Source organism: Jaculus jaculus, chromosome 3 (assembly GCF_020740685.1).
Source record: "Jaculus jaculus isolate mJacJac1 chromosome 3, mJacJac1.mat.Y.cur, whole genome shotgun sequence".
Lineage (NCBI taxonomy): Eukaryota > Metazoa > Chordata > Mammalia > Rodentia > Dipodidae > Jaculus > Jaculus jaculus.
Window position 1 is genome coordinate 165,772,683 of NC_059104.1, and position 286,716 is coordinate 166,059,398.

General features: G+C 48.8%; 4 protein-coding genes across 11 annotated transcripts in view; all 4 read right to left on the minus strand.

The window, feature by feature from the left end:
* Nucleotides 1-295: 295 nt before the first annotated feature.
* Nucleotides 296-91,642, minus strand: Myo7a (myosin VIIA). Of its 6 annotated transcripts, XM_045145460.1 has the most exons (49): nucleotides 91,477-91,642; nucleotides 89,225-89,283; nucleotides 73,848-73,961; nucleotides 67,715-67,867; nucleotides 60,875-61,059; nucleotides 60,041-60,162; nucleotides 59,807-59,949; nucleotides 59,508-59,621; nucleotides 57,975-58,128; nucleotides 57,023-57,099; nucleotides 56,629-56,748; nucleotides 55,852-55,994; nucleotides 54,825-55,035; nucleotides 53,947-54,082; nucleotides 51,416-51,522; nucleotides 45,117-45,254; nucleotides 41,584-41,742; nucleotides 41,167-41,259; nucleotides 38,807-38,901; nucleotides 37,177-37,261; nucleotides 36,484-36,702; nucleotides 35,970-36,077; nucleotides 34,282-34,491; nucleotides 33,539-33,742; nucleotides 32,726-32,902; nucleotides 31,157-31,246; nucleotides 30,145-30,272; nucleotides 27,832-27,958; nucleotides 27,495-27,614; nucleotides 26,623-26,796; nucleotides 25,519-25,746; nucleotides 23,837-24,007; nucleotides 21,533-21,650; nucleotides 20,725-20,851; nucleotides 19,975-20,258; nucleotides 17,790-17,980; nucleotides 17,140-17,264; nucleotides 16,529-16,686; nucleotides 15,601-15,754; nucleotides 10,018-10,173; nucleotides 9,511-9,616; nucleotides 8,493-8,606; nucleotides 7,446-7,533; nucleotides 7,159-7,265; nucleotides 4,471-4,656; nucleotides 3,946-4,062; nucleotides 2,922-3,005; nucleotides 1,938-2,057; nucleotides 296-1,384 (listed from the first exon to the last, which is right to left on the minus strand). In XM_045145460.1, exons 2-49 carry the CDS (start codon nucleotides 89,240-89,242, stop codon nucleotides 1,295-1,297), a joined length of 6,648 nt encoding a protein of 2,215 aa, XP_045001395.1. In that variant the 5' UTR covers nucleotides 89,243-89,283; nucleotides 91,477-91,642; the 3' UTR covers nucleotides 296-1,294. The 6 variants fall into 6 exon arrangements, with proteins under 6 accessions (XP_045001395.1, XP_004656305.2, XP_004656306.2 ...); XM_004656248.3 differs by lacking the exons at nucleotides 89,225-89,283; nucleotides 91,477-91,642 and adding an exon at nucleotides 80,941-80,990; XM_004656249.3 differs by lacking the exons at nucleotides 89,225-89,283; nucleotides 91,477-91,642 and adding an exon at nucleotides 80,941-80,989 and having other exon boundaries at nucleotides 19,975-20,144.
* Nucleotides 91,643-95,275: 3,633 nt separating this feature from the next.
* Nucleotides 95,276-159,671, minus strand: Capn5 (calpain 5). 3 transcript variants are annotated; one of them, XM_004656251.2, is made up of 13 exons: nucleotides 159,577-159,671; nucleotides 143,728-143,917; nucleotides 130,661-130,792; nucleotides 115,633-115,841; nucleotides 110,694-110,886; nucleotides 108,376-108,569; nucleotides 107,771-107,848; nucleotides 105,861-106,056; nucleotides 105,043-105,165; nucleotides 102,104-102,300; nucleotides 100,510-100,625; nucleotides 99,937-100,073; nucleotides 95,276-97,762 (listed from the first exon to the last, which is right to left on the minus strand). In XM_004656251.2, the coding sequence occupies exons 2-13, from the start codon at nucleotides 143,890-143,892 to the stop codon at nucleotides 97,580-97,582; spliced, it is 1,923 nt and encodes a 640-aa protein (XP_004656308.1). In that variant the 5' UTR covers nucleotides 143,893-143,917; nucleotides 159,577-159,671; the 3' UTR covers nucleotides 95,276-97,579. The 3 variants fall into 3 exon arrangements, with proteins under 3 accessions (XP_004656308.1, XP_045001720.1, XP_045001721.1); XM_045145785.1 differs by lacking the exon at nucleotides 159,577-159,671 and adding an exon at nucleotides 159,384-159,405; XM_045145786.1 differs by lacking the exon at nucleotides 159,577-159,671 and adding an exon at nucleotides 146,587-146,604.
* Nucleotides 123,641-124,682, minus strand: LOC105943882 (olfactory marker protein). The gene has a single exon (XM_012948236.2). The coding sequence runs from the start codon at nucleotides 124,680-124,682 to the stop codon at nucleotides 124,185-124,187; it is 498 nt and encodes a 165-aa protein (XP_012803690.1). The 3' UTR covers nucleotides 123,641-124,184.
* A 32,547-nt stretch (nucleotides 159,672-192,218) lies between the features above and the next one.
* Acer3 (alkaline ceramidase 3) overlaps nucleotides 192,219-286,716 on the minus strand; it is a 112,490-nt gene continuing 17,992 nt past the window's right edge. Inside the window, exons 2-11 of the mRNA XM_045145641.1 lie at nucleotides 274,361-274,471; nucleotides 249,043-249,095; nucleotides 237,120-237,172; nucleotides 234,268-234,349; nucleotides 229,253-229,288; nucleotides 222,460-222,518; nucleotides 206,301-206,402; nucleotides 201,409-201,513; nucleotides 193,823-193,868; nucleotides 192,219-192,672 (exon numbers count right to left, since the gene is read on the minus strand). Of these exons, the coding sequence (XP_045001576.1) occupies nucleotides 192,619-192,672; nucleotides 193,823-193,868; nucleotides 201,409-201,513; nucleotides 206,301-206,402; nucleotides 222,460-222,518; nucleotides 229,253-229,288; nucleotides 234,268-234,349; nucleotides 237,120-237,172; nucleotides 249,043-249,095; nucleotides 274,361-274,471 (701 nt within the window). The 3' untranslated portion in view covers nucleotides 192,219-192,618. The remainder of the gene's footprint in view (nucleotides 192,673-193,822; nucleotides 193,869-201,408; nucleotides 201,514-206,300; nucleotides 206,403-222,459; nucleotides 222,519-229,252; nucleotides 229,289-234,267; nucleotides 234,350-237,119; nucleotides 237,173-249,042; nucleotides 249,096-274,360; nucleotides 274,472-286,716) is intronic.

Below are 286,716 nucleotides of genomic sequence, written 5' to 3' on the forward strand. Positions count from 1 at the left end.
ACTGTCACATCTCTAGGCACATCGCAGCCACTGTCCACAAGACGGCCCTTCCCCAAATCACTCCTGCCCCATCCCAGACCTGCCCCAGTCAGGCCCAGGCTTAGTTTTCTCATCCTGGTCCCAGTGCACTACTGTGCAGGTCCCCGTGGAAGCCTTTTATCCCAAGAAGCACTGTTCTTAGACATTTCTTTTTTTTTATGGTTTTCATTTTTAAAATATTTTATTTATTTATTTGAGAGAGAAAAAAGGACAGCGAGAGAGACAATGGGCACACCAGGACCTCTAGCCTCTGCAAACAAACTCTAGACACATGTGCCACCTTGTGCAGCTGGCTAACTGGGGAATTGAGCCTGGGTCCTCAGGCTTCACAGGCAAGTGCCTTAACCACTAAGCCATCTCTCTAGCCCTGTCCTTAGACATCTCTTGATGAGCCAAGAAGTTTCTGGCAGCATGCAAGGAACACTGTGACTCCACTGGCTCGTAAGCCAGCAACCGGTTCCTCCCCTAAACTCTCACCTCTTCCTCACTCATGCTTAGGTCCCCATCCTTTCAACCAGTGCCCAGCTCCCCCCCCCATCCCAGCTGGTCCCTTTAAGGCACTTTTGAGCATACCTTGGGCTCAAGCACTCCAAACCCAAATGGAGACCAGCCTGGTCTGGCAGGCACAAACTGAGAAAGTTGTGACACAAGCCAGTCCCTTTCAGGTCTTTGTCCTCACCCACGCCCTTCCCTAGCAAAGACCACTGCAGGGCCAGAGGATGAAACACATACTTTATGCCCTGAGGTGATGGGGGGAATTGAACAGGGGTCCAGTACTCACAGTCATACACAAAAACGGCCTGTCTCCCTGCCCCCAGCCAAGGAGGCTGAACGTATGGGACATAAGCCAGTCCTCTGGGTTTCAGAGCATCCAGTTCAGTGCATATTTGGTTTGGTTGCTCCCAACGTGGAGAGCTAGATCATCTCTCACTTCCTCTGTCCCCTCAGTACACAGTCACGAGGTATCATGTGGCGCGGCTGGTCTGAATCAAGGGGGGCATCCAGCGGGCTCTTACACCGGGAAAGCCACAGCAAGGCAGGGCGAGAACTGACCCAGGCGCTGAGGGTGGAAGGAGGGAGGCCCTGACCTCATAGAAAATGGATCGGAGGCCCAGTTGAAGTGGGCAGTTCCGGATGACCAGTGCAGCCTCCCTGCTTGGATGGCTGCGGTCCTCCCCAGCTGCGGGAATTGCTAATAGACTTGAGGCAGCTGCTGTCTAGGGAGCAGCCCCACAGCCGGGCCCTCCTCCACTGTTCACTTGCCGCTCCTGGAGTTGCGCTGTTTGCTCATGGCCGTGAGCATCTGACTAATGTAGGAGGTCAGGAGGTCATCCATCTTGTAGCCCTTGGAAGCGTGGATGAGAAAATACGCAAAGCACATTTTATATATAATAGAGCCACTCAGACCCAGGCATGGCTCCCAGGACACCCTGTGCTGGGCACATCTCAGAAGCAGTGCAAGTCCTGTCTCCATCTACAATTAAGGGGCTGGATTCATCCAGCCAGGGGGCTTACTTTCCAAGCAGCGTGACACCACCCTGAGCCCCGACTGTGGCCCCTCTGATCTGGACGCCTCCCACCAGGAATGACTGCAAAGTTGAGCTACTTCTTGAAAGTTTGAGCTCAGTTTAGGTCTCATGGCTAATGACTGCTGTTGGATTTGGGGCTGAAAGGCCCACAGGCTCAATCCCCAGATACTGAACCAGCACCTGCTGAGTCAACATTTTTGTCCTCATCATGACTAAGCCCAAGCTAGCCCTCCAATGGACCTGACCCCATCCTGATCCTTTACCCAGACCCTAGGTCACGTTTGCTGCGGGGGCAGGAGGGCTCCGAGGATGGCTGTAGCTGCAGGACAGAGAGGGGCCCATGGCAAGCTCGCAAGGAGGAACGCTCACCAGCGACGTCTCACAGAGCAGTTTGCTCCCGCGGACCAGGTTCCCGATGGTGATGTGGAAGTAGGTATTACCACTGCTCCAGTTGGAGATCTTGGTGAAGGGGTGAGTCGTCAGGATGTCCTGGGAGAGCAGGAAGCCACACAGCTGAGCACAGCTCTACCCTGTGTCCTCACTCAACCCCAGCTCCAGCCCATCGAACCCCCTTCTCAAAAGGCCTGGCCCCCTCACATGAGAAGAGGCACAAGAGAGGCCAGCTGTGTGTCTGGCTGCCGGGGTAGCAGGTGCCTTCCTGCTCTCTGCTTGGTTTGGGCCAGGTGGATGGATGCCAAAGAAAGTCAAGAGGTTGTTGGGTACTTGAAACCAACTTGGGAGAAGTGAGTGGCTTGGGAAGATGGACAAGACGGGCCTGGGTGGGATGGCCAGAGAGAATTTGAGGAGAAAGCAGGGCAAGGCCCTGGGGACACAATGTCCATGGGCTGTGAAAGAAGAAGCCCATGAGATATCTGAGAAAGAGCGACCAAGAAAGACAGCCAGCCCAGTCACACATGGCCAAACACCCCAGAGCAAGGTAAGGTCACTAGCGCTTGTCACAACCCAGGTGAAAAGCTTCTAGGGACATGGTGGGGCCGGCCTTGCTGGCTCTTAAGAAATGGTTCCCCCAGCCCAGGCTGCTGTTGCCTGCCCAGCACGTGCAGAGGCTGTTTTGGAAGGAGGAGGGGGGTCTGTAGCATCCAGCAACGCGACAAGACCAAGCACTGAGAGGACTCTTGTGGGACTTAGCAGGAAGAAGTTTGTTCATGAGTAGAGGAGAGCAATGCGGGTGGAGTCAATGAGGGTAGGGAAGGAAACAAGGCAAGTCCCGACCACCTTCCCTGGCCAGATTTGGAGTGGGACAGCCGCTGGTCAGGGCTTGTGTCTGGGGCCTCGGCTTGTGGTGCCCGAAGAGAACCAGGCTTCCACCTGGTCACACCCGTCCCTGCTCACCTTGGTTCGAGGATCGATGAGGCTGACCCCGTATTTGTTGATGGCAATTAAGAGAATCTCAGGGAAGTTTGGCTCTGTGGTTTGCTGCCAAGGGAAGTTTGAGAACCATCAGACAGGAGTCCAGAGCAGGAAAAACATCTGGAGACAGGCATGAAGCCACTCCCAGCCAAAACAACATGCTGGCTTGCTGCCTGCCTGGAGCCAGAGGTACAGAGACCTTGGCAGCCCTGCCATGGCCTGGCTCTGCCAAGCCCCCACGGGCTGCCCACAGCCCTCATGGTCCCCAGCAACAGTTCCATCCCTTCTCTAGTCTTGGCTGTTTTTTTAACTGAGCCCCAAGGGCTCACAGCTTTTAAAAGGACCCCCACTGAGCCCTACACTAGCCTCCTGCTCCTCACACAGCCAAGCTTCTCAAGAGCCCCTCACCCTTTCACACCACCCCTGCCACGGGACGTGGCCCATCTCCGCTCTCCATCCCGTGGCCAGAGCAGCCATCTGGCGCTCTCTTCCAAGTTCCAAACCCTCTGGGGCTGCCGCCTGCAGGAGGAGACCCTGACCCCTCATCTGCTTGGCCCCCTGCCTCTCACCTCCCACCTAGCTAGGCTTAACCCTTTGCAAGTCCTGCTCACACCTGACCTCTCAGGCCTCTGGGCCTTTCCGCATGCACAGCCGGGGGCCACAAGCACTCCCCTGGAAAGCTCAGTGTGACTGGTCCCAGGAAGCCTCCCTAGGCTACGCCCCTGGGCATCTCGTCTGCCACCTCATGAGAGCCTCCCCACAGTCCCAGCACAGGCCACCCTTCATTACTCTGGCCCGTTGACACGTGTGCCCTGCCGGAACCCTCAGATATCCCAGGGCTCAGCCAACACACTTCACAGGCCACGGCCTAGGGTGCGTCCCTTCCTTCAATGCCATTAAGTGTCCGAGGCTGTTGCTGCCACCCTCAGTCCCAAGGGGGAGTTGCCATGCTGCCTCATCCCCCCTTTCTTCCTCCGTGCTCTTTGAGGGACGCCCCATGGCATACCTTCACCTCGAAGAAGGCGGAACCAAAGGTGGGCCACTTGAAGATGAGCTTCAGGAAGGCCAGCTTGGCCTCCTCCTTGGACTTGCCTGCATGCTTGTTGAAGTAAGCCACGATGGACTGCAAGGGGAGGCGGGGCAAGGCGGGTCACTGTCACGCCCTCCTCCAGCCTGTCTCCACTGGTACAACCAGGCAGGGGACAGAGAGTCCTAGCAGCCACTAGGGTCCCCTTTAGCCCAGCTAATCTGCCTCTAATCTTCCCATCCCATGCAGGAAGGCCAAAGGGTATCGAGTAGAATTAAGTCACCGTGGTAACCAGGACCAGGCACCTGAATACCATGGGGCCACTAGATCCTTGGCACAGAGGACTAGAGGATGGAACAGATAAAGATGGAATGGGGGGGCGCCCTCGTCACACACAGGAGAGGCGCTCCCCTTAGCTGGTGGCCATCACCTACTACCTTGACCCATGGGGGGGCCCAAGGTCCCACCCAGAAGGCCCCATTCCCAATGCCCTCTCTGGTTCACCCGCTTCCAGTCATCAGGCGAGATCTGCCGGATCAGGTCCTGGGGAACCAGCTCCCTTAGTAGCTTGGGGATGCTAGGGAAGTAGGACTTGTCCTCCTCGAACTTGACCCTGTAGATGAGCGCCCCCAGCTGCAGCACCTCCTCCCGCGTGCACTTGTGGTAGCCGCGGAGATACTTGGGTAACTCCTGCCAGGAACAGAGCAGGGTGCAGGCTTGGAGGACCCCGAAGAAGGTCCCCTTTCCACCCGCAAGGCTGTGGACTCCTGTCTTCCCCTACACTTGGGCCAAACATGTGCTCTGCCTCGGATAGCCCTGCCCACCCCCCACCCACACAGGAGCTGCACAAAAGGACAGGCAAGGAACAGGTATGCCCCCACCAAGTCAGCACCTTGTAGTTTAAAAGTGTGGCCATGTTGGAACATTGTCTGCTTCCCCTCCTAACAGATCAGTGAGGGGAACAGACTCATTTCAAGGATGAGGAAACTCAGACTGACCAGCTGAGACACTTCCACACCCTGTCTCTCCTGGGCCTGCCTTCCCTCGGCCGCCTCTTGTTGTGTCTCCCTTGGGCTTCATCAATAGAACCAGTTCGCCCACCTCCCTGAACTTCCAGACTCAGAACCAGAGCATGCAGGGAGCGGGGGGGCGGGGGAGGCTGGGGTTGACCAAAGCAGAGACATAGCCTCTGGAGAGCCAGCACCACCCACAGGCTCCTGTCGCCCTAGGACCATCTTATCTACTATTGGGAGGCCAGGGAAACAGAGGCTGGCCAGGACATACTGCTGGTTGACCCGGGTCAGTCACTCCCCATCCACCTTTCCACTTGCCTGCAACCCATCTACTCATTCCTCTACCTACTCACTTATTTATGGATCTAACGACCCACGCAGCCACCTTTCCATCCATCGCCCCTAGCCACCCATACACCCATAAATTCAATCAGTGCTCATCTTTCTACCCGTCCATTCACTGAGTGACCAGCTCATCCGCTCGGCCATCTCATCTCAGCAGATACTTGGTGAGCACCGACTACTAGCCAGGCCCCCCAAGCAACCACATACATCCCCTACTTTAGTGGAACTTGTAAGCTCAAGGGAGAAAACCAGACATTAATAATCACACTAAGCTAATATATAATTACAGCCACTGCAGGGATTACTCAGTGGTATGAGAGCACATAACAAGGTGACCGACTTAGTCTTGGGGTCAGGGAAGTCATCCTTTAAGCCATAACATCTGAATGTTTAATAGAGGAGGGGAGGAGCCAAGGGAAGAGTGACAGGACAACATGGAAAGTCCAGAGGCACACAAGAATCTGAAAAGCTGTGGCTGGACTCTCCCAAACTGAGGGCTGCTGAGTATAAGGGGGCAGTGAAAGGAGGTAGTGGGGACCACCATGCAGAGCCATCGTCAGGCTGGGGGGGTGAGGCCTCAAGAGCAGCCGAAAGCTATTAGGACGTTACAGAAGGCAGAATGGCTGTACCACCAGAGTGGAATGAAGGAGGACAAAGCCAAATAAGGGGTGACGGGCTGGGGTGAGGGCTCAGCAGCTGGAGGCGCTTGCTTGCAACGCCAGCAAGCTGGGGTTTGATTTCCCGGTACCCACAGAAAGCCAGACGCACAAAGTGGCGCATGTGTGTGGAGTTTGCAGCAGCAGGAGGCCATGGTGCTCCCATTCACCCATTCACATTCTCTCTCTTGTAAATAAATACTATTTTTTTTTTTTTTGAGGTAGGGTCTTGCTCTAGCCAAGACTGACCTGGATTTCACTATGTAGTCCCAGGCTGGCCTTGAACTCACAGCGATCCTCCTACCTCTGCCTCCTGAGTGCTGGGATTAAAGGTGTGAGCCACCACAGTTGGCTAATTTTCTTTTTTTTTTAATGAGGGATACCAAGGAGAAGGCCACTGCTGAATGAGTGATGACATGATTGCCCCATTTTGTTAGGGCGATGGGGAGCTCGGGTGGGGTTTAGATAGTCAGGAAGTGAGATCACGAGACAAGCGGTCGGGCCATGGCTGACTCTCAAGTTTGTGTGTTGGGGTAACCGGTGAGGCTAGGAGGGTGAGGCAGGCAGATTCTAGGTTTGAATGGGGGCAGTCCTGCTCACCCCCAGGCCCTCCTCCACCTTCCTGGCACAGAGCGCTGTCCTGCGATCACAAAGACTGTAGACCAAAGCCCAGTTCCATCATCCATGGGAGCTCTGTCACTCGGTCCTCTGAGACTGTTTGTTCCTCTACAACACACTAACTTCTTGGGGTTAAATTGGGAAGACAGAAGGACATAACGGAGACTGCTGAGTCTCCCTTGGGCTTCTTTCCCAGAGCTTCCTTACAGAGCTGCAGAGGACTCGTATCCACCCGGCCATGGCAGCAGATGCCCGCATTCAGAGGATGTTGCAGAGGGACCTGAGCTGACGGGGGTGGGGGGGTGGGGGGGTGAAGGGAGGGTTGGCTTGGGAACCCAGAAAATGAACCCTGCATGGAGCCTGTGCAGGCTGGAAGACAGCAAAGTGGAATCTGACATTGGACCACTTCCTTGGGCCCCAGTGCCCTTGACAGGAGGCCCCAGGAGACAGCTCTACAGGGCCTCAGCTGGCAGGGGAGGGGTCTGTGGCTTCACGGTCGATGCCCAGTAAGTCTGGTAGCACACACAGGCCACAACAGCAGAGGGGCGCTAGCAGCTGACCTGGTAATAGTGAAAGATGGAGTCGGCCATGGGGTCCTTGCCTGGCACCGTGGTGGTCCACAGCTTTTTCATGAAGAACACCTGGTAGGTGAGCGAGGGCACGATTCCTGTGGCACAGGGTAGTCAGTCATACGGAGTCTCAGCCCAGAAGGTCTCCTGGCCCTGCCAGCTCCAGAGAAGTGCCTTGCATGGACACAGCCTATGGGCCTGGCCCTGAGCTGGCAGCCTCCCCCCCTCCTCTCTCTCTCCTCTCTATGCATCCAGCATTCCGGAGCCCAGCCCATTACCATCCTTGACGGGCCGAGCTTTCTTTATCCAGTCAGTGAGGTGTCGAACAAAGTCAAAGAAAAAGTCATTCTCAGGGACGCTGATGACCTAGGAACGAGACCACCGTAGTCTATTGTCTTCAGTTCTGACTTTCCAACCTGCTACCATCCTGGCAGCCGCTTCTCGAGGAAGACTCCACTTCCTTCTGGAAGAGGCTCCCGTCTGTCTGTCTGTCTGTCTGTCGGCCCCACCGGTTCCCCACTGTGCTGGTCAGCATCGCCAGAACACAGGCCTCTCCCTGCCATCAGTGACCTCGTCTCTCTCACTCAGTGCTTAGGACACTGACCACTACCCTAGGCCCAAGGCAACGTGGCCGAGAGTGAGGCCCTTTCCTTGCCTCTGATATCCCCTGGCCTCTGTTTCCAACTCCTGCCACAGGTTCTGAGTCCCTGTGGATACAGGACCTCATCAGGGTCACCTCTGGCTCCCCAGTGTCTGGCAGAGGGACGATCACAAGCAGAGAAGATAAGCGCAGATGTACACAACTGTCGGGGATCAGTAGAAGACACCCCGAGTTCTCCCCCCCCACCCTGAGATGGTCAGAAATGCCTTTATTTGGCTCAGGGAGGGGGATTTACTACTGGACCTTTGAGACCTCCAGGGACACCACACTGGAGTCCCTGAGTCCCTCCTGGGAGAGCCCTGATGGTACCTAACCTCCCTGGTGAAGGGGAATTAATCGTTACCACCCTTCAAGGGTTATTTCCAGGGTACACAGGCTGATGGGCAAATATGCAAAGCCAGGTGAGTCCAGACTATACATAGGGTGTCAGGGCATGTGGCACCCAAAAGGGTGGGCGGCCACGTTCAGTACCTCAAAGGACAGAGCCTTAAGGGCAGCTATGCCTCACAAGGGGAGGCTGCAGGAGACAGAGCGAAGGTGGGCAGTGGGATGCCCTCTATCGACACGGGCCTCCACTTCTCCCCACTTTCCGTGCACTCCCGTGGCCTCAGCAAGTCTCTCAAACACAGGCACATGGCTGGCAGAGAGCCAACTCATGACTCACCTTGTCTGCAATTCTGACAAAGAGGCTGAATCCCTCAGAGGACTTGAGGAGCAGCCGAGTAGCGATGTTCTGGCAGAAGTCCTTGGCCTTGGTGCTGGACTCTACCTCAAAGGCCTAGGGGAGAGGCCACCTTGGCTTCTGAAGGGCATTTCCTGCCTCTCCGGCCTCAGGGGCCCTTCTCCTCCCCCAGCCCCTCCTATTCAAGAACGCCTTGGGCCACAGAGTCCCATTGGCTCAGAGCTGTTCATAGCATGTGAAGAAAGCGGAAAAACAACTCCTGTCTGGCTTTCCTCAGATCTCATCCTCCCTGACCTCCAAGACCCGGATGAGTGAGAGCAGAGCCGGGGGACCCAGGAGCACAGGAAGTAGAGGATGGGAATGAGAGATCTGAAGAAAAAGAGCAAATTACTGGTGGGGTGGGGGAGGTTCAGAGAGAGGGACAAAACAGTGGATGGTACCCAGTGGACAGGACAGGTGGGAAAGGATTCTGGGAAGTGGTTTTTTCCTTGCCACCAGGAATCTACAGGGGCATCTCTGATTATCTAGGGCTAGGCAAGTGTTAAATACACCCTTCAGAGTAAAGGTTTAGGTGTCACTCGATGCACCCTGACTGTGGGTATGGCAGAAAGATGACAAGAGCTTTGACAAGTGCAGACAGGGCTAAGGTGGAAGGGACCTCTCTCTGCTCAGAGAGACCACACGTCTGGGAGCTGGAGGCCAGAAAGACCTTGTGCCCAGGAACACAGCGGAATAGAGGGGTTGGGCCCAGCACAGCCAGCTGTGGCAGGTCTCCTCAGAGGGAAGCTGCCCAGGCAGCAGAGGGTAGACCAGGAGCCAGCCCCTATCCTGGCAGGGGGGAGGGGGTTGTGATCTTTAGATGGACCCCTTACTCCACCTGGGGGCAAAAGAATGAAGTAACCAATACGAGGGTGCCAAGGTGGCATCAAGGGCTACCCTGTGGCAGCCGAGAGGGGCCCACTCCCTCATGGGTGTCAGACCAGTTGCCAGGACCCCTCACCTCATCGGTGTCATCAGGGAAGTAGACCTTGTGGAAAATCTGGGTGGTCTTGTGCTGGATGGCTTCCACCTCCACCAGGTGCGGAGGGTACTTCCGGGACCCGTTTCTGAAGTGGCAGAGGACAGGGGAGAAGGGGCAGATTTGTGAGCGCACAAGGCCAGGGAGCAAAGCGGATAGAAGACGGGGCCCCAATCTGCCCCCCAACCCGATGTCATGTCCCACGGTTGGGAGCTGCCCACGGACTCTCAGAGCCATGAGGCCCCCGCCCGGGTTGTGGGATGGGGACTGGAGGAGTGAGAGAATGGAGCGGCCAGACTCCCCGGCCTGGGGAGTGATCAGCCTGGGCTGCAGTTCCCGCCACAGGGAAGCTGGCAGCTGGGGAGCTCAGGGACCGGTCCCCCACGGCTGTGCGGGTCATGTCTTCACCCCCCACCCAGGGGCTAGTTCCTCCGGCTGGCTAGAGCCAGAGCCCACGAGTGCCTGCCCCTGCCTTGGCAGCTCCTATACCTCAAGGCTTTCTGGAGCCGCTGCAGACAGTCGAGGGCGAGTGGGCAGTGTTTGCGGGACTGGAGGAAGCGCTGCACGTGGGGCAGGAGGATGTTGCTGGGTGGGAAGAGACCCGTGCACAGCCACAGCAGCTCCCAGCCCCGCTCCTCGCTGTACCTGCGGGAAGAGGCCCCCAGAGGTGGTCACGGTGACCCCCCCCGCACTCCGTGACCCTGGGGCCATTCTGTCCAGAAGCCAGCACAGACCCACACCCGCGACAGTCACAACCACGTAGTACCGCCGTGGCCGCCCATGTGGACACAAGGCGGCCTGAGCCACAATGAAAATCTACAGCCACTGAGAGCTGTGGTTTTGGATAGGAAATGTACACTATCGCCCCACGTGTTTGAATAGCTGTTCACCAGCAGGTGGCGCTGTTTGGGACCATCGTGGAGCCTTTCAGGAGGTGGAGCCTTGCTGGAGGAGGTGGTTCACCAGGACGGGCCCTGAGGCTTGATGGCCTCTCCCACTGGCAGCGTTCTGCTCTCTGCTGCCTTTCCCTCCACGAAACGTCCCCTCGAGACCCTTTCCTTCCTAAGTTGTTCATTCTGTCAGCAGCACAAGCCCCGCTTTGGGAACTCACCCATTGCCTTCTTGCAGTATCTATCAGTCAGTCTTGTCTTTGCTCCTTCCATCCTGGTAAACTCCTTTTGCCCAGCTGCATCTCCAGCCCCTCCACATACCATCTCATGCAACACTTTTGCGGCCCATGCAGGGACAGAGAGAACCCTCCCTTGCCTTTCTTGACCACTTCTTATGCTGGTGCCCAAGCTGGTTGGTTAAGTGGTTCAGAGGCAGCTGGTGGCCTTTGGCTGGGATTCCTCCCCAGCATAGTCTAAAGGCTGCCGGACTGGGTCCCTGGCCTGCTGGTGCCCTGGGGAGCAGAGACTCGGGAGTTACTCATGGAAAAGCTTGTGGAAGTGGTACTTCTCCCTGCAGCTGAAGTCTACTCTTCAAGTCTACTCTGTTTTTTAATTTTTAAAAGCTTATTTCATATTTGTATTTATTTGAGAAAGAGAAAGAGGTAAATAGAGACAGTCAGACAGACACACAGACACACACACCCAGAGAGAGAGAGAATGGGCATGCCAGGGCCTTCATTCACTGCAAACAAACCATCCAGATGCATACGCCACCTTGTGCATCTGGCTTACGTGGGTCCTGGGGGATAGAACCTAGGTCCTCTGGCTTTGTAGGCAAGCGCCTTAACCACTAAGCCATCTCTCCAGCCCAAGGCTACTCTTTGATAGGACCTGAAGAGGGCAGGGAAAGGAGGACAGCTGGCTACGGGAGCCACTTTGCCTTCCTTTTGGGAATGTCCTCATTTTTGATATATGGCACAGGTGGCCATGATAGCACATGTAAGGAAAACCCACATACTCTGTGAGGATTCTCTCCTTCTTTTCCCTTTTCCTCTACCCATATTCAGAGTGAGAGGAAACACAGTGTGTGGTTGTGGTGTTTATACCCACCGTTTCCCCTCCCAGCCAGACTTCCTGATCCAAGAGACCTTTGGGTAACTATGTTTTCACTTCTCCAGGACAGTGAGCCTCTCATGACCAACTCATGGCCAGTTTTGGTTTGTGAATTCCCCTTCTGAGGCTGGCCCAACCAGACAGACCAGACGGGTTTTTCTCTGGAGCAAAATTCGGTTCCACTTCTGCAAATTAGGAGGGTCTCTATTACTGGGGGTCATCCTACTCTAAAGCTTGTCTCAGTTCCTGACAAGATGGGGGGGTCTACCACCCATAAGATGGGTTGATGCATTCTGGGTTGATGATATACCTTGCATAAAACCCATGATGGGTCTGACGTCTTCCATTCATTCTGACCCACCCCTTGGGATGTTAGTCTCAAAAAGTGGTATAAACTAGACCCTCAGAAAGAAGCAACTTTTTTTTTTTTTTTTGAAATGAAATGTGGTACCCACTCCCAGACCAGAACTGTCAATGGAATATTGAGCTGTAACCCCATCTGCAATTGGACCTCTTTTGTCATAATGTAGGAAAGAACTCTATTTATTTATTTATTTTTGTTAATTATGAACTTTACCATATGAACAAATTGCATGGTGGTCATAATCCCATTGGATTTGAGGTTCATTATAGTCATGGCTCGTCACAGGATAGCACGTGCAGATTCTCTTACACTAGCCCACCCTCCTTAACATCAGCTCCAGTGACATCCTTGATGACTCATGCTTTGGGCACGTTTAAGCCCCTGCTCAACTCCTGTTCTCTCTTCCACCGGCCATCCTTCCACTCTGTTCCAATCCTCTCCACTTTTTAACTTCTTCTCCCTCTTCCTCTCCTTCTCCTTCTCCCCACTGTGAAACTCTCCAACACTTCTTCCTCCGTACCTACCCTGATACAGTCTCTCCCTGAAACATTCACTCAGGAACTTCATATGGGGAACTCTCGGAGCATGTAAAAGCCACTCCCTGTTCCCCAGAGAACATCTTTCCCCTTCATGAGCTGGAGACCTTAGAGCAAGGTAGGAAAAGGCTCCTTTCCCCATATCTGATCTGTACTAAGTACGATCCAAGCTAGGGCCATTTAGTCACTCTCTCTCTACTTTCACTAAGAAATCTAAAGAGTTCACTGTGGCTTTTGACCTGGCAGGATATTTATCAGCTATATACATGAGGAGAAATCTCTTATCTACTCTTTATTTTTTAAGGTTTATTTTATTAATTTATTAGAGAGAGAGAGAATGGGCATGCTAGGGCCTGTAGCCACTGCAAATGAACTCCAGACACATGTGCCACCATGTGCATCTGGACTTATGTGGGACCTGGAGCATTAAACCTGGGCCCTTAGGCTTCACAGGCAAGTGCATTAACCGCTAAGCCATCTCTCCATCCCTCATATCTAGCTAGTCTTTAGCACACACCTAAGATGATGAAGCCCATATTCCTAGCCAAGTTCCATTGTGGTACCTGATGTGGAACCTAACTGGCTATATCAGGTCACTGAGATAAGAGGCAACAGGGGAAGAGACGCACTGGGACTACATGATTACCTGTCCCTTAGAAGGAATGAAAAATTCTGTTATCAAATCCATTACCTATAACAAGTTACATAAGATGACACAGGAATCTTCCAGGAACCCTGCTCTCGAAGCTAGACTAGTGAAAAGCATGCACAAATACTATCATCTGGATCCCAAGAGCCAGGAAGGGCACGGCCTCTTCAGACAATAGAAAAAAAGGTTACAAAAACCAGAACAGGGACCCCAGACTCCTTTTCTTCATCTCATTGGACCTTCAGGGTCTTTAATTATCAAGAGGAGACTTCAAGAGACAGCTGGTCGCAAGTGCTCATTTCCTGCCCATTTCAAGAAATCCAATAGCTCCATCTAGAGGCCACCTTATTCAGTCTAAGAGAACTAATTTTCCATAAGATGAATGAACCTTTTCTGTTATCATTGTGGCCAATCAAGACATTTCAAGGAACCCCCACCCCCAGCCATGTCCAAACTGCAATCGGGGTCCACTGGAAGCAAGAATGTCCCTTTCTTCCTTGTCAAACAGGAGGGCCCGTCCTGCTTTCCAGGACCTCACACTCTGGTGAACCCTGAAAAAGGACAACTGCCTTGACTTTGTTCCCAGGTCTATGAGAAGCCCAACAAAGAAGATGGTCGCTCCCATATTTTCCATCTCTACAAATAAGCTTCAGATAGCCCTGGATGTGGCAGGAACTAGAAACTTTCCTCACAGAAACAAGAGTAACTTTTTCTGCCCTGACCCCTATCCCCAGTTTGACCTTCCAGTCCCCAATCCTCCTTTAAGTTTTCCCCTTGGAGTAGATTCCTTTAGTACATAAATGATTTATTAATTTTTGTCCAGACAAGGCCACTTCAGATCAAAATGCTTTCCTAACCCTTCAAATGCTAGCCTCACATCAATATAAGATTTCTCTTTCAAAGGTCCAAATCTTCCTACAAAAGATACAGCCTCCAAAACATACCAACCCAGGCACAAGGAGTCTTTCTAGTCACTGCTAGGATCTCATTTTAACAATAAGGACCCTAGCCACAAAACAACCAAGGACTCTTTTGTGCATAAAAGGGTCTTGAAAAATCTGGATTCCCCATTGGATTTATAAGCTAAGTCTATGAGGCCTTGAGGGGGCAAAGGAGGAGCCATGAAATTGGACCCCTAAGACGACACAGGTTAGAAGATCTTCCACCGTGCATCCAGCTATCCCAAGTTAAGACGGCCACACTCCCAGAAGCTCAAACAGGTTACCCGTGGAGGGCTCCATCTCCTCCAGTGAGACCAGACAATGCTGTCATGAACTTATCCATCATCACCCTCAACCACATGCCTGCCTGCCTCCCTCCACTGAGGACCTCTTGAGCTGATGTCACTGTCCAATCCCAGGCTCCTGTATCAGCCACCTTCTCCTTTCTCCAAAGTGCCTCTCAAGCCTTCTAGGCCCCACAGTCCTGTTTCCCTATGATAGGTCAGCAGTGCCAACCAGGATTCCTACACACACTAAGAGAGAGAGAGAGAGAGAAAGTGAGTGAGCTGTGAAGAAGCTTCAGAAGGGGTGGAGAGATGGCTTAGTGGTTAAGGAGTTTGCCTGCAAAGCAAAAGGACCTTGGTTCAATTCCCCAGGACCCATGTAAGCCACATGCACAAAGTGGCACATGTGTCTGAGTTCATTTGCAGTGGCTGAAGGCCTCTCTCTCCCTCTCTCTCTCTCTCTCTCTCTCTTTCTCTCTCTCTCTCTCAAACAAAGAAAATGAAAATTTTAAAAGAAGCTTCAGAAGATGGTTGTCCTCTCTTATCAGTGACTTAACTTTGCTAATCTGTCATAAGAATGTGTACGCCACTCTGGGACAACTTTCATCTTAACTACTAATCCAAAGAGCTTTCTGTCCTTCCTGGCAGTGTGGTCTTTTCTCTCATAACTCACCTATTAACTTGTTGCACTATACTTCAATAAATATTCCCTCTGTTCATTCTGATCTTGTTAATATATTCTACCCACCCATGTCACTGGCCCTCCACACACCGTCGTATTTGAACTCCCAATCCTCCTGCCCCTGCCTCTCCAGCAATATCCCACTGGCATGTGCCACCACAACCAGCAACACCATCTCATGTGAAAGAGCAGAAGGTGAGACTGGGGCAAGGGGAAGGGGTGGGGTGCTCCTCTGTGTCTGAGGCGAGCTTGGGCTAACTTCCCGCTCCTGCCTCAGCCTGGTCCAGTAAGGAAAAGGAGACTCCCCCTGGACCCAATGTCTCCAGCCCAGGAGCTTTCCAGCCAGACCCCTTAGCTACCAGCCAGCCCAGCCTGAGCCAGGGCACACGACCTGAGCGGAATCTGCAGGCCTGGGCACCCTCGGAGGTCCCTGAGCCCATCCAAAGAGGCGCGCACAGGCGCTAGAAACAGTGTCTAGGCGGCCCAGACTGAAAAGCTAGAAGACAGTGGCTTTAAGGGCTGCCCCTCTTGGCTCTCAAGTGGTGGACGTTGGCCCCGGAGCCAAGCTGGAGAAGACAGCCGCCATAAGCTCCCCTCCAGCTCCGCCGCTCACCTGATGTGGTTATCTGTCAGCTGCTTCAGGATCTGCACATAGGCCTCATCCTTGAGGGGCTCGGCCTTCAGCGCCCCCTCGAAGATCTGGTCCGTGAGCTCGTTAACAGAGCGTGTCCTCTTGGATGGGTAGTCGCCCATGTACTTGAGCACGGCTGGACGAGGGTTGTCAAGGAAGGGCTTGTGGCTCAAGTGGACACACTGGACACCCCGGCCCCCAGACCTCTTAGCTATAAGGCAAGTGAGGGGCGCTCATCTCCTCTCCTCCCCCTGCCTCTCAGGGTCGCCCTGTCTCAAGCCTGGACCCTTCATCCCACATGTTCTCGCAGCCAGGACAGGCTTCTGGAATCACCAGTCTGACTGTCACCCCTGCCAAGGAGCTCCACTTGTTTGTGGGACACAGCCTGCTCCGAAGAGGGCCTGGGACCCTTTCCTCAAACAAACAAACAAACAAAAAAAAACACAAATAGCCCTGCTGATTTTTTCCTCAGGGCCATTTGGGGATGCTGCTCCCCCAGTCTGGAACATTCTCCTCCAAACTCCTCCAACCCCATCTCCGGTTGACCTGGCTGCCACTTCCTCCTGGAAGCCCTCCCTGCCTCCTTCAGGCTGAATCAGGCCACTGTGCTTCCAGGCTCATCACACCACTGGCCAGCGTGGCACCCCCGTGAGGCCAGGAGTGGCTCTGATCACTGCCCCGACTCCATGCTTGGCCCAACACAGGTCTCATCTGTCAACTGAATGGCAGGGTCAAAAAGGATGGTGAACAAGGTGGCTGCTCGCATACTGTATGTAAGGCGCCATGTGCTTGGATAAGCATGGACCCAAGTCCCAGCCTGCCCCTTGGAGGAAAGTCCTGCCCTGCCTGGCATCCCCTTCCCACGCCCCCGCCCGCTTGGTGGTCGTAGCGGCGGCAGTGGGATGGATACCGATGAAGGCCATGCAGGCCTCCTGCGACAGCTCCTCGCTGCCCAGGATCTTCTTGAGCAGAGCCTGCTTGAGTGGCTCCCGGGTGTGGCTCCACAGCCGGTCCTTGCCGCGGGCCTTGGACACCATGACGCGGCTCAGCGTGTGCTTGGGTGGGGGTCTGCCAGGCACAAGGATGGCCGGCGCCCATCTCACCGCAGGCGGAGGGGTATAGAAGCCCCAGGTGGTGACCCAACTTTCATTCCCCAGGGTCTGCAGGCCCTCCTTCCCACCCTGCCTCGGGACCCCTCCCCATGTGCCACCACCTCCAGAAAGCCTCTGCTCCACCCTCAAGGCACCCTCAGCATAGCGCTGGGCACTCGGAAACACGATGCCCACCTTCCTGATCCCTTCCCGCCAGGACCGAGGGCGGCAGGAACGGGATTCAGTCATGGACACCCAGGACCGTCCCTGGTAGCGTAAGTACCACCTCAGGGATGGAAAGATGTGCTGAGAGGGCTCAGGCCGGTGGGCACAATGCACTCTCACTGCCCTCATCAGGCCCTACCCCAGGCGGAGGGCATGCAAAGCCTGCCTCTGTCCTCCAGCCCCGGCCACCTCCGCAGACCATCACCTGAAGTAGTCGTAGGAGAACTCCTGCAGCGTGTAGGGTTTGGAGCGCGCCTCCGGCTCCGCTGTGCGCAGCTGCAAGAGCCGTATCACGTCCTGTCTCTGGTCCGGGGTCATGGTGACCAGAGCCTAGGGGGGCAGAGAGACAGGGGCCTCATGAGGGTCAGTTTGTCCATCTTGACCCATAACCTTCTAAGCTGGGAGTGGGGAAGCTCCACGCCCGTGGTGGTGAACCCCAAGCCTTTACTTCCCGCGACTGATTTACTGCCGCTGCCTCTAGCATGCTGGGATAAGGACTGCCCGATCACCCTAGGCTGCACCGGGAGCCACCTGAGCAGCTGCGCCGAGTCCTCGAGCGGACTTCGGAGGTCTCCAGAACCAGGCCCCTGCCCAGCGGTGGCCCCGATCTCCCTTCAGACCATGCAGTGTGTCCGCCCTTGCCCCAGGCTCTCTTCCTCCATCTCTGCCCCCTGGCCCAGCCCCCAACTGATGCAAGGTTTGAGGGTACCCAGACTTTAAGTCTGTAGTCCTCTGAGAGACTCCAGGGCTATCTTCACGGAAGCTGTGCACCACTAACGTATTACAGTCCATTTTATGGATGTGCAAAGATAAGTTAGGGAATTTCGGGAGGACTTCCAGGGCCAGGCCACGTACCACGATCTCCCGAGGTGGCAAGGTGACGGTGGGCATGACGTACACACAGTCGGTGGGGAAGTCCCCACGCTGCTTGGTCCTCTCGTTGATACCATTGGCCCAGCCTGAGTTCATGACCTGCTCGCCCGTGTCGTGGTCCAGAATGATGAGGTCTCCCTTGGCAAAGCTGAGGAAACCTGACTCCTCACCCGCTTTAGAGCAAGGGTTAGCAGGGCCACATGGGGGCAGAAAGAGGGACTGGGTTGAAATATCTTTATTTTTTGATATTTTATTTAATTTTTTTATTTATTTGAGAGAGAAAGAGAAGGGGCATCCCAGGTCCTCTGGCTGCTTGCAAACAAACTCAAGACGCATGCACCACCTTGTACATCTGGCTTATGTAAGTCCTGGGGAATCGAATCTGGGTCCTTTGGCTTTCTAGACAACTGTCTTAACCACTGAGCCATCTCTCCAGCCCTGAAACATCTTTGTTTGGGCTGATGAACTATAAGCCACTGAAGAATGAAAGCCTTGTCCATTCACCACTCTACACCTACCTATCAAACCCTCCACCTAAATGAGACCATCAGAGTGAGTTATGCTCCTATCAAAAACTTTCTGTGGCTGGGCTGGAGAGATGGCTTAGCGGTTAAGCGCTTGCCTGTGAAGCCTAAGGACCCCGGTTCGAGGCTCGGTTCCCCAGGTCCCACGTTAGCCAGATGCACAAGGGGGCGCACGCGTCTGGAGTTCGTTTGCAGAGGCTGGAAGCCCTGGCGTGCCCATTCTCTCTCTCCCTCTATCTGTCTTTCTCTCTGTGTCTGTCGCTCTCAAATAAATAAATAAATAAAATTTAAAAAAATTCTTAAAAAAAAAAAAAACTTTCTGTGGTCGAGACATCACCTCTCCCCCCTAACTGAATGCTGCCCCATAATGCATGACCCACAGTCCCCATGGGGTTGATTTGCATCCCCAGTGAGGAAGGCCTCTTCAGAAAATGGTCAGGGTAGGCTGGAGAGATGGCTCAGTGGTTAAGTGCTTGCCTGTGAAGCCTAAGGACCCAGGTTCGAGGCTCGGTTCCCCAGGTCCCACGTTAGTCAGATGCACAAGGGGGCGCACGTGTCTGGAGTTCGTTTGCAGAGGCTGGAAGCCCTGGCGCGCCCATTCTCTCTCTCCCTCTATCTGTCTTTCTCTCTGTGTCTGTCACTCTCAAATAAATAAATAAAAAATGAACAAAAAATATATTTAAAAAAAAAAAGAAAATGGTCAGGGAGGAGGGGAAGGATGGTACCAACATGTGTTGTTTACATACTAAATATGTCCATATCTAATAAAAATAAATTTAAAAATAAACTTTCTGTGGGGCTGGAGAGATGGCACAATGGTTAATGCACTTGCCTGCAAAGCCTGAGGACCTGAGTTCAATTCCCTAGTACCCACGTAAGCCAGATGCACAAGATGATGCATATGTCTGGAGTTGGCTTGCAGTGGCTAGAGGCCTTGCTATGTCCATTCTCTCTCTTCCTGTCTGCCTCTCTCTCAAATCAATCAATCAATCAATCAATCAATAAAATATTTAAAATAAAAAACAAAACCTTCTGTGGCTCCCCACTGCCTCTAGGGGAAACCCTGTGCTCCCAAGTCTCACATGAACCGTCCTCACTTCTTGCCATCCTCCAAGCCTGACGTGAACCGTCCTCGCTTCTTGCCATCCTCCCTCCTCTGGCTCTTTCTAGTCAGACCAAAGCATCTGAAGTTCCAGGCGCGGCAGCTTTCTCCTGCCTCTGTGTCTGGCTCTCACTCACTCTGCTCTGTGCCTCAGACCCTTTGCTCCCTCACCATTCCTCCCTGGACCCAGGCTGGACAGAAGCCAGTCCTCTGACCTCCCACATCCTCTGGGTTTCCCTGGGTCACTGGGCTGTCACAGGGCTATGACACTGCTCAACCAGGGACACCAAGCTGCAGTTGTCATTTGAAGGCAGAGTAGGTAGGATCAGCACTAAGGATGTCCCCCGTCTGACTTAGAGCAGGTGACAACGGTATAAAAGGGAGGAAGGAGCGAGGAGGTTTCCACGGAGAACAAGTGATGGTAGTTCTGCATCTTCCCAGGGTCTGGGGAGGATGCTAACAAGGCACCAGCCACTTGGATGGCAAGGTCAGGTGTGTGGCTTGCCTAATGCTCCAGGCGTCCATGCCAGTAGCCACTCACCAGGGTTAGGGTTGTCCTGCAGGGCCACCACGTACTTAGACCTCTTCCGGAGCCCCTCCAGAAAGGTGACCACCAGGTCACGGATGTCCTCAGCATTGCTGGACGTGAAGGTATACTCATCACCCTTGATGGTGGCCAGTGTGAAGCTGGGGGCCATCATTTTTGCTCCCCTACAGGACCAACACGGAGAACAGGGCCCAGCCGGGGTCACCCCTGCCCGGCCTGAGTGATCCTCAGCACAGCCCGCGCCAGAGCAGCCCAGCGAGAGTAAGACGCGGCACTCCCTGAAGGGGACCAAGGCCAGCCGATCAGAGCGCCTGGCCACCCAGGCAGGGTCCAGACAGAGCAAGGCCTGGTCCAGTGGGCGGATGTGGCCCACGTCAGACACGCCACCCTCCAGCACCGACGTAGTCCTGACTAGAATCAGGCATGGTCCAGCAAGGGCCCACCTTAGTGGTCCTTCCTCCCTGTGAGTCCTTTCTCATCTTGGAGGTTCAGCCTAGAGATCACTTCCACCAGAAGGTCCTCTCTGTTCTTACAGTCCACAGCCCTGAGCCCCCATGTACCGGTCGGGGTTGGGAGCTCTGGGTTGCATTACTCTGCTCGGAAAGCCATCTGCGTAGTGCAGGACCCCGTCACGCTCTGGACGGTTCACTTCTCAGGGGGCCCTGATCCCACCGGGTCTGAGTGCCCAGGCAGCAGCTCCCACCCCTTCCCGCTCATTTCTCTGCTGTCCTCAGCCATCCTCACCTGCTGCTGGATACAGCCAGGATCTCCGGGAAGGAGAGCTCCAAAAGCACCTGCTCTTGCTCGTCCACAAAGTAGACTCCCGTCCAGTTGACAGCCACGATGACATCGTTCTTAGGAAGGCTGGGACCTGGGACAGCGGCGAGGCACTGACCTGAGGACCTCCCTGCTTCTGGGCCTAACCCTCCCAAGCCTCATCAATGGTAAGGGGGCAGCTAAGGAGGGAGTGTTCTGGTTTCCTTCATACACATAGGGAAACGGATGTACGGCCATGCTACAAGCCAAAAGCCAAGGGGGGGGCGGGTGGGAAGAAAGTTCTGGATCGGGAAACTGCTTCAGTCCCGTTTCTGGTCCCTGCCCTACACCATGGTGAAACATGGGGACGGGTTGGGCGACGGAGCTCTCCGGGGCTCCCTGTGGCCCTGGCACTTAGCAATGCTGTAAAAGTCCAGCATCTGCTCAGGACCTGGAGTGGAGCAGATGACCACCTGAGCCAGTGGCCTCTATAGGCACCAGGCACACTCATTCACACCCTCAGGTCTTTCGAGACAGCCCAGCAGAGCAGTCCATCTGTATCCTGACCACCCTCTTCCATGCCTCGTGAGGGTTTTAAATGACCCATTGCTCAACCCAGTGTTTCATGAGCACCCTCCCCAATGTTCCACGGAGTCACCTGACGGCATGATCCCCCACAGCCGGCTCAACAGCAGGACCCAAGAAGACCAGGTGCCTGCAGGTGACCGCCCAGGGGGTGCCAAGCTACGCTCCTCTCTCTGCTGTGGCTGGGACTGCAAGAGCTGAGGGACAGTACCTGAGAACTTGTAAGCCTCGTAGAACCTGGAGAAGAGCAACGGCCACTTAAAGCGGGCATAGTTGACCACATCCTCTTTGACCTTCTGGGCATCCGTTCTCCTCTGGGCATAAATCCCCTGCAGAAGATGGAGAGAGACAGAGTTCTAAGGACACCGTGACAGCTCTAGAAATCAGATGGCCCTATTATGAGCGAGGGGAGGGCACCAGGACAGCAAATCCGGTTCTGTCCACCCATGATTCCCCTTGCTGTCCTGTGTTCTCTTATCGATCCAGTCAACATCCAGAGCCCCTGTGAGCCCTCGGCTCTGTGCGGGTTCCCAGGTACAAGAAGTGTCCCATGAAGCCACCTCGGGAAAGCCAAGGGTGCCCGTGAGCCAGGTGGGAAGCCCAAGGGCCAGGCTCCGCGAGGGACAATGTGCTGTGGGGCAGAGTGTCTGGGAAGAAAGGGGACATAGCAGGGTAACATGGTGGCATGGGAAGTTGGCTCCCAGAATGAGGTTTCTGCATAGGCTGCGCCCGTGAGTCTAGAAGTTAGCAGGGTCCATGTGCAGGGGAGAGACAGGCCTGGAGGCGACATGAGGGTCGCCGTAGCGCCCCTGGCAGGAAGCAAAGAACTGGCCGGTGCTGCTGGGATAGGACCAGAAGGACCAAAAAGAACACATGGCCTTGATCATGTGTGGACCCAACGACAAACAAGACTCATTCACTGGCCGCATATAGCCTGTCCCCATCCATAGAGCCGGCCCGGAGGCCTCCGTAGGCACCAGTTTAGGTTGATGACCTGGAAGCCCCTACCGCCCACTGAAGAGCTTAAAGGGCCAGTGAGTATCGGAGGGAGCCCTAAAAGTCAGCATAATTTCAAACAATTCAGAAAAAAAAATAATTATGTGCACAAAGAGGCAAGTCACAAAGCAAATGTAGTTGGCCAGGAGAAATTGACATCACAGAGCTAGGTCTGGCCAGTTCGGAGTTACTTCCAAATGAAGTGCTTTTAAATTTCCCCCTGTTTTAGACTGAACTGCATCCCTTCCCCAGCTAAAGTCATGTGTCCAACTGGTAGCTGCCCCGCTTTACACACAAGTATGTTGGTTGGTGATAAGAGCTAAAGTTGTTAAAATGAAGTCTTTAGTGGGGACCAGAATCCAGTCTGTCCATGGCGTTTGGGAAGAAGCAATTTGGACGCTGATGCATCTAAGCACAGAGAAACGCCACGAGAACACGGACGAGGTGACTGTCCCCAAGCAAAAAGGGCAGGGGTGCGGGCCTCAGAAGACAGCATCCCTGTGGCACTCCGATCTCTGCCCCGGACCCCGAACTGACATGAAAACATCTGGAGTTCTGACGTAGGTTTCTTCCTGCTAGAAAACATCACATTTACATCCGGCCCCCAGGGGCTGCGGCGTAGGCAAGGCTCAGCCCTCAGTGCCGGTAGGGCAGAAGCCAGGGCTGGCCCCGGCATGGCAATGAAACAAAATGAGCTCCCAAACCAGAACAGCAATTCACACATGCCACGCCGACGCAAAACCGAGTCTGGGGCTGGGGAGACAGCTCAGCAGTTACAGGCACTTGCTTGAAAAGCCCTGCCAGCACAGGTTCGATTCCCTAGCGCCCACTTAAAGCCAGACACAGAAAATTGCACAGTCACCTGGCATTTCCTTGCAGTGACAAGAGACCCTGGTACGCATGTGTGCGCACGTACATCTATCTATCTATATATCGACATATGTAAATTTAAATTAGGTCTGCACCGACACAAGGCCTTTTAGGGTCAGAGCCCATGAGTCCCTCGCCAGCAACCTCCAGGGCTCAGCTGCTTCCCCACCCTCTCTTTTTCAGCAGACCCCTCAGCTCAGGAGAGAACTTCCCACAGCCATTCATGACCCGAGGCTCCTAGGTAGGGGGGTGTTGGCAAGGGGCCTGAACCTAGAGAATCTCCAGGCAGGAAAGTGACCAGTTCTTTCAGGGTGCATTTCCTAGACCAGCCCCCCACTATCCACCTCCAATTCGGAGTGACCACACTCCGGAAACACAGCAACCGTAAATAGCCGGGAGAGGCCATTCCCCAAACCCATGGCCCTGTGGGTTCCCTTGGGAACCAGCAGGACTGGTTTTCATCCTCTGTGTCCCTGGCATTCCCCGCACAGGAGGTGATAGAAGAGCCAAGGAGTCAAGTGTCTGTGGTGGGGAAACAGTGACTGGAGCAAAAGGTCCTGTCCCCAGGCAGCCTCCTGGGCAGTCACAGAACAAGTTCTGACTCCTTGTTGCTTGGGGTCTGCCCTCCTCGGAACCCTCCTTGTCTTACCTTCTTGTGGGCAGCAATGGCCAGCTGCGCCCACTTCTCAAGCGTCTTCAGGGGTGTGATCTCGCGGTCGGGGATGTAGGTGGGTACGAGGTTCAGCAGGCGCTCCAGGATCATCTCGGAGCCGTAGTCCACAAAGTACTGCTGGGAGGCCAGCTCGGCCAGGTCGTCCTCCTGAGGAGAGCCCCGTGAGTCCCGAAGCCTGGCCACTGGGATCAGGCTCCCGTCCCAGCCCTGTCTCCTGACCCTGGGTTCTCCCTGTCTCACTGTGGCACCCTCGTCTACACAAGGTAACTGCGCTCCTAAGGCCACAGACACACTCTCTCTGGTGGCCTTAGTGCCAGCACGTGCTAGCCTCTGCCTGGGAGCGCATGAACTGCGCCAGAGAGAGCAGACTGCCACTGTACGGTCACCTCTGTGTGGTGGCTGCTGGGGCTGGCAGAGAGAGAAGAGACAAGGAAACACCTGTCCTGGGAAATGGGGACAATATGAGTGAGGTGAGCAAGCGACCATCTCCATCACTGTCACTGTGCACCTGGAAAATGTCAACGTCAGCAACCACACTTGGCTCTGCAGCAGAGAGCCAGGTGGGCGCCTGGCATGTGTCCCTTCTCTGCTTAGCCTGGTGCCCAGGATCGATGATGATCTTACATCTTTCAGAGCTCCCATGCAGGAGCAGGGGCAATAGAAATGGCCTGGGGGCCGGGGGTGGGGTGGAGCCTTAAAAACAATGGACGTTTTCCAATGAGTTTGAATGATTTCAGGATTTAGCAACTAGGGGTGGAGGGATGGCTTTGTGGTTAAGGCATTTGCCTGCAAAGCCAAAGGACCCAGGTTCCATTCCCTAGGACCGACATTAGCCAGATGCACAAGGGGGCAGAGGGCGCACACATCTGGAGTTCATTTGCAGTGGCTGGAGGCCATGGCGTGCCCATTCTCTCTCCCTCTCTCTCTCTCTCTCTCTTTCTTTCTCCCTCTTTATCTGTCAAATAAATAAATAAAAATAACAATATTTTTGAAAAGAATTTAGCAACTGAAATAGTGGCTCTAATAGACAGTGACTAGATCATCCCCACCATCATTGCTGAGCCTGGAGCTCATTGACTCAGCTACACTAGTTAGCCAGTGATCTTTAGGGAGTCCCTGCCCCCACCTCTCCAGTGCTGGGATTACAGGTGTGTGCCACCACACCAGCAATTTTTTTGTTACTGTTTTTTTAAACATTTGTTTGTTTGTTTTTAGAGAGAGAGAAAATTGGCACACCACAGCCTCAGCCCCTGAAATCTAACTCCAGACACCCAGTGGTCATGTGTGACCTTACACTTGTCTCACCTTTGGGTCCTTAGGCTTTGCAGGCAAGCGCCTCGACTGCTAAGCCTTCTCTCCAGCCCTACGCTAGCAGTTTTACATAGATGCCAGGAGTCTGAACGCGAGTCCTCACACCTTTTGCCCTGCAAGCACTTTACCCGGCGACATGCAATTCCCTATCCCCTGGCTCCTATATTTTAGTCCCCCTGAACTGCTCTCCCCCACCCTGGCAGACAGTGTTGCCGCCGCCTGGAGGAGGAGCCTGGAAAGCGTCTAGCTGCCACCAAGGCAGGCTTGGCACCAGTTGACAGCTGCCCTCAGTCCAAAGATGAAAAACAAGTAGTCGTGGCCAAGCACCTCGCCCGCTTCACACTCACCTTCTCACACCTGTATTCCCCGAACTTGACCCCTCTCACCACCTGCTGGTAGATGAGGTTGGTGGCCACATTGTCTTCTGAGGGGTTGTGCCAGGGTGTAAAGACCTCTTTGCGGAAGAAGAGCCTCCAGGGGGCGTTGCGCTCCTGGGCACCCTGCTCCTTGGCATACTGTTCACACTGGGAGATGGCATCCATGACATGGTCACTGCCACTGCCCAGAGAGGACACCTGCGGGCAGAGAGGAGAAGGTTCCATGGGAGGGTGGGCAGGCACGAGGCCATCCACTGTGCAAAGTGCCCTCTAAGCGGAGCCCCAAGACCCAGAGAGAAACAAGAATCTCCCAGGTCTTCCAGGAGGCTGATCCCAGCCTCCGGCTCATCCAGTGACTGTTTTTCCAGCCTCGTGGAGAAACAAGACGCATGGGGGGCGGGGAGGGGTTCCCATTTCCCAGTACAAGGCTTCTGTGAAACCATTAGACCATCACCGACAACCTAGGAGACGCCTGACGGTGAGAAAAAATCCAGGCTATCTGTGCCCCAACCACAAGGTTCTGCCTCTGGACCTGCCGGGTGTTGGGGAGACCTCCATGGATCCAGCTCAGCAAAGAAGGCCACGGGCCAAGCCAGGAAAGCTCACACAGTTGGGGAAGAGGTGGAAAGTGATGACCAATGGGGCAGTCCACAGTCAGGATCACAGCACAGACAGAAACACGCTCATGCGCCCAGATGACTGGGGGAAGCCGGGCCTCCTGCCTTCCAGCCAGTGAGGCCTTATCTCCTTCCTTTTCTGGGCACAAGGACAGGATTCCTTCTGCTGGGGTGCAGCTGGCTGTGCAGAGGGGCTCTGGTTTTCAGTCCACAGAGAACAAAGGACGGCTGTGCAGAGGGGCTCTGGTTTTCAGTCCACAGAGAACAAAGGACGGCTGTGCAGAGGGGCTCTGGTTTTCAGTCCACAGAGAACAAAGGACCTGAGGGCCCTCCACATCTAAGTCTGACACAATTAAAGTTTAAGTGCCTCCCATGAGGACACTTGAGCCACTAGGTGGCAGCACTGAGACAGGAGCCCAAAGCTTTGTCGCCGCCGGGCGCTGGGCATAAGCCATACCTTATCAAACAGGGCAATGTAGAGGGAGAACCCAAAGCGGTCCTTGAGCGAGATCTTGTCCGCCAGCGCGTTGCACAGCTCCTTGGCTGTGGTTGCCGAGTCAGTCAGCAGGGTCTTGGTCGTCCCGTCCATGAATGTCACGGGCAGCATGATGGGCTTTTTGGACTTGGTGGCCTGGAAATGACCAAGAGGGTCTGTGGGTCTCTTTACTTCAGTTCACTCTCGCTGTGCTGTGGTTCCCCATGGGGCTGGAACTGCTCCTTAGTCCCAGGACCCCATTTTTCCACTGGTACACCACCTGGCTCAGTCACTAGGTATTCACCATGAAGGGACCTTTAGATTCACTTAAAGCCATGGCCCTAAGACTAGGAGGTCTGTGGTACCCCAGTGTGCCCACCTTCACCACCATAACACCTTAACGGGGGAAGGTGGCTAGTAGGATACTGGGTTATAGCCTTTACCCAAGTCATACCAGTCTCAGACTACAAATTGGATCAAGATCCCTATGCCAGGCTGCAGAGATGGGTCAGTGGTTAAGGGGCTTGCCTACAAAGTCTAAGGACCCAGGTTTAACTCTCCAGATCCTACATAGACCAGACACACAAAGTGACACATGCACAAGGTCGTACAAGAGGGCACATGCACGCATCTGGAGTTCATTTGCAGTGGCTGGAGGCCCTGGCATGTCCATTATCTCCATCTCTCTCTCGCATTCATAAATAAATAAATACTTTTTTAAAAAGAACCCTATGCCACTTTCCTATTCTGTGGGGCCCGGGATTCAGAACTTGAGGACCTCAGAATCCCACAGAGGCATTTCTGGGGCACCTCAGAGCACGTGTCCACACAAGCGCTGGCTACTCTTGGCGCACCTGGAGCTCCAGCCAACTGGGAGGCTGAGTCCGTGTCCCATTGACAAACGTCCTCCTCAGGCGCTCCTCGCAGTATGGGGCGTAGCCGGGCGGTCCCCCGTGGATGAAGTTCCGCAGGTACTACAGACAGGGGACCAGTGAGGCACTTCCCACCCAGCCTCCCCCGCCCCGGGGAGGAACTGAACCTCCTCCAAGGCACGTGCATGCAGGGGGCCCTGTCAGAACGGGGCAGAGAGCCAGGTGTTAGAGGGGGGACTAGGAGGTTAGGGATGAAGCCTCTGAGGACACACCCCCATTCCATGATAGAACTCTTCCCACCCCAGGGAACCTTCCCTACCTTAACGAACTTCTCGGAAGGGGCGAAACACCCCACACAGAGAGACACGAGGATCCAGCCCCTGGCATAGCTGCTCTTGGAGGGGTTGTGCGTGAGCTGTTTGCTGATCTGACAGTAGATCTCATCCCTGGGCAGGGGGACAACACCTCAGAGGGACACTCAGCTGTCCCTCCACAGCACAGATACCCTATCCAGCCAACCCAAAGCCGGCCAGGAAGAAACAGAGGGGGGCCGTGCAGACAGGCTGCGCATTAAAGCTCGGCGGGGGGGGGGGGGGGGCGGAGGGGATTGAGAGATCTTGCTTTAGAACCACGGTCTTCAGGCACGAGTCACAGTCCTAACTCCAGCAGCGGCCACAGCCAGGGTCCACTGTGTCCTGCGCGGGGACCATAGCCTGTGGAGGCCACGAGGACCGTGAAGCACAGGCCTGGCCCTGCCTTGTCCCTGACCAGTGATGTCACTTGAAAAGGGGAGCCTACAGTAAGACAGCGGCAGAGCACAAGCAAGCCAGGCACCAATGTCTAGTACTTGAATATTTAAGTGTGTCTAGTGCTTGAATATTTAAGTGTGTATCACTTGCAGTGAGATGAGAATGAAGGAGGTAACTTTTCGTTCTTGGTTTAAAGGGATCCTACATGATTGCTGTCTACGAAAACAAGCCAAGGTTGATACCACATCCAGCCCAGGCATCACATACTAAGCCTCCCGGAAAGGCAACAGCTTTATCTGCTGTAGTGAACTTTTTTTTTTTCCCTGTTCTTTAAGCTGGGAGCTCTGAGGGCAGCCTGCCTGCTCAGGGACATGATGGCCGCCAGGGGGCGCTCACTGTCCGTTAAGTCTATGACCATCCATGTTTTGCATTATATCATCTCACAGGCCTAACCTCTGCCTCCCGAGTGCGGTGATTAAAGGCATGTACCACCACGCCCAGCTTTAACTTTTTTTTTTTTTTTTGGTAGGGTCTCACTTTAAACTAGGCTGACCTGGAATTCGCTATTTAATCTCAGGGTAGCCTCAAACTCACGGCGATCCTCCTACCCCACCTCCCAAGTGCTGGGATTAAAGGCGTGTGCCACCACACCTGGCTACAGTTTTAACTCTCTGAAAGCCTAGGATGATGTTTTGGTTTGGTTTCGGTTTTTCCAACGTAGGGTCTCAGTCTAGCCCAGACTAACCCGGAACTCACTCTGTAGCACAGGCTGGGGCTCGAATATACTGTGATCCTCCTACCTAAACCTCCCTACTGCTGGGATTAAAAGTGAGCCACGACCCCTGGCTCACAGGTACGCCTCTGGCCCCTCCTTCACAGATGAGAAAACTGAGGCTTACAACTGAAAGCTCGAAAAGCTGCACTGCATGCAGCCATATGGGAGACAGAAGTCATCAGTGGTGAAAACAATGGACACTGGAAGCCTCAAGTTTGTCCAGATGGGCAAAATGACTGAACAGGTGCAATAGTGGCATGTCCGCTCTGGGGGAAACCAACTGCTCTCTAATTGGACTGGAGGTCCACTCTATGGGAGGAAATACATGCCTGGTACTGAAAACTTAATCGAAAGCCTATGCAGGGGAGGTCATGAGCCTTAGGGGTATAAAGCCTACTCTTGTCTGGCTAAATGCATATATTACTCTGATCAAATTGCCCTGAAAGCATCACACTTAATGTTCATACTCATATATTAATGCTACTCTCACTTCTGGTTAGAGAAGCTTCTCTTTTCAGATGGTGATGGCCACTGGGATGACCCAAAAGGCAACATAGTGCTGAGAAGAAGGGATGGAGGAGTGTCCAGCACTGAAACATCTCACTCCCTCCAAGGCTCAGGGTCCACTGCAGAAGAGGTGGCGGAAAGAATGTAAGAGCCAAAGGAAGGATACCACTCCTTACACACAACTGTGTGGATAGAAACTGGCCTCAATATCCAAGACCTCACAGTGCCTAGCAATATCTACACAAGACCCTCATAATAGGAGAAAAAGATGATGACATGAAATTTAAAGAGAGACTAATGGAGAGAGGGAGGGGATATAACAGAGAGCAGAGTTATGAAGGGGAAAGCGGGGGTGGGTGGGTAGGAGGGAAATACCATGGTTTGCTGTCTTTAAGTATATTTAAAAAGAAAAGAAAACTGAGGCTTAGAGAGATAAAGGAACTCAACTAGAACCATAGGACTAGCCAGTCAAATACTGGTCTTTTGGCTTCATGGGCAGCTAATGTAACATTGCCACTACTCAGCCACTGAGAGCGCCCTAGGCCATGCCCAGAGGTACACAGCCACAGCCCCCCCCCCCCCGGGCCCCTCAGACACTGACCGTAGAGCAGGCCGCAGGATGCCGTTGCCGATGATGAAATGCAACTTCTCCAGGTTGGAGGTAGGCCGGTCCTCCAGCATGCTGTTGCCCTGCACTGTAGACTCTCCATCGTGCAGCCTCTTGGTCACCTGCATTCCGACCACCTGCTCATCCAAGCCTCTGGTCCTACCAGCCAACCTCAGACCCCCCAGTTCTTAGGTGATGTGTGTCCCTGTGAGCATCACGCCTGGCCCCGGCAATGGCCACATGTCATGCTCCGATGTGTGACAGACCCGCAGAGCCTCCATGGCAGAGAGGCCAGAGGAGGTTTGCATTGTGCTGAGCTCTGAGGCTGCCATCCCATGCCCTTCCCAGGACCCTAAGGCCTCTTCTTGCTTGGACCTCTTGGACTCCAAATATAGGTGTGGTGCTCAGATCTGAGCTCATGAAGCTGCAAGGCTGGATTTGTGAGCCAGATGGAGGCAGGATGTGGGCAGAGGAAGAGCAGGAGACCCTGGCTGCTTGGTAAGAAGCCTAGGAGCCCTCCTGCAGGACGGGACCCCCTAAGCAAGGTGCAGATGTGGAGGAATGAGGAGCCAGCCCTGGGGCTGATGGTACGTTTGGTGCCTATCTGTCTATCCGAGCCTCTACCAGCCTGGGACAGCCATGGGGCATAGGAGCTGGGTCAGCTCAGAAAGTGAGGGACAGATTCCTTGAGTACATCAATTGGCAGTGCTGGTACTGGGAAGCACCCCTAACACAGAAGTCTATGGCCCAGGCTGAGGGTTCCTCCAGCCAAATGCATGGTACACAATTGTCTGTAAGCGCCCTCACCCTCACGTGCGCTTCCCGGCAGGGGGCTCCTGCACTGGGAAACCGGCTCCCCGCCCTCCTATGCTTGCTGAAACAGCCCCCATGCTGCCCTGCGGAGGGTGGCAGCGCCCACTCCCGGTGCCACTCTGGAGTCCCCAGATCAAGTGTGCTGGCCTCCTAGGGCTCCCTCAGAGGCTGCCAGGCCTGCGGTTGCTCTCACCTCCTCGGTGAGTTTGGACTTCTTCTTCAAGGTCAAGTGTACCAGCTTGTGCCTCATGCTGCTTTTCTTCGGCCCGTCAGGGAGCTGAGCCTGTGGGGCCAACAGAGGTCAGAGGCAAATAAATGGGCAGAAAGTTCGGATGAGACCGCTCGGCAGTGGGATTGGGCTGGGAGGTCGTCTCCTGTGCACACCAATACTCACAAGACGCATCCCTCACCACCACTTCCCCCCATCATCCCTACCCACCAACCAACTGGCAGATGGGGGGGGAAAAAACAACAAGACTCAAAAAAATCATAGTGAGGGGTTGGAGAGATGGCTTAGCAGTTAAGGTGCTTGCCTGCGAAACCTAAGGACCCATGTTCAACTCTCCAGGTCCCACATAAGCCAGGCACACAAGGAAATGCAAGCAGAGAAGGATGCACATGCCCACAAGGTGGCACATGCTTCTGGAGTTCAATTACGGTGGGCTGGAGGTCCTGGCATGCAATTCTCTCCCCTCTCCCCCGCCCTCTCTCTCTTGCTCTCATTCTGTTGCATAAAAAAATAAAGGCCAATCTGTAGAGCTGGCCTCAAAAAAACAAGCATAGTGGAGCTGGAGAGATGGCTTAGTGGTTAAAGCACTTGCCTACGAAGCCAAAGGACCCAGATTCAACTCCCCAGAACCCACGTAAGCCAGATGCACAAGGTGACATATGCACGTAAGTGGCCCATGCGCACAGTTGGTGCACATCTCTGGAGGTAGTTTTCAGTGGCTAAGGCCCTGGTGTACCAATTCTCTCTCTCTCATAAAAAAAAATAAATAAACCACAGTGGAGCTGGAAAGATGACTCAGTGGTCAAAGGAACTTGCCTGCAAAACCTGACATCTTAGTAAAGCCAAATGCACAGAGTGGCACATGCATTTGTAGATTGTTTGTAGTGCCTGGAGACCCTGGCATGCCCATACACACACACGTCCTCTCTCATTACAAATAAATAATAAACCATTAAAAAAAAACAATGGTGAAGATAGGAGAAATTGCTCAGTGGCTAAGGTGCTTGCCTGCAGAACCTGACAACTTGAGTTCAGTTCTCCAGTACCCATGTAAAGCCAGATGCACAAAGTGGCGCATGCATTTGGAGTCTATTTGCAGTGGCTGAAGGTTCTGACGTGCCCATTCTGTCTGTCTCTCTTCAATCTCTCTTTGCTTGCAAATGAGTAAATAAATAAATATTTTTAAAAATCACAGTGATGGAGTTTCAAAGGTGAAAGTGGGGGGGGGGAAGGAGGGTATTACCGTGGGATATTTTTTATAATCATGGAAGTTGTTAATAAAAAATTTGAAAAAAAAATCACAGTGAACAGTGAGACCATCCAGTGAGTCACCACCAGATTTGGCCCGTACAGCAGAACCCATTTGTCCCTGAAGCAAGCCTCTCAGTTGTGGTCAGCACTTTATAGTTTGCGAAACTTCCACAGGGGGGTGGGCGTGGTGTGTGTGTGTGTGTGTGCAAGTGAGGCAACAGATACATCGTAGCATGCTCTTTCTTCCGAGCAGCTGTCAGCCTGGGGGCACCTTAGTCTCACCTCACCCTCGCCCTGAAGAGCCTGCAGCTCCCTCTTGTACGTCTTCTTGCCCAGGGTCTCGTAAATCTTGGTCATCACTGGAATCTTCTCGCTGCCGTCACTCATGGCCGTGTGGTACTTTGGCTCCGGGAGGTCCCCCATGAAGCGGAGAATGGTGATCCAGACTGCCAGTGCTGCCTGGGGCACAGTCCACATGTCAGAAAGCCAGGGCAAGGGCTGGAGAGATGGCTTAGCAGTTAAGGCATTTGCCTGAGAAGCCTAAGGACCCAGGTTCAATTCCCCAGTACCCACATAAGCCAGATGCACATGGTAGCACCTGCGTCTGGAATTTGTTTACAGTGGCTGAAGGCCCTGGCATGCCCATTCTTTCTCTCTCTATCTCTTTCTCCCTTCCGTTTTCTCTCTCTCAAGTAAAATAACCTTTTTTACAAAAAGAAAAGAGTGCTGGGCGTGGTGGCGCACCCCTTTAATCCCAGCACTTGGGAGGCAGAGGTAGGAGGATCACCATGAGTTCGAGTCCACGCTGAGACTCCATAGTGAATTCCAGCTCAGCCTGGGCTAGAATGAGACCCAACCTCAAAAAGAAAGAAAGAAAGAGAGAGAGAGAAAGAAAAAAATCCAGGGCAGATGGAGGATGTCTCAAGCCACGGAAAGAGCCTGGACGTAAGGGCAAGGCTGGAGATGCAGCCAACTGCTTGCAATAGGGTCTGTCCCTAGGCTTGGCTCTAAACCAAAGACTGAGACTCTGTCCACCTGGGCCACCTCCCAGGAAGACACCCACCGCCCCAGCGACCTGACGGACGGCCGCCTCACCAGCTGGTCACCCTCGTCGTCGTGGTACAGCAGCGGCTGCTTGAGCGGCCGCCGGGTGTAGGAGTGCGTGGTTGTGCCCTGGAAGTAGGTTGCGGCAAACTTGGCGAATTTGTACTCAGAAAGGTCCTCCTCGTCCTCGTCCGGCAGGGGCAGGGCCGCGTCCACATCCTCCTCCACCATCTCCCTCCGCCCGCGCTCCAGGTCCTGGCGGGACACGCAGGGCTTGGCTCTCCGCCATCGGGCCTTGCCCTCCCAAGCAGATGCAGGCTTGGGATGCTGCCCACCCCGCCATCTAGTCCCTCCAGAGCCAGCAATTCCTCTCAGAGGGCAGGGCCTCTGATGGTCCTATTTGCCGCCCACATAGCCTGGCACACAGTGGGTCCTCCAGGAAGAGTGAGAAAAACATTAATAACGGAGACTGGTGGGATGGCTCAATGGGTAAAGTTACAAGCATGAGGACCCGAGTTCAGATCCTTATCACATGCATCCACGCACATATGAACACGCGCAGACATGTGAAAAACACACTCACACACAAGTATAATAAAGGCCCCAGAGAAGCAGCGACTGGCCCAAACAGGCCAGGGGCTGGATGAAGCATGGGACCTGCAACTCCAACTGTGTTTGTCATTGTTGCCCCTCTGCCCAGAGGGGCAGGCAGACTTTAAAACAAAGGATCTAAGAGGGAGGAAATACACTAGGGTGTATAAGGGCCTCTGGAAGTCCTGCCCCCAGCCTGGTACCTCAAATCCACTGGGCGCCTGGCCTTCCTGGCCTGGCAGACCTGCTGACGTCCCCAGGAAACCAAACATCTTGTCCACCATGTCCGAGTGGTTCACGGGCTCATGGCGGGCCCGCTCCATCTGTTCCAGCAGCTCTTTCTTCCGCCGAGCCTCTTCCTTCTCCTTGAGCTCCCGCTCCGCGTCTTCACGGGCCAGCTGCGCCAAGCGCTCCTGAGGTCAGGGTGACGCACAGGAGATGGTCAGCACCCGGCCCCAAGGCCTCTGGGAATGGCCATCCTCTGGGGGACCAAGGGAGGCCGGCAGCAGCTTTGGACCTCACCTCCACCTGGGTCCTGACTGCAGAGGGCTTACCATGCCCTCAATCTCCTATCTGAGTCAGACAGATGCCCACTGCCCCTAGGCCGGACAGCAGCCCTGATGTCCCTCAACACTTAGCCAGGACCTTCCCAGACTCCGTGTCCCTCTGCCTCCCCTCCACCCGCCTCCAGAAGTTCCAGGTTGTGAAGCTGGGGTTCTGTATCAGAACCCTGCAACAGAAAGCAATGTAAGCCAAACTTGAAAATAAATAAGTAAAATCAATGTTTTAGTAAGTTAACTCTGATTTCCTAAATACCAATTTAACATGTAACCAAGATTATAAAAATAACACTAAGGTATTACATGTCCTTATCCCCCAACAAAGTCCCCATAATCTAGAGCCTATTTCACACTTTCAACCATGTGGTGGTTGGAAGGTAATAGCTTGAATGTAGAACCCCCATGGACTCAGATGTTTTATTAAAATTTAACTTTCAGACTGGAGAGATGGCTTAGTGGTTAAGCGCTTGCCTCTGAAGCCTAAGGTCTCCGGTTCAAGGCTCAGTTCCCCAGGACCCACATTAGCCAGATGCACAAGGGGGCACACGCATCTGAAGTTCGTTTGCAACGGCTGGAGGCCCTGGCGCGCCCATTCTCTCTCTCCCTCTCTTCCTCTTTCTCTCTCTGTCTATCGCTCTCAAACAACTAACTTAATAAATAAACGAACAAAAAATAAAATTTAACTTTCTACTTCAGTCACTAGCAAGCAGACCCCTATTTAGAGGGCATGTCGCTGGAAGTGGATCTGAGTCCAGCCCTACCAGTGTGTGCATAATAGTTTGAGCTCTGTCGGTTTGCACTAGCAGCTGGTACTGGCCGTTTGGTTTTGGTTTCTCTCTGCTTAGATCTGTGAAAGGGAGCCAGCTTTTCCCCACCATTGATGGAACTTCCCTGGATCTGTCAGCCTGAAATAAGCCTGTTCCTCCCATAAACTGTGTCTGGCTGGATGTTTGCCCCAGCAATGAGGAGCTGACCTCAACAGGCCGTCACTCAGACAAGCCACACTTCAGTATTCGTGGGCGCTTGCGGACAGTAGCCTAGATTGCGCTTTGCGAGCCTGGGCACGCTCCTGTTGGGACTTCTGATCTTCGTGTCACCCCCAGTTGTCAGCAAGGTGCCATGGGCACAGACCCTATGACTTGGGAGCTGCAGCCCTCTGACCCTTTGCCTGGGATAGCCCAGGCCCAGTGAATGCTCGGCTGACACATGCTGAGGAAGGGACGCCTCCAGGGAGGAGGGAGGAAGACCGTGGACACGGGTGACTGGGCAGCCAACGGTGGCGGAAAGGCGCGGAGCCGCACGGAGGCAAGATGACCGGTGCCCTGGCTCACCTGATGCTTGCGTTCGGCTTCCTCCTTGGCCTTCTTAGCGCTCATCTCCTTCCGGAGCTTCTCCTCCTCTGCCAGTCTCATCCTCTCGGCCTCCAGGCGCCGTCGATACTGAAGAAAGGGGTGGCCAGCCACGTGGTGGGCACGGAGATGTAGGCAGCGCTGGTCACAGCTCCACCCCACCCCCGCGCTAGGGAAGCCCTGAGTGACTTTGCCAGGCAGTTTGGCTGAGAGGGAAACGGGTAGCTGAGTCAGTGCCCGGGGTCACACATGGACGGAGGCCTGTGGATCCCAAAGCCAGATCAGGTATGCCTCTTCCCAGAGAGTCACCGGGGAACCGGGCCTCAGGCCTGCCCTCGCCCAGGATGGTGGAAATGGGCCCTGGTCCCCAGTCTTATGCCCACCTCAGAGCACACAGGGTCACCCCTCCCTCAGCCAGTCCCTGGAGGTGATCTGCCTAGCTGAGGTGGGACATACCTTAGAGGAGAGCCCCTCCCGGATGCCAGGAGACCCTCACCTCAGCCCGGAGGCGCCGGTGCAGCCGGCGGGCGATCATGCCCCGGGCATAGGCCTGCACGGTGAGCACGGCCCAGAGGCGGTGGCGGAAAGCCTTGCGCACCAGGTAGGCGCGGCAGCGGGCCTGGAACTGGATGATGCGCTGGCGGGCCAGGCGGTACTGCTGATGCAGCTTCCGGGAACGGTGCAGGGCCTGCAGCCTCAGGAAGCCCAGGCGCATCTGCGAGAACCCCAGAACCGCATTCACGTCCATGCCCCAGCCCAGAGAGGTGCTGCCGATGGCTGTGTCCAGGGCGTACCCCCACAGACTGGACTCCGACAAGGCCCTGTTTGTTCAGTGTCCCTCGAGTAGAGACCCCTCAGTGAAGTCTGTCTTCCCTCGGAGAACCGTCCCCCCAGCTTTAGACCAAGAGTTGTAACTAACTAGGGCCGTTCCTGTTCATTTCCCCAGCTCAAGCCAAGGTTGCAGCCAGCTGTTCTACAGAGGTGCGTGTGACCAGACTCCTGGCCCTTCCAAGGTGTCTAAAGGTTCCGGTGTGCTTAGAATTATTTGAAACATTCCAGGGGGAAAAGCAACAGATAGAGAGCACAGAGCTAGACCTGGGCTTTGGCTGAAGGAAACGTGGGGGCTGGCTGGGGCAGCCCAAAGTGCAGGCGAGCCCCGTTTCCAAGATAATGCGAGGGGGAGGCTCACCAGCCCATAGTTCCTCCTGCAGTTGTGGCCCCGCCAGTGCCTCTGGATCAGCGTGGCGGCGCTCTTCAGCTTGAGGAAGTTGGACCTGCAAGAGCAGTTAGCGACGGCTGACTCCAGAGCAGGGAGCTTGTTCCTGGAGCCAGCTAGGCCCAGGGCTCAGGGCCGCATGCTGAGCCCTGCCCTGTGACGTTGCGGTGGTGTGATTTCGGACACAAGACACGAGATCTCTCTGTGCCATCGTACCCTCATGAATTCCCTGAGTGAGTAGAATAATGCTTGTCCATAAGCTGGTCAAGTTAGAAACTCAAAAGGTACTTGATGCAGAGCTGGTGGCGCACGCCTTTAGTCCCAGCACTCGGGAGGCAGAGGTAGGAGGAGCGCTGTGAGTTCGAGGCCACCCTGAGACGACACAGTGAATTCCAGGTCAGCGTGGGCTAGAGCGAGACCCCACCTTGAAAACCCAAATACAGCCAAGAAGGTCCTTGCTGGATAGGTAAATGTCTGGGCAAATTAGTTGCCGACAGAATATAAAGGAGATGAGGAAGCTGAGATTCTATGAGGTTGGCACCGGAGCCCGTGTCTCTGCCTGCCTCCAGGAGCCCAGTGCTACTACCCTGCACAGAGCAGGATGGTTCTCAGGGACAACGGTCATCTCGTTGTGATGGGGACACAGACATACTAGTGACAGCAGGTGTCTGCTGAGTGGAGGTAAATACAGAGGATGGACAGGTGGGCGTGCAAGCCAATGTGCCAAGGGACGACACACCCACTCAGATGAGCCATGCTGCTGAGCATCAGTGGGTGAGTGGATGGTGGACGGAAGAGCTGGCAGAAGGGTGGCTGGGCGGGCACAGGATGGCAGGTACACAGATGGCAGATAGACAGAGGGAGGTGAAGGGAAGGAGGGAGGACAAGACCATGTGAACTATAAAAAAAAAGAAGGGGCAGGTTAGGGATTTTTGGGGGGACCCTGAATTATACTGTAGAGTTGGTCCCACCCATGTATGAGCAATGACACGTGTACACGCATGTCCCTTATATAGAATATTAGATACACCTTGTGAGTTATAAAAATCTCAAATTTGGGAGCTGGAGAGATGGCTTAGCAGTTAAGCACTTGCCTGTGAAGCCTAAGGACCCCAGTTCAAGGCTCAATTACCTCAGGACCCACGTAAGCCAGATGCCCAAGGGGGCGTATGCCTCTGGGGTTTGTTTGCAGTGGCTGAAGGACCTGGAGCGCCCATTTTCTCTCTCTCTCTCTCTCTGCCTCTTTCTCTCTCTGTTTATCTGCCACTCTCAAATAAAGAAAAGATAAAAAGTGTCTCAAATTTCCTCTTTGGAGAATGCTGTCAGCATCTGAGATGAGCAGAGGACCCCATGAGCATGTCTCCTATCTCCACATGCACACAGGAGGGCACGCTGGGTAATCCGGTTCACGTGGGATGGCGGAACTGTGTAAACCTTGCATCTGCGTTCCTCCATGTTTCCAGGACCATGGATGCAAGTCACGCGTGCATGTGCTTGTTTCTGGGTGGACATGTCTGTTGTTCATGTGGGAGAGCAGATGGGAGCCAAGCACCCCGTGCCCCCCACACACACATATGGAGGGCTGGAGCTGGTTGGCACATACCTGTCCTTGAACCCTCGGATGACCTTCTGAAGAAGGATGACTCTGTCGGTGATCGCCTTGTCCCGCTCCACCTCCAGCATCATGTCATGGTGGTCCTAGAAGGCAGGACTTCCAAGTACCACCCTACCTTGTCCTCTAGGGCCAACAGACCGGTGTAGAGCCTGTATAGGGTCTGTGTTCCTTCACCCAGGCCCCTGGCCTAGGGCTCTGTGGCCCTCCTGGGTTCCCAGCTATGGGAGAGTCCCATGCATTGGTCTTGGCAGCCAACAGAAGTTGTGACTCTTCCCCAGAGGGTCAGGAAAGACAAACAGAATCAGAAGCTTCTCATTTCCCTGACAGGGGTGAGTGGGCTCTATGTGCCGCATCCCGGCTCTCCTGGCCGCCGTGTGAGCTCCAGCCCCTGCACTGCCAGCCACGGGCTGTTCTCCAGAATTTTAGTAGCAGACTCCTCACCAGAGCTCTCCTGGTGCCCATCTGGCTCCCCTCCACATGCAGCCAGACAGCCTTCCCAAATGCAAACCTGACCGTGCCCTTCTGGTCACACCCCACTCTGCTGTCCCTCTCTGTGGCACTCCAGGCCTTTGTGAACCAGGCCCCATCTCTAGCTCCTTCCCCACTGCAGTTGGATAAAACTTGAAACTTCAGGGTTGGAGAGATGGCTTAGCTGTCAAGGCACATGCCTGCGAAGTCTAAGTACCCAGGTTTGATTCTTCAGGTCCCATGTAAGCCAGATGCACATGGGTCTGGAGTTTGTTTGCAGTGGCCAGAGGGCCTGGTATTCCCTCTCTCTCTGTCTCTAATAAATAAATACATAAATATCTTAAAAATATTTTTTTAAATACTTGAAAAACTGGGCGTGGTGGTGCATGCCCTTAATCCCAGCACTCAGGAGGCAGAAGTAGGAGGATCACTGTGAGTTCAAGGCCACCCTGAGACTTCATAGTGAATTCCAGGTCAGCCTAGGCTAGAGTGAGACCCTACCTCGAAAAACCAAAATAAGTAAATAAATAAATAAAAGTAAATGCTTGAAACGTCATTGGTTCACTCAATACATATAGGTAGGATGTCCCTGTGTGCAGGCACTATGCTGAACACTGGGGTGGAGCCACAGTGGGCCTGTAGCCCTGCTTGAGACCTGGCCTTTAAGTCTCACAAGGGAGAGAAAAACCCCTCAAATAGCCACAGACACACAAGACAAGGCCCGGAGGAGCTGCTCAGCCACGACTTTTGCAGGGAAGAGATGAATGGTCAGAGGAATGAAAACAGCCCTTGTTAAAGAGCCCGGATGGGTAAGCATGGGGACAGAATCCTCTGGAACTAGATGCCCCAGGACTTGCTGCCTGTCCCCTCTGGTGGTACAGGCTGGATGTGGACCATCCCAAGGTGGAAGTCTCATTGCCTTCATCCCTAGTCCTGACCGTGACCACTCATCTCTGGTCCTGTGAAGGGAGGTGTGAAGGGAGGCTAAGACTTCCCACCCCACAGGGTTGAGGGAGGCCTGCCAAACAGAACTCAATTTCCAGCTGGCAATCAAGGGGTGCACAAGAGATATAAACACACTCCCTGGTGTGGAAACAGGGCACAGGAAGTGCAGGGAGCTGACTCAGAGCCCCAGGCCAAGAGGAATTCACTAGACCCCCCCAACAAGACCCAGCTGAGGGTTGGTTCCTCTGCTTCCTCCCTGAGCTGTCCTGCCTCCAGACCCTGCCCCCAAAAAGGAAGGGCTCTGCCCAGTCACCAAGACAGCAAAGAAATCCAGCCTGGCAGAAACTGAAATGGGGAAGCTCACGCTGTCCCCCGCTGCAGCTGCCCTGCCACTGATAATTCCCAGCAAGGCCTCTAAGGTCACGGTTATCCAGCTCCCTTCCCTCCTCCCCAGACCCCATCCCCCTGCCCCAGAGACTTTGGGAGCCAGGAACCCCAGCTGCCATGCTCAGGCACTGGGTCAGAGCTGTGGACAGGCAGAACACTGCTGACCACAGCCTGGGTAAGCCCTGCGTGCAAGAAACCACTGGAAGGGACCCAGGATCCACTCTAGAGCACTCAAAGCTGTCACAGCTGGGGAAGGGCATGAGCAGAAATGTCCAGCGACCAGCCTTAGGCAGCTGAGCTCACAACCACGGGGTCAGTCAAGATCTGAGTCTCTGGCATGGGCCTGACAGGAAGCCCATCCCTGGCCCTCTGACCCTAACCTTGGGGTGAGAGCTTGACCAAGCCCCAGTTTATAGGTGATCTCCAAGGCCAACCCCCCCCCCCCCGACCACCACCAAGGAGACCTGACCCCAGCACAGCACTCCCTCATGCCCCACCCGTGACTAGAATTCAGCCTCCAAGGCACCTGGGAAAGGCTCCACACTCACCTTCAGAAAGATCTTGGTCTTGCCAATCTGCCAGTCATCATGTGTGCCTAGCACTGCCTCAGCCATGCGCTGGCATGTCCCCCGGAGGTCATCCTGGGAGGATGGGGAGGCAGTTGGGGGGAGACAAGGGAATGGACAGCCTCACCAGTAGGAAAGGCCTCAAGTGTCCCTTCCAAGGCTGGGAAGCAAGACTCGGGCCTGGCTGTGTGACAGTCTCAGGTGGGCGCTTCCTTCTGTGAGCCTCTGCTCCCTCCTTGGCTCAGCAGGATGATGGCCACCAGGGTGTCAGCCTCAAGCCCTGAGGTGTTCCACTGCCCCACCCAGATTTCTCCAGCAGCCCCTGATGTGGTCAGGCTTGGGTCACTGTCCCAGTGCAAAACCAGGACCCTCTCCTCCATCAGTGCACCAGCCTCGTACCTGCTTATAGGCCGGTTTCACCCCGGGAAGCAGCACCCGGTAGCGCTCCACAAACTCCACGAAGCTATAACGGATGGGGTAGCCGGCCCGGCGGATGCGGATGGTCTCCATCATGCCCGAGTACCTCAGCTGGCGCACACACAGGTGCCGGTCGAACAGCTGTTGGGCCAGAGCCAAGGGCATCAGGGGGCACAGCTGTATTAGCGAGGCTGGCTCTGTGCCACATTCGATTAGGCCCCAGCAAAGGCCTGGAGGAGTCCAGGCCAGCCAGCACATGAGGGGCTAAGCCAGGCAGAAGTCCAGGCCTGCAGCTCAAACTCACACATGGACAGGAAGAGAAAACCCTCAGGTTGGGGGCAGTGGGGGGTGGGGGCTATGGGATCACAGCGGAGACCCAGGTCTGTGTCCCTTGAGAAACACAAGAGGCTTCACAGAGGAGGTGGTCAGAGGATAGGGTATTCCCAGCCTGGAGGAGGGAGAGCACGTGCATAGGAGCAGAAAGCTAAAAGTGCAGGGCCTGATGGAGGCCCTGGAAGGGACTAGAGCCTGGCCCCGGCCACAGTGACAGCTGTCAGGTGGTGAGCGCTCTGCACAGCCCCCTCTCCACCTCCCTTGGTCTCAGTTGCCTTCTTACGGTTTCCTCAGACAATGACTGGTGGCCAACCATAGTTAAGGAAGAGGCACATTTATTCTAATCCACGCACAGCTGCCGCGGTGGCCGCCATGGAGGTCCAACCTCTAGGTTCAGAGAGGACAGACAGAATGCAGAAGGCAAGCCCAGGGCTGCCAGGGGCCTCTAAGGCCAGGGTAGAAGGCTGGGTGCCATCGCATGCTTGGCAGGAGCCAGGCAAGGTTGGCAGCAGGGAGACACAGGGACAGGCTTGCTAGTTGGTAACCAAGTGCTTTGGCAATGGCCTGCATCATTTTGGGGGACCTTATGAGTCTCTCCAACTAACATCTCACTGGCTAGCCCACACAGTGCTGCAAAGTGTTATGTGAGCTACTGGGGGATAATGGCCACCCACAGTCTGAATGTGGAGGGGATTCTGCAAGCTACGAAATCAACCAGCCAGACAAGATGTACACACCTGTGCAATAGTGGCACACAGCCTATGTGGGTAATCAATAGCTCTCTGATTGGCTATGGAGGACTGCTCAGCAGGAGAGAACTCATACCTAGTACTGAGAACCAAGTCAGAATCCTATGGATGGGAAGGTTGTAGACTCCTGAGGAAAGCTCCCATTGATCTTTGGCTAAGAAGAGTGACTATACCTATCAACGAGTCTCTTCAATAACTACGCTTTAATTTATGCTGCTCCCTCACTCTTGGGGAATCTGTTTTGCTTTGTTTCTTAACAGATGGCAGCAGAAAACTGAGGACAACCAAGACCCATCAGTGTGGCAAGCAAAGGTATCCTACTGCCTAGAACCATTTCTATCATATCTGTCAGGGCCCAGGAGACATCACAGAGGAGTGATAACTGAAACATGAATGCTGCCCTCACTGCTGGCCTGACAACCAGCTCCAGGAATTAGTGACAGACACTGAAGACACTCAAAACTCATCAAAGCAGAAATCCAGAGGGTACAGAGAGCCCAACACTAAAGTGTTACTCCCACCAAAGCACAGGGAATATTCAGTCCTGTCAGATTGTCCACCATCATGAAAACAAATGATCATAAATGTTGGCGGGGATGTGGAAAAAGAGGAACCCTTCTGCACTGCTGGTGGGAATGCAATCTGGTCCAGCCATTGTGGAAATCAGTGTGGAGGTTCCTAAAACAGCTGAAGATTGATCTACCATATGACCCAGCTATAGCACTCCTAGGCATATATCCGAAGGAATCGTCTCATTTCTTTAGAAGTACGTGCTCAACCATGTTTATTGCTGCTCAATTTATAATAGCTGGGAAATGGAACCAGCCTAGATGTCCCTCAACTGATGAGTGGATAATGAAGATGTGGTACATTTATACAATGGAATTCTACTCAGCGGTAAAGAAAAATGAAGTTATGAAATTTGCAGAAAAATGAATGGATCTGGAAAGTATTTATACTAAGTGAGGTAACCCAGACCCAGAAAGCCAAGCGCCACATGTTCTCTCTCATATGTGGATCCTAGCTACAGATGACTGGGCTTCTGCATGAGAATGAAAATACTTAGTAGCAGAGGCCAGGAAGTTAAAAAGGAGATATAAAGGGAAGAGAAAGGAAGGGAGGAGGGTATTTAATAGGTTGATATTGTATAGATGAAGTACAATGATTGAGATGGGGAGGTAATATGATGGAGAATGGAATTCAAAGGTGAAAGTGTGGGGGGGAGGGAGGGAATTAACATGGGATTTTTTTATAATCATGGAAAATGCTAATAAAAATAAAAATAAAAACATTTAAAAAAAGCACAGGGAATATTGCAGAAGAGGTAGTGGAAAGGATGTAAGAGGCACAAAGTGGGAAGAAGCATCCTGAGACATTGTCTCCCCCACCCCCACAGAGACTGACAACAAACCCCATGGTGAATACCAACAGCCTCTATGAGGAGGTCTCTCTTGGAACGGGAGCAAGGGAGAACAGGTATGACTATAACCCTACGGAGATATGACCAACATGTGATTTGTTGATGAAGCTCATAATTCACATAAAGAAGAAAGACATACAAAATGACGGCACTGTAATGCCCAGCCCTGACCTCCAGGGTTCTGAGCTCGCTGGGGTCCTCTGACCCTCAGCACCTGCTGACTTAAGGCCTAAAGGAGACAGGCATCGCCCACTTGGAGAAATGATTTCCTGGCGGGGACAGTGTGTACGGATGGGTGGCTTCCGCAACCTGTTTCCTCTCCCTCTGGGTCACTTTCCCAGTTGGCTTTCCCTCCCTCCCTTCCTCTCTTCCTCCCTCCACAGGCCCCGCACCCAGCTTCCCCCTAAGCCTTTCCCCTCCTATGGGTAAACAACAGCTCCCAGGGCTGGAAAGAAGGGGACTGGAATCTAGGCAGCTTGCGAGGCTGGAGCACCTTAACCTGCCTGCGCCCCTATCCTGTGTCCCCTGGCCCTGGGTGACTGCCCCTTCCTAAAGGGCTACTTGCAAAAGTTGAAGGAGTTTCTGTGCCTGGCACACAGAAAAGGGCTCAACAAGCGTGATCCCCAAGAATCCAACAGTGAAGACTCGGAGGTGGGGGCGTAGAGAGGGGCTTCCTGGAGGTGCTGGGCATGGAGCTGGGGAAGGGAGGGAGCTTTCAAAGAGCGGAGCATGAACCATACTGCCACTTGCTGACTTAGGTGACCCGTAGACAGCAGGTATGATTTCAGAGGGTGACTGTTTCCAATCTCAAGGAAACGGAGGCCCCTCGGTGGCTTGGAAATGCCAAAGCCAGGACTCTCCCGTGCACCTCCACGCCTCGCGCCTCCACCAGGTTATCCAGGACCTGGTTTTACACGCCTTAGGGTGCCTGCTAATTCCTCTAAGGAGGACAAAGTCTTAACAATGCCCACCTAGCCCATAGCACCCCGACCCTGCCTCCCTCCAAGGCTCACCATGGGCTTCTTGAACTCATTGGGTTTGATGCAGCGAACGAAGAAGGGCTGGCAGGCCCCCAGCGTGCGCATCAGCAGCTCCAGCGACCGCTTGAACTGGCTGCTGAGTGTGGGCGAGCGCTTCCGGGTCTCTGCGCCCTGGGGACGGACAGACAGGGATGGGAGGGGTTGTGCCTGCCCCCACCCACCCTCCAGCTGCTGCCCCCAGAGGGAAGCTTAGTAGATGGGGGTCAGCCAGGTTAGCCCCTCCCCCCCCCAGAACTGGGGCGTTCAGGTTTTCTGGGCTGGAGCCTGGATTGGGGAGCCACCTGTGGGGAGTCTCCCAGGACCTCCACATGAGTTCCACTGGGCCTGCCAACCAGGCAGCTGGAAAACCCTGAGACAGGCTCAGGCCTTCTTTTGAGTCTCATCCTCCCAACCCTGTGTGAAGGGGGTTCAGGCTTGGTCCCCTCAGGACCATGGAGCCATCTCAGAGTAAACTGTGGCCTCAAGCAGTTTACTAAACTATGTGGGGTCACAGTTTCCTAAGTACGAACAATACCATCTGTCCCCCCCCCATGGGTTAGGGAAAAGGGTCGAGGCCGATGGCATCTTGGCAAGCAGCCACCACCTTTCCTCTGGGAACCTTGGAGAGCACAGTGTGTGAACGCCCCCTTGTGGGATTAGCTGGGTAGGCTGAGGCAGTGACCTGAATAACACTGGGCAGATGGCGGTGCCCTGCTCCCAAGCTGCTGCCCGGTGAGGCAGCCTGAGGCCCCGCACACCTCTCTGCCCGTGAGTTTGCTCCCAGAATATTGTGAAATAATGCACGGGGTAGGGCGCGGGGGTGGGGGGCACTAGGAAAACCTTGTGAGCAAACAAACAGGAAGTGGACTTTCTGGCTAAGAGAGTCCAGCACCCTCACACGTTGTTTCCTTGGCCATTTTCATTTGGATAAGCCGTTATGAGTGAGTTTAATTTTCATTGTAAGATTTTTACAATCATGATGCCATCTGATATCCTGTCATATCAAAAATATCTGGGGTACAGATGTGCATGTGTGAGGTGTGGGGAGGGCAAAGGTGTGCACGTGACCGGCCCGTAACAGAGCCGGCAAGGCAGGAGCGGACGCTCACAGTTCTGAAAGATGCACTGCTCTCCGCTTTAGGCTGCTTGGAAAATGTTCTGGGATTTGGCTGAGACGAGCAAGGGTTACAGTGATGGTCACATCGAGAGCCCCCGGGCACCTGTGGCCTTGCAGAGGCGCTGGGGGGGGGTCTCCCTTGGGAGGGAGCTGTCCAGGAGGGCGGGGACCAGCCTGCATTAGATCCTGCCCAGAGTGCACACGCACACGAACACAGCTCACACACTGCACACAGCTAACACAGCTCACGTACACACACGTACCGTGCACACGGCTCATGCATCACGCAGCACACATATATGCAGATGGAATCTGAGCACATACACACACCTCACGCAGGGCACACGCAGCAATGTCACACATGCACACACACGTGGCACCCAGCACACACGGCACCCACAATATGCACACACTGAGTATATGTACACCCCACACCTGCATGTGTAACTCATATACCACATGCATGCCAACATACAAGCACACATTAAGAACATGCATAGCCCACATACCACACAATATACCCAGCATGCACATGCCACATACACAGGACTCACACACGTCATGATAAATGCATACATACAACATGCGCACGCCCAGAACACACAGGCCAACATCCCCAACAGCACACGCGGCACGTATGACATTCACACGGCATACACACTGTATGGCACTGTGCGCATAGGAAACCCACGACACACACCACACAGAGATCACCTACACAGTACACGTACCCTTGTGTGCTTTCTACGATCGTGGAGCTGTCTGTCCCGCCTACCAGCCTGGGGTCCAGCGAGGACTAGTCGGGTCAGCCACACTCACTGCTGAACCACCAGGGCCTGACACACCTAGCCATGAACACCTTGCTCACCCAGGTGTTGTTACACTGTTTCCCAGTGATACTCGCTGGCCCCCTTCCAACTGCTCAGGGCAACACCCCAGGCGCCATCCCCAAGCCTCATCTCTGATGTGGGACACACCTCCTTTCCAGAGCCCGATGCCTCCCCGCCAGCCCAGTCCAGCCTGGGCCTCACTCTCTCATCTCCCTCCTCCACACTGGCCCCCTGCCCTGCCTCACACCACCCCACCCTGCCGTCCACACAGCAGCTGGGAGGCTATGGAAAATCCGCCGCTGGGAGGCTATGGAAAATCCGCCGCTGGGAGGCTATGGAAAATCCGCCGCGTTCACCGCCTCCCCAGACTCTTCCAGCGGTGCCAGTTCACTCCAGGGAAAGCCAAGCACCTTAAAAGGTCTGGGAATGGCCCCTGGGATCTCTGTTCCCAGCAGCCTCTGATCTCCACCATCATTCACACCCTACCTGGCCCCTCTAGCTTCTTGGCTGTGCCTGGGGTGCACCTGGGACTTCGTGCATGTAAATCCCTCTCCCTGCAAAGCCCTTCCCCCGACTCAGGGGGCTGCCACCTTAACCCTCTTACTAATTTCCCAGTTAGACCTTTCCTGAGCCCTACGCACAATCGCAGGGGCATCAATGCCTCTATTCCTACTCCCCTCCCCCATCTTTCTCCATGCCACTTCATACTGCTTTTTGTTTGTTTGTTTGTTTGTATGTTTGTTTGTTTGAGGTAGGGCCTCACTCTAGCCCAGGCTGACCTCAGGCCTCAGGGTGGCCTCGAACTCATGGTGATCCTCCTATCTCTGCCTCCCCGCGTGCTGGGATTAAATGCATATGCCACCATACCCAGCTCATACTGCATGTTTTTTTTAATTTATTTTTATTTATTTATGAGAAATAGAAGAGGTATTGAGAGAGGGAAGGAGGGAGAGAGAGAGAATGGGCACACCAGGGCCTCCAGCTGCCACAAATGAGCACCAGACACATGTGCCACCTGTACATCTGGCCTACATGGGTCCTGGGGAATTGAACCCAGGTCCTTTGGCATTGCAGGCAAGTGCCTTAACCACTAAGCCATTTATCTCTCCCTCATACTGCATGTTTTATCCATTCCCACTTCTACTAGAAAGAGGATTTTTTAAAAAACATTTGTTCACTGCTGTGTCCTGGGACAACCAGTGTCTGGCATATCACTGGCACTCAAGAAGTATTTGTAGGGCTGGAGAGATGGCTTCGTGGTTAAGGTGCTTGACTGCAAAGCCAAAGGACCCAGGTTCATTTCTCCAGGACCCATGTAAACCAGATGCACAAGGTGGCACATGCATCTAGAGTTTGTTTGCAGTGGCTGGAGGCCCTGGTGTATCCATTAATCTCTCCCTCTCTCTCTCTTTTCTCTCTGTCTCTTTTTTTTTTCTCAAATAAATAAGATAAATATTACGAAGTGCTTGTAGAGAGAATGGAGGAGTGGATGAATGAGAGCTCTGGGCGTCTGCTTTCCATCGTCAGCAGCGGGGTCCTGACCTGGGTCTCTGTCATTCAGGACCAGCCTCCTTCTGGGTGTTTACTGTTCTCTGGGGTGATCTGCACATGTTTCAGGGATGGGGTGGAGACTGAAATGAAAAGCCCCAAGGCCACTGTGAAATGGCTCTGAAGAGGGAACACTAATACCACCCTGATGTCAGGAGTCTGTTAAGGGACATGCAAATCTCAGGCAGCCTCTCTCGTGGACACAGGGTCTTGGGACACATGACTCCACTGGAACCCTGTCCCTGAGCAAGGATGGGTCAATGGCCCTGGGCTTTGCCCTGAGGTAGCAGACACGCTTGAAGAGTGTGGATTGGGGAACCTGCCCAAGGTGGCTGTTTGGGTCAGTGGAAGGAGGCTTCCCTCTGACAGGAGCTTGAGTCTGAATGCTTCTCAATGAGCCCAGCTGCCGGCCTGTCCTGTGAGAGAACGCCCTTGCCTCCAGGCCCTGCAAAGCCCTTTCCCTCCTGGCTGTGGTGTGATGCTTACAGACACAGCCAGGTACCGTACGGCGGCGATGTTAGTACTGACTTCTGTGTGCCCTGGGCTAGGTTCCTGCACGGTGGCAAGACAGAACTGGCTTCCACTCCTGACGCGTTCCAAGCTGTGTGACCCAGAGCAGGCTCCTTAGCCTCTCTAGGTCCTGGTTTCTTTCTTTCTTTTTTTAAAAAATATTTATTTATTTATTTACTTATTTATTAGAGAGAGAGAATGGGTGCACAAGGGCTTCCAGCCACTGCAAACGAACTTCAGATTCATGTGCCCCCTTTGTGCATCTGGCTTACATGGGTCCTGGGGAATTGAACCAAGGTCCTTTGGCTTTGCAGGCAGATGCCTTAACTGCTAACCCATCATCTCTCCAGCCTGGTCCTGGTTTCATTTACCATAAAGTTGGAGTAACAGTAATGACCCGCAGGGCCAAGGGAGTGACTGAAGTATTAAATGTAAACACTTAGCTCATAGCCTGACCCAGAAGAGGTACCCAGAAAGGGTGAACCATACCAAATTTCTCATGGCCAACTGTGCTCCCGAAACTCCCTAGAGAGTTGGGGTCGGATTGGTGAGGGGGATTCCACAAAGCCCAGGTGGCTTTGGAGAGACAGAGGGGTGTCAGAGAAGTGGGTACACTCACAATGTGCCAGGACCAGAGGAATGGCAGCTGCTGGCAGTAGAGAGGAGGAGAGGGAAGAACACGTGGCCCAGAGCCACCCATCCCTCCAATGTGACCCTACAACACGTGGCTTCATGTTGTATCTCGCCATGATGCAGAGCTAGAGCCCTCTATCTGAGGCTGTGGATGTCATCAGCTACTGTGTGTGTGTGTGTGTGTGTGTGTGTGTGTGTGTGTGTGTGTGTGTGTGTGTGTGTCTGTCTGTCTGTCTGTCTGTCTGAGTGTGCATGTGCCTGCCTGGGTTGGGGGGTGGCAGGATCAGGTCCAGAGTGGATCCCCCAAAGGAGAGAGGGCACCCTGTCTAGACAAGCCTGGTGCTCAGTCCTGCCACCAGGGGGCGCATGAGCTATCCCAGGGCTCTGAGGACGACAGACACATCAGCCCCCCGAATATGGAGGGGTGTCAGCACCGGGTGCAAAAGAGACAGAAAGCTGAGAAGAGGAAGGCAAAGTGCTGAGGGGCGCCAGCACGGCACCCCATGGCAGCCACGACCTGACGTGGCTGTCAGAGAACACGGTACTGCCTCCCAACCCACACCCCAGGGATGGGATGTACGCTTGGGGTGAGTCACATCCTCTCCCTGATACAGATCCCTTGTCACCAAAATGCAAAGAAGACCACCTGTGCCTCCTGCTAAGCAGGTCATTGGGGTCCCACTGAGTCCCCAGGGCCAGTGGGCTCAGCAGGAGCCTCGGCTGCAAGGGCAAGGCACAGGGATTAGGCACCCTCTTCTTCAGATTTCTTCTTTTAGGCCTCAGTTTCCCTCTTCAGTACACACAACTCAAACACCAAAACCACTGCACAAGCCACGCCACAAAAAAAAAAAAAAGAAACAAAACAAAACAAAACAAAAAAAAAACCACTCCAAAGAAAGCCAAAAAGGCCAGCCCTCTTCCCCACTGGGCTGAGCTCCCCACCGCCATCATCCTGGGCCCCAGGCTGGGGCTTTTACCTTCACGGAAGCTGTTGCCTGGCCGAGAGTGCCGGATGAATAACCACAGAGAAACTACAAGGGGAACCACAGGCAGGTGAGCTGAGGAAGGGGTAGACAGAAGAGGGCCAAATAGCCTCTGGGAGAGGAGGAGAAGGACCTGGGGGTTAAGGTTGGGGTCCTTCGTGGCCGTTGCTCAGGTGCCTATACAGGTGCCCAGAGGGTAGGGGCTCTGCCTTCCCACACATGCACACATCAACTCCAGAAAACCCTGGGATAGGAGGGAAACAGTCAAAGGCAAACAGCCCTGCAGGAAAGTGCAGCACACACCTGTCTGAACCTCAGGAGGGCCAGTCAGTCCGTCCGCCCCACCTCCTGCCAAGGGTCTATGGTGGCCAGCAAGCCTTTCCTACCAGTAGCCGCATGCCACACCCACCCCATATCCTGCCTCGTGCTGGAAGTCCCCTGCAAGGACCTCAGTGGAAGTCCCAAGGGTGCTGTGTGATACCTCAGCCACACCCACAGGCACTTTGCGAGGAGCAGATGGGAGGGTCTTGCAAGCCTCTGCAGACCCCAGCAAGGCCCTGTCCCCGCTCCGTGGCTCTGAGGGTCTCCAGCGGCGGACAAGGGCAAGGCCTACACCTGAGCCTGGTTTCCAGGAGCCCTCCCTGCACCCAGTGGAACCCCACGCAGACTTACCATGGCAACATCGGCCTGGAAGATCTGTTTGACGAACTTGTTCCGGGAGGAGTGGACCAGCTGGATGATGTCCCCGTGCAGGGTGTCCCGGTTCTTCTCCAGGAAACCTGGCAACACACGGAACCCTCAAACCTCCTCCAGCCAGGGCTTCCCCCTAATCCATAGGCTCTAGGCCAAGAGGAGACTCAGATGCACCTAGCTTACCCACATGCAACTCTCCACGGGTCTGGAGAGAACTGCAGTTTAACCAAGGGGCTGTCCTCATTCCAGCCCTGCCCGAGAAGAAAGGAGGTCACCATCTCAAGGACAGAGCTAGGTGCCCTTTCCCCACTGAGCCACCCCAAAGCCACTATGACACTTTTGAATTAAGGTGTCAAAGCCCGTGTTAAGTGTGTCCCCTGAGAAAGAACACGCATCGCTCTGGTGCAACCAAACAATAAAGAAACTGATGTTTCCTCATGACTGGGCAGAGCAGTGCACTGAACACAGTGTCTTCCTTGCATCGGGATACAGAAAGTGATTATCTTGCCCATTTGATAAGGGAGGAAACAGATGCTCGGAGAAGCAAAGACAGCAAGCCATGACGGGGCTGAAGACTCGAACTCGGGACTCTGATGTCAACCCAGGACTGAGGAGCCAGGGTGGTGCAAAAGATCAGTTGCCCAACCTGGAGATGCCTGAGGGCCAGAAGCTCTGCAGAGAACAGGACCTGGGTGGCCCCTCAGGGCAGAGGCTCAGCCTAGCGTCTGGGCAGAGCAGACTGTGGCAGGTTCATGGTAAAAGAAGGACAGGCTTTGAGGTGAGGTGGGGTCAGGGGTCTCTGGTTACAGCTACACCATCCTTCTAAGGACCCCAGTTTGAGGCTTGATTCCCCAGGACCCAAGTGAGCCAGATGCACAGGGTGGCACATGCATCTGGAGTCCGTTTGCAGTGGCTGGAGGCCCTGGTGCATCCATTCTCTCCCTCTCTCTCTATCTCTCTATCTCTTCCTCTTTCTGTCTGTCACTCTCAAATAAATAAATAAGCAAATTTAAAAAAAAAAAGAATCAAGAGCAGGGTCTCAGGTAGACATGGGTTGGGTGGAGAAGGATGGGGGTTACTGATGATGAGTGGGTTATGAGTTCTGTGTGAGATGATGGAAGGTTCTGGAAAGGACGGTGACTAAGGCTGTACAACATTTGTTTTGCTTTGTTTTTATTATTATTAGAGAGAGAGAGAGACAGAGAGAATGAATTGGCAGTGCCAGGACCTCAGCCGCTGTCATCACACTCCAGACGCCTGCGCCACCTAGTGGACATGTGCGACCTTGCCTTTGCCTCACTGTTGTGCATCTGGCTAACATGGGATCTGGAGAGTTGAACATGGGTCCTTAGACTTTGTAGGCGAGTGCCTTTACCCTTAGCCATCTCTCTAGCCCAAGGTTGCACAACATTTTAAATACGCTTAATGCCAATGACTTATATAATCAAAACGATAAACTTCATCTGATACATACTTTGCCACAATTTTTACATATGTGTGCTCATGTGTGGGCCTGTGTGTGTGCATGTGTACATGGAGGCCAGAGGTCAACACCGGATGTCTCTTATTGTTTTCTATCATATTGACTGAGACAAGGTTTCTTACTTGAACCTTGACAGAGTTCCGCCAATTCGGCTGATCTAGCTGGCCAGCTTTCCCCGCGGATCCTATTTCTACCTCCTGAGTACTGGGATTACAGGCCCAGACACCACTAGGCTTGTTTATGTGGATACTGGGGAATTCAAACTCAGGCCTTCATGCTTGCATGGCAAGTGCTTTAATGACTGAATAATCTCAGCTCCTAATAAAAAAAAAATTATTTATTTGAGAGTGACAAACAGAGAAAGAGGCAGAGAGAGAGAGAGAGAGAGAATGGATGCGCCAGGGCCTCCAGCCACTGCAAACGAACTCCAGATACATGCACCACCTTGTGCAGCTGGCTTATGTAGGTGCAAGGGGATTCTAGCCTCAAACTGGGGTCCTTAGGCTTCACAGGCAAGTGCTTAACTACTAAGCCATCTCTCCAGCCTCCTATTTTTAAGATATAATAAAAATCGACTTCTGGGGCTGGGGAAATGGCTTAGTGGTTAAGGCATTTGTCTGTGAAGCCTAAGAACCCTAGTTTGATTCCCCAGGACCCATGTAAGACAGATGCACAAGGTGGCACATGTGTCTGGAATTGCAGTGGCTGGAGACTCGGGTGAACCCATTCTCTCTCAAATAAATAAAGAAAGAAATTTTTTTTAAAAATCAGTTTCTGGAAGGACAGGAGAGGTAGCTCAAGAGTGGAGCACTTGTCTAGCTTTTGCAAGAGGCCCGTGTTCAATCCCCAGGGCTGTAAGAAAACAAAAATTAATCTCCCAGAAAGAAAAAAGTTAGAGCAATGTGCACCATGCATCCCAAGGTCCTTCCTGTCCCCTCGATACTCAGCACTATGTGGCCTTCCTCTGGGCAGGAACACAGGGAAGGTTAAGGCACAAACACAGACAGCCCCCTGCCCCTGCCTATACCTTGGGTCTCATAGTAGACGACGCCTGCAAAGTGGTTGATCCCAAACTGGGTGTCATGGCTGTTCTTGGGAGGCACGTAGTTGGCATTGAGCTTGTGCTGGGAGTTCAGCTTGTGCAGCATGGTGGCGTCTGTACCCTGAAGGAACAGAGGGGACCACTGCCAAGTCACCCTCCTCCAGGCTAACCACCTATCCTGCCCATGCCTGTGCACCCCTCCTATGTACCCCACATGTGGGAGCTCTCTGGGCCTTCACTCTTCTATCTGTGAAGTGGGAGAAATGGAGCCACACAATGCACATTATAGTCTAGGGCATATTTCTCCTAAGATGAGACAGAGAGATTGCTGGGACCCAGGAGTTTAAGCTTGGGCAACAGAGAACAATCTTCATCTTTAAAAAAAAAAAAAAAAAAAAGACAGGGCTGGAGAGATGGCTTAGTGGTGAAGGTGCTTGCCTGCGAAGCCTAAGGACCCATGTTTGACTCTCCAGATCCCACGTAAGCCAGGCACACAAAGGCGAGGCAAGTGCAAAGTCGCACATGCCCACTAGGTGGCGCAAGTGTCTGGAGTTCGATTGCAGTGGCTGAGGCCCAGGTGCGCCAATTCTCAATCTCTCTTCTCAATAAAAAAATAAAATAAAATAAAATAAAAATGGACATCCAGGAAGGCAATCTCGTGTTCCCCCTCTCCTGCTCTCCCAGACATATTCCACCTTGACCACCTATTCTGCACCAAGTGTATGCGGTTGATCTTTGTGGTTTGGCCCTGCCCTCAGTGGACTGTAGGTGACCAGTCATGTCGGCTAGATGCCATGGAGCTGGCCCAGAGATGCCTGGAGAGGCCCGTGTAGCTGGCTGTTGAGGGTCGCGCGTGATCCCACCTTGGGGAACTTGCTCTCCTCGTCGATGAGGGAGATGATGTTCATGGGCCGGTTGGCGATCATGTCCAGCGCGTCCTGGTTGTCGGTGAACTCGATGTGCAGCCAGTCGATGCTCTCCAGGTCGTACTCCTCCTGCTCCAGCTTGAAGACGTGCCTCACAAAGAACTGCTGCAGGTGCTCGTTGGCGAAGTTGATGCAGAGCTGCTCGAAGCTGCGGGGTGCAGGAGACGGCGGGCGTGTCATCCCTGCCCCTGCCCAGACCCCCAGGCCCAGGCCTGCAGCGTGACCTTGGACACAAAGCTCCCATCCCCTGGGCCAAAGTTGGAGCGTCACGTCCAACCCTTCGACAGAGAAAGATGCGGCCGGGACAAAGGACTCACCCAACGTCACTGCCAGTGAAGGAGGTAGGCTAGACACTAGGCTTAGGGCCTTTTGTCTGCATGACCGGGCCCTGTCGGTGGGGGAGCTCACTGAGAGGGGAGTCAAGGTAATTGGAAGGGGGTGGGCCATAGAGAGAAATCAGGTCTCATTAGGTAGCAAGGGCTGACAAGATCCTGCCAACCCTTGTGTATGGAGGACCGGAGTTTGGGTGGGGGGTGGCTGGGCTCTGTGACATCCCCACATTTCAGAAGTTGAAGTGACTTGAGGGGTCCCACACAGCTCAGAAGTGGGCCAGAGCTGGCTGGCTGCTTCCAGCCATGGGTTACACCAGGACCGGCTCCAATGTCAGCCTCCCACATGGCTCCTAAGAGGTGTGGCTCTCCAAGGGTGCCTAAGACCTCACCTGCCCCGGAAGCACCCAGCAGCTCACCATGAGCCTGGAGGCTGCCTCCCAGGTGTCCGGGACAGTGGATGAGCCTTCCCCGGCACCCGGGACTGGCCTCAGGTGACCTGGTCCAGGGGATGGGGAGGGACCTCCAGGGTGACTGAAGTCACATTTCCCAACCTGGCAGTGTACTTTGGAGCCCACTGAATGCGTTCTGAAGGGAGGGATGTGGCATTTTCCACATATAGTGTCACATTTTACCTGTTCACGGAGAAGTTCTCAAACCCGAAGATGTCCAGAAGGCCGATGGACCTGCGGGAGCTCTTCACTTCGTGGGAGGGTGGCTTGTAAATTGCCGCGTTGATCTTGTCCACGATCCACACGAACAGCCGCCCGTAGATGCCCTGAAAGGCACCCATCAGCCACTGGGCCAGCCGTGCCCTCCCCTGGGAAATGGTCCCCACTCCTGGACCTTTCATGGCCAAGCTCTAGTGCCATCCTTAGAATACACCACTGATGTCCCCAAACCTTGACTCAAGATATCACGCCGGTGCAAGACGCATTTGTCTGTTCCTCAGAACGCTCCCTGACCTGAAGCTGGGAAGGGGTCACCTCGGGCTCCCACCTCAGTCTCTCAGTCTCCCCATCCTCAGAAGCCTTCAGGGGTTCAGAGCCCGGAGCAGGGTTAGCACGGGATGGGGGCTTTGTGAGTGGCAGGTGGAGGGCTGTACAAGCAGGGAGAACTGGGGACCTTCCACCCACTTACGCAGCCCCCCAGACAGGAAAGGGTTGTCCCCGGCTGGGAATAGCTGAACAAAGCCGACCAGAGGGGACAGAGCAGAGTCCCTGCAGAATGCAACATCAGCCCCCGGGGGATGCAATGGGCCTCTGGGCTCTGAGAGAGGCAAAGGGTCCGTGGGTCTCAAAGAGCCAGGAGCTAAAGCCCACACTCCAGCCTGAGGGGACCCCTTGTCCTACCCATTAACAGCCCAGCCTCCCAGAGGGCACAGGGAACAGGTGGCCACTCCGCACCCCTACCTTGACGAAGGCGTCTCGTACGTCCAATGCCTGCTCCCTGCTGAGCGGGGTGGACACGGTCTCCCCACGTGTGATGAGGGTACGGCTTGTGAGGCAGCTCATCAGGTCCGGGGGGTTCACCTGGGACAAACAACCAGCTGAGCCCCCAGGAGCCACAGTTAGCCTCCCCCACTTTCTACAAAGGACCCAAGGCCTCCCAACCCTACCCCATCCCAGAGGCGGCTGGACCAGGCACGTCAGCGAACCCCCCGGGCTCCGACTATTCCTGGGGAAGGGCTCACAGCTGATCCCTGGGCGGAGCCCAAATCTCCCAATAGGGTCTTCCACAGAGGGTGGCCACCCCGGGCCCCACTGTCTCCGAGGGACAGTGTGGCAAAAAAAGACCAGCACTGACCTCCAGCAGCGTCGCAGTGGTGGTCAGCGATGGGGAGAAAAGAACCTCACAGGCATCCAGGTTTTCAAACGTGCGAGCTGCTGATGGCATAGGGCGCAGTGTCAGGGTAGGGAAGGGAAGGAGAGGGGCACAGGGAGAGTCTAACATGGACCGGGCTGCCGTGCCCACTCTCAAACCCTTGCCCTGTCCATGGAGGGCGGCGGCAGCACTGGGATGAAATGTTTCTCCAGCTAAGTATATGTCTGAGTAATCTTCTCAGGAGTACCCCATATGTAACCCATGAGGGTAAGGATCCCGCATACCAGAACTTGGCTCCACGCCTGACACCCTGGCAGCTGCAACTCTCCCTTGGCTTCCGCCTCAGACTTCCAGGGTGGCAGCCTTGGCACCTTTGACACAGGCTTTGTGAACTTGCCCTTCCCCAAATGCACCCTGTTCTCTTGACCTCAGGACCTCTGGACAGGCTCGTCCTTCTGCTCAATGCACTTTTTCCTCTTCTGTTTTTCTCTATTTTGATTTTTATTCATTATAGTCAGAGAGAGAGAGGGGGAGAGAGCGAGCGCCAGGGCTTTTAGCCACTGCAAACAAAGTCCAGACGCATGCTCCACTATGTGCATCTGGCTTACGTGGGAACTGGAGAATCAAACCTGGGTCCTTAGGATTCGCAGGCATGTGCCCTAACTGCTAAGCCAAGACTTATCCTATCTTTAAAGACATATGACTTCAAAGAAGAAATCCAATGCAGAAGACATCTTAACAGGCTCCAGTCAGCTCCCAATACCTTAGCTGTCCACCTCTATGGTGGAAATGCCTCTCAGTGTGCCACCCGAGCAGGCTGGTATTCTCCCAGCTGGCATCCCAAAGATTCCTTCTCCCTGGCGGCTAGGTGCTGTGCTGCCCTGCATGGGCACAGGGAGAGTCTCACATGGACCGGGCTGCCATGCCCACTCACCCTCATACTGCAGATTGCCCATGTGGAGAATGGCGGCCAGAAGCTTTGAGATCTCCCAGTTCTCTGTGTCTGTGAACATGAGCACCCGCATGGCCGAGCGGATGTTGGCGTACTCCTGGCTGTCCACCCGGCCCTCGCAGGTGATGCAGTTTCCCTGCGGGGAGGGGACAGAGCACGAGGGCATCGGGGAAGCCATCCAGAATGTTCCTGCGGGGGCTTCTGCAAGGCACCCTTCCCATGTCCTGGTCCTGGACGCCCCTACCCCTACTAGTAAGAATGGGGTGCTAATGCCAGGTCTGCTCCATTGTCCAAGACCCACCAAGCATCCCACGTCCCGGGTGAGCTCACCCTCAGGGGAGCCCACTTTTGGGACTGCCCCTCCCCAGTCTCATGTGGACCACCACGAAGACCACTACGGGGACTGCACAGCATGTCTGCCACGTGTTGCGCATGCCTGAGTGTGTGGGGGTGAGTGTGTGTGTTAAAGCAGCAGTCTGGGGCTGGAGAGATGGCTTAGCGGTTAAGCGCTTGCCTGTGAAGCCTAAGGACCCCGGTTCGAGGCTCGGTTCCCCAGGTCCCACGTTAGCCAGATGCACAAGGGGGAGCACGCGTCTGGAGTTCGTTTGCAGAGGCTGGAAGCCCTGGCGCGCCCATTCTCTCCCTCTCCCTCTATCTGTCTTTCTCTCTGTGTCTGTCGCTCTCAAATAAATAAATAAATAATTAAAAAAAAAAAAGCAGCAGTCTGTTGTGCCCACAACATCCTCCAGGGGTCACAGCCAACTCTTAGATCCTGATACCCCATCCAGGCTCTCTTCGGGGAGGCAGGAGGAGCTCCTCAAGCTAGACTGCCATGTGCACAGTCCCCATGGCCACCAAAGCAAAGGAAGTCAACTCCAGGGCTGGAGAGGTGGCTTAGCCATTAAGGCACTTGCCTGTGAAGCCTAAGGACCCAGGTTTGATTCCACAGAACCCACGTAAGCCAAATGCACATGGTGGCACATGCATCTGGAGTTCATTTACAGTGGCTGGAGGCCCAGACGCACCCATTCTTTCTCTCCTCTCTCCCTTTCATAAATAAACAGTAAAAAAAATTTTTTTAAAAAAGAAGCCAACTCCAGAACCTGCCACCAATGAGCTTTGGAGCCTGGGGCCTCCAGAAGCCAGCATGCTACAATCCTGGCAGGGCCAGCGGCCTTCACGGCCTAAAACACCCAGGATATGTGTGAGGACAGGTCCATCTGCATGGACCTGTGGCATGTGTGCACCTCTGTTCCTGTGCCCCATGCCTGCCTTGAGGAATGTGTCTGTGGTGAGAATTTACTATGAAAGTTTGCAATGTGCCCCCCCACTAAAATGGACATGCCTTAAGAACAGACAAACCCAGGTAGGCTGGGCCAGTGCAGGCAGGGAAAGGCTCATGTCAACGTTCCTGTGCGCCAGGCTGGGAGCCAGGGTGACGTGAGGGAGGTCTAGACGTGTCCCACGTCACCGGGGCATGTGTTCCCCCACCTCCAGGGTGTTGTCTGGTCTCACCATGGCTAAATAGTTGTACTCAGCAGCGTGGCCCAGGCCCAGCTTCTTCTTCTGCTCCTCATTCATGCCCTCCAGCATGCAGTAGAACACGTGATAATTCCTCTCATCAGGGGCCTGGGGTGGGGGGTTACTGGTGTTGAGGCCAGAGGACGTGCCCGGGCAGGACAGGTGTGGGCATTGGGCAGGCTCAGGGGGTCAGACGGCAGTGCAGGGTGGCCCAGACCACGTGGAAAGTGGTGCCCATTCACCAAAGACAGGTTCTGGCCCACATCTGGCCCACACCTAGGTTTGGGACTCACCTGGCGACAGACTCGTGACTTCTCCAGCAAGTACTGCTCGATCTTGGCCCCCTCGATGGCACCACGCTTGGTGAAGTGGATGTCGATGTACTTGCCAAAGCGGCTGGAGTTGTCGTTGCGGATGGTCTTGGCGTTCCCAAAGGCTACACCGTGGGAGGAGGGGAGGGGTCGTGGACAAGGCCAGCCTGACCCCAGCACCCGCCCAGCTCTCCCTCCGAGCCGGGTGGGCCCTACCTTCTAGGATAGGGGTGGCCTCCAGCACCTGCTGCTCTATCCACGAGTGCTGCCCACTGATGGCCGCCAGGAACTGCAGGATCAGCTTTGTGCTCTCCGTTTTCCCTGCTCCGGACTCCCCGCTGCAGAGGACGGGAGTGGCAGGACGGGGGGTCTCAGCCCTGGATGCCTCACCAGCCCCCCAAGTGTCATATGGACCGAGATGGGGCTCCCCAAACCAGTCTGCCACGTGAACAACACCCGAGACCTCCAAAGCGAGAAGTTGTCTCTACAGCCTAATACCCATGAGTGCTAGAGGCTGGATCTCAGCAGCCAGCCCCCTACAGAACTGGGAAGGCCAGCAGAGGCCCCAGCCTTCATGGACTCAGAAGCTATGCAGAGCATGAAAGGAGTGTGGAGCTCTGCAAAATGTCTACGGATAACTCCATCCCTCCATTCAAACCCTCCTCATCCTTAGCTGCCATAGAGTGTGGACATAGTAGATGCCTTATCCTCGCTTTGGCCTCTTGCCCTGACCAAGAGAAAACAGAAGACAGATTTCAACTGCTTGTGGCTCAGTAAGAACCATCAGAGAGCAAGTTTGACTTTTAAAGCGCACGCAAGCCTCGGGAGCATGAATGGACGTATAAGGACTGGAGAGGCTGGCGGGGAGCGATTCTCCACATTGTGTCACAGGAAAGGGTCGGTTTGGCTCCTAAGGAGCCCTGTGGCATCGCGGACAGTGGCACAATTGCTAGCGTGTTAGCAGGAGCGTGATATGGGCAAGAGGCGGAACTCTCCGAGCCAGTCTGCGTGGAGATCAGGCTGGAGTCCAGGCTTCGTCTGCCCGCCCACCTGATGATGCAGCACTGGTCCCGGCTGTTACGCTTCATGTTGAAGTAGCAGTTGTCGGCAATGGCAAAGATGTGAGGGGGCATCTCCCCGATCTTCTTGTTGGTATACTGGCGGATATGCTCCGGCGAGTAGATGGAGAGCAGCTGGTAAGGGTTCACGGCCACCAGGATGGAGCCTGTGTATGTCTGCGGGCAGCAAGGGGGCGGGAGCTGGCATCTTCTTCATGGTGGGCTCTGCCCCGCCTCACTGACATCTGCAGACCCGGGCAGGGCCCTGCCTGGCTTCTGGTAGGTTCAGTGGCATTTGATGAAGGAAGGTGGGGAGCAGGAAGGAGGTCAGTCACTAAGCCTTGGTTTCCTTAGCTCTGGGCTCTACAGTGCGCGAAGATTAAAGAAGGTGGTGTACTTTCATATTATTAGCCTCCAGTAGGGTCACCGCAAATACTGGCTCTCACCTTGGAGACCCAAGTCATGCACCCAAGACTTTTAGAGCAAATTCACAAATGGATCCACGTTCAGAAGGGAGACAGGGTTGGCGAGAAAGGAAGGGAGGCGGGGCGATCAGGCCATGAAGACCAGAGGAGCTGGGATAGGCGGCAGTGCCCTGCTTCTACGCTTGTCCCAGGGGAAATGGACAAGCAGGCTGGGGTGGGGGAGTGGTCTCTGCTCAATTCTTATGCAAACTGGCCACTCGCGGGCAGAACTTCCCACCGGAGAGGCACTGGGGTTCAGCTGTCGCTCTTCCCTCCTCCCACCTCTTCCTAAGCTAGACAAGGTCACAGGCCCAGCCTGCCACTGGTGATGGATGTTCTGACATCTGCAGCTAGACAGATGTGTCTATACAAGGGAGCTGGCAGCCCGGCCCCATCCCTCCACCCTCCCTCGGCTCAGCGCATGACATCAGCATGGCCCCAAGCAGCTCGTCCCAGCACGGGCACGGGCACGCAGAGTAAGCAGCTAAGGCAGGCACCACACGCTGGGGAAGGACTCCCGCTACGCGCAAAACAACCTGGGGGTGAGGCCAAGAGACCCCGCTTCAGGGCCCAGGGCGCTCATCGCCCTCCAAGGCGCCCCCTGCAAGCAACTGTGGGTAGGAGCAGCCCAGCCCAGCCACAGGAGGCCAGCAGGAAGAGAAGCTGGGCAGGACAGCCCAGAGGCCAATGATAGCCACCTAGCCAAGCCAGCAAGCCTTGCCGCCTTCTAGCGGCTACCTCTGGGCCACTCTCCCTCCCTCCACAGTTGGCCTGAGGTTGTAAAGTGAGGAGGAGGAGGAGGAGGAGAAGAAGAGAGAATCAGTCCAGGAAAAGGGGGCTATGAGGGCAAGAACAAGAACGACATGGTCTAGGGCTGAGCCAAACCATCAGGCTTGGGCCAAAACCAGCGGCCACTGGCCCCTGTAACTCCATCCTGCGGAGCTGTAGGAAGCCGTTGACTCTGGTCTCCTCCACGTGGGGAACCTGCCCCAGCTTGGGAGTTAACCAACAAGAACATCTTTTCAGCCAGTCCCAATCTGCTCGTCTATAAAGTGGGATGCTTGTCACTCCCCCCCTCCCCTGCCACCCAGGGTTGTTGTAAAGACATGCCTTGTAGGTAAGAGCCACCTTCCCCTCTCCTTTAATACTTGCTCAAGAATGTGACTCGCGGCACCAGCATGCGGCAGGAGGTTGGCTCCACAGAGCCATTCCTCAGCCCTTTGCAGATCTCGGATGAGTCTTTGCCTCTGTGAGCAACAGCCAGGGGCTGGCCAGCAGGATGGAGCACAGGGTCATGAAAGGACACGACATTGAGGAAGTCTGCTAGGAAAAGGCCAAGCTGGCAGACATGGAAGCCCAACGACTCGCCATGAAAGACCTAATGAGGCAGCCTACAGGAGAGTGACCCTCTGAGGCCTGGTGGCCAAGTTCAGGACAGCGACAAGAAAGGATTTTGGGGACACCAAGACACTGCAAGAAGACTTCTTAGGCAATGGCTGGAGACTCTTTGATCTTCGTGCAATGGCTTTTTCCACTCTGCCCATAGCCCAAGGGACACATGGACACAAGATTTACCACCGCCCCTCACTCCTGCAGGTCCCATGTGATGGTCACCAGGACCTCCAAACCACTGGGCTTCCCTCCAGCCCTGCCACTCCCGGTGGCTCAACTCGGCCACCAGCACCACCACACCCTTCACACAGGGTGGCCCCTCAGCTCCTCCTCGCTGTCATCTGGCCCCTCTCCAAGCTGCCTTCCTGGGCCAGGGCCACCAGGTCCTCAGCAGACACGAGTGACACCTCCCCAGTGGGGCCCTTGGCTTCTGGACTTGAATCTCTACTCACAGGTTTTCTCAAGATGTGACTGGGTCATCCACCTCTGGGGACCTTCTGCACTTCCCAGGACCTCAGCACAGGGCACACCTTCGATTTCTGGCCCCGCCACCCTTCACTCCACTGCTAGAGGCCCTCCATACTGAACTGCAGGGGAGTCCCACACTCCCATGCCAAGCCATGCTAGAAACACACTGTGCCCTTCACTAGGCTAAATGCCTCCTCACCCTGCAGGCCTACCTCCTCTAGGAAGTGGGCATATCCCATCGTACCCCACGAAAATCTCTTACATTAATTTTCTGACTACTATATGGTTCCCATCTGTGGTGGTTTGATTCAGGCGTCCCCCGTAAACGTAGGTGTTCTGAGTGCTGGGTTCTCAGCTGGTGGAGATGTGGGAATTAATTCCTCCTAGAGGTAGTGTATTTTTGGGGGCGGGCTTATGAGTGTTATAGCCAGTTTCCCCTTGCCAGTGTTTGGCACACTCTCTTGTTGCTATTGTCCACCTGATGTTGCCGAGGGGGTGATGTCCACCCTCTGCTCATGTCGTCGTTTTCCCTTGTCATAATGGAGCTTCCCCTTGAGTCTGTAAGCCAAAATAAAACCCTTTTTCCCAAAAGCTGCTCTTGGTCAGGTGATTTCTGCCCTGCAATGTGAACCTGGACTGCAACATGGTTCAATGCCTCCCAGTGACTGACAGAGCACACAGGACACGCTCAGCAGTGTTTGTCGAGTGTCTGACTGACGAGATCAATGGAACTAGTATCCTAGGAGTTAGCAGGGAAGGAAGCCATGACCCAGGCCTACCCTGTCCTCACTGCGGAGAGTGAGGCCTGGGGTGTGGCTGGTGGAAAAGACAGAACAGTGTAAGGACAGATGCTACCAACTGTGGAGAAAAGAACAAAGAATTACATATGCATGTATGCACTTATGAACACATGCATATACACATGTACACACACACACACACACACACACACACAGAGTCTTTCCCTCAGAGGTATGGGTTGTGGGGCATCTCTTAGGCAGAGGGAAACTGTCAATCTGTAATATACGAATCCAATTTAAAAAAGCACAGTCAAGGGCTGGAGAGATGGTTTAGTGGTTAAGGCACTTGCCTGGGAAGCCTAAGGGCCAATGTTCTACTCTCCAGATCCCACATTAGCCACACACACAAGGTGACACAAAGTCCTACATGCACGCAAGATGGCTCACATGTCTGGCATTCAATTGCAGTGGGTGGAGACTCTGGCATGCCAATTCTCTCTCTCTCTCTCCCTTGCTCACTCTCTCATATATTTTTTTTTTAAAGCCAGGTGTGGTGGCTCACATCTTTAATCCTAGAACTTGGGAGGCAGAGGTAGGATGATTGCCATGAGTTCAAGGCCAGCTTGGGACTACATGGTGAATTCCAGGACAGCCTGGGCTAGAGCGAGACTCTACTCGAAAAATCAATCAATAAATAAATGCATAGTCAAGAGCCAAACATAGTGGGGCACACCTTTAATCCCAGCACTTGGGAGGCAGAAGTAGGAGGATTGCTGTGAGTTCGAGGCCGCCCTGAGACTACCTAGTGAATTGCAGGTCAGCCTGGGCTAGAGTGAGACCATACCTCAAAAAAAATAAATAAAAAATAAAAAAAGATCCATGTGGGGTACAGGATTCTACAGCTCTGGGAGCGGCCACTTTGCTCCTCAGAAGACTTCAGATGTGGTCACAGCCCCAGGCCAAAGTCAGCCAGCAGACACCACGGTGCGGGATGAGCGAGTGTGCTGGTCCCCAGCCTGTGCTACCCACACCCCAGCACCCAGGGCCCTTGGCTTGGGAACAGCCCTTCCCTCCTCCCATGCTCCAGGTTACTACTGGGGAGCAAGAGCCTCTGCTAGGCAGTGTGTCTTAACCCTCGGCTGCCCTGAAGCCCCAGAGACAGGCCAGGGGGCTCAGGGACATGTTGTTACCTCAGAGGGCAACAGACAGAGAGAGTCCCCATAGGGATTAGGGTCTTACAGTCAGCAAGGCTGGCCCCTGGTTCTCTTCTTTTCCCAGCGGCCAGATTCATGGGACTCACCACGGTATTCCTGGGACCTAGGTAGCCTACGCTCATTCATCCTGTACACTGGTGTCTACTAGCTGACCTTGGCCTGGGAATTCACACCTCCCATCTGGAAAGGGAGCTGAGACAGCCCCGCCAGGAGCCAGTTCACATACAGAATCACAACCTGAGGGTCACTCTGAGACCTGAGCCCACAGATCACGACAGGGACAATGGCTTCTTTTCCAGCTCCTCCCAGGGAGGCCCTCGGAGCCTCCTGACAGGTGAGTGGACTTTGGGTGCAGCCCCAGCCCAGGGACCATGACACAACACTCTAGCAGTGTCTCTGTGGACAAGCAGGTGGGCAGGGAGTCCAAGCTTGGATGAGTGGCCACGCAGAGCATTCACTTGTGGCCACTTGCTCTCCGCAAAAGAAGGAAGGAGAGAACTGCCAGGAATGAGGAGCAGGCACCAGAAGGTCCCTCTGGGACACAGTGGGGTACCCTAGCCTGAGCTGCAGCTCTGCTCCCTGGCCAATTATTGTGCAGGTAAAATTTGCATGAGGGAGGGGACTTTGTCAGTGCTGGGGGGACAGGGGCGGCTCTCCCTGCAAATCCACCCTCTTACCCCAAGTGGACAGGGTGGCTAACCCTCTCTGGCAGATGAGCGGTCCTAATTGCAGGATTACTGGGGAATCAGGGGCCAGTGGTCAGGGCAGAACTCTAGCTGTGACCTTGCTTGGCGACAACATCCAAACTCCCTTGGATTCCTGAAGCTATGGCTCTCCTTCTCAACTGACACCCTAAGTGGAGTTGTCACTCTGTTGCTAGCCGGGTCCCTCAGTGTCCTTTCTGAGGGCGGCCTCCCCCAGCACCCTCTGACACCACATGTCAGAGCTCCTGCAGAGCCTGTGGAGATGGCTTCTCTCGGGCACCCATTCCCACACTGGAGAGCACCACCTACTACTGTCTGCTTAGAGACCCCTGCTTCTTCTTGCACCCCCAATCTCTGACCCGAGCTGTCTGTGGGTGAGGCTAAGCCAGAAGCATGCAGTGACACCCCCCCCCCACCAACACAAAGCTCTGGGCCTGTGTAAACCCGGCAGGTCTCAACTTCTCTATCTGTACAATGGGGCTACTGGACTAGAGCAGTTCTGAATGTGGACCAAAGGCCTCTGAGGGTCCCTGAGACCATCTTAAGAAGTCTTTAAGGTCTTCTTGTTTAACCTACAAGTGTGTGAGAGCAGATGTTCTGCTATGGTCCAAGTGAGCACACATCTGGCCACAAGGGAAGTAGACATGAAACCCAGTTGGCGTTTACAAAACAGGCCCTGAGAAACGTGTAAAGTAATGTCCTCTAATATAGTTATTTTTTCCTAAAATCTGTTGACCTATGATGGATTATTTTGTGGTTGGTGGTGTTTGTTTTAGACAGGGTCTCACTATGGAGCCATAGCTGGCCTGGAACTTGCTGTGTACCCCAGACTGGTCTCAACCTTGGAGCCAGTCTCCTGCCTCTGCCTCCACTTCCCAAGTGCTGAGATTATAGGCAAGAGCTACCACACCTAGCTTATTGTGGTTATTATTTTTTTTAATTTTTCATTTATTTATTTGAGAGTGAGAAAGGGGCAGATAGGGAGACCGACAGAATGGGTGCACCAGGGACTTCAGGCACTCCGGATGAACTCCAGACACATGCGCCACCCTGTACATCTGGCTTACGTGGGTCCTGAGGAATCGAACCTGGGTCCTTTGGCTTTGTAGGCAAACACCTTAACCGCTAAGCCATCTCTCCAGCCCCACTTGTGGTTAATTTTAATGAATAAATATTTTAAATGTTCAGCTTTAATTTCTGATCAGGTAAGTGTCAGCATACGGGACCCACATAAACAGAAGCCCTGTGGAACCCTTAATTGTCCTTACGGGGTTTGGGAATCACGGAAGACCCTATAGACCATCTCTGTCTAGGGTGTGCTTTCTGCCTCATGTGAGCCACTTCCTGGACCGCTACCATCCTAGCTGGCTTTATTTGCCCTCGAGTTTCCACACAGAACTACTTCATGGCCTTTCAGCTAAAATTGAGTGGCTTTTGCACGTGGAGGTGTGGGCTGGCTCGTTCTACTGTGATGAGCATTAGCTCCTCCTTCTCCCTCCTGAGAACACCCACATGTTAGGTCCTCCTTGAAGACCTGGGGCCAGCCACCACCTCACAGCAATACCCATAGGACAGCAGCCCCCGGGTCCCCCACCCACAGCAAAGGGCTAAGCTTGTCCCCAGCAGCACTGGCCTCCACGGTCTCCAGGCCAACAGAGATCGTGACCCCGCAGTAGGACAACTTTTGCCTAACCACCCCCTGCAGGAGCCAGTGGAGCCCTGGGCTGCGGGGAGGAGCCTAAGGTCCAGCTGCCCAGGTGAGCTGTGCTCCCCAGGACAGCCGCTGAGGGGGCCAAGTCCCAGAAGGGCCTGGCTGCCAGGGCAGCGGGGCAGCCGGGGACCGAACTCACGTAGATGAGGTGGTCACGGTAGCGGATGAGCAGGTTACGCAGGATGCCCGCCTCATTGAGGTCGCCCAGGCGGATCATGTCTTCCACGCCGTGCACCGAGGTGGGGTGCATGGGTTTGATATGCGTGGCATTCTGTGGGGAGATCCAGTGTTCCTGTGGATGGCACAGTACCTCCAGTCAGCCAGCGCTCCTGGGCTCAGGCTATAAGCGGTGTGAGAAGGAGCTACGGAGGAGTGGGAACCCTGGGTCTGTGTGACCAACCCTGGCCAGAGGATCAGCCCTGACTATATAGACCAGACTGGCCAAGTTGGCATTTCTGGAATGGCAAAGCTGGCTCCCACCCATCAAAGTAGCTGTCCTCCTGCTGTGGGATCTTTCCATAGACTTAGGAGAATAAGACAGGGCCTTTGCCTCCCCTCAATGACCGTCATTGAGGGGATCACCCCCCCCATCACTTTGAAGGACAGAGTGGAAAGTATGATAACTGGAGTTAGATGGTGTAGTTTCAAAAAACATGCTCTGGTAAATAAATACATAAGAATTGATTGTAGGGGCTGGAAAGATGGCTTAGCGGTTAATTCACTTGCCTGCAAAGCCAAAGGACTCACGTAAGCCAGATGCACGAGGTGGCGCATACATCTGGAGTTCATTTGCAGTGGCTGGAGGCCCTGGTGCACCCATTCTCTACCTTTCTCTCTCTCTCTCTCTTTCTCTCTCTCTCAAATAAATTTTAAAAAGTGTCTTTTAAAAAGAAGTCATTTTAGCCTGGATATCCATGACCTCACAGTGCCTGACACTATCTACACAAGACCATCATAAGAGAAGGAAAAGATCATGATATCAAAATAAAAGAGAGACTGATTGAGATGGGGAGGGGAAATAATGCAGAATGGCATTTCAAAGGGGAAAATGGGGGGGGGAGGGTATTACCATGGGATATTTTTTATAATCATGGAAGTTGTTAATAAAAATTTTTTAAAAAAGAAGTCATTGTAGGGCTGAAGGGATGACTTAGTGGTTAAGGTGTTTGCCTGCAAAGCCAAAGGACCCAGGTTCGATTCCCTAGGACCCATGTTAGCCAGATGCACAAGGGGATGCAAGCATCTGGAGTTTGTTTGCAGTGGCTGGAGGCCCTGGCACGCCCATTCTCTCCCTCTCCCTCTTTCTCTGTCAAATAAATAAATAAATAACAATAAAATATTTTTTTAAAAAAAGAAGTTATTTTAGATCACCCACAGTATGGCAGAGAACTGATGAGGGAGCTACTGTGAACAAGCTACAAGGAGAAAACTACCTTTGTCAGATGCGGGGACACAGGGGCTGGGAAGATGGCTCAGTGGGTAAGAGTGCTTGCTGTGCCTTCATGAGGACCTGAGTTTGAACCCTAGCACAACAGGTAACAAGCCAAGCGAGCCTCCACACGCCTGTAACCCCACTGCTGAGGGAGGTGGAGACAGGAGGCTTGTCGGGGCGTACTGGTGCAGTCTAGCCTAAAAAGATGAAGAGCTCCAGGTTCATCCTGTCACAAGGAAATAAGGCAGAGAAGTGATTACCAAGGCCCCCTGATATCCTTCTTTGCCCCCTCATGATTGCACACGGGGTGTGTGCATCTGCACACACACACACATGCATATACCATATATATACACATGCCCCACCCACATCAAATATATATACATATCTATGTGTGTATGTATCTACATGCACTTACGTAGACATGAGTGTGAATGAGGAAGAAAGGGCAGGCCCAGAGGCCAGCAAAAACAGCACCTCTGAGGCTGATGTGGGTGCCGAGCTCTGGGCAGTGGCGACAGAACCAGAGAACTTTATGTGGGCAGTGAGGTGGACACCAGGATGTTTGTTGCTTCCCAGCAACACTTCTCTCCTCTGCAGCATTCCCGGCAGCCAGCAGGTGGCAGACATGGGAATCTGGGAAGGTATCCTTGGGTATCTTACAAAACCCTAGTGTGGTGGTTTGATTCAGGTGTCCCCCATAAACTTAAGTGTTCTGAATGCTAGGTTCCCAGCTGATGGAGATTTGGGAATTAATGCCTCCTGGAGGGATTGTATTGTTGGGGGCGGGTTTATGGGCTTTATAGCCAGGTTCCCCATGCCAGTTTTTGGCACACCCTCCTGTTGCTGTGTCCACCTTATGTTGGCCAGAGGGTGATGTCCACCCTCTGCTCATGCCATCATTTTCCCCTGCCATCGTGAAGCTTCCCCTCGAGCCTGTAAGCCAAAATAAATCTCTTTTTCCCAGGAGCTGCTCTTGGTTGGGTGATTTCTACCAGCAATGCGACCCAGACCACAACACCTAGTTTCCCAGGAGTGCTGGGCCTGAAACCTTCTTCCATACGCAGACTCCCGAAGCGACAGCCCTCCAGCTCCCACTGCCAGCACCGGAGAGACTTGTGGGAGAAGGGGAACCTCTCTGTCACCTCCCAGATTTGTCCCTCAGACTTGTAGATGGGACACGTGTGTCACCATCTCCCCCACACCTGCACCTCCTCTGGCTCTGCTCTGGCATCACCAACCCCAACAGGAGACACTAGAAGAAATCTGGCCTTGGTCCTTGTCACCTACCCCCACCGTCTCCATCCATCTGGTCACTTGGTACTGACTAGCTACCCCTTCAATGGGTTTCTGGGCTGCCTCATCCTGTCCACATTCATTCCTTCCCTCCCTCTCCCTCTCCCTCTCCCTCTCCCTCTCCCTCTCCCTCTCCCTCTCCCTCTCCCTCTCCCTCTCCCTCTCCCTCTCCCTCTCCCTCTCCCTCTCCCTCTCTCTCTCTCTCTCTCTCTCTTCCTGGCCTGGCCCTGCCTCCTGTAGTAGGGTGATGGCCCACCCATCTGCTCGGAGGGGTCATAGCAGGGCAGGCTAGAGTCCCACTCCAACGTCCTGGCATTCCATGATCCACTGGCAGGGGAACTTGATCCAGGCCAGGCCCTCGCGCGGCTGCCTGGGAGGCATAAGGGGCTAAGCGGTGAGGTGAAGGACTGACCTGCACTTTCCAGCACCGGGTGGAACATTCCTCCGGCACAAGCACCCCGATAACACCGATCCATTTGGAAAATTCCCTTTGCCTGTCTCACTCCTGGACTCTGCCCCTGGCCCCTGCATGGAGCCAGAGGGGACAGGGCCCCTGGGTGGCTCTTCCTGTCCCCTTGCCCCACCCACCCCCCAGCCCCACAACTCTTCCTGAGACAATACAGCACAGAGGCTAAGAAGGCTCAGTTGCCACAACACGGGAGCCCGTGTCCCCCATGTCACCAGCCTGGGCCTCCAGGACCTCACCAGAAAGCAGGAATAAGGACAACTGGAGAGTCTGTTCTGCCAGGTGTGCATGGTGCTGGGCTCTGGGACATCTCAGCCAGTTCTGGGGTGAGGATTTGAACCTCCGTGTTATAAAGACAATTTGTGCTTCATAACATCCCACAGCAGAGAAGTGGAGAATTGTTTCACGGTGAAAGTCAGATTGGGGAGAGAATGACTGGCCAGGCCGAGATCTCCCCCTCCTGTGTGGGAGGACGTCGCATTGAGAGCTGCCCTGAAGGTCAATGTCCACCACCCACTCTCATGACAGGAACTAAAGTGTAACCAGGGCAAGAGCCAAGGCCTGGTCTGGAATGAGAGAAAGACAGAGGAGGAAAGAGAGAGAGAGAGCTATACAAAAGGAGAGAGACAAAGAGAAACGTTACGGATAATTTCGGGGACTGGGGACACTTCCAAGGAAGAGCAGCCTGGGGCTGCACTGGGGATCAGGTGCTTTGAAGTGGGGGAGATGACCCTAGCAGGCAGCTGTGAGAATGTCCTGCTGGCCTGCACAGAGGCAGAAGACTGAACTCCGGTGATCGCTGGAGCAGCCACCTGTCCCACAGCAGAGCACTTCGGAGAGCCCGCCCTGGACATCGCTAACTCTGCTTGGTCCCAGCTCTCCAAATGCTGGACTCGGTGGGAGGGTCGGGAGGGGAGGGGAGGATGGTTTGGTGTGTGCAGAGGGGAAGGAGACAGAAAGCAGGGCCCAGTGAGGCAAGCCCCAGCCTCTCTCTCCTGTCCCCCCATCTACTTTCAGCCCGTCATGCCTTTCCCCCTCCAGCAGCCCCCCCACCCTCAGGGCCTTAGGGGGCAGGGTAGGAAGGGACCTTCGGGATCTGGTGACACAGAGCTACGGGACACCATCTGACATGCAACCTGACCCAGGTGAAACTCAAACTCCTGGGCACAGTCTCTGTCTCCATCCCCGGGGTTCCAGTAGACTCACGAGCCTGGCTGCTGCCAGCCCAGCCCTGCGCTGCCCACCCCCAGTGACGCAACCTCACGGAGTTCCCAGAGTTTCAGGAGCCTAGGAAGAAGGGGGGTACCGCAGGCCCTTGAACCTGAGTCTCGCAGTTGCCACTAGGACACTGACATCAGAAGTCCACATGGGGAAGCCAGAGGCCGTGGATTCTAATCCCAGCACCATCATTTATGAGCTGTGTGTCACACCACGTGGTCTTCAGGAGTGCCTCAGTCTCCCCATGGGCTCAAAATTATGGCCTGACCTGTCTTGCACAGATGTCATGAGAATCCTGAGACAGAATCTGGGGCAAGAGCCCTGGGGGGTGGCATGTGAGGGCTCCAGTTACCAGTGGCATCCTGCCCCCACATCTAGAGCCTAGCTTCATGGCTTCCTGACCCAGCAGAACCTTTTCTTATTTTTTTTATATTTTTTAAATAATTTATTTATTTACAAGCAGAGAAAGAGAGAGAGAGAGAAGAGAGATTGTCAGGGTGGGCACACTGGAGCTTCCAGCCACTACGGACAAACTCTAGATGCATGCACCACTTTGTGCCTCTGGCTGTATGTGGGCACTGGGGAGTTGAACTCAGATTGCTGGAGTTTGTAGGAAAGCGCCTTAACCACTGAGCCATCTCTCCAGCACCCCCACCCCCGTTTTTTTGTATTTTTAAATGAGAGAGAGAATTGGCACACCAGGGTATCTAGCCACTGCAACTGAACTCTAGACGCTTGAGCCATCTTGTGCGCATGTGCCACCTTGCGTGCTTGCGTCACCTTGTGCGTTCGGCTTAGGTGGGATCTGGAGACTTGAACGTACGTCCTCAGGCTTTGCAGGTAAGCACTTTAACTACTAAGCCTTCTCTCCATCCCAGCACAACCTTTTGCCTCCAGCCACTTCAGCCTGTGTTCCCTGGCTGTCCCCCAGAGTAGGATCTAAGACAGGGGCCTTGGCTCACCTCGGTCCCTACCACCAGGCTCAGTCAGTACTGGACACAATTCCAGTTATGCTAAATTGACTCTACTTGAGTCTTTCATGTCCCTGACATGCTGCAACCCTGGGCTCTGTTTCGTATCTATGTGTCACTAGTACCACATACATAGGCACACATTTGCACACACATATGCACATACATGCATAGGCATGTGCACATACATGTGTACAAGGCACATACATATGCAGGCACATGCATGCACATATGCCACAGACATATACTGAGGCCCCGTAGCTGCCCTCCAGGTTCTCATATAGACTGTCTGCCTCCTCAGTGGCAGGCCCTGACCTCACACCTTTGCCTCTCTCCCTCGGAACACCCCATCGCTGCCTGTCAAGCTTACACTTGCTGGGGCCCTTTCCTTTTGAGCCACTAGAAATCAAGGGTTGGTCTGTTGGATTCATCCCTTGGACAGAGCCAGGGCGGATACTGGAGTCAATGCTATCAGCCAAGAGAGTGAGACTTGGGATTTTAGACAGGCACCGGCTGCACTGACTGCTCTATATGTGTGGACTCAAATGGCCAGCAACCTCGCCATGGAGGAAACTGAGGCTCAAGAGAGAGGAGTCTTTGACCAAGGTTGCAGAGCTAGTAAGGGAGTGGGATGGGATTGGAAGATGAGCTGTTTGGTCCCAAATCCCCTGAGCCACATGGAGGAGCCCCTCCCCCCCCCATGTCTTTCACTCCCAGTACCCCAGAATGGCCTGCAACACCAGTGTAAATGTGCAGACAAGTACAGCGGGAAGGACCTTTTGCTACAGCAGTGGAGGAGGGACAGCACTTCCTGGTCACTTCCTGCCCCAGCTACTTGTCACCATGGCCTCCCCAGAGCAGGGCAGGGCGGGCAGGGGAGGTTACTCACGTTGCCTTCATCGTCCACCACCTGGATCTGCCCGGAGTCACAGAGCTTCACCACAGCCCCGATGGGCACGTCGAACTCCTGCCCTGACCTCAGGTCCATCCACACATAGTCCCCCTGTGGGAGAGAGATCCAGCTGGGCGCCCTCTTGGCACTCTCTCTTTGCCAACACTGAGGCTTGGAGCCTCAGTCAGAAAGAAAAAAAGGGGGGATCCAAATCAACCGAGAACCTTGTGGCACCTGGCCCTGGGCAGAGCCGGACTTCCCTTCTTTCTTTCTTTCTTTCTTTCTTTCTTTCTTTCTTTCTTTCTTTCTTTTTAAAATTTATATGAGAGAGAGAGAGAGAGAATGGGAGCACTAGGACCTCTAAGCTGCTGCAAACGAACTCCAGACGCATGTGCCACCTTGTGCTTCTGGCTTACATGGGTCCTGGGGAATCCAACCTGGGTCCTCTGGCTTTGCAGACAAACACCTTAACTACTGAGAAATCTCCCTAGGCCTCCTTTCTTTCTTTTTTAAATTATTTCATTTATTATTTATTTGCAGAGAGAGAGGAAGAGAATGAATAGATGCACCAGGGCCTCTGGCCACTGCAAACAAACTCCAGATGCATGCACCAACTTTGTGTATCTGGCTTTATGTGGGTACTGAGGAATTGAACCTGACTCATCAGGCTTTACAAGAGCTTTGACTGCTGAGCCAACTCTCCAGCCCCAACTTACTCCCCTTCTTGTTTCCCACTTCCAAATGGGTGAGTTGAAGCTTGGGGAGAGGAGCAGGCAGCCACGCAGCAGGGTGGCCTCCAGTGCAGCCCCATCCACGGTTTCTGGTGGCTGTACAGGCCTTCATGCACCTACACATGGTTTTGAACACCAAACCACATCTTCCTGGCCTTAAAGAGGGGACCCAGACTATGGCAAACATTTTAGGCTCCATCTCTTCATTCCAGCCATTGGTTCCTCCAGATAGACCACTTTTTGCTAGGCTGGGATAAGATGCCACAGTGCCCCCTGCTTTGTGTAGAGAGCAATTATTCTAATCCTACTAAACTGTATTCTTTTGGGGGAGGTCCCAAATGCTATAGGAATGTGGGAGAACTAAGCATTCTAACAAATACATAACTTCATATCAAATAGTAGCTAGAAATGTAACAGCTGATTAAAGTGACTTACAATGGACCATTGTGCAAGGCCTAGGAGGAAGAGCTCTGGGCCAGGAGTCTATGAACCTGGGTCCCAGGCGCTGAGCCTCAGTTTTCTTGTTTCTCAGTGGGGTGGGGAGGGAGGCTTGAAGTCCAAGACCAATGCATGAATGCTTTAGGCCCCTTCTTCCACCAGAACCATGGCAGGTCTTGGCTCATGCATAGGAATGGAGGGAGTGCATGCTAGGGAGAGCAAGCTTGATCCCAGAAAAGCAAGAAAGATAATCAGGTCCAGACGGGAGCTCAGAGCTCAAGTTCGCTGAGCATCCACGCCACAGGCCGGGGCCTCCCCAGCTGCTTTTCCGCCCCTTTCATCTCACAGCTGCTCAGTCCCAGACCAGTCCCCGCTCACCTGTCCTTGGTCACCCGTCCCTGTCCACACAGACATACACGATGAGCTCTTCCCTCAGCTCCTCTCTCTCTTCTTTTTCTCTAACAAGGGTCTCTAGCTCAGGCTGGCCTCAAACTCCCACGCAGCCAAGGGCGACCTGGAACGTCTGATCCTCCTTCCTCCGCGTCACATCTGGTTTATGTGGTACCAGGGACGTGACTCGAGGCTTCGTGCATATAGACAAGCATTCTGGCAACTACAGTCCCTGCCCCAGGGTTTCATTTTGATAACTTCCCTACGGGCTGCTGGGTGAAGAATGGAGTCCCACCACTGGCACCTCAGCCCTAGCCTCACCCGCAGCCTGTCATCGCGCCAAGGAGGAGAGGACTGGTCCCAATCTCTCACCTGTAGCTCCCCAGAGCCTGGCTTGGAAGAAGCCTCAATGAGAGAGAAAAGGTTGGTGTGTGTATGTGTGTGTGTATGAACGTATTCAAGAGCATGTGGCTGTGTGTAAGAAGGAATGAGGGGCTGGAGAGATGGCTTAGCGGTTAAGCGCTTGCCTGTGAAGCCTAAGGACCCTGGTTCGAGGCTCAATTCCCCAGGACCCACGTTAGCCAGATGCACAAGGGGCGCACGCATCTGGAGTTCGTTTGCAGAGGCTGGAAGCCCTGGAGCGCCCATTCTCTCTCTCTTTCTCTCTCTCCCTCTTTCTGTGTTGCTCTCAAATAAAAATTTTTAAAAAACTGAATGGGAATGTGTGAGGAGGGGAGGAGAGAAGAGTGGGGAGTTTATATGAGAGGCTCCTGGTGGGGTGGGGAGGGGAGATGACTGAGTGGGTAAAGTGCTTGTTCTGAACGTGTGAGATGAGGATCCCCGCCATCCACGTAACAGCCCGACACAGCGGTGTGTGCCCAAAACCTCAGCACTGGGGAGGTGGAAGTCAGACGCATCTCTAGGACTTGCTAGCCAGCGAGTCTAGCCAAATTGGTGATCTCTTGGTTAAGTGAGAGAGCTCGCTCAAAAAACAAAGGGAAGTACTGGAGAGATGGCTCAGCAATGAAGGTGCGTGCCTGCAAAACCTAACGACCCGGGTTTGATTCCCCGGTGCCCACGTAGAGCCAGATGCGCAAGGTGGTGCACGCTAATCTAGAGTTCTTTTGCAGCAGCTAGAGGCCCTGGCATGCCATTCTGTCTCTCCTCTCTTTCTCTCTTTCTATTTGCAGATAAATAAATAAATAAAAATTAAAACAAAGTGGAGAGTGACTAAGGAAGACACTCAGCTTTGACTTCTGGTTTCCACATCACGCACACACATGTGCACATATGCACGCACATACGCGTGTGTCCACATACACACACATGCACACCATATAGAAAGATAGAATAATAGGGAGAGAGAGTAAAAGACCCCTGGGTTGACGAGGTGGCTCCCAGCGTATGGGGGAGGGGACATAGTGGTGACTCACAGCCACTGTGAGCCAACCAGGCTTCATGCCAGGACACTGCTCTATGGAACCCTCCACCATGCCAGTAGCAAATTCTGAAATTAATGTCTTTTTCTCCCTTTCTTCTTTCTTTCCTTCTTTCCTCCCTCCCTCCCTTCCTTCCTCCTTCTCTCTTTTTTCCTTATCTTTCTTTTCTTTCTTTGAGAGATAGGGAAAGAAACAGAGAGTGGGTATGGTCATGCTAGGACCTCTTGCCACTCTGTGCAACTGTCTTTATGTAGGTACTAGAAACATCAACCCAGGCCATCAGGCTTTGCAAATGAGCACCTTTAACCACTGAGCCATCTCTTCAGCTCTGAAATTAATTGTTTTAGTGGCCCTTTAAGAGAACCCTCGGGTTGAGGATTCCACAGCCTCTATGTCCTCAAAGAGGCTACAAAGTGTCCCCACTGTCACAGCTGCTTTGTGGTAAACCAAGAACATAAGCAACGCCAAAGCTGTGGCTTTTCCCCAGCATCCTGTAGGCTCAGCCCTAAACACAGATAGGCCTCCTGGCCTGGCAGCTCCTGGCCCCAAAGATACACTGGAAACCTAGACTGAGGACAACCAGAGAGCCAGGTCTCCCTGAGTCGCCGGCTCCACACAGGACCTGGCACACAAAATATTTTCCCCACTGAGATGAACGTAGAATAATCAAGATAAGACGCCTTTAGTGAGGAGGAAAAGGAGGCTCAGAGAGGTTGCATTTGGTGCTCAAAGCCACACAGCAAGCAGAAGTGACTACACTTCTAACCTTGGGCTGTCACCCGGAGGGCAGTGACAAGTATTTCTGCTTCAAATCAGAACTTCAGATGTCAACTAGGAAGCGTCAGGGAGAAATCTAAAGGTTAACAGCTTCCGAGGAGGACGCTCCCGCGGCCCAGGCAAAGTCCTCTGATCATAAGGAGGCAAGGGTCTCCGTTCTATAGGCAAGGAAACTGAGGCCCAAAGAAGGAAGGGGACTTGGTACAGTCCCTCATCAGGTCAGTGACGGACAAGCTGGGAGAGTCAGAGCTAGAAATGTCAACTGGGATATGGCACAGGCTTCAGTGTGGCTGCATGACTTGGGTCTTTTTGGCAGTCAACTATTTGGATCACAACTCCCCCATCCCCCACGCCCTGCCACCTGAGCAGGTTCCCAGCCGCAGAGTGGTGACTTCCTGGGCTGGTCCCATCAGAATATTTTCAAATTCAGGCATCCAAAACCCCAATGGGACCTCCTTCCAGGAAACCAGCACATGGCCACAATGAACTCAATCCTAGAGAAGTGGGTTCTCTTCTTTCTTTCTTTTTTATATTTTAAATTATTTACATGAGAATGAGCATTGACGCACCAGGGCTTCCTGCCACTGCAATTGAACTCCAGATACATGCACCATTTTGTGCATCTGATTGGATGCGCATTCTGGAGGCAGGCTTTGCACTTTTTTTTTTAATTTTTTTTAAATTATTTATTTATTTGAGAGTGACACAGAGAGAAAGACAGATAGAGGGAGAGAGAGAGAGAATGGGCGCGCCAGGGCTTCCAGCCACTGCAAACGAACTCGAGATGCGTGTGCTCCCTTGTGCACCTGGCTAACATGGATCCTGCGAACCGAGCCTCGAACCGGGGTCCTTAGACTTCACAGGCAAGTGCTTAACCACTAAGCCATCTCTCTAGCCCAGGCTTTGCACTTTTAACAGCTGAGCCATCTCCCCAGCCCCAGGGCGTGGGTTCTAATCCCAGCTCTGCCACTGATGTTGTGACTTGGGGTACTGCTTGGTGTCGTTTGGCCTCAGTATTCACCAGGCTTAAAAAGGAAGGAGTTGGTTCTTGTGAAGATGAATGACCCAGGAAAATGCAACGTGCTTGCGGTCTGCCCTCCTGCTGGGTGTCCAGGCACTGGCAGATCTAAGTGAATCCCCCGCCCCCAGGTGCCTAAGCTCCTCCTCTGCTTTTCCTTCCTCAGGTTTGGGGCTTGGGGCTCCATCCCTCTTTGTAGAATGACAGGAGCTGAATTAAGACAGCTTGCCCCCCTCCCCATATTCTTCACAGATGGGAAGGGGAACCAGTATCCTGCCACAGACACATAAGAGCCGCGAACAGCATCCCCTTGGTAACCTTTGGTGGTAGGGGAGCCAGCTAAGGTGGGCGGATGCACCTCCGGTGCTGTGGATGCCAGCAAAAACTGGGAATTCTTGCCGGGCGTGGGGGCGCACGCCTTTAATCCCAGCACTCGGGAGGCAGAGGTAGGAGAATCGCCGTGAGTTCGAGGCCACCCTGAGACTCCATAGTGACTTCCTGGTCAGCCTGAGCCAGAGTGAGATCCTACCTCCAAAAACCAAACGCAAATTTTAAAAAGCTGGGAATTTTGTTTCTGTCCTGATACTTGGCCTACTCCGATCTGTCCCTCCTCCCTGTCTTCCCGGTTCTCTAGGTGCACATTCCCCTCCCCGCCCCCCCCGCCCTGGCGCAACTGAGGTCAAGTTCATGCCTCGGGGAGGGGTCACGGGGGTGGGGGAGCCACAGGTGCCACGCAGCATCCTAGGGCTGCGCGCCTCTTCGCACCTGCAGCTCCGGCGGCCTGCCTGGTTCTGAGCAGCGGTGGGGGTCAGTGGCCCAGGCGGCCTGGCCCTCCTCCCCCCCCACCCCCCGCCCCAGGGCCCGGGTCTCACCGGCATGACCGCGAAGGTCTTGAGCGCCTGGTTCAGGTTGCGCACCAGCGCCCACTTGCCGGGCTGCGGGGCAGGCTCGGCGGGGCTGCTGGGGGGCTCCATGGCGGCTCAGGTCTGCAGCGACGGCCGCACGCGGCGACGCGGGCTCCCCAGCTCACCTAATCCCGCCCGCCCGCCAGCCCCGGAACCCTAAACCCGGCCATCTGCCACCGGCCCATGGCAACCGCGGCTTAGGTGACTCCCCGGCACTGGCACGATGGGGAGGGGGCGTCGCACCGCCAAGACCCCCTCCTCCCTCGTCGGGACCCCCGACGCCCCCCCTACACACACACACACACACACACACACACACACAGCCCGGGGCGCTTTTGTGGGATCGCAGCCCTGGCAACCCTTTGGGAGAAAACTCAGTCTTTTTTTTTTTTTTTTAAAGAAACGCGAGGCTGCTGTGGAAAGAGTACTCAGTAAACTCTGAGAAGTTGGGGGACTTAAAGGGGAAGGGGCTTCTGGTCCCCTGTGGCTACTTCCGGCGAGCGAGCCAGAGGATGTAAATTATGTCTTGGAGGACAGGCGCTGAAAAGTCAGCCTGGTCCTCCCCGTCCAGCCCCTGGGATCTGGAAGAGCAGCTACAGCCTGCGGGGTGGGGACGGTCCCTTGGACTCTCCTGTCATCCCTTCCTGGCTTAGGACTCTACCCTGGGCCTGGAGAGGTGGCTTAGCCGATAAGGCACTGGCCTGCAAAGCCTAGGAACCCAGGTGCCATTCTCCAGGTCGCACATAAGCCAGCTGCACATGGTGGCACATGTGTCTGGAGTTGGTTTGCAGTGGCTGGAGGCCCTGGCACGCCCATTCTCCCGCGCCCCCCCCCTCCCCCCGTCTGGCTCATAGAAAGAAAGAGAGAGAGAGAGGGAGGGAGAAAGAAAGAGAAAGGACTCTGCCACGCTCAAGTTTGGGCTTGTCTGTGAGTATAGGAGATCACAGTCCTACCCAGAAGGCAGCGACAACCCAGACCCAGCTCTCCATCTGGCCCTCTCCTTGCTTTTCGGTCCTCCTCCGCTCTTCTGTCTCGGCTGGGCTCCAAGCCCCCTGTCTCCAGTTGGGGCCCTCTGCATGGTCTGGAACCCCAGAAACCCAGCTACTTCGCCCACAAACCACAGAGTAGGAGAAGCGCCAGAAAGGAGACAGGACTGCTACAGACAGTTCAGAGCTAACAAGGCTCGGCCCGTCCATCCCCCGCCCAGGTTCAGGGACTCAGAGCTCTGCCGCCTGGCACAAAGCTAGGCAGCCACAGACTCCTTCCCTCCTCCCCTCCCTCCCTCTGGAATCCTGTTGCTCTCAGACAGCCCTTCTAACCTCATCAAGCCCAGGGCCAGGGCACCTCTCCCTGCCAGCTCATGGACCCCAGAAGGGATAATGATGGACTCACCAGCATTTTCCATCTGTTCATAATTCTAGCCTCTGCTGAGTACAGGCTCAGATCAGCGCACAGGGGCCACTCTAAGGAGACAAGTCCTTGAGCTCCCAGCCTGGTGGGATGAACAGGCCCAGGGACAGATAAGGAAGCACTACCGGATAAAGGATAAGAGATGGACAGGCGCCGAGAGGCCACCAGAGCTGGACTCTGGAACTAGACCGCTTAGGTCCAATCCTGTTTGGCCACACACACTGTGCTCCTTGGGCAAGCCCCCCCCCCACGTGGGGTGCCTTTGTTTCCACATATGTCAGTGACAGGATAATAGCACCTCGGAAGGTCTTGTGGGGTTCACAGGTTAAGCTGTGTCTTCCCCCACACTGATTAGTGCCTGTTTGAGCAAATGTTGTGAGCTTAATGATTGCTACTGGGTGACATCATCAAGGGAGGCTGCTGCCGTGATCTCTTAGGTCTTCATGAGGGGAAGAGTATTCCAGGAAGAGGAGCCGGGGCCAAGCAGAAAGTGGGTCTGGTGGCTAAAGGGAGGCCTCTGGATTGGCCCAGCAGTGCTGGGAGCCTGACCCTGTGTGCATCAGGACCCCTTGGGCTTGAGGAACAGGTCCACTCCACAATAGTAAGGACTGGATGGTTCAAAATCTACAAAAGATAATGTGACTCAGTCTGTAGAGCGCTTTCCTGGCACGCACGAAGGCCTGGGTTCAATCCCCAGCAGTACATGCTGAGAAGGTGGAGGCAGGAGGATCAGAAGTTCAAGATGGGGGGGTGGTGGGAATGGGAATGACTCCGCTGTTAAAGACGCTTGATTGCAAGCCTGCCAGCTTGAGCTTGATGACCCTCCCAAACCCATATAAAACCTGACACGAAGCAACACACGTATCTGTTGTCCCAGAGCACTTACAGCAACGGGAGGCGGGGACAGGAGAATCTAAAAGCTCCTGGGCGCCGGGCGTGGTGGCACACGCCTTTAATCCCAGCACTCGGGAGGCAGAGGTAGGAGGATCACCGTGAGTTCAAGGCCACCCTGAGACTACATAGTGAATTCCAGGTCAGCCTGGGCTAGAGTGAGTCCCTACCTCAAAAGACCAAAAAATAAATAAATAAAAATAAAATAAAATAAAATAAAAGCTCCCGGCCAGCTACACTGATGCACAGGAAGTAAAGCAGGAAAAACAAAGTTAACAAGGGAGACCCTGTCTCAAACAGCATGGAGGGAGAGGACGAACGCTCTGAGGTTGTCCTCAGACCTCCACACGTACACGCACACACACGTGCGCATGCGCGCGCACACACACATACACACAATTTCTAACAGTTCAAGGTCAATCTTACCTATATAGCAAATTTGAGGCCAACCTGGGCCACATGAGACCTTGTCTCAAAAAAAGCATAAATACCTTTTTAAAAGGCTACAAGAGGGCTGGGGAGATGGCTTAGTGCTTAAGGTGCTTACCTGTAAAGCCTAAGGACCCAGGTTCAACTTCCCAGTACCCACATAAAGCCAGATGCACAAAATGGTGCATATATCTGGAATTTGTTTGTAGCAGCAGGAGACCCTGGCATGCCCATTCTCTCTGTAAATAAATAAATATTTTTTTAAAAAAACTACAAAAAAATCTGGGCATGGTGCATGTTTTTAATTCCAGCACTCAGCAGGCAGATGTAAGAGGATTGCTGTGAGTTTGAGGCCACCCTGAAACTACAGAATGAATTCCAGGTCAGCCTGAGCTGGAGCGAGACCTTACCTCAAAGAAAGAAAAATGTTACAAGAGAGAGGGGACACCTAATACACCAGGATCCCTTCCTTCTTGTGAGTATAACTAATTTTCTTCAGAAACCACAGAGCCAGAAAGCAGGGGTAAGATACACCTGGAGTGTTGAGAAAAGAAAAAGCCCAGGTGTGACAGCTGACCCTGTAATATCAAAACCTAGAAGGCTGAGGCAGGAGGATTAAGAGTTCAACCCCAGGGCTGGAGAGATGGCTTAGGGGTTAAGCACTTGCCTGCGAAGCCTAAGGACCCCAGTTCAAGGCTCGATTCCCCAGGACCCACGTTAGCCAGATGCACAAAGGAGCACATGCATCTGGAGTTTGTTTGCAGTGGTTGGAGGCTCTGGTGTGCCCATTTTCTTGCCCTCTCTCTCTCTGCCTCCTTCTGTCTGTCACTCTCAAAGAAATAAAAAAAATAAAATAAACAAACAAAAAAAAAGAGTTCAACACCAGTCTGGGTGACCTAGTGAATTCAAGGCTGGCTCAAGCTACATTACCAAGACCTTGTCTCAAGGGGGGAAAAAGAATGGCTAAAAGAAAAAAGTTGTTAACCAAGAGTTCTCTGCTGGAGTCATATAAAGAAAAGGAACTCTGATAAAAGCAGGATTTAGCATGCACAACCCTTGGTTTCAATCCCCAGCACAAACCAACAAAAACCATAACAACATAGGATAAGATAAGAGCCAGTACTATTGTTCTCTTGGTATATCTTTTGTCCATTGTGATTTAAAAGAAAAATTCATAAAGTAATGATGAATCTATTCTCCATACAATGTGCAAAGATATAATTTGTGATCACATGGAGGGGGAAAGATAGAGCTATAAAGAAACATACTTTTCATCTGCTATTGAAGTTAAGTTGGCCTTTATGTTGTGATAAATTTCAGATGTTACTTTTATTTACTTGTTTATTTTGTCTTTTCAAGGCAAGGCCTCTAGCTGCTGCAAACAAACTCCAGATGCATGTACCATTTTGTACAGCTGGTTTTATGTGGTTACTGGGGAATCAAGCTTGGGTCATTAGGCTTTGCAGGCAAGTGTCTTAACCATTGAGCCATCTCCCCAGCCCTCAGATGTTATTTTTAACCCCAAAGGAAACCATTAAGGAAGAACATATACATATGAAAAACTTTTTTTTAAGGCAATCCCAGCAAACTGGCCTTTTTTTAAATGTGAGGTTGGGGGAGAGAACTGGCACATCAAGGGGCCTCCAGCCCCTATAATCAAACTCCTTGTGCGCATGTACAACCTTGTGTTTTTGTATCTGTTTGTGTGTCTGGCTTATGTGGGACCTGGAAATTAGAACATGAGTCCTTAGCCTTCATAGGCAAGCACCTTAAACACTAAGCCATCTCACCAGCCCATGAAAAACTCTTAAAGAAAAGAATCAAAACAGATCTTTAGCAAAGAAAACAAACAAAAATAAAGGTCAAACTTAGAAGAGTTGAGGGTTGGAGAAATGGCTTAGTGTCTAACGCCCTCGTCAGCAAAGCCAAAGGACCCAGGTTCGATTCCCCAGTACCCACATAAAGCCAGATACACATGGTGGTGCAGGCATCTGGAGTTCATTTGCAATGGCTGAAGGCCCTGGTGTGCCTTCTCATCTCTCAAATAAATAGTGAATTAATAAAAAAGAGGGCTGGAGAGATGGCTTAGCGGTTAAGCACTTGCCTGTGAAGCCTAAGGACCCCGATTTGAGGCTCGATTCCCCAGGACCCGTGTTAGCCAGATGCACAAGTGGGCACACGCATATGGAGTTTATTTGCAGTGGCCGGAGACCCCATTCTCTCTCTCTCTCTCTCTCTCTGTCTTTCTCTTTCTCTCTCTGTCACTCTCAAATAAATAAATAAATAAAAATAAACCAAATAAAACCAAAAAATAAAGAGTTATGAGAGGAAGTTATATGGCATATAGAAAGCAAATAGCCAAGCAGTAGAAGTCCTTAGCAGGAGACTGGGATGTAGCTCAGCTGGTAGAAAGCTTGTCTAACGTGAGCAAAGCCCAGGTTCGATGCCCAGCACCAGAGAAACCAGTGTAGCTGCACACATGTGTAATCCCAACACTTTGGGAGGCGGAGACAAGATGATCAGAAATTCAAGGTCATCCTTGGCTACATAGCAAGTCTCAGGTCAGCCTGAGATACATGATCTGAGCACAAAAGTTCTTTGCAGTAATGAATTTCCTCACATGTTAAGTGCACTTTACATCAGCTGAAAGGTAGAGATTGGCAGACAGAATAAGAACGCTGATCCAGCTACAGGCTGGCTGCAAGAGATTCGCTTGAGACCCAAACGTGCAGAGTTCAAAGGGAAAAGACTTGACACGGATAGTATTACAGGCAAATAGTGACCGGAAGGGCTGGAGAAATGGCTCAGCGGTTAAGACGTATGCCTGCGAAGCCTAAAGACCCTGGTTCGATTCTCCAGGTCCCACGTAAGCCAGATGCATATGGTGGCGCACGCATCTGGAGTTCGTTTGCAGTGGCTAGAGGCTCTGGTGTGCCCATTCTCACTCTCTTTCTGTCACTCTCTCTCTCTCTCCCTCTCTCTGTCTCTAATAAATAAATAAATAAAAATTAAAAAAAATAGTGCCCAGAAGGGAGCTGAGTGTGCACATTAATATCAGACCAACAGGGTCAAGGTCAAAAATTGTTACAAGAGACAAAAGAGAGTGTTATGTGTTTACTAAAAGCACTGAGCCAGCCATAGGTGGCAGCCCATACTTAAGCCTCAAACCTCCTTCTGCCTGAATATCTGGACCAGGTTCCCATGGTCCCTCACCCCTCACAGAGCAAGGAAATCATGTCAGACTGAAGCAAAAAAAAAAAACAAAACAAAGCCTCCCTGAGGTCCTCAAAGAAGTGGCGGGTGTGCCACAGAGCTTTGGTCCTTGTTCATACCCTGGGTCCTTGTCTCCACCCTGCTGGGCTCGTCCTCCCTGAAACCTCGGTCCCCACATGCTCCCAAGGGGCTCCCCTGTGGTAGCCTCACAGCCTTCTCTGCTACCAGCCACCCAGGCTTCCTCCCACCGTTGTTCCCCTCCCCCACCACTGCTACAATCTGGCTGTCACGGTTCTGTTCCCAGACACCCGTCGTTCTGAAAACTACCCCAGAGCAGAGAATAGTCACTTGCTCTCTGCATCTTTGGTGTCCTGCCTCAAGGGGGACTTTGCAGGATGGATGGGTGGGTGAGAGCTGGTTGGAGGGAGCAGGGATCCCCAAGCCCCCTTTTTCAACTCTTGAGGCCATAAATACAAAGGGTATTCTCATAGTACCACAGGGGCCCCCAGCAAAGAACCTAGTTATGTCATGCAAACACCATTCTACCCTCTTCTCCCCCAGGCCCTGGACCTAGTCCTGGTCTCATCCTGTGCCCCGCCTATCAGCCCCTCCTGGAGCCTTACTCACTGTCGACTCCTCCCTCAGCGTCATGGCTCCCTGTTGGGCCCAGACCCACCCAGCTTAGGTTTCAATGTCCCCATCTGAGTCTCAGTTTTGTCACCTATGGGATGAGCACAGAGGTCCCCGCCCCATACCTTCTTTGAAATAAAATGAAATCAATATGGGCTGGAGAGATGGCTTAGCAGTTAAGCACTTGCCTGTGAAGCCTAAGGACCCCTGTTCAAGGCTCGATTCCCCAGGACCCAAGTTAGCCAGTGGCGCAAGGGGGTGCACGTGTCTGGAGTTCGTTTGCAGTGGCTGGAGGCCCTGGCGCGCCCATTCTCTCTATATATCTGCCTCTTTCTCTCTCTGTCTGTTGCTCTCAAATAAATAAATAAAAATAAACAAAAAATTTTTAAATTATTTATTTATTTATTTATTTGAGAGTGACAGGCAGAGAGAGAAAGAGACAGAGAGACAGAGATAGAGAATGGGCACATCAGGGCCTCCAGCCACTGCAAACAAACTCCAGATGCATGTGCCACCTTGTGCATCTGGCTTATGTGGGTACTGGGGGAATTGAGCCTCGAACTGGGATACTTAGGCTTCACAGGCAAGCACTTCACTGCTAAGCCATCTCTCCAGTCCCCCAATTTTTTTTTAAAAAATTAGACCATATACAGAATGCTATGGATACCACTCTTGACCAATTGGAACCTCTTCTCAAAGGAGCAAGCTTTTCCATAGGTGGGTTCTCAGCTTATCATCGTATAGATGTCTCCTGTGCCTGTTACCCTGTCCTGGCTCAGGAAGAATGGGGTGACGGGGGGGGGGTGGATGGAAAGGATAGATGGGTGAGTCTGCCACTAATATGTCCCTCATGAGGTCACCCTACACATAGATAAGAGCCATCCTATCCTTTAAGGTCGCCTGAGATTTCTTCATACCAAATCAAGCGAGATAACAAAGCATGGAGCTGTGTTACAGACACCGTCAGTGGCCCTGTGGCCGCTGACCTCTCTCGAGGCCCTTGCCAAGCCCTGGCTTGACATGTTATGTATCCCTACAGGATAGATGCTGTCATCAGACCTTTGTCACAGATGTGGAATGTGGCGGCAGCAATTTGCCTGCAGCTTCGCAGCTAGAGAGCATCAGAGGCCGGCCCCTGCATTCAGATGATGGTGTTCTCTCAAGCACAGAGCTCCAACTCCCGAGCAGGGGGGCTGCCTCTCATTTCTAGGGTTCCAGAGGGGCCCAGGAAGGCCCAGGAGAAGGCAGTGTGGTGTGTTCTCCAGGGTGAGGGGAGCAGGGAGGTTCCCCAGGGAAGTGGAGGCTGCACTGGGGTCTGAGAGGTTGTAGCCAGACAGCCAGGGGCAAGCCCGGGCTGGGGAAGGGAGGGGAAGAAAGGAGGAGGGAGGGAGCAGATGAGGGGACACACAGCGTCTCAGGCCCACAGAGCCTCACGGCTGCGCCCTGGCAAAGGGGCGCCTTCCTTTTCATTTTACAAGCGGGGCAGCTGAGTTCTGCAAGGCTGAGTAAGGCCCAAGGTCCTCCCAGTCAGCAGTGAAGCCCAAGATGGAGCCCATCTGGGATATTTGGTGGTAGGTGTGGGAGGCGATAAAAGAAGGATGTATGGGGCTGGAGAGATAGCTTAGCAGTTAAGCGCTTGCCTGTGAAGCCTAAGGACCCCAGTTCGAGGCTCGGTTTCCCAGGTCCCACGTTGGCCAGATGCACAAGGGGGCGCATGCATCTGGAGTTCGCTTGCAGAGGCTGGAGGCCCTGGCGCGCCCATTCTCTCTTCCTCTATCTGTCTTTCTCTCTGTGTCTGTTGCTCTCAACTAAATAAATAAAAAATTAAAAAATAAAAGGATGCATGTTGTCTGAGAATGGGAAGAGCCACCATTCCTGTGCAGACCCCAACACAGGCCCCCTCAACAGGTGGGGAAGGTGGAAAACCATTCAGAAGTGGCAGGAGGGGAAAGGTCTGGGTGTCCAGTCACACATGGGCCTGTCTCAGAAGACCCTGGGAGAAACACTCCTGGGGGTCATGGAGGACCCATGCCCTGCTTTTGGAGAAGGCTGTATGCATTATCCGCCCCCCCCCCCCGACCCGCCCCCGTGACTGGCCTTGACACACTCATGCACATCCTGGCTGTGTGTGATGGGACTTTGAAGAGGCTCTCAACCCTGGGCATGGAAGGTCTTCCTGAGCCTGTCCTGCGGTCCACCTTGTCCACACACACACAGGCCCCATGTGGTCTTAGGGCCAGCAGCCAAGGCTAGTCTGTTGGCCACTCCTGGCACAGGACAACAGGAGGCTACAGCATCACAGCCCTAGTGCCCTGTGCCAGGCCCACCTGGCTCGGTGCCCACATTCCTGGGCTTCTAGTCTGGAGACCAGAAGCTCATTAGAGCCTCAGACTGGTCACGGGGAAGGACTGAGGGTCGGAGAACAAAATGCGTTGCAGGAGAAGAAGGACTGCGAGGCTCAGCTGAGGACTAGCTCCGCTGCCTCTTTTCCAGGGAGCTTCAGCCCCATTCACTGCTGCCCAAGGCACTTGCTTTTTGAAATATTTTATTTTATTTATTTATGTGAGAGAGAGGCAGAGAGAAAGAAAGAGAGGAAGAATGGGTGCACCAGGGCCTCCAACCATTGCAAACGAACTCCAGACACATGTGTCACCACGTGCATCTGGCTCACGTGGGTCCTGGGGAGTCAAACCTTTGTCCTTAGGCTTCGCAGGCAAGCACCTTAACCACTAAGCCATCTCTCCAGTCCCCAAGGCACTTCCTAAAATAGCCTTACCAATTGCTTTCAGGAGGAGCTTCCTAAGGCTGTCCCTTTATACACGCCACTGCACTGCCTGGAACGCCTGGAGCTCAAGAAAGGTGGGTAAATCATTATTCCTGCCTAGTGGGGCATCAGTGAGATAAGGAAGTTGCCATGGGCACACCGGAGGGGGTAGCCTGTAAACTGGGCCTGCGAGAGGCAAGGAAAGGCTTCACAGCTTGATCTTGAAGCCCAAGTTGGAGCTCTCCAAAATGGTTGCCCACGGCTAAGCACACAGGAGGACAGCGTGGCACGGGGAGGATGGGCCGCTCAACAGAGGCTAGAGCCATGGCGAGAACTCACCGGCTGAAGAATGACCATGATCCTCCGTCAGAGCACCTGCTGCCCAGAGGCCAGACGTTCTGTAGGGAGAGACCACCGGTGAGAACCCCTGAACAACCAGCACCCACAGCCTTAAGCTCACAGGGTCGCCTGGACTCCCCTCCCCCACCCCGCCCCCCGCAAAGCCCCAGCCCCTCCTCCTTTGAAGACACCATCCCTGGCGTCTGTCCCTCTGGCCACAGCCCGTCCTGTGCAACCAGCGACTGTCATCACCACGGCTGTCATGTGCTCCGTCACTGTCATCCAGAGACTTCCGAAGCACTCAATGTTCCAAACTCCCAAAGTGCATTTGATGTCACACTAACTAGATTAATAGGCAAAGGAGCCTAGAGATGGGACCGAGGCTTGCCCAAGGCCACACGGCAAGACCAGGATTGGTGTTCTGCCTTCCCAGCTCAGGGCTACTCTGGTCGGTGACACGGAGACCCAGTCTGAGGTGGCCTGCCCAAGGCACACTCTGACAAAAGTCCTGCAGAGCACTCTGGGTTGAGGACATAAGGCTGGCTCTTAAGGCCCAGCGCAATCAGTCAGTCCCTCCCAAGTACTCGGCCTCTTTATTCTGCACTTGGCCGTGGCCACACTTCACCCCTGACCATTTTCAAGATGGTCTAGCTTGGGCAGGCGAGATGGCTTAGCAGTTAAGGCGTTTGCCTGCAAAGCCAAAGGATTCCGGTTCAATTCCCCAGGACCCACGTAAGCCAGGTGCACAAGGGGGCGCATGCATCTGGAGTTCGTTTGCAGTGGCTGGAGGTCCTGATGCATCCATTCTCTCTATTTCCCTCTCTCTGCCTCTTTCTCTCAAATAAATAAATACAATATATTTGTTTAAATGGTGTAGCTCTTGTACAGTGGTATCTCCTCCAGGACACTGTCCATGACTACCTCAGGCCGTCAAGAGCCCGTCTGCTTCCCCTCACGCCATCCCTGACTGCGCATGGTGACGTCTGATTAGGGCCATCACTACCTCTATCCCTAACCTCAGGGAGTCAATGGAGGGTTGGTCCTGGTCAGGACTGAGTCATCCTCTTGTCTCCCACATCATCCAGCACAGGGAGGATCAGACCCCCAAGATGGGCTCAGGAAGGACTTACAGCACTGAGCATAGGTGACCTCAGCCCATGGGCCCTAGCCTCAGGCCCTTGGGCCCCCAGCCCACAACCTCCCCCCCCCCCCACCCAGGATGGACATCAATTTTTCACAAGGGCCCATTCAGAGGCACTGGGACATTTGATCTTCTGCTCACGACACTACCTGCCACCTGAGCCCTGACCCCTGGGTCTCTGTGGGCACCAAGTCCTCCCAGAGACCTACACCCGCCCGGACGCCTGGCAGGGGAATGAACGCAACAAGGGAAGCCAGCAGTGGCCACAGGAGCCGCCGTCTGAAGTGGGTGCCAGGCACTGTGGGCACCGTGCTACAGCCGCACCAGTATGAACCTTGTGAGCTGGGCACAGAGAGGCTGGCAGGAGAGACTGGGGCCTGGGGGTTGGGCGGTGATGGAGTCGAGCTGAAGGCCCACGCATTAAGGAAAAGAATGAGTTATGAGGTCTATTTCTAAAACGAAGAGCTAGACAATGTACGGATTCATTGCTTTTCAAATCGAGAACAGGGGACACCAACTATTTCTATTTTAGGCCCCTGCCTGCTTTTACCTTGGCCCCCATGGCGTTCCCGGATGGTGGGTTTCATACCTCCAAGTCACAGATGGGAAATTTGTGGCACACAGAAAGGAAGTGTTTTATGCAAGGAGAGAAAGATTATCAGAGAAACCAAAAGAGAATAGGGAACAGAAAAGGTGCAGTGCAGGGCTCTCTCCTCTCCTCTCCTCTCCTCTCCTCTCCTCTCCTCTCCTCTCCTCTCCTCTCCTCTCCCCTCCCCTCTCCCTTCCCCTCCCTTCCTTTCCCCTTCCCCTCTCTGCTTTCTCTCTTTTTCTTCTCTCTCCCATGCCTTCTCCCCTGGTCCTGGCTACTCCCTGACCCCAGCCCTCGCTCAGAGACAATTCCCAGGCACCAAGCCCTCAGTTCATGCCTTCAGGGTACAAGCCTCCATCTTTGCAGGTTCGGGACATTTGCACTCAGTGGCTGTGGTACGGAGGCTCCCACAGGCTCAGCAAAGTCTGCAGCAGGGGCTCCAGAGGAGGCCGCAGTCCCTGACTCCTCCCAAGTCCAAAAGTCCCCGTGGGGATTCCCTGGACCGGGGCAGTCCACCCTTACCTGGGTCTGGGTAGTACCTTCTTAGCTGCCACTGACAGGGAGAGCTTGGGGGGCTGGGGTCGCACGGCCACGCCCCTGTCTTACTCTGAGGTTGCTCTGACCTGTCTGCGTTTTCTTGTTTCTCACTGGCTCTCTGGGTCACTCTTGTCCTTTCTTTCTGGCCAGGGCAGCTGTCCAGTCAGCACTGCCTCCTTCCCCTCTCACTCCAGAGCCTTCTCCCAGGAGGTGGAGCCCAAGGTGGCCTCCAAGGTCTGGGGGTGGTGACATCAGCATGGGGGGGGGCGGGCTGGGCTGGGGCTTGGATTAAGGTCCAGAGGCTGCCCAGGGCTCTTTGTGAAGCACTTCCTAGCCAGCAGAGAGGAAGGACAGAACAGCCTCAAGTAGGGCTGCTGGCCAATGTGGGACCCCCACTCAGGGTCAGCCCTCTTGGCCTTAGGGGCCTCCCATCCTGTGTGCAATTACCTGCTGTCTCTGCAGGTGGAAAGTCTCCCCTGAGCCTGCCTTTAAAGCTATTTATTTATTTATTTGAGAGAGAGGGAGAGGCAGAAAGAGAGAGAGAGAGAGAGAGAGAGAATGGGCGTGCCACAGCCTCCAGCCACTGCAAATGAACTCCAGACGCATGCGTCCCCTTGTGCACGTGGCTTACGTGGGTCCTGGGGAATGGAACCCGGCTCCTTTGGCTTTGCAGGCAAGCACATTAACCTCTAAGCCATCTCTCCAGCTCCCCAGCCTGCCTTGGTTGTTGCACTGCTGGGCCCCGGTCAGCTTCCTCCAAGGCCCTCTCTTGGTGACCCTTGACGGCTTGGGTGGACGGGTGGTGCAGTGGGTAGCGCCTTCTTGCTTCCCTGCACTTATGCCCCGTGGCTAATCTTGTAGCATCCAAAAGTGTTGAGACGCTACTACATCCAACCACTTCCTGAGCCTTCCCCGACTCAACCTGTCCCCACGGCAAGTTCGCGGGGTGTCATGTGGGTGTTGTTCTCTGGTCACCCAGACATTTTGGCCAAGCCAGCCCACGGAGAGCAGCCCCGCGCGCAGAATGGGGTCCACCCACAAAGTAAAATGAAATTCACAAGTTTGAAAGACACTGGGATTCAAGGTCAGCCTGGGCTAGAACAAGACACTATCTTTAAAAAAAAAAAGAGAGAGAAAGGAAGGGAGGCAGGCATTGGGGACGGACACACAAAATTGTCATCATTGGAGGGGAAGGACTCCTTCCTGTCCACCCTTGGTCATAGCTGGCTACCCAACTCCAGGGGCAGTTCTGCGCCCTGCAGAAGGAAGAGGAGCTTGCGGATCCCCAATCTACTGGTAATTGGGGTGCATCTTCAGCAAAGCAGCGGGGCGGGTTGGGGAAACCTACGGTGAGCCAACAGCGCCACCTGCTGGGCACAGGCTGCATGGCCTTCTGCTAGGGGAGCTGAGCTTGGTGGGAGGGAAGGGCGGGCCAGGCAGGTGGCATTGGCAGCAGGGCTCAGTCAGAACCCAGGGTGCCACAGTAAAACTTAACCCATTGGCAGGAGGTGTGCAGTCCCCATCCCTAAACTGGCACTGTCTAGGGCTCCTTAAACCATCCCTTTCTCTCCCAGCTGGTCCCAAGTAAGTGTGGCCCTGGAGCCACACAGATGAGGAGAGTGAGACTCAGGTTGGGATGCACACAAGGGACAGAGCTGGCACGTAGGGCAGAACACGGGTGTGCCCTGCTAGGTGTGGTGGGGGGAGGAGTGTCTCAGGATCCATAATTGACACGGTCAACACCGGCCGTTCCCATGGCACTCTAGGCCCGTCATCTGATTGTCACACTCACAACAAATCTAGTAATCTGCTTTAGAAACCCCCAAGAATGGGTGTTCTGGAAGGAGTAGGCTTATTTTGGCTTGCTGCTAGAGGCTGCAAAGCCTCAGCTGCGGGCGGGGGAAATGGCTCGGATGGTAAGGTGCTCACCACACGAGCATGAAGACCTGAGTTTGGATCCGGTACCCACATAAAAGCCGGGTGTGACAGTGTCACCTGCAATCCTGGTATTGGGGAGGCTGTCACGGGAGGACCCCTTGAAGCTTGCTGGCCAGCTAGTCTGGCCAGATCAGTGAGCTCCGGGTTAGTTAGCCGAGCCAAATTGGCGAGCTGTCAAAAAAGATGGACAGTGCTGGGCGTGGTGGCGCACGCCTTTAATCCCAGCACTCAGGAGGCAGAGGTAGGAGGATTGCCATGAGTTCAAGGCCACCCTGAGACTCCATAGTGAATTCCAGGTCAGCCTGAGCTAGAGTGAGACCCTACCTTGAAAAAAAAAAAAGAGGGCTGGAGAGATGGCTTAGCGGTTAAGTGCTTGCCTGTGAAGCCTAAGGACCCCGGTTTGAGGCTCGGCTCCCCAGGTCCCACGTTAGCCAGATGCACAAGGGGGCGCACGCGTCTGGAGTTCGTTTGCAGAGGCTGGAAGCCCTGGCACGCCCATTCTCTCTCTCTCCCTCTATCTGTCTTTCTCTCTGTGTCTGTTGCTCTCAAATAAATAAGTAAAATATGAACAAAAAATATTTAAAAAAAAAAGATGGCCAGTGACTGAGAAGGACCTCTACCTGAACATGCACTGGTATATAATGCACTCTTACACATACAAACATGCGTACACACATGAAAGGAAAACTGTCCCAGCTTGGTGGCCACTGCCATGGTAACTCATCCAACCTCTTGGGAGGGTATTTATTCCACCCTCACTACCTTGTAGTTGACCCCACTTCTCCAGGTCCCATCAGCTTTTGGCATCCTTTGGGTGTGTTCCAAGTTCCCAGCGCCCAGACCTTTGGGGAATGCCATAACCAAACGACAGCAAAATCTGTCTTGGTTCACTTTGCCCTCACCCACTCTCACCCCATCCACTCTGCTTTCTAAATCTTTTCTTAAAAAAAAATTTTTATTTTTATTTATTTATTTGAGAACGAGAGAGAGAGAGAGAGAGAGAGAATGGGCTCGCCAGAGCCTCCAGCGGCTGCAAACAAACTCTGGATGCGTGCGCCCCCTTGTGCATCTGGCTAATGTCGGTCCTGGGGAATCAAGCCTCGAACCGGGGTCCTTAGGCTTCACAGGTAAGCGCTTATCCACTAAGCCACCTCTCCAGGCCTGCTTTCTAAGTCTTGACCTAGCTTCTCCCCAACGCCTCTTGGATGTCCAGCTCTGGCCACCTGCCCCTACCCCGCGGCTCTGCTCTGGTCCCCCACCCTCTGTGGCTCTGCAGGCACTGCCTCCACTTCCCTAGAGCAAGGCATGGGCCTGCTTTGACCTAGCAGGTCAAAAGCCCCGGGCTGGCTTAGTGGTTAAGGTGTTTGCCTACAAGACCAAAGGACCCAGGTTCAATTCCCCAGCACCCTAGTTAGCCAGATGCACAAGGGGCATACCCATCAGTGGCTGGAGGTCCTGGTGTGCCCATTCTCTCACTCACTCTCCCTCCTTCTCTGTCAGATAAGTAAATAAATGAGATTTTTTTTTTTTTTTTTTTTGTGAAGCCACCAAGAAGTCCCACGGCATCCTGTTAAGAAGTGTTCAACATCTCAACCAGAGGATTTATGTCTTCCCCAGTTGTTGGACGACAACATTGATGTTTCTGGGACCTGGGGAAGGCAGGGCTCAGCAAAGCCAGTGCCACAGCGACTTGAGGCAGGAGACCAAAGAAGCAATGCACTGATCAAGCAGCAAGTCACACCTCAGGTGTGACTCCAGAGTCTTCCCTTGTTCATCCCTCGGACCACAGGGCAGCTGCTTATTGTCCCTTCCTCCCAGGGGCACAGATGAGATAGACACAGGAAGGTCTTTTTGGAATGGCAGTAATATTTATTCTGAGAAGAAGACAGGCCTCCTCTTCCCTAAGCCCATGGCATGGTGGCCCTGAGGAGGGAAGGCCAAGTTCAAGGAGCTCTGGGCTGCAGGCCCTATCCACCTGCAACAGAGAATGGCGAGTATGCCGCCGGGTATAAAGGGCAAACAAAGAGCCACAGCTCTCCCTGACCTAGCCTTGATTCTCACCTTCACAGTCCCCAGAGTGTCCTGGGAACCAGTGGACTTTGAACAGCCAGGAGCCAGCCTGGCCTAGTTTGAGAGGCAGGACCAGTTCTGCTGGCGGTGGGAGGCAGGGCTAATACTACCGGGTCCTGATCTCCCTGCGCTCCAGGCGGATATGGCTGAGCAAAGACCCATGTGCTGGGCCCCGACTCCTGAGCTGGTATACCAGGCGCTCACCCTCCACCCCTGGCGGCATTCTTGATTTTCAACAGACACTGAGAAGCGATGACGTGAACGTGGACAGTGTATGATACAGAGACGCGGAGAGGAAGTGGCCTTGCCCTTATTCAGCACTTGTTAGAGGCTGACAAATTGTCACTAGCCCCACTTGGCAGAGGCAGAAATTGAGGCACAGGAGGTTTAAGTGACTTGCTCCTGACGGCATGCAGAGTCCTGGGCCCAGGCCTCTGGGAGAGCCCCTAGCTCGCGAGGAGGGATCCCGTTTTCCTTGTATTCCGGTGCCTGGTCCTTCCTGAGGCCCAGGAGCACAGCCAGACGTGGAGCAAAGTGGCAGTCAGATCCAGCACCTCCAGCCAGGAAGGGACTCCTACGGCAAGGTCTGGGAGTTGGAGATTCGGCTTCCCAACTGGAATTGCGATTGTTCGCTCGCCTGCACTTTTTCACCCACTGAGCCTGGTCTGGAAGTCCCAGAGGGACAAGAGGGAACTCCGTGGGCCACAGTGCCAGAGCTTAACGAGACATCTTCAGAAACGAAGTTTACGGTGGTCTAAAGATGCCTGGGAACAAGCACGCTCATCTCCACCCTCCTCCTTCAGGGACACTCTGAGGGCCCCACTTCATCCATGTCCACTGTCACTCAAAGCCAAAATAAAATCAGGATTAACAAAGGAGCTCGAGAAGTAAGTGTGGTCAGGCTTCCCTTTCAATGGTGTTTTTTTTAAAAAAATGAAATATCAAATATTGAGCACAGAAAGGTACATTTTGGTCCAGGAAGTAAAAGAGCCCTGTAGCCTCCTTGGCTATTTGGGGAATGTTGGCAGAGGGACCTCTGGTCAGCGGGGAGGGTCTTTATCTCCTGCCATGCTCAACTGACCTTGTGAGCCTGGTTTCTCCAGCCCACACTCCTTTTTCCCAGGAATACCCTTGCGTCTTACAGCACAGGGAATGCATCCCCTCTGGTTCCCCGTGTCTGCTGCCTGGTCCTGGCCCACTCCTTCCAATATGAGGAGGAGGAGAGAGAAATTTCTCACTATCATAACCATAACTCTAGGAGCTGGGAATCAAGGTGGAGCCTTATTGGAGCTTCATGGCCTTACAGGGCGATTCCCTGTCAAGTGACTAAATGGATGTAGAAGAAGACAGAATCAACAGTGAACAAATGTCTTTGGCCAGAGCCTAATTCCAGCCCCAGCAAGAACCCAGCAAGAGTCTCTTCAAGGCGGCTAAAACCCAGATAGCAGAGGGCTTGCCTGGCACGGACAAGGCCCTCGGTTCCTATCTCCAGCACCACATACACTCTGCACCGTACGTTTGCAATCCCAACACACAGCTGGTGGAGACAGCAGGCTCAGAGTTCAAAGTCATCGTCATCTACATAGCAAGTTCAAGGCCAGCCTGGGCTCTAGGAGACCCTGCCCCCCCCAAATAACCCAAACATGTAAGTGCTAACGACAGTGGGCCTGGAAAAATGAGGAAAAGGCTAGGAAAGAGTGCGTCTGTGGAGTTGGGTGCGGGGAGATGTGGCTTGGGACATGTCAGTTTGTGTGTAAACAAGTGACATCTTGGTACTTCTCAGCAGATAGAAGGGCCTGGGATAAGGTTCTTAAGACATAAAGTTCCTTAGCAGCAGTGCCAGCTGGGTGGGAAGGGCTAGTTTCAGCCTCAAGCAAGAGCCTTCCCCACAGGAAGGGAATGCCTTGGGGCCCTCAGAACACCGAGGCTCAGAGAGGGGTAGAGCTCTCCTCAGGTCACTTGGTAAGTCAGTGTAGAGTGGGGGCAAGGACCCCAGTACTGGCTCCTATGCTGGCCCCAGGCCTGGTGGGGACATGCAGGTGGTGGTGAGAATTGTTGGGCACAGGCAGGTGAGCAGGTGTCAGATGGCCGTGAGAGAGGCACTGCTGAGGACACACACGCCAATGGTGCCAGGCAAGTCGCTGGGCTGCCGGCTGCTTCGGTCTTGGAGGTGGAGGGTGTGAAGGTTCTGGAGGTCATCCGGGTCAGCCTTCAGGTGCACCTGACCCAGGAACTCATCCTTCAGAACTCGGTGGTTCCAGATCTGAGGGGAGAAAGAGGATGAGAGGGAGGGGCAGCTCCAAGTGCAGCAATGCGACCTGGGGTTTGATAGCAGAGGCAGGGGGATGTCAGCGCCTGCAAGTCACCTTCCTCAAGGCAAGCCCAGGGGAGGAAAGGCCCCCTCCCCGCTCTAGACCTGGCAGGGTGCCCCCCTTAAAGAGCCTCAGGCTCCCCATTCAGCAAGCCTTCACTGAGAAAGTGCAATCTGGGGGCTGGGGAGATTGCTCAGTGGGTAAAGTGCTTGCCCAAGCATGAGGACGTGAGTTCACATCTCCAAACTCCACGTGACCAGCTGGGCAGCAGTCCCGGCACTGGTGAGGGGAAGCTAGGGAATCCCTGGGGCCTGCTGGTCTAGCCAAGTCAGTGAGCTCTTGGTTCAAGGGCAAGACCCTGACTCAAGAACAAGGTGGAGGGCTGGAGAGATGGCTCAGCAGTTAAGGCACTTGCCTGCGAAGCCTAAGGACCCAGGTTCGATTCCCCAGGTCCCATGTAAGCCAGATGCACATGGTGGCACATGTATCTGGGTTCATTTGCAGTGGTTAGAGGCCCTGGCACACCCATTCTCTCTCTCTCTCTAATAAGTAAATAAAAATAATCAGAAAAAAAAGTTTTTTTTAAAGAACGAGCTAGAAAGCAATAAAGGACCTCCCCACCCACCAACATCGACCTCTGGTCTTCATATATATGTGCGCGCACATGTGCGTGCGCACACACACACACATACATGTCCACATACATACAACCAACCATACACATACAAACTATAAAAGTTAATTCTGTCACTATTAGCCAAGTGCCCATGACTATGGGTTAACCTGGACTTGTCCTACTTTCCCTATCTTTTTTTGAAAGTTTAAAAAAAAATTTTTATCTTTTTTTTGTTGTTGTTTGTTTTTTTGGTTTTTCAAGGCAGGGTCTCACTCTGGTCCAGGCTGACCTGGAATTCACTATGTAGTCTCAGGGTGGCCTCAAACTCTCAGCGATCCTCCTACCTCTACCTCCCCAGTGCTGGGATTAAAGGCGTGCGCCACCACGCCCATCCTTTAAAAAATATTTTATCTTTATTCACTTATTTGAGAGAGAGAGAGAGAATAGGTGCACCAGGGCCTCCAGCCACTGCAAAAGAACTTTAGGCTCATGTGCCACTGGCTTACGTGGGTCCTGGGGAATTGAACCTGAGTCCTTTGGCCTTGCTGGCAAGTGCCTTAACCACTAAGCCACTTCTCCAGCCCTACTTTCCCTATCTTGAGTATGAGGGTTAATCACTTTCCTAGGAGTCCCACCAGCCCCTGTGTCTACAGGCCTGTGACTTCACCCAGGGGGCACTAGTGTTAAGAAAATTTGGAAAATCTACGGTGGGTCTCCTGGGGCACAGATGTTTACAGATGGTTTCTCACCCAGAGAGAGGCTGCTTTGGGCCTGGGGGACAGAGAGCTTCCTGCTAATGAGCTTAGGATTCCTGTGTAGCAGCCACCTCTTCAGAGAGAAGAGAGCTGTGCTCAAGGGTGCTGGCCTTCAGACCCTACTCAGGGCTCTTAAGAAATAGCCACACCCACATGTTCATTATAAGCTCAAAGGAGAAAAAAAAAAAAAAAACTTGTAAAAAAAAAAAAAGCCAAAAAACCCCCAATCTTATTCCGAGCATTTCAGTAACTCTTTTTGTGTATGCACCTAGCTGTACTACAAATAGTTGGCTTCTATGAGATGGTTAAAAAGGCCAAGGATAAAAGGTTTCTTTTTTTCCTTTTTTGTCTATGAAGTTGCTATTTATTTTTTTGGCTTGTTTGATGTATGTGTGAAACAATGTCCAACAATAAATCGGAATTTTATTTAAAAAAAAAAAAAGAAAGAAAGAAATAGCCACACCCCATATCCTATCTCACAGCCACTTTCCCAGGGAGGATCCACCTATAGGGAGCTCTGAGGAATAGCCACCAAGGCTTTGGGCAAGAGCGACAGAGATGACCACTGAACCCCAGCAGACGGGGCAACGCTGCTGGGTCTCAGACTCTCACACCATCCAAACTGCCCACCTACCCGTGGGGGCCCTGGAGTGGCTGGAGGGGAGGACAAGAGAACTGAAGCCAGCACCCCCGGGGCACCCTTCAGAGTGGGAAGCCCTCCAGGGGTAGGAGGGGGCCGAAAATGGCGACTCACCTGCACGGTGATGGGCTGGCCGGGCTTCTTGCGGTAGAAGATACCTTTGACATTGTACTCAGGAGTTGAAGTCCCTTTCTGTATAGCTGAGCGGACCTTGTCCCCCTCACACTTGATGATCACATACGAGTTAGCCCCTAGAGAAAAGGACAGGAGCTAGGGGGGAAATGGGGCCAGAGCAAGGCCTGCACGGGATGGGCATCTTGGAGGTGAGATGGCAGCCTGACTTACCTCAGGGCCCCTTACCTCCCAGACATGGGCAGAGACAAAGGCACACAGTAGCCTCTGGCCTTCAGGCCCTCACCCACAATCTGCCATGCACCCAGGCTTCATACCTCAATACCCCCTCAGCCTGGAGGAAGGCTGCCTTCCGGGAAAGCCTCCCTTGGAGTAAGCCCGCAGTGGCTACCTGATGCCCCCACCACCCAGGAGCCTCCCAGGAGCAGAAGGTGGACCTGGTCCTCTCTAGGTGCCCACATCACCCCAGGGATGGGTGGACCTGTGGGAGTGGGAAGGCCCTGGAGGTTGGGGTCTTCACTGGAGTGGGCCTGGGCTTTGCTCAGGTAAGCTCACCTGTTGGAGAGTCCTTGAGGCCAGCAGCCCCCAGAACATGGACCTGGGTCACTTGCTGAGGATAGCCACACAGGGAGCTCCAACAGGTGCGGGGAGGCTCATCCAGGCACAACTCCCTGGAATAGGATGGGTGACGGGACCGAGGGATGCCAGGAAGACAGAGGTGAGGGGGTGGGGTTCAAAAGCAAGAAGCAGTATTTAGTGCTGACATTCATTTAGTCTGGAGCCGAACCTGGCGTCAGCCCCAACCATCCAAGGCCAAGGGCTTCCTGCCTCTGTCCCTCTCCCTCAGCCCCCCCCCTCACCGTGTGCCATGCTCTCTGCTGGGCACTGCCAATGTGATTTCTCATCCTCACAAAGTTTTGGGAGACAGAGGCCTGTTATGTGTCCATTTTACAGATTGGGAGGCCTCAGGCTTTTCCAGGGATAGACCTGTCCACCCAGCTAGAAAGCAGCAGACAGGAGCAGTTGACGCTACTCTTTCCTGTGTGTCCATCTGGGACATTGAGTCTAGGCTGCACCCCAAGGTGGGGGATGTAGTATGGGGAATGTACCCTAGCAGAAACAGGGATGGTTTTAGTAGCTGTTGGTCCCTGGAGCTGACCACCACGGGACACGTGGAAGCAGAGGGCAAGGTCCTGCCTTAGAATCAGACTGAGTGGATGTCCCAGCTCACTCTACCACGGGCTGTGTGGTGGTTTGATTCAGGTGTCCCCCATGAACATAGGGGTTATGAATGCTAGGTTCCCAGCTGATAAGAGATTTGGGAACTAATGCCTCCTGGAGACAGTGTATTGCTGGGGGCGGGCTTATGGGTTGTTATAGCCAGTTTCTTCTTGCCAGTGTTTGGCACACTCCCCTGTTGCTATTGCCCACCTTCTGGTGGCCAGGGGGTGATGTCCACCCTCTGCTCATGCCATCATTTTCCCCTGCCATCATGGAGCTTTCTCAGTCTGTAAGCCAAAATAAACCTCCCCCTCCCCCGCCAAAAGCTGCTCTTGGTCTGGTGATTTCTTCCGGCAAACGCGACCTGACTGCAACAGGCTGCAAGACCTTGACCCACTTTGCTTGCCTAGACCCCTATTTTCATCCTTAAAACAGAAGGGTCAGGGGCTGAAGAGGTGGCTTAGCGGTTAAGCGCTTGCCTGTGAAGCCTAAGGACCCCGGTTCGAGGCTCCGTTCCCCAGGTCCCACATTAGCCAGATGCACAAGGGGGCACACGCGTCTGGAGTTCGTTTGCAGAGGCTGGAAGCCCTGGCGCGCCCATTCTCTCTCTCTCCCTCTATCTGTCTTTCTGTGTCTGTCGCTCTCAAATAAATAAATAAAAAATTAAAAAAAAAAAAAAAACAACAACAGAAGGGTCAGGCCTCCTACAATGAGCAGCAGCTTCTCCGTAAACTGAGCAGTGCAGTGCCCCTACGAGCTGGGGTTCCTACACGCCCGACAGAGGCTGTCTAGGCAAGCAGGGAGAAAGGGAGGCAGGGGATGGACCCAGGGGTCAGCTTTGGGGACCGGATGTCTGGGCTCCAAGCCCTGAGCAAACAGAGCTGGGCCCAGCGTGGACCGTGCCACCAGCAGCCCTGGCCCCACGTACCGGCAGTTGGAGGGCACATCGGTGAAGACCCGCAGCAGGAACTCTCCGGTGTGGCCCGGCTCGAACGTGGTGGGGATGATGACGTAGCGGCCCTCGGGCTGGTCTGTCCGCAGGAAGACGCTGCGCGAGTTGATGTAGATGGAGCTGGCTGCCTTCTGCTGCAGGCTGTGCAGCCGGTACTGGCGGTTCTCCTCTACCTACACGGAGACGGAAGGCGCTGGGCCACAGGCAACCCTGCTGATGGCACCCTGGCCCACCCTTCCCCCCCCCCCCGCCCCTGGCCACCCTGAAACGGACAGTAGAATCCATGGAAACTGAATCAGTAAATTAGTGGTTGCTGAGAGGGAGAGGAATCTAAGGTGTTTGGTGGCAATGGCCTAAGGGAGAGGATGTTCTCTTCAGGGTGATGGAAATGCCCTAAGATTGTGTTACAGTTACAGCGCCTGAACTAAAAGTCACCAGACTGCCTACTCCAGATGGGTGAAGGGCATGGTCTGTGACTTGTACCCCAATAAAAGCTATTCAAAAGTGGAGGCAAGCCGAGTGTGGTGGCGCATGCCTTTAATCCCAGCACTTGGGAGGTAAAGGTAGGAGGATTGGATCACTGAGTTCGAGGCTACCCTGAGATTACATAGTGGAAACCAGGTCAGCCTGAGCTAGAGTGAGACCCTACCTTGAAAAAACAAAAGCAAACAAACAAAAAAAAGTGGAGGCAAGGGCTGGAGAGCTGGCTTAGTGGTTAAAGTGCTTGCCTGCAAAGCCAAAGGAACCAGGTTTGATTCCCCAGGACCCATGCAAAGACAGATGCACATGCATCTAGAGTTCATTTGCAGTAGCTAGAGGCTCTAGCATATCCATTCTCTCTCTCTCTCTCTCTTTCAAATTAATTTAAAAAAAATTTTCTTAAGTGGAGGCAAAATGAATTCCCTGATAATTCCTAAGGACCCAACAAATTCTTTTTTATATAATTTTAAAATATTTTTATTTTCAAGCAGTGAGATAGACACAGAGAAAGAAAGAGAAAAAGAGGGCCAGACAGATGGCTTAGTGGTTAAGCGCTTGTCTGTGAAGGTTAAGGACCCCGTTTCGAGGCTCGATTCCCCAGGTCCCACATTAGCCAGATGCACAATGGGGCCCACTCATCTGGAGTTCATTTGCAGTGGCTGGAGGCCCTGGAGCGCCCATTCTCTCTCTGTCTGCCTCTTTCTCTCTCTGTCTGTTGCTTTCAAATAAATAAATAAAAATGGGCTGGAGAGATGGCTTAGTGGTTAAGCACTTGCCTGTGAAGCTTAAGGACCCGTTTCGAGGCTCGGTTCCCCAGGTCCCACGTTAGCCAGATGCACAAGGGGGCGCACACGTCTGGAGGTCGTTTGCAGTGGCTGGAAGCCCTGGCGCGCCCATTCTCTCTCTCTCCCTCTATCTGTCTTTCTCTCTGTGTCTGTCGCTCTCAAATAAATAAATAAAAAATGAACAAAAAATATTAAAATAAATAAATAAATAAAAATAAACAAAAAATATTTTTTAAAAAAGAAAGAGAGACAGGAAGAGAGAGAATAAATGGGCATGCCAGGGCCTCTAGCTATTGCAAATGAACTCCAGCTTCATGAGCTACTTTGTGCATCTGGCTTGTGGGTACAAGAGAATCAAACCTGGGTCATTAGGCTTTGCAGGCAAGTGCCTTAATTGCTGAGCCATCTCTCCAGTACCTAACCCCTCCCCACAGAAAAACCTTTTGTTTTTCTATGTTTTGTTTTTTTAAGACAGGGTCTCATATATCCCAGGCTTGCTTTGAACTTGCTATGTAGCAAGACTGGCCTTGAACTCCAGAGCCTCCTGTCTCAGCCTCCTAAGTGCTGGGATTATAGGCATGCACTACCATGCCCAGCCTGGCCTGACACTGGAATTTCTAAATGTGCAATAGTCCCCACCCCGACCTTATCCACTGTCTCCTTTTCGACGGTTTCAGTGACCTATAGTTAACTGCTCTGAAAATAGCAAATGAAAACTTCCAGAAACAAACAGCTCTATCAATTTTAAACTTCAAACTATCCTAAGGCTAGGCTAAAATCATGTGCCATTTCGCATCTCTCCATGGGGGACACGAGTCACCTGACCATCCAGCATGTCTGTGCTGCCCACAGGAGCGACAGTTTCAGGGACCCACTGGGAGTCTTGGAACACACCCCCACTGGTTAGGAAGGATGTAGTTAAGACAACCCGCCTAAGCCACAACACCAATCTATGAAATGACATAACCAGCTGCCAGGACATGCTTGACAGTTACTGAGACAAGTATCACATACTACAGCCAAACGAGAACAAGTGTGACCTTCCACAGCCATACAGTGTCACTGCGCATCGACAACATTACGGATAACACCAGCCTAATGGGGAAAGCAAATTGCCTTGACACGACCAAGGTGATTAAATGCCAGCATGAGCCATTGCTTCACACCGTGCAGGTTCAGAAAGTTCTTGGGGTCTGGCAAGCCCATGGGGAGTGGGAGAGGAGCCAGATGTGAGCCTGGGCTCTGCACAAGAATGCCTGTCTCTGTGCTCAGCAAGGATTCCAACATGGGGAGGCCACATTGGGGAGAAGGGGAAGCGGGGACCATGCAGCCCCCGAGTCTTCCCAGAGCCCGGCCAAATAACCAGCGGTCTAACTTCTTAAACAGACAACCCGGGCTTTTGAGACTTGGGCAGGAAGGAATCCTGCGGACATTCCTTCAGAAATCACACCCCATGCAGGCTGGGCCCTCTGTGAGTTTCTGTGACAGGGCTCATGCCACGGTATCCTCACAAGTGTCAACCCATGTGGCCAGAGAAGCTAGGGTGACACCATTGACCAGTGTTCCAGAGAGTTCTCCCCGAGCTCGGGCAGCTGGGACTCCGGCTCCCTCACGGCCTGCATCCGCGGCAGGAGATCCTGCTGCCCTCACCTTGTAGATGTCAAAGCCGATGGCCAGGTTCTCGCCCTTGCCCTCCTGACGGGTTGAGCGCTTGGGCCGCTGCTGGATGCAGATCAGTACCTCATCTTCCGGCTTCTTGACCTCGAAGATGTACTGTGGGCATGGCCAAGGAAAGAGACACTGTGGTGAGACCATGGCAGGGAAAGTCCCCTCCAAGCTGCCAGAAACCTGGAATCCAGAGCCTGGCTCAAGCCGCATTGGTTGGCATGAGCTTAGGCCATCCCATCATCCCATTCTTGAAATCAGTTCCTCCTCTGGGAGACAAGCTTGTCAGTACCTAGAGTGGCTGCCCAGCCCGTAGACTGAGAAAACTCAACAAGTACGTGGGTGCTGACCCAGAGGCTGGTACACAGTTGGCACATCTGCCACAACTAAGGAAGCCTGTAAATATGCCCAGGACTCCTAAGATATTCCTAAATCCCTAAGAGCCAGTTTCCTTACTACCAATTACAGTTCAGATTTTTTTTTTTTTTAAATTTTAGAGACAGAGAGAGAGAACTGGCATGCCAGGGCCTCAGCCACTGAAATCAAACTCCAGATGCTTGTGCCACCTATTGGGCATGTGCGACCTTGCGCTTGCCGCACCTTTGCATGTCTGGCTTACATGGGATCGGGAGAGTCGAACATGGGTCCTTAGGCTTTGCAGGCAAGCGCCTTAACTGCTAAGCTGTCTCTCCAAACCCAGTTCGGATCTTTTAAGCCTGGGACTTCCTGACCCCAGATGTGTCCGCTGTACAGATAGGCATGCTGAGGCCCGAGAACAGACAAGAGAATTCTCTAGAAGTCACCTGCGGGTTCTGGAAGAAGGTGTCCTTGTGATTGATGCAGCCCCCGCTGCGGTTCTTCCGGGGGTCCTCGTGCCGCGTCCAGGCGCCACGCAGCCGAGCTTCCTCCCACGTCTTGTGGATGCTCAGGTAGGAGGTGTTAAGCAGGCGGCACTTGATGACATCAGTGAAATACCGGCACACGTCCTCGAAGGTCATCCTGTGCACGGGAAGAGACACTGGCGCAGTCACACAGAAGCAAGCGGGTCACGGTGCTGTTCAGAGCCATAAACTCCGTTTGTAAAGTGGGAAAGAACCAACCAGTAGTTGCCTGTCTATATACAGCTGGAGGAATAAAGTAATACCATATATATATTATCCCAGCACACCCAGCAGCTGTCACAGCGGTATTAATAACCAGTGTGGACATTCTGCTTGCTTATGCTGTTCTCACCCATGATCTTCATAGCTTCTGTGAGGCCTGACTCCACTGTGGTGGGCCCCTCATAGTAAGCATGTGACAAATGGCCAGAGTGTTGTTACGGTCACTGTGTGCTGGGCACACCCCTAGGAACCTGAGTGAAGCCAGGGGACGTGCACTGTTTAAAAGTACATGAGGAGAACCCTAAGAGACATTCGTTTTTTTCCCCACAGAGGAGGGGGTTTTGCTATATTTTAACTCAAACAGTCCCTGAGCCAGACTAACGTGTTAGATTTGTGCCCATTGCAGCTCACACCAAAGGACCTGGGTGGTCTACTGCAAGCAGCTCCCCTGACACCTGCAGGAGGGGTCTTCATTAGGGTGCTAGGATGACTGCCATCCAGCCTTGGTTGGCCTGGGGTCCTCACATGGGGGACGCGTTTCCGTATCAAATGCGGCCGTCCGGAACAGCGCTGAGCTGGACAGAGCCCAGACAGCATGCTAGGGGACGGAGTCACAGAAGGAATAGGTACAGGGAGATGGGAGCAAGGGATGAAGGGAGGGATGGCTGGGTACAGGAAGATGGAGAGAGAGATGCAGGGAGAGGGCTGGAGAGATGGCTTAGTGGTTAAGCGCTTGCCTGTGAAGCCTAAGGACCCCGGTTCAAGGCTCGGTTCCCCAGGACCCACGTTAGCCAGATGCACAAGGGGCGCATGCGTCTGGAGTTCGTTTGCAGAGTCTGGAAGCCCTGGCGCGCCCATTCTCTCTCTCTCTATCTGTCTTTCTCTCTGTGTCTGTCGCTCTCAAATAAATAAATAAATAATTTAAAAATTTTTTAAAAAAAGAGAGATGCAGGGAGATGTTTGCAGGAGGAGATGTGGGCAGATGGTGGCAGGGGATGGACAGAAGAAGAGGTGAGGAGATGGAGGGGAGGGACAGGTTGGGGGGTAGGCTGGGGGACTGATGGACTCAGGGTTTCCTGTTAAGTCTCTTCAGTTCAGGCTCTCACCATATTCCCGCCCCTCACCCACGTCACCATTTTCTCTCCACTCTTCTACATTCATTCTTTCCAAACTGTGAAAGAAGTGTCCCCTCGCCCCTGGGCCCAGCCTCTCCTGCTGACCTTTCAAGGGTGACTCTGGACCCCAGAAGCTAATTTTGCCTCACACCCACACTCAGCCATCAGGATGCCAGTATTATCCTGCCCTTGGGTCACTCTCCAATTGTATGGCATCCCTGCCTGCTTGCGAAGGCTCAGCCCGGGTGCTAGAGCAGCCCAGGTTTCCCTCAGAGGTGCAGAGAGAAGTGTGAGGTGCCCAGCTCATTTCACAGAAGAGGACATGCAGGCTCACAAAGATGGCATGACTTGTCCCAGGCTGCCCAACAAACTGGTGATGAGGCTTGTGCTCCAGCCCTGGCTTCTGACCACCAGCCCCCACCAGCCACACTTCCTGCCAGGCTCCAGGATGCGCCCCTCTGCCCGGATGCCATACCTGGGCACCAGCCCACTCACCAGAACTCGCCGTCATCTTGCACGGTCACGCCCATCTTCTCCCGCTCACTCTTGCTCACTTTCTGCCACTCCTCTGAGCTAGGGTGTGCCAGGGAGGGGACAGGAAGCAGCAGTATGAAGAGGAGGGGCTAACTAGGTCCACCCCAGGGGATAGCTCAGGGCTACACTACCCTCCATGCAGTTTAGATAAGAGACATCCAGTGTTATGCTCAGCTCAGCTCTGAGAACACGCACCCGCCCCCCCCCACACACACCAACTGGGAACTGTGGGCTTTCTCCTTGCCAGAAGGATCAGGGAGCTGTAGATCCAGATGGGAGCTTTGATCCCCTCCCCACCTAGGGGCGGGTGGCCATGAGCCAAGAATAGAGAAACAGCCCCATTCAGAGGACAGGTGGCCTCCCTCCCTGCTGTCCTCCCAGAACCGCTTGCCACACTGGCCCCTATGTCCCTATGTCAGCTCACAAGGTCACTGTCCTCGATGAGTCCACTCCTCCACACACACACTGGAAAGTAAGTCTTCCAGCTGGCTATTCCCCTAGACCCTGCAAAGCCCAGGCCCAGTGACACGCCCCACCCTGCCCAAGCCCTTACCCCCAGGCCTTACGTGTCACTCCAGGGTCCGTTCCACTCCCGCTCGCCCCAAGGGTTCCTCAGACGAATCATGTCCAGTTTCTCTGATTTGAAGAAGGCCAGCAGGCCATGGCCCAGACGTACCTTACGCACATCGGTGACGGCATACGCATGGCCCTTCACCAGGCCGCATGCCAGGCGGGCCTCCATGTCAGCTGCTGTCACAGCCTGCAGGGGGACAAAGGTGCTCCAGCAAGGGTCACATTGGAACTCAAACTCAGGTGGGAATGGGTGAGATGCTATAGCAAGAATGAGGAGCCCAAATTGCCCCCTACAGGGAGGGACAGGAACTGCAGCCCCACAGAAAAGAAACCCTATTTAGGCTGTGAAGGAAACAGGGTTGGTACAGACATGTACCAAAACCTGGGGGTGGGCTGGAGATCGGTTAAGGCGCTTGCCTGCAAAGCCAAAGGACCATGGTTCGATTCCCCAGGACCCACGTAAGTCAGATGCACAAGGTGGCACATGTGTCTGGAGTTCGTTTGCAGTGTCTGGAGGTCCTGGTGCATCCATATTCTTTCCCTCTCTCCACCTCCTTCTCTCTCCCTCTCTCTCTCAAATAAATAATTTTTTAAAAAATAGCTGGGCATGGTGGCACACGTCTTTACTCCCAACACTTGGGAGGCAGAGGTAGGAGGCTCACCATGAGTTCAAGGCCACCCTGAGATTACATAGTAAATTCCAGGTCAGCCTGAGCTAGGGTGAGACCCTAACTTGAAAAACCAAAAATAAACAAACATACAAATAAATAAATAATTTTTTTAAAGCTGCATGTGGTGGCGCATGCCTTTAATCCCAGCACTTGGGAGGCAGAGGTAGGAGGATCACTGTGAGTTCAAGGCCACCCTAAGACTACATAATAAGTTCTAGGTCAGCTGAGTTAGAGTGAGACCCTACCTCAAAAAAAAAAAAAAACAAAAAACCCTGGGTGCTAACGGTCTGCATGAAAAGAATGTACCTGTCAGGAGGCCACATAAGGGGTGTGCTGGAGCCAATCTACCATGGTACAACCATGTAGCCCTAAGTGTCTTAAAATTCACTATGTAGGGCTAGAGAGATGACTCAATGGTTAAGGCACTTGCCTGCAAAGCCTAACGAACCAAGTTCAGTTCCCTGGTTCCCACGTAAGCCAGATGCAGAGCATAGCATTCATATGGAGTTTTTTGTTTGCTGTTTTTACAGTAGCTGAAGGCCCGTGCACACCCATATTCACACACTCCCTTTCTCTCCCTCTCTCCTTGTATCTTTCTGCTTGCAAATAAATAAATAAATAAATATGGGGCTGGAGAGATGGATTAGCAGTTAAGGAGCTTGCCTGCAAAGCCAAAGGACCCAGGTTCGAATCCCCAGGACCTACGTAAGCCAGATGTACAAGGTGGCACATGTGTCTGGAGTTTGTTTGCAGTGGCTGGAGGTCCTGTTGCACCCAATATTTTCCCTATCTGCATGAGTTCAAGGCCACCCTGAGACTACAGAGTTAATTCCAGGTCAGCCTGGACCAGAGTGAGACCCTATCTCGAAAAACCAAAAAAAAAAAAAAAAAAGATATGCAATGTGTGCCTAGCTGGAGTTCCTGAAGTGTGCTGTGCTGTGTGGCTTTTGGCTTGTGCTTCTGTCTGTGTGTTTGGACCTGTGAAGGCAGGCCAGCTTCTTCTGCCATTATGGAACTTCCCCTGGATCTGTGAGCTTCAATAAATCCCTTCCTCCATAACTGTGCCTGGTCTGGGAAGTTCGTCTCAGTGAACCTGAAGCTGTCTGCTACAGCAAGACACCCTGCTTGAGAGAACAGAGAACCAAGGAAGCAAGATGGCTGGGTTCTAATTATGTTCAGGAGGCAAACTGCTATTCACTGTCTCAGAGGGACAAGCCATGTGGCATCAGGGAGATCTGTGTCCTGTTTCCTTTAACAAGATATTAAGCATCCATTGTGTATGACGTTGTAGTGAGTGCAAATACAAGAGGCAGAAAGGTATGTATAATTTCTCCAGTGTTGACCTCTGGCCTCCACACACACACTGTGCACACACGTGTATGTGACCCCCCCGCCCACAGCCACACATGCCTTCCTATGAACATACATGTAGACACACACACACAGAAGAGACCAAGGTGAGAGTCAAGCACTGTAGGGGCAGTGCAGGACGCAGTGGGTTAGGACAGAGGTGCCTGCTTGCTGCCCAGCCTTGGGGGGTGCGGGGGGTGCACTCTATTGTGCTTCTTTCCCAGGAAGCTGAAGGGGGCCCCACCCTTCCCATCCATCACAGCCACCTCTGGCGCCTATTGAGCACCCACCTTGATGGAGGCGCTGATGAGGCCACCCCGGCTGTGCACCTTGAGCACCCGCTCAAAGAGCTGGTTCCTCTTGGCCTCATCGTTGGCAAAGTTCCCCTCTATCAGGTCGATGGGCTCAGAAACACCGCCAGTGAAGTCCACTAGCGCGTCTGCTGTGTTGCCTCCATCCAGGGCCTGGTAACAGCCCGCCAGCCTGGGGAGCAACAGACGATGAATCTCAGCCCTTCACTTTACACAGGAGGCCTCTGAAGCTCACAGGAGTGTGCAAAGTGCTATGGTCCCAACAGCAGGCCCCACTACAGCCAATGGGAGGTCTTGACTGATCACTCCGATCCGATGTTATGACTCAAATTTTCCTAGGCCTTACCAGCCTCATCTTCACAAATTTAGCTGTCTAAATATCTAGAGATTGTTTTTTTTTCTAGTGCACTCACGGCTCATATATCTTCTGACATACCGATTCTGGACACAAGCAATGTAATTTATTATGATGGAAAGCCAGAAATAACTCAAAGTCTGGTAGTAGGAAATAGGTTTCAGAAACGAATGCTACAACAATCTCTAGAACTTTCCACAAAGTAATGGAAAAGAATCCCTGGGGCAGGGAAAATGCTAGTGCATGCTTGCTATGTTTGAGAAAGCAATATGGCTGGATTCTCATTATGTCCTGAAGGAACAAATATTGTGGCATCAGGGAGATCTGTGTCCTGTTTCCTTGGGGGGGGAGGGGCTTAACAATGTAGTAAGCATCTACTGGGCATGACATTGTAGTGAATGCAAATATGAGAGGCAGAAAGCCATATGTACACACACACACACACACACACACACACACACACACACACACACATCAATACCATTCATGTAACTGAAAATGCATGCCCACAAAATAGCAACCCATGTTATAAACATGCCTACAAACCAAAAATACATCAATGACGGCAAAAGATACTGGACAGGTGGCTCATGCCTGCAGTACCAGAACTTGGGAGGAGGAGGGGGCAAGGAGGATCAGGAGCTCACGTTGCTCTGTGCGACACAGCAAGTTCAAGGCCAGACTGGGCTTCATGAGACCCTGTCTCACAAAAACAACCAACCAACAACGCCGACTACTATCAGCGGCTGGAGAAGGGGCTACAGGATTCAAAGGAGACACAGACAGCGACAATGGCGATGCTGTCACCTCAGACGGACTGAAACAGAGAAGGGAGGTGGCCGTCATGGCATTCTGTAGTTTCCGGATCTGCTGTAACAAGCATGTGTTGTTTTATGATTTCAAAAGTAAATAAAGGTTTTAAAAGTAAATAAGGACCAGAGATATGGCTTAGCAGTTAAGCGCTTGCCTGTGAAGCCTAAGGATGCTGGTTCGAGGCTTGATTCACCAGGACCCACGTTAGCCAGATGCACAAGGGGGTGCATGTGTCTGGAGTTCGTCTGCAGTAGCTGGAGGCCCTGGTGTGCCCATTCTCTCTCTCTCCCTCTTTCTCTCTCTGTCACTCTCAAATAAATAAATAAAAATTTAAAAAAAAATTAAATAAATAAATAAATATAAAACTTAAAAAGCAAGCACAAAATGGCATAGGCATGAAGGAAACAGTTTGGAAGTTCCTCAAAAAGTTACACACAGAAATTTGCAGAAAAATGGATGGATCTGGAAAGTATTATACTAAGTGAGGTAACCCAGGCCCAGAAAGCCAAGCGCCACATGTTCTCTCTCATAAGTGGATCCTAGCTACAGATGATTGGGCTTCTGCATGAGAATGAAAATACTTAGTAGCAGAGGCCAGTAAGGTAAAAAGGAGACATAAAGGGTAGAGAAAGGAAGGGAGGAGGATACTTAATAGGTTGATATTGTATATATGTAATTACAATGATTGTAATGGGGAGGTAATATGATGGAGAATGGAATTTCAAATGGGAAAGTGTGGGGGTGGGAAGGGAGGGAATTACCATGGGATATATTTTATAATCATGGAAAATGTTAATAAAAATTTTAAAAAAGGGCTGGAGAGATGGCTTAGTGGTTAAGCACTTGCCTGTGAAGCCTAAGGACCCTGGTTCGAGGCTTGGTTCCCCAGGTCCCACGTTAGCCAGATGCACAAGGGGGCGCACGCGTCTGGAGTTCGTTTGCAGAGGCTGGAAGCCCTGGTGCGCCCATTCTCTCTCTCTCCCTCTATCTGTCTTTCTCTCCGTGTCTGTCACTCTCAAATAAATAAATAAAAATTTTTAAAAAAAATTTTAAAAAAAAAGTTACACACAGAACTATTACGTGACTCAGCAAGTCTGCTGATGGGATGGTACATATTCTGAAGAAGTGAGGGGCTGGGGAGATTGCTTAGCGTCTTGACAAAGTGCTTGCTACACAAGCAAAAGACCTCAGTTCAGATGCCCAGCCTGCGCGTAAAATGTGGGGTCAGGTGGTATGCGTGGCGGTGGGCAGGGACAGAAGGGCCCTTGGGGCACACTGGCTAGCTAATCCACCTGATTCAGTGATCTCTAGGCTCAGGGAGAGAGGCTGACGCAAAGAATAAGGTAGAAAGCAATCAAATAAGTCGCCCAACATGGGCCTCTGGCCTCCACCTGCATGTGTACATATGTGCACACACACACAAAATCACCTGTACACCCACGCACATACACACCATGCACACACACACAGTGAAATCAGAGACTCAGGCACCGACCGGTACACCCATGTTCACAGCAGACGGGGTGGAAGCCATTCCACCATCCATCCCCAAATGAACAGGTAAAATGTGACATGAATGCAACAGAACAGTGTTCAGCTACAACGGGAGAGAAATTCTGATGTAAGCTACATGACTGGCCTTTAAAAATGTCATGCTCAGTAAAAGAAGCCAGACACAGGGGGTAACTATTAAAAGACTGCACTTACATGAGGTACCCGAAATAGACAAATGCATAGACAGAAAACAGAACAGAAATTCATGGAGCCTGGTGGGAGGGAAAGAGGGCATTTTTGTTAGGGGTGATGGAATGATTTTGGATGGAAGCAATGGAGATGGCATACAGCATTGTAGGTATGAATTATACCCTACTGAACTGTCTTCATGTGGTTGAAAAGAGAAGCAACATGCTGCATGTACTTTACCATGATAAAACTGTCATAAAACGAAAACAAAGGCTGGGGTTGTAGCTCGGTGCTGGAGCACTTGGGTAGCTCGTAAGAGGCCTTGGGCCACCATTGCTTTTCAGAAGAGCACCAGCACCAAGGACAGCAGAGGTGAGGCGGCCACCAGGGGGCGGAATTTGCTGTTTTAAGACTAAAAAAATGTTGGGCTGGAGAGATGGCTTAGTGGTTAAGCGCTTGCCTGTGAAGCCTAAGGACCCCAGTTCGAGGCTCAATTCCCCAGGACCCACGTTAGCCCAATGCACAAGGGGGCGCACGCGTCTGGAGTTTGTAGTGGCTGGAGGCCCTGGCCTACCCATTCTCCCCCTCCCATCCCCGCCTCTTTCTCTGTCTCTCTCAAATAAATAAATGAAAATAAACAACAACAACAACAAAAAAACAACGATTAAAAAATGCCAATCTTGACCGGACAAAGTACAGAGAGCTAAGTGACAATTAAGTGACCCTGAGTACTCAGCCCTAAACTGGACATCTATTATCACACCCTCCAAGGCTTGGGGGACATCGCAGAGGAGGGAGTGGACAGAATGTAAGAACTGAAGGACAGGGAGGAATGCTGTGGGACCCTGTCTTCCAGACGTGACCAGGCGGTCACACTCATGTACTCACAGCAGCTATGGGTATCTGCACAGAAACTTCCATCACGGGTGGGGGCGGGGCTCGGGAGGTCCCGCCTTCCTTGAGTGGTTACTGCAAGTTGACGGCAGCCGGGGGAGGGCAGCCTTTCATGTTCCTCGGCGGTGTAGCCATTGGTAAGTGACCTCTGCTGAGTAACTCCAAGTCATGTTCGTGCAAGCGACCCTGACTAAACTCACCAGCAGGTCACACACGCAACAACGCATGACAAGGAAACAGAAATACCAGTTGTGAAGAAGGGGCTCAGCAGGAGGGGAACAAAGGAAAGTAATAGGGGATGGATCTGATCAAAATACATTATATACATGTAAAAACCTGTCAGAAAATAAAGTTTTAAAAATGCCAATGCTCTGTTTTCTTGGGTTAGTTTTTGCTATGTTTTGTTTTCCTTTTACTCTCTTCCAGGCTCTTGAACTCATGCTCACTGTCACAGACCCCACTCCTTCCCTCCTCCCTCCCTCTTACACACACACACGCACACACACACACACTCATTCTCCAAATGCCAAACGGGCTCAAGAGAAACCCACGAGAAGTGTTCACGGAGCTGGTTGGCTGGAACCCACTCCTGCCCCAAAGCTCTCCACCACTCAGCAAACCTTTATTTGTGTCCAACCTGTACCAGGCTCTCGCTGGTCACTGGAGACACGGGGCTTAGCCCACAGAAGGAGAAGTCAGCAAAGATGGAATGGATGGACAAACAGTGGACAGAGGGATAAGTGGATGGCGGTGGGGGAAGCTCTCGAGCAGGAAGGCAGACATCTGGTCTACCACCCACGATTCAAGTGCCACATCTCAGCAAAGACCCCCTCGCCCCCAGGGAGGGCTCAGCCCCATACTCTTGAGGGAAGATCTACTCTCATGAGGCCCGAGAGTTGGCTCTGCCCTAGCTGCTGCAGGGCATCTGCCTGGATCCCCCTCTTCTCTCTCAGCAAGACCTCTGTTCTTCCACTCACAGAGTCTAGGCAGCCACTCCACCTGGAGCACAGCCAGCTGGCAAGACCTTCGGGCCTGAGCTCGGATCACACTGTGTGTCTTTGCACCAGCCTCTCACCTCTCTGTGCCTAGAGCCCTGGCTTAAAGCAAACCCACACAGTCCAACAGTAACCCTACCCCAGCCTGGCCACCCCACCTAGCCATGGCTGCACCTACTTGGCATAGGCTTTCTCCACCAGGGCACACCAGAACTCGTTGCGGGAGTTGGAGTGGCAGTAGATGAGCTGGTTGTTGACCGTGGGCAGGCGGTCATCGATGACCACATCCACCCACTCCCCGAAGCGCCAGAAGTGGAAGTGGAAGATGCCAGCATAAGCGTTGGGCTTCTCGGGGTCCCATTCCTGTTCCTTCCAGTCTGGGATGACCTAGGTGGCAAGAATGGGGATGGAGACACTGAGGGACACATCTGGCTGCTGAGGAAAAGGTGCATGCCCCAGAAAATCAGAATGGAAGGTATCCTGGGTTCTATCCCATTACTCCATGAACTGTGTGGAACTTGGTAAGCCCTCTGGCTCCTTCCAGCCATGGCTCTAAGATCTCTAGCCACGTGGACCTGGAACCTGGATGTTGGTCAATCTCTTCACTGTCCTTCTTTCTACCCAAGCAAGGGTTCGCAGCCCCTGCCTTCCTCTGATACCCACCAGCACCAGCTGGGTTCAAAGCCCCCTCACCTGGCCCCAGCATCAGCAAGCACATCCACCCTTGCCCTTGTCCCACATTGTAGCAGAACAGCCCAAACGTGTCACTCCTCTATGTGCTCCTCTCCCTCAGTTCTCTAATTTCTCCCACAACCCTCAGACCACATCCTGCTTGCTGGACAGAATCTCAGACCTGCCCCTTCCTCCTCTTATCCTTGAGGGCCCACCCTCTTCCTCCAAGAAGCCTTCCTTGACTTTATAGGTTTGTTTGTTTTTTTTTTATTTGAGAGCAACAGACAGTGAGAGAAAGAGGCAGAGAGAGAAAGAATGGGTGCACCAGGGCCTCCAGCCACTGCAAATGTACTCCAGACACACGCGCCCCTTGTGCATCTGGCTAACATGGGTCCTGGAGAATCGAGCTTCAAACCAGGGTCCTTAGGCTTCACAGGCAAAGACTTAACCACTAAGCCACCTCTCCAGCCCATTCCATGACTTTAGATCCGTCCAGGACCCCTATCCTTCAGCCTGATGACCAGGGGCTTCTCTGAAATTCTCACTTTTATCGAGTGCATAATTAAATGCCCATGTAATGCCATGTTCAAAGTCTGATACAAACAAGGGAAGGTCAGTCCTCTGAGGACAAGGTCGCATCCATCTCAGTTGCTGCTACACACCCAGCCTGGCCCAGGTGCTTGTTGCGTGCCCATGTGCTGAGGGAACGGGTGAAGGCATAAATATGGTTAGGGCTCTGGGCATATCCATTATTTACAGAGCATCTTGAAAAAGCCCAGGCCTGCAAAGGAAGATTACTAACATCCAGACTGTGATGGTTTGATTCAGGTGTCCCCGATAAACTGAGATGTTCTGAATGCTAGGTTCCCCAGCTGATGGGTATTTGGGAATTAATGCCTCCTGGAGGCAGTGTATTGTTGAGGGCGGGCTTATGGGTGTTATGGCCAGTTTCCCCCTGCCAGTGTTTAGCACACTCTCCTGTTGCTATGGTTCATTTTATGTTGGTCAGGGGGTGATGCCCACCCTTTGCTCATTTTGTCGTTTTCTCCTGCCATCATGGAGCCTCCCCATTGAGCCTGTAAGCCAAGATAAACCTCCTTTTCCCACACGCCGCTCTTGGTTGGGTGATTTCTACCAGCAATGCGGACCTGACTGCAACACAGGCCTACTTGTCAGATGAGAAATCAAGGTCAGAGAAGGCAAATTATTTGTCCATAGTCACAGAGCTACATAAAAACACAGAGTCTTGGGCTGGAGAGATGGCTTGGTGGTTAAGGCACTTGCCTGAGAAGCCTAAAGACCCAGGTTTGATTCTCCAGTTTCCACGTAAAGCCAGATGTACAAGGTGGCACATGCGTCTGGAGTCTTCAGTGGCTACAGGCCCTGGTGTACCCACTCTCTCTCTCTCTGTCTCAAATAAATTTTAAAAAATTAAAAAAAAAATAAAAATTGCCAGGTGTGGTGGCATAATCCTTTAATCCCATCACTCAAAAGGCTGAGGTAGGAGGATTGCAATGAGTTTGAGGCCAGCCTGAGACTACATAGTGAATTCACCATTAGCCTGAGCTACAGCAAGACCCTGCCTTGAAAAACCAAAAAAATTAAAAGCACATACTCTAGGTAGATCTGGTTTAAGGGCAGAATTCAAACTCAGACCTGTGTATTTACAGATAATGATTTTTTGAAAGTATATTTTATTTATTTATTGAGAGAAAGAGGTAGAGGATTAGAGAGAGAGAGAGAATGGGTGTGCCAGGGCCTCTAGCCACTGCAAACGAACTCCAGATGCATGCACGCCCTTGTGCATCTGGCTTACATGGGTCCTGGAGAATCGAACCAGGATTCTTTGGTTTTACAGGCAAATGCCTTAACCGCTAAGCCATCTCTCCAGCCCCTGATTTTTTTTTTTTTTTAACAAAGATGAACCACTTTGGGTCCCAGCCCTATGCTGGAAAATGAAGACTTAAATGAATCAGGTGAGAGAGGTGGGCACAAGGGGGTCTGAAGATTTTGGAGGGGAAGGGCTACCCTGGCATGCCCACAGCTCTGAACAAGCGTCCCTGGAGCTGGCACAGGGACGTCCCCAAGCATGAGAGGACAAACAGATCCAGCGTGAGCAGTAAGAGGTGGGCAGGGAAGGGTGGACACCTCAGTTCTCCAAATTGGGGTGACCAGCTAGACCTGCTTGAAGACGACCAGGCATGGCCGAGCCTCATCTAAGAGCCCAGGAAGCTCCTAGGAAAAAAAAAAAAAAAAAATCACTAAGGTCCGGAGAGCAACGCCCAGGCGGATAGGCTGGGCCTGAACTGGAGGGCGGAGCTGTGCCAGCGAAAGCCCCGCCCCGTGCTCATTAGGGGCTCGTTTACATGCCTCAAGGATGCCGCAGAGGAAAACGCTCCCTAGTGGGACACTGGAGACCAAGAAAATGAAAATGCCACCTCCAGGGAGGGGCACTATCACCATTGCCAGAAGAGCCCTGTTAACAGAGGTGCCAGGAGCTGGCCAGCCATTGATCACCGCGTCCCGCCACTGCCTGCCTGGCACTGAGCCGGAGACCACAGAGAGCCTAGGCGTCTGTCCACCACATCCGGCTATGCCAAAGTCAAAGGGGCCCCCTAGCCTCCCGGGCCAGGCCAGAAGATTCAGGAAGCTGGCCACAGATGGGCCTGCCTGGGCATGAGTTTAAACATACAAAAGTGGTTTCAATATAGGAATTCTGTTCAAGTTCGTTGGTACAGGCTTCCCTGAGCAGGATTCCAACCAAGGCTTCACAGCCAAGTCCACCCCCCCACCCCACCCCCCCCACCCCCCCCCACCCCCCCGCATCTGGAACTCAGCTCAGCGGTATCACTGGCTGTTTCTTTTCTCTTACTACTTATCTCCCTCTTAGGTCAATTCTGGGTCCTTTTTAAATAAAAAATAAAAAAATAAACCTCCCAGATTAGCCTCTGCCTTGACTCCTCACAACGCCTCCTCACTTTGCTTGCAAGACAGAACAGTGGGTCCAAAAACTGGACCCCAGGCAGGGCAGTGACAATTTACTGCACAGATAGGGAAACTGAGGTCTATGGAAGAACCTAGAGGGCACAGAGTGACACCCAACGGCTGAGCCCATGGCCTCCCTTGTGGCCCCACACTTGTATGCTCTGGACTGCTAGGGGAGGGAGACGGAGCCCTCGCAGGGAGTTTGGGGGGGGGTATGCTGGGACCTCACAAGGATCATTAGTCAAACTTGGGGTTTGGCCCCACGCCCTCTATGGCTCAAGAAGCAGCTAATGAGGCCCCCAGGGACTGGGGGCCCAGAGTCAGGATCCCCAGGGAACTCAATTTCCCCTTCTGCGTGGCAGCCATGGGACCTGGTGTGAGGTGAGCCTCAGACCACTGCTCTGTCCCTCGGTGACTCTGCCGCCTGCCAGACGCTGAGCAGGAGGGAGAGGACAATCTCGGCGTGAGCACGCCCACAGACCCCCCACCCCACGCTACACGTAGCCACGCCGAGAGTGAAAGATGGCCCTGGCCTCCTGGGCCAGGCCGGAGGATTCAGGGAGCTGGCCACAGCGGGGCCAGCCTGAGTGTAAGGGTAACGGAAACGGATCAAACACAGCAACTCTGTTTGAGTTCACAAGCTTACAGTGATACGAAATAGTCACTATTTGAAGAGGGGAGGGAATAAACTCTCTTTTTATTTGACCTCAAACCGAAGATGACCTTGAACCTGCCTCCTCACCCACAGAGTGCTGAGATCACATGTGCTACTACACCCACTGAATGCAGTGCTGGGGGATTGAACCCCTGGCCTACTGCATGCTAGACATGCATCCATCAAGCGAGCCAGCTCTCAACTCACTTTTCCCCAGCCCTCAGTCCACTTTCTTGAGAATGGAAATTTAAGGGAAAGAAGGAAGCAATCATCTGCCTTTGTTCTGACGGTGTCAGAGGGTAACCAGATGGCAGGGGAAGGGCCGTCTCCATTTGGAAAGGAATTCCAGGTAATAGGCGAGGAAGGAAGGAAAATTTCACACAGCCTTCATTTCTCAGCCTTTGAAGAATGGAGGCCAAGGCATGGTGGTGCACACGTGTAACCCCAGCACTCAGGAGGCGGGGGCAAGAAGATCACGAGTTCACAGCCTGCCTGGACTACATAGTGAGTGAGAGTCCCATCTCAAAAAAAAACTATTAAGTGCCAGGCATGGTGGTGGTGGCTCACTATCCCAGCACTCGGGAGGCAGAGGTAGGAGGATCACTGTGAGGCCACCCTGAGACTACATAGTGAATTCCAGGTCAGCCTGGGCTAGAGTGAGACCCTACTTTGAAAAAAAAAAAAAAAAACAAGCTAATAAGGGCTGGAGATGCAACTCAGTTGGTAAAGTGTTTGCCTGGCATGTAAATGAGACCCTGTCTCAAAAAACAAAAATCTCCAGGTACGGTGGTGCACACCTTTAATCCCAGTACTCAGGAGGCAGGGGCAGGAGGATCACCGTGAATTCAAAGCCACCCTGAGACTATATGGTGAATTCCAGGTTAGCCTGGACTAGAGTGAAACCCTACCTCGAAAAAAAAAAATAATAATAATAATCCAAAACACTGAAATCAGAAACTTTTGGGCCCCCAAGCATTCTGGACAACTTGTATTAAGAAATTACTTTAAAATACTTTGGCTGTATATTGGTATTGTGGTTTTTAAAATATTTTATTAATTTATTTGCAAGAACAGAGAAATAAAGAGAATGGATGTGCCAGGGCCTCTAGCTACTGCAAATGAACTCCAGGTCCATGCACCACTTTGTGCAGCTGGCTTTACCTGGGTGCTGGGGGAGCGAAGCCCAGGTTGTTAGCCATTGCCTGAGTTGTGTGAGGAGAAGCACAGGCCTTTTTGAGTCTAGTAGGTTTCTGGTTCTGAAGGATTGGAAGTCCTCAGTTCTCAGCTCCTAATCCCACAAGCCCCAAGTTCCCCAGGTTTCAGACACGGCAACAAGGCCATGGTTACGTGCCAGCCCCATCTCCCTAAAAAATGCAGAACCCAGAGCCAAGGATGGACTCAGGCGAGAGAGTCCCAGGCATCCCTCCCTAGCCACAGCATGAGGGCCAGAGATGCCCTCAGCTGGACCATTTGAGACAGTGGGGGAGACTGGGCCCCATTACCACAGAGCCTGGCACCTGCCCATTGCTCCGGCCCATACCGCGCGCTGCAGTGCCTCAGGCAGCGCCTTCGCCTCGCAGAACCTTCGGGTCTCCGAGCCCGCCTCTCAGAATGATGTGAGGAGACCGTGGACACTGCACCTATAGCCACTGGACCTGCAACAGCAGGCCAGCGACTCCTAGGGAGTGGATTTGCGAGGGTTTTATTAACATTCTTCATTCCGCCTGCCCAGCACCCTCTGACGGAGGCAACGCTGACCATGAGAGGCAACAGGCCCAGAGAGGCTGCTGGGCCACACAGCTTGTTGGCAGCCCAGCAGAACAGTGCGGCGCCATGACAAACACCGGCTGTCCGGAAGGCAGAGGCTCAGAGCAGCGGGCCTCATCCCACCGTTTCCAGTGGTTTCCACGGTAAGTGGGTCATGTCCACTGCCTGCACTCTGGGGACAGGGCTGGGTCACTACGGCTTTCCCAGAAGGCAAGAGGTTAGATGCCTCTCCTGGACCTAACAACGCTGAGGTGGCTCCAAGACTGGCTGGGGGCAGCTCAAGTTAGGGGTGGCAGAGGGCACAGAGACTCCTAAGGCACTCAGGGCAGCACTGGCAGGGTCTCTGGACGCTGGGGAGGGGGTGAGGTACTGAGCGGGGGGCAGGCACTGAGAAGAAGTTCTGGGTGGGGAGATGCTTGGAAGTCAGTGTTCCCAAGCCCAGTGCTATGGGCCTCGGGCTTGTATCTCTGAAAGAAGCCATCCAGATGTCCCTAGGCCCTCAGGTGGACCTCAGGGACACATCTATTTGCACATCCCATCGAGGAGAGGGGCAGTGTCCACGGGCTCAGAGCCTAGTTCGCCTGCCCCAGTCTACCCCCAGCCTAGGCAGGAGGCCTCTTCCCCTGGCTCTCGGTTGTACCCATCCAAAAATGGGAGAGCTGCAGGGACACAGCAGTGAAGGCTCAGTCACTCAGATGACAGAGCTGTGTCCACCTCAGGGCCACCACCAGTCTCAGCTGGTCACAGGTTCAATAATCCCAGACAGGCAGGGCTGGAAGGGAATACACAGAACCAGGGGCTCCCCTGAAAAGTCAAGCCCAAGTGAGGGTCAGGGGCTACTGTGGATACAGAGCCAAACAGAGACCAAGGGCAGGTTAAGCTGGGGCCACGCCTGACTACCGGAACCCTCCACCACTCCCAAGGTCCCTGCGCCACGCCCTGAGCATGGACTCTGCTTGTTCTTCCACACCCCAGACTTTTAAGAGTTGGCCACTGCAAGACAGCCAGGTGATCCAAGACCAGTGACACCCAGTCCCGGCCTCACCTTGAAGGCCTGTGGGGTGAGCGCTCAGGACTGAAAGGACCAGGGCCAGACAGCTTCTGAAGATGCGAGTTCACAGTGAGGAAGGCGTCCCACGCAGGCAAGGACACAGAGCCTTTATTGGAGATGCAAGGCACGCTACATACCAGGGACCCACATGGAGCAGAGGGCATGAGGCAGAGTCGGGGAGACAGACAGTGTGAACCGAGAGGGTCTCCAGAGCTACAGGCCAGGATGCGGGGAGCAGGGCAGGGCCCCTCTCCGCGTCTGGCTCCCTCAGCAGGTACAGCACAAAGGCAGGCAGCCACAGCCAACACTTCTCCAAGAAATGTCCCCCAGAGACCAGCCCAGAGCCATGAGACCAAAGGACCAGGGTTTGTGCCACAGCCAATCTCCTACCCACAGAATCCCAACTCCGGCACCCACGTGCCTGCCTCTAAGCTAAGGCTTCCTGGCTGCTCATCTGTGGGATGGTGCCCACCCCCAGTCCTTGACATATATGTTCCCAGGGCCAAAATATGGGGCAGCCTTGAGACAGGGTACAGGGGCACTGCTGAGGAGTCCTTGACTGATGCCAGGCCAGTACTGAGTTAGCCAGGCCCCTCTTCAAAGGGGCGCTCTCAGCCTGTGCAAGATGATGAAGATTTGAGGCTTAGTGTGGGGTTGAATCTGCTGCTAACTGTGCCTCAGTTTCCCTGTCTGTCTGGTGAGTGAGGTGCTCTGGATGACCTCAGAGGCCAGTAGTATTCACCACACCCTGCCATTTCCAGCCCACTTCAGACGTCAGTCATCAGAACCACCCTCAGGCCCTCCCCATGCCCCCAGCTCCAGCAGAGCAGCCAGATGATGGCAGCCTGCAAGCCCTGACCTCCCTAAGCAGCAGGATGAAAAGGCCTGACTTCCCAAAAGGGACGGGAGTGTCTCTGGCTCAGGGACCCAGGACGCTCACTGTCGCTCTCCAGTGCACCACGGAGAACTCAATCAAGCTCGCGAAGCCCTTGAACCAGGACCGACTAAAAACCTAAAACTGCGCTTGTCAACGACCTCCTCAATCAACCCAGGCTGACTGCCTGGGACACGGCAGACTGAGGCCGGTGATGAGAGCGGAGCATTCCTGCGGCCGGAGAGCTCCTGCGGGTGCATCTCCTGACACAGCACCAGTGTTCCTGCTTGCTGGGGTCCCCGGAAGGCAGCTCCAGACGTCTGATGTCTCAGGTCCCCTGTGCCCATAGGAAGTCAGGAATCTCCTTGTTTCTCTCTCTCTCCATCTGTCTCTTGATCTCAGTCCCTCTCTCCACCACGATGAAGCAGAGACAGCAGGTGTCCAAGGCCAGTCTGTCCATCTGTCCCCATATCCCCAACAGTGGCTATCGTCTACAGCAGTGGCAGCGGCCGGTCAGCTCTAAGACTACAGAGCCATGGAATCTTCCTGCAAGCGCCAGGGCCAGCACCGGGGAACAGGAGAGAATACAGGACTGGAGGGGGCGGGGAGGAACCTCTGGCCAAATCAAGTACAGGCAGAACAGCTATAAGAATGTCCCCAAAATACACGAGAGGAAGGATGGCCAGGTAGGGGAGAGGTGGGACAGAGGAGGGACAGCAAGGACCATTATGAGAGCTGGTTAAACACCACGGAGGCCTTCAGGTTGGCGGGCTCCACGTCCTCACCAAAGGCGATGAGGAAGTACATGGCCTTGCGGACCTTGGCCAGATCGGACAGGCGCTCGCCGAACTCCAGGGCATCGGCCTCGTTCCAGTCCATGACCTCAGAGTCCTCCTTGCGCCAGAAGATGGCAGAGGGGTCCAGCAGCTGGCGCGTCATGAGGTTGGTGAGGTCAGGCGTCCAGTTCTGCGAGGTGCCCGTGATGGTGACTTTGCCGGGCTTGTCCAGCGTCACGTTCCAGCGCTCAAACTGCAGCTTCTGCTGCTGGGTGAAGTCCAGGCGGTACACGGACTCGGCAGGCCGCAGCAGCTTCTCGCCATCCTGCCGCTTCTCGCCGCGCTGCTTCAGGCTCTCCACGCGCAGCCGCATCTGCTTGGTCAGGTCCTGGTCCAGGACCAGCGGCATCTCCAGCTGCCGAGGCTGCTGCGGCCCATCCTCCGCCATGGCCCAAGGGCTGCTGCCAGCTCGGTGCCCGCCAACGCCCGGGAGCCAAATGAGCTGCGATCTCGGATGCCAAGAGAAGAGGCCACCAGAGGGCCCGCCTCCCCTTCCTGCTGGCCTCCCCTTGCCACCTCCCCTCCTAGTTACCACTAGCCCTTCCCAGCCCCACCCAGTGCTCGGAGTGCGTGTGTGCCAAGAGTGTGCACGTCCCCAACAGCCTCCTCTCTGCTGCTCACAGAAGCTGGAATGTGGTGCTGCAGGCAGGCAGGAGGGTGACAGACTCCCCAGGGACCACAGCACTGATGTCAACTGCTGTGGCAACCACCTTGACTACCATGACGGTGGCAGGGCTGGAAGCTGACTTGTTTGTGAGGGAGGGAGTGTCCCACAGAGAGGGAGATGGGGAGCACAGACGTACAGAGGTGTCTAAAGACCCCCCCCCACACACACACACAAAGGCAAGGGCCAGGGCAGGGTCAGATGACAGGAAGTCATCCTTGCTTCCTTTACCCTCATTCTCTCATCCACCCACGCCCCAAGTCCTATCAATTCTTCCTCCCTGGGCATCTCTCCCCCTCCTCTGCCAGGAGGAAGCCCTCCTACCACCTCCCGCCTGGATCCCATAGCTCTCAAGCTTCACAGAGCGTCCGAGTCGCCTGCAGGACCCGGGAGGGTTGGCTCAGCCACCAGGGGCTGTGGTCTGATTGGCCCTGCCACACTTTGCAGCCACAGGTCCAGCTCTCACTACGTCCCACGCGCCATTCCAACCGGTGTCGGTCCTCGTTTCGACCAGGAGACTTAAGGCCAGGGGAGAAACCAGAGAACTTCCATATCCCCAGAACCCGGTGAGAGGCAGGATGGATTGTTAGATTGTTAGAACTGGAGCACGTGAGTGCAGTTGGGTCGAAAGAGGGACAGAAACGATTGCCAAGGCATGTCACACACAGGAAAGAGAACAGAGGTGCAGGCCAAGCCACAGCAGCTGAAAACAACCTGAAGGGCCTAGTGGACCACAAGCATGTTGCTAGACGGAGGGCCGATGAGTCAGGGCTGTTCTGAGCTCCACAAACAGCGCAGGGCACCAAAGAAGGCGGCAGAGCATTTAGAGCTGGTTTGTTTTGCTGGCTTGCCTTTTCCGACAGGGTCTCAGTCGGTAGCCCAGGCCGGCTGGAAGCCTTGGGTATGAGTGACAAGGGGGGTGTCTGCAGATGGAACCAGGAGCCTCTGCACACAGTGGCCAGCTGCTCTTCACCCAAGTTAGACCCCAGCCCCTGTGTGCTCAGTTTGTGTCTGACGTCCCCAGGTAGATCATATGCTCTCATAGGACCAGGAAGAGAACGGTGGGTATGATGGTGCCTGGACTCAAGGACAGAGGAAGACATGGGGGGGGTGGGCGGCGTGCACAGGCCTGGAAAGTAAGGCAGAGATGGGTCCTTTGACTGAAGCCCTCCAGGGTTCTAGATGGGCTTAAGTTAAGGGAGCCAGTGACCGACGTGGCTGAATGATGGAGCTGAATCAAGAACTTTGGCCAGGGCTGGAGAGATGGCTTAGCGGATCAGCGCTTGCCTGTGAAGCCTAAGGACCCTGGTTCGAGGCTTGATTCTCCAGGACCCATGTTAGCCAGGTGCACAAGGGGGCACACGCGTCTGGAGTTCATTTGCAGTGGCTGGAGGCCCTGGCAAGCCCATTCTCTCCCAATCTCTCTCTCTCTCTCTCTCTCTCTCTCTCCCTCTTTCTCTCCTTGTCACTCTCAAATAAATAAATAAAAATGAACAAAAAATAAATAAATAAATAAATAAGAACTTTGGCCAGGGTCATGGGAGCAAGGGCAAAGGGAAGGCATTGGCCTCACAAACATGGTGATCCCCATAGTACAGCAGTCCTTGGGGTAGGAAGGGCTGACTGATTAGTTGCCAACCACTTTGTGTTGGACAACAGGCCCAGGCGGGGGGTTGGCAATGACAGAAAAACATCAGGGTCCAAGGAGCTTGGCATCCATGTGAGGGTATGCAGCAGACACAGGGCAGGAGGAAGAGGGTTCTGATTCTGGATTCTGAAAAAAGGGGGTCGGTTCTGTTTCTGATGAGGATCGCGGGCGGTGGCGGGACCCTTAGGGAGGTCCGGTCCCTTCCTGAGCAGAGGGATGCATCCTATGGGAGGCTGCGTGTGCAGGACGTGACAGCTGTGATGGGTCTCACAGACAGGGCAGGTAGAAAGGGAAGGACTGGGTGCCTGTGGGAAAGAAGGAGGCGGAGACCACCAGCCACCAGACCCTGGCAAGACCCACCAAAGCCTGGACGGAGGAGAGAACTCAGGGGAGAAAAGCCAACTCCAAGCCAGTGTCATGATTGCAAAGGCGTGGATAAATCAAAACAAGCAAGCCAGGCGTGGTGGTGGCGTACGCCTTTAGTCCCAGCACTCGGGAGGCAGAGGCAGGAGGATCGCCGAGAGTTCGAGGCCACCCTGAGACTACATAGTGAATTCCAGGTCAGCCTGACCTAGAGTGAGACCTTACCTTGAAAAATAAAACAACAACAAAAAAGCAAGCAAACAAAAACCCCCACAGCCCCAGTGGGGGGAGAAAAAAGACTAGAAGGAAATAAACCCTAACACTACCTGTCTCTGGGTGGGGAAGTCATTTGGGGTTTTTTGTACATTTTCATACCTTCTGTCTCCAGATATACTATAGGACACAGGGTACAGTCCAGTGTTCCATTCACAGGTACTAATGAACTGGTTCTTATATATTGGGTATGTATAATATATATGTATATTATATTACAGCTTATATTATAAAAGTATATACTTTTATTATGGGGCAAATACAAAGTAGGAAGCATTCAAAATTTTTTTTTTTTTTTGAGGTAGGGTTTCACTCTAGTCCAGGCTGACCTAGAATTCACTGTGTAGTCTCAGGGTGGCCTCAAACTCACGGTGATCCTCCTACCTCTGCCTCCTGAATTCTGGGATTAAAGGTGTGCACCATCACACTCAGTCAATTTTATTATTATTATTATTATTTGGAGATAGTCACTAAGTAGCCCAGGCTGGCCTTAAACTCCAGATCCTCCTGTCTTAATCTCCAGAGAGATGAGAACCATTTATAGCAGAACCGAGAGCCTGGCCCCTCTTCTGTGCTTCTCCCCAAACCTTGTCCCCACAGATACACAGGACCTTGCCATGGACTCTGGTCACTTCTGTACTTTCTTCCAACCAGGGCCCCAGCTGGCTCCTTCTGGGCCAAGGCCAGCTCAGGGCCAGGCACACACAGCAAGCAGCTCACTGCAAGCAATAGGCCGATCCCAGGCTTGAGGCTGTACCAGGAATGGGGGAGCCAGCTCACGGAGGAGGCCAGGCCCGATGGCGTGAGCTCAATGCAGCCGTCACGTTCTGACTGAGGGTTCACCCAGCCGGGTCACCTGAAGTCTACTGTCCGCCTTAGGGAACACACAGTTGGGCTAGGCAGGCCACAACATGTCCTATACTTGAGATCCCATAAAAGAGGGAAGCCCAATGCTAACAAAAAGAACCCTACAGAGAAGTAGGTGGGATCCCCACATGAGCCTCTACAGGCCAAGGGCTTGTCTTCCATGACCCCAGGGCCCAGAAAGTTCGGTTCACGTTGAGACTCAAGGTCCAGTGACTAGCAAGAAACCCATAGAATCAGACTCAGGTCTTGCTGGGTTGAAGTCCTATGCCTGTCAGCCCCAGGCCACCTCAAGGTGGTAGAGAAAAGTGGTGGCTTTACTGGAGGAGGGGGCACACGTGTCCCAGGTATGACATGTCCACATCCGAGGCTCAGCATCGGAGTGTGTGACTAGGCAGGGAGGCGGGGGAGGGGGGGGTTGGCAGGGGGCAGCTCAGATTCACCCCACCCCCGCCAGCCCACACTTCCAGGGAATAAACAGGACTGGGCAGGGGAGGCCCTGCCCAGCAACAGGCCCAGAAGGTGAGGGGTAATAACAAACAGCACCCAGTCAGTGGGGACGGAAGGGGATGTGAGGCAAAGTAATGAGCTCCCCAGGGCCTCCTTGCAGGACCCAGAGGCTGTCAAGACAGTAGCAGCCGGAGGCAAGATGCAATTATCCCAAGAGGACCCAGCGCTCATCTGGTCCCCCCTGGGTCAAACGAGAGGAGATCAGCCTTGGAAACCATCCTGGCTGGAATTTCAGCCATGCAGGAGGCCAGGACTCCATCCAGAGGTAAATACCAGCCTGCCCATGGTGCAAGGCATGGAGCCCTAGGGGCCGTTCCTCCACCAGCTACATGGGGAGCGAGGCCTGGGAGACTGGCAGGGGCAAGGGCATGATGAGCTGAGGCTCCTCCCGACCAACGAAGGGCCACCCGGGTGCCAGGCTCCGGCCCAAGTCCCTGCTCAGGGAGAAGGGCAGCAAAGCCAGCTTTGGAGCCTCAGGATGGTACTGGGTGCAATGTGGGGTGGCCCTCCGTTCCCCAAACGCTCTGGGCCTTCCCTCCGCCCACTCCACCAGGTTCAGTGGGAAGGTACCAGCTCTGCCCAAGGGGAGTTCACCTCAAGAGGGGAGATGCAGATAAACAGGCAATTACAGGGCGAGGCAGGGCAGCCCATGGGGCAGACACCTATGGGCCCTTCCAGGTGGAGCTAGCAGTGGAGACTGGATCTGGGCTCCATGTGGGGACTGCAGACTGCAGAGTAGGGGCAGGGGTGGGGGAACCAGCCCTTCATCCAGAGCTCTTGACCTCTTGACCCTGTCTGGGTTTTGATGCTCACAGTAACAGCACCTCACGGGCAGCTCTGGGAAGCCTTGCAGTCAGTACTCACTCCTGAAGCTGGCCTGACCCGGACAGGGGTGCCCCCTCTGTGGCTAGGACACCGCACCCTGTCCACCTGCCACAGTCCTAGCCTCGGCGGAGAACACAGCCCCCTCTGACGGCCAAGGGATGCCTCAGAGGAAAGGAAATCTCACTCATACCCTGTGCTTCACGGCAACTCTTTTTCCGTGTCATAGGAACAGTAATTATCCTAATGATAACCATGGCCGTAACTGTTGATTGAGCGCCACCCTGTGGAAAGTTCTGTAAAAGCAGTCTCTTCCCCTCCCCATTGCCACGGGTGTTGACAGACTCATGCAATCCAGGCTGGCCTTGAACTCATTATTGCAGCCAAGGACGGCCTTGAACTTCTGATCCTCCTGCATTAAGCCCCCCAGATGCTGGGATTACAGGTACGCACCACAACACCCTATCCCTCATCCTGCCCTGGAAGGAAGCTACTGTATTTTGCAAGAGAAGAGCCCAGAGCCATTACAGAGTCTAACTGATAAGGCCAGGGTTCAAACTCAAGCCTAGCAGAATCATCGGCCCCTGGTTTCTACACTCCATGACAGCCTCTTCCAGGGAGAACGAGGAGTGCCGAGACGGGAAAGGGGCAATGACCTGTGTTTGCCTGGCTGGGAACCTGGCTCTCCCCTACAATAAAATCCCTGTCAGTAATTCTTTGAGTGTGGCCTGTTTCCTCAGGAAGGGAGCTCTGAGCATCGGGTTTAAAGGCCCACTGCTGAGCGCGGCCACAAAGGGACCAATTGTAGGCTCAGGACCCACTTTTTCCTTCCTCAGACCTTTGGCCTCAGTCAAAAACACCATTGGAATTATGAAGTTACGGGGGTGGTCTGGACCCTGCCCTCCTGAACAACAGGCAAAATGAGGTCCGGATGACAACTGGTCCAGCTTACACAGAAGTCACTAGCAGGGGCTTCCCGAGTGACGCTACTCTTATCTCCACGCTGAAAATGATGCGGGCGGTGTGCACACAGTGCACACACTCATCTAGGACACCAGCCTCCAACAGTGGGGAAACAAGGCATCAGAATCCCACTGGGAGCTACGCAGACACCCAGCACCACCCTGGGGATGCTCAGCAAACACATGCAGGAAGGCAAGCCTACCAAGCCCCACCGCGGGCCGCACTGACACCCCCTGCAGCCACCTGACCCAGGTCTTACCTTTTGCCAGAGTGACTCACGGGAGGCAAGCGACGAGCAGGCGGCCACAAACCAGCAGTTGCCCACCTGGCCCTGGTGTAGGTCATGGGAGCTGATGCCATCCACAAAGAGGCGGGGGTCCTCACAGATGTCCTGCAGACAGCGTAGGGAGAAGGTGAGAGTCCAAGGACATAGGCAAAGGCAGGTAAGGGACCAGCTCCTCCCCTCCCCCACGGAGATTGGCCTGCCCCCACTTTGTAGCTCAGGTGGGGGAACCTGGCCAATTGCTAGCCAAATCCAGCTTCCACCAGTTCCTGCATAGGCCACATCTCCCTTCCTTGCCTAGAGAGCTCTTCCACCAAGAATGTGTGGGTGCCAGGAATAGATGGTAAGACCCTATTGCTGAAGACTCCACATACTTGGCTGCAAGGCCACTGAGAAATCCTGCTGGAACTGAGCTGAAAACCTCCTCCATGTAGACCAGCTGACAGAAAGCTAGAAGAAGCCCTTCTACATGCAGTTCAATGGGAGAAAGAGATACCACCAGTGAAGATACTCAACAGTGGACACTGCAAGCCATATAATTGGCCAGCCAGCCCAAATGAGCCAACAAGTGCAATAGTGGCACATCTGTCATGGTGGAAACCAACTGCCCTCTAATTGGACTGGAGGCCTGCTCCAAGGGAGGGAATACATCCCTGATACAGAAAACTTAAAACAGGGGTAGTCATGAGCCCTAAGGGTATAACATCTGCTGATGTCTGGATAAATGTATATACTATGCTTATCAAATTGCCCAGTAAGCACTTCTCTTAATATTCATACCCTTATATTAATGCTACTCTCACTTTGGGTAGAGAATCTTCTTTCTTTTCAGATGGCAGTGACCCTGGGACAACTCCAAAGGTATCACAGTGCTGGAAAGAAGTGACTGGAGTACTGGGTAACATCTTGATCACACCTTCCAAGGCTCAGGGTCTAATGCGGAAGAGGTGGCAGAAAGAATATAATAGCCGAAGGAAGGGTAGGACTCCTTACAATGTGTTCCTTCCAGACGTAAAATGGCCTCGATATCCATGACCTCATAGTGCCTGACACTACCTACACAAGACCATCATAAGTGGAGGAAAAGATCATGACATCAAAATAAAAGAGAGACTGATTGAGATGGGGAGGGGATATGATGGAGAATGGAATTTCAAAGGGGAAAGTGGGGGGAGGGAAGGTATTACCATGGGATATTTTTTTATAATCATGGAAAATGTTAATAAAAATTAAGAATAACAAAGGGAAAGTGTGGGGGGGGAGGGAGGATACTACCATGGGATATTTTTTATAATCATGGAAAATGTTAATAAAAATTATAAAAAGAAAAAAAACATTAAGTTAAAAAAAAATAAATAAAATGCAAAAAAAATTGAGAATAAAAAAGAATGTGTGGGTGAACAAAGGTTGTAGAAGGATGTCAGGGAGCTGAACTGGGCTACCACCTTCCTTTTTAACAATTTATTTATTTACGGCTAGAGGAATGGCTTAGCAGTTAAGGCACTTGCCTACAAAGCCAAAGGACCTAGGTTCGATCCCACAGGACCCACGAAAGCCAGATGCACAAGGTGGCTCATGTGTCTGGAGTTCATTTGCGGTGGCTAGAGGCCCTGGCATACCCATTCTCTTCTCTCTCTCTCTCTCTCTCTCTCTCTTTCTCTCTCTCTCACACACACACACACAAATAAATAAGATAAAATATTAAAAATAATTTATTTATTTGCAAAGAGAGGAGGGGAGGACTTGTGAGATAGCTCAATGGTAAAGACCTTGTCTACCCTATGCAAGGTCCTAGGTTCTAGTCTTAGTGCCACAAGAAAAGGGAGGTTAAGAGGAATGGAGAGAAAGAGGGAGAATGGGTCCTCCAAGGCCTCCAGCCACCGCAAACTCCAGATGCATGCACGACTTTGTGCATCGGGCTTTATGTGGGTCCTGGGGAACGGAGCCTGGGCCGTTAGGCTTTTCAGGAAAGCACCTTAACCGGTGAGCCATTTCTCCAGCACTGGCCCCCACCACCTTCTCCTTGAGCTCATGACCCTCCCTAAAATCAGCTGGGGGCCACAGTCAGGCAAAGATGGAGGGACAAGCTAAACCACAAAATAGCCCAGGACAAGCATGGAGGGAGGGCGGAAGAGTGACTGGCCAGGCTCCTGTCCTCTGGGTTCCTCCTCAAGCCATCGGAGGAGTACGCAGCTGCTACTCTATTCTACGGATGAGCAACAGAGGTGCAGAGCCGGACAGCAACTTATGAAAGGCACACAGCACACAGATGTCCACAGTGACGTGGGCCATGCTCAGGTAAGCACCAGCAGGAAAAGGCTCATGTCGTCCCGAAGCCCTCAGGCTCTGCCCTTCCTACGTCCTGGAAGTCTCCTGCCTTGCCTGCCTGGGGAGGGAGAGCCAGAAAGAAGGGTGGCCTATATAGAGAGCCACCTGGCCCTTGTCAGCCCCACCCAGGAGGGTGGCCTGGGTTCCCCATCTCTCCATGCTTTAGGGTTGCCCTTAAAGGCCCCCCTCCAGGTAGTGTTGTGGAGTGGCAGGAATACAGCTTTGGCCTTAGCCCAAGGAGACACAGTCTGAGAGCACAGCTCTATCACAAGGGCTGACGTACCGTCCAGGCCAGAGCCTGGCTCAGCCCGGAAGAGCAACTGGTAGACATTCGCGCCTCCTCCATAAGCTCTAACGTGCCATGTGGACCACGCTGCTTCGGGGCTGGGTGCACACGCCCTCCTTCCTCCAGCAGTCCCAACCCTAGGCTCTCCTCCTTTCCACCAGCACCTCACTGCCCGGAGCCAAGAGGGGGTGACGGCTCCCTAAGGTGACAGTGTAGGGCAGGAGGTACTGGCATGTGACTTGATGACCCAGGTATACTGCTGGCACCACAAACCATGTCCTCTGTGGCCCTGAGAGCTGGGTACCCTGCGCATTCCACAGATGGGAGGCTGGATACCATGCCTGTGGTACGGCTGTTCCTCCAGGGCTGACATGACCGTCTCCATCTTGAGGCTGAGCAGCTGTGATGCCTCGGGAGACTGGGCCTATTCACCTCCCCTTGTAGACTATATGAGAGGGAAATGACAGATTGCAGTGGGCTACCTGGAGGTGTAGCTGCCCCTACGTTGTCCATGAGACCCCCCAATACACTCAGTGGTTTGTAATGGGGTGCTAGGAGTCCAGGAAAGTCCCTGAACCCCAAACCCTGGGTTCATTTCTAATTTTTAAAAAAATTTTATTTATTTTTTTGAGAGAGCGAGAGAAGGAAAGAGGCACACAGAGAGAAAGAGAGAGAGAGAGAGAGAGAGAATGGGCATGCCAGGACCTCCAGCTACTAAAAAGGAACTCCAGACGTATGTGCCACCTTGTGCATCTGGCTTACGTGGGACCTGGGGAACTGAACTGAGGTCCTTTGGCTTTGCAGACAACTGTCCTAACTGCTAAGCCATCTCTCCAGCCCCATTTCTAATTTTACTCAAAGAACTGAATAAAAAAGAAAACTGAGAAAGATAATTATCAAATTATTATATTTTTTGAGGGAAACACAGAGCCAAGGAAAGACACCCATGGGGTCAGAGATCCCATGTAGAAGGCCTGGGAAAACCGCAGAAAGAAAAGAGAGCAAAGGAAGGTCAAGGAGTTCCTGCTTGTGGGGAGCTGGAGGGGATGAAGGAGCCCATGTGGAGAGGAAGGGCTAGCCTCCCCACCCCTCCTGCTGGGCCTCGGCTGGCTTGGCCCAGACCCAGCCCAGGGAAAAACTCACCCACAGCTGGAAGTTCCTAAAGGGTCAGAGAGCCTGCCTTCTCCTTGCAAAGGTATTTATAACCTTATTGTGGTGGACTGTCTTCTGGCTCAGCTGAACCAGAGGGACAGCTGGTTGGTTAGGGCTAGGGGCTGTCTCAGGAAGATGCTAGCCCAGTTGAAATACAATGAAAGCCTTCCCTCCCCTTTGGGGTCCTGGTTGTTTGTGGAAAAACAGTTCTAGGGAACTAGGCAAGATATAAGAAATCAAGCCGGGCGTGGTGGCGCATGCCTTTAATCCCAACACTTGGGAGGCAGAGGTAGGAGGATCGCTGTGAGTTCGAGGCCACCCTGAGACTCCTTAGTGAATTCCAGGTCAGGCTGGGCTAGAGTGAGACCCTACCTCAAAAAACCAAAAAAAAAAAAAAAAAAAGATATAAGAAATCAGATCATCTCTGATATCTAGCAAGTGCAAGCTTTCCTGCCTTGTGTACCTTCAGGGGTCCAGTCACCCTAACTGTACCCATCTCTCAGGTTTGCCAAGACAATCTAGGACAGAATCCTCTTTGGTCTGTCTGTGACCTTTCTGAAGGAAATAAACATTTCCATTACATCTCCCACAAAAATATTCATGTAACGACTGACAAGTCACACAGGAAGTTCATAGGACCAAAGATGAACCAGGGTGGAGCACCAGCAAGGAAAATTCCAGGGTGGCTGTCTTCCTCATTCTCCTATCTGTGGTGACCCGTTACACAGCCCCTGCTGTGGGTGATAAGCTGAGCTGTCTGACCAGAGGCAACATCAGAGTGGAACATCTGCAGGGGAAATCCCAGGGTGGCAGTCTTCCTCTCTGGGCATGGGGTGGTATGCCTCTTGTTGTATGGAGTTTGCCATGTGGGTACAAGAATACCTCCAAAATTTCCAACGGGGGCTGGAGAGATGGCTTAGCAGTTAGGGCGTTTGACTTCACAGCCATAGGACCAAGGTTCAATTCCCCAGGGCCCACGTAAGCCAGATGCACAAGGCGGTGCAGAAATGCATCTATAGTTTGTATGCAGCAGCTAGATGCCCTGGTACACCCATTCTCTCTTTCTCTCATAAATAATTTTTTAAAAAAAATTTCCAATAGACTGGAAAACCTATTGTAATCTCTGAAAGTAGTTCATATGGAACAGGATTTTAAGAAAGTTATACTGGCAGTTGTGTGGCCTGGGCTATGGGTGACGGGTGATGAGACATGGAGCTGAGGCTGTGCGGTCCACACAGAAGGAAGGGGCTTGCTAGTCTAAGGGATGAGAAAGAAGAGCCAAATGCTGTACTTGGGAACCTCTGAAAGGCTTTAATGCGGAAACAATAGTTCACCAGAGGAGAGAAAACAGGAAGGTGTAGGTGATCTCCACTGGACCCCCCTGTTGTGGACACACAAGATCTCTTGGGGGAGGAGCCGCCCTCATCACTTCATTAATAGTGGGCCAATTGTGCCATCAGGCGAGGGCCAGACCTGAACAGCTGGAGGACCCACAAGGAAGTGTAGGTTTGTTGGTTCCCTACTAAGGTGAGGAACACTTTGGCTTTTGTGGAAGCTGAAGTCAAGTGTACCTTGAGTCGCGTCATCCCCTGAAGACACAGGGGGCAACGGCTGGATATGGAAATAGAACGGTGCTGATTGAAAAGGGCTGGGCAAGTATGCCTCCTCCCACCAAAGTTCACTACCGTGCACATTTCTGCACTGTCCTCCTCTCCCCAGAAAATATTGGGGCTCAGGGCTGGATAGATGCTGGGACATACCTCGTATACCCCCATTGGAAAGTTTCTCTGAGAGTGTAACTTGTAAAGGCAGTCAGTCACATGGGGCAAAATGGGAGCCTGTAAGGTTGAGAGACTATTAACCCAGCCCCAAACCCCTTCGGTAGCCAGGTGTGACAGGTAAGGAAGCCAGGAGAATGACTGCAGATTACAGAGAACTGAATAAGTGGGGTGCCATTCCAACATTGCTCTTTTGACAAAATAACAACAAAAGAGATGTCTTTCCCCTTCCACTAATTGAAACCTTGCTACTGCTGGTTTCCAGTATCCCTCCCCCAAAGCTGCTGAGCCCCAGGATCAATCTGCATTTGCTTGGAACAGCAGTAGATCTGAGATCCTACCCATCCGCTGTACAAAGAGTTCATTACATTATGCTACCCCCCAGGTATCCCAAAGATTTAGAAATGTGTCTCAAAGTTGTGCAAGGGCAGCTAAAGCGTAGGAATGAGGGCTGGAGAGATGACTTAGTGGTCAAGGCATTTGCCTGCAAAGCCTAAGGACCCATGTTCGATCTCTCTCCAGATCCCCTTTAAGCCAGACTCACAAAGGTGAAGCAGGTGCAAGTCTGCACATGCCCACTAGGAGGCGCAAGCATCTGGGGTTCAATTTCAGTGGCTGAGGCCCTAGCATGCCAATTCTCTCTCTCTCTCTCTCTCTCTCTCTCTAAAAAAAGAGTGGGAAGATATTTATGCTCTGCCACTGAGACCACTGAGATCCTGGACTCCTTCAAAGGCCCAGGAATCTCATGCTGGAGGAAGGCAAAGGCTGGAGCCTGGAGGAACTTCATTCCCATGAAGAGATTTCACACAGTTCTGACAACTTGTCAAATCACCTCCCAGGAGAGGATGGAGATGATGATGATGGTTTGTTTTTTTTAATCATGATGATGATGGACTGAGCACCACATTCCCATCCGCTCTGCTGAGCTACGCAAACCTCTTATCCTCCCTGTCTGCACCTCAACTTAGGGCCGTGAATATGGGCGTGGCTGGTAGGTGGGGAGGAACGACTGTTACTGGATCAGTGTGTTCCTCTACCCGATGTGGCCACAATGAATGCATATCATTTTTGTGTGTTTAACTATTATTTTGGTTCTTTAATTGAACTATAAAGGACAGGTGGCAAAACCTGGCCTGGGGGCTGGAGAGATGGCTCAGCAGTTAAAGGTGCTTGCTTACAAAACCCAATGGCCCAGGTTCAATTCCTCAGGACCCACATAAAGGCAGATGCAGCGAGTGGCACATGTACCTGGAGTTTGTTTGCAATGGCAGGAGGCCCTGGTGTGCCCATTCTCTCTCTCTCTCTCACTGTCTGATTCTTTCTGCCTCTTTCTCTTGAATAAATAATATATATTATTTAATTAATATATACCATATATTATTTATATATTATATATAATTATTAATTAATATGTTATTATATGTAGTACATATACATACATATATAAATAGATATTTATTTATTTAAAGAAAGTGGCCTGTTAGGGCTGCCAGAACCAAGGCTCTGACCGTAACGACTCCAATAAAGGTGAGCCACCTCCTCACCCAAACCTGAGATTCTGATGGCCACTATAAAGAAGTAAATATACTGAAATGAGACATCCAGGTGGTGTCATCACCCATACTTTTGTAAGTAACTCAGTAAACTCACTGGGCCACCAAGCTGAACTTGGGCACGATCCTCTGGTCAGTTGGTGTCCACTCTATCTCCCCTGGAAAAGCCACAACCACGAGCGAGCCGTGCCGCTGGGAAGGAAGGAGGCCCCCCTGCCTGCGCTGGCCTCACAGAGCAGCGGCAGCGCTTCTGCAAGCAGCCAGCAGGGGGCAGCAGAACCAGCAACTTCCTGCTCCCTCTTACTGGCTGTGCAAACTTGGGTGAGTGGCTCAACTTCTCTGTACTTCTTTACAAATGAGATAGGCTGTTATCTTCGCAGGGCTAAATAAGACCTCCACAGATGGTGGTGTAGTACTCTCTGCAGGGGGACAAATGGATCTCAGTACTATGGCTGAGGTTCCTCTGCCTAGAAAAACCAGCATTCCAGGGCCAGGGGAAGGACAGGCTAGCCAGACTCCCCCCAAGGGCAGAAGCAGTTCCTGAGACCTGACCCTTCCTGCTAACTAGGAACCCAAGACCATGCTGCGCAGTGGCTTCCACAGGGCACAAGCGCGGGTCCTACGACCACAGGTCAAGGGAAACCCAGCAAGATGGCTGGCATCTTGTCCCCAAGGCCTTCACTCAGGAAGCCCAGGCCGAAAGCCCATCCCTGCTGGGCCCCAATTGCCTTATCTCTCAGCAGGCTGCACCCAGCCCAGCTTCCCAGCCATGGGGAGCAGGGACTTAGCTTATGCGGCTGAGGCCACACAGGGAGACAGGATGGGGGTCTTCAGGTGTGGAGGACCCCAGCTGTGGTACACCATGAGAGAGCATCACCATCTGGTGTCAGCAGGACTGAGGAGGGGAGGGGACACCAAGGTCTTCAGTCAGCACCCTGTGATAGACAGGACGGCCCCACTCCAGAAGAGGCTGACCAAGGGAGAAGTGACTTAGGGCAAGGGCAAGCAAGTAGACTCTGCCCCCCACTGCAGAGCTGTCCCCGTCTGGCCCTGCCCCCACCCCCCAGAACGGGGTTCTGGCCTGATGCTTCCCAAATCCTTGAAAAGAAACACGGGAGACAGAGGTAGAACTCCAGAGTCAGGCTTCTGGGTTCCTCTTCCGGGTCACTAGGTCAGGTATAGAGTGCCTGTGTTCCTGCTGCCTTGATAACAGGGTCACCAGCTCTAACACAGGTAAGGTTGGTAGCACCCAGAATTCAGTGGGCATCTTAGGGCATCACAGAAATAGCTCCAAGGACCCCTGCTGGTGGCCAGGCACCATGTGGAAACTTGTAGCCCTTTCACGGATGAGAAAGGCACAGAGAGGGAAGGTCACTTGTCCAGGGACACCAGGAAGAGGGCGACAGAGGCTCAAACTCAGGCCGGCTGGTCCACGGCCTCTAGGTGGGCTAGGTGATGTGGATGACAAAAGCTACTCTTCCCTTTCCTGCCCCCGTACCTGTCCTTCACTGGGCTGAGGGGTCTCTTCATGGCAACGAGACCAAGAGGATAGGGGAAGTCCGGCCTCTTGTCCACCCACCAGAGGTTTTCAAAACCAGTGTTTGTCTTCGATCTTTCTTTCCTGGGTCACTGACTGGCCACAGAATGAGTCAGGGATGGTCCCAACCCACGGCAGGACACTGGAAAAAGGAAGCCAGAGCCCTTCGCGTGAGCACAGAGGGGACAGCAAGCGTCCAGAGGGACCAGGAAGACGAGACCTTCAGAGTAGCCATGGGCAGGAGGCTCACGAGAGGCATGAGGACCCCGAATGCCCCCAGAGAAGAAGAATGGGATCCAGCCACAGCCTGGAGAAATGCTGCACCAGATACAGATACACAAGCGCATGCACACACAGGCACACACACACACGCGCGCGCACACACACACCCACTCACCCACGTGTGCATCTGCCTCCGCCCGGCCTCCTGTGCACCTGTCCAACCAGCTTTGTAACAGTGTGGACAGGGCACACCTAAAAAGTACTTTTCAGGAAATCCGCTTTCCTGGCTTTTCTTCTGTCTTTTCCTATCAATTGCAACGCTTCTACAAGCAAGGGCAGAGAGATGGAATTTTTCTCTCCTCAGTTCTGGTCAAAACTGAACAAACTCATTTCCTCTGCCAGTTCCTGTTTCCTGGTTTTGGTTGTTCATTAAGGCTGAGAGCAAGGGACCTGGGATTCTGTTAACAGCTTTCCCTCCAGGGGGGCCCTGCCTCCTCCAGCCTGTGAGCCCTTTGCCCAGGAGGTGTGGCAAGCTGGGGACAGGGGCTGCAGAGAGGGTTGTGTTGAGAGGAAGGACAATGTGGCCCTGAACTGACCAGTCACCCTGAAGGCAGAGATGACCCACTCTTCTGGGCAACATAACTCCAGGGCACAACATTCTGAACCTTCAGTCACCTTGTCCTGGGAGACCAGCTGGTCCTCATCGGGCGCAACCTAAGCCACCACCCTCTTGGCTCAACAGGAAATTCAGGTTTCCAGGACGGGCACACAGCCAAGGAAGGCAGTAGGCAGCGTTCATGCACCCATGCACAGGGCACACCTGTGGGGCCACTCCCCTCCTACTGTTCCCCCGCCCCCATTTATGCACCTTCCCCTAGTCCCCTCCTGAACAAACAGAAGGTCACAGAAGGAATGAATACTGCACCTGATCTCTACTGGGGACGGAGAGAAAGGCAGGGAGTCAGCAGAGCACGGCCCGCCCCTCGGTACGCAGCTCACCTCCCTCCCCCGTCACTTGCCATGGGGTCCTTGTTGCTTCTCTCTCCTCTAAATGCCCCGGGCCTTTTCCTGGTGCTCCAAGCACCTGGCTGCAAGACTGGTGGGTCAGCCCTGGGCAGAGTAAAAACCCTGGGTGGGGGCGCCCAGTGGTCAGCCTGCTGGGAGGTCAGCACCTGCTCCAAGAACTACCAGAGGAGGCAGAAATGCCAGGAGGAATTCCACAGTTAACGTCTTCTCAGAGCCCCCACCTATCATTCCACCGAGAACCACCCGCCCCCCAGACCGATGTCCAGGTCTGGGGAAGGCAGAGGGTTGGGTGGGGGTTAGGCCTTCAAGATGGCTGACACCCTCACTTCAGGCCAGGGCTGAGAGTCAGAAGTGGCTCCTGTCCACAGCCCTGGGGCCACCCATGCCTCCCTCACCCCTCCCTCCCTGGCAACGAGTGGGGGACAGTGATGCAGGCTGGCAGATGTTCACCACACTCAAAGAAACAAGACAAGCAGGAGCCTAGTGACCACCAAAGAGAGCAAGACCTGGTGCCACCTGCAGGCTGGATGTAAGGGTAACCAGCCCAGACAGCCTCGAAGAATGGCAAGGATGTGGGCAAGGCAAGGGGAAAAGAAACCTGTCACCGCCTCCAAATGCCTGTCACCTTACTTCTAGAAACCATGCTCAGCAAGAATTACTCTCCCCACTTATATATGAGGAACCTGTGGCCCATGGAGGAGAAGCAACTTGCTCAAGACCACATCTCATCTCAGGAAGGCAGAAGTCAGGCTGGCACCAAGTCTATCTGGCTCAAAAAAAAAAAAAAAAATCAGGCTCTTCATAACTATTTGGGAAGAGCTGGGCGTGGTGGCACACGCTTTTAACCCCAGCACTCGGGAGGCAGAGGTAGGAAGATCATCGCTGTGAGTTCAAGGCCACCCTGAGACTACAGAGTGAAATCCAGATCAGCCTGGGCTAGAGTGGGACCTAACCTCTAAAAAATAAAAGAAAATAATAAATATCTGGAAAGAAAGGGACACTGGGGTCTAGGAAGCAGTTAGCTGATAGGGCGGATGGCTAGAAAAAATGGAGGCTGAGGGAGTGGGAAGCAGGGAAGCTGGTGTGCTGGGAGGCTGATAAGCTAAGAGGCATGGAGACAGGCTAAGAACAATCTCTAAGAACAGGGAGGCCACCACAGTGATCAACCTAGACTGGAGTTCTTGGAAGTCGGGTAAAAGTGAGGAAGGGCAACCTTGGACTATAGGAAAATGGCTGCTGCTTGGTTTATAAACAGTCCCTCAAGTTCCAAGGCCCAGGAAGTAGGACTCCATAGACACACAGCTACCTCGAGCCAGTTGTACCCTATGGCCAGAGGCCGAGCGGCTGGGAGTTAATAGTCCAGGGCTCGATCACCCCTGACCAAGGCTGGCTCCACATCCCCCCACTGCAGACCTTAGCCTACAAACATGATTAAGTCCACAAGCTCGTCACCACCATGGACTCACCCCTCACCCCACAGAATAAAGCTCAAGTCTCCATATGCCCCTAACCAAGAACTTACCTGCCATCCTGCTGACCCTCTCTGACATGCCCTCCGTGCCAACCCCAGCCGCTACCACGGCCTCCCAGCCGAGGCAGGCAGCTCCGCCCCCATCGTCAGTGAAGACTAGGAAAGGCAGCTGGGTAAGTGCCAGGGAGGGAAGGCGATGTGCAGGACTCTGGAACCCAGGGAAAAGGGCTCTTCAGAGGAGGTCACACAGCCGCCAGCCTGCCAAGGCTATGCCTCGGGGCCTTGGGCATCATAAGGCCCTTTCTAGAGCTATGGGCCACAGTCACAACCCCACAATTGTGGGCCACAGCCAAGGGCAGGGAAGGGGTCAGAAGGAGCCCAGGTGTCCACCCCTCCTCCTTGTGGACTGGCCTCACAAAGGTCCCTTGAGGCTGCCTCGTCCCCCACACCTTGACAAAGGCGTGGGAGAGTCTGACATCCCAGCGGCGACCCAGGGAAGCGAGGCAGGGTCAGAGGCTGTCCCACAGCCAAGGGACTGAGGCCAAGGGACCCGGACCCTTGCAGTAGGATACCGGGGAGAAGCTACAGATGACCCCACAAGGCTGGCCTTCTGCTCCCAGTGGCCAAGCAGCCCACCGGGGTTCCTTTGCTCTCTTAGCCTCAGTTTCCCTCCTCATCAAGAGTCCCAGCCCTCAGCAAGGTAGAGTTGGCAGGAAGGAAGAGATTGGACGACTACCCTAGAAGCCCAAGCACCAAATGCCACTTTCCCCAAGTATGCAGGGACCACAGCACCTGTAAAATGCCAATCTGACCGTCACATGCAGCTGAAAGCAGGACCTCACAGGATCCTGGGGGACCTCAGAGCTGGCATATCGGCCGGGACACAGACCTGTGGGCCAGGAAGGTGGGGCCTCACCCTGCCTGCCCTTGGTGGCCCACGGGAGCCTGATGCCCAGGTCTGTCAGTCTCTGATTGGCACCTTCCCCGGAGACCTCACCCTCCCCATGCAGCCTGGGGTGCTTTGTCTGAGAACGAGGTGGGGAGCCACAGCTTCCTTCCTACCCAGGTGACCCAGCAGAGCATGGTCTCCCACACTAAAGTCCCCTTTGGGGTGACCGACTCTCAGCGTCACCAGCACGGCCAGCCTGGGGCACAGCCTGGGCCAGTGTCCTCCAATAGTCTCTCGTTAGGTCTCAGGGACCCTCACTTCGCAGGGACCCCTCCACAGCCCACCCTCACATGACAGAGCCAGAGAGAGGGTTAGCACATCAGGCTGGGCAGCAGGAGAGGCTGTCAGCGCTTTGGGTGCAGGCACGGAATGCCTGCTGTTCTGGTCCTCATGGTACGACTGATTCTGACCACTGTCACTGCTAGTTAGTTACAACACGTACTTCCATGGGCACAGGAAGTGACTCCCCAAATCACTACCGTAATCAGGAAGGTCAACTCCTTGCACTTGAGCCTCCCTCTCCATCTCACTAAACAAAGGGCTCATCCACAGCACTTCACGTTTATCCCAAAAGCATCTGGGCCGGGGAGCCACAGCTGTGACTGCCCCTATCCCTGGAGGGCCTGGCGGGGCAGCTGGAACTTCCAGTGGTAGCAGGGACCCATTCTCCTGCGAGCACAGGCCCATCGGAGTGTCCCCTCCTAGTTACTCAGCCCCTGGGGACCTCGGCCAGACACTGACCTTGGGCCGCTTCCACCTCACGGTGGGACCCGGAGCCCCCTTGTAGTACAGCGAGTCATCGGTGGCAGGGAAGTGCGGGTCCTCAAAGAGCACCTTCTGGCGCAGGCAGGCACGCTTCAGCGACGCGTAGTTCTGGTCCTCATAGGCCTTGACGCACGAGAACATGGTGGCCGCGGGGAGGGGGGGACACCTGGAGGAGAGGAAGGCAGGGAGACCGTCACCTGGGAGCCCTGATCAGAATCAACCTGGTGGGCACCCTCCCGACAGCCCTGCGAGCTAGCGTCACCCCATCCTACAGGCAATCAGAGCAGGGCCCCAAGCTCACGCAGCTGCCACCTGCTTGCTACGCAGCAGAACGGTGACAGGGACCGGCCACGGAGATTCTCTTTCTGGTGCCCGGAGGTGATACCCACATCCGCAGGCTACCAACAACAGTGACCAGGGCTGACCCGGGCCACACCCACCTCCCTCTCCGGGCCTTGTTTTTCCAGACCTCCCTGCAAGCTCTGAGACTGAGTCACACAGGCAGTTAACCCCAGTAGCTGGTGGCAGGTTTCACACTCACAGGACACGCAGCAGTGGGTGTATAGGTGGATGTTGAGGGGAGGCATCTTCCTCACCCATTCCTAAGCAGTGAGGAAGACCTTGGGTCACCAGCCTTTGATCATCAGGTCTCGGCCCCGTCCACCTCACTCAGTGGAGGGCAGGGGACCCAGCCCACTGCCTGACCAAGTGACAGGGGAACATGCTGCGCTCACATGGTCAGGGGAGGCCTCAGGGAGTGGGAGCCAGGGTAGGGAGCAGCAGCCAGCGAGGGGCCCAGCCCCTCACAATCCGTCCCCTCAATCCTTCCAGATCGATTCATCCTGGGGCTGGCTCAAGGCAGCGCTGCCACCCTGGAGAGCTTCAGGCCAGCCCTGAAGGAAACTGAGGCACGGCAGGCTGGCTTCTTGGGCAAAGCTTGAGAGCAGGACTGTACGGTTCATCTGCTACATGGCCCAGATCAGGTCACTCAACGTCTCTGAGCCCTCATGCCCCCATCTTTGGGGAAAGACGCCACTGTAACCAGATTAGGCCAGAGTGTGGAAGGAGGACCGTGACAACGAGACACTCCCCTGGCACACCATGTACAAGCCATCGGGTGAGAAGTTCGTGTCCATTATGGGGAACAGAGCTGGGTGGTCACGTTGTTGCTCAACGAGGCGAGGCACCTCACCCAGGACCCCATCCATGGAGGCAGTGGACTTGAACCAGATTCTCAGACTTGGGAGCCCCCCCCCCACCTTGGCCTCAGGATCCTATTTGGGAAAAAGAGCTATGCACTGGGGAGCAGGATCCCACATTCCCCTCACTGAGCTGGGGCTGAGGAAGAGGAAGATGGGGATTCTCTAAGAAGGAAAGAGGTGGCATGGGTAGAGTGTGGAGCCATAAGGGGCAGCAGGGAGGTCACTGTCCCTTCTGCTGAGGGGCTGGGAGTCAGCTGTTGTCGCTCCATCTGGCCCTTCCCTCCACCAGTCTACGTGGGGCAGCAGCAGTGTGACTTCAGGGCAAACCTTTCTGCTTTCCCCTCTTTGCCCAAGGATGTCAATTATCTTGCCTCTCAGCCCTCCCTCAGTCTTGGAGGCCTGAGGGGAAAGAAAAGGGTTCATCTGGAACCTCAGATCAAGCAGGGTCATTAGCACTGTGGGCTGAAAGCAGTCTGACTCAGAAGCAATTTGAGCTGCAAAGAATTAGATCAGAGAAACTGAAGCAGGCGCCCAGAAACCAGCTCTTGCGGTTCCAGTATTCTAGAGCCCAGAGGGCCCAGAGAGGGGGAGCAGGCAAGCTGAGATCACACAGCCAGACCGGCAGTTGAATGAGGCTTCGGGCTGCTCTCCAGGCCACAGAGGGAGAGTGTTCTTTTGGGGAGAAGAGGCAGGGGGGGGTCGTGAGAAAGGCCCAACAGAGGGCTTGACGCAGTTTAGCCATTCCGCCACCACACCTCACCCAGGTAAGCTGCCAGCTCTCCTGGGTCCCGGCCTTTGCCCACGCAGCCCCCATAAACCCTCCAAGCTCACCTTCCACTGCATCTATAGGGGACATAGAGTCCATGTCTCTCAGAGTAGCTCCAGGCATAGAGCAACCAGGAGGCAGGAGAGGCTGTCCCTAAATGTCCTTACAGTGTGTTAGAGCTGGGCAGGATCCTGTGAGGGCTTAAGGACAGCCCACTGCCTTCCCTTTCTCTGCCAGTCTCACCCCCACGCCTTCCACCCTGGGCCTCCATTCTAGCTAGTATCCTTTGCCCTTAAAGCTGTGACTTTAGGGGGCTAGGGGGATGGCTCCGTGGTTAAGGCATTTGCCTGCAAAGCCAAAGGACCCAAGTTCAATTCCCCAGGACCCACGTAAACCAGATGTACAAGGTGGCACATGCATCTGGAGTTCGTTTGTAGTGGCTGGAGGCCCTGGCGTGCCCATTCTCTCTCCCCCACCCCCACTTCTCTCTGTCAAATAAATGAATAAAAACAAAAACTATATATATTTTTTAAAAAGCTGTGACTGTGCTGGAGGGATGGCTTGGGGTTAAGGCATTATCCTGAAAAGCAAAAAGAACCCAGGTTCAGTTCCCCAGGACCCACATAAGCCAGGTGCAAAAGGTGACGCATGTGACTGGAATTCGTTTGCAGTGACTAGAGGCCCTGGTGCACCCATTCATTCTCTCTCTCCCTCTCTCTCCCTCCCTCCCTCCCTCCCTCTCTCTCTGTCTCTAATAAATGAATAAAAATAAATATATTTTTTAAAAAGCTGTGACTTTAGGGCCTTTGTGCATGTACTCCTTTTCAATCCACCCCACCTTGCCCATCTCCCTAGCCCACTACAGACCTGTCTAGGACAGGGCCCGTGTCAAGGGGCTGTCTGCAGCCCCAGCATCAACTGTGGAAATCGGGGACTCGGTGACTGCTAAACGCAGCAGTGAAGGTAAGTGTGGCAGGAACTCCCTCCCAGGAGAGAAGGGCCAGCTCGAGGGGGAGGGGTCAACAGGACGTTGCTGTCAGCCCACACTCTGGTCAGCTGGCCTGTTCCCACTGGGCCAGGCGTCCCTTTCCCTCCAGTTCTTCCTGATGGCCTGGTGCCAGCGGAGGCCCACACCCCACTGCCGAGGCTGAGCAGACTACAGACAGTGCTGGGGTAGACAAACAGACCAGTGGAGCAGAACAGAAAGTCCACACACACCACAACTATAGGAATACCTGATGAATGACCAAGGTACAATGAGGAAAAAAAAAAATCTTTTTAATGAACAGGGCTGGGATGATAGGCTAACCAGAAAAGAGAAAGATGGATCATGACTCTTACCTCGCTTTATATGCAGACTGAAAATCTAACTGCAACAGAATGTGGAAGCATGGATTCATCCCTAGCACTACATTAATGAAGCCTGGGGGGCGCATGCCTCTCAGACCATCACTCAGGACATGGAGGAAGGAGGAACAGAAGTGCAAGGTCACCCTCAGCCACACTTAGTTTGAGGCCATCCTTGGATACATGGTACACTGCCTCAAAAAAAGAAAATTTTTTTTTAAGATTCTTTAAAGCCAGGTGTGGTGGCCACGCCTTTAATCCCAGTACTTGGGAGGCAGAAGTAGGAGAAGTGCTGTGAGTTTGAGGCCAGCCTGGGGCTACATAGTGAATTCTAGGTCAGCCTGGGCTAAAGTGAGACCCTACTTGAAAAAAAGTAAAAAACAGAACAACAACAACAAAGACTTTTTTTGTTAGATTCAAGGAAAATATTTGATAACATCTCATATCCTTACACACACAAAAAAACTCTAAACAAATTAGATCTAGGAGTACTGTGCAAAAATCAATAGTGTTTCTATACTAATAATAAATTACCCCCAAAATCTATTTACAATACTTACAAAAAGAAAACAAACAAACAAACAAACAAAAGACTTAGAAATAAGTTTAACCAAGGAAGTGAAAAACCTGTATGTTACAAACCATGAAACAAAGAAAAAAAACTGAGGAAAACACATATGGACAGATACCTTGCACTTGTGGATTGGAAGAACAAATACTGTTACAAAGTCCACAGTACCCAGAGTAATTCGATGCAGTTACAGTCCCTATTAAAATGCCAAAGAAATTCTTCCCATAAATTAGAACAATTCTAAAAAAATTCATAGACTCAAAAGATCTTGACTAGCTAAAGCAATTTTGAACAAAACCAATCCATCCTATACTACAGAACTGTGATGATCACAACAGTATGATGCTGGGACAGGACACGCACACGGAACAGAAAGCCTGAAAATCAGCCACACTTTGATGCTCAATTGACTTCCAACAAAGGTGCCAACGCCACCCAGTAGAAAGAGGCACAATGTGCGCAGTGAAGCAGCTGGGAGCCCCGAAAAACACAGATACACCCCAACTTCACAATATACACACAGTTTGGCTTAAACACATTAAGAATTTCAATTTAAGACCTGAAACTACAAAACTACTAGGAAAAAAAAAAAGTGGGGAGATACTCCATGACATTGGTCTGAGCAGTGTTTCTGTTTGTGTTTATTCCTTTTTTGGATATGACTCTAAAAGCCTAAGTAACAAAAGCAAAGTTAGACAGATGGGCTAACACCCAACTCAAAAGCATCTTACAACAGAGGCAGTAATGTGCAGGGTGCAGAGGCAATCTATAAAATGGAAGAAAAGGCTGTGAACTACCTATTTAATAAGGGGCTGAGACTCAAGATATATAAGGGACCTGTACAAACTCAGTAGCCACACAGCAAATAGGGCCCTCAAAAAAAAAAAAAAAAAAAAAAAAAACAGGCAAAAGGGTTAGAGACGGCTTAGCGGTTAAGGCGTTTGCCTGTGAAGCCTAAGGATCCAGGTTTGATTCCCCAGTACCCACATAAGCCAGATGCACAAGGTGGCGCATGCATCTGTAGTTTGTTTGTAGCGGCTAGAAGCCCTGGTGCGCCCATTCTCTCTATGTGCCTCCCTCCTTCTCTCTCTCTCTCTTCCAAATACATAAATATTTAAAGAATGGGCAAACAACCTAAATACCTCTCAAAAAAGAAATACAAGGACCAAGGAGATGGCTCAGTGGACGAGGTGCTTGGCACACAAGAACGAAGACCTGAGTTCAGATCTCTAAGACTTATGACACTGCAAACGCCTATGTGACCATCAATCAACTGAGGAGTGGGCAAAGCAAATGTGGAATGGGATACTAGTAGCCTTACAGAAGAATTTCATTTGAGACAAGACGGACAAGTCTGAAGGACATTACGTGAAACAAAGTAGAATGGTGGCGTGGGAGAATGGAGGGGGGGCTGAGATGTCAGCCAGACAGGAACAATGGGCTCACGCGATCTGCTGTATACATGCTGACTCCTGCCCTGACTGTGCACTGTGTCCTTTAAATCCAGGGCCTTCCCACCCACATCCCGGGCAAGGGTCAGACCACTCAGCTATGTCCCCAGCCCCCGACGGGCTGTATTCTCGAAGACTGCTAAGGAAGTGGATCTGGAGTACTGTTATCATACATGCACACAAAGATGCTAAGTTTGTGAAGTAATGCATGCTCATTTATTCAATTTAGCCAATGTACACCGTATACCTATTTCATAATATTATATTGTATGTGATGAATATGTATGGTTTTGGTCAAGTTAAAAAATTACCAGGCGTGGTGGCACATGTCCTTAATCCCAGCACTAGGAAGGCAGAGGTAGGATTATTGTGAGTTTGAGGCCAGCCTGGGATTGCACAATGGGTCTAGGTTAGTTTCGGCTAGAGTTAAGACCCTACCTCGAAAACAGCAACAAAACCTGGGAGATGGCTCAACAGTAAAAGGCACTTGCTTGAGAAACCCACCAGCCCAGGTTCAATTCCCCAGTACCCACGTAAAGCCAGACATACAAAGTGTTGCGTATGCCTGGAATGCATTTGCAGAAGAAAGAGGCCCTGGCATGCCTCTCTTCCTCTCTTTCTCTCTCTCTTTCTTTCTCCCTCCTCCCTCCTTCCTTCTCTCAGTTCAAGGCCAGTCTCAGCTACATACTGAATTTCAGGTCAGCATAGACTACCTAAAACCCTGTCTCAAAAAGACAAAAACAAGAAAAAAAAAAAAAAATAATGACTTTTTTTTTTTTAAGCCCATGGGCGTAACTCATCTCCAGTGATGACTATTTTAGTCACTTTCTGTCACAACAAGAGATATTAGTCAGCTTTCTGTGATTGCATTAAATACCCAAGATCATCAACAGCTGGAGAAAAGGCTGACGGTGACTGAAGAGTCTGGTAAATTCTAGTCTGTGATGGGGACAGCCTCAGCCTTCTGTTGCAAGTCCAGGTCAGCCTGGGCCAGAGTGAGACCCTACCTCAAAAAACCAAAGAAAAAAAGAGAAGAAAAGGGTCCAGGTTGGGTCATGGCACTAGCTCTGGCCGGCCTTATCATGTGAGGGCTGCTACCTTCTGTCTTTGACCCCCCCACCTCCTCCTTTCCCATCGCCCCAACACCCTGGGTGTTCAAGGCTTCCAGCCACCATGAAACCCCAACGCGCAAACAGGCAAGTACACAACACTCAGGTTCCTCCCGCTTCTAGGAAGGAAGTGTAAGGCCAGTCGGGAGCCATCTCCAGATGTTCTCAGCCCTGTGTAGGAGCAAGCACCAGGCTCAGCGGTGGCCCACGTGGAGCTGAGGGGAAGGGGAACATCAAATATGAGACTGCCCAGAATCCCAGACCACCGTGGATCTGCTTCCTCCTGAGGGGATGGAGGCCGAGGAAGATGCTGAGCAGCAAGGGACCTGGGCACAGCTGTCCTAGGAAGGCCGTGCCTCCTGTGGCATGAATAGGGTATGTCCCCACCCCCAAAAATAAACTCATACTAAGGCCTAATTCGTCATGTTAACAGGAGGGTTCTAGTGAAAGGAATCAGGTGGTGGCTCCCACATGACCAGATTTGGACCTTTCCCATCGGAGTGGATCACCCAACAGGAGTGTGGAGACCCCTTCTCTCCCACTCACATACGCCCACTCCTGCCATGAGCTGGAGCAGCCTCATGGGGTGTGATCACGAACCCTGGACTCCCCAGCTTCCAAGACTCTGAGCCAAACAAAGCGCTGATGGCTGGGGCATCAGTGGCAGGGGACTTGAGGGACCCTGGATTCCATCTCAGCACTGAAAAAAAAAAAAAAACTCCTTTTTTTCCCCCACAAATAACCCAGCCTCAGGTATTCTGTTATACCAACAGAAAATAGCCTGACCCTGTCACACGGAATAAAGGACAAGATTGGGGAATGGCTGGCAGAGTACTGAGCTAACAGGCAAGAATTCCTGGGCTAAAAGAAGTGACCGGAGTGCTCAGTACTATAGTATGTCTATCACACCTTCCAAGGCTCAGGGTCCACTGTGGAAGAGGTGGCAGAAAGAATGTAAGAGCCAAAGGAAGGGTAGGACTCCTTACAACATGCTCCCCGCCAGACACAAAAGGGCCTGGATACCCATGACCTCACAGTGCCTGACACTACCTACAAAAGTCCATCATAAGAGGAGGAAAAGATCATGACATCAAAATAAAAGAGAGACTGATTGAGATGGAGAGGGGATATGATGGAGAATGGAGTTTCAAAGGGGAAAGTTGGGGGAGGGAGGGTATTACCATGGGATATTTTTTATAACCATGGAAGTTGTTAATAAAAATTTGAAATTAAAAATAAGAATTCCTGGACTAAATCCTCAGGTCTGCATGAATAAGTCATGGTGACACACTGGTACAAACACATGAAAAGAAACTGTAAGTTTATACTGTCGCTGGGTGAGGCAATGCACTCCCAACATCCCAGCACTGAAGACATAAAGGCAGGAGGATCAGAAGTCCAAGGTCACTCTCAGTGATTTAACAAGTTTCAGGGCCACAGGCTACAGGAAATTCCTGCTAAAAGAAATGGAGGAGGGCAAGGAGGGGACCAGGACAAAAATGCTAGGAGGGCCGCAGAACTGGGGTTGAAGCCCATTCATGGGTGAAGAATCTATGGAGAAAGCAACCCAAGGCTACATAGGGCCAGCTGGCAGCGAGTGAAAGGGCCTTTCTGCCAAGGGCCTTTTTTGCTACTCTCCAGATTCCATGGTTAAGGCCTAATACGGCACAGGCCTGGCAGGATGGGTGTCAAGTGCCAGCGGAAGGAGCCAGTGATGTCTCACACCCATAAAAACCCACGTCCCCCCCTACCTTCCCTGACACCCCCAGGCCCAACACCCTTTGCCATTTGACAGGGAAGGGCTGCAACAGCTGGGCTTTTGGAATTCACAGGATACCTGGATTCCAATTTGCACATCTTCACTGACACCCATTCTGCACTGACCCTGAACGGCTGACCCTCGAGGCAGTAGTCCCAAGTGACAAGGGTCCCAAGGGTGGTAGTCACCTTATGGTCAGTGCTCCTAAGAGGGAGGCAGGTTGTGGGTCAGGGAGAATGCTGGTGGCTCTTTGGGATCAAGTATGAGGGGCTGCGATGTGTCTCCATGGCACAGCGCTTGATAGCAAGCGTAAGGCCCCGGGTGCCATCCCCAGCGCGATGGCGGCATGCCCTGCTTCCATACTATTCCTGGACTTATCTCTTTGTCCTGCCAAGGGTGTGGCCTGGCTTCCTAGGACCTGGCCTCTCGCTGCCTCACCTGCACCAAAGGAGAGCTGGAAGGAGAACTGGGGAGGGAGCAGGTGTGTGGATGGAGAGCTGGGCTCAGGCCACTCTGGATTCTGGGCTCCTGGCTTCTGGCTGTGGAGCTGAGACATCCAGACCTGGTGAGTCACCTCAGCCAACGCCAGGCAGGCTGGCACCAGTGCTGGGAAATCCTGTCCTTCTCCTTCCTTTCTCCTTATCTCTCCACCCAGCCGCAGTGAGCTTCTAACACACATCCAGCCAGGGGACACCCCTTGTCCCCAACAGGCAGCAGGGAAAGGGCAGGCATGGGGCACGGGGTATCAGTGGGCTCCTGAGAGATGGAGGCCCAGGAGTTCATTGGAGGAAAGACACGGCCTCCAATCCAGCCTGGCTCTGGGTGGCCCTGAATGAGTCACTGATCTGACCCCACAGCTGTTCTTCATTTGGGATTTGGGCCCTGCCCAGGGTGTTGTGGGGAGTCTGGGGCTGAGGCATCTGAATGAAGGAAGTCCGTGGAAAAGGAGCCTCCAGAGGTGGGGCGGGGGGGCTTTGGTTCCTGGGCTTCTATGGGTCTTGGGCAGGAACAGGAATATAACCCAGAACCTAAGGCAGGGGGTTCCTCACCAGGCTCCACCTTGGTGATGAGTTGGTCATGGTTTTGGCACTCAAAAAACCCACATCCCAGGGAAGCCCTCATCCTTGGGCAACCCAAGACAGTGGTCACCCTTCTGCGGGCTTGATGGCCAGCACCACATCCTGTGGAGTAGGTGCTGAAGTGGGCGTGGAGCAGGGTTCTCCTACCAAGGGATGTCCCATCTGACCAGGGTGGGATAGGGCAGGGATGCTTGGAGCTTAGGGCACAGGTGCCACTCAGTCTTCCTCAGGGGAGGCAAAGGATGGTACCCATTCCTCAGATGGGAAAACTGAGGTGCTCTTTCTCAGCTCAAGTTCCACCTTTAGAAAGGAAAGAACTGGCCTGTTCCCATTACCTAAAGACTTAGAAAGTTGGGGGGGGGGGTACTGGAGAGGTGGATTAGCAATTAAGGCGCTTGCCTATGAAGCCTAAGGACTCATGTTCAACTCTCCAGATACTATGTAAGCCAGACACACAAAGACAAGGCAAGTGCAAGGCCACACATGCCCACTAGGTGGGGCAAGCATCTGGAGTTCAACTGCAGTGGCATGGGCCTTGACACGCCAATTCTCTCCCTGTCTCTTACTCTCTGAAAAAAATTTTTAATTAAATTTTTTTTAAATTAATTAATTAATTTATTTATTTGAAAGCGACAGACACAGAGAGAAAGACAGATAGAGGGAGAGAGAGAGAATGGGCGCGCCAGGGCTTCCAGCCTCTGCAAACGAACTCCAGACGCGTGTGCCCCCTTGTGCATCTGGCTAACGTGGGACCTGGGGAACCGAGCCTCAAACCGGGGTCCTTATGCTTCACAGGCAAGCGCTTAACCACTAAGCCATCTCTCCAGCCCTTAATTAAAATTTTTAAAAAAGACTGAGAAAGGGAAGAGTGACATTCAGGGCAGAGGCAGGAGCCTGTCCCGTGTCATGAGCCCGCTTTGCCTGATCCACCACCTCTCACCCAGGGTCCTGACCCTGCACAGGCTATGCTCCAGACAAAGAGGGCTGTGAGGGTCAGCCAGGGTCAGCTCCAGAAGCCAGCCTGGTTGGGAGAGAGAGATGGAAACCCCAGGAATGCACCAACCCAGGAATGTGCTAGATGTAGGGGTCGTTCAGCAGGAGCAGGAGGGCTGTGAGGAGCTAGATCTCAACTCTGAGAGGAGGAGGAGGAAATAACATTCTGGGAGGAAGAAACCAGTCAAGCCAGGCTAGAGAACGGGACGTAGGGAGAGCGGAGAAGGAAGAAGGATCTAGCGCAGACAGCAGCACAGCCGGGTTGTGGTGGGCCTGGAAAGCCAGGCTCAGAATTTGAGGGTGACAAGGTGATAAGTCACAAGAAGACTGAAGGGAAGGAAGCTCAGCACACAGAGAGACCAGGCTTCACAATCCGAGAAGCAGGACCTTGAATGACATGGCACGGCACGGCATTAGCCATGGGGGTGAAATGGCGCCCATGCTGGGGACAGGCCAGAGCTTCAGGCTACAGCACTCTGAGGCTGGGGTTTACTTCCTGAGGGACTGGTGGCCTCCTAGGAGGGCAGACCAGGTCAAGGGTGAGCAGCATGTTGGTGGCACTTGCAGGTCTCATGTGCTGCTCTGAGCTGGGCTCCGGTCCTATTACCAATGGCAGCCTTGAATACCAGTGACCCTTCTCCAAGCCCAGGCAGGAAAAATAATCCGAGCCTTGGAATGCCAGATGAGGCCAGAGATTCTCCACCAACACACATCTCCTAGGAGAGGGGCAGTGAGGACCCAGGAAGGCCAAGCAGTTCACCTCTTTGTGCCTCAGAGTTCTTATCCACAAATCCAAGGCCCAACCTGCCCCCCTGACCCACAAACTGGCTCTCCACAGGACTTGACCTCCACAGGCCTGGCACTCTGACTTGCCTCTTAAAGGATGGTGGCAAGGGCCAAATGGCCTGCTGTGCACTGGCTTTAGTGGGTGAATGCCTGACACAAGCTGCACTGCACCCCAAAACTCTAACACAGTCAAATGCAGGAAGGAGTGGCAGCCCATGGAGACATGCCAGCATCCAATCTCTCCCAGCTCCAGTTCCCATGGGTTCAGGCTGGGTACTGGGTTTAGAAGTACAACCGTACCAGGCTTGCCTGGGCTGACAATGGTCCCCAAAGGTCTCTGTGTTCAAATCCACAGACCCTGTGAATGCTGCCTCAGGTGACACTGGAGCTTGCCAATGTGAGGACACAAGGAGGTGGTCCTAGCTAATGTGGACGGGCTCTGATGTCATCACAAGTGTCCTTGGGAGAGGGAAACAGGGCTGAGGGTGTGGCTCAGTGTTACAGTGCCTGCTTAGCATACACAGGGCTCTGGATTCCTTCCTCCCCAGCACTGCCAAGAATGAATGAATGGATGGATGGGTGAATGAATGAATGTGGACATTATGGCACACATCCTATAATCCCAGCACTTGGGAAGTAGAGGCAGGAATCTTGGGATTTCAAGGCTATTCTTGGCTACATGTACAGTGTGAAACCAGCCTGAGCTGCATGAAACCGTGCCTCAAAAAGACAAAAGATAGAGGCTGGAGAGAGATAGCTTAGAAGTTAAGGAGCTTGCTTGAAAAGCCAAAGGACCCAGGTTCGACTCCCCAGGACCCATATAAAGCGAGATGCACAAGATGGCGCGTGTATCTGGAGTTCATTTGCACTGGCTGGAGGCCCTGGTGCACCCTTTCTCCCTCTCTCTCTCTCTCTTAAATAAACAAAATATTTTTTGAAGACAAAAGATAAGTAAACAGAGAGATAGAGGCAACTGTCACAAGGAATGCCAAGAGCCACTAGAAGGAGAAAAGGAAAGGATTCTCCCCAGGAGCCTCTCAAAGCACCTAGCTTGGATTTTGGCCCCAATACATTCATGTTGGATTTCCAACATCCAAACCCAGAGGAGAATAAATTCACATTTGTCTGAAGCCACTAACTTTCTGGTTCTTCATTCAGCACGGCACAGTACAACAGAGGGAAGCAGGGGATAGGGTGAAGGAGGAAAGAGCCAGTGCCCGGCAGGTCTCCTCACCCATTAAAGTCAAGCGGGGCTCCTACCTCAGAAGAGACCCCACTGCCTTCCATTGCTCTTCCCTCAAAGTGAACTTGCCTTGGACTGCCGCAGTGTAACACAAAGTAACACTGGCACAATTATTAGTAACTAGTTACTGGAACCCCAAACAGAGGTGACTAGGTCCATCAGAGCTGGATGGACAGAGGTCATGAGGCCAGCAAGTCTCTCAACCCTCGTGGGCCATCCCTGGGTACACCTGACAGGGATGGGTAGCTTGATGCCAATGGATAAGCCTTGATTTGCTCCGGCCATAGGCACCTGCTATAGCTGACCCCATGCCCTACTGAAGGTAGAAAATCACAGGCTATACCCACAAGCCACCAGGCCACCCTAGCCACCTGGCAGCCAGCTCTGGAAAAGCTGGGGGGGGGGGGTCCCTAGAACACTGTCTGAACAATGAGACCTGTGCATGGCGAGTCAGCCCTCACAAGCCAGTCAACACACATTCTGTAACTTCGTGTCCAAAGATGAGACACCCGGGTAGGAACCCCAAAGGGACCTGGCCCACTTTGCCTTCAGTGAGCAGGGAAAGGCGAGGCCTGAGGCCAAAGGGATGTGGGCCGCTCGGCCTGAACTCAAGCCCAGAGCATCAGCCCTGAGAGGTGGTTACAGAGGTGGGGCGTTGAAGGCCAGGGCCGAGGACCTCGGGGAGCTGAGGAATGCTGCGCCCAAGGAGGACAAGGGATCAAGTGGCCAAAGGGGTGTCTGGAGGGCCTGAAGGGTGGCGGGGAGGAGTCCCACAGGCCTGAGAGAGAGGGCAGGCGGCTCTGCTAACAAGTACAGGCAGACTGCCAGTGGCTGGCCAGGCCACACAGCTGCATGCAGCTGCCCTCTGCTGCTGGGGAAGGCCAGGGCTCAGCTGGTCCTATGAGCCCTTCACAGCTGACCCCCACCCCGCCCCACCTCTCCTGTGGGGACAGGAGTCTTTAAGAAGGCAGGGGGAAAGCCGGGCATGGTGGTGCATGCCTTTAGTCCCAGCACTCAGGAGGCAGAGGTAGGAGGATCGCCATGAGTTCAAGGCCACCCTGAGACTACAGAGTGAATTCCAGGTCAGTCTGAGCTAGAGTGAGACCCTACCTCAAAAAAAAAAAAAAAAAAAAAAAAAAAAAAAGAAGGCAGGGGGACTTGGTCAGTCTGAGCATCGGTGTAGAAGGCTAGAGGAAACAGCAGGTCCTCTCACCCATTAAAGTCAAGGGGGACTCCTACTTTAGCAGAAGAGACCCCACTGCCTTCCACGGCTCTTCCCGCAAAGTGAACCTCTCCTTCCCCGGCCCTCTCCTCAGGGAAGGGACCATGTGATGCTGATTGTCCATTCTTATTCATAACACTGGCCATCAACAGCTCACATTTAGTACTACATGTTAAGTGACCAGATCTAAGGTCACTATCATCAACCGTAACTTAAGGACCGTGTGATGAAGCCGAGCGTGGTGGCGCACTCCTCTCTAATCCCAGCATTCAGGGAGGCAGAGGTAGGAGGACCGCCATGAGTTCGAGGCCAGCCTGAGATGACATGGTGAATTCCAGATCAGCCTGAGGTAAATAAATAAATAAAGTCCCTGTGATGAAGCAGCAACTGTCTCACTTCAAAGCAAGAGAAACTGAGACGTGGGCAAAGCTATCAGCCTCAAGGTCATGGGCAAGCGAGAAAGTAAGGAGCCAGTCTCAGGGACGCCGAAGGTAGGAAGGGTGGTGGAGGCTCCCTCCACTGTGCACTCTGGGGTGGCCACAGGCAGGACCTCCTATGTGGGAATCAGGGCTCAGAGCCATCCTATGTACACCAAGGGAAGGTGGAGGGAGCAGAGACAGCACAGGCCTTGGAGCAACCCCCAGCTGAACCCCCCCCCAAAAGCCACAGGCCTTTCATCACCAGTACTCAACCATCACTTGCTCCTCCAGACCACTCCACCCCAGGGGTGGTCCCCATCTCAAGAGTCACTAACCTGTCCCCAGAACTGGGGCCTGTGCAGCTACATGGCACCTCCTACCCATGTTCTGGGAGCCCCAAGGGGTCCCCTCCTCTCTTGTCAAACCTAGACCTGGGTGGGGTGCTAGGGAGGACGCGGAGAAGGGGGCTCTCCCTGCTGTGGCTTCGTCTTCATTGGCCTCCACAGCACCCACCCCCAGAGTAGCCCCAAATGACCCTTGTCAGAAACGCACTTGACCCATGTCATCCTGACCTTCTAGACTAACATTCAACTCCACACGTGCAGGCCTTTGCGCTCTTCCCTGTCTAAACCCTCTGGCTCAAGTCAGCTTTCTTCCATGAATCCGCAAGATGTGAAGTACAAGGCGCCCAACTCCCAGGCAAGGGTGGGCCCCGCCTCATGCTGGGTCCAGCTTGTGCTCAACTGTTTGGTCAGGAGCTTATCAGTTGGCCCACCTGCCTCTCAGTGGGAAGAGAAGCTTCTCAGGACAGACCCCACCGAGGCCCCAGCTCTGACCTTAACTTGGGCATCAGCTGCTGGGCCCATCATACCCCATTCCTACCCCAGGACTCCGGGCCAGGAGCGACTCTGGAAGGTCTCCACCTGAGCATGGCGGTGCTTCTCCAAGAAGGCTTCACTGGCTCCCCAGCATTTACTTGCCCTCAGCACTGGTTTCTCCAACCTCTGGCACAGGGAGGGGATTATAGCTGGAGTCTGGGGGATTACTGAGTGCTGATTCTGGCTGGTCTACCTTAACAGGCAGCCATGGTCTGTGCTTCTCATCTCCCGAGGTCTGGGGCTGAATCCCACCACAGGAATTGTTGTCAGTAGAAAACTTAGCACCTGTTAAGGATCTGTCCTCTGGTGGCCCTAGGTGGGTCTTCCCCGAGGGGGGCCGGAAGGGAAGGCTGGAGGTGAGAACCTGGACAGGCTTGGAGAAGAGCCATTCTAGGTGGATTCGCCTCCCCTGCCCCCAACACCACACACCCAAAGGAAAGAGGTCCCCATTCCACCAGGATACCAGGGCTACAAGCGAACAAGCTTGGACAGCGAAGGCTTTGGCCTCACCCCCTTCTACAAGCTGCGGGGTAGGGGCATTCAGGAAGGTTAGGGGGGGCTGAATGGGTGGAGCGTTACAGAGGTGGGGGTTAGGAATGGGGACTTATAAGGAAGCTTAGAAACAGTTCAGCCCGGTGATAAGAGCAACCCGGCTCTGCCCTGGGGAAGACTCCAGAACACCCGGGGGAGGGGTGGGGGGGAGACGCAGCAAACCCCTCCGGGCTGCGGGTGGAGGTGGGGCTGAGTCCCTGGGGCCACAGACGATGTTGGGGGGAGTCCCCGCCAACCCCCAAGGCCAGCACTCACCTCCCAGCCCCAGGCCAGCGGGATATGCCACCTACTCCGATTTGTGCTCGTGAGGCACGCACCGGCCTGCTGGGCACCTGCACACGCACACACACGCACACACACACACACACACACACACACCCTGTAACACACACGCACACTCACCAGCACGCGCGCTCGCACACGCCTCCCTGCGCGCAGCGCCTCCTACCTGCCGCGCCGCCGCAGCTCCAGCCGGACACCCGGGATGCTGGGCACCGCGCGGCCACCCGAGCAGAGGCCGGACCGGTCGCCGGAGCAGCCGGGGACCCTCCTCCCCAGGTGCAGCCCCTTGCGGTGGCCCTGGGGCGGGGACTGGAGCTCCGACTCCAGGGCTTCAGCTCGTCCCGCCCCGCCCCGCAGCCTCCGCCCATTGGAGGCCAGGGGCGTGGTCTGCAGCGGGGCGGGGGGCGGTGTGCGCATGCGGGCTAGCGCCGCGCTGGGAAGCCGCGAATCCTGGGGGGGTGTGGGGGTGGGGGGTTCTTGCTGGGAAGTGGGGTCTGGCTCTGAGCCCCGAGAACCCTTCCTGCATCCTTCCTTAAAGCTATCCTCAGAGAGAGAGAGAGAGAGCATCCCCAGAGCCCTCCAGGTCGGCAGCTCTCTGCAATAGCCTGGGATGAGCCCTGGTGGTGCTGAAAGCCCCGCCGAAGGCTGGCAGATCTAGCGGGCTGACTGTGGCAAAGCATCAGGTACAGAGAGTCCGCCAAGGCCAATGCAGGACGGCTGCTAATGGAAGGGCCTAATAAGGCTCCATCTTCACCCCATCCCCAAGATTTTGGCAGGAGGAGAAGGGATCCAGGCCCTGGTGAGGCACTCAGCTCCCTTGTCCCTTGAGTAAATCTACAACACCCCCCTCCCCCGGCCTGTTCTGAGCACTTATCCTTAAGTATAGACTCATAGCAGAAGGACCTAAATCTGGGCTCACGCGTACTGGCTCCCAGCGTGCCCTAGAACGACCAAGCCTCCGCAAAAAGGAGATTGTGATCCTCACCCGGGCGCAGGGATGTTTGGCGAATTTGACTGAGATTTTTATGGCAGACCAAGTGTGGCACGCAGTAGGGCTGGTGCTCATGGTGAGAAAGCAGGGCGGAAGGTCATCCGAGCTGGCAGTCATCCAGGCTCCCATCAGCCCAAACACAGGCCCACGCAGCCCTCAAGTTTCTGTCTCAGTTAATGATTTCCTCAGCCTCTCACCCAGCCTTCTGTCTCAGCCTGTCCCTGGACAAATCAGCATTCCCTAAGCATAGTCCCAGTCCCCCTCAGGAGCCACCTGTCCAGCCAAGGAGGACTTCCAAAACTCCAGCTACTATATGCCACCCAAGAACAATATGCCAAGATGGCAGGGTTCCCACTGTTCCATCTCCTTCAGCTCCGAGGAGGAGCTTGTACCAGAGCGGAAAGTCTTGTCAAGCTCCTGAACAATCGTCCCAGGACTCTGTTCTCTCCACCCAAACTCTTGAAAAGCTCTTCTCTCCCTCTCCACACAGACTTGCCATGTCTCTGCTCCTCCAGCAAGGCCAAAGCTGCTGGTTAGCAGAGGCCGAGGAGATGTGGAAGTTTCTTGGTCAGCCATTATCCTCAATTGCAGTTACTGGCTGCAAGATCCAATGGAATGGGCAAGCCTCTCACGGCCTGTTTCCTTGTCTGTAAATGGACCTGTAGTGGGTGTGTGGTAATCAGGGATGGAGAAGTCATGGGATTCAGTAAGGGCCCTCTGTGCAAGTGAACTCCCATATATGTCAAGATGGAGCAGGCATCATGTCTGAGAAAGTGTGTCTACGTCTAGCTGTAAAACCACGGGGTCCAGAAGATCACCAGACCCTTTCCATATCTCAGAGCACAGAGCCAGATGGTGCTGTGTGTTGGTGGCCAACATGGGGTCTGCCTGGACTCCTTAGTTATTATATGATCTTAGACTAGAGACCAGACAGCACTGCAGAGCCCCAACACAGCAGTGCCCCAATCATGCAGTTATGGGGTGATTGGTGCAGAGCTCTTACAGTGACACATGGCTGTTACTGTCAGCTAGCTCAATCCCCCTTATTTTGTGAAGATAGTAGGTCCCCAACAGGAGAGACATGCACTCTGAAACAATGGCTGGTTCGAGTCCCAGGCATGCTGAGACTAGAAAAACCCACCTCAGAGCCCATCTCTGGCAGCTTCCACCTTCCTGACAGATGAGGCAAGGAGTCTAGAAAGACAGTGACCTGTCCAGGGCACCCAGCTTAGTAGGGGGAGCATTGGCCCTGCTTCCTGGGGGAGGAGAAGTTCAAGACAAACCAGGAAGAGCCAGGTCTTCCCAACAAGCTTTTGGGGAGGGGTTTTGGGGGGCGGGTTAGTGGATCCTACTCATGCATTGGTCCCAAGTCCCTGCTGGTTGGTTTTATAAGCTTAGTCATCTAATGATGCCACTAGTGGGCCTAATGTATAGGTTCTTCACCATCTAATTGTCACACCCACCTCCATCAGAGTCTTCATTAGCTCCATTTTGCAGATGAATGATCTCCTCGGGGAGATGCCCCAGGTCACACAATTAGTAAATGGGCAGAGCTAGGATTTAGACCTATATTTACACCATCCACTCTTCTGCTCCAGCAGAGCTAGGATTTAGACCTATACTCACACCATCCACCCTTCTGCTCCAGCACAGCTAGGATTTAGACCTATATTCACACCATCTTCTGCTCCAGCAGTGCTAGAAGTTAGAACTACACTGGCTCCATTCACTCTTCTGCTCCACCCACTCCCCTGGCCATCTCTGCAGGCTCCAGGACCTGCTGTCCAATCTCTGCTTGAACTCATTTCCTCCCAGGATAGTCTTTGCCAGAAAGCTTCTGTCGTCTCCACTCCTATGTATATATTTCCCTGCTGAAACTCATGACAACATTTTTCAAGGTAGCCTAGTCTGACCCAGAACTCACTCTGTAGCACCTGAGCTGGCCTAGAGTTTGAAGTGATCCTTCTACCTCAGCTTCCTGAGTGCTGAGATTAAAGGCTTAAAGGCATGTACCACCATACCTGGCAGATAACAATTTTTTGAAATGGTCTTCACTGGCCTTGAACTGCTATGCTCAAATGGTTTTCCCACCTTAGCCTTCTGAGTGGTGGCTCTGGGTCTATAAATTGTTGAATACTTGGTCCCGAGATGTTGGTGCCATATTGTAAGGTAACTTCTAGGAGTTGGAGCCTCACTGAAGGAAGTAGGGGGAAAGCCTTGAGGTTTGACAACTCAGCCTCACTTCCTATTCACTCTGCTTCCTCACTGTGGACTCAGTGTGGCTGGCTACCTCACACTCCTTCTGTCATGCCTTATCCCCATGATAAACTATATCCAGTTTTGAAACTGTAAACTAAAATCTTCTCTAAAGTTGCTTTTTGTCAGCTGTTTGGTTGCAGCAACAAGAAAAGTAACTAATACAAAAATTGGTACCAGGAGTGGGGTCATTACTATGGTAAATTTGACCATGTAGTCCTTGGGCTTTTGGAACTGGATTGCAGGAGAATTATAGGCATTCTTGGAGCAATAGGTTAGGGGAGACCTAGAATGCTGCAAGCAGAGTAAACAGTCAACTCTGATTGGAATTTGGAAGCACAGAATGTCAACATTGACAATGGAACTCATGAGGTTTTAGAGGGGAACAAGAACTCTAACAGAACTGGGGCTAGAGGTCGTTTGTGTTACATTTTGGCAAAGAATCTACATTTATTCTGACCACAACCTGAGAAGTCAAGTAAAACTAAATTAAAAAGTAATGGATTGAGTGCTAGAGAGATGGCTGATGGCTTAGTGGTTAAGATGCTTGCCTGTGAAGCCTAAGGACCCATGTTTGATTATCTGGGTACCATGTAAGCCAGAAGTACAAGATGATGCAAGTGTGCAAGGTTGCATATGCACACAAAGGTGGCACACAAGTCTGGAGTTCAACTGTAGTGGCTGGAGGTCCTGGCATGCTATTTCATTTTCTCTCTCACGTGAAAAGTAATAGATTGAGGCTGAGGAGATAGATAAGTGGTTAATGGTGCTTGCTTGCAAAGCTTGTTGGCCTGGGTTCAATTCCCCAGCCACCAATGTAATGGGCATACAATTGGAGCGGCAAGAGACCCTGATGCATGCACATGTGTGTGCATGCATGTATATACACATGCACATACACACAGACAAATAAATAATAATACATTAATTTGACAGGAAATTTCAAGACAGGATAGCATTCAGGTTGTATCAAGATTACTACTCACTGTATGAAGGTCTACAGTGTGAAAGAGGAAAAAATGGAGAAGAAAAGAGATGAAAATGTGCAGTTTGGTGGAGAAAGGAGGTAGTTTAAAGTTGTAGAAAGGTAGGTGAGGGTGCCGGGTGTGGTGGCACATGCCTTTAATCCCAGCACTTGGGAGGCAGAGATAGGAGGATTTCTGTGAGTTCAAGGCCACCCTGAGACTACATAGTGAATTCCAGGTCAGCCTGAGCTAGAGTAAAACCCTACCTCGAAAAACAAAAGAAAAGAAAGAAAGGTGGGTGGGAAAGTATCTATTATTAAAATAACACTGTTAAAGAGAAAACCTATTGCTATGAGCTGAGACTATAGGGAAGGTACCCTGAGTGTAAGAAAGACCCCATCCATCAAAGGGCTCCATCTTGTGAAATTGTAAATTCACTTGAAAGGAAAGAACATGTCTTTCTCTGTGGAGACTGCCACAGAAGGGGTATGGTAGTTTGAATGTATGCCCCCCAATAGACTTAGGTGTTTTATTAAAACTTGGATTTCCAGCCACCTGTCACTAGGTGTGAATCCTGGAGTCCAGCCCTAAGCTGTGTTTGGGAGCAGATCTGATTTTCCAGCTCAAAGGTAGGCAGAACAGTCTGAGTTCTGCCTGGGTCTCTGCTGTTTATGCTGTCCATTTGTGCTTGCTTGTTGTGATGGCTGTTTAGTGCTGTCTCTGCTTGGATTTATAAGTGGGAGCCATTGATGGAACTTCCCTTTGGCTCTGTGAGCTTGAGATAAATTGCTTCCTCCCGCAAACTGTCTGTTTGAAAGTTCACCCCAGCAATGTGGAGCTGTCTACAATAACAGCTCAAAGGGATTTTCTCAAATTCAACCACCAAGGCATACAGAGTCTACTGCAGTTTTTTCTTTTAATTTTTGTTTAGTTATTTGAGACACACAGAGAGAGAGAGAGAGAGAGTGAAAGAGAATGGCATGCCAGGGCCTCCAGCCATTGCAAACGAACTCCAGATGCATATGCCACCTTGCGCATCTGGCTTATGTGAGTCCTGGGGAATCAATCCTGGGTCCTTTGGCTTTACAGGCAAGTGCCTTAACTGCTAAGCCATCCCTTCAGCCCAAAGGTATTTTGTTTGTTTGTTTATGAGGCAGGGTCTCACTCTAGGCTAACCTTGAACTCATGGCAATCCACCTACCTCTGTCTCCTGAGTGCTGGGATTGTAGGTGTGAACTGCCATGCCCAGATGCTACTGTAGTTTTGCCCAAGGAAGCTTGGCTACATCTTGAGCTGGCAGCAGAACTTGGCGACATTATCCATGTGGCACTGTTTTTTTTTTAAATTTTTATTAGCATTTTCCATGATTATAAAAAAATATATCCCATGATAATTCCCTCCCTGGCACTGGTTTTGCAGACATGCAAAATGCAACAGTGAAAGGGTCATGGAGGCTTGCACCAAGGTTCCAGAAGGCTGTTGACGTCAGACAATGTATGGTGGGGTCATATTTCCTGTAAGGGTGCCCCAAGAGTTCATTGCATGAAGCTGGTGTTATGGTCCAGTTCGCATTGCTGGCAGAAAACACCTGACCAAGAAAGAACAGCTTGTGGGAGGAAAAAAGGGTTTATTTTGGCTTACAGACTCAAGGGGAAGCTCCACGATGGCAGGGGGAAAAACGACAACATGAGCAGAGAGTGGACATCACCTCCTTGCCAACATCAGGTGGACAACAGCAACAGAACAGTGTGCTAAACACTGGCAAGGGGAAACTGGCTATAATACCCATAAGCCCACCCCCAATAATACACCGCCTCCAAGAGGTGTTAATTCCCAAATCTCCATCCACTGGGAACCAAGCATTCAGAACTCCTAAGTTTATGGGGGAATGCCTGAACCAAACCACCCCACAGATGGGAACATGAAGCTTAAGTTTCAGTGGAGACCCAGGATGCTGAAGGTACCAGGACTGTGAAATACTTGCCATGGAAAGCTGCAGGCATGGGGTGGAGCCAGCCCAAGGGGGAGGCTTTGTGTGCCGCAGTTGGCTGTCCATACCCTCTGAAACCCAGACAATTACATCCTGAGCTGTGGATGACGGACATGGAGTTGCAGGGTTTGGTGTTTGTCCTACTGGGCTTTGGTCTAACTTTGGATCTGATCTTTCTTTAATACGTCCTATTCTTTCATTTTGGAATGGAAATGTTTACTCTGCGCCATCATATGTTGAAACTAAGTGATTTTTGTTGTTGTTATACAGATCCTTCAGTGTCAGGATAGACCAAGCATTTTTGAACAATAATGAGACTATTAAAGAATATGAAGGCTTGTTTTTTGTCAAATTTTTATTAACAACTTCCATGATTATAAAAAAATATGCCATGGTAATATCCTTCCTCCACTTTCCCCTTTGAAACTCCATTCTCCATATGAAGACTTGTTTTAAGAATTTTTGTTATTTATTTGCAAGCATGGGTCGGGGAATGGGTAGCCAGGGCCTCTAGCCACTGAAAATGAACTCCAGACACATGTGCTACTTTGTGCATTTTCTTCACATGGTGCATGTATTCAGAGTTCATTTACAGTGACTGGAGGCCCTGGTGCTCTCTCTCTCTCATAAATAAATAAATAAAATTTAAAACAGAGGCTTCTAGATACACATGGTGGCACATGCATCTGGAGTTTGTTTGCAGTGGCTAGAGGCCCTGGTTCACCCATTCTCTCTCTCTACCTCTTTCTCTCTTTCTCTCTCAAATAAATACATAAATTAGGGGGGGAAGAGGCTCCAAAAAAAAAAAAAACAGAGACTCCTAATGCACGCTGTTTTGAAGTGGGATATCAGGATAGACATATGTGATGTCACATTGATTGTCAATGGGCTTGGATTATAATCACTTGGGATATAAACTTCTGGGCATGTCTGTGAGGGAGTTTCTAGATTAAGTGAACTGAGGTGAGAAGACTCACCCTATGTGTGGGTGGCACCATCCAATAGCCTGGGGAATCAGACTGAATAAAAAGGAGAAAGCAGGCTAAGAACCACCACTTATCTCTCTCTGTTTCCTGACTGCTAATACCGTATGACTACCTGCTTTGTGTTCCTGCCGCCATGCCTACCTTCCCATGATGGACTGCATCCCCCTCAAAGTACAAGCTGAAATCAAACCTTCCATCCTTAAGTTGCTTTTGCCATAGCAGCAAGAATCCTAATACACAGTGTTAACCAGTCCCATCTAGCCAGCTTAAGGGCCAAGCCTGCAGATGGAGGAGTCCAGTCAGAAACAGAACTACCAAATGGGCCAGGCTCGGTGGTGCATGCCCATGATGTCAACATTTAGGAACTTAAGGCAGGAAGATCAAAAGTTCATAGCCAGGTTGGATTATATAGCCCCTATCTCAAAAACAAATGCATAGATATGTACACACAAAATAAACAAACAAAAAACCTTCCAAGCTGGGCATGGTGACACAAGCCTTTAATTATAGCACTTGGGAGGCAGAGGTAGGAGAATTGCCATGAGTTCAAAGCCAGCCTGAGACTACATAGTGAATTCCAGGTCAGCCTGGGCTAGAGCAAGACCCTATAACCCCCCCACACACATTATAAAAAAAAAAACCTTACTCTTGAGAGTGTGGGATAAAAAGTTAATTTTGAGGGGCTGGAGAGATGGCTTAGCAGTTATGGAGCTTGCCTGTGGGGCCCAGGTTTGGTTCCCCAATGCCCATGTAAGCCAGACGCACAACATGGCACATGAGTCTGGAGCTCATTTGTTATGGCTGGAGGCTCTGGCATGCCCATTCTCTATCTGTCTCTTTCTCTCTCTCTTTCAAATAAATAATATTTTTTAAAGTTAATTTTTGAGTCGGGCATGGGGGAGCACACCTTTAATCCCAGCAGTTGGAGGCAGAAGTCAGAGGATCACTGAGTTCGAGGCCATCCCAAGACTACATAGTGAATTCCAGCTCAGCCTGAGGTAGAGCGAGATCCTACTCAAAAAAATGAAACCAAAACAAAAAAATAAGTTAAGTTTTGATTCTAAAGGAAATTCAGATTGGCAAAACCATTAATTAATTTAAAATGTCTTTTTAAAATTTCCACTTGGAAATAGTTGCTAGTGACACTACTCAGAAAATGGGAATGTTGGGCTGGAGAGATGGCTTAGCAGCTAAGGTGTTTGCCTGCAAAGCCAAAGGATCCCGGTTCAACTCTCCAGGACCCACGTAAACCAGGGGGCACATGCATCTGGAGTTCCTTTGCATTGACAGGAGGCCTTGGCGTGTCCATTCTCTCCCTCTACCTCTTTCTCTCTCTCAAATAAATAAATAAAGTATGTTAAAAATAAAAAATTGAGCTGGAGGGATGGCTAATAGGTTAAGGCGTTTGCCTGCAAAACCAAAGGATCCCAGTTCAATTCCCCAGGGCCCACATAAGCCAGATGCACAAGGGGGTTCACACATCTGGAGTTCATTTACAGTGGCTGGAGGTCCTGGCCTGCCCATTCTCTCTGACTCTCTCTCTCCACCCTCCTCTTTCTCTGTCAAATAAATAAATAAAAATAAAATATTTTTTAAAAATAAAAAATTCTGTTAGAAAATGGGAAGGTCAAGCTGTACTTCCCAGCAAATCAGATGTTATGCAAAATACAGTGTGGAAGACAACATGACCTCTGAGTTGCCCTTTGAGTCACTCTTGATTCCACCCTCTTCTGAAATATTTTTTATAATTTTCATATTTTGTTATTGGCTATTAATAAAAACAGCTCATCAGTACAACACTTGCTTAGCATGCACAAGGCCCTAGATTCAATCCCTAGCACTGAATAATAATAATAATTTTTTTGTTTTTGAGGTAGGGTCTCACTCTAACCCAGGCTGACCTGGAATTCACTATGGAGTTTCAGGGTGGCTAGAGTGAGACCCTACCTTGAAAAAACAAAAACAAGTCAGTGGTTTTACTATCTCCAGATTGTGCAGACATCACTGCCGTCTAATTTCAGAACCTCCTCATCACCCCAGAAGAAACCCAGTGATGATCAGCAGTCACTCCCCACAGTCCTTGGCAACAGCCAATCCACTTTCTGTCTCAACGGATGTTCTCATTCTGCACATTTCATTTAATGAAATCATACAACATGAGGCCTTTTGTTTCTGTTTTCTTTCACTTAGCATAATGTTCTCAAAGTTCATCCATGTTGCAGCATGAATCAGTACTTTATTCCCATCTATTTACAGCTGGATAATAGCCCCTTGTATGGACAGTCCAGATCTTGTTTATCCATTTATCTGTTGGTGGGCATCTAAATTTTCCACTTTTTGGCTGCATGAATAATGCTGCTATAAACATTCATGTCCAAGTTTTTGTGAGAAAGCATGGTTTCAATTTTTGTAAGTCCATCTAGGCCAGTTTCTGGGTACTTGGGATGGAACCCAGGGCCTTAATGTGTTAAGCACTTTCTCTGACACTGAACTGCACCCCTAGGGCCACATGTTTACTTTTTTTTGTTGTTGCTTTGCTTTTTTTTCAAGGCAGGGTCTCACTCTAGCTCAGGCTGACCTGCAACTCACTCTGTAGTCCCAGGCTGGCCTTGAACTCACAGCAGTCCTCTTACCTCTGCCTTCTGAGTACTGGCATTAAAGCTGTGTGCCATTATACCCACACTTAATTCCCCCCACACCTTTTTTTTTTTTTTTTTTGGTTTTTCAAGGTAGGGTCTCATTCTGGCCAGGCTGACCTGGAATTAACTATGTAGTCTCAGGGTGGCCTCGAACTCATGACAATCCTCCTATGCCTGTCTCCTGAGTGCTGAAATTAAAAGCATGCACCACCACACCCAAATTTTTTTGGTTTTTAAAATGGGATTTTTTTTTTTCTGAGGGAGTGTTTCACTCCAGCCCAGGTTGACCTGGAATTCACTATGTAGTCTCAGGGTGGCTTCAAACTCATATTGATCCTCCTACCTCTGTCTCCCAAGTGCTAGGATTAAAGATATGCACCATCATACCCAGCCTTGAGATGGGATCTTGTGTAGCCCAGTCTGGCCTCTAACTTTCTGTGTAGTGTAAGACAGCCTTGAACTCCTGACCCTCTTGCCTCTGCCTCCCATGTGCTGTGGTGACAGACGTGTTCCACCCTCACAAATTAAGTTAAATGCTTAACTTTTTTTTTTTTCCCTCAAAGCAAGCCCAACAGACTGGCCTTTTTTATTTTTTATGAAAGCAAGAGTGAGAGAGAGAAAGAGAATTGGCACACCAGGGCCTCCAGCCACTGTAATTGAACCCCAGATGCATGCACTACCTTGTGCTCATGTGTGACCTTGTGCATGCATCATCTTGTGTGTCTGGCTTGTGTGGGATCTGAGGAGTTGAACGTGGATCCTCAGGCTTTGTGGCAAGCACCTTAGCTGCTAAGCCATCTCTCCAGCCCCATGTTTAACTTTTTTTTTTTTTGGTTTTTCGAGGTAGGGTCTCACTGTAGCTCAGGCTCTCCTGGAATTGACTGTATAGTCTCAGGGTGGCCTTGAACTCACAGTGATTCTCCTACCTCTGCCTCCCAAATGCTGAGATTAAAGGCATGCACCATCACACCTGGCTAACTTTTTTAAAAAATTATTTATTTATTTATTTATTTATTTGAGAAAAATAGGCAGAGAGAGACAGAGAGAGAGAGAGAGAGAGAGAGAGAGAGAGAGAGAGAGAGAGAGAGAGAGGCGTGCCAGGGCCTCCAGCCACTGCAAACGAACTCCAGATGCATGCGCTCCTAGCACATCTGGCTTACGTAGGTCCTGGGGAATTGAAGCTGGGTCCTTTGGCTTTGCAAGCAAATGCCTTAACCGCTAAGCCATCCCTCCAGCCCCATGTTTAACTTTCTGAGGAACTGTCGCACTGAATTACAAAGCACCAGGAATTGTCCACCCTGGGTAAGGTGTGACTGCCCATGTCCTCCTTTGAGGCAGGTGGGGGTCCAACAATTCCTACTCCAGCCTGGGGATCTGACTCTGCATTCCCAACGCAGCTTGGGAGATAAGTACCTGGTTCTTTTAAGTCATCAGGTGCAGCAGGGGCCCCAAGGAAAGGCAAATGTGGTATTCCTTGGGGTATGGGGAATGGGCTTACTTGCCATGAACCTGTTAAGTCCCATTGGTGGGTCGGTGCTCTGGCACCTGCAAGGCCCTGGGGCACTGGAGGAAGCACCTGCCTACCACAGTGCACCCCTGGGATACCCATGTGAACATAAATTGGGTGGGGCTAACAGCACCCATGAAAGTGTCCCCACTTTTGAGAGCTTGGAGGTAGGAGTGGGCACAAGGGACCTCCGTGTCCTCCAGGAGCTTCCACGGGCTCCAGGGGGCCCTCATGATCCAACCCAGGTGCTCTGACGTTCTCTAAACTCCAGCTCACAGGTCCTGTCTACTGGACCCCAGAGCCTTCGTCTCCGCCCCACAGGCCAGAGCCACCCAACCTTCGTCCCTGGCCTGACAAACACCTGCTCACTTGTGCACCACACCTAATCCCTTTCAGGAATCAACTGTGCCCCACAAAAGCCCCAAACCACTTTCCCTCCTTTTTTTTTTTTGCCCCTCTGTGGTCACCCACCCTCCTGGCTTCCTGGTTATAACCTCCCCAGATCCCCTGCCCTACTCCCCACCACTCAGCTCTATATCCCAGCAGCCAATGATCCCCCACAAATCCACAGCCTGTCCTTACTCTGGCTTAGAACCGTTGAGAGCAGGAGTATAAAGATCAAGGATGGCATTTAAAAACTGATGTCAGCCGGGCATGGTGGCACATGCCTTTAATCTCAGCACTTGGGAGGCAGAGGTAAGAGGAGTGAAACCCTACCTTGAAAAAAACAAAACAAAACAAAAATTAAAAAAGAATAAAAACTGATGTTATTTCTGCGTGCTTGGGAGCACTGGGATTCATCTTCTCCAAAGAAGATTGCTCTTGAGTGGAGAAAGATGCTTTAATGGAGGTGTTTGTCACTCACAGGCGGGGGGGGGGGGGGGGGGGGGGGAGTGTACTGGGGGGGAGGGGCAGCCCTCACCCCGCTGGTGTTCCAGCGAGGAGAGGACCTGTCTCAGGAGAAATTATTAGAATGTGGATTAATCTCTGAGAGGCTGGCAGTTTTCCCAGAGCTCCAGGGCAAAGGGAGGGCTGACCTGGCAGCTTAACTGACCCTGTAAAGATCACAGACAGTCAAATTGCTATTTGTCTCTCCTCTCTGAAGGCCAAGCCCTGGCCTCTGGTCCTCACAGCTCTTCCCTTTGAGGGGTCGGGGGGGGGGGGAACGGTTGTCAGGCCCCAGGAAGAGCAAGCAGGAGCTCTGAGATGGAGCCCCCAAATGTCTGGCAGATTTGTGCGATTCTGGGACTGTCTCTTCCCTGCCTAAGCCACCACAACCGCCCAATAGGAATGATCATCATGCCTGTTTCTGGTAAGAGATCAGAGGTTTGCCTGTAACTTTATGGCACGCTGTCTGTTTGTGGTTACCCCGGCATTCTGGGACAAAACACCCTACCAAAGGCAGCTGACGACAGGAAAAGCTTCACTTGGCTTACAGCCTGGAGGGGAAGCTTCATGAGGACAGGGAAAGCATGGCACGAGCAGAGGCTGGACGCCACCTCTTTGTCACCAGCAGCAAGTGAGCTGAGCTCTGGCAAGGGGGTGCTCTCCATCACACACCCCTAAACCTCCCCCAGCAACATAACTCCTTCAGCAAAGTTCCAGCCTCCCAATTGCCACCAGCTGGGCAATAAGCATTCAAAATATGTGAGTTTATGGGGGACATTTGATTCAAACAACCAGTGTCTCTCTTTCTACATTTATGTATTTAAAAAATCTAGTCGGTACCGGGCGTGGTGGCGCACGCCTTTAATCCCAGCACTGGAGAGGTAGAGGTAGGAGGATCGCCATGAATTCAAGGCCACCCTGAGACTACATAGTTAATTCCAGGTCAGCCTGGACCAGAGTGAGAGCATACCTCAAAAAAAAAAAAAAAAAGTCTAGTTGGGTGTAGTAGCTCATGCCTTTAATTCCAGCACTTGGGGGGCAGAGGTAGGAGGATCACCATGAGTTTGAGGCCACCCTGAGATTACAGAGTGAATTCTAGGCCAGTCTGAGGTACAGTGAGACCCTACCTCAAAAAAAAAAAAAGAAAAAGAAAAAGAAAAAGAAAAGAGAAAAGAAAAGAAAAAAGAAAAAAAAGAAAGAGAGAGAGAAAATGGACATGCCAGGGCCTCCAGTCACTGCAAATGAACTTCAGACGCATGCTCCACCTAGTACAGCTGACTTATGTGAGTCTTGGAGAATAGAACCTGGGTCCTTTGGCTTTGCAGGCAAGTGCCTTAACGGCTAAGCCATCTCTCCAGCCCTACCATATATATATGGTGTTTTTTTGTTTGTTTATTTATTTATTTGAGAGTGACAGAGAGAGTGAGAGAGAATGGACGCGCCAGGGCCTCCAGCCACTGCAAACGAACTCCAGACGCGTGCGCCCCCTTGTGCATCTGGTTAACGTGGGTCCTGGGGAATCGAGCCTCGAACCGGGGACCTTAGGCTTCACAGGCAAGCACTTAACAGCTAAGCCATCTCTCCAGCTCCCCCCCCCCACCACCCCTTTTTTAATGTAGACTTTTTGCATCTTTGTGACTAAGGCAGGCACATCGTTTTCCCAGCTCGTGAGCGGCTGGGGAGGCCTGAGTGTCAAGCTGGGCACGGGCAGTGGCACGCGGGCGGGCGCAGGCACTCCCTCCGGTCTGCTCCGGAGGTCCCACGCTGCTCTCCGCCTCCGGGAAGCCTCGGCCCAGCTCGCCAGCCTCGCGTCTCCAGGGAGTCACCGCAGGGCGCCGCGGAACCACGCCTCCCAGCAAGGTCGCCAGCGCACCCGCACCGTGCGGCAGGCGCGTCCCCTGGTGGCGCAGGAGCAGGACGGCTGAGCTGAGCGAAGGTGGCACCAGGTGGCAGAGGGGGAACGCCTTTGCTGAGTGTGGGCATTCGAGTAACCCACCTTCAGAGACGTCACACGGCCACCCACAACCTCGGCTTGAACCCTCCGGAGGCGCGAAGCTCCCGAACCTTAACGTCTTTACCAGTAAAATGGAGACAACTCCCCTGCCCGTCAGGGAAGTGGGAGGAAGGACTCAAAAGGCCAGAATTCAGGCTTTCCTTCTAGGTTGGAGAGATGGCTTAGTAGTTAAGGCGCTTGCTTGCAAATCCAAAGGACCCAGGTTCAACTCACCAGCACCCACTTAAGCCAGATGCACAAAGTGGTCCATGCATCTGGAGTACATTTTGCAGCAGCTGGTAGCCTTGGCATGCCCATTCTCTCTCTCTCTTTCTCTCTCTCTCTCCCTCACACCCTCTCCCTCAAATAAATGAATAAAAATAAAATATAATTTTTAAGCCGGGAATGGTGGCACACGCGTTTAATCCCAGCACTCGGGAGGCAGAGCTAGGAGGATCACCATGAGTTCGAGGCCACCCTGAGACTACATAGTGAATTCCAGGTCAGCCTGAGCCAGAGTGAGACCCCACCTCAAATATATATATACTGAGCTGGAGAGATGGCTTAGCGGTTAAGCGCTTGCCTGTGAAGCCTAAGGACCCCAGTTCGAGGCTCGGTTCCCCAGGTCCCACGTTAGCCAGATGCACAAGGGGGCGCACACGTCTGGAGTTCGTTTGCAGTGGCTGGAGGCCCTGGCGCGCCCATTCTCTCTCTCTCTATCTGCCTCTCTCTGTTGATCTCAAATAAATAAAAATAAACAAAAAAATATTAAAGTATATTTTTAAAAGATACACCTTCTGGCTGCTACATTCTTGTTTTCTTGTCTTTCAAGTGCTGGACAAATGTCTTCTGGGACGAGGAATTCAGGATCAACGATACTCAATTGTCCAGACAGAGATGGCATCAGGGAGGTCCACATGAAGAAAGCACAACTGGCCCTGTGTTCATCGTTGCTCATCATTTCATTATTGTTCCTTTCTTCCCCACAGATGGATTGGGTATCGCGGTAAACGGAACAACAGCCCACCAAGGACGCCCACGCCCTAACCTCAGAAACCTGCGGCCTGGAACGCTCGCTGCTCTTCAGCTGGTTTAAGGTAGGGAGATATGGGTGGCTTTCCTCTTTGACCACGACTCTCACTTGCCTTTGCTCAACTGCCCATTGCTAGCGACCTTCAGGAGCCTGTGAGCCTTCTCATCTCCTGATGCGTTTGAAAAGGTGCTTTCGAGAAGGGCAGAGGAGAGCGGGCACCGTGTTAGCCATTTCCCGTCTTCCTTCCTAACCCACCAGCACCTCTCTGGCAAGGTTGGAATCTGTGTTGGCCCCCATCCAGCTCCCAGTAACCTGGCGTAGGCTGGGAGCACAGCGTAGCAGAGCGAATGCTGCTTGTCTGGGTTCAGGTTCAGAGCCCGCTTTGGTCATTTCTAGCGTGGTTGAGCAAGCAGACTTAAGACTTGTCCTCACTTGCCGTAGTTTCTTTTAGCATGGTTATCACCCTGTACAATCCAAGCTACCTTCAAACTCCAGAACCTTCTGTCTCAGCCTCCCAAGTGCCCGGGCTAGGAGTGTATGCCATTTCACACTAGGTTCCTCTTTCTTGCTTCTTTTTCTTCCTCCTCTCCCCTCCCCCCTTTTTCTTTTCCGTTCTACTGGGGAATCAAACCCACAGCCTTATGCACACTAGGTGAGCACGCTACCACAGAGCTACCCCTGCCCCCCCCCCCTCCACACCAGCCCTATTAGGAGTTTCAGTGAAGACCAACAAGTAATGTGTGAAAAGAATTAGATTAGAAGTCAGGTTTGGAAGTACATGCCAGTAATCCAGCGTTTGGGAGGCTGAAGCAGGGGGATCATGAGTTTTGTTTATTTATTTATTTTTTTGTTGATTTTGTCTTTTGAGCTAGGATCTCACTCTGGTCCAGGCTGACCTGGAATTCATTATGGAGTCTCAGGGTGGCCTCGAACTCACAGCGATCCTCCTGAGAGCTGGGATTAAAGGTGGGCGCCACGATGCCTGGCTTTGGGATCATGAGTTCTAGGCTACCCTGGGCTACTAACAAGAAACAGCACTTGGCACCTACTAACGCTCAGTAATGCTGGCTAGTATGGTTATCAGGTATTCAAGGACGTCCCAGAACATGGGCTCAACAAATATTTTCAGATAGTTGTTAGCTCATAGGAAGTGCTATTGGATTGGGCTGTGCTCTAGATTTTGCGTATTCCAAGCCATACACAGGGTCAGTGTCTAGATCCCAGTGGGATCGGGCTCATCAGAGTAAACTGGTTTTGCTGATGCACTCAGGCAGAGATAAATCTTCTTCCTAGAAATGACTTGGGGCGGGGGGGGGGGGGCGCTTAGCATCAGTCCTGTGCTCACCTCGGTTAGAAAGGCTAGCGACAGACTTCTGTCACCTTTCACACAGTCCCGTTTCAGTATTGTTGGTGCATCAGGAAAAGAGGGATTGTGACCTGAGCGGTCTATGCCACCCTCATAGGTACTCAGTGCATAGCCTTGCACCGAGCATGTCTAGGCAGTGAAAATGGTTTTTTTCAAAAATAAAATTTCAAGACCCGGGTGTGGTGGTGCACACCTTTAATTCCAGCACTCAGGAGGCAGAGGTAGGAGGATCGTCATAAGTTCGAGGCCACCCTAGACTACATAGTTAATTCCAGGTCAGCCTGAGCCAGAGTGAGACCCTACCTTCACCCTCCCATAATAATAATAATAGTAACAATAACAATAAAATAAAAATAAATAAAAAATCAACATAAATGATATGAAGTTAGAGTCTGAATTAAGTGGGCTTGAGTCTTACTTCCTTTCATGGGTTAGAAACCTGCTAGGTTTCAGTTTCTTCCTTTAAAAATGTCAATACTCATTTCTGTATGAAGTAAAAATAATTATGTGAATGTTAAGTGCCTTACAAATGCCCCTTCAAAATATCACACAGCTGGGCATGGTGGCACAGGCATTTAATCCTAGCACTTGGGAGGCAGAGGTAGGAGGATTGCTGTGAGTTTGAGGCCAGCCTAAGACTACATAGTGAATTCCAGGTCAGCCTGGGCTAGAACAAGACCCTACCTCGGGAAAAAAAAAAAAAAAAAAGTCCGTCCATCTGTCTATCTGACAAGCGTCTAATGTATCCTAGGCTGGCTTTGAACTCTGTGTAACTAAGGATAACTTTAAATTCCTGATCCTCCTGCCTCCATCTCTTGATTAGTGGGTTTACAGCTATAAGCCACCACAGCAAGCTTACAAACTAATTTAGAAGTATTTCTCTGGGGCTGGAGAGATGGTTCCGTGGTTAAGACACTTGCCTACTACAAAGCCTCATGACCCAGGTTGGATTCCCCAGTACCCATGTAAAGCCGGATGCACAAAGTGGCACCTGTGTCTGGAGGCCCTGGTGCATGCATTCTGTCTGTCTCTCTTCTAGCTCTCTATGCTTGCAAATAAATAAATTAATTAAAAAAAAAAACATTTTGAAAAACAAAAGAAGCATTTCTCTAAACCGGGTGTGGTGGGTGTGCCTGTACTGCAGGAGGCTGAGACAGGTGGCTTACGACAGGTGGCCAGCCTGGACTACACAGCAAGACAGTCTCAACAAATAAAAGCCTGCATGTTTCACCTTCTGCTCTAAGTCATTTCTAGAAGGGAAAGTTAGCTCAGCGTTAATGCATCAGTAAATCCCATTTCGACGAAGCTTGCATTTGCTGTCAGTTCTGATCCAGAAACCCGGTCAGTGTGAAAGAGGGAAGCGGCTCAGGAGCCAAGCCTTCGCCTGTGCAGCCCGGGGACTCTGGCTTGCTGCGAGCCTCCACCTTCCCAAACCTCTCTCCAGATGCCCAGGAGCCTCTGCACCTTAAGCTTTGGGGCCTCTGTTGGCCCTGCTCCTTGTCTCAGGACTCTGTTCCAGCCCCACCTCCTTCTGTTAAGACCAGGTCAGAAGTTCTGTGCCCTTGCTGAGCCTTCATGAAAGGGGCTAATCTGCCACTTGAGCCTTATTTGTGGGACCCTGGGCAAGTTGTGTCAGTGGCTCCGGTTTGTCATTTGGTTCGTGTGGGTACATGGACCCATGCCTGGTGCAGGATGAATGGTACAGTAATGTTAGCAGCTGGCTACCAGTGATAACTGATGGGCTGGGCCATTTGTCTTTTGTAAGGGTGAGTCCAGCCTTCTGTTGTGTGGAAGGTAAGACGTGCCTTTGGGGCGCCCACACCCCAGGTCTTCCTCACTCTGTTACACTTTGCGGTAGTTTACTCTGCCCAGAACCCTCTCCCTGCCTTTCCAGGAACTATTTGGGTTTGTTATTACCTCTTCAGGTTTGAAGCTCACATGACAGGGTGTTGCAGCCCAGTTTGCATTGCTGTTAGAAATCACCCAACCAAGAGCAGCTTGTGGGAAAAAGAGATTTATTTTGGCTTACAGCTTGAGGGGAAGCTCCACGATGGCAGGGGAAAACAATGGCATGAGCAGAAGGTGGACATCACCCCCTGGCCAACATAAGATGGACCACAGCAACAGGAGAGTGTGCCAAACACTGGCATGGGGAAACTGGCTATAAAGCCCATAAGCCCGCCCCAACAATACACTCCCTCCAGGAGGCATTAATTACCAAATCTCCATCAGCTGGGAACCTAGCATTCAGAACACCTAAGTTTATGGGGGACACCTGAATCAAACCACCACATTCCGCCCCTGACCCCCATAAACTGATATCCATACATGATGTAAAATACAATGCATTCAGTCTGACTTTAAAAGTCCCCATAGTTTTTATCAATTCCAATGATGTTCATACATCCCCATAGTTCAAGATCTTTTTTTTTTAGTTTAAGATCTTTTAACTGAGCCATAATACCAAAAAATAACCTCAAAAAACCCATAATGGCACAGAATAAATATTCACACTGCAAAAGATGGCATTGAGCATAGCAAAGAAACATTCAACCAATACAAGATTTAAAACAACCAGGGCAAACATCAAACTCTGTAGCTTCAAGTCCAGCAACTCTAGCCAGTGACAAATCTTCAAGTCCGATAATTCTAACCAGCAACAAGTCTCTGGCATTCCAATTCCGCCCCTCCAGCTAGGCTACTCACAGTCCTGGAAAACTTCATCGGGGCCGGCAGCTCCTTGGCAGCCATCTCATGGTCCCGGCATCTTCACTGGGTCTCCACTGCAAGCCACGGTTCATCCTCATGGCCCCATGGGGTCTCCATGCAGGCAACCAGCAAACCTGCCTCACACTGCCCATGGCCATTTCCAAAACACAAGACCATGTTGCAAACTCAATGACCCTCTTTCCAGCATTTCTTATATTCCATGATACTAGGTAGGGTGCCAATTTGTTAATCCAAGGGGGAATAAAGCAGACTTTGAAGAACAGGACACTCCTTGAGCACTCAGGCCCCTTCAAAAGACTCTACATTTTTCCTGTTGCCCCAGCGCAGGTCAGCTAGCACAGTCTCAAAGGTTGTAATCTCTCAGTTGCAGCTGAATGGGCAACAGTTCACCCAAAGATTTTTCTTTCTGTGCCATATCCCTCTGCTCACACCAGTTCATTTCTATGCAAATCAACCCTGCACAACTTCTCAGGGCATGGGCATAAGAGCAAGCTTCTCACACAAACTGCTAGCCCAGTCCAGGCACAGCTCTTTCTCACCCTCATAAGCCAAACTTCACAGTCCATAGTTCTTACTGCCTTCAGGTCTTGCAGCTCAGACCAGAATAGACCATCAAGCTGTACTTACAGCACTGCAAAGCATCTCTTAGGCCAAGGTTTCAAATCCTCCCACATTCCTCTTGAAAATCAGCTCCAAAAGGCCAAAGCCACACAGTCAGGTGTCTAGCAGCAACCCCACTCCCCGGTACCACTTTACTGTTGCAGCCCAGTTCGCATTGCTGTTAGAAATCACCCAACCAAGAGCAGCTTGTGGGAAAAAGAGGTTTATTTTGGCTTACAGGCTTGAAGGGAAGCTTCACGATGGCAGGGGAAAACAATGGCATGAGCAGAAGGTGGATATCACCCTCTGGCCAACATAAGATGGACCACAGCAACAGGAGGGTGTGCCAAACACTGGCATGGGGAAACTGGCTATAAAGCCCATAAGCCTGCCCCAACCATACACTCCCTCCAGGAGGCATTAATTCCCAAATCTCCATCAGCTGGGAACCTAGCATTCAGAACACCTAAGTTTATGGGGGACACCTGAATCAAACCACCACACAGGGCAATTTACCAGTGCCCTGTCACCTAAGGGTGTTCCTGGAGAAGTATTTGTATAGAAGACACAGCAAGGGCTGGGGAGATGGCTTAGTGGTTAAGTGCTTGCCTGTGAAGCCTGAGGACCTCGGTTTGAGGTTTGATTCCCCAGGACCCATGTTAGCCAGATGCACAAGGGGGCGCACAGTTCATTCACAGTGGCTGAAAGTCCCTGGCGCACCCATTCTCTCTCTCTAACTGCCTCTTTCTCTCTCTGTCTGTCGCTCTCACATAAATAAATAAAGTAAATAAACAAATAAAGAAGACATGGAAAGCTAAGGGACCACTGCTACCCATTGGCATTTGTTCGCTCCCAACCCCTCCCCCAGCCACCTGCCAAGCCCGAACCCACGAGCGCTGCACTGGACTGCGGTGCCCTGGGCTCGGCTCCCTTTGCTCTTGAAGGGAGCGGGAGGATAAGAAAACACACTTTCTTCCCCTAAAGAAGGACCCCAGTCCCATCTTACCTCATGTGTTCCAGAGAGGAAGTAGAAAGGGGAAGGTGCCATCCCAGGTTCCACCCCCAGAACTGGGGCTTAGTTTAGCATTCTTGCTTTTGGCCAATCCAGGCTGTCACTCCTCCTCCCCGGGGCAGGGTGAAGGGGGAGAGGACCGCGGCCAGCTTCCCGGGCCAGCGTGGTCGCATGTTTCCGCTTCTGGCTCAGGCTCAGATACTGTGTCTTTCTGGGAGACTATTCGTGACCCTTCTATCCACCAACTGTCATGTGCTTTCCAAGGATTAAAGTTCTAACAGCTGAGACATTTTAATGCTGAGCAGATTTCCCTCCTAGATTAGAGCCACAGTGAAAGACCCCCAGAGGGAGACCTTCACTCAAGTCTCGAGACAGCACGCACCCAAAGACACACAGGAGACCAAACTTGCTGCAAAAGCATGAGGCTTTATTCGGGAAACCAGAGCTCTGGAGTCGACACGTATCTCATGCAGGAGACAGAGGAGTCAACTCTGAGCCTTATTGGGTGTTTCTTTTTGTAGGGTTTTTAGCAAGGAAGGGAAAGGGGAGGGGGTTTCACAAGGGTATTTGCCAAGCTTGTACAGTTATGTCTACATATCTTATTTGTGCATAACCAGAGATTAAGTCCTTGGTCAGGCTGTCTTGGGAAACTATTTTTTTCCTCTTCCCGGGACATAAAGTTTAGGTTGACCCGACCAACCCATATCTTGGGCCACCCGCAGCCTATCTTTTAGCCTATTTTTGATTTGCTCCTTTCTGAATATACAGTTCAGGCTGTCCCCTAGCTGTAGCAACCAGCTGTTTCTTCACTAAGTTTACTTTAAAATTTTTCATCCTGCCTTTCAACAGTAGGCATGGAAGCTGCTCCTGGGAACCCCAGCTATGCCTAGAAGGCTTTGCTGAACTAGTTGCATATAAAGTGTTCATATACATCTAAATCTATCTATACATGCACTTGTTTTGTTTGCTTTTGTTTTTCAAGGTAGGGTCTTGCTGTAGCTCAGGCTGACCTGGAATTCATTGTGTACTCTCAGGATGGCCCCGAACTCATAGCGGTCCTCCTACCTCTGCCTCCCAAGTGCTGGAGTTAAAGGCATGAGCTACCATGCCCATCTTACACGCACTTTATTATTATTATTATTAATTGTTATTATTATTAGTTTTGTTTTTCGAGGTAGGGTCTCACTCTGGTCCAGGCTGATCTGGTATTAAATGTGTAGTCTCAGGGTGGCCTCAAACTCATGGCAATCCTCCTACCTCTGCCTCCCGAGTGCTGGGATTAAAGGTGTGCACCACCATGCCTGGCCAGTTTTATGTATTATTTTTGAGAAAGAGACAGAGAGAGAGAGAGAGAGAGAGAGAGAGAGAGAGGGAGGGAGGGACAGAATGGGCACGCCAGGGCCTTTCAGCCACTGTGAATGAACTGTAGATGCATGTGCCACCTTGTGCACATGTGTGACATTGCATGCTTGCATCACTTTTGCAGCGGGCTGTACATGGGACTTGGAGATCTGGACAAGTATTCTTTGGCTTCACAGACAACCACCTTAACCGCGAAACCATCTCTCCAGCCCTTACATACACTTTTAAAACATTAAAGTCATTGAGAGTGCACTGATTTTTGGAGGTTGCTGGATGGAACCTGGAGCTTGCTCATACCAAGTAGGTGTTATATCCCTGAGTCACAGCCCACAGAATTCTGACTGGATCCTTTGAAAGGTTTCACCCAGCCCTGGCAAGTGGTCAAGGGTTCACCTCACTGCCCTTTGAGAGTGTTCACGAATGGAGACAAATCAGATTCAGCCTGTGTCTTATGAAATGGGAATCATATATAAAATGATACACGGTGTGCAAAGTGCCAAGGGGGTGCTTGGAGAAGGGAACCTGAATGAACCACTTCACAGTCAAGCTGCGTTCTGTTAAGCAAAGTTCTTGTGCTGGATCCACCCGGGCTTCCTCACTGGCTGTTTTCAGTGAGTGGTAATCCAAGGGCTAGCTCAGCTGCTGACACTTTTCTTCTTCTTTTAATATTATTTACTTATTTACTTGAGAGAGAGGAGGGGGGGAGGGAGAGAATGGGTGTTCCAGGGCCTTCAGCCACTACAAATGAACTCCACACACATGCATCGCCTTGTGCATCTGGCTTATGTGGGTCCTGGGGAATCTAACCTGGGTCCTTTGGCTTTGCAGGCAAACACCTTCTTAACTGCTAAGCCATCTCTCCAGCCCTCTTTTTTTTCTTTTTCTTGTTTTTGGGAGGTGTGTGTGTTTATGCGTATGCATGTTCATGTGAGTACATTAAGGAGACAAATTTAAGTGTCAGCCCTCGCCTCCCTTCTTGTTTGAGGCAGGGTCTCTTGTCCACAGCTGCCTGGATGGCTCTGGGATTCTCCTGGGTCTAACCTCCCATCTTGCCACACAGGGGCATTACCGATGCTTGTGCTGTGCATCTGTCTTTTCATGGGTTCTGGCAAACACTTTACCCACCAGGCCATCTTGCCAGCCCTTAATTTCTTTGACAAATTTCACAGACTTATTTTTTAACCTGTTCTTGAGTTCACTGTAGCAGCACACACTGAAGGCAGGGGCCACAGAGGGCCCAGTGGAAGGGCTAAGGCTCAAACCTGAGTAGGCAGAGGCTGTCAGAGTGGTACGGTGGGCGCCCCCATAGATTGGTAACTTACTGGAGGTTCTGTGAGAATATTCGCTTTCCTGGCTCTATGGCTTGTTAGCTAGAGAGCCTGAGAGAGTCTGTATGAGAGTGAGATAACGACAAGAGAGCGAGGCAGGCAGGAGGAGAGGAAGGGCCGAGAGCACAGGCTTCATATGGGATGTATCTGAACTAGAGGGTAACAGAAGCTTGGATATTGCTGGAGACTTCATGGCTGGTGAAGGCAAAGAGGCCAGACAACCAGTTCAATCTGGGCAACACAGCAGCCCCAGGGAGAGACTGGACCACATCGCCTCCCAGATGGGGTCTCACTCATGTTTGAGGCCAGGCCTGGCCCACAGCAGACCTTTGTAAAGGTTGACTGGCTGTCTGACTGAATAGTGGACCATTTTCTCTAAGCCATCTTAGAATGTCTTTTGGGAAACTTCAGGATGAATTGAGATGGAAAGTTTACTGGGGGTAAGGTTATTGACCTCTCTAGGAAGACAGATTACTGGGCTGAAGAAATGGTTCAGTGGTTAAAGGTGCTTGCTTGCAAAGCTTGATGGTGTGGGTTCGATGCCCCGGTATCCACATAAACTACACGCACAAAGTGGCACATGCACGTGGAGTTCGTTTGCAGTGGTAGGAGGCCCTGGCATGCTCATACTCTTTCTGCTTCTTTCTCTCTCTCTCTCTCTGATAAATATTTAAAAAAGAGAGGTTGGGCTGGAGAGATAGCTTAGTGGTTAACACACTTGCCTGCAAAGCCAAAGGAACAAGGTTTGACTCCCCAGGATCGACTCCCCAGGATCCACATAAGCCAGATGCATAAGGGGGTACATACATCTGGAGTTTGTTTGCAGTGGCTGGAGGCCCTGGAGCACCCATTCTCTTTCTCTCTACCTGCCTATTTCTGTATCTCTCTCCCAAATAAATAAATAAGGAGAGGTTACTGACCTCTCTAGGAAGTTTCTGGAGTGGTCAGGGAAAAACTTACTTAGTGCATGGGTAATAGAAAGGTATGTACTAGTCAGGATAATTATAGCAAGTCCAACTCCTTTTCAGTCCTCTCCTTTACAGCAGGTAAAGTCTTGGTGCAATTCTGTTCTACCATACCTTAGTCTGACTGACAGGCAGGGTAAGAAGAGCCTGTCCTCACTTCCAATACAAAATAGGCTCTGCGGCCGGGCGTGGTGGCACACGCCTTTAATCCCAGCACTCAGGAGGCAGAGGTAAGAGGATCTCCATGAGTTTGAGGCCATCCTGAGACTACATAGCAAATTCCAGGTCAGCCTGGAGTAGAGTGAAACCCTACCTCAAAAAATAAAAACAAACAAGCCGGGCGTGGTGGCGCACGCCTTTAATCCCAGCACTCGGGAGGCAGAGGTAGGAGGATCGCTGTGAGTTCGAGGCCACCCTGAGACTACAGAGTTAATTCCAGGTCAGCCTGGGCTAGAGTGAGACCCTACCTCGAAAAACCAAAAAAAAATAAATAAATAAATAAATAAAAAATAAAAACAAACAAACAAACAAAAACAAAATAGGCTCTGCAGGTACAGGCAGCCCCGGTGACCAGGAAGGGAGAAATGTTTCGGGTTACACGGATCAGAGGGCCCTGGCACTGGGGCTACTCCTTATGCCCATGTAGGAGTTCTGAGGGACTCAACAGGCCCAGGCCAGGAACTCTCACAGGAAGGACCCTATTCAGGGACTGTTAATGAATTTATGCTACATGGGGCCAATCCTACATTTCACAGATGTAGAATCCAAGATTTAGTCATGATTCCTTTGTGGTCACCTCTCGGAGCACAGACCTCATTGCTTTGCAAATCCATTTCTGTGTTGTCAGGCCAGATTTCCTGGTTTGTCAGGACTAATCAATGTCACCCCACATGCAGCCATGCAGCCCACTCTAACAGCCACACCAGCACATCTACTCATCCAAGCTAACTACCCTACCCTGATACACAAAAGTAGAGACTGTGTGGAAAGCAAACTGTAGGCATTTTTCTTTCTTTCTTTCTTTCTTTGTTTCTTTCTTTGTTTCTTTCTTTGTTTCTTTCTTTGTTTCTTTCTTTCTTTCCTTTTTTGTTTATTTTTATTTATTTGAGAGCAACAGAGGGAGAGAAAATGGGCGCGCCAGGGCCTCCAGCCACTGCAAACGAACTCCAGACGCGTGCGCCCCCTTGTGCATCTGGCAAACGTGGGTCCTGGGGAATCGAGCCTCGAACCGGGGTCCTTAGGCTTCACAGGCAAGCGCTTAACCACTAAGCCGTCTCTCCAGCCCAGCATTTTTCTTTTGAGACAGGGTTTCATTCTGTAGCCTAGGCTAGTCTGGAACTGACAGCAATCCTCCTGTCTCAGTGCCCGCCCCTCCCTGCCACAAGCATGAGCCACCAGGAAATCCTAATCTGTTTTACATCTTGTATATGGCACTTAGGCCATTGTCCAAGGTGGAAAGCGTAGAGCCATATGGCTTACGCAGGGGGACTGTCCTCGTCCTGATCTGTCACACACCACAGTGGGCAGCTGGAAGGGTCATGTGCTTACGTCTGAGCTTCCTCAGTTGAGGATGTTAGATAAAGCTAAACGGCATACACTTACTACCTTTAGGCTTGTCACCGAGGCTTGGAACAGAAAGCTATCGCAACACGGCCAGGAGTCGAACCACAAAAGTACAATTATTAAAATTCCTTTCTGAGAACGGCGTCATCGCTGCCAGCCTGTGCCGCCCCCTTAAGCAAATAAGCAAAAGGCATGTCCTCTGAGATGCAATCCTGCTTGTCATGTGTCTTGGCAAGCTGAGCAAAAGGCTAGGTTTTAACACCTACCACTCTCCCTGCAACACACGAGACATAGACTACGCCTAGAGACCCTGACTTGCATACATGTATAGTTATTTAAACCTAAACCAGGGATAAAACATGACTAGAAGTTGTAATTGAAAGTGTCATTTAATACTTTTACCTACATAGGTAATGACTAAAATATAGCCTAGATAATAGATTAGATAAACATACATTGTTCTATTTTTTAGAAAAATGATTGTGGCATTGGCAGATCAAAAAGGTGAGGTTACATGAAAACAGTTCCTTATAAAGATCAATACAATGTAGAACATTTATTAAATAATTACTGGAACAAACATCTACAGTAATTATGAAACTAGCGGAAGTTGTATTAGCTTGAGCAGGTTATGCGTTGGTCACACTGGTGCCTTAGAAATATTAAAAGTCTGGAAATGCTTGATAATAAATAATGCCCAATCAACATGTTAAACAGAAATTGATTAAGTTTTTCTTTCTAAAAATAGATTCACTTATTCATTTATATGAATAACTTATTCACTTATATGAATAAGTTAGCTTGAGAAAGAAAAGGCTCAAAAAAAAAAAAAAAAAATCCAGGGCTACTAGTGGATAGGATAAACTTTTCCTTTTAGAAAGTAAGGAAAAATTGTACCTGACCATGACAGCTTAGCTAACCTTGGCACATTTCATATGACATGAAAAGAAAATGGTCAAAGTCTTACCTTCCTGGAAGTCACCTCAAAACCTGAATATAATTAGCATTTTTGGATTTTGTGGTATAACATGGATTCTCTTGATTATACATGGCCGTTGCTCACTGTAATTTTTCTCGGAGACTTAGGCACTAAGTAGCAACCTAATGCCAATTTAATAAAACTGGTGTGAAAAAATAACTTTATAGTGTGACTATACACACAGATCCCATGATTACACTCAACCAAGAAGGTAGCAAAGTCTCAGATGTACACATTTCCATTCTGAAAAAAAACACAAACTTTGCAGTGGCTGGAAGCCCTGGCGCACCCATTCTCTCTCTCTCTTCCCCTCTTTCTCTGTCTGTTGCTCTCAAATAAATAAACAACAACAACAAAAAAAAAATTAAACAAAAAACACAAACTAGACTCTCCCTCCCTCTCTCCTACCCTTCCTTCCTTCTGCCTGTGGGCTCCAATCTGGCAACCTGTGATATTGATACCATAGCACAGTTTAATCATTTTCTGTCAGGCACAGGTGATCTCAGACAGATATTTATAGGGAACTATATTTATATGCTTAAAATATTTCTGTAACGCAGGTGTTCTGCCGCATACAGGATCCCGTAAACTCAAGTTAGGTGACATGGGCTGAATATTGCCAGGAGCTGTAGGGGCCTCATGACGTGCCTGTGGGTATCTGAGTACCAGTGACTTGACCTAATTCAAGTATCAACGCTGTGCTCTCTAAAGCAAAAAAAAAAAAAAAAAAAAAAGCAGCCCACGGGGCAGCACAGAGACCTGTGGTTGGTGGTGTAATACTGACCACACAGCATGGGGGTGGGGAATGGGTTGCCAAGTCACTTGCGGGCCTGGAACTGAATTCCTTGATTTAGATTTTAGGGCTTTCTTGTATGAAACACAGTGATCAACCTTTTCTATATGAGCCAACAACTTAAACAGGTAGTAATGTGCTCGATTTTATAAGTGAAGGCAATGAGAATCATCAGACCTGGATAGTGCGTGCATTCAAACAAGGGTCGTGGTGAGCTTGTCGTGGTGGCGCACGCCTTTAATCCCAGCCCTCGGGAGGCAGAGGTAGGAGGATCGCCATGAGTTCAAGGCCACTCTGAGACGACAGAGTTAATTCCAGGTCAGCCTGGACCAGAGTGAGACCCTACCTCTAAAACCAAAAAAACAAAACAAAACAAACATGGATCATGGGACTTAGCTTTTACTCCAAATGCCTAAATGGGTGACAGCATCAGGAACTGGGCAGTTGACACTACAGCTTAAAGTATTTTGGGATCTGTTTTCTCCTTAGCTACTCCGATGGCCTATCAGAGAAAGGGCGACATGTTGGTGGCAGGTGCTACCCCTTACAATTTCCACTTTTCTCTCAACAGGGTCAGGATTTCAAGGCAAACGTTTGTAGACCAAAGCCCTATTTTATACAGTTTTACTTTGAATGTCAAGTGACGTGTGAGTGCGTGAAGCTGACTGGGTGGTTTTGGAGAGTTGTATGGTTCTGTGGCACGTTCACACAGACCTTTGCAACACCAACGACCCACCCATGTGGAACCACAATTAGACCTTCAAAATTAACAAAAATAAAAATGAGTCGGATGAGGTGGCGCACACCTGTAATCCCAGTTACTAGAGGGAGGCTGAGGTAGGAGGAGCTCCAGTTTGAGGCCAGCCTGAGTGAAATAGAGAAACCCTGGGCAAAAAGTGAATAATACAATAAAACAACAACAAAGATGCTCCCATTCTTAAAGGAAATGCAATAGTTTAAAACAGCACTGAAGAAGTGACAGAGGAGTGCTCAGCACTGAAATATCTCTATCACACCTTCCAAGGCTCAGGGTCCATTGCGGAAGAGATGGTGGAAAGAATGTAAGAGCCAAAGGAAGGGTAGGACTCCTTACAATGTGCTCCTCCAGACACAAAATGGCCTGGATATCCATGACCTCACAGTGCCTGACACTACCTACACAAGACCATCATAAGAGGAGGAAAAGATCATGACATCAAAATAAAAGAGAGACAGAGGGCATTACGATGGGATATTTCTTACAATCATGGAAGTTGTTAATAAAAAAAAAATTGAAAAAAAAAATAAAAGAGAGACTGATTGAGAGGGAAGGGGATGTGACGAAGAATGGAGTTTCAGAGGGGAAAGTGGGGGAAGGGAAGGAATTACCATGAGATATTGTTTACAATCATGGAAGTTGTCAATTAAAAAAACAGAAAAAAAAAAAAAAAACAACAGAGCTGGAGAGGTGGCTTAGCAGTTAAGCACTTGCCTGTGAAGCCTAAGGACCCCAGTTCAAGGCTCGATTCCCCAGGACCTGTGTTAGCCAGATGCACAAGAGGCGCACGCGTCTGGAGTTCATTTGTAGTGGCTGGAGGCCCTGGCATGCCCATTTTCTCTCTCTCTGCCTCTTTCTGTCTGTCTGTCGCTCTCAAATAAATAAATAAAAATAAACAAAACCAAAAATAAACAGCACTGAAAATTTAAAGTGAATTCCCTTCCCCCTATTTTGAAGTTCCTTCCACAAACCAGGGATGGTGGTCCATTCCTATTGTCCTAGCATTTGGGAGCTAAAGGGAAGGCCTGTGTATTTCAAGGGCTACATGAAACCATCTCTCAACAAACAAAAACAAGCAAATGAAACAACAAACGAGCAAATGACCAGGGCTCTGTAACACAAGACAACGGAAAGCCAGACAAAGTGGTGGAACTCTAGCCCAGCCCTGACCTGAGGCAGAACTGGACACACACGTAGACCTGCAAACAGCCACAGAGTTGCCCAGGCTGGTGGCTCTCCCCCCCTTTTTTTTTAATGTTTATTTATTTAGTTGAAAGTGACAGAGAAAGAGAGAGAGAGAGAATGGGCACGCCAGGGCCTCCAGCCACTGCAAATGAACTCCAGACGCATGCGCCCCCTTGTGCATCTGGCTAACACAGGTCCTGGGGAATCGAGCCTCGAACCGGGGTCCTTAGGCTTCACAGGCGAGCGCTTAACCGCTAAGCCATCTCTCCATCCCTGGTGGCTCTCCTTGAAGCGTTGGTTTCACCCGAATGCTCCTCTGGTGACATAAGAGACACCACCGACCAAAAGAATGATCTGTCATGAAACTAGGGAGCTGGGAGCAAAACTCAAATTTAGCAACAAATAATTGCTTTCAAAAGCAAAATAATGTGGGGTGCATAGGACTCAGGATCAAACTTTAAATTATTTGACAATTTTAGGGACATGGGCTATATTCAGAAGTTGCTGGTGTTATAGAATTTACCTTTTTATACATCTAGGGATTTTTATGTACTGTGTACCAAGTTTGTGGTCTTTTAGTTATTTATTTTTTTTTTGGACTCATTTATTACCTCCTCAGTATAAGTAAAAAATAGACTGTCTTTGAAGTTTGATTATGGTTAAACTATAACATTAGATTTTCTGTTAAACCATATACCAGTGTTTGGGCTATTTGTAGATTATTAAACAACAGATCCTTCTGTATATCACAAAGATAAAAGATAGCACTTCAAGCCAGGCGTGGTGGTGCACACCGTTAATCCCAGCATTTGGGAGGCAGAGGTAGGAGGATCACCATGTGTTCAAGGGCACCCTGAGATGACATAGTGAATTCCAGGTCAGCCTGAACTAGAATGAGACCCTACCTCAAAACACCAACCAACCCACCCACCAAACAAACAAACCACAAAAAAAAAAAAAAAAAAGATTGCACTTCATCTGCCAGGATGTTTCATGAAAGCACCAGGCTGGGGGGTTGTCCACAAAGTGATTAATCTGAATACCTTTTGCCTAGTTTTTGCTTAAAAATTCTAAAGTCAAATTGTCTCTTTCATCTTCACAAACTACTTATGTTTTCTAAACCATCATTTACTCTGGTGATATGCAAACAAGCCACTGCTCAGCAGGAAATGGACAATTTTTTTTTTTGTACACACTAGTTAACAGAAAGTCAAATGAGGGAAAGGAAGGTGGGAGGCATTCACCCCTTGCAACGTCCACCTAGAACCCAAGAAGGAGACAGACGATATTGGAATAAAGGTGAATCAGCAAGAGCTTCTGGTGGGCAGTGATTTCCACACACGAGACACAGAAACAATGTCTTTAGTCTGCTTACTTCATTGCTAAGAAGAGCCATTGGGTTAGGCACAAAGTGACTTGGAAAATTAGAGTCTGTCCTTTGCCTCCACTTACTGCTGGGCATTCACTCTGTCTGTTCTTGTGGCAGACATTAAGGGCTTTGAAACACTGGTTTCAGTCTTGGTACCCAGGGGTGCAAATACCTCTCCAGTGAGGCGCTGGAGTGACCCCTGTGACAGTGAATTTCACATTCAAAACACTGCTTGAAATGACCACTCTCGGGTGTGTTCATTCTTACATACAATGTTTAACTGCATTGTCATGAAGGATGTCTTTGTTTCCATATAGATAGATTCCTTATGCAGAAGGAGATTTGACTGAAAAGGGCAAAAATAAAATGGTAGGAAACAAATGAGTTAATTAAAAAGTGACAGCCCAAGGCAGATGCGAGCAGCCGTAGTCAGCAGTCAGAATTTTACATGGATTGCTTTGGAACTGTTCAGTTTTGTACCCTTCTAAGCACAACCCATTTCCCTTAGATTTATGTTTTGGCAAGTATTGTTCTGGCTATAAAAGTAGGTAGAAATATTTGTCTAATGGCCAGCTGGCATGCTGAGGGAAAGAATATAGTCTTGGACTAAAACTAAGGCCAGTAGGTGAAGAAAACACTTTTTGGTTTAAAAAAAGTACCAAAGCTGCTTCATGAATACCAAAAAAAAAAAAAAAAACAAAAACAAAAAACAAAACCAGAAATATTGTATTTTTTAAAAAATCAAGTTTCCTTGAGGAAAAAAAAAACCTACTTTTTCTTTGAAGCCATAGCTCAAGATGGAATCAGTATATATTTAATATCTGATCCTTCTTTTTTTCCTGGAAAAGTTGATTCAATTTCTTGTATATTCAAATCCAAATCAGTACTATGAGATTTTACTGCGATCACTTGGTACTACAAGTTTCAGATATTACGCATGTTATAAATCTGAGCTGCGTCTCCTTCCCTCAAAAAATTGAAGCAATACATACATATTTTACTAAGCTTTATGTAAAACAGGTCCTGACTGTTTTACCTCTGGTTAACCTGATACACTTCCATGGGCATAACCACGGCCTCTCTGGGAACCAGGAACTACTGCCTAAATAGAGAAATCAGAGTACACTCCCTGATCAACTCACATGAAGTGTGTTAGAAAGATGGAATGTGAGGAGGCTGCCCTACCAGTCTCATCTGCTGGTTACAAAACAATAACATAAAGACCTGCAAAGATCAAAGGGAAAAAAAAAAAAAACCACAAAAACCACAGCAACTGCCTTTTAACTGGGTGGAGAGGCCACATTCTACAGGGGCCTGGGGAGGCCAGATGATCCACCCTCACCAGCTGTGGACAACAGCACCCAGTGATAGGTGTGAGCTTGGGGATCATACTCCACCTAGCACTGTGCTGGCTCTTTTTGTTTGTTTGTTTCTTTTTAATTTGGGAAAACCATTTATGAGGTTAAATGATAATAATATAAATCGAGGCTGAGACCACGAAGTGCTGGCTCACAGCTGGCTATCTGCATACAAGCTTTTGCTAGTCCTTAGTGACTGTTTTCATTATTTAATCAAATATTAAGAAACATATGATTAACATGCAACCCCTGTTAAAAAAAAAAAAAGAGAAAAAGGTTAATTTCCCATGACCAGCACAAACTGTTAACATGTTAGGCCCAATTTCTCCATCATTCTATAATATAAATATATATTATATATCTGTTTTCTTTATGAACATCTTAGATGAGGAGAACAAATAAGATAAAAGCCAGGCGCTAAACACCCAATAGGTCCACTTCTTGTTCTGTGTGGAGGGCAGCATTAGTCAGAAAGTCATTCCTCTTTTGCAACAGGCATGATGTCGTTCAGTGCGCACGTCTGCAGGAATTTCTTCTTCATCCTGCCAGGCTTATAAAGAGGTGATTTTTGTTTTCTTCATGAAATAAATTCGTCAGTGCTTCCTGAGAGGTTCAAACATGACCACTGGCCAGATCCCGAAGAGAAACTGTGGAAATAAGTCAGGACAAAATGAGAGGAGAAAAGATTGCTTCATGCACTTAAGCACTTAAAGGAATAAGAATCCCAGGGGAGCCGGGTGTGGTGGTGCACGCCTTTAATCCCAGCACTCGGGAGGCGGTGGTAGGAGAATTGCTGAGAGTTTGAGGCCACCCTGAGACTTCGTAGTGAATTCCAGGACAGCCTGAGCCAGAGTGAGACCTTGCCTCAACAAAACAAAACAAAACAAAACAAACAACAACAACAACAAAACCCCCAAAAGAATCCCAGGGGCCATAACTGTAACCTTGCAGCCCAGGCAAGGTTGCCCCAGATTTCAAACACTATTTTCTTTTTTTTAATAATTTGACACAGAAAGAACTGTAAACAAGCTTGAAGTTCTAGGCTCAAAGACTAGTTTTTTTTTGTTTATTATTTATTTATTTGAGAGTGACAGACAAAGAGGGAGGGGAAGAGAGAGAGAGAGAGAGAGAGAGAATAGGCACACCAGGGCCTCCAGCCACTGCAAACGAGCTCCAGACGTGTGCACCCCCTTGTACATCTGGCTAACGTGGGTCCTGGGGAATCAAGCCTCAAACCGGGATCCTTAGGCTTTACAGGCAAGTGCTTAACCGCTAAGACATATCTCTGGTCCTCAAACACTATTTTCACTTCACTTAGTTAAACATGATAAGCATCTACTTTGTCAAGCAGAGAAGTAAGCATTTGAACTGATTTTTTTTTTTTTTTCTTTTTGGTTTTTCGAGGTAGGGTCTCACACTCGCTCAGGCTGACCTGGAATTCACTATGGAGTCTCAGGGTGGCCTCGAACTCAGTGATCCTCCTACCTCTGCCTCCTGAGTGCTGGGATTAAAGGCGTGCACCATCACGCCCGGCTAAAACTGAATTCTTAAAACAACTCTGTAATGTTGCTAGTTAGCAGCTCTATTCTTTTGTTAAGTAAGCCAAGCTTAAAAAGAATGGTCCAAGATCATATAGTGGATTTGATGTCTCCTGGTTTTAAGTCCCAGGGCTCGCCCACTACCTCTCCGTGGCAACCCTTTCATCCCCCACTCTACTTATATTCCCAGTGGTGCACGCACGCACGCACGCACGCACGCACGCACGCACACACACACACCCCTTTAGAATGCACTTACTTTCACTTTTGGCCGGTATCTCAAGTAAAGTGTTCTTGTATATAAACTGAAAGGAAAGAAAGAAAAATTCTTTAGATTAATTTAATGATATACCACTTTTGTTTACAGCCCAGCCCCATTTTTCTTTTTTCCACCCCCCCCTTTTTTTAAATTAAGACAGAATTTCACTACGTAGCTGTGGCTGGCCTTGAACTACTGAGCAATCCTCCTGCCTCTGCTTCCCAAGTGTTGGAATGCATTACCACACCAGCTACACTTAAACAAATGATTTTATGTTTTACTTTTTTGTCTCTTCCTTCCCCAGTTTCTCTTTTTTTCCCTTGCTACTATACTAACATTTTGACTTTATTTTCCTGTTTTTTTTTCTTCAAAAGCTTTTTATTTTTTTTATTATCCCTCTTACATTTATTTAATTTTGCTCTCAAGCTTTCTCATTGCTGGGGCGTCTTTTTGTGTTGGTTTTGTTTATTTGTCTTGTAGCTGAAGATGGCTTACAATTCACTACATGCAGCTGAGGATAACCTTGAACTTCTGATCCTTCTGCCTCTGCCTCCCAAGTGGCGTGATTATAGGTGTACACCAACACACCTGGCTTGTTTTGTGTGATTTTTTTTCCTAATCTCTTGCTCTTTTAAAAAAATATTTTAATTTTATTTATTTATTTGAGAGAGAGAGAGAGATATGTACAGAAATAGGCAGGTAGACAGAGAGAATGGGCATGCCAGGGCTTCCAGCCACTGCAAACGAACTCCAGATGCGTGCGCCCCCTTGTGCATCTGGCTAACGTGGGACCTGGGGAACCGAGCCTTGAACCAGGGTCCTTAGGCTTCACAGGCAAGCGCTTAACCGCTAAGCCATCTCTCCCAATCTCTTGCTCTTTTCTCTTTTCTCTTCTCCTTCATAACATTCTTCTCTACTCCTCATTTCCCCTCCTACTTAACCTTGCTTTTCCCTCAATTTATCCCCTTTCCCTGCCTTCCTTTATTTCATTCATTTACCATTTCCACATGTACCCTAAGTAACTTGACTTCACAACACATTCTACATTGGTTTTGTTTTCTGATTCATGTTCAGTAGTGATACATTAAAGGGCTTTAATCAGCCTTAAGTGTATCTGGATCATGTGTGGTCTGATGTTGTTGCTATTACAGCCTTTGTTTTCTCCTGAGCTGTATCAGGAACTCAGCCATCAAGAGCCCACTGCTCAGTGAGATCACCAAATAAAACAGGAAGAGAGCCAAACCAACAGATTTGCGACACAGAAACATTAAAGAAAGCAAGCAAGCAAACATGAAAAAGCAAGGCAACATGACTCCTCCAAAAGATCTTAACTCATAACTACTGAATCCAAAGGTACTGAAACAGTTAATTTGATTCAGATTGTTACAGATATAAAGTAATGGAACTGTAATAGGGACTTTAAGAGGCTGCTTTTGCTAAAAACCACTGGCTTTTCACTTAGGCTAATGGAGGACTGAAAGATAAAAGCTTGGCACCTCTGACTTCATTTTGACCATTCCTTCCTTGCCACCTTCAATTTTGGGTCAAATTCCTGACCGAATATGCATATAGACATGTTAATAGTTTCAGGAGTGTTCATCTGAAGCTGGTATTTCTCCTCTTCAAGGCTGACCAGACTAACATAAGAGTAACTAAGAGATTTTCAAGATTTGTAGACATCATGATGAATGGGTTACAAATCACCACCTTTTCAGATCCTATTCCAGACCACCAAAGCAGAAGCACTTGGAAGTTTCCAATCTCTGCACTGAACTTGAAGGCTTAATTCTGCCTGCCCTTTGTGACTTGTCTTCTGTCTGAGTCATTCTCTCACCGTGGAATCCAGGAACCTATTGCTTTGACCAATAGGTCTGATTTGTAAAAATCTTGTGATATTTTGAAACTACCATCACAGGGGCTAGAAGATTGCTCAGTGTTAGAGGTACTTGCTTGCAAAGCCTGAGACCCAGGTTCAATTCCCCAGCTACCCATATAAAACCAGACACAAAAAGTGATGTGGAAGCCAGGCGTGGTGGTGCACGCCTTTAATCCCAGCACTCGGGAGGCAGAGGTAGGAGGATTGCCATGAGTTCAAGGCCACCCTGAGATGACAGAGTTAATTCCAGGTCAGCCTGGACCAGAGTGAGACCCTACCTCGAAAAACCAAAAAAAAAAAAAAAAAAAAAAAAAAAGTGATGTGGGGGCTGGAGAGATGGCTTAGTGGTTAAGCACTTGCCTGTGAAGCCTAAGGACCCTGGTTCAAGGCTCGATTCCCCAGGACCCACGTTAGCCTGATGCACAAGGGGGCACATGCGTCTGGACTGGAGTTCGTTTGCAGTGGCTGTAGGCCCTGGCGCGCCCATTCTTTCTCTTTCTATCTGCCTCTTTCTCTGTCTGTTGTTCTCAAATAAATAAATAAAAATAATTTTTTTTTTAACATGGTGCGGGCTAGGGAGATGGCTAAATAATTAAGGCACTTGCCTGCAAAGCCTAAGGACCCAGGTTTGATCCCCTAGTACCCACATAAAGCTAGGTGCACCAGGTGGTACGTGCATCTGGAATTTGTTTGCAGTCGTTAGAGGTCCTGGTGTGCCCATTCTCTCTTTCTCTATCTGTCTCTTTCTCTCTCCCATAAATAAATATAAATAAAATAAAAAAGGGGTGTGTGTCTGGTATTCATTTGCAGCAGCAAATACAGACATACTACACACACAACTTGAAAAATTCTTGAAACTACCCTTGTAGCAGCAACTTTCTTCGCGGTGGTAATAAGACTGTATGTGGTCACCTGGAGATAATCAACCAACTAGATCACAGTTGAATCATGCACGTTACTTGTCCTCCAGCCCCACTTCCGTTCCTTCCCTATTTAATTGTGTATCCATTTGGCGGGGGGAGTTCCACATATGCATATGCATGGTAAAGACATCAACTGTTTAAGGGCACGCACTCCAGTATGTAACGCCATTTACCTCTAGACTTAGGAACTGGAAAGCTAGAGGAGATCGTGGCACATGAAGTTCTTGCTAGTGTCTTCACACATAGGGTTGAGGATACCTGGTCCCTTGGTCCCAAGCTGATATAGCTATACCAAATAAGTTCTTTTTCTGCTTTTCACCATTACTTTTTGTGTGTGACCTTCAGGGTGAGTGGCTGAACTGAGTCTCTTGGCACACCCCAAGGTTAGGCTTCTCTCTGGTCTAGAACAGAGACATGATCAGAACTCAAACACGTAATACATATAAATTTGAGGCAGGGTCTTGTTACGTAGCTCAGGCTGGCCTGAAACTTGTGATTCTCCTTCCTCAGCCTCTCCAGTGATAGGTTCACAAGTACGAGCCACGATCTCTTCTAGCTCTGTCTCCAGTTCCTAAGCCTAGAGGTAAATGGTGTTACATATTGGCGTGTGTGCCCTTATACAGTTTATGTCTTTTTTTTTTTTTTTCGAGGTAGGGTCTCACACTAGTCCAGGCTGACCTGGAATTCACTATGTAGTCTCAGGGTGGCCTTGAACTCATGGCGATCCTCCTACCTGTGCCTCCTGAGTGCTGGGATTAAAGGCAGTTTATGTCTTTACCAAGCATATGCATATGTAAAACTCCCCCACCAAATGGATACACTACTGATTTAGAAGGCAGTTCTTTAGAAGGCTAGATGAACATTGTTTGATTTGCCCACTTACTCTGATAGCTCAAAAACACTTTTTAACAAATTACGGGTCAGCCTGGACCAGAGTGAGACCCTACTTCGAAAAACCGAAAAAAAAAAAAAAATTACCTATTTATTTATTTTTTAGAGGTAGTACCTCGCTCTAGCCCCAGGCTGACCTGGAATTCCCTATGTAGTCTCAGGCTGGACTCAAACAGATGGTGATTCTCCTACCTCTGCCTCTCGAGTACTGAGATTAATGGCGTGTGCCACCAAGCCTGGCTAAAAAACACTTGTTTTTGAAAATTTAAAAGTAGCTGCAAACCTGTAGAAAATGGCCAGACGATAATGATGAACTTCTGTATTCCTTTATGCTAGATTATCACTTATTTACTTAATCTTATTTGCTTATTTATTTGAGGGGGAGGAGGGGGAGAGAAGAGGCAGATAGAGACAGAATGGGTGTATCAGGGCCTCCAGCCACTGCAAACAAACTCCAGACGCATGCACCACCTTGTGCATCTGGCTTATGTGAGAATCAAACCTGGGTCCTTAGGCTTCTCAGGCAAGTGCCTTAACCACCAAGAATCTCTCCAGCCCCATTTAATCACTTCTACTCAATTATACTCACTCACCTAACTAGAAATACACACAATAAATATATACATAAGGGCTGGAGAGATGGCTTAGCGGTTAAGCGCTTGCCTGTGAAGCCTAAGGACCCTGGTTCAAGGCTCGGTTCCCCAGGTCCCACGTTAGCCAGATGCACAAGGGGGCGCACGCATCTGGAGTTCATTTGCAGAGGCTGGAAGCCCTGGCACGCCCATTCTCTCTCTCTCCCTCTACCTGTCTTTCTCTCTGTGTCTGTCGCTCTCAAATAAATAAATAAAAATTTTAAAAAAAAAAAAAAAAAAAAAAATATATATACATAAACACACAAATATACATATATAACTATAGTATCCAGGTATGGTGACTCATGCAGTAGTGAGCCAGTCTGGTTTACATAGTGAGTGATAGATGGTCTGGGCCACAGAGTGAGACCTTGTTTCAAATCCAAAACAATGAACCAAGAACCATAAGCACACACACACACACACACACACACACACACACACACACACATGATGTATGTGTGTATATATATATATATATATTTTAAAATTATTTATTTATTTATTTGAAAGCGACAGACACAGAGAGAAAGATAGATAGAGGGAGAGAGAGAGAATGGGTGCGCCAGGGCTTCCAGCCTCTGCAAACGAACTCCAGACACGTGCGCCCCCTTGTGCATCTGGCTAACGTGGGACCTGGGGAACCAAGCCTCAAACTGGGGTCCTTAGGCTTCACAGGCAAGCGCTTAACCGCTAAGCCATCTCTCCAGCCCACATGATGTATATTTTGCTGTAGTCTTCGCCTACAATAATGCTCTACCATCCAATGAGCATTGCCACAGAACAAGAGTGCTCTCCTAACTTAACATAAAACAACCCCTTCCAATCAGGACATTAACATTAATATACATCCCAAGCCCCATTTTCATTCTGTTAACTGTCCCAATGGTTTCTGTTTCCTCCAGGAACTAGGTTCCACCCAGGAATGTACACTGAAACTAGTTATTTTTTTTCAGTTTCCACAATGACTAATGTCTAATGGACATTTTCTTTTCTTCGTTTTTATTTATTTGCAAGGAGGGAGAGAGAGAGAAGAGAAGAGGAGAGGAGAGGAGAGGAGAGGAGAGGAGAGGGGAGGGGAGGGGAGGGGAGGGGAGGGGAGGGGAGGGGAGGGGAGGAGAGGACAGGAGAGGAGAAAAGAAGAGGGGAAGGGAGGGGAGGGGAGGGGAGAGGAGAGAGAGGAAGAGGAGAGGAGAAGAGAGAAGAGGTGAGAGAGAGGGAGAGGAGAGGAGAGAAGAGAAGAGAAGAGAGAGAAGAGAGGAGAGGAGAGGAGAGAGAAAGAAGAAAATGCCAGGGCCTCTAACCACTGGAAACGAGCTCCAGATGCACACACCACACTATACAGCTGGCTTTACATGGGTACAAGAGATCAAACCAGGGTCCTTAGGCTTTTCTGGTAAGTGCCTTAACCACTGAGCCATTTCTCCAGTCCCTGCAACTAGTTTTCATGCTATACTTGAACAGTTACTTTTCTCTAGCTACAATGTAATTCTTCAGTCTTTTATGTCTCTTACGTGCTTGATGGTCTCAAAGAACAAAGGATTTTCATTCTGTGGAATACTTTCAACCTAGTCGTTCATGACCAGACCTAAAAGCCACGAATTTCTGGTTCAAAAGAAAAATTTCTACATATATTTTAACATTCTCAATTCCCAAGAAGAATCTGAGGGGACATGTGACCACGGATCAAGAGATCAATACATTCAATCGTTTAGCAATATGTACCGGGGCTTACCATGTGCCTGGCATTATTCCGAACATTCGGGAGGTTGTTGAAGAAAAGCAAGGACCCGTATAAGGGGAAAGAGCGATATGAAGTTATGATTGGATGAGACCACTGGGTCCATTTTGGCTGTGACAACCAATCAACTTATTGCTGGGAGACGACTCCCCCCTCCTCACTCCGGAAGGAGGTTTCAGATTGAAAACTTGTGATCACGCCCTCCTGCTGCTCATCAACACACTTACGCCTGGTACTGACAACCCAATCAAAAGCCTGTGGCAGGGGAGATCACGTACCTTAGGGGTGTAAAGCCTGTTTTTGTCTGGCTAAATTTACATATTATTCTCACCAAACTGCCCTGAAAGCACTACACTTAGTGTTCTTATTTATATATTAATGCCACTCTCACTTTTGGTTAGAGAAGCTTCTCTTTTCAGATGGTGATGACCACTGGGGTGACCCAAAAGGCAACACAGTGCTGAGAAGAAGGGATGGAGGAGTGTCCAGCACTGAAACATCTCACACCCTCCAGCCTCAGGGTCCAATGCGGAAGAGGTGGCAGAAAGAATGTAAGAGCCAAAGGAAGGGTACCACTCTGTACGATGCAACTGTCCAGACAGAAATTGGCCTCAAGCTGGGTGTGGTGGCACACGCCTTTAATCCCAGCATTTGGGAGGCAGAGGTAGGAGGATCACCATGAGTTCGAGGCCACCCTGAGCCTACATAGTGAATTCCAGGTCAGCCTGAGCTAGAGTGAGACCCTACCTTGAAAAATCAAAAAAAGGAAAGAAATTGGCCTCGACATCCTTGACCTTGCAGTGCCTAGCAATAACTTCACAAGACCCTCATAATAGGAGAAAAAGACAATGACATCAAAATAAAAGGGAGGGCTGGAGAGATGGCTTAGCAGTTAAGTGCTTGCCTGTGAAGCCTAAGGACCCCGGTTCGAGGCTCGGTTCCCCAGGTCCCATGTTAGCCAGATGCACAAGGGGGAGTTCGTTTGCAGAGGCTGGAGGCCCTGGCGCGCCCATTCTCTCTCTCTCCCTCTATCTGTCTTTCTCTCTGTGTCTGTCGCTCTCAAATAAATAAATAAAAAAAAATTTAAAAAAATATTAAAAAAAAAAATAAAATAAAAGGGAGACTAATGGAGAGAGGAAGGGGATATGATGGAGAGCAGAATTATGAAGGACAAAAGGGCAGAGGGGAGGGAAATATCATGGTTTATTGTCTGAAGCCTAGAAGTTGTCAATAAAAAAAGAGAATTATGAACAAAGGAGGGCAGTACTGCTTACAATGCTGTCTTCCAGACGCACAATGGTCTTGATGTTCCTGACACTACCTACACAAGGCCTTCATAAGAGGAGGAAACAATGACCACATCAAAATGGAAGAGAAACTATCTGAGAAGAAGGGATTCGGTGGAGGGTAGATTTGGGAGGGGGAAAATGAGAGTGGTAAGTGGGAATTGTCATGGTTTGTTATCTATACTTATGAAAGCTGTCAATAAAAAGTTTTAAAAAACAACAGTTTCTATTTCCTACCTGAAAAGGATGTGAAGATAAGAACCAAGGCCAGTTAAAATATGCCACCATGCATGAAACTGTGTGGTCACACCTAGGACTGGTGGCACCTTCTTTCGGAAGTTCCTGTGTAGAAGGGGGAAATCAGCATGTTAAAATTACAGACATTTAGTTAGCACTAGTGTGACAGGGTTGCAACATTCCAAGACATTGCCAAATATGGAAATTATTTAAATTTTGTTAAATCTGCTGTATTATTTTCCGAAGTGGATTATGAAGAACAATACTCCCAGTAATAGTTTCATGAACAGATGGAAGCTGTCCACTGACCTCTTACTGATTTTTTAGAATTTTATTTGAGAGAGAGAGAGAGAGAGAGAGAGAGGGAGAGGCAGCTAGGGAAAAAGAGAATGGGGTGCCAGGGCCTCTAGCCACTGCAAATGAACTCCAGATGCATGTGCTATCTTGTGCATCTGGCTTACATAGGAATCAAACCTAAGTCCTTAGGCTTTGCAGGCAAGCGCCTTGACTGCAAAGCCATCTCTTCAGCCCATAATTTTCAATGCATATTAATAAATTAAGGACTTTGAAAAGTCCTGCCAAGAAATAGCTTTTATGTGCTAGGTAACCTATTAATCTATAGAATTTGTGGTTTTAGGTAGTATTTTATTAACATTCTATAGAGCAACTATTTTTTGGAACACACATTGGGAAACATTAGTCCAGTTAGCTTCCCACTCAAGAAAGGAGACACATGCATTTCCTTCTCATCTGGTATACAACCAACCACACAGTCTGCAGATTCCTTTAATGTATATCAGTGCACCTCATAGAAATCCTTCGAGGAGGAAATTATTAGCAATGTTTTATAAGTTAGAAAATTAAATTTTAGAGATTTTAGTTCCCAAGTCACCTAGCTAGTGGTACAAGTGGGTCTCAAATTCTATTGACTAAGTATGCCATACTAATATTTACTAGATAAGATACATCAATATGAAACCTCAAATTGTTTTTTCTAGTTATTGCAATGAATTTTTGAGGCCACATTGTATGTTAGTGGGTTTCACCCATGGCACACTCAGCAGTGTAAAAACTCCACTGGGCATTCTGCTAAAAAATCTTGCAGGTTTTATAAGCAAGCACCTTTCGCTACTAAACCATCTTTCCAGCCCCTGCTGGGGTTTCTTGGTTTAGAACATGCACCTAGATATTCTCTCCATCACTCTGTCTCCCTTTCGTTCTTCTGCTCTTTGCTTTTCTGACAGGGTCTTGAACTCCAGAACCATTGGCCTTAACCTCCAGTGTGCCATTACCATGTCCTGCTAAATCTTGCTGTTTTGTTTTTTTTTTTGCATGTGTATGCAAGTGGAGGCCAGAGGTCCAAGTCAGATGTCTTCCTCAGTCATTCTCCACCTTGTTTTTTAAAAAATATTTTTATTTGGGCTGGAGAGATGGCTTAGTGGTTAAGCGCTTGCCTGTGAAGCCTAAGGACCCCGGTTCGAGGCTCGGTTCCCCAGGTCCCACGTTAGCCAGATGCACAAGGGGGCGCACGCGTCTGGAGTTCGTTTGCAGAGGCTGGAAGCCCCGGCGCGCCCATTCTCTCTCTCTCTATTTACCTCTTTCTCTCTGTCACTGTCAAATAAATAAATAAAAATGAACAAAAAGTTTAAAAAAAATTATTCATTTATTTGCAAGCAGAAACAGAGGGAGGGAGAGAGAGAGTAAGAGAGAGAGAGGGAAGGAGGGAGGGAGGGAGAGAATGAATAAGAATATGGATATGCCAGGGCCTCCAGCCACTGCAAATGAACTCCAGATGCCTGTACCACCTTTTGCATCTGGCTTTACATGGGTACTGGGGAAATGAATCCAGGTTGTTAGGCTTTGCAGGCAAGTGCCTTAACCACTGAACCATCTCTCCAGCCCTGTTTTTTAAAAAGGTATTTATTTATTTATTTATTTCAGAGAGAGAATGAGAAAGAGGCAGATAGAGAGAAAGAGAATGGGCATGCCAGAGCCCCCAGCCACTGCAAACAAACTCTAGATGCATGTACCACCAGATGGCTTATGTGGGTCCTGGGGATTTGAACTGGGGTTTCCAAGTGCTAGGATTAAGGCATATGCCACTATGCCCAGCTTCTGCCCTGTATTTTGAGACACGGTCTCTCACTGAACCTTGAGGACATCAGTTTGGCTAGACTAGCTAGCCACTGCGCCCACAAACCCCAAGGCTCTGCCTGTCTACATCTCAGTGCTGGGGTCATATGCACACACCATCATGTTAAGCTTTGAAGTGAGTGCTGGGGCTCCAAACTCAGATCCTCATCCTTGTGAGGTAAGCACACCTCAGCGAGACATAGTCCCAGACCCACAGACTTACTTACTTTGTCTAAGCACGGCGTATTACTTGCTTGTGAAAATTTAAGGTTTGACATTTACTCATGTAACTTATGATGGAGAATTTCAGGTGTATAACAATGGGCAAAGTAACAGCAGGGCCTGGTGGCACACACCTGTAATCCCATCACTTGGGGAGATTAGATGCAGGAAGATCAGGAGTTCAAGGTCATCCTTGCTATATAGTGAGTTCAAGGCTACATGTGCTACCTGAGAGCCTGTCTCAAGAAAGTAGAAAAACAGAGCTGGCGACATGGCTTAGCAGTGAAGGCACTTGCCTGTGAAGCCTACGAACCCAAGTTCAATTCCCCAGTACCTATGTAAGCCAGATGCACAAGGGTGGTGCATGCGTCTGGAGTTTGTTTGCAGTGGCTAGAGACCTTGGTGCCCCCATTCCCTCTTTTCCTCATCTGCCTCTCTCTCTCTCTCAAATAAATAAATAAAATATATTAAAATATTAAATATTAAAATAAAATATATTAAATATATATAATATATTAAAAAACAGGCAAAATAAGAATTCATCTATTACTCAATTTCACCAATTATGAATGTATGGTCAATCTCTAGCATCTAAACCTTCACCCACCTCTCCTTGTTATATTACTTTGAGGCAAAGCCTAGATATTTTAATCTCTAAATTAGAAAATGTTTTTATTTATTTGTAAGGGCAGAGAGAGAATGGGCATGCCAAGGCCTCTTGCTACTGCCAACAAACTCCAGGTGCATGTGCCACCCTGTGCTTCTGCTTTTACATGGGTACTGGGGAATTGAACCCAGACTGTTAGGCTTTGGAAGTAAGTGCTGTAACTGCTGAGCCATCTCTCCAGACCTTCTTTTACAAATATTTTTATTGAGCCGGGTGTGGTGGCGCACGCCTTTAATCCCAGCACTCAGGAGGCAGAGGTAGGAGGATCGCCATGAGTTCAAGGCCACCCTGAGACGACAGAGTGAATTCCAGGTCAAACTGGACTACAGTAAGGCCCTACCTCCAAAAAACCAAAAAAAGAAAAATTATTTATTTATTTGGAAACAGAGTAAGAGAGAAAATCCAAAATTTTCAGGCTATATCTCTAGAATATGAATACCTTTTTAAAACATAGTCACAGGCTAGTGAGATGGCTTAGCAGTTGAGGTGCTTGCCTGCAAAGCCTAAGAACCCACGTTTGACTCTCCAGACCCCACGAACTCCAGATGTACAAAGGTGAGGCAAGCACAAGGTTGCACATGACCACTAAGTTACACAAATGTTTGGAGTTCGATTGCAGTGGCTGAGGCTGTGGCATGCCAACTGTCTCTCTCTCCCTTGCTTTCTAAAATAAATAAAAAATCATAGTCACAATACTAGTTCACACTTCAAAGATTAATAAACAACCCTTACTATTAAACATTTAATTACTGGTCAGATCAACATTTCTCATGTTTTTTTTTAAAATTTCATTTTAACAGTTGGTTTGCTTGAGTCAGTATTTCAAAAAGGATATTATATTGCTTTTTGTTAATCAATGACATGTAGGCACTTCTGTGTTTTGATTGCTAGGGATTGAAACCAGGTTTTCATGCACACTAGACAAGTACTCCTTCATTGAGCTATATCCTCAGCCCTCTTAATATATCTCTTACATCTTTTAATCTATATATGTTCTCCCCCTGAAGTAATTTATTTGCTCTAAACACCAGGTCATTCAACCTGTAAGAATACCATAGTCTGAATCTTGCTGATTGACCTCCTTTGGAAAATAAAACTAACCATATCAAAGTACAAATTTACATATATACATTTCACATGCTTATTTCAAATCATTATAGTTTAGTCAATAAAAGAGGATTAGATAGGTTTCACAGATGTAATAAACATTTGACTAACTGTACAATTCTGTGACGTACCCATACAAGATACTCAAAGTCTTTAAATATTCCAAGGTAAATAGTCACAGAATTTAACTTTTACTACACAATCTTAACACTGGTAAAAATGTTTTGGGGGGACTGGAGAGATGGCTTAGGGGTTAAGTCATATGCCTGAAAGCCTAAGGACCCCAGTTTGATTCTCCAGGTCCCGTGTAAGCAAGATGCGCATGGTGGAGCATGTGTCTGGAGTTCGTTTGCAGTGGCTAGAGACTCTGGCATGCCCACACACACACTCTATCTGTCTCTAATAAATAAACAGATAAAAACTCATCCCCCCAAAATAAAATAAAATAAAATGTTTTGGGGCACTGTTATTTCTACATGCTTATACAATTATCTGTAGACTACACTGCTTCAAAAATTAATTCTCCACTGGGCTGGAGAGATGGCTTAGCAGTTTAGGTGCATGCCTGTGAACCCTAACGACCCAGGTTCAATTCTCCAAGCCCTATATAAGCCAGAAACACATGGTGGCACAGGCACCTGGAGTTTGTTTGCAGTGGCCAGAGACCCTGGCATGCCAATTCTCACTCTCTCAATTCTCCCCCTCTAATAAATAAATAAATCTTTAAAAAAATTAATTCTCCAAGAATGAAAATATATCTTACCTCAGTGAATCACAGAAGATGTTATCAATGTTCCATAATAAAAATCCCAATAAAAATAAACCCAGGGACGTATAGCCCAGTCCTCTAAGCCATGGATAAACCCTGTAGAGAGAAAGAGAGAAAGAGAGAAAAAGCAAACATAAAAAATCTAGTCATGTCATAATCAGAAGTGAGAGCTAGACGTTATTTTCATGAGAAGGAAAAGTCCTCATCGGTATCAAGAAAAGCATATCTATTACATTCATGCTTTTGCCAAATGCACACCCGCACACACACATTTATTTTTAAAGGTGGGTGTCAAATTTCTGGGCTCAAGCAGTCCTCCTGTCTTCACCCCTGGAGTAGTCGGGGCTGCGGTGTCACTATCACGCCTGACACTTGCCGGAGGCACTGGGAAAGGAGATCATTAAGACTTTGCCAAAGCTATCGAGACGATACCCAGGCACTTTTTGGTAGCATGACACAGAACGGGGAATGAGGAGTTAGAAGTGACGTGGGCTGAGTCACATGCTGTCAGGCACCAATCTCTCTCCTCTCATGAAATCGCTTTCTAACATCTACTGACTTCTACGCGTCAGCTGGCATGGTTCTGAGCATTTGAATGGGAAGCAACAAGACAACGTCCCCGCTCTCAGGGAACTCACAGGGAAGATAAACCAATACATAAACATTTTGAAGAACAATACTCTGGTGAGGGACAGACAGTGATGCGGAGGGACTGTCTGGATGGGACGCACGCCTGCCAAGGCCTTCAGATAAGCCCCGCCAGGCAGGCATCACTCTTTTCATTTCACTGATGACGAAACTGAAAACTGGGGAGTTACCTAAAATAACAAGAGCGGCTCGTTTACTTTTTATAGCTTTTTTGGTTTTTGAGGTAGGGTCTCACTCTAGCTCAGGCTGACCTGGAATTCACTATGTAGTCTCAGGGTGGCCTTGAACTCATGGCGATCCTCCTACCTCTGCCTCCCGAGTGCTGGGATTAAAGGCGTGCGCCACCACGCCCGGCTTTGTTTTTTGTTTTTTGAGACAGGGTCTTGCTATGTAGTTCTGAATGGCCTGGAAGCCTCTATGCAGACTAGACTGACCTGTAATTTGGGGCAATCCACCTGCCTACACCTCTTAAGTATTGGGATTATAGGCATGTGCCATCACATTTGACTTAGATGGTATGGATTTAAAATGTACATCTAAAGCTAGACTTAGTACTCACACCTGGAATCCCAGCACTTGGGAGGTTGAGGCCCAAGGGCTGCCATGAGTTTGAGGCCAGCCTGGGCTATGAGTAAGACCCTGTCTCAAGCAAAACAAAACAAATAGAAAGTACATCTGATGAATACATTTGTAAGACCCATGAAACTACTGTCATAATCAAGATTAAAATAGCTACCACCTGCAAAAGCTATATACATACATATAGATATATAAAGAATATCATATACACTCCTTTTTTTTTTTTCGAGGTTGGTCTCACTCTATGCCAGGCTGACCTGGAATTCACTATGGAGTCTCAGGGTGGCCTCAAACTCACAGCGATCCTCCTACCTCTGCCTCCCAAGTGCTGGGATTAAAGGCGTGCGCCACCACGCCCGGCTTCATATACACGCTTTATCATATAGCTTCTCTCATTTGGCACTGAGGTTCATCCATTATCTATGTTTTTATGTTTATCAATACTTCAATATCTTTTATTGCCAGGTAATACTCCACTGTATGGATATAGTACAGTTTGTTTGCCCAAATGTTTGGTAGACATTTTTGTTTCCAGTTTTGATCATTACAAACAAAGTATCTATGAATATTCACAATTAAGACCTTATACAGAAACATACTTCCATTTTCCTTTGGAAAATGGCTGGGAGAAGAATGGCTGGGTTGTATGAATGTTTAACTTAAGATATCGTCCAACTGTTTTTTAAAATTATATTTGTTTATATGGAGGGGCTGGAGAATGGGCACGTCAGAGCCTCTTACCACAAAAAGGAGATCTACTTATACTCACTTTGTGCATCTACATGGTACTGCGGAATCAAACCCAGGCCATCAGACTTTGTAAATAAGCGACTTTAACCCCTGGGCAATTTCTCCAGCCTTTCTTTCTTTCTCTTTCTCTCTCTCTCTCTTTCTTTCTTTTTGTGGTCCTGGGTACCAAACACATGCTATAGATAAGCTTGTTACTACTGAGGTACACCCCCAAATCCCCAAACTGTTTTGCTAAGTGATGGCGCCAATTTACAGTACCATTCCATCCATGCAAATTTCAGAATCAAATTTCTAATTTTTTTGTGAAAATCCTGCCAAGATTTGATTGTGAATGTACTGAACCTGCAAAAAAAGTTGGTAGGACTGTCAGCTTAATAATATTGAATTTTCTAAATCACAAAAGGACTTATCTTTCCATTTATTTAGGCCTTTTAGTTTCTCACCAACTCCCCTCCCTGCCTGGTAGTTTACAATGTATAGATCTGGCCCACATTTATTCCTTTAACTCTAAATATTTTATGTTGTTATAAATCATACTTAAAATTTTTCTATTTACTCAATATTAGTCCACAAATAAATGATTTTACTTGAATACAGAATAGCACATTAGAATATTCTTATTTATGGCAAGGAAGGAGAGAGAGAGAGAGAGAGAGAAAATGGCAGATATGCAAAGGCCTCTAGCCACAGCAAACGAACTCCAGATGCATGTGCCATTTTGTGCATCTGGCTTTACGAGAGTACTGGGGACTCAAACCAGGGCAGTCAAACTTTGCAAGCAAGCACCTCTAACCACTGAGCCATCTCTCCAGCTCCCAAACATGTTTTTTTTTTTTTTCTTTCTCCTTTTGGCAGTACTGGGGGTTGAACCCAGGGCTTCCTGCATGCTAAGCAAGTGTTGTATCACTAACCTACACACGTCCATACCTTTGATTAGAAATTATGACTATCAAATTTCATTTGCTTCTAGAAGCCTTTTTTTGGTACATGTTCTGCAATTCTTCTGAATACAACTGTATTATATTCAATTACCATGTTGGACAGGCTTTTGCTAGCATAATGTTGAGTTAAAAGATAGTGTATCTTTATTTTATTCCTGATGTTAAAGGGAAGTCTTAAAAAACACATTTATATTAAATGCTATAGAATTTATAGGATAAGAAAATTCCTTTTTATTAAGAGTTTGTAAGGTGCTTTGTTTTTGTTTTTAGATCATAAATAGATGTTGAGTTTTATAAAATATATTCTGTAAATCTACAGATGTCATCATGCAGTTTTGCTCCTTTACTTTTTAAATAGCGGCAATAGACTTTTCAAATATTTTGTCATTTTAGCCTCTAACTTACAGCTCACGACAACCGTGAGCTCTTCCTGATCTTTCCGTATCTACTTTGGGGTGTTGAGATGGCTGCTGTGTGTCACTATGCCTGAGTTAGACAATTAAAAACCACCAGGGAAGCATAAACTTGGCATTGTATGAAAGGGGAATTATTGCCAATGTTTAATGAAGGTTTTCAAGAGAAGATGACTTTTTTTTGGTATGCATGTAGAGTATGTGTGGGGTGTGATATATGGTAGCATGTGCATGTGTGTGTGTGGGGGGGGGCAGAAGAGATTATCAGGTGTCATTTTTTTTGCACACTGGCCTGTTTCCTTAAGAAACAGGGAGTTGGGCTGGAGAGATGGCTTAGCGGTTAAGCGCTTGCCTGTGAAGCCTAAGGCCCCCGGTTAGAGGCTCGATTCCCCAGGACCCACGTTAGCCAGATGCACAAGGGGGTGCACACATCTGGAGTTCGTTTGCAGTGGCTGGAAGCCCTGGCACACCCATTCTCTCTCTCTTTTTCTCTCTGCCTCTTTCTCTGTGTTGCTCTCAAATAAATAAAAATTAAAAAAAAAAAAAGGGAGTCAGCAAGCCCCACAGATTCTCTGATCTCTACTGCACCCTCCCCTAAAGGACTGGGGCTGGAGGCAGAAGTGGCCACACCCAGCTGTTTAGTGGGTGCTGGTGAATCAGATGGGTGGTCTCAGACCCTAATGCTTGTGCAGCACTTTTTTTTTTTGGTGGGGTAGGGTCTCATTCTAGCCCAGGCTAACCTGGAACTCACTCTGTAGGTTCAGGGTGGCCTCAAACTCACTTTTTGGAGTTTATCACAGCCTCCATTTGGGGAAGACAAGAATGAGTCACAGGAAATGAAACATGGAGATCAATACAAAGGCGGCACTTGGCCAGCGACGGAAATATGCTGGGAATATGATCGGTGGGGCAGAGTGCCGTCTGGTTTCTGCTTCTGAACTTACTTACCATGGCCAATCTTCGGCTCTCAGGAGTAGTTCAAAGCAAAACTCTTCGGTGGGGTGAAATGAGTGTCTTTGGTTATCCAGGTAGCAGGGCACGGAGGAGAGAGCAAGAACTTGATCAGCACATGGTCCACGCAAGCTTGGCTTACCACAGACAGGGCTCTGGGGACGCACTACCCGTACAGCATGGGCATACAGCATCGGGCGCAAGTGGCAAAGTTTAGGGAAATTTCCACGCATCTGTCCGGAGGCATGGGAGTCCCTTCTCGACTGCCTGCTGCGTATGGCTACCATCTGAGACGTCTTGTCACTTTTACCATGGTACTTGACTTCCTCAAATCCTCTCTGCTGGCTTGGACTTCCTGTCTTGAATCCCATTCTCCCTCTCTCTCTTTTAATTTTTTTGAGGCAAGCCCAATAGACTGGCCTTTGAAAAAATTATTTAATTATTTATGAGAGAGAAACAGACAGAGAGAAAAGGAGAATGGGCATGCCAGGGCCTCTAGCCACTGCATATGAACTCCAGACACATGGGCCCCCTTGTGCATCTGGCTTACTTGGGTCCTGGGGAATCGAACCCGGGTCCTTAGGCTCTGCAGGCAAATGCCATAACTGCTAAGCCATTTCCCCAGTCCCCTGCCCCTTTTTAATGTGTGTGTGTGTATGTGTGTGAGAGAGAGATGGCACGCCAGGGCCTCCAGACACTGCAATTGAACTCCAGATGTGTGCACCCCCTTGTGCACATGTGTGACCTTGCACTTGGTCACTTTGTGCATCTGGTTTACATGGGACCTGGAGAGTTGAACATAAGTCTTAAGCTTTGCAGGCAAGCACTTTAATTGCTAAGCCATCTCTCTAGCCCCTCCTTTTTGTATTGTTCTCTCATTTTGGTGAAACAAATTTTCTAAGAGGAGGGGGATCATAACCAGTGGTTAATGGAATTTAATTTTTGAGAACTTTAACATATATTTTTTTCTTTATATTTTATTGGTAGTTCGGCTGACTACAGAATTCTAGAAGTGACTTTTCTTTAGAAATTTGATGCTATTAGTCTACTTTCTTTAGTTTCTAATATAGCTTTTGAAGGGTCAAAGTCATTCTGATTTATAATCATGCCTCCTAACTCTGAGGAATCTTCCTTGTATAGAATTCTCTAACCGGCATGGATTTATTTCTACTCACTGAGTTGAGCATCCAATGGGCTTTCTCAACCTAATAATTACTCTTTTTTTTTCCCCCCAAGGTAGGGTCTCACTCTAACCCAAGCTGACCTGAAACTCACTATGTATTCTCAGAATAGCCTTGAACTCATGGAGATCCTCCTACCTCTGCCTTCCAAGTGCTGGGATTAAAGGTGTGTGCCACCATGCCCAGTTCAACCTAATAACTCTGTCCTTCAATTACAGGGTATTAAAAAAAAAAATTTTGGTGACTCTCTCCCTCCCATTTTCTGTCCTCTGGTTCCCTGTTTAAATGTTGGTTCTTCTGTTTTAACTCAACATAATTAATTTAGTAATATTTTCATGGAATTTATTTTCCATTTCAGATATATTGTTTTTATTTATTTATTTACAAGGAGAGAAGAGGGTGGAATGGCTGTGCCAAGGACTTCTGCCACTGCAAATGAACTCCAAATGCATGAGCCACTTTGTGTATCGGATTTATGTTGGTACAGTGAATCGAATCCAGGCTGTCAGGTATTGCAAGCAAGCACCTGAAATGATTAGCCACCTCTCCATCCCCTCAGAGATATTCTTTATTATTATTATTATTGAGACAGATCTCACTAAGTAGCCCAGGGTGGCCTTAAACTCACTACGTAGCTCAGGCCGTCCTGGAGCTCATGGCAATCCTTTTGCTTTGGCCTTCCAAGTGCTGGCATTATAAACAGCAGCCACCATGCAGGACACAGCATATTCTTTAATGGAATCACACAATTGTTTGAGATTTCCATTCTATGATATTTTAAAGTGTTAGCTTTTTTTTTTTTTTTTTTGGCAGAACTCTATGTTCCTTTTTGGTATCATCCTATTCTTTTTCTTTATTTTTTATTTTTATTTATTTATTTATTTATTTGAGAGTGACAGACACAGAGAGAAAGACAGATAGAAGGAGAGAGAGAGAATGGGCGCGCCAGGGCTTCCAGCCTCTGCAAACGAACTCCAGACGCGTGCGCCCCCTTGTGCATCTGGCTAACGTGGGACCTGGGGAACCGAGCCTCGAATCGGGGTCCTTAGGCTTCACAGGCAAGCGCTTAACCGCTAAGCCATCTCTCCAGCCCTCTTTTTCTTTATTTTTTTCAAGGTAGTGTCTCACTCTAGCCCAGGCTGACCTGGAATTCACTCTAGTTTCAAGGTGGCCTTGATCTCATGGTGATCCTCCTACCTGTGCCCCATCCCCCGAGTGCTGGGATTAAAGGTGTGCACCACCACGCCTGGCTTTGCTTTGTTTTTTTTTGGGACAGGGTTTCATATAGCCCAGGCTATCATGCTATTCTTGACTCAATATTCTCTAAGAAAATATTAGCAAACGAATGGTACATATTGTTTGGCAATTTGCTTCTTGCTGTATATACGAGTTCCTTCAAGTTGAGTTTCTTCTCATTATTTACTTTAGCATCCACCTTTCATAGTAGAAATAGTCATAGGTCTGGTATTTTCTTCTTGCTGTTATGAGTCCGAAAAGGGTGACCATAAGACTCTAGCATGTTTCAGGTCTTTGGACTAGCAACTTTCAATGATAGGATAGCATGCTGGGCCAGTTATTGTAAAATCCCAAATATTATTATCTTTTAAGGTAACGTGGGCTGTCTAAAGTCTTTGCACTCAACATTCAGAATGCATAATATCACGCAATTTGATTTATTTCAGTAAAGTATTCTGAATGTTCAACAGTGCCTGGCAAAATCTAATCTAAACACATCATTTACCATTCCTGAAGAAAAACCTGACTTTGGCAATTGCTTAGTACTATGGCATAGGTAGGGGATCCAAGCAGCTAAGCTTTGGAAACACCTTCCAATAAATCTCGTTCCATTCTGTTCCCAAATCCTCCTTTCCAAACTGCCTACGGCTTATTGCCTGATACTTGAGAAAATACTATGAAACACAGTGAAGGTTCCCATCTTAGGATCTAGTTTTCTTGGGTCAGGTTAAAGCAGTGAGTAGTAATCCATTTATTTTTAGCTTGTAAGATTTTACTGAATCTCCACCCTGTGGGCTTATGCCATTAAACTAAATTTCTCTGTGTTATTCTTAGTAGAGCCAAAAGGAAGCAAATTTCAATACTGATGATCTCCAATACCGTGCCCTTTATGATTTCCATTGTTTATTTCTCTTCAGGCTTATTCTGTTAACCTGTCTCTAAATTTCTGTTGTTGTTTTTACTGTCAAAACAGACTGATCTCAAATTTGCTATGCAATTAAAGATGACTTTCAACTCCTGATCTGCCTTCCTCCACCTGCAGGGTGCTGGGATTATAGGCTAGTACTACCATGCCCAGCGCCTGTTTGGAAGCTGAATGCTTAGCTTTCTTTTCAATCTCTCAATCTCTTTCTCTCCCCATCCTCCTGGCCCCCACCAGGATCTTTCTAGGTACTCCACGTTGATTTCAAACTTGAGACCCTTTTGCATTAAGTTCCTGAGTGCTCAGATCATAGACTTCGATTACAGGTGTTTGCCACTCTGCCCAGTATAGATTAGAATTTTAGCACTTTCTTTATTTCATCCCAAAGATACTCAGTGCAGTTACTCCTCCTGCAAAATGACCATTACATCATATACCGGAAAAGATTTGATCACTAGGACCTTTAACCTAGGCTAGGGAAGCTTCAAAGACTAGACTGTTGCTTGGAGCATTTCTCCTTCTACTCTTGTTATCTTTTCTTCCACGGTTGTTGGGGAGGGGAGATACTTCTTGAAAATCACTTAAATCTTCCAAATCTCACAGTAAAGTGATAACTCCAGAAAGCTGGACCTTGGATATGGTGCAGTTTTGCAAACGCCCTGTAGGGAATTGGGACTGGTTATACCCAAGCTGGAGAGGCACGGAGTAGCTGAGAAAAACTAGAAAGCTACTATCCTGTGGTCGCTGCCAGCAGGAAAGGCTCAGCGACAGTCAGACGCCCTTGGATAGGATTGTACCTCAAGGGCACGTTTCTTTACAAATTCTCACAGGAGTCATTTTTTTTTCTACCTACAAGTGAGGTTGAAAGGCAAGTTGCCTTCACACCTTCTTTTACGGGAGGGAAAATTTTTCTCTGGCCTAGCCTTTTACTGTGTATCTCTTTCTTAGTCCTGGCTGCGTGTGTGTGTGTGTGTGTGTGTGTGTGTGTGGTGATGAGAAAACAGTTCCAACTATCCAACTATGTATATATTTATGTATATGTACATGTGTGTGTGTGCGCGCGTGCATGTATTGTTCTCCTTTGAGTTGGTTTTACTACATAGCCCGGGCTGGACTAGAACTTGCTAGGCATGCCAAGCTGGCGTTAAGCTTGTAGAAGAATCCTCCTGTCTTTGCTTCGTGAATGAAGGCCTTGTGGGTATGCAGCAATGTATCTGGCCAAAATGTCCATCTTAACATTCAAAATCATTTGCTTTTTGTTTTGTTTTCATTACAGTGCTGAAAACTCAGGGCCATGTGCATGCTGGGCAAGGACTCTACTACTGAGCTGCACCTTAGCCGCCCAGCCAAAACCTTTGTCTTCTATTTTGAGGCTCCAGCAAGTAGAGAAGCTGCCTTCTGGTACCTTCCAGCGCTTCATGTTCACTGTGATCCAAGTGCTCCCCATCTCTGCGCACGCAGCTCCTTCTTTGGTTTTGATGCTTGGGAGTTTTCCTTACGTTTCTTTGAGCTAGCCGGCATTAAAAGGAGGTTTGTTGGATTTCACTCCTGATTTCTAGGCACCCGAGATGGCATTTAATGGTATTTTCTCAGGCATTTGAGAGTCTCGATTTGTAAATAATCCTCCTGTCTTTGCTTCCTGAAAGAAGGCCTTGTGGATATGCAGTACTATATCTGGCCAAAATGTCCATCTTAAACGTTCAAAATCATTTGCCAAAAATCTTTCTAAAGGAATGATCCTGGTTTCCAGGGATTCCCAAGTTAACTATGACTTTAAGAAGCTCACAAATTTGCTATGGACAGATAAGAAGACAATAAACTGCTAAGTGCAATAACTACCAAATAGAGATGGGAGACAGATGCTGCAGCAAGGCAGATATAAGAAACATGATATTATTTCACAGAAACTGCTGAGTTACTGTTACTTCTTGTTTGTAGTTCTTCTGGTTTTGTCTTTGCTCTCTTGTATTAACTACTATTTGAGTGTGGCTTATTTTTTCCTGTTTCTTTTTTTTAATTCTTTTTTTTTTTTTTTTGTTTGCTTACTTTATTCATTTGATAGAGAGAGGAGAGAATGGGTGTGATGGAGCCTTCAGCTGCTGCAAACAAACTCCAGATGCATGAGCCACCTTGCACATCTGGCTTATGTGGGTCCTGGGGAATTGAACCTGGGTCCTTTGGCTTCGCAGGCAAGTGCCTTAACTGCTAAGTTACCCCTGCAGCTCTTTCCTGTTTCTTTATGTGTATGTTTTTCTTTTTCTTTTGCATGAAGGATCCCTTCAAGTATTTTCTGTAGAGCTGGCTTAGTGGTCATATATTCCTTTAGCCTGTTTTTGCTGTGGAATGTCCTTATTTCCCTGTCAATTTGGATAGATAGCTTTGTTAGATAAAGTTGACAGTTGTTATCTTTCAGAACTTGGAATGATGTCATTCTAAGCCTTTCTGGCTTTTAAAGTTTGTGTTCAGTAATGTGCTGTGATCCTGATGGGCTTGCCTTTGCATGTGACTTGATTCTTCTAAGTGCTTTCAACATATTTCCTTTGGTTTTTGTGTTTAATAGTTTAATTAAAATATGGTGGTGAGAGGTTCTCTCCTGATTTTGTCTGTTTGGTGTTCTAAAGGCTTCCTGTATCTGTATTGGCATCTCTTCCCATATTTGGGAGAAATTTTCTTCTATGATTTTGCTGAAAATATCTACTATGCCTTTGGAATGAAATTCTTCTCCTTCTACTATGCCCTGAATTCTTATGTTTTGAGCTCTTCATAGTGTCCCAAATGTCTTGAAATTCCCATTCATACTTTCCTATTAGTTTGTCTTATCTTTATTGGACTGTATTAGATCTGCCGCTGTGTCTTCTAGTTTAGATATCCTGTCCTCTCCTTGATCCATTCTACTGGTGAGACTTTCTGCAGTTTTCTACTTGACTTACTCTGTTTTGCGTTTCTATTATTTCTGATTGGGATTTTTTTCATTATTTCTATTTTCTTACTCATGTCTTGTTTTGACCTTCGTATTTCATTAAGTTGGTTTCCTGTGTTCTCATGGGATTCATTCAGGAGTTTGTTTTCTTATTTGATTCCTTTGAACGTAGATATATATTTAGACATATATTAGGTAGATATTTGAATTCTTTGCCGGGCATTTCATCTAAATCAATCTCATTGGAGGTCAGTTTTGATGGATTTATAATTTTTGGTGGAATTGTATTGTCTTGATATTTTGTTTCATGCATTATAATGTAGATATTTTTGCATCTTGAATTAACTTGATACTTGGGTTTTCTAATTATCTGTAGTATTGTTAGATGTGTAAATCCAACTTTTATATCTTCAGGGTAGGAGTTTAAGGTGCCAGGTGTGGCACTTATATATTACTCCAAGAGTAATAGCAGAAGTGACTGTAGGTGCTGAGTTTGCCTACGATGCAAGTATTCTAGTAGGCTGGGTAGAGCAAATTATTGGCAAATTCCAAACTTCAACTGAGCAATCTATACATTCAATCAAAACCAGCGTAGAGTATTTATGCAAGAGTAGGGATTAAAGCCGGGTGTGGTGGTGCACGCCTTTAATCCCAGCACTTGGAAGGCAGAGGTAGGAGGATCACTGTGAGTTCAAGGGCACCCTCAGTCTACAGAGTGAATTCCAAATTAGCCTGAGCTAGAGTGAGACCCTACCTTAAAAAACAAAAATACAAAAACAAACAAGAGTAGGGATTAAAACAAACAGATAATCGAATAAAGCCACAGTCCCTAAGGGTGTGTCTCAATCTGCACCCTTACTCTTGTCAATTGGGAGGATGAGACCTCTGGTCTGAAATGGGTTCCAGGTCAGCCTGGGGCTGAGTGAAACCCTTCCCCCAGTAATGGAAAAAAAAAAAAAAAAGACAAAGGCCCTATAAGTCAGGAAACATCAAAGGCAACAATAGTCAATGACAAAATACAGCTTATTTGAGAACGGTAAAGGTGACCAAGAACACATCAATCAAATCTAACACGTAACCTGCCCTGACGTGGAAGGAGAGAGGAGCACGTCCGGGGCAGGCCTCGGTACCTGGCTTTGTGTAAAGCAGGCCCTGTCACCTTTGGAATGGCCTCCGATCTCACCTATGCTGGGTGCCCACCTCCATGCCTCTCTGTTGCACCGTGGATTCAGTGAGGCTGCTCGGGTTGGAGGGTCTGGTGTTCTGACCGGCGGTGGTGGATGGCGTGGGGCTGGGATGGCTGCGCTCACTGGTGGCTCACGGTGCTGGGGTCGGAGGAAGGGCGGCTGTGCGTAATGCCAGCCTGCAGTTGTCCCAGACGCAGCTCCGGTTTGGGTTCCTCGGTGGCTGCACAGCTGGACCTGCTATCTTTCCCTTTGGGTTTCTTGACGTTGCCAGGAGGCTGGTAGGAGGGCAAAATCCCTTCGCCCGGCTTCTGCAGCTCTGTGCCAAGCCAGAGCTGGTTCTGCCTGGCTTTCTGCCTGCTAGAAGCTCCGGGTCTCCTCTTCTCTGCTGTGGTTGATAATTCCTCATACAACTTCACTTTTTGGTAGAAGAATATATATATTTTTTTCCGCTTATTTCTTTACCTAGGCTGCTTTGGTGTGGCTATTACGCCACCATCTTATCACAAAGTCTATTAAATTATTTTTTTAAAAAAATTCTGTGTTTATTTATTTATGTATTTATTTGAGAGAGAGAGAAAGAGAATGGGCAGGCCAGGCTACCCCCAACTGTTACAGGCACCACCTAGTGCATCTGGCTAACGTGGGTCCTGGGGAATCGAACCTGGGTCCTTTGGCTTTGCAGGCAAATGCCTTAACTGCTAAACTATCTCTCTAGCCCCTAATTTTCTTTTAAAGGTCTGTACTTGTGTTTCCCAAAGTACTTGTATCAGACTGAAGTTAATAACTGTGTTTTATATTTCATTGCATTTTCCTAAATGACCCAGATTAAAAACAGAATAAGCTGAGGACTTCTGCTTCCAGGAAGATGGATTAGAGAAAGAGTGCTTTCTATACTTTTTGTTAAACACAACAAAAGTCTTAGGCATTATGTGCAAAACAAACATTAGACAGATAAAAGGTGGAAAGAAAACAGTGGTCTGGATAGGGATCATAATACCTGAAAAATAATAGTGGTAAATTTCGTTTTCTTTAAAATTAATGACATTATGATTTTTTTTTTTTCTTTTTGAGCCCAGGCTGATCTTGAACTCATGGTGATACTCCTACCTGTGTCTCCAAGTGATAGAATCAAAGGCATCTATCACTACATTTGGCTTTACTACTTGTTTATTTTTTTTTTTTCCTATTTTTGGCTTTTTGAGGTAGGGTCTTGTTTTAGCCCAGATTGACCTGTATTAGCGCTAGGCTGGCGTGGGACTCACAGAAAGAGCCTCAACAAAAACAATTTTCAAAGCAGGGCGTGGTGGCGCACACCTTTAATCTCAGCACTCGGGAGGCAGAGGTAGGAGGACAGTCATGAAGTTTGAGGCCAGCCTGAGACTACATAGTGAATTCCTGGTCAGCCTGAGCTAGAGCGAGACTCTATCTCAGAAAACCAAAACCAACGACAAGGAGGAGAACAAAACCCCCAAATTCTCAAGCTGGAGAGATGACTGAGCAGTTAAAGCACTTGCCTGCGAAGCCTGAGGATGCAGGTTTGATTCCCCAGGGCCCATGTAAGCCAGATGCACAAGGTGGTGCGTGCACCCGGAGTTTGTTTGCAGTGGCTGGAGACCTGGGTGCATTCATCTCTCTCTTTCTGCCTCTTTCCTCTTTCTGTCTCTCAAATCAATAAAAGAATAAAATAAAAAAGAACAGGTAAAACAAAACTGCTCTCTGTAAGCAATGGTCATGAAAACCACTCTACTGTAACCAAACGTCACAAGGAAGCCGAGGTCGCCTCCCTAACACACACAGCTAATGAGGACAGCCTAGACTTTCATACGCATGAGGCCATTAGAAGGTGCTCCAGACCCCTTGACAGGCTCAGAAGACCAAGAAGAGAGAGCCTTGGACCCAGGAGGCAGTGAGCTGCTGCTGCCTGCCCTGCTGGTGGAGAGTGTGAGAAGCCCAGATGCCCGTCTTCATGTGGCATTAACCAGGGACACTTCTTCCCCACTGGGAGAACTGCTGGACAGTCAGAATGCTTACCAGTTGTGAACTGGGAAGATGGGTTTTTACTTGCTTGCAAAGCCTGCAGGCCCAGGTTTGATTCATACCCACGTGATGCCTTTTTTTTCTTTTAAAGAACAGGAAAATTGGGCTGGGAAGATGGCTCAGCAGTTAAAGGTACTTACTTGCAAAATCTGCAGGTATGAGTTCAATTCCCCAGTACCCACATAAAGCCAGATGAATAACATGGTACATGCATCTAGAGTCTGTTTGCAGTGGTGAGAGGCCCTGGAAAGCCCTTTCTTTCGCTCATTTAATTTATTTTTATTTATTTATTTGAGAAAGGCAGAGAGAGAGAATGGGCACACCAGGACCTCCAGCCACCACAAATGAACTCCAGATGCATGTGCCACCTTGTGCTCTGGCTTACGTAGGTACTGGGGATTCAAGCCTCAGACCAGGATCCTTAGGCTTCACAAGCAAGTGCTTAATTGCTAAGCCATCTCTCCAACCCGTTCTCCCTCTTTTAAATAATAAATAAATAAGAAGGACCGAACATAAGCCACCAAAATCAGGAATGTTTGCTCATTGAAAGATCATGAAAAGAAAGTATTTGCAAACCATGTATTTGACAAAAAACTTACAATCTCAAAACTCAACTGTAATAAAAGAAACTGTCTTTCTTTAAACTCCTTTAAAAAAACAATTTCTTAGAGCAAGCGAATGAGAGGGAGAATGAATGTACGCATGAGCACACAGTGCTTCCTGACCCTACAAATGAACTTGAGACACATGAGCCACTTTGTGCATCTGGCTTTACACAGGTACTGGGAAATTGAACTCAGGCCACCATGCTTTTCAAGCAAGTGACTTTAACTACTTAACAATATCTCCAACCATTATCCTTTTTTAAATTAAAAATTTATTATTTTATTTTTGAGAGAGACAGAGAATAGGCACACCAGGGCCTTTCAGCAGTGACTATGAACAAATGCCAGACGTGTGCGCCCCCTTGTGGGCATGTGTGATATTGCGTGCATGCTTGAGTCACTGTGTGAGATTTGAACATATGTTCTTAGGCTTTGCAAGCAAGCACCTTAGCTGGTAAGCTATCTCTCCAGCCCTCCAGCTATCATCCTTGTTAGCTCTTGTTATAATTTCATTCTGAACAACATTTCAGCAGTTTTTAAGATATACTAAACATACAATAAATAATTACCATACAACCTAGTGATTCCACTCTGCTTATTCTATAGGAGTGAGGGAGTGTGTTCACCAAAAAGCAGGTACTCAGGTGTTCACAGTGGCTTTATAAAACCCCCAACTGGCAGGGTGAATTTAAACTGTGGCACACTGCTATCATGGAACAATACTCAGGAATAGAAAGATATACACTATTGACCCACTGAACAACTTGGAATCATCTCCAGAGAATTGTGCTGCATTAAAAAAAAAAATCTGTGGGTTGGAGAGATGGCTTAATAATTAAGGTGCTTGCTTGCAAAGCCTAAGGACCCAGGCTCAATTCCCCAGTACCCACATAAGCCAGATGCACAAGGTGGTGCATGCATCTGGAGTTCATTTGCTGGAGGCCCTGGCACACCCAGTCTCTTTATGTCTCTCTCCCACCTCCTCAAATAAATAAATAAACAAACAAACAAAATATTTTTAAAAATTCAGCCAGGTGTGGTGGCACATGTCTTTTATCCCAGCACTCAGGAGCCAGAGGTAGGAGGATCACTGTGCGTTCAAGGTCACCCTAAGTCTACATAGCGAATTCCAGGTTAGACCTGAGCTCTAAATCAAGGCCCTTCCAAAAAAAAAAAAAAAACAAAAACAAAAACAAACAAACAAACAAAAAAACACAGATGATATTGCTGAGCACCTGCTATATGGTCAACATCTACTTAAATGAATATTATTTAAGTTTTCACGAACTCTTACTAAAAGGATTATGCAGTTTCCACATGGTCTTCCATGACCACGTTTTTGAGGATGGGTGAGGGTACTGAGGATGGAAGCCAGGGCCTTGTGCATGGTAGGCAAGTGCTCTACTGAGCTGCTTCTCCAGCCTTTCTTGAGAGGTATAACATAAAAAGGATTTCTCAAGTAAGTTTGAGAAAGATAAAAGCTTTTTGACTATGGTATTTTTCCAGGTCTTTTAATAGCCTAGTGAATGTTATACATATTCAAACAGATGCCAGCATATGCAACTTTCTTTAATTTTAGAACTCTTCATTTTCCTATATGTCCATTAACAAACTATCTGAAGAACTAGTTTTCCTTATACCACAATAAATGTTGGACAATAGCTTTCTATGAACATCTCCTGTAGGGGTTAGGTTGTGTCATTTCTATTTAGGCTACAGTTTTAGTGTGATAAGCCTGAACATACTTTAATTAGAATGTTGATAGCAGATCCAAAGTACTTACCATATAACAATATAAACAGATCGAAGTACTAATACAAAGACCAACACTCCATACATGACCTGAGCGGGAAAAGAAGATTGAAGTCAGCACAGTCGTGAAGGAAGAGGAACTCCGCCTCCTACTACAGCCTTAATTCAAAATCAACACTATCTCTCATTACACTTTAAAGAACAGAATTTTAAAAGAGTTTTAAATTTTATTTATTTTCAAGTAGAGAGAGAGAAAGTGGGGAGGGAAGTGGGGGGGGAGAAGGGGTGCACCAGGGTCTCCAGCCACTGCAAACTAAGTCCAGACACAGGAGCCACCATGTGCATCTGGCTTATGTGGGTCCTGGGGACTAGAACTTGGGTCTTGAGACTTTGTAGGCAAGTGCCTTAACCACTAAGCCGAGAATAGAATTTTTAATAAATGTACAATCATAATTGTAAAGCCATGTTAAGCTGTGAAGAAAAATCAAGAGCTTGTTTGTAAGCAACATCAGAAGTCATAAGCCAATTTTAATTTGGAATGGCTATGTCGAAATTTAAGTATCTGCTAAAACCTACAGGAACTGTATAATCCTATCTTACCCTCTCTACGCCCCATCCTATTTAGCTGCTTTCAGCCAATACTGTGCTTTCCATTTGACAACGTGTGAGCCTCAGCTCTTTTAAACCACCCTGAGGCTACATTAATATGCATCGTCACCTTGCATTCTTCCGTTTTTCTCTCATCCTTCTTGATGTAACATTGATCTACTATCCTGAGTTTTTTTTCCTCTTCAGATTTGGCTCCATTTTCTCTTCTACAATGAACACTGGATGGGTACTGTTGCCTCAAACACTGAACCTACTGGGAAATTTTAACTTTGAAATGTGTAAAACACTAAATACAAAATAATAATAATAGAGGGCTGGAGAGATGGCTTAGCGGTTAAGCGCTTGCCTGTGAAGCCTAAGTATCCCGGTTCAAGGCTCGATTCTCCAGGACCCGCGTTAGCCAAATGCACCAGGGGGCACATGCGTCTGGAGTTCGTTTGCAGTGGCTGGAGAACCTGGCGTGCCCATTCTCACTCTCAAATAAATAAATAAATAAACAAAATAATAATAATAATGGGCTGTGAAAATGGCTCAGAAGTTAAAGGTACTTGCTTGCAAAGCCTGCTGGCCAGAGCCCAGTTTACCAGCCCATGAAGCTGGACAGATGTGTGTTTGCAGCAGCAAGAAGTTCTGGCATGCGTGATCGTATGCACATATGCACACACACAAACGACACACACACATACACACACACACACACATGTACACATGAACAAAACAAAATTTTCTAAGTCTCACAGCACACAAATAAGTAGTTGGGAAAGCAACACTCCACTGAACAAATAAATCCTTTTTCTAATCATCCCAGACTCCCTTGCACCTTATGCTTTCATAACCCCTAAGCCATCTCTCCAGTCCAATTTCACCTTTAAAAAAAAATTTATTTGAGAGTGACAGACAGAAAAAAGAGGGAGGGAGAGAGAGATCGAGAGAGACAGAATGGGCGTGTCAGGGCCTCCAACCACTGCAAATGAATTCCAGATGCCTGCGCCACCTTGTGCATCTGGCTTACGTGGGTCTGGGAATCGAGCCTCAAACTGGGGTCCTTAGGCTTCACAGGCAAGCGCTTAACTGCTAAGCCACATCTCCAGCTCTCATTTCACCTTTTAATCTCAGTTATCTCATTTACAAAGGAAGATGAAGTTTTAGTAAGATAACGTTTATGCCAAACTGAACAACCTATAATGAACAGACACACTGTATGAATAGATATATAATATGTGCTTACATCGGTTTCTTGACTTTCTCAATTCATAAATTCACTGCATAACTCAAATGGCACAAATGAAATATAATAAACTAAACAACCAGAACTACTTAAATCCTTGCTTTTTACTGTTTGCATAGTGTGTTTCTTCTTGCAACTTGAGGGTCAAATAAGGAAAGCCAGGTATCAGTCTGTGTATACATGATGTCTAGCAACAATCTTTAGGAGACCTGTACCCTGGCAGGAGAATTTTCAGTGACAGTACTCCTTGAGACGTCACATGATACCTCATTTGAGACATTCAATCACCAATTTTATTTTATTTTTTATTTTTATTTATTTGAGAGTGACAGAGAGAGAAAGAGTGAGAGAGAGACAGAGAGAATGGGTGTGCCAAGGCTTCCAGCCACTGCAAACGAACTCCCGACACGTGCGCCCCCTTGTGCATCTGGCTAACGTGGGTCCTGGGGAATCGAGCCTTGAACCGGAGTCCTTAGGCTTCACAGGCGAGTGCTTAACCACTAAGCCATCTCTCCAGCCCAATCAATCACCAATTTTCGATCAGCTGCTGGAAGAGGGTTCACTGGCTTCTTAGGCATTCTGTTTATCTACTCTTCCGAATGCTTTTCTTTATGCTTTCCTGCTTAAGAGGTGCTGGTGTTTATATTTAAAGTGGTAGCTATGTGATTAGTGTATTACCCTCGGAAAGGTCACCAAGTTAAACTAGTGGTATTTGGCTCTCATTTGGAGATATTTGAATCACCCTGGCCTTAATAACTGCTATCAGATTTTTTTCTCTCTCTCAGAGAAAGGAATTGGGTTAGTACAACAAACAACCCTGGTTGTAGCAGGTACTTTTAGAGTTTATTAACCCTTTCCTTCTTCTTGTCTTTTCTTGAGGTATAGTCTCACCCCAACCCAGTTGACCTGGAACTCACTCTGGTCTCCAGCTCCCAGTAATTCTCCTGAGAGTTGGGATTAAAGGTGTGAGCCCCCACACTTGGGTTTTTTTTTTCTTCTTTTAACCTTCTAGTTTTATATCACTATTTATCTCTTTAGATTCAACTCAAATACCTTCTGCCCTATTGCTGAAGACACCCCAGGCTGCCGTGTCAGGACACCGAGAGACCACGTGGGAATTAGAGGAAAGCCAGTCCTCTCCTGGCAAACCCTCACGGCTCTGGACAGTGCTCTGGGGGCCACCAGATGATCATGGTCACCAACAGCACAGATCAGCAGGGGAACCTGCAAGCGACACAATCCACCAGCCAGACAAGAAGTACACACCCATGCAACAGTGGCACACAACCTCTGTGGGTAAACAACTGCCCTCCGATTGGACATGGAGCTTGCTCGGTGGGAGAGAACTCATACCTGGTACTGGGAACCGAATGAGAATCCCATGGCCAGGAACCTCCCCAGCCTCAGAGAGAAGCCCCGTTGCTCTCCGGATGAGTAGAGTAGGCATGCTCATTCAAATGTCTCTCAAATTTCTGTGCCTATTTCCTTTAATCAAAGCTGCTCTCACTCTTGGATGGACAATCTGTTTTATCTTACAGATAGCAGAAAATAGTGGGGAAATTCAAAATCCACTAATATGACAAGAAAAGACAGCCAACTGCTCACCATGAGATGTGCTAACTCTACCACATTTACCAAAGACCAGGAGAAATTGAAAGGGAAGGGGTGATGTGAGTATTGCTTCCAATGCTAGCCTGACAATCAGCTCCAGGAAAATGGAAAGAGCAACACAGAGGTTACAGAAAACTCAACATTACACCAGACTGTTAATAGATCTGCCAAGGTTAAAGGATGGTTTTGGAATAGGTGGTGGGAAAATTGTAGGAGCCACAGAGAGGGTAGAAATATCCCTAGAGGGCTAAAGGATAGCTTAGTGGTTAAGGTGCCTGCCTGCAAAGCCAAAGGATCCTGGTTTGATTCCCCAGGACCCATGTAAGCCAGATGCACAAAGTGGTGCATACGTCTGGAGTTCATTTGCAGTGGCTGGAGCCCCTGGCATGCCCATTCTCTCTCTGTCTACCTCTTTCTCTCTCTCTCTCAAATAAATAAGTAAAAAGAAATTTAAAAATATCCTGAGAAACTAACTGAGGCCCTAATTACCCCACAGTGAACAACACTAACTACTGAGGAGGGTCCTCAGGAAAATGGGGATTGGGGTAGAGGGAATATAAATTATAACCTATGTAATAAAATAACAAAATAAGTCTTCCAGAAGCTTTCCATCCTTATAATAGGTATAAATTTACACATAATTTGATACCTTTTTTTTTTTTTTTTTGAGGCAGGTCCTCACTCTTGCCTAGCCTGACCTGTAACTCACCATGTAGCCCAGGCTGCCCTTGAACTCAAAGCAATCTTCCTACCTCAGCCTTCCCCGCTAACGCAATTACAGGTGTGAGCCGCCATGCTCGGCTTCACTTGACATCTTAATCTGTAGTTTTTTAAAACAAACTTTAAATTTTTGTTTTTATTTTTTATTTATGATAAAAGAGAAAGAGAGAGAGAAAGAGATGCATGCACCACCATGTGCATCTGGTTTACATGGGTCCTGGGGAATTGAACCTGGGTCCTTGGGCTTTGCAGACAAGTGCCTTAACGGCTAAACCAGCTCTCCAGCTCTTAATCTGTAGCTTTTTGTTTTGTTTCGTTTTTGTTATTTAAGGTAGGGTCTCACTCTAGCCTAGGCTGACCTGGATTTCACTAGAATCTCAGGATGGCCTTGAACTCATGGCAATCCTTCTACCTCTGCCTTTCAAATGCGGGGGTTAAAGGCGTGTGTCACCACACACGCCTGTCTCTAGTTTGAAATTTTTACAGACCAGGGAATTTAAGGTTACAGAAGGAAGATATATCAGGATGTCTAATCAACTGGCAGGAAAAGAAGATTCTAAATTCTCAAAGCAAATCTTTATATGAGATAAGACTGTTTTCCTTCCTTCTCCACACAAATGTATAGCAAGCTGTGCCACTGTTAAAAGACAAAACACAGCCTGGACCAGAGAGAGAGCCTACCTTGAAAGAGCAAAATAAATAAATAAATAAATACAATATATATAATCCTTTGCTGGTTTTGTTTTTTTCTTAGTGGTACTGGGGCTAAGCCTGCTCCCAACTCAATTCTATCCCCAGCCTCACAAGCATTTATCTTAATTTACAAGTTCGGTTCTTGAACAGCCACTCTGCCTCCCAAGTGCTGGTACTGTGACATTTTTAAAGGGTTTTGTCAAGTTATTTTGTGGGATGTCCTTTAATATGGGTGTGTTTGGTGTCTCATGATTTATTAACATTGCTAGGATATACCAAGGACTATAGATAAATGATGTTATGGCCTCAGTGAATCGTATCAGGAGAAACATTATATTAATTTGTTCTTTAGATGATGATATTATTATATTATTTTTGTTTTGCTTTTTCGAGGTAGGGTCTTGGGCTTGATTATGTAGTCTCAGGGTGGCTTCAAACTCACTGCAATCTTCCTACTTCTGCCTCTCACGTTTTCCATTGTATAAGTCTTTCTAAATAAAAGGGTAAATAAAAAATGGCATCATTTCAAATTATAATAAACAAGAAAGTGATGGTGCCCTTTCCTATAGCATCTGTGAGTACTGCTTCTTTCAAGTGCAAGGAGAAAAGAAAGGCCCCATAATGAGGGTACAGAATTTATCTCAATAGACTGCAGTTAAATGATGGTTGTATAACTCTAGTTTAAAACAAGTTACAGAATATTTACATTCTATATAACCACAAAATATTTTGCCTCTTAAATACTGCATCAGCCAAGGGCAGATCACTATCTGAACTCATTTCCCTTCATTGTGCAGAATGATCCCTAATTTGTACTGGTGCTGAGAACGCCAGTTTATGAGGTAACAGGTCTCGTGCTCCATAAATACCAGTTCTCTTAGTTAAGGGCAGCAGTTTTCACTCATTTCCTACTGGGATTTACTCAGATCACCATTTCCTACAACGAAGTCTCCTATGTTCGCTTCCTTCAATATAAACAACCTCCACCACAAAATATTTATTATGCTTGTCTGCAGAGAGGTTTCAGCGGCTGAAGGCTCTTACTCGCAAAAAGTGGCACAAGCATCTGATGCTCGCTTGCGGGGGCAAGAGACTGATGCAGGTGCACAAGCATGCATGGGTGCACACACACACACGTAAATAAATAAAATATTTTTCAAAGGTTTATTATATATATTAAGGGAGAAATAGTTGAGAAATTTAAAGTCTGCTTTTTTTTCTAGATCAGAATAGCATAAGCTTTAAAAAAATTATTTATTTACAAGCAGAGAAAGATAGAAGAGAGACAGCGGACACAATGGGCATGTCCAGGTCTCCAGCTACTGCTAAACAGACTCCAGATACATGCACCACTTTGTGCATCTGGCTTTACATGGGTACTGGGGAACTGAACTCTGGTCGTTAGGCTTTAAAGGCACTTGCCTTAACCACTGGACTATCTCTGTAGCCCAAAGCTTTTTTTTTTTTTTTTTTTTTTTGGGACAGGGTTTCATGTAGCCCAAGATGGTCTCGAACTTGTTATGCAGCTAAGGGTGTCCCTGGAAGGCAGCTGCTCTGTCTGCTTTATCAACAACTCCAAGGATAACCCTGAACTTGTGGTCCTCCTGCTTCTGCCTCCCAAGTGCTTGGATTATAGACTGACAGTGAACATCTTCAGCACAGTTAATATTTCATTTGCAAAAGTTGTATCTGTGGGCTGGAGGGATGGCTTAGTGGTTAAGGTGCTTATCTGCAAAGCTAAAGGACCCAGGTTCAATTCCCCAGGGCCCCAGGATGTAAGCCAGATGCACAAGGTGGTATGTGCTTCTGGAGTTGGTTTGCAGCAGATGAAGGCTCTGGTGTGCCCATTCTCTCTTTCTCTCTCAAATATAAATAAAATATATTTTAAAAAGTTGAATCTGCATATAATTTCTTAGACAAAAATAAGCATGGACTATTAAACAATCAAATATTTGATAATTACCTGATGAAATATAGGCTCTTTCACTTTTAGGTAAACCTGTAAAATATTAGAAGAAACATATGTGAATGATGGCTATTAAGGAGAATTTTTAAAAAAGCTTATTCTAACTACTCTGCAAATCCCAAACCTCTCCTGCTTTTCCCATCCAACTTGCACCTTATAAACCACTTGGGGACTGGAGAGATGGCTTGGCAGTTAAGGCACTTGCCTAAGAAGCCTAAGGACCCATGTTCCACTCTCCAGATCCCACATAAGCCAGATGCACAAGGTGACTCAAGCGTGCAAGGTAACACATGCGCACAAGAAGGCACACATGTCTGGAGTTCAACTACAGTGGCTGGAGGCCCTGGTGTGTCAATTCTCTCTCACACACACACATAAAAAAATAATCACCTAAAAATAAAAAACTACTACATTAGGTAGCATGGCACAGGAGGGCTTGTGCCCACTGTATTCTTCCCATGATAATCCTGCCATGGCAAATGAAATAGTTTAAATCTGTATGGACCACTCTGCCCCTGTGTCACTATCAGGGAAGAATAGGGACGTAGGGTATTAATAAGGGGGGTTAACAAATTATGCTGACAGTCCCTATATCAGATCTGTTCTACAGAAGAAGTAACCCTAGATACACAGATGCACTTAATTTCAAACCATCACTCAACTGCTACATGCCTTCAGCAAGTCGTTTAACTGGCTCATTATTCCTCACCTGAATAATAGAGAATATCAGCAACAGGATGCTAAGCTAAAATATGTGACAGGGTCTAGACTTAGGTGTTCAGCAAGTGAAGATATTTAAGATAAAATTCTTGTGTTTGCTTCTGCTTCCAAACTATTCATTCACCTGATGTGTTCCCAATTATATAAGTCCTAGTGTTAGATTCCAGGGTCTTGTAGATTAAGTTTGATGCCTGCTTAAGATCCAACATGGAGGATATAATTCCCTAAAGCAGCATAATTTTCCTATATCTTTTTATTATTTTTAAAACTAAATTAAACTTCATTTATTTGAGAGAGAGAGAAAGCATGAGAGACAGAGGGAGAGAGAGAGAGAATATGGGTACACCAGGGCCTTCAGCCCCTGTAAACAAACTCCAGACACATGTGCCACCTTGTGCATCTGGCTTATGTTGGTCTTGGGGATTCGAACCTGGGTCCTTTGGCTTCGCAGGCAAAAACCTTAACTGCTAAGCCGTCTCGTCTCTTCAGACCTCTTTTTATTTATTTATTTTTTTTGGTTTTTCGAGGTAGGGTCTCACTCTAGCTCAGGCTGACCTGGAATCTTCTCAGGGTGGCCTCAAATTCCCAACGATCCTCCTACCTCTGCCTCCCATGTGCTGGGCTTAAAGGTGTGCGCCACCACGCCCAGCTTCCTTTTTTTATTCTTTACATTACTGGAGATTAAACCCAGGGCCTTGAGTATGGTAGGGAAGCACTTAACTATGAGCCATCGCCCTAGCAAGCAGCATAGTTTTTAAATGGCATGGTACACAGGAGTCAAAATTCAAGCTAACCCTTTAATGACTCTTATCACCTATAAGACAAAGTTCGGGTTTCTTTTTTTTTTAATTTTTTTGTTCATTTTTATTTATTTATTTGAGTGTGACAGAGAAAGAGACAGAGAGAGAGAATGGGCGCGCCAGGGCTTCCAGCCACTGCAGATGAATTCCAGACGCATGCACCCCCTTGTGCATCTGGCTAACATGGGTCCTGGGGAACCGAGCCTCGAACCGGGGTCCTTAGGCTTCACAGGCATGCGCTTAACCGCTAAGCCATCTCTCCAGCCCAAAGTTCGGGTTTCTTAACTTGACATACAAAGCCTCCCACAGATCCTGTTGAGCCTCGCTGCTGACTTACCTCTTTCTCATTCCAATCTCCTTAAAGCACAGTGCTTCCTTCTAATGCATTGCTTGCATGCTTCTGGAGCATTAAACACGCTGAGCTTTACTTTAGTCATAAATCTTCCCCCACTGACAAATACATTTTAAAACTCAACCAAAGTATACTGTGCAGGCAGGGGCTGGAGAGGTGGCTTAGTGCTTAAGGCACTTGTCTGCAAGGCCAAAGACCCAGTTTTGATTCTCCAGGACCCATGTAAGTCAAATGCATAAGGTGGCATCTGCGTCTGGAGTTAGTGTGCAGCAGCTGGAGGACCTGGTGTGCCCATTCCCTCTCTGCCTCTTTCTCTCTCTCTCTCAATAAAGAACTAAAAATAAATAACTGTACAAAAGTATCTGTGCAGAAGTAACTAGTCAGACTCTTTCCTGCCACCACTACCCATGTATAAGCTCTCTCTCTCCTTTTCACTTTCTTCTCCCCCCCTTCTCTTTCTCCGTCCCTTCTTCTACTCTCTCTCTTCCCTGCTCACACACACAAGGTCTTGTGCAGCCAAAAGTGGTCTCAAATGTTCTATGTGGTTAGAAGTCCTGATCCTTCTGCCTTTGCCTCAGTGCTAAGACTGTAGTGTGCCCCCCATGCCACGTTCCTTTTTTTTTTTTTTTGAGGTAGGGTCTCGCTCTATCCCAGGCTGACCTGGAATTCACTATGTAGTCTCAGGGTGGCCTTGAACTCACAGTGATCCTCCTCACTCTGCCTCACTCTGCACCACCACGCCCCCAGCTCCACATTTTAATTTTAAAACGGAAACTTGCAATGTAGCCTTGAGCTGGCCTCAAACTCAGAACTGTCTGCCTTGGCTTCCCGTGTGCCAGGATTACAGGCATGTGCCTCAGCACCCACAGGTAAGGCCATTCTTTTTTTTTTTTTTTTTGGTTTTATTTTTATTTATTTATTTGACAGTGACAGAGAGAGAAAGAGGCAGAGAGAGAAAGAATGGGTGCGCCAGGGCCTCCAGCCACTGCAACCAAACTCGTGCGCCCCCTTGTGCATCTAGCTAATGTGGGTCCTGGGGAACCGAGCCTCGAACCAGGGTCCTTAGGCTTCACAGGCAAGCGCTTAACCGCTAAGCCATCTCTCCAGCCCGGTTAAGGCCATTCTGTGTAGGCTTCCGGCCAGGACATGAGCGGAGGAGTCATTCTAGACCACTGCCTTTTCACTCTTCCTCTCCCTCCTCTCTCAGTGGTTGTATGTCCATCAGATTACTAGTGCCTACTTCTTAAAATCCCCATGTGTGTATTACTTTACTCTCAAAGTCTATGCAGAGTTCCTGAGTTTAACCTACATACTCCTTTAATCCATCCTCCATAGCAAGTGAGCCTTCTAAACACACCTGACTCACATACTTGACTTTGCTTTCTTACTCTAAGCCTATTAAAAGATGCATACTACTGTGAGGACAAAATCTGAACCCTTACACATGGCGTATTTATAACCTGACATTTGTCTAATTTGCTAGACCGCTGCACTTAGTCCCCACTTACCATATGTTCCCCTCACATACAATCTCTCCCAATGGCACTGATGGTGAGAATTTAATTCAACAATAAGATATTCAGTACAACATCCGATACACAGTAATTAAAAACTAATTCAAGCCGGGCGTGGTGGCGCACGCCTTTAATCCCAGCACTCGGGAGGCAGAGGTAGGAGGATCACCGTGAGTTCAAGGCCACCCTGAGACTACATAGTGAATTCCAGGTTAGCCTGAGCCAGAGTGAGACCCTACTTCAAAAAAAAAAAAAAAAAAGTAATTCACTACATTGCTCCAAAATTTTGTGCCTATGGACATACAAAAGACTATTTAAAACTGTTCCCTCACACTCTTGCCCACTCCTAATCAGTTAAAATTTAAAAATTTCAAGAGTATCCTCTCTGAAGTTTTCTTTGACCTACTCCAACAATATATATCACTGTAGCCCAATTAGCCTGAAACTCACTACATAGTCCAGGGTTGCCTCAATTTATGAATGATCCTCTTCAAACACTATTTCTTTTCTTTCTTTCTTTTTTTGGTTTTTCAAGGTAGGGTCGAACTCTAGCCCAGGTTGACCTGGAATTCAGTATGTAGTCTCAGGTTGGCCTTGAAGTCACAGTGTGCAGGCTGGAGAGATGGCTTAGCAGTTAAGCACTTGCCTGTGAAGCCTAAGGACCCCAGTTCAAGGCTTGATTCCCCAGGACCCATGTTAGCCAGATGCACAAGGGGGCACGCATCTGGAGTTCGTTTGCAGTGGCTGGAGGCCCTGGAGCACCCATTCTTTTTGTCCGTTGCTTTCAAATAAACAAATAAAAATGAATAAAAGAAAAAATTTTTAAAAAGAGTTAAAAATATGTGTGCAGGCTAGAGAGATGGCTTAGCGGTTAAGCGCTTGTCTGTGAAGCCTAAGGACCCCGGTTCGAGGCTCAATTCCCCAGGACCCACGTTAACCAGATGCACAAGGGGGCGCATGCATCTGGAGTTTGTTTGCAGTGGCTGGAGGCCCTGGAGCGCCCATTCTCTCTATCTGCCTCGTTCTCTCTCTCTGTCACTCTCAAATAAACAAATAAAAATAAATAAAAATTTAAAAAAATCATGCACAGCAACTGCTTCTTATTTACTTCTGTATTTCTAATGCTTGACATGTAGGTTTTCAATAAATGTTTAAATTTGACACTTTTTAAGAAAAGGCTAATAATTAAAAGAATTGCAGCAGGACCAATAGATAAAAATTAGATGTTTTCTATTGCAACAAACTAAATGTTTTCTTTTCTTTTTCTTTCTTTCTTTTTTTTTTTTTTTTTGTTTTAAAGTAGAGTCTTGCTCTAGCCCAGGCTGACCTGGAGTTCACTATGTAATCTCAGCATGGCCTCGAACTCACAGCAATCCTCCTATCTCTGCCTCCCGAGTGCTGGGATTAAAGGCGTGCACCTCCACGCCCAGCTAATATTTGCTTTTCATCTTTAAAATAAAGTGAAAAGTTATTTCAATGACAGAAAAAAAAAAATCAATTCTCACTAAGAAAACAAAGGAGCAATATTTGAAAGTGAGATATCCCAACAGCCTGAAGCAAACACTGGAAACCAAATGTTCCCAATACCTAAATGACATATTTTGTTAGAGACAAAGGGTGACTTACTGTGGTTACTATCAAACTGAACAGAACTAGAGGGAAAAGCAGGTGATAATTTACTGAGTTCTTCATCTTGAAACATTCAAACCTTCAAGAAAGAGAAAGAAAACTTTCTTTAGCATATGTAACAGAAAGCGGCACCGCCACTCACGAGCAGAGGCCTTCACGATCTAGTGACGGTCGCCATTTCTGCTCTACCCACTTATCCTGGGGACCCTGCGCTGCATACCGTGGGCTAAGGGGGTCAGGGGCAGACACGTGACCCAAGCTGGGAAAGGGAGGAGTTCTCTCCTCCAAGCCTGGAGTTAGGAGACAGAGGTTCAATCGATTAAGTAAAGACAGTCAAAGCTGAATGAGCAGAGAAATAATTTTCTTTCTTTTTCAAGGTAGGGTCTCACTCTGGTTCAGGCTGGCCTGGAATTCACTCTGTAGTCTCAAGGTGGCCTCGAACTCTCGGTGATCCTCCTACCTCTGCCTCCCGGGTGCTGGCATTAAAGGCGTGCGCCACCACAGAGAAATAATTTGCAGGAAAAGAAAAATGGAAGTGGATAATAAGGACTTGTGCAGAGGAAGGAATGGAGGGGAGAGGGAGGCAGACAGGCTGGCTGACTTGTAATCTCAGCACTCAGGAGGCTGGCTCAAACATTCCACAACCTGACTTGCAGAGGGAAACCCTGTTTTTGTTTTTAAAACTTAGTATAATTGTTTCACTGTCTGTTTCCCCAACTAGACTGAATTGTTTGCAGACTGTTTTCTCAACTAGTAACGGGGACAGTGCTGGTGCTCAGGCTTAGCAAATAAGGAAATATAAACAAAGAACTGGCCATTAAGTACACAACCTTTGAGGACTATGTTTTTCTATAAGCAACTGGGACTGCTCTGTCAATTTATCAACTGCTTGTGGCAATCTGGACCCAACTCTTAAATTCCTTATCTGTAAAGAAAGATAGAACATATGATTTCTAAGTTTCCTTTCAATGTGAGATTCTGTGATACTATGATTTGAAGATAATGAAAAGGTTATGCCAGATACTTGTTTTCACCTTTAAATCATATGACTTTATGGCTTGATAGAAAAGTTACGTTGCATGTGTATTTTATATAGTTCCCTTTGCACTCTGCCCTTGGGAAGCCTAGTTTGAGTTTGTTACCATAGCAACCCTACTTTCTTAAAGTTTCTTTCTTTCTTTTTTTTTTTTTTTTGAGGTAGGGTCTCACTCTAGCTCAGGCTGACCTGGAGTTCACTATGTAGTCTCAGGGTGGCCTCGAACTCACGGCGATCCTCCTACCTCTGCCTCCCGAGTGCTGGGATTAAAGGCGTGCGCCACCACGCCCGGCCTCGAGCCACTTTCTTGATCTGTTCCTATTCTCACGACAGTGAGTCCTTGACTGGTTTGCCTTTCCAGTGCCTCTAGCACACCTACCACACCGAAGCTTTGGCAGCACGTTTCGTAGAGGAACATGCACAAGCAAGCACACAGAAGACAAACGGGGTGACGGTGGTTAGAGGTCTAGATTGCTTTGGGGACTGGATAATGTTCCAGGGATACCCTAAGGAACCGATAGAAAAACTAGGGTCAGAGAAATCCTGACCACTCTCACTTTCTCTATCACAGTATGTTTTTCAGGGATAGTTTATTGTCCCTCAAAGACTGTTTGTCTGCCGGATAGCCAGGCTGGCATGCTTAATCAAGCTCTGCTTATGTCCTTAGACAAATTACTAAATCTCTCTGTGCTTTATTTTCTTGTTTATAAAACAAGCCTCAGACCCAATGTCCTCACTCGTTGGGAATTAGAGATGGCTGCGGTACGCTGCCTAGCACAGTAACGAGAGAAGCACCGACACTTATTTATGCTCATATTTTAAAGACATGTATTTTCCAAAGTTGATTTTTTTTTCCTGACACTCAGGAAATGAAATTAACTCAACAATGTAATAAATAGAAAATGACCCAGGAAGGGTCCTTTGGTAAAGGTTTGTAAGTAGTTTCACTGTTTTCTTCCATGTTTGTTATCATAGAAAGTGGAGATTAAAATGGTACAATTTCTATACAACTAAAAGTGTACTTAACTCTTAAGGCAAGCAAGTTTTTATTCAGAAACCACTTATACTATAATAAAGACAAGCTATACAAAAACTTTTACAGCACAATGTATAAGATCATTATTCAATTCTTCACTCAAGAAAAGAAAACAAGCATTGGGCTGGAGAGATGGCTTAGTGGTTAAGCGCTTGCCTGTGAAGCCTAAGGACCCCGGTTCGAGGCTCAGTTCCCCAGGTCCCACGTTAGCCAGATGCACAAGGGGGCGCACGCGTCTGGAGTTCGTTTGCAGAGGCTGGAAGCCCTGGCGCGCCCATTCTCTCTCTCTCCCTCTATCTGTCTTTCTCTCTGTGTCTGTAGCTCTCAAATAAATAAATAAAAATTAAAAAAAAAAAAAAAAGAAAGAAAACAAGCAGCTGGGGTGGAGGCACATGCCTTTAATACCAGTACTCCGGGAGGCTGAGGTAGGAGGATTGCTATGAGTTCGAGGCACCCTGACATTACATAATGAATTCCAGGTCAGTCTGGACTAGATGCTGCCTCATAAAACCAACAACCAAAAACAAAAAACAAAAACCCTATAATTTAAGCAAAATTAATATCCTATTTAAATTGGCTTCAGGGTTTGACATCATAACTGTTAATATACAACATTATAACTTCTATGAAAACTAAATTCTCCATTAATAACATATAATTTAGAATTTATAATTTTATATCCTAGTAACATAACTAGGTTAGTTATATTAATTCACTACGAGGCAAATTATGAATTAAAACATATCAAGCAAATGAATTTTAAATGAAAATACTTACATGCAGTACACAAATATGCAGCAGCTGTAAATCATTGGAAGTTCATCCAGTAGCTACAGGAAACAAGACAGGAAACAGGATTGAGTATGGTGCAGCTACCATTATGCAAGTAACAATAAAACCTCAGAATGATCAAGAGTGACATTCCTGAGGCCGGGGGCACACCTCAGTGGTAGAGTACATGCCTAGCACTCACAAGGCCTGGATTCAATTTCTACCAGCTCAAAAAGGAAAAAATAAGATAGCTGGCAATGGCGGCATACGCCTTTAATCCCAGCAGTCAGGAGGCAGAAGCAGGAGGATCGCTGTGAGTTCAAGGCCACCCTGAGACTCCATAGTGAATTCCAGGTCAGCTTGGGCTAGAGTGAGACCCTACCTCAAAAACCAAAAAAAAAAAAAGATAATTATTTTTAATTTCTTTTACGAATTATTTTATCTTCATTTTAATTAATTCTTTTATATATTTATCTTCATCTAAATTACTGTGACTACTGTTTTGTTTTGTTTTTTTTCTTCGAGGTAGGGTCTCGCTTTAGCCCAAGCTGACCTGGAATTCACTATGTAGTCTCAGGGTGGCTTTGAACTCACGGCGATCCTCCTACCTCTGCCTCCCAAGTGCTGGTATTAAAGGCGTGCGCCACCACACCAAGCTACCACTGCTGTACTTGATCAGTGTTATCTATCCATCCCACCTCGTGCATACACGAGCACCATATGCCATGGTCGCTTTTCCTGGCGGACAGTCTTGTGATCAGAGAATCCAGGCACAGGAACTGCTGCTTAAAGGAAGACAGCAGCACAGGAGTGGGCACACATTGCAGGTTTGAGAAATACTTAGGAGTAAGATAAACAGATATGTTGGTTTCATAGAAAAGTGAGGAAGAAATTACAAAAAGACCCTCAAGTTCTTTCCTAAGCAATGCAGTGAACAGTAGTAGTTTAGTGAGACTGTGAAGACAGAAAATTATAAGAACAACATTCAATATTTTGAGTTTGAAGTAACCATGACATAGACAGACAATACAAATCTGCAGCTCAGAAGAAAGGTCTAAACTCTAGAAATCGATGGCCTACTTGTTTAAAAGGATTAAATTAAACCTAACATATATTAAAAGAACACTCATTTTATTTTTATTAGTTTTTTTAGTTTAGTTTTTAGTTAGCATAAGGAATGCATTTCATTATACATGTTCCTACATGTCGGTCTTCACTTTGCTCATTAGTCTATCCCCATCAGCCTCTCGACATCCCTCCCATCGGGCTCTTCCTCCTCCCAGTGCCCCTTCGCCTCTCAAGGACATTCACTTTAAATTCTAATATCAATACAAAAGTCATTTCAAACCCATACACAACAAAGATTTGGCTAGTGAAACATCAGGGCTCGGCTGTGGTGGCATCAATCTATGAAGATGGGATTGGGGATGGTAAAATATCTGCCTCGCATATCATCTGCAAGGTCTGGGTTATTCCCACCACCTACAAACAAGCAAAATCCCAGGGTGCGACTGCAGCAGACTAAGCAAGATCACAAAACTAACAGTTCATTTATTAGTCTAAACTACTGGTAGTAGTAAAAGGTTTTAAAATGGACTGGAGAGATGGATTAGCGGTTAAGTGCTTGCCTGTGAAGCCTGAGGACCCCGGTTCGAGGCTCGATTCCCCAGGACCCACGTTAGCCAGATGCACAAGGGGGCGCACACATCTGGAATTCATCTGCAGTGGCTGGAGGCCCTGGCGCGCCCATTCTCTCTCTCTCTCTCTCTCTGCCTCTTTCTCTATCTGTTGCTCTCAAGTAAATAAATAAAAATAAACCAAGAAAAATTAAAAAAAAAAGGGTTTAAAATGCCACTTGGAGAATGAGGACTGTATTTTATATACTGCATCTCCAATACTAGAAAACATCACTCAAAGAATGAAAATAGCTTTGTTTGTAGGAAAAGTAGAACTAAAAATATGATGAGTGGATGAGCAGGAACACCAGTTAGAAAGCTGTTACAGGAATCAGGGCTGGGGATACTGGCGGCTATCACACATTATTAAGGCAGTGGTGATGGAGATAGCTACAGGGAGATGGATACAAGACATTAAGTGGAATCAAGAGATTTTAGTGTTGGGGCAAAGGTGATAAAACTACATTATGTACATGTATAAAACTGTCAAAAGAGGTTTTAGTGTTGTAGAAATGGGAAATTTAAAGTGAATTTTGACACCCCCCCAAGTGTTTTTCTTAGGCTTCGAGTGCCTGCAATTTACTGAAGGCAGGAACAAATAAGAATGGTGGTATTTCTAATTGGAACACCTGACATTTATATTATAAAGTCAGAGACAGCTTACCTTATCATCTCACGTTTAATCTATTTTTGAATTACAAATAAATTTGTACATTAACAAGCTTCTTCTCTGAGCATTTTTAGGATAAATAAGTTATTTTTATTTATGAGTACTACATAAGTAGTCTTTTAAAATATTTAATTAATTAATTTATTTGAGAGAGTGCAAGAAAGAGAAAAGGAAGGAGGGAGGGAGGGAGAGAGAGAGAGAGAGAGAGAGAGAGAGAGAGAATGGACACATTAGGGCCTCTAGCCACTACAAACTCCAAATGCATGCGTTACCTTGTGTGTCTGGCTTTACGTGGTTAATGGGGAATCAAACCTGGGTCCTCTGGCTTTGCCAGTAAGAGTCTTAACCACTAAACCAACTCACCAGCCCTGAATATGCTTTTCTTTTTCCTTCTTTTTTTTTTTAGGCCAGCCCAACAGACTGGCCTCCCTTTTTTATGAGAGACTGAGCGAGCGCGAAAGAGAATTGGCATGTCAGAGCTTTTAACCACTGCAATAAAAATCTAGACGTGAGCAACCTGTGTGCCTGTGCGACCTTGCACGTTTGCATGGCCTTGTGCGTCTGGCTTACGTGGTACCTACAGAGTCAAACATGTGCCTTAGGTTTGCAGGCAAGGGCCTTAACTGCTAAGCCATCTCTCCAGCCCTTGAATATTCCTTTGTACTAGCACTTTTTAAATATCAGACATAGTGTATGCTTAGTACTAGTACTTGGAATAAGAAGAAAATATAAAGAAAAACAGTAACTTATCTTTAATTTCATCCTTGCCAGCATTATCAATCACATATATAACAGTTACTGAGAACAGAAAAGAATTAAATGGTTAAATGTGAAGAAATGGAAAGGAACTAAAGGAGAAGTTTTCTTAAAACCTCTTCCAGATGCACAAGGGGGCGCAAGTGTCTGGAGTTCGTTTGCAGTGGCTAGAGGCCCAGGCACACCCATTTTTTTCCTACCTGCCTCCTTCTCTCTTTCATAAATAGTCTTTCGTAGCAAGGTATAATCCTAAACTAGTGTCAGAACCTTTGGGTCTTAAGTTTCTATGTAACTTTCTAGTCAATTCACTTCTACTCTCTAGACCGTTTTTCTCATTTATAAAATTTGTAGACTGGGTTAAATTTCAGATCTCTTCTAACACTGAAACTCTATGATGTTAAATTATTCTTTGAAAGCAAAGCGAAAATATCAGGGAGACATAATGGCACCCATGTATGTGTTGAGTTATTTAAGATTTTTCCACAAGCAGTAGTTGGCTACTCAATTCAGGCACAGAATAAACAGATAAATGATTCTTTACTTGAGAACCTTAATATATGAACATATATCAAATCGATCATATTCTCATCAGGAAATCCTCTATATCCCTTCTCTCCCACATTCCACCAAGGCCCTTCCTCAGTGGGGTTATAAGTAATCACCGTGGGTTCATGAATGCACCAGACAAGTCTTGGTGGGGCAATGCCTGTGGCTCTCACAGTCTTCCTGTGGTCATACAGGGAAGCTTCCACTGACTGTTCTTTGGCTAAAAGAAGCTCAGCCCATCAAAAAGTGTTCTAAATGAAGCCAGGCGTGGTGCTGCACGCCTCTAAACCCAGCATTCGGGAGGCAGAGGTGCAGGAGGATCACTGTGAGTTCAAGGCCTGAGACTACAAAATGAATTCCAGGTCAGCCTGGGTAGGGTGAGACGCTATCTCAAAACACCAAAAAGAAAATAAAAGTGTTCTAAATGTCTGTGTTTATCGCCTTTGATCCATACTGCCCTCACTCTTAACTGGAGAATCTGATTTTCACAGATGCAGTGAATATCAGGGAGACCCAAGAACCATTAGAATGACAAGGAAGGAAAAAAAAAAAAGCCAACTGCTTAGCAAGAAATGAGCCACGTCTATCAAATCTACCAGGGCTCAGAAAACATTACAGAGGAAGTGGCAGATTAAATAGGAGAACTGCTCTCAAGCCTTCTTCTGAGAACCTCCTCCAGGGAGACAGCAGCGGACACTGAAGAGACTCAAAACTCACCAAAGAGAAAATTAGAGGCCGCCAAGAGCTCAACACTAAAGGAGATAAATGACTTTAAAAAAAAATTTGTTCATTTTTACTTATTTATTTGAGAGTGACAGACACAGAGAAAAAGGCAAAGAGAGAGAGAGACACAGAGAGAGAGAGACAAAGAGAGAGAGAGAATGGGCACACCAGGGCCTCCAGCCACTGCTAATGAACTCCAGACATGTGTGCCCCCTTGCGCATCTGGCTAACGTGGGTCCTGGGGAATCGAGCCTCAAACTGGGGTCCTTAGACTTCACAGGCAAGTGTTTAACCGCTAAGCCATCTCTCCAGCCCAGATAAATGATTTTTATCTGGGTTAAATTTTGCTCAGAAAACAAAGGTCAAAGGCTTTAATAATATTTGTGAGGGCAGATGAATTTACAATGTTAAAATGTAGATTTCAAACTGCGTAAAAAGAGAAGAAATGATGTGTATGTACTTTCTTACAGACTTTCCCTTTTGTTTACAGAATTGGGGTTACAACTACAGAATGTTTTTATGTCATCCCTTCCTCATATCAACAGTCTTCTAGATATTATTTTGTTTATTTTTATTTTTTTATTTATTTGAGAGTGACAGACAGAGAGAGAAAGGGGGGGGGAGAGAATGGGCGCACCAGGGCCTCCAGCCACTGCAAACGAACTCCAGATACATGCACCCCCTTGTGCATCTGGCTAACATGGGTCCTGGGGAATCGAGCCTTGAACCAGGGTCCTTAGGCTTCACAGGCAAGCACTTAACCGCTAAGCCATCTCTCTAGCCCCTAGATATTATTTTGTAATTTTATTTGTACTTGTGTGTATATGCATGTCAAGGTCTTTTGCTACTGCAAATGGAATGCCCAGTGCATGTGCCACTTTGTCTAGATTTACCCAGGTGGTTGAGGAATTAATCCAAGGCCAGAAGACTTTGCAAGCAAGTGCCTTTAACCTCTGAACCATCTCCCCAGGCCCCTAAATATTTAATAGTTATAGTATATTTGAACATGTAGCTATATCAGAGTGTATTTAACAACCTCCCTACTGATAACACTTAGATCATCAAACACTTTCATAGAGATGAAAAGTCTTCTATCATGTGAAACACTGGTAACCCTAATTACTTCCTTAAGAAGCAGTCTTAGGAATATAATGAATGGGTATTAAAGTTTGTCTATAAAATGGCCCCAATGTGTCATGAACTAAAGGCTTGTTTCCTATCTGATGCACTATTGAGAAGAGACTGGAATATAAAAGTGCTAATCTCATCAATGGATTGATGAGATCACGCTGAATGGCCTATTACGAGGTGGGCCTGGTTAGAGGAAGTAGGTCACTAGATGATTGTTATTGAAGAGGATATTGGGTTTCCTTTTCTTTTGCTCTGCTTCTTAGCGATCATAAGGGGAGCAGGTTTCCTCTCTTGTAAGATTCCTCACTGTAGTGCCAGGATCAAGGGGACCAAGAGACCAAAGCCTGAAACCTCCCCCTCTCTTATGTCAGGCTACTTTAATATTGTCACAGAAAAGCTAATACCAAGAATAACTAAAACAAATTTTTTAAAAAATATTTTATATTTATTTATTTATATGACAGAGAGAGAGAGAGAGAGAGAGAGAGAGAGAGAGAGGGAGAGAATGGGCGTGCCAGGGCTTCTAGCCACTGGAAACGAACTCCAGACACATGCACCCCCTTGTGCAGCTGGCTAATGGGGGTCCTAAGGAATTGAACCTGGGTCCTTTGGCTTTGCAGGCAAATGCCTTAACTGCTAAGCCATCCCTCCAGCTTTAATACAAAAAAAATTTTTTTTTTTTTTTTGGTTTTTCAAGATAGGGTCTCACTCTAGCTCAGGCTGACCTGGAATTCACTCTGTAGTCTCAGGGTGGCCTCAAACTCACTGTGATCCTTCTACCTCTGCCTCCCGAGTGCTGGGATTAAAGGCATGCGCCACCACACCTGGCTCCTAAAACAAGTTTTTAAAAGAGCATAGACTCACACTTTCTGATTTCCAAATTACTAAGTATCACTGACTTACATTTTTCTGTATTCCATTATCATATAGCCTTAATTACTGTAAATTTTTAGTAAGTTTTTTAATTGTTTGTTTATTTATTTTATTTATTTAAGAGCAACAGAGAGAGAAAGAGGCAGACAGAGAGAGAGAGAGAGAAAAAATGGGCGCTCCAGGGCCTCCAGCCACTGCAAACGAACTCCAGATGCGTGCGCCCCCTTGTGCATCTGACTAATGTGGGTTCTGGGGAATCAAGCCTCGAACCGGGGTCCTTAGGCTTCACAGGCAAGTGCTTAACCGCTAAACCACCTCTCCAGCCCTTAGTAAGTTTTTTTTAAGCCTCTGGGGATTGGTTGTGTGTATATGTGTGTGCATAGTTTAGGATTTTCTGTGTATGAGCTCATATTATTTTCATTACAGATAGCTTTACTTAACAATTGGATGCCTTTTGATTTGTCCCATCACTGATGAATTTGTTACATTAGGGTGCTATCTGCTGGCATCTCCCCTGTGGTTGTTATTTTACCCTTTAGAATTATTTGGTGGAGAAGTACTTAGAAATTATGCAAATATATTATTTGGTATCAAGCTTTTACTCATTTGTTTATAATTATGTACTGAGGTGGTCTGATTCAGGTGTCCCTCAAAAACTTAGGTGTTCTGAACGCTAGGTTCCCAGCTGATGGAGATTTGCGAACTAACACCTCCTGGAGGGGGTGTATTGTTGGGGGGGGGGCTTAAGGTTGTTATAGCCAGTGTCCCCTTGCCAGTGTTTGGCATACTCTCCTGTTCCTATTGTCCACCTCATGTGGGACAGGAGGTGATGTCCACCCTCTGCTCATGCCATCGTTTTCCCCTGCCACTGTGGAGCTTCCCCTTGAGCCTGTAAGCAAAAATAAACCTCTTTTTTTTCCAGCAAGCTGCTCTTGGTTGGGTGATTTCTACCAGCAACGTGAACCTGACTGCAACATGTACTGTTTCTTTTAATATATAATTATTTTAGAACATGCTTATGCATTCTCCTTTTATACAATGAGTTATAACTGTTATTATCAGTATGTATTTTGGTGTTCAGCATGTCTCAAATTTGGCCAGTTGAAACCTGTTTGATTTCAATCTCCTTCTATCATATTTCTATTTTTCTTTCCTTTTTGTTGTTTGTTTTTTCGAGGTAGGGTCTCCCTCTAGCCCAGGCTGACCTAGGATTCACTATGTAGTCTCAGGGTGGCCTTGAACTCATGCAATCCTCCTACCTCTGCCTCCAGAGTGCTGGGATTAAAGGTGTGCTCCACCACACCTGGCCTTTCTATCATTTTTTGAGCATTTTCCATTCTTTCTTGGCATAGAGAGATGTTACAGGGGCTGGGGAGATGGCTCAGTCAGCAAGTGCTTGCTTCATAAGTTTGAGAACCTGAGTTCAGATCTCCAGCATCCAATTACATGCCAAGCACCGTGGTATATGCCCGTAATCACAGCACCGGGAGGTGAGGACAGGTGGACACCTGGGCAAACTGGCTAGCTGGACTTGCCATACTGAATGTGCTCTGGGCTCCGTGAGAAAACTTGTCTCAGTAAATTGGGTGGAGAACGATAGGAAGAGATACCCAACATCCACCTCTGGTCTCCACATGCACACATACATACATGCATACACACATATTCATGTGTCCACACACATATGAGCATGCATACGCATCCACAAAAGTGTTCCAAGTTCATATTTTTATTCTTTTCCTTTTTCTGCCTTAGTACTTGGAATCAGCCCTGGTTTTTGGAAAAGGAGACCTGGATGTATTCTTTGACTTGTAGGTTCTCTTATGCCAGGTCTTCTCACAGTTTGAGAATGTGTGTATATAAAACCATTTCCAGGCTGGAGAGATGGCTTAGCAGTTAAGGCACTTGCCTGCAAAGCCAAGGGACCTCAGTTCAATTCCCCAGAACCCATGTTAGCCAGATTGCACAAGGGGACGCACGCGTCTGGAGTTTGTTTGCATTGGCTGGAGACCCTGGCATGCCTATTCTCTCTCTCTCTGCCTCTTATTCTCTCTCTCAAATAAATAAATAAAATAAAGTTTTTAAAAAAACCATTTCCATGCATACATATAAATATATGAAACACATATCACATATACTTTTACATTTAATTTTTATGTCTGCATGTATTGAAAACATGAATTTTATACTAAAGTCTTGAATTTCAAGTCATCTCTAGAATTCACTGCAGTTTTTATCTTTTTCATGTCTGTAACTGTTTTCTAACAGTGAAAAACCCACTATCTCTGATATGTTTATTTGGTTAATGTCCCCATTCATAACGAGGATTCATTGCTATTACCTCTCCTTCTCCCAAGCAATGCTCTCCTCATTACATCCTGTGCTAAGCTACTGCTGAGCCCCTACTTAGACGGTCTCTTTTACTCCACTCTGCTCCCATACACTGCTGACACCATCACCCTTCCAGGGACAGCCCAGTGTAAAGTTGTCCACACTGCACATCATGATCCTTGTCCCACTAAGATTCCAACCATGTACCAAATGATCTCCCCAACTTGTATGGACACCTTCCTTCTTCAGCACTGAGCTTCTCCTTACCCCACTCAGGTTCTGACAGCCTAGTCTGGGACAGAACCTCCTTCCCCTATTTATTTATTTATTTTAATTATTTATTTGAGAGCGACAGACACAGAGAGAAAGACAGATAGAGGGAGAGAGAGAGAATGGGCGCACCAGGGCCTCCAGCCTCTGCAAACGAACTCCAGACGCGTGCGCCCCTTTGTGCATCTGGCTAACATGGGACCTGGGGAACCGAGCCTCGAACCGGGGTCCTTAGGCTTCATAGGCAAGCGCTTAACCGCTAAGCCATCTCTCCAGCCCTCCTTCCCCTATTTAAAGGCTTTTGATAATGTTGACACAATGTCCTCCAGAAAGGTCATGTCTTTCCCACTTTGTTGAAGGAAAGAGGTAATTATTTTTGGGGCTAAAAATTCATGATTCAAAGTCAAGAAAACTGAATAGGGGTTACATGTTAGTCAAATCAATGTCGTCTTTAGTTACACTATTGGAATGAATGAGACTGTCCACTATGCCAAGAAGACTGCTAATACTGCAATTTATAAAACTGAGTAGAAACTAAAAATTGTTTTGAGGTTTTAGTAAGTACATGGTGGTTGGCACAACTGTTAAAAACAACCTATTTTTCAATAAGATAATGTGTAAAGCTGTACTTCCAGGGTTACTAATTAGCTCCTGTTCAGTTCAGCCATTCTGATGGTTGGTACCCTTTCCATCACTGAATATCATTGCTGTCATTTCTTCTAACTCTTTGCCTGTTCCACTTTTACAACTATTATTAGATACACCACACACTGTAATAACATCCTGCTTCTCCTTACATCATAATGCAAATCTAGTGTATCATTTCATTCTTTTTAAAAAATATTTTATTTATTTATTTGAGAGAGAGACAGAGAAAAGTAGACAGAGAGAGAGAGGATGGGCGCACTACGGCCTTCAGTCACCACAAACAAACGCCAAATGCACGCGCCACCTTGTACATCTGGTCCTGGGAATCAAACCTGGGTCCTTCGGCTTTAAGCACAAGTGCCTTAACTGCTAAGCCATCTCTCCAGCTCCATTTCGTTCTTTTAACACCTAAAAAGCTGCAACTAATCCTTTCAGGCTTTATTCCAATGTCTAGCATTGACAGATTTTCCATGCCCCACTTGCAGCCATAGATAATTATATTCTTAATATTCTTTAAAAGTATTTTTTTCATATTCCATTACTATTTATAAACCTATTTCCCAGCCAAAAAAAAATGTGATAATAAGTGCATTCTATGCTTAATTAGAACTAGGCCAGGCTTTTCCATTTATGTATTCTCCAAGTCAATTAAGCACAACATGCAGGACACACATCACACCTTTTTAAAAACATAAATGAGAGGCTGGAGGGATAACTTAGTGGTTTAGGCGTCTACCTGCAAAGCTAAAGGGCCATGGTTTGATTCCCCAAGACCCATGTTAGTCAGATGCACAAGGGGGCGCACGCATCTGGAGTTTGTTTGCAGTGGCTGGAGGGCCTGGCACACCCATTCTCTCTCTCCCTCTTTCTCTGTCAAATAAATAAATAAGATAAATATAAATGAGTATCAGACACAGTTCTAAAAATACATTTAACATAATGACTAATTCAAAGACTGCTACATAGTGAGAGATCCTTAAAAATACCTGTTCCAATATGGTAACAAGTACCAACTCCAATGCGACTATATCAGTACTTGAAATAAGCCTAATCGAAACTGAAATATGCCGGGCATGGTGGCGCACACCTTTAATCCCAGCACTCGGGAGGCAGAGGTAGGAGGATTGCCGTGAGTTCGAGGCCACCCTGAGATGACAGAGTTAATTCCAGGTCAGCCTGGACCAGAGTGAGACCCTACCTCGAAAAAAAAAAAAAACTGAAATATACTGTAAGCATAAAATATATACCATATTTCAGAATGTGAAATACTCTGATTATAGGTTGAAGTAATACTTTACATATACTGGTTTAGACAGTCTTTTTAAAATTAATTTTAAAATACTTTATTTATTTATTCGAGAAAGAGAGATATATAGAGAACATGGGTGCACCAGGGCCTGCAGCCACCGTGAACAAACTCCTGTGTGCCACCTTGGTGCATCTGGCTTATGTGGGTACAGGAGAACTGAATCTGAGTCCTTTGTCTTTGCTGGCAAATGCCTTAACCAATAAGCCATCTCTCTGGCCTTAAAATTAATTTTACCCATTTCTTTCTACTCTTTTCAATGCAGATGTTAGAAAATTTCAAATTACAAATGTTGCTCAGATTTCACTTTTATTGGGCAGCGCTGTTCTCGAAATTTCTGGATTAGTGAAGGTCAACCAAGAGATTCAAAGCTTGAGGACCAGACATGGCTGCTAAAACGGGATGGGAAATGCATGCCATTGACATGGGAAATACTACACACACCTAAGCATATACTGTTGTGATGAGCTGCTTATGATTTTTTTGGATGTCTTCATGTGATTACTCTTCTTTTATTTTTATTATTTATTTATTTATTTGAGAGTGATAGACAGAGAGAGAGAGAGAGAGAGAGAGAGAGAGAGAGAATGGGTGCGCCAGGGCTTCCTGCCACTGCAAACGAACTCCAGATGCGTGCGCCCCCTTGTGCATCTGGCTAATGTGGGTCCTGGGGAATTGAGCCTTGAACCGGGGTCCTTAGGCTTCACAGGCAAGCGCCTAACTGCTAAGCCATCTCTCCAGACCGTGATTACTCTTTAATGGTGGAGAACTCCAGAGTAAGCCAAAAAACTCTAATGCTTGAGCTTTTTTCTGTACGCACAGTTCATCTGTTTGCTGCTTTACGTGGTCAATGTGGAGCCTTTGATCTGAAGTGAAAACTACTCCAGATATTGCAAGTCCCTCCTTTTACCATCTTTTAGTCACACATTTTTTTTCTCAAATCTGAAGTGTCTCTAGATTTACAGATATAAGCACTTAATGAGTTTTGTCGTGACGTACCTGCATTTCATATTTCAGAGTCATGTGGAAGCACCAGGATCCCATTCCTACCACTGAAATCAAACAAACAAAAACAATTAGCATGAATTTGGGGGCAGAAGGGTCAGAGTAACTTGAGAAGATAAGAAGATACTTCAAAAACATTGAGTTTTGGGCTGGAGAGGTGGCTTAGCGGTTAAGCGCTTGCCTGTGAAGCCTAAGGACCCGGTTCGAAGCTCGATTCCCCAGGACCCACGTTAGCCAGATGCACAAGGGGGCGCACACGTCTGGAGTTCGTTTACAGAGGCTGGAAGCCCTGGTGTGCCCATTCTCTCTCTCTCTCTGTCACTTTCAAATAAATAAATAAATAAAATGAACAAAAAAAAACCATTGAGTTTTAAGGAAAACAAAGATGATAAAATCCTATGGCAAGAGATAGCTGACGGAGAGTCAGCTCTGTAACTGAACTTGTGGTGGAGAAGAAAAGATGCACAGTGTAAATGCGCTGCTCTTGTTACTATTACAGTCATATGGCATAAAAGACTGACCTGGTCTGGAGACAGAAGTCAGTGGGTAAAGTGCTTGCTGAATGAGCCAGACTGCGCACATGTTCAAATCCCCAGAACCAACTGAACGTAGAGAACCACTGCACTATTATGTGGGATCCTAGCACCCCAAAGGGGAAGAGAAAAGGGAGACAGGAGAACCATGGGAAACTTTCAGGCCAGTGAGCCTAGCAAATGAAGTGAGCACTAAACTGAGAAAGGCTGCCTCAAGCAAGGCGGAAGGAGGGGACCAACACCCAAGCTTGCCCTCTGATCCACATGCACGCCATGTCCCGCGCAGGCCCGCACTCACACTCATGCACATGCAACCCCCCAAAGTCTGATTTGGGCGCTAACCCCAATCTATACCTCTATTTAATGAAATCCTATGCAACTTCTACAGTCATTATTTTCAGCTTTTTCACTTTTGAAATCCTTTTAACCATAGAGAATTATTAAGATTACTAGCATGCTCTCCAATATATGCTCTACTTGAATAAATTTTCATATATATTTATATATAACTTTTTCTGAACTATGTATCACTGTTGAATACATTATATCCTTTCACCCCCTAAAACTCTAGTGTGTGGGCTCAAGATATGGCTCGGTGGTTAAGGGACTTGCCTGTAGTGCTTAATGACCTGGGTTTGATTTCTCAGTACCTACATAAAGCCAGTTGCACAAAGTGGTACATGCATCTAGAGTTTGTTTGCAGAGTCTGGAGGGCCTGGAGCACCCATTCACTCCCTCTCTTTGGAAATATATATATATATGTATGTATGTATGTATACACACACACACACACACACACATGTATGTGTGTATATATATATATATTTTTAAACACTAGTGTATTCCAGATTCATTTGTGTTACTTTTTTTTAAACTATTTTTTTGTTTATCTTTATTTATTTACTTAAGAGCGACAGACAGAGAGAGAGCGAGAGACAGAGAGAGAGAGGGAGAGAGAATGGGCACACCAGGGCCTCCAGCCACTGCAAACGAACTCCAGATGCGTGCAACCCCTTGTACATCTGGCTAACGTGGGTCCTAGGGAATCGAGCCTTGAACCGAGATCCTTAGGCTTCACAGGCAAGCACTTAACTGCTAAGCCATCTCTCTAGCCCTTAAGTGTTACTTCTGAAGTCAAATCCTCCTCTGAGGCCCTCTCTAGAATGGGGGCTGGGAGGAGGGAGAAGATGGTATTAACACATGATACATCCATACAAAATATGTTCTTAATAAAAAACATCCTCCTCTGCTTCCTTTCTAGTTAAGTCTACCACATACATGGCTAGGCAAGTAGTCATTAGGCTTTGGTATACTAATTTTTTTTTTTTTTTTTTACTGCACAGCTTAATAACTGCTGGTTCAGTACAGAAACTCCTGATTCAGGGGTCCCTAGAATCTGCATCTTAAGGGTCTGTTAGAGATCCTGATGCACATCAAGATCCAACTATCTCTATTACATTCTAAGGTCCCTACAGGAGCAACGTTTTGCTCATCTGAGCACTCTAAATGTGAAACGTGCCTCAAAGCTCCCGTGTTTAAACAATTATTTTCTAGCTGGTAGTGGTGTCTTTGGGAGGTTATGGTACCTTTGTGACATGGGGTTTGGTTGGCAGATAAAGGCCATGAGGGATGGCTCTTGTCTGGTCTAGTTGCTTCCTGGTTGGCCAAGATGTGAATAGCTGCTCTCAACTCAGGCTCCGCACAGCAAGGCCTGAAGTCTCTGAAACGGTGGGCCAGAATAAATCCCACCCCACCACCCACCAATTGCTTCTGTCAGGTGTTTTGTCAGCATGACCAAGAAAAAAAAGCAATACAAACCTACCTAGTGCTTTTCTTTTTTTCAGTATTTCAAGGGTTGGAGAGATGGTTTAGCAGTTAAGGCATTTGCCTAAAGACCCAGGTTCAGTTCCCCCCAGTGCCCACATAAGCCAAATGTACATGGTGGCGCATGCATCTGGAGTTTGTTTGCAGTGGCTGGAGGTCATGATGCACCCATTCTCTCACTCTATCTGCTTTTCTCTCTCAAATAAGTGAATAACTTAAAAAAATTAAATATTTTAAAATATTTATTTGTGTGCATGCATGTGGTGTGTAGGTTTACCAAAGTCTCTTGCTGCTGCAAAGAAATAACTGTCCAGCTTATGTGAGTAACTAAGGAGTTGAACCCAGGCCAGCAGGCTTTGCAAGCAAGAGCTTTTAACAGTTGAGCCATCTCCCCGGCCTCCTAAGTGCTTTTAAAAGCTTGCATCTGAGCTAGAGAAATGGCTTAGCAGTTAGGTGTTTGCCTGTGAAGCCTAAGGACCCCGGTTTGAGGCTCTATTCCCCAGGACCCACGTTGTCCAGATGCACAAGGGGGCGCACGCATCTGGAGTTTGTTTGCAGTGGCTGGAGACCCTGGCGTGCCCACTCTCTCTTTTTCTCTCTCTGCCTCTCTCTCTGTCTGTCGCTCTCAAATAAATAAATAAAAATAAACAAAACAATTTTTAAAAAAGCTGGCATCTAATAGCACTGGTGTCAGACATGGTATTTATATACTCTATGCTATCTCAAAGTCATTATTATTCCCTTGTTTTTGGTTTTTTTCAAGATAGGGTCTCACTCTAGCCCAGGCTGGCCTGGAATTCACTATGTAGTCTTTTTTTTTTTTCCGAGGTAGGGTCTCACTCTAGCCCATGCTGACCTGGAATTCACTATTGAGTCTCAGGGTGGCCTCAAACTCACTCTGCTTCCCGAGTGCTGGGATTAAAGGCGTGCTCCACCACACCCGGCTATTCCCATTTTTATATAGGAAGAAAGCAACACTCAGAAAGGTTAACAATTAGCCACAGGCACATAGCTAGTAAATGGTAGAACCAAGATTAGAAATAAAGTCCATCTGGCCCTGAAGCTTTTTTCTGTGTTACACCTATCCTTGGAAGCAAAAGACTTGGTAAGGGTGTGTGTATGGGTATCTGAAAAAATCAAACAAAACTGAAACTGTAATCTATAGTCTCCATGCCACTTGAAAGATAAGAAGTTCAAATGCGGGGGGGGGGGGGAATCTTTAAACAAAAGTAAAAATATAAAGATGCAGTTTCTAGAGATCATAAAGAGTGAACGTGGAAGTCCAGAAATAATGAGCATGAAACTATGGTTTTGTGTCCAAGATCTAGGAAAACTGACAAAAGAAGCCAGTGCAGGTGCTGCTTTGCAAAGGTAAACATGAGACTGGACAAGGATGCCTGACACTGGTCTTCTAATGGGAACCAGATGGAAAAACTCAGCCGTATCTCCGCATTTCCATGAGAAATCAAAGACAAGGTAAGGAGGCATCTGGGTCACTTCCTCTCAGTGACTAACTCAAGTGCTCTCCAGACATATTAAATACTGGAAAGAAAGTGAGACAAAGTATAAACAGTATTATGAGCCTCTTGTTCTATTTGCCAAGCATGGTGGCACACACCCACACTCCCAGCACCAGGTGAGTAGGGGAAGAGAGATCGGGGGTTTGAAATCAGCCCAAGCTTCATAGCAAAAGTGTCTCAAAACAGAAAACAAAAAAGTCCACCAAAACCAAAACATAGAACATGCCAACTGTACTCAGATATTTAGAGCTACGGGAAGAGCAAAGAATAAAAACTTTGTGTTTAACTTATGTGTGTGTGTGTGTGTGTGTGTGTGTGTGTGAGAGAGAGAGAGAGAGAGAGAGAGAAAGAAAGAAAGAAAGAAAGAAAGAAAGAAAGAAAGAAAGAAAGAAAGAAAGAAAGAATATATAAGAATGAACAGGCACTGCCAGGGCCTCCTGCCAATGCAAACAAACTCTGGAAGCATGTGCCGCTTTGTGCATCTGGAAGAATAAAATCTTTTCTATAAAGATCAACTTGCAAAAGCAAATGAGCAATAAAAAATTCCACCAAAGCTAGCAATAGCTGCACAACTTATTCCAGTAAAGAATTTTATGAATGCTGTTGCAATGCATTATGCATTTTAAAATGAATTTTTGGACTGGAGAAATGGCTTAGCGGTTTGGGCGCTTGCCTGCAAAGCCAAAGGATCCTGGTTTGATTCTCCAGGACCCACATAAGCCAGATGCACAAGGGGGCGCATGCATCTGGAGTTTGTTTACAGTGGCTGGAGGCCCTGGCACGCCCATTCTCTCTCTCTCTCTCCCTCCCTCCTTCTTTCTCTCTCTCTCAAATAAATAAATAAAATATATTTACCAAATAACAATAAATAATAAAATGGATTTTTAAAGTTTTACGAAGAAGAAGTAATACATGTTTAAGAAAAGAGGTATGTTTAACCTGACTTAAACATTGTGTCCTGAAGCCAGTATGGTCTATAATCGCAGCCCTTGGAAACTGGAAGTAGGAAGACAGAGAGTTCAGCCTGAGCTACAGAAGACACTGTCATTAAAAAAAATAAAAATAAAAAAGCAGAGGCTGGGAATGTAACTCAGTTAATAGAGTGGCTGGCTGGCATGCACACAGCTCTGGGTTCCAGTCCCAGTGCCATAGGCATGGTGGCACATGCCCATAATCCCAAGACTTGGGAAGTACAGGCAGGAAGAGCAGAAGTTCAAGGTCACTTTCAACTCCAAAATGAGTTGCCTGGGGTACTTGAGACTCTGTCTCCAAAACAAAAGACATTGCAAACATTAAGCTCTAGCTGCATGTATCAACATATCCCGTGTCACCTCATTAATGTGCACACATTTTGTATTTTCACATGTCACAGTTAAAAAATTAATTTATGGTGCACGCCTTTAAGCCCAGCACTCGGGAGGCAGAGGTAGGAGGATCACCACGAGTTCAAGGCCACCCTGAGACTACATAGTGAATTCCAGCTCAGCCTGAGCTAGAGTGAGAGATCCTATCTCAATAAACCCCCCAAAATAATAATTTAATTTGGTGGACACAGTGGTCCTTGTTTGCAGCTTCACCTGCATGGGAGGCTGAGGCAGGGGAATCAATTGAAAGCCGGGGAGTTTGAGGCCAGCCTAGGAAACATGGTGAAACTCTGTCGGAAAAATTACTTAAAATTTAAAAGTAAGTTATAATAGAAAGCTGCATGTAAACATTACAAAGTCAGAGGTGAGATAAAACTCAAGATCATTTGTTAAACATAGAAATCAAGACAAAATTAGAGGCACCAAATTAATTCATTCAAAAGCCACAAGTGCCATGCCATATAATCTCAGCATTCAGGAGGCTGAGGCAGGGGCACTAAGTTATAGACAGCCTGGGCTACATATCAAGACTTGGTTTGTACAAACAAAGCTAGACATACAATTATAAGGCACATATTTAAGACCAAATACATTTTCATTACCTGGGAGGAAACATAAAGACACAGTATGATAACTGCAAGGATACCAAGAGAAAAATCTCCATCCACATCAACACTGAAATTGTCCCTCAACCCCCTTTTAAATTTTGAACCACAGGAGATTTGTTTAAACAAATTCTTATAAGCCAAATGCTCCTCAAAACCTGACCAAAATCTCAACTGATATCTCAAGATTAAAGTGACCGATTATTTGCTGAGATTTTAGATAACGTAGCACTATTGCTGTGTAAGTAAGGAGGTAAACCTGGCTCTCACAATGATATGGGTTCAAGTCCCCATTCTGTTCCATGAGATCCCCTAAGTATATTTAACAGGGGTAGGCCTCCATTTCTCACTTGTAATACATAAAACAACTATTTTTAAAAATCTTTCAGTATGCTCAGACTATGTAATCATGACATAAGTACTTTTTATAAAACTGCCATTGGAATTTTCAGAAGAATTTATTTGTGTGTGTGGTATATGTGTGTGAATATGTGTTTATGCATATACAGATGCACACATCAGAGGTCAGGGTCAGGTGTCTTCCTCAACTGCTCTCCAACTTTTTTGGGGGGAGACAGGATCTCTCATAGAACCTGGCGCTCACCAATTCAATGGCCACAAGCCACAGGGGTCTGCTGTCTCCGTTTCCCCAGCACCGGTCTGATTTTCTGTGAATGCTGAGGAGCCAATCTCAGGTCCTTGTGCTTGCACGGCAGGCGCTTCACCACGTGAGCCATCTTCCCATCCCCACTTTTAGATTTTTACAAAATGAACTTTGGAAAGTTTATGTTTAGTCCAAATAAATTGATATTTAGTCCAACTACTTAGTTGACAGTAAGTCCGTGGTTCTGTGAGAACGCTGGTTGTTCTCATTTTTGTTAAGAATCAGCACTGCCAACGAAAGCCCAAGGCTTTCTTTCCTCTGAGGCCAAGATTCAGTTTACCAGATAATAACTATTAAAGGCAGAGATATGAAATCACACACAGTAGTGCACATCATCAGCGGTTTGACGCAGCACAAGAGCAGGGAACAAGAGAAGAATTGTGGAAGATGAAGCTGGCAAGACAGTCCATTTTAGGACCGAACTGCCAAAAATGCTGTTTTTAAAAACAAGCTCTCTCATTTAAAGAGAAAATGGGGGCTGGAGAGATAGCGCAGTGGGTAAACGTGCTTGCTTGCAAAGCCTGATGGCCTGGGTTCAATTCCCCAGTACCCACGTAAAGCCAGATGCACGGAGTGCTGCGTATGTCTGGAGTTCATTTGCAGCAGCAGGAGGCCCGGGTGAGCCCATTCTTTGTCTGCCTCTTTAAGACTCTCTCTCTCTCTCTCTCAAATAGAACAAAATCTTTTTTAAAGAGAAAATGGAGTCTGGGGAGATGGCCCAGCAGTTAAAAGTGCCAGTTTGCAAAGCCTGTCAAGACTGGGTATAAGTCCTCAGTACCCATGTAAAGCCAGATGCACAAAATGGTACATATCTCTGTACTTTGCTTGGAGCAAGTGGCAAGAGGCCCTGGCATGTCCATTCTTTCTCTCTCAAGTTAATAATTAAAAAAAAAAAAAGTAGGGCTGGAGAGATGGCTTAGTGGTTACGCGCTTGCCTGTGAAGCCTGAGGACCCCGGTTCGAGGCTCGGTTCCCCAGGTCCCACATTAGCCAGATGCACAAGGGGGCGCACGCGTCTGGAGTTCATTTGCAGAGGCTGGAAGCCCTGGCGCGCCCATTCTCTCTCTCTCCCTCTATCTGTCTTTCTCTCTGTGTCTGTCGTTCTCAAATAAATAAATTAAAAAAAAAAAAGTAGAAATGGCTAGACAGCACAGGTGAAATTTAGCAAACTAGTTTTTATTACTGATATATTAAAATGTGTCATGAGGTATCTTAATATTTTGTTTAAAAAATTTCAAGATAGGGCTGGAGAGATGGCTTAGCGGTTAAGCGCTTGCCTGTGAAGCCTAAGGACCCCGGTTCGAGGCTCGGTTCCCCAGGTCCCACGTTAGCCAGATGCACAGGGGGTGCACGTGTCTGGAGTTCGTTTGCAGAGGCTGGAAGCCCTGGCGCGCCCATTCTCTCTCTCTCTCCCTCTATCTGTCTTTCTCTCTGTGTCTAACGCTCTCAAATAAATAAATAAAAAATTTAAAAAAAAAATTTCAAGATAGAGGTAATATGATGGAGAATGGAATTTCAAAGGGGAAAGTGTGGGGGAGAGGGAGGGAACCTCCATGGGATTTTTTTTTTTTTATAATCATGGAAAATGCTAATAAAAATTAAAAAAAGATTTCAAGATAGAATCAAGAGTGGAAAATCTGAGTTATTTAAACAAAAGAAACAACTGTCAAGTGTGAGAAAAAAGACGGCACTGACTGAAGGATTTATGAATCACTGACCTCTGCGATGGAGAATTCTTTGGGACCATAAAACAAATTTGAAGATGGCCAGACTCTGGGAGTTATCAAGCCACTTAAGAAGCAGCTCTAATCCCCTCTCAGTGAACGATCAGTGAAGAAAAGAAAAAAGACTCTATCTTCCCATTATTCACTCCCAAAGAAAAGTAGACAGTGGATAGAGACCACCTAAAGTTTGTTTAAACCCTATCCACACTGGCCCCATCCCAGGCTGTCGCAAAGCCTAACTCCTTAAAATCCACGATGCCCACTCAAGGAGGCTACCATTCTCATTTCCCGCGGGAGAAGACTGCCCCTGGTATACTCCAATAAAGTCTGTGCTGTTGAGGTTGGCTCTTCTTTTTTTAAAAAATAGAATTTTTTATATTTCATATTTATCTATTTGAGACAGAAAGAGAGAGAGAATGGGTGCGCCAGGGCCTCCAGCCACTGCAAATAAACTCCAGACACATGCGCCACCTTGTGCATCTGGCTTACAAGCATCCTGGGGAATCGAACCTGGGTTCTTTGACTTTGCAGGCCAATGCCTTAACCGCTAAGCCATCTGTCCAGCCCTCATCTCTCTTTTTTTATATTCCTCTTGTAGCCCTGGTCAATCCCGAATTTCTAACACTGATTAGCCCTTAGTGTATAAAAATTGGAAATTCTTGAGGTAACTAAAAACAAATACAAACACAATTTCTTCTTTTGTTCTTTTGGGTTCAGTTATGCGCAGATTAAAACCCTTGGCTAATATCAAGGTGATATTTTTGGGGCATGATTTTGTCATGATGTCTTGCTTCAAAGAATCTGATTGCTTGTTTAAGATGGCAACTATAAAATTTTTGCTTGCATAAATTATCTAGGGCACACCAAAATACAAGTTAAAGGAATAAACATCCTTCGATGTCCCTGTTCAAAGTGAAGACTAAAACAATCAAAATTTTGGGGGGCGAGGGTGGGGGCTGGAGAGATGGTTTAGCAGTTAATGTGCTTGACTCATGTTCGACTCTTCAAGTCCCGATACAAGCGTACAAGGCTGCACGTGTGCACAAGGGAGCACACGCATCTGGAGTTCAACAGCAGTGGCCGGAGGTCCTGACGTGCCAGTTCTCTCTCCCTCCCTTTCTCTCTCTCTCATAAAAAAGAAACGGCCAGTCCTTTGGGCTTGCTTAAAATAAAACTGTACTGGAATTGGAATATTGAGGTACCACCTGCAACTTCTAATCAGATGTTCATATTGATGGCACATTACTAGGTCTTAAGAGTCTTTCAAGCATAAAATAGAATTTTATTCAGCTGGAACCTCTTAATTCAAATATGATAGCAAACTACCAAAGTTTCTCAAGGTAAAACAAGTGAACACCGATATGCTTAGATACTCATGTGCTGTGACACAATTGATCACATCAGAAACAGTGTACAAAGGTCTGGGAATTAGACTTCCACTAACTATTAGACTTATCAGTTATTTATCTATTTCAGATAACTGCTTCAATTTTCTTGTTACTCTGCCTCAACTGTAAATTACGGGCAATGTTTATCATGAGTAAGGCATGGGCCACTAAGCCTGGTAACACTACCTGGTTTCAAAGCAATATTTTCCCTTGTTTTCTTACTCACACTTAACCTGATTCCTTTGCTTCTTGGGTTTTCATTTCCTTAACATTTTGTCCCTGTGCCTCTGAGCTCTGTCATTTTACTGTAACTGATAACATATGTGTTAAGCAATCTAGGTCCTACTCCCTAAAGTGAAAAGGCTATGAAATTAGAATAATCTGCGGAAATTAAAATACCTTATTCAAATAAGAAAATATAATTATAAAATATATTATAGTACTAGCTAATCAGGAAAGACAAAAAAGCTAGAATTAAGAGGACACGGCAAGAAAAGAAGCCCTTCACCTTAACATGGATGTTAAAACAACAGATGGAGCAGGGGAAATGGTTTGCTAGGTAAAGTGCTGGCCATCAGGCATGAAGATCCTCAGCACCTATACAAAAAAAGATGGCCATTGTGGTAGTTTGAGTGGATGTCCCCCCAAAGATTCAAGAGATCTGTTCAAGCTTGTAACTTGATGTCACTATGGGTGGATCCTAGGGTTTAGCCTGAAGGTGTGGGCCAGCTTCTTCACGGCCCGTCCCCTGGATCTGTTAGCCTCAAATAAATTCCCTTCCTCCCATAACTTCGGAGGGTTATCCCAGCAACAGGGACGGAGCATCTCAGCACTGGTAAGGTGGCGACAACAGACCATCCGCAGCTTGCTGACTAGCTTGGTGAGCTCTGGGTTCAATAAGACTCTGTCTCAAGAAAATAAGGTGACTGATACAGGAAGACATCAACGTCGACCTCTGGCTTACACACATGCATGCATACATGCATGCACATGCACACACATGTGCGCATGCTTACACACACACGTGTGTGAACTGAAATTCCCAGAAAAGTGCTGCGTCTGTTGTACCTACTTACAGCAAGGCTGAATGGATGAATAAAGCTCCCGAGATCACAGAGAGATGGAATGTTGCAAGTCAGAGCCAAATCACCTTGGGCTATCTTTAGCCCCCTTAATAGCCATTATCACTCACCTTTGTGTCTGACCTAATATCCATGGGACCAGCTGATCAGGTGCCACCTTTTTGGAATGTACTCACAGACCACCAGCTTCCACCAACCCAAGGGCTAAGAATGTCATCTGATGACATCTGAGGTCTGTGGGGGAGATTCCCCTGCTAGGACCTGCCTACCTGATAGTCAGCCAATGTGTTTATAAAGTACCATGATTTATGACTTTCTTTTGTTTTGTAACTATAAAACCTTCATGAAATTGTTAACACGTTAGAACATGGAATTTGGAGTAACCTAAATCTGTGTTCCGGGCCGTGGTCACTCATATTTGGCTTCAGAATAACTATCTCTTATCCCCTTTGAGGTGAGAACTATGTCTTTTGCATCGACACATGCATACCACACACATGTTTAAAAAAATGAACTAGGGCTGGAGAGATGGCTTAGCGGTTAAGCGCTTGCCTGTGAAGCCTAAGGACCCCTGTTCGAAGCTTTGTTCCCCAGGACCCACATTAGTCAGGTGCACAAGGGGGCGCATGCATCTGGAGTTAGTTTGCTGTGGCTGCAAGCCCTGGCACATAGATTCTCTCTCTATATATATCTGCCTCTTTCTCTCTCTGTCACTCTCAAATAAGTAAATAAAAATGAACAAAAAATATTTTTAAAAAATGAACTATGCTTACTTAGGGCCAAAATGTTTGTGATCTTTTTAACATCTTAGCACTCATCTCTCATCCCTAAGTCTTAGCAATGCACCTCATGAAAACCAACTTACAATTTTATGTACAAAAGGAAATTCTTTAAAAGAAGTAAACCAGCTCATATATATTTATTTAATTCTTTTTTTTTTTTGTTGTTGTTGTTTTGGTTTTTTGAGGTAGGGTCTCACTCTAGCACAGGCTGACCTTGAATTCACTATGTAGTCTCAGGGTGGCCTCGAACCCTCGGCAATCCTCCTACCTCTGCCTCCCAAGTGCTGGGATTAAAGGCATGTGCCACCACGCCCGGCTCTATATTTATTTAATTCTTAAACTTTAAATTTAGAACTCCGCTTATCTTTAAATCTTGTCGATTACAATCTTTAAGCAATATAACCCACAGACCCTCTAAAGACACCCAAGTGCAGCTCTCTTAAGAAACTCACACCTCTACCTTTGGTGTGAACTGTCCTTTACTTATATGTTTCTCTACTGAAGTACTTAATAAACTGGCTAGTTTTGCTTCACTCCAACTCTTCCTGGAATCCTTTGCTGTGGCAGCCAAGGGTCAATACTTGTCCTGAGTGGAGGTCCCTAAAGGAATCCTTAGGCACTAGCAGCATTGCCGCACAGTCTCCACGACGCTGCTGACATGCGCTTGTATTGCAGTATTATGCTCAGCCAGTAGGAGGATTACTTCATACGCTCTAGATCTTTTCATCTTTATAGAACGGTATCAGTTAGATACAATCTGCTTTTCATGTGATTTATAGGCAGCCAAAGATCAGACAGAGAATATAGCTCTTAAGTAACAAAGAAGGGATTCCAATTCAGGTTGCTCAACCACAGCCTCAGAGACCTTTTCCATACAGCTAATGGACCTAGAAAACTACAGAGATATACCAATAAGGAATTGTCTGTCAGAAAAGATAAGGGAGAAGGTAAAATTTAGAATTTTGTCACAGTTAATGAGATAAGTAACTTAATATACAGGTCTATAATCTGGACATATTTAGGTCTTTTGCACCTTGCTCCTATTGCAGATCTCATACTTCATTGGATTTAATTTCTCCCCGACTCCATCTGGGGAGATTAGGAGCATTTTGTCTTTTTCATGTTTATACCCCGCAAACTCACAAAATAACCAGGACTGGCTGACTGACTGAATGCCCCAAGAAGGAATAGCTAGTCAATTAGATGTCAGGCTCAAAAAAGTAAAACCATTTAGATGCAATGGAACTAAAGAATTCTCTAAAATAGGCAAACTTGAAAGTTTAATTTTCCCTTCTCTCCCTCCAATGTCAGAGAGACTCCCGATTAAACTTCTAGAACTAAATAGCCTCATTGAAAATACTTCTCATACCATACAATTCATTTGTTCGGTAGTTTATATAATACATTAGCAGTGGTTTAACCATCAACACAACCTAGGTTACAACATTTTAATCACCCTAGATAAAAACCGTTAGTGGTTACTCTCCATTTCCCCTTCACATCTTCATATCTTCTCTCTTTGGACTTTTCTTAAGTAGATAATACTGACTTCTTTCACTCGGCATGTTTTCATGGTTCATCCACACTGAAGCATATATCAATATTTCATTCCTTCAATCAGATAATATTCTATTGTATGAATATTTGAGCTGTTTCTACTATGTGGCTATTATGTGTAATAAATAATAATATATGTTTTTGTTTGGACATATGTTCTTACTTCTTCTGTGTATCTAGAAGCGGAATTGCCAGGTCATATGTCAGTGCTGTATTGTTCCCAGTTGCGGCACCATATTACATTCCCACCAGCGATGCCTGATGGTTCCCGTTTCTCCATATGCTAGCCATCATAAATGGTATGACTCAGGTCCTCACCCTTGCAAGACAAGCACCTTATCGACTAAGCCACTCTCCCAGCCCCTGAAATACTACTTTACTAAGATAGGTTAAAAAGTGTTCTTCAAGCTGGGCATGGTGGCGCACGTCTTTAATCCCAGCACTTGGGAGGCAGAGGTAGGAGGATCGCTATGAGTTTGAGGCCACCCTGAGACTCCATAGTGAATTCCAGGTTCAGGGTGGGCTAGAGTGAGACCCTACCTCGAACCCCCCCTCAAAAAAAAGTGTTCCTCATAGGTTGTGGTGCTGTATAAATGAAATAAGATATATTAATATTTTTTTTGCTACACAGCCTGGTATATATTCTATGAAAGATAATTATTTTTGTTCCTTAAAATTCCATTAGTTAATAGCAAATCTTATGACCTAATAAACATTAGTGAGAAACAGTATAATTATGCAATATCAAATGAAGCTTGGAAAATTCTAAGAATCCTAATGTCAAATATCAATTAGACAATTTAACCTTGAATTTACCTTCAAATAATTTATCCTCAATTTTATTATAGAATAAGAAGATTAAAGTCATTTGAATTCTCTATCACCTTTATGTACAAGTAGAAACTTTATTTTCTTCTCTTTTTTAGAGATGGGGTTTCGCTACATTGCCCACACTGGAGTGCAGTATCTATCCACAGGCGTGACCCCTACTACTGATCAGCACAGGAGCTTTGACCTGCTCTGTTTCTGACCTGGGCCTGTTCACCCCTTCTTAGGCAACCTGGTGATCCCCTGCTCCTGGGAGGTCACCATATTGATGCTGATCTTAGTGCAGACACCCGGCCAGCATAGCACACTACAGCCCAGAATTCCTGGACTCAAGTGATCCTCCTGTCTCAGCTTCCTGAGTAGCTGGGACTCCAAGCATGCGCCACCATGCCCAGCGCGGTAATCATTTTACTGATTTTAAAAATGTTTCCCAGGGGGCTGGAGAGATGGCTTAGTGGTTAAGCGCTTGCCTATGAAGCCAAAGGACCCCGGTTTGAGGCTCGATTCCCCACGACCCACATTAGCTAGATGCACAAGGGGGTCACATGCATCTGGAGTTCATTCGCAGTGGCTGGAGGCCCTGGCACACCCATTCTCTCTGCCTCTTTCTCTGTCACTCTCAAATAAATAAATAAAAAATAAACAATTTTTTTTTTTTTTAAATAAGGCTTCCCAGGCTGGAAAGATGGCTTAGAGGCTAAGGCACTTGCCTATGAAGCCTAAGAATGCATGTTTGAATCTCCAGGTCCCATGTAGCCAGACGCAAAAGTGACTCAAACATGCAATGTCACACATGTGCACAAGGGGGTGCACAAATTTGTAGTTCATTCGTGCATTGAAAGGCCCTGGCATGCCCATTCTCTTTCTCTCTCTCTCTCTCAAAAAAATAGGCTTCCCTAAGTATTAGGTTCTTATTATTCCGCTACAAGTTATAAAAGGAATTTTTACTAAGACACTGATAGAAAAATAATCAGTGGCCAGAGGTAAATCAAGGTCTTCCACACTCTACACTAAGCACGTGCTCTTCTACGTCTCTAGTATATCTCAAGCTCTCAGCAACTGTTCTTTGTAACCCTTATCACAAATGTAAGCATATACACTTATAACACTACTTAATCACCTCCCCTACTAAACTACAAGCTCCAATGAACAATGGCTTGAGAACTAAACCTACCATATACATACTGACTGAAAAAAATGTTTAAATAACTAAATTCTTGGAGGATAAAAATGGCAAAACATAACATAATGAGCCTTATATGTTACTAGCTGTCCATAAACCACTTCTCTACAAAGTCAACATTCCTAGTTCCATCTGCAAAATCTACAACTTCAAATGCAATTGCCTATTAGTTAAAAAACCAGCTCATATATAGTATGCATGGTGATATAAGCGCAATAATAAAAGCAAGATTAAAGTGCAGAGGTATTCTAATAAATAACCTCCACCCATGCTCATGCAAGCAACCCTAATTTAACTTGGAGGAGGGGGATCATAAAAAAAGAAAGCCACGGGGCTGCAGAGATGGCTTAGCAGTTAAGATGCTTGCCTGCGAAGCCTAAGGACCCATGTTAGACTCTCTCCAGGTCCCATGTAAGCCAGACGCACCAAATGATGCAAGTGTGCAAGGTTGTACATGTGCACAAGGAGGTGCACATGTCTGGAGTTTGATTGCAGTGGCTGGAGGGCCTGGTGTGCTGATTCTCTGTCTGTCTGTATGTCTGTCTGTCTGTCTGTCTCTCTCTCTCTCTCTCTCACACACACACACACACACACACAGCTAGTCTCTTGGGCTTGTGAGAGGGACTAGTTGGGAAAGGGCTTAGTGGAATTTGGAGGGGGGATAAGAGGGCAATGAAGGTGAACATGATCAAAATACATTACATACATGTATAAAGTTGTTAAAAATAAAATAAGATGAAACAAGCTGCAAAAGGAACACAGAGGAAGATCATTGATTATCAGGGTCCGGGGATGAGAAAAGAGGGACTGTTGAATCAACACTGTCATGACTATCCATTTTTAATCCTACCTGTACAAAACTCCAAACCGCTTATTCAGCAGATTGCTTAATACACTACCATAGACAGCATGTGTTCAATAACTCTTCCTTACATAGTCACCTCCTTATTTTTAAAATATTTTAACATAACACAGAAATTAGGACTGGGTAGATGGCTTAGTAAAGTGCTTGCAAATCAAGCCTTAGTACTAGAAAAGGAAAGAGAGAGGCCCTGCCTCAAAACAAGGCGGAAAGCAAGAACCTATAGTTTCAAGTGTAAGCCACCCCTCCCCCCTCTCTCTCTGACCTCCACACGTATGCCATGGAACACACACACCCCGACCTTCACGTGAACATCACAAAGACAGTACAGAGATCACAAAAATGTTACAAGGAGCTTTTTTATACCCTAAACCCAGATTGACACGGTTTTTTTGTTTGTTTCATTTTGTTTTGTTTTTTTTCAAGGTAGGGTCTCACTCTAGCCCGGGCTGACCTGGAACTCACTATGTAGTCTCAGGGTGGCCTCGAACTCATGTGATCCTCCTACCTCTGCCTCCAAGTGCTGGCATGAAAGGTGTGCACTACCACACCCGGCTTGCCCTGTCTTCTTATCTCCACATACATTTTAAAGTTTATTAAAGAAGCAATAACCACATTATTACTTACTCTGGTGTACCATTTAAGACACTACTGTTTATCCCCTAAATACTTCCGCTTGTACAATCGACCCTCCCTCTGTATTCATGGGCTTTGCTTCTGTGGACTCAACCAACCACAGACTGAATATATCTATTTTATATTATCTGTGCTTAAGCTGACTCGGTATAGACCTGACCTTCTCCCATCATTATTCCCTAAGTAATACAGTATAACAGCTATGTGCTCAGCACTTACATTGTGTTAGGTATTGCAAGTAATCTCGAGATGATTTAACTATAAGTGAGAATATGCAAATACTATGCTAAGCTACCTAAAGAACTTGAGCATTTGCAGATGTTGGTATCCTGGGAGCAATCCTCCATGGACTCTGAGGGACTGTCTCTTTCTAGACAAGGGCATTCTCGTATATAATCACAGTACAATGACCAAATTCATGAGTTTATCATTTATATAATATTATTACTTATTTATACAGTCCTTTGACTTTTGCTGACTAATGTTGCCCTTTAGAGCTGATTCCACTAATGGCAATTCAGGATCTGATCACACCTTAATCTCACCCACTGGTCCCTTTGAATCTAGAACTATTTCAGATTAGCTCTTTGTCTTGTATGATATTAACATTTTAAAAACATACATGACAGTAATTTATAGAATGCTAGTCAATTTGAGGGATTTAAAAAAATTTTTAATTTATTTGAGAATGACAGACAGAGAGAGAAAGAGGCAGAGAGACAGAAAGAATGGGCGCGCCAGGGCCTCCAGCCATTGCAAACGAATTCCAGACTCGTGCGCCCCCTCATGCATCTGGCTAATGTGGGTCCTGGGGAATTGAGCCTCGAACCAGGGTCCTTAGGCATCACAGGCAAGCGCTTAACTGTAAGCCATCTCTCCAGCCCAATTTGAGGGATTTTTAAAATTGTTCTCTCTTCATTTGATTCAGTTTACACACTTGACAGAAATACTGTGTAAATGATGTTTCCTTTGCAAAAAGTGCTTCACAGTAAGAAAAACCTAATGTCAGTTTGCACCACTGTCGATGTTAACTGCGATTGTTTGCTAAGGTGGGATCCGCCACAGCCCCCTCATCGTAAGAATTGATGAATAATAAATAATGTAGCTTGTTATTGGAGAGTGGGCTTGTGTTTGGGTATGGTTCTGACTTGTTTCCAGGCTCCAGCTATGGGTCTAGTACCACTGAGTGGATCAGTTAGCCAAATCAAGAGCAGTTGGTTCTGCACCATGGCTGTGTACCACTATTGCACTTGTGTGGGCATCACATCAGGTTATTTGTTGCTAATTAGATTAGACAATGAGTTGCTTGGACAGATATTGGTCATTTCCCCCAGTCGCCCATGTAGCACCTTCTGGCACTAGACACGCTGACTGTCTGGGGACTGACTTTCTCCTGGCTTCCAGCCATGTCATTCCATTTTACGCGTCAGCTGCGTATGGAGTCTTCAGCAATAGGGTCTTACCACTGGCCTTTGGCGGGTCATCAAGTACTCTGACAGAAGTCTGTCATTGTTTTGGGAAACCTTGTGGGTTTCTCTGATCAAAAGCTCATTGTGGATGGTAACCCCAAGCTGGAAGTGGGGGTTACAGGTCAGTGCCCACTAAGAAATTGAGCAAAAACATAACTAATATCAAGCTACCATCAATCATGGGGTACAAGAGGGCCTACACCTATCAAACTCTCTATCAAAAAAGTAAGTGTTATCTCAATTTTCTGGGTGCTAACTTACTCTCCGTTGGAGAATCTGCTTCTCTTTTTCAGATAGATGCAGATCCCAAGGAGAGAGCTGCCCCAACATACCTCAAAAGGGGCCCAACTGAAACTAAGGACAATTGGCGAAACAAGCAAGGGTGATGTTTTCCTGTGAACTGGATACCAGCACAAAGGGGAAGGAGACCAACACAGAGAAAAATCAACTCCTACCAAATCAGAGAGCCAGAGCCTCAGAGGCCCCCAACACCTCAGCACTGAAGCAGACCAAAAATGAACCCAACATGGCTCAGGGAAATTTTGCGAAAGAGGGGGCGGAAAGAATGTCAGAGTCACATGTGGGGTCATGATTTGCAGAGACATTTATCGTACCAATAACTGTGGGCTAACTCCACAATGCACGACCCATTTACATCAACAAGGAGGGTCCAATGGGAGGGGGTAGATCATAGATGAGCCTAAACAATGGTACCAAACTGCCTGCCTGTATTTGCTGAAAAGAAAACTAATAAATTAAATTTTAAAAAAAAGAAAAAAAAATAATGTAAACATGAGGCACTTTGAAGCTGTAATTACCGTGCTGGCAAATATTTTCATCCAATAATTTGAATATTCATCGTGACTCTTTTCTGAGTCAATTTTAATGTTATTCTATTATTCTATTTATACTTATTAGTTGGCATTCCATCTTTTAAAAGTTTTACTTTCCTACCTCAATTTTTTTAATACTCACAGGTCTCATAGATTCTTTTTTTAATGTTATTTAGTTTTTGTTTATTTAATTAGTTATTTGAGAGAGCAAGAGAGAAAGAGGTAGACAGGGAGAGAGAATAGGTCACACCGGAGCCTCTAACCACTGCAGACGAACTCCAGATGCACGTGACACCTTATGCATCTGGCTTACGTGGGTCCTGGGAAATTGAAAAAAAGTCCTTTGGTTTTTCAGGCAAATGCCTTAACCACTAAGCCATCTCTCCAGCCCATGGGCTCTTTTCTTACACTATGAGTTACAATCACTGGATTAGCTGCTTGGAAGTCCTGCCAACTTGGGAGCTGTCTGCTTTAATTTCTTTCCTAAAATAAATCTTGCTTAATTTGCAAAAATAAATAAAGAAAAATAAAAAAAGCCATTACTGTTACTTTTTTATTTTGCAGTTCCAATGCATGTTGTTTTAACCTGAGTATTATGAGCACTTCCTTAGCTTCTGGCATGTCAAAATGTTCCAGACTCATCTTGTACTTTCCTGGACTTAGCCCCGAAATTAACAGCTTCCCCAAGTTTGGTTCCTTTCAGTGAGGAAAGATGTTTAGGAACCAAGACCTGAGCACTAGTGTGTTCGCTGCTTCCAGGCGCACTCAAAGGAGAGAATTTTTTAAAATTTATTTTTGTTTATTTTTATTTATTTATTTGAAAGTGACAGAGAGAGAAAGAGGGAGAGAGAGAGAATGGGCCTCCAGCCACGGCAAACAAACTCCAGACACCTGCGCCCCCTTGTGCATTTGGCTAACGTGGGTCCTGGGGAATCAAGCCTCGAACCGGGGTCCTTAGGCTTCACAGGCAAGCACTTAACCGCTAAGCCATCTCTCCAGCCCAAGGAGAGAATTTTTTAAAGAAATTTGGAAGATACTTCTAATTCCAACCCAGGATCACAGGGTTCTTTGCCTGTTCCTCATTCAAACCTGCCTGTCCTTCCACAGTGAGAATCCTACTTTCTATAAATAATCATTTTCCTTGAGGTAAGAAGGGACTATTTCATAAAGGTTTGGCATGCCTTTAAAGATTCTTAGCTTAATACTGCCCCCCTCTGGCAGAATAGTAAGGTTTTAAACATCTTTGGCTACCTATACGTAGTAGTCATTTTTAATATGCAATAATGCTTACGTAACTTCAAAAGCACTTTAGCCTTCTAAGCATACAGAATATAACAGAACATTGTAAATGGCGTTTAAGTACAAAGGGTTCTTTAACTTTCATTAATGCAGTGGTTTTGTTGTTCCAGCAATGAAGAATTCTATAGTTTCTTCTAAAACAGCCTAAGAGGAGGGAGATGGCTCAGCAGGTACTTGCCACGTAAACATAAGGACCTGAGTTGGATTCTCAGGAACCACATCAAAAGTGTAAGCCTGAAGGGACAGACAACAGACTCACTGAGGCTTGCTGGTTAGCCAGGCTGACTGAAAAGAACGGCAGCCCCAGGTTCAGGGAGGGAGTCTGTCTCAAGGAAACACTGTGAAGGGGCAACAGAGAAGGACACCCAGCACACTGCTGTGACTTCCGCACACATATGTGCTTACACATGCAGCACATGCCACTCAAAATAAACAAAACAGCATTGTAGAAACAGCTTAGCCGGGCGTGGTGGCACACACCTTTAATCCCAACACTTGGGAGGCAGAGGTAGGAGGATCATCGTGAGTTCAGCGCAACCCTGAGACTACAAAGTGAATTCCAGGTCAGTAGAGCTAGAGTGAGACCCTACCTCGAAAATAAATAAAGAAAGAAACAGCTTAAAATCACCAAAAAAAAAAAAAAAAAAAAAAAGACCTCAAAACTACAAAATGTGCTGGCTGTGGTGGCGCACGCTTTTAATCCCAGCGCTTGGGAGGCAGAGGTAGGAGGATCGCCGTGAGTTCGAGGCCACCCTGAGACGACATAGTGAATTCCAGGTCAGCCTGGGCTACAGGGAGACCCTACCTCGAAAAACCTAAAACAAACAAACAAACAATCAAAAAAACCTACAAAATGGGCTAATGAAATTGACAGAGGCAGAAATTGGCTAGGCATCTTAGGGGTGACGGGCCCTCCTCTTGTCTGACAGCAGGGATTGTCCTTGCGCCTGTGAGGAAAAATGTAATCATTACATTTCACTGCAGGTCAGAAATGTCAGAAGGATCCGGTTTGCTTATCTCTGCTCCTTTAGGGAGTCCTACTCCCTGCCCAGAGGATTATGATTCCAGGGAACAGATCTGACTCAAGAAGGCCCCAAGCTGAACCTTGAGGTGGGCTTCTCAGACCCTCGCTTGCCTCTCTGAGCAAGAGCTTCATTCTCTTATGCTCTGGGCTTAAGCTCGTAAACTATAATAAAATCTTTCTGAACCTTTTCCTTTAGTCTGTGGATTTCATTCATCGAATCCATAAGATAAGAACCTGAAAAGGCCACTGACTGGGTGGAAGCTCTGTGTGACTTCCAGTGCCCAGTGCCTCAGCTCCTGAGTCACAGCCCACCTAAGAATCAAGTTAAGGCTCTGTTGCTCTCAAGGATACCCCCAAAGTCCCCTATCAAAATGAACAGGCAGAAAGAATACAAATGGCCAACAAATTATTTTTAAAAATGTTCAACACCCATACCTAACAGGGAAATGCAGATAAAAACCACTTTGAGGGCTGGAGAGATGGCTTAGCAGTTAAGCGCTTGCCTGTGAAGCCTAAGGACCCTGGTTCAAGGCTCAATTCCCCAGGACCCACGTTAGCCAGATGCACAAGGGGGCGTATGCGTCTGGAGTTCGTTTGCAGTGTCTGGAAGCCCTGGCGTGCCAATTCTTTCTCTCCATCTCTATCTATCTATCTATCTATCTATCTATCTATCTATCTATCTATCTATCTGCCTCTTTCTCTCTCAAATAAGTAAATAAAAATGAACAAAAAAAAATTTTTTTTAAAGCACTTTGAGATTCCATCTCACCCCAGTAAGAAGGGCTATCACCAGGAAAATACATGATAGCAAATGTTGGCAAGAATGTGGGGAGAGAGGAACCCTTACTCGCTGTAGGTAAGACTGTAAACTGGGGCAGCTACTATGGAATCAGTGTGGAGGTTTCTCAAGAAGCTAAAAATAGAAATACCATACGACTCAGCTATACTATTCCTGGGCATATACTCAAAGAACACTGTATCCTACAATTGATATATTGTCTATTCATGTTCACTGCTGCTCTATTCATAACAGCTAGGAAATGGAATCATCCTAGATGTCCATCAGCTCATGATTGGATAATGAAAATGGGGGCCTTCCATGGCTCAGGGAAGAGAGGGTAGAAATAATGTAAGAGCCACAGAATGGGTGGGAAAACCCAGAGGCATTGTCCCTCCACCATCCCACTGGGACTGACTGAGGCCTTCATGACCCCACATGACCCATAATCCCTGGCACACCCATTCTCTCTCTCTCTCCCTTTCTCTCTGTCTCAAATAAAAATAAATAAATAAAAATTTAAAAATAATGAAACATTTTTTTAATTAATTAATTTATTTATTTGAGAGCGACAGACACAGAGAGAAAGACAGATAGAGGGAGAGAGAGAGAATGGGCGCGCCAGGGCTTCCAGCCTCTGCAAACGAACTACAGACGCGTGCTCCCCCTTGTGCATCTGGCTAACGTGGGACCTGGGGAACTGAGCCTCGAACCGGGGTCCTTAGGCTTCATAGGCGAGCACTTAACTGCTAAGCCATCTCTCCAGCCCGAAACATATTTTTTTTTTAAATTTAATTTATTAGTTTTCTTTTCAGTAAATACAGACAGTTTGGTACCATTACTTAGGCTCATCCGAAACATATTTTTTAAAAAATATTTTTATTTACTTATTTGAGCAAGAGAGAGACGAACAGAGAAACAGAGAGATAGTGTGTATGGGTGTGCCAGGGCCTCCTGCCACTGCAAATGAACTCCTGAGACTCATGCCATTTTGTGCATCTGTCTTTACATAGGTACTGGGGAATCAAACCCAGGCCATCAGACTTTATCATGAAACACCTTTAACCACTGAGCCATCTCTCCAGCCCAATACCTAATTCTTTTTTTTTTTAAAGTATCTTTATTTATTTGTAAGCAGGGACAGAGAAAAAAAAAAAAAAGAGAATAGGCCCGTTAGGGCCTCCAGCCACTGCAAACGAACTCCAGACGTGTGCGTCCCCTTGTGCATCTGGCTAACGTGGGACCTGGGGAACCAAGCCTCTAACCGGGGTCCTTAGGCTTCACAGGCAAGCGCTTAACCACTAAGCCATCTCTCCAGCCCAAGCTTTTAAATATAAATTTTGTTATAAATTATATGCTTAGAAAAATAATTTACAAACAGCCTTAATCTAATGAACTAAAAATAAATTACAAACCTAAATATTTCTCATACCAGCTGACCTATCTCCCTTTTCCTCAGTAATTTATTTATTATTTTATAGTGCTGGGGATTAGACATGATATTAGCGATTCTCCATCCTAGGGTCTGGTTTAGTTGGCTCATCTTTCCCATCTACCATTTTTTGAAGATCACCCAATTGCCAGGCCATGAGGATACAAAGATAACTAACGTTATCCTTATCTCACAAATAAGTAAACAAATAGAAGAGAGGTATAAAAGATTAGTTTCAGAATAATATCCTTCCCCCTCCCTATATTATATAAACCTTTAGGGTAGGAATGACCAGAACCTTGCTATGCGGCATGATCCTCCTGCCTCAGCCTCAGCCTCAAAAGTGCTGAGATGACAAGCATGTGCCACCATGCCAAGCCCCTAAACTGAACTTGTTTTTTTTTTTTGGGGGGGGTGGTTTCTGAGGTAGGGTCTCACTCTGGCCTAGGCTGACCTTGAATGCACTATGTAGTCTCAGGCTGGCCTTGAACTCACTCCCGAGTGCCGGGATTAAAGGTGTTGCGCCACCACGCCCCGCTTCCTACTCTGGACTTTTAAGGGGTCATCGAGATAGTATAAACATACAAGGATGTGAGAAAATCCTAAGATACAATTCAGAATAGAGCTAGGTCAGGGTACAGTTTAGCACTTGAGGGGTGGTACTGTGAGAAGGCCTAAGTATCAGGCAGGAATGCCAAGGAAATTTCAATTTTATCGGCAGTCGCATATTCCCTTAAAGCAGAAAAATAAATTAAGATCTGGAAAAAATTACAAACTATTATGACCTGACAATGCTAGGTGGTAAGGCAAGCAGACAGGTTTGTTTTATTGCCTTTATTTTCTGTGTGGTTGGAAGTCTATAGTGTGTGTGTGTGTGCGTGTGTGCATACATGCATGCATGTGTGAGCCAGTGTGTATGTGGAGGTCAGAGGGCAACCTCAAGGTGTAGGTCCTCCTTCTCCCTTTCTTGTTTTGAAACAGGGTCTCTCTTGATTTTGCTGCTGGAAGGCCAATCTAGCTGACCCCAGGAGCGTCAGGATTCTCTGGCTCTGCCTCCCATTGTCTCGGTGTATGGGGTTTAGAGAAGTGTGTACCACTTTGTGTCTGGCTCTGTGTAAGTGCTTGGGACTTGAACTCTAGTCAACAGCTTGCCAAACAAATACCTTAATCACTGAGCCATCTCCTTAGCCCTAGCCTGTAATTTTTTTTTTTTTTTATTATTTGAGAGAAAGAAAGAGAGAGAGAGAGAGAGAGAGAGAGAGAGAGAGAGAGAGAATGGGCATGCCAGGGCATCCAGCCACTGCAAATGAACTCCAGATGCATGTGCCACCCTAGTCTGTAATTTTAATAATTTTTTTGGTTATAATTTATTTATTTATTTGAGAGTGACAGACAGATGCGCCACGGCCTCCAGCCACTGCAAACGAACTCCAGATACATGTGCCCCCTTGTGCATCTGGCTAACGTGGGTCCTGGGGAATTGAGCCTCAAACTGGGATCCTTAGCTTCACAGGAAAGCATTTAACTGGTGAGTCATCTCTCCAGCCCCCTAGTCTATAATTTAAAAAACTGTTTATTCAAAAATTCAGTTCAGGGCTGGAGAAATGGCTCTGTGGTTAAGGCACTTGCCTGCAAAGCCTAAGCACCTGAGTTTGATTCCCCAGTACCCACATAAATCCAGATGCACAAGGGGGTACATGCATCTGGAGTTTGTTTGTAATGGCTAGAGACCCTGATGTACCCATTCTCTCTCTCTACTTGCCTCTCACTCTCAAATAAATAAAAATGCACTTCAATTCATTGTCAAGGTTTATGGCATTTTAACTCTGATGATTCTGAGTAAGTTCAAGTTGTTTAGAAATGAATAAAAGAAACAGCCCATTTGCTACTATGCATCATTCTTTCAGAAGTGTTATTTATACATACCTGTCAGTGCTAAATAAGCAGCAATGTAGCGCTTTTCCAGTCCATCCTTAATGCTCTGAATTGCACCAAAAATTGGAGGTATGATCATAATCAGGTTACTCACTGTATTCCCTATAGAAGAAACACACAGATATTTAGATTAGCTAATAACACTTTAAAATAAAGTATGTGAGTTTTTAGAAAGATTGTGGCAAGATATCTTCATGGTGCTGAATAAATAACTATCTCATAACTTTACTGAATAAAAAATCTCTCAAGCCGGGCGTGGTGGTGCATGCCTTTAATCCCAGCACTTGGGAGGCAGAGGTAGGGGGGTCACCATGAGTTTGAGGCCACTTTAAGACTACCGAGTGAATTCAGGTCAGCCTGGGCTAGAGTGAGAGCTTACCTCAAAAAATTACCATAATAATTCAAATAAACAAAGATACTTTCTGACAAATGAAACTAAGAATTATTCACATTATGTTCAGTTGGGGCAAAATTCTAAAACAAGCAAGAAAAGGGTACCAAAAAGAATCATAGAGATACAGCAATGTCTCTCCCGATGCTACTGATAGTGTAGTTTGTTCATTGTAAGTGGACAAAAAACAGCAAGGGAGGGAGACCCTGTCTCACGCAAAGTGGAAGGAGAGGAAGAATACCCAGAGGTGGTCTCAGATCTCCACAAATGTCATACACATCCATACACACACACAATTTTAAAAATGGAAAAATGGCTAAGTGGCATTTTATAAATTTCACTGTACGTAGAAAAAAGTAGCATGATACTTTCAATATTTCAAGTGAGTGATTTTCAGCACAGCTGCTAATATCAAGGTAAATGATCAATTACTTGAGAAAACAGAATAAAAACATTTTCCAACAGTCAGGGGTTGAAAATGTGTATGTATAACACATCTTTTGTCTACAATCAACTAGAGAATATAATGAACTAAAACAAGGAAATTAACCATGAGGAAAGATGACATGAAATTCAATACTGGGGGGGGGCACTGGAGCGATGGCTCAGCAGTTAAGGCATTTGCCTGCAAAGCCTAATAACCCTAGTTCCGTTCCCCAGTACCCACATAAAGCCAGATGTACAAAGTAGCACATGCATCTGGCGTTCCTTTGCAGCAGCAAGAGACCTTGGCATGCCCATTCTCTCACTCATACTCTCTCTTTGCAAATGAATACATTAAAAAAATTTCTTTAGTGGGGGATGCAACATAGGAGAGTGTAAAAAGTCACAAAGGTATAGTGGCTCGTGCCTCTGATCCCATCACTGGGGAGACTGAGGTACAAGAGTCATTGTGAGTTCAAGGCATGCCTGAAGTCACATAATGAAGTTCAAGACAGCCTAAGCTAGAGTGAGACCCTGTGTTTAAAAAAAAGAAGAAGAAGAAAAGCCGGGCATGGTGGTGCACGCCTTTAACCCCAGCACTTGGGATGCAGAGGTAGGAGGATCACTGTGAGTTCGAGGCCACCCTGAAACTACATTGTGAATTCCAGGTCAACCTGGGCTAGACTGAGACCCTATCTCAAAAAACAAATAAAAAAAAAAAAAAAAAAAAGAGGAAGAAGAAGAGAAAAGAAAAGAAAACTTAAAGCCAAGACTCAGATAACTGCATTCAAAAGGCAGGTATCACATAATCAGCATCAAGCAGCAGAGTCAGGAAATCAGGAGGGTTCTATGACAGACATTTTTCTAAGTTAAAAAAAAATTAGAACAGGACTGGAGAGATGGCTTAGCGGTTATGCGCTTGCCTGTGAAGCCTAAGGACCCTGGTTCGAGGCTCAATTCCCCAGGACCCAAGTTAGCCAGATGCACAAAGGGGCACACACGTATGGAGTTCGTCTGCAGTGGCTGCAGGCCCTGGCGCGCCCATTCTCTCTCTCTCTATCTGCCTCTTTCTCTCTCTGTCTGTCACTCTCAAATAAATAATAATAATTTTTTTTTAAATTAGAACAAAATATTGGTGGGGGATTTGATAAAAGTGTTCATTCTAACTCTATTACATGCAATATTATAAAAGAATAACCATACAGTTGGTCCTCCATATTTATGAATTTTGCATTTATGGATTCAACCAACCACATAATGAAATTTTTGTGTTTGTGTATGTATGCAAGCTTGTGGTGTGTGTGTGTACACGGGCACGTATGCGCACACGCAGAGAACAGATGCTGATACCAGGTGTCTTCATCACTTTCTCCCATCTTACTTTTTATTAGTTTTGTAATCTTCTTAAAATTTAATTAATTTATTTATTTGAGAGAGAGAATGGGCATGCCAGCGCCCCAGCCACTGTAAATGAACTCCAGATATGTGTGCCCCCCTCTGCATCTGGCTTATGTCGGTCCTGGTGAGTCAAACAAGGGATCCTTTGGCTTTGCAGGCATACGCCTTTACTGCTAAGCCATCTCTCCAGTCTTCCCCCATCTTATTTTTGAGCTCACCAATTCAGCTACACTAGCTAATCAGCAAGTCCTGGGAATCCTCCTGCCTCCACCCCCCCCCCCCCGCAGCACTGGGATTACAGGTATATGCTATCATGCCTAGCCTTCACTTGGGTGCTGGGGCTCCAAATTCAGGTCCCATGTTTACACAGAAAGCACTTTGCCAACTGAGCCATCGCCCTGGCCTAAAATATTTTAAAGGGCTGGACAGGTGGCTAAGTGGTTATGGTGCTTGTCTGCAAAATCTAAGAACTCATGTATAACTCTCTAGATCCCACACAAGCCAGATGCACAGTGAGGCAAGCATGCAAGGTCACACGTGCGCGCGCACAAGGGGGCACACACATCTGGAGTTTGACTGCAGTGGCTGCAGACCCTGGTGCACCAATTCCCTCTCTCTCTCTCTCTCTCTCTCTCTCTCTCACTCACTCACTCACTCATTCTCCCATTTAAAAAAAAGGCCAGTCTGTTGGGCTTGCCTCAAAAAACAAGGGGAGAGGGCACTAGAGATGGCTTAGCAGTTAATGTGCTTGCCTACAAAGCTAAGGACCCAGGTTAATTTCTCCAGTACCCACATAAGCCAGATGTGCAAGGTGGCACAAGCGAATATGTTTGTAGTGGCTACAGGCCCTGGTATACCCAACCTCTCTCTCTCTCTCTCTCTCTCTATTTGTTTCTTTCTCTTTCTCTCTCAAATAAATAATATAATAAAATATTTTAAATGTGTGTACTGAATACTTTTTTTGTTATGATTCCCCTTACCTCTTGGCCTTCCCCTTTCTGCACTCCTTTGTAAGATCTAAATAAAATGTGGTATTTTGAAAAATCATTCTCTTTAATCTGGAATTGCCAATTCTTTGGTTAGTTTGCAGATAGGAACTCAGGGCTTGGGGTTCCAGGAAGCACTCCAGAAACCCCAATTTTCCTGTCTCAGTAGAGGATCACTGTGAGTTCAAAGCTACAATGAGAGTACACAGTGCGTCCCGGGTCAGCCTGGACTAGATCAAGACTGCCTCAGAAAAACTGAAAAGAGCCAGGCATGGTGGCGCATGCTTTTATCCCAGCACTTGGGAGGCAGAGGTAGGAGGATTGCTGTGAGTTCAAGGCCATCCTGAGATGACATAGTGAATTCCAGACCAGCCTGGGCTAAAGTGAGACCCTATCTCAAAAAACAAACAAACAAAAAAACTGAAAAGGAAATCCGGGCGTGGTGGTGCACGCCTTTAATCCCAGCACTTGGGAGACAGAGGTAGGAGGATCGCCGTGAGTTCAAGGCCACCCTGAGACTACAGAGTTAATTCCAGGTCAGCCTGGACCAGAGTGAGACCCTACCTCAAAAAAAATACCAAAAAACAAAAAACAAAACAAAACAAAAAAACTGGAAAGAAAAAAAAAGCCAAGCAAACAAAACCAGAAAATATTAATCAGAAATGCAAAAGACAAAGGGGGGAATAAATTAGCTAAATCAGGAACATTAAAAGTTTTTCAAAAGCTAATTTAAAAGAATAATATATAAAGTTACTTTGTAAATAGACTATATAAAAATGGCCAATTTAAGTTTGCTAAACAAGAACAACATGCATAAAATAATTGACGACTTAATTTTTTTTATTAAAAACAGGTATTAAGCCTGGAGTGGTGGCACATGCCTTTAATCCCAGTACTCGGGAGGCACAGGTAGGAGGATCACTGTGAGTTCGAGGCCACCCTGAGACAACATAGTGAATTCCAGGTCAGCCTGAGCTAGAGTGAGACCCTACCTTGAAAAACCAAAAATAAATAAATAAAATAAAATAACTGGTATTAACTAGGTTCTAATGAAAAGAGATAAATCACAGAGTAATTCGAACAGCAGCATTTCTGTAAAGTACTATTGGAACCAGGTATATGCCTACAATCTCAGCACCTAGGGAGGTAGAGGCAGAAGCAAGAGAATCTCAAGATCAAGGCCATGCTGGATGCCATAGGGATATCCTTTTCCAACAAAAAAGAAGGAACTGGAGAGATTACTTAGGTAAGGCACTTGCCTGCAAAACCTAAGGACTCAGATTAGATTCTACAGATCCCACATGTGTCTGGAGTTTGTTTGCAGTGGCTGGAGGCCATGGTGCACCCATATTCTCTTTCACTCTCTCTCTAAAAAATAAAAATAAAATAAAAAGGTTTTTGAAACAAGTTATAAAGGGGCTGGGTGTGGTGGCACACACCTTTAATCCCAGCGCTTGGGAGGCAGAGGTAGGTGAATCATCATGCGTTTGAGACCACCCTGAGACTACACATTGAATTCCAGGTCAGCCTGGACTAGAGTGAGACCCTACCTTGAAAAAACAAAAATAAATCAATAAATAGCCATAAAGAACTGCTGAGTTGGTATTATTTTGGGGTCCTATGGAACCTTTGGTGGGTGTGGGTGTGGTGAGGTGGGGATGGGGGAGACCTAGCTGGTGGAAACAAGTTACTGGTGGTGACAACTTCAAGGTACCCTGAGACTCCATAGTGACTTCCATGTCAGCCTGAGCTAGAGTGAGACCCTACCTCAAAAAACAAACAAACAAAAAAACCCCCAAAACTTCAAGGTTATAGATTATGCCCAGTTCCTGGTCCTTGCAGTCTGTTTCCTGGACCACCATGATGAGCAGCTTTCACCCCATGCACTACAGATTAAGCTATTTTGCCATACTTATCTCGCTATTATGATGGCCTGAGATGCTCTGAAACCAAAATAAATCTTTCCTACCTTACGCATTTCTGTTGTGAGCTGTGGTCACAGCGACCTGAAGGTACGAAACTTGGTAAAGAAAGTAAGGGGGCGGTTAAGATGGCGGCGTAGATACCACGCCAAAGCAGCCTAGGGGGGAAAAAAGACCAAAAAAACTCAGCAAAATACATGCTTTTACTAAAAAGTGAGGTATATAGGAAATTGAAGTGGCAGCAGAGAAGTAGAAGAGATCCAGAGCATCCAGAGCCCGCACAGGCGGGAAAAGAGGCCCCGGCAGGTCTGCTGACCACAATGGCGGGGCGCAGCAGAAAGCCGCCAGACTCGGCTCGAGCCGCAGGAAAAGCCAGGTGCGGGAGCTTCCCCTCACACCGCGCTCTCCGCAACTCGGAAACGTGAGGGGAGAGCGGCAGCGAGCAGCGGAGGAGCAGACCGCGAGGTAGAAGAACACATGGAGCCGCGAGACAACCAGAGCAGCCGCGGCTCCCTCCCCTCCCCCACCGCCTGAGCCCAGCTCCGGCGAACACAGCAGCGGCCCGGGACCCGGCCACGCCAACTTGGGCTGACGGCGGGACCCAAGCAGGAGCAGAGTCTGGGAGCAACATCAGCGGCTCTGGCACTGGTAACAGTGGCCCCAGCAGCAGCAGACCCAGGAGTGGCAGCAGCGGCAGACCCAGGAGTGGCAGCAGCGGCAGACCCAGCAGCAGCAGCTTCAGTGGCAGCAGCAGCAGTGGACCCAGCAGCAGCAGCAGTGAGAGAGGACAGAATATCTAAGCTAGAAGACCAGGTGGCAGATCTAATACAGGCCAACAAAGAGAAAGACAAGCTTATAGAAAAGTATGAGTGGGAATTTCAAGATGTTCCGGACACTATGAAAAGATCAAATATAAGAATTCAGGGCATACTAGAAGGAGAAGAACTCCACTCCAAAGGCATAGTAGGCATCTTCAACAAAATCATAGAAGAAAATTTTTCCCCAAAATGGGAAAGAGGTGCCAGTGCAGATACAAGAAGCCTTTAGAACCCCAGCCAGACAAAACCTGGAAAGAATCTCTCCTCGCCATATTATAATCAAACTTCCAAACACGCAAACCAAAGAAAAAATATTGAAAGCAGTTAGAGAGAAAAATCAAGTTACCTACAAAGGAAAGCCCATCAGGTTTACAGCAGATTATTCAACACAAACTTTTAAAGGCAGAAGGGCTTGGAGTGATATATTTCAAGTTTTTTTTTTCTTTTTCTTTTAATTTTTATTAACATTTTCCATGATTATAAAAAAATATCCCATGGTAATTCCCTCCCTCCCAACCCCCACACTTTCCCCTTTGAAATTCCATTCTCCATCATATTACCTCCCCATTACAATCATAGTAATTACATATATACAATATCAACCTATTAAGTATCCTCCTCCCTTCCTTTCTCTTCCCTTTATGTCTCCTTTTAAACTTACTGGCCTCTGCTACCAAGTATTTTCCTTCTCACATATTTCAAGTTTTGAAAGATAACAACTGTCAACCAAGGTTACTTTATCCTGCAAAGCTATCCATTCAAATAGATGGAGAAATAAGGACATTCTATGACAAAAGCAGGTTAAAGGAGTATTTGAAGACAAAACCAGCTCTACAGAAAATACTTGATAGAATCCTCCATGCTGAAGAAAAGGAAAAGCACACATGTAAGGAACCTAGAAAAAACAAGCAATACTCAAATACTAGTTAACACAAAAGAGCACAGGTAGAACCGGAACCACAAAAAAAAAAAAAAAAAGGCAAACATAAATACACACCTTTCAATAATATCTCTTAATATTAACGGCCTCAATGCCCCAATGAAAAGACATAGGTTTGCAGACTGGGTTAAAAAGCAGGATCCTACAATTTGTCTCCAAGAAACTCACCTTTCTACAAAGGATAGACATTATCTTAGGGTGAAAGGTTGGAAGACGGTGTTTCAAGCAAATAGGCCTAGAAAACAAGCAGGGGTTGCTATCCTAATATCGGACAGGGTAGACTTTAGTCCAACCTTAGTCAAGAAAGATAAGGAAGGTCACTTTATGTTGATTAAGGGCACACTCCAACAGGAGGACATTACAATCCTAAACATATATGCACCTAACATGGGGGCTCCCAAATTCGTCAAACAAACACTATTAGAACTAAGGTCACAGATAACACCAAACACAGTGGTAGTGGGTGACTTTAACACTCCACTCTCATCAATTGACAGGTCATCCCGGGAAATAATAAACAAAGAGGCATCTGGACTAAATGAGGTCATAAAAGGAATGGACCTAACAGATATATACAGGACATTTCATCCAAAGGCTGCAGAATATACATTCTTTTCAGCAGCACATGGAACATTCTCTAAAATAGACCATATATTAGGACACAAAGCAAATCTTAACAAATTCAGGAAAATTGAAATAATTCCTTGCATTCTATCTGACCACAATGGAATTAAACTACAAATCAGTAGCAAGAAAGGCTATAGAGCATACACAAAATCATGGAAACTAAACAATACACTACTAAATGATGAATGAGTCAATGAAGAAATCAAGAAGGAAATCAAAAAATTTATAGAGTCAAATGATAATGAGAACACAACATATCAAAATCTCTGGGACAACACAATGAAGACAGTTCTAAGAGGTAAATTTATAGCCTTAAGTGCCTATATTAAGAAATTAGAAAGGTCGCAAGTAAACGATCTAATGCTTCACCTTAAAGCCTTGAAAAAAGAAGAACAAGGCAAACCAAAAATCAGTAGATGGGAAGAAATAATAAAGATTAGGGCAGAAATTAATGAAATAGAAATAAAAAAAAACAATCCAAAGAGTTAATGAAACAAAGAGTTGATTCTTTGAAAGGATAAACAAGATTGATAAACCCTTAGCAAATCTGACCAAAAGAAAGAGAGAAGAGACACAAATTAATAAAATCAGAGATGAAAAAGGTAACATCGCAACAGATTCCAGAGAAATTCAAAAAATCATAGGGACATACTATAAAAGCATATATTCTACAAAGTATGAAAATCTGAAAGAAATGGATGATTTCCTTGATCTATATGACCTACCTAAATTAAATCAAAATGAGATTAATCACTTGAATAGACCTATAACAAACATGGAGATCCGAACAGTTATCAATAATCTCCCAACTAAAAAAAGCCCAGGCTTGGACTGGAGAGATGGCTTAGTGGTTAAGGCGCTTGCCTGCAAAGCCAAAGGACCCAGGTTCAACTCCCCAACACCCACATAAGCCAGATGCACAAGAGGGTGCATGCATCTGGAGTTCATTTGCAGTGGCTGATGCACCCATGTACTCTTGCTCTCTCTCTCTCTCTCTCTCTTTCCCCCAACCTGTTTCTGCATCTCTCTTTCTCAAATAAATAAATAAAAATAAAAATATTAAAAAAAAAAAAAAAAGCCCAGGCCCAGGTGGATTCACTGCTGAATTTTAACAGACCTTTAAGGAAGAGCTAACACCATTGCTTCTTAAGCTTTTCCAGGAAATAGAAAAAGAAGGAATTCTACCAAACTCCTTCTATGAGGCCAGAATTACCCTGATACCAAAACCAGGCAAAGATAGAACAAAAAAAGAAAATTACAGACCAATCTCCCTCATGAACATAGATGTAAAAATTCTCAACAAAATATTGGCAAACAGAATACAAGAGTATATCAAAAAGATCATTCACCCTGACCAAGTAGGCTTTATCCCAGAGATGCAGGGATGGTTCAACATATGCAAATCTATAAATGTAATACATTATATAAACGGGTTGAAGGACAAAAATCACATGATCATCTCATTAGACGCAGAGAAAGCATTTGACAAAATCCAACATCCCTTCATGATAAAAGTCCTACAGAGACTGGGAATAGAAGGAACATATCTCAATATAATAAAAGCTATTTATGACAAGCCTACAGCCAACATATTACTAAATGGGAAAAAACTGGAAGCTTTTCCACTAAAATCAGGAACAAGACAGGGGTGTCCACTGTCCCCACTTTTATTTAATATAGTTTTGGAAGTCTTAGCCATAGCAATAAGGTAAGAGACACACATAAAAGGGATACAAATTGGAAAGGAAGAGATCAAGTTTTCATTATTTGCAGATGACATGATTCTATACATAAAGGACCCTAAAGACTCTACTAGCAAGCTGTTAGAGCTGATCAAAACCTACAGCCATGGAGCAGGATACAAAATAAATACACAGAAATCAGTAGCCTTCATATATGCTAACAACAAACACAGAGGATGAAATCAGAGAATCACTCCCATTCACAATTGCATCAAAAAAAAAAAAAAAGTACTTTGGAATAAACCTAAGGAAGGAAGTAAAGAATCTCTACAATGAGAACTTTAAAACACTCAAGCGAGAAATTGCAGAAGACGCTAGAAAGTGAGAAACATCCCTTGTTCCTGGACTGGAAGAATCAATATTGTGAAAATGGCAATCTTACCTAAAGCAATCTACACATTTAATGCAATCCCTATCAAAATTCCAAAGGCATTTTCATTTCTTCATGGAAATAGAAAAAACAATCCAAAAATTCATTGGGAATCACAAAAAACCTCAAATATCTAAAATAATACTGAGCAACAAAAATAAGGCTGGAGGTATCACCATACCTGATTTTAACCTATATTACAGAGCCATAGTAAAAACAGCGTGGTACTGGCACAAAAACAGACATGTAGATCAGTGGAACAGAATAGAGGACCCAGATGTAAGTCCAGGTAGCTATAGCCACCTGATATTTGATAAAAATGCCAAAAATACTCATTGGAGAAAAGACAGCCTCTTCAGCAAATGGTGTTGGGAAAACTGGATATATATCTGCAGAAGGATGAAAATAGATTCTTCTCTCTCGCCATGCACAAGAATTAAGTCCAAATGGATTAAAGACCTTAACATCAGACCTGAAACTCTGAATCTGCTAGAGGAAAAAGTAGGGGAAACCCTTCAACATATTGGTCCTGGCAAAGACTTTCTGAATACAACCCCAATTGCTCAGGCAATAAAACCACAGATTAATCACTGGGACCTCATGAAATTACAAAGATTTTGCACTGCAAAGGACACAGTGAAAAAAGCAAAGAGGCAACCTACAGAATGGGAAAAAATCTTCGCCAGCTATATATCTGATAGAGGATTAATATCTAGGATATACAAAGAACTCAAAAAGTTAAATAATAAGGAATCAAACAAGCTAATCAAAAAATGGGCTATAGAGCTAAATAGAGCATTCTCAAAGGAAGAAATACGAATGGCATATAAGCATCTAAAAAAATGTTCTACATCACCAGTCATCAGGGAAATGCAAATTAAAACTACATTGAAAACGCCACATGTTCTCTCTCATATGTGGATCCTAGCTACAGATGATTGGGCTTCTGCATGAGAAGGAAAATACTTAGTAGCAGAGGCCAGTCAGTTAAAAAGGAGATATAACGAGAAGAGAAAGGAAGGGAGGAGGGTACTTATTAGGTTGATATTGTATATATGTAAGTACAATGATTGAGATGGGGAGGTAATATGATGGAAAATGGAATTTCAAAGGGGAAAGTGTCTGGGGGGAGGGAGGGAATTACCATGGGATATTTTTTTATAATCATGGAAAATGTTAATAAAGATTAAAAAAAAAATAAAAGAATTTAGGTGATAAATATGTATTAACACAAAGTGGGATAAAAGAAGATATGAATAGTTAAAAAAAATAAAAAAGAAAATGAATGGAGGGTGTCACCCAAAATTTGACAACAGTAATGGTTTCTGAATGTCCAATGATCAAACACCCATTCATGGGCTGGAGAGATGGCTCAGCAGTTAAGATGCTTGCCTGTGAAGCATAAGGACCCATGTTCGGTTCCCCAGGACCCATGTTAACCAGATGCATAAGGGGGCTCATGAGTCTGGAGTTCATTTGCGGTGGCCAGAAGCCCTGGTGTGCCCATTATTTCTATCTGCCTCTTTCTCGTGCTCTTTCTCAAATAAGTAAATAAAATATATTTTAAGTATCCATTCAAAATCAAATGTGCAAGGAATCTGAGTTGTTTCTGGCAGTAGCCACCCCTGTTGTGTCGTGGGACTTCTGTCTTAGTTTGGAACACACAACGTGTACGGTTTGCACTGTGCCTATATCAAGCAATGCCACGAACGCTGCCTGTGACATCTCACCTCGGATTCACACCTTATGAACCGCAGCGTTTTTTACTGTGTGTACAAAATGGTTTGCTCTTATAGAAACATAATGGTTTACAGAAAACAGAGACTTAAATATTTTCCTACTGTCATCTCTCAGCTTGGGTCAAATGAAGATATGTTTAGATTTAACATATGCTTGGTTACAGGCGCTTGCTTGTAAAGCCTGACAGCCCAGGTTCCATTCTTTAGTAGCCACATGAAGCCACATGCACAAAGTGGCACACGCATGTGTCTGGAGTCTGTTTGGGCAGCAGGAGGCCCTGGTGTGCCCCATTCACGTTTTCTCTCTCTCTTTCTTAAGTAAGTAAATAAATAAATAAAATTTTAAAAACCATAAAAAAAAAAACTACATTGAGATTCCATCTCACTCCTGTCAGATTGGCCATCATCATGAAAACAAATGATCATAAACACTGGCGGGGATGTGGAAAAAGAGGAACTCTTCTACACTGCTGGTGGGAATGCAATCTGGTCCAGCCATTGAAGAAATCAGAGTGGAGGTTCCTAAATCAGCTAAAGATTGATCTACCATATGACCCAGCTATAGCACTCCTAGGCATATATCCAAAGGACTCATCTCATTTCCTTAGAAGTACGTGCTCAACCATGTTTATTGCTGCTCAATTTATAATAGCTGGGAAATGGAACCAGCCTAGATGTCCCTCAACTGATGAGTGGATAATGAAGATGTGGCACATTTATACAATGGAGTTCTACTCAGCAGTAAAGAAAATGAAGTTATGAAATTTGCAGAAAAATGGATGGACCTGGAAAGTATTATACTAAGTGAGGTAACCCAGGCCCAGAAAGCCAAGCGCCACATGTTCTCTCTCATATGTGGATCCTAGCTACAGATGATTGGGCTTCTGCGTGAGAAGGAAAATACTTAGTAGCAGAGGCCAGTAAGTTAAAAAGCAGACATAAAGGGAAGAGAAAGGAAGGGAGGAGGGTACTTAATAGGTTGATATTGTAT

What these genes read in the sequence shown, in the direction of transcription:
- Myo7a (XM_004656248.3), bottom strand. Translation starts at nt 80,961, where the DNA reads ATGAACAGATGGAAAATGCTG. An exon ending in TGAAACCGGCCTATAAGCAG is followed by an intron (nt 41,260 to 41,583) that starts GTACGAGGCTGG and finishes CCATCCTCCCAG; the next exon opens with GATGACCTCCGGGGGACATG. An exon ending in ACCGGCGCCTCCGGGCTGAG is followed by an intron (nt 36,078 to 36,483) that starts GTGAGGGTCTCC and finishes CCCTTTCTTCAG; the next exon opens with TATCGACGGCGCCTGGAGGC.
- LOC105943882 (XM_012948236.2), bottom strand. Translation starts at nt 124,682, where the DNA reads ATGGCGGAGGATGGGCCGCAGCAGCCTCGGCAGCTGGAGATGCCGCTG.
- Capn5 (XM_004656251.2), bottom strand. Translation starts at nt 143,892, where the DNA reads ATGTTCTCGTGCGTCAAGGCCTATGAGGACCAGAACTACGCGTCGCTG. An exon ending in GTGAGTCACTCTGGCAAAAG is followed by an intron (nt 115,842 to 130,660) that starts GTAAGACCTGGG and finishes CTTGCCACCTAG; the next exon opens with GTCATCCCAGACTGGAAGGA. An exon ending in CCTCAAGGACTCTCCAACAG is followed by an intron (nt 100,074 to 100,509) that starts GTGAGCTTACCT and finishes CCTTTTCTCTAG; the next exon opens with GGGCTAACTCGTATGTGATC.